Genomic DNA, 281,982 nt, shown 5'->3' with positions numbered 1-281,982 from the left:
ATTAAGAGCACAGTGAAAGCAATCGCAAAAGTCCAGCAGCTGCTGACTCCCAAACACAAGGCGCTGGCTATGTTCTTGCTTCTCCACACTTCAACAGAGTCCTTCATTTCTGCAGCTGCCATCGAGTTTTCTGCATCTCGAGCCTTCTGGGACGAGCACCAATTTCCCAAGAGGGGCTGCATCAGGACGAAGTCAAAACCCAGGAAAGTTGTCTCGGAACACCTTCAATAAAGCATGCCAGCAGTGCATTGAAAAGGCAGGTAGCTTTAGCCACCGTCCTCTAGCAGTCGCGAAGCTGTGCACACAATGTCGTCTCCCTGCGGCAACGTTCTTCGCCCTCGTGCAAGCTACCGCTCTGTCCGGCTCCCGGAGCAGGAGAAGCGGCTGCTTCGCGCACACAGCAGCGGAGCGGCAGCCGTACTCTCCGAAGCGCTGCTTCAGCCGAAAGACGCCGGCCACCGGCGCTTCGCTTCGGACAGCTCCGGAGAGCCGTAGTGTGCGTCTACAACTACACTGCATCATAGCGAAAAGCTTTGGCAGTGTGTCTCGCAAGGAGATAGCTTAGGAGCGCAGCGCACTTATGCCTCCCTTGTCCAGAAACACGATTTTACTGCACACTCCAAAAACAGTACTCTTCCCAGGGCAATATGCCAGATGCTCTCTGATGCCCGTGCTCCCTTCCTACTCTTGCCCAGCTCGTTGTTTTAACGTGCACATGCCGTCCTGGAATTCAGTGCACAGTGAAAGCAATCGCAAAAGTCCAGCAGCTGCTGACTGCCAAACACAAGGCGCTGGCTATGTTCTTGCTACTCGACGACTCAACGCAGCCCTTCATTTCTGCAGTTGCCATCGAGGTCTCTGCATGTCGGAGACTCAGAGGACGAGCACGAGTTTCCCACGAGGGGCTGCATCAGGAGGAATTCAAAACTCAGGGAATTTGTCCTGGAACACCTTCCATAAGGATGCTAGAAGGGAATTGAAGAGGCAGGCGAGCGGCCACCACCGTCCTCTAGCAGTCCTTAGGGTGCGCGCAGAAGCCCGGTGCTCTTCGGCTTCGTTCTTCGCCCTCGTGCAAGCTACCGCTCTGTCCGGCTCCCGGAGCAGGAGAAGCGGCTGCTTCGCGCACACAACAGCGGAGCGGCAGCCCTACGCTCCGAAGCGCTGCTTCAGCCGAAAGACGCCGGCGACCGGCGCTTGGCTTCGGACAGCTCCGGAGAGCCGTAGTGTGCGTCTGCACTAGACTGCATCATAGCGAAAAGCTTTGGCAGTGTGACTCGCAGGGAGATAGCTTAGGAGCGCAGCGCACTTATGCCTCCCTTGTCCAGAAACACGGATTTGCTGCACACTCCAAAAACACTGCTCTTCCCAGGGCAATATATAAGCTGCTTTCTGATGGCCGTGATCCCTCCCTGCTCTTGCCCAGCTGGTTGTTGCAGCGTGCACATGCCGTCCTGGCACTCAGTGCACAGTGAAAGCAATCGCAAAAGTCCAGCAGCTGCTGACTCCCAAACACAAGGCGCTGGCTATGTTCTTGCTTCTCCACACTTCAACAGAGTCCTTCATTTCTGCAGCTGCCATCGAGTTTTCTGCATCTCGAGCCTTCTGGGACGAGCACCAATTTCCCAAGAGGGGCTGCATCAGGACGAAGTCAAAACCCAGGAAAGTTGTCTCGGAACACCTTCAATAAAGCATGCCAGCAGTGCATTGAAAAGGCAGGTAGCTTTAGCCACCGTTCTCTAGCAGTCGCAAGGCTGTGCACACAATGTCGTCTCCCTGCGGCAACGTTCTTCGCCCTCGTGCAAGCTACCGCTCTGTCCGGCTCCCGGAGCAGGAAAAGCGGCTGCTTCGCGCACACAACAGCGGAGCGGCAGCCCTACGCTCCGAAGCGCTGCTTCAGCCGAAAGACGCCGGCCACCGGCGCTTCGCTTCGGACAGCTCCGGAGAGCCGTAGTGTGCGTCTGCACTAGACTGCATCATAGCGAAAAGCTTTGGCAGTGTGTCTCGCAGAGAGATAGCTTAGGAGCGCAGCGCACTTATGCCTCCCTTGTCCAGAAACACGATTTTACTGCACACTCCAAAAACAGTACTCTTCCCAGGGCAATATATAAGCTGCTTTCTGACGGCCGTGATCTTTCGATTACTCTTGCCCAGCTCGTTGTTTTAACGTGCACATGCCGTCCTGGCATTCAGTGCACAGTGAAAGCAATCGCAAAAGTCCAGCAGCTGCTGACTGCCAAACACAAGGCGCTGGCTATGTTCTTGCTTCTCGACAACTCAACGCAGCCCTTCATTTCTGCAGTTGCCATCGAGGTCTCTGCATGTCGGAGACTCAGAGGACGAGCACGAGTTTCCCACGAGGGGCTGCATCAGGAGGAATTCAAAACTCAGGGAATTTGTCCTGGAACACCTTCCATAAGGATGCTAGAAGGGAATTGAAGAGGCAGGCGAGCGGCCACCACCGTCCTCTAGCAGTCCTTAGGGTGTGCGCAAAAGCCCGATGCTCTTCGGCTTCGTTCTTCGCCCCCGTACAAGCTACCGCTCTGTCCGGCTCCCGGAGCAGGAGAAGCGGCTGCTTCGCGCACACAACAGCGGAGCGGCAGCCCTACGCTCCGAAGCGCTGCTTCAGCCGAAAGACGCCGGCCACCGGCGCTTCGCTTCGGACAGCTCCGGAGAGCCGTAGTGTGCGTCTGCACTAGACTGCATCATAGCGAAAAGCTTTGACAGTGTGTCTCGCAGGGAGATAGCTTAGGAGCGCAGCGCACTTATGCCTCCCTTGTCCAGAAACACGGATTTGCTGCACACTCCAAAAACACTGCTCTTTCCATGGTACTATGTAAGCTGCTGTCTGACGCCCGTTCTCTTCTGCCCACTCTTGCCCAGCTGGTTGTTGCAGCGTGCACGTGCCTTCCTGGCATTAAGAGCACAGTGAAAGCAATCGCAAAAGTCCAGCAGCTGCTGACTCCCAAACACAAGGCGCTTGTCTACGTTCTTGCTTCTCGACAACTCAACGCAGCCCTTCATTTCTGCAGCTGCCATCGAGTTTTCTGCATCTCGAGCCTTCTGGGACGAGCACCAATTTCCCAGGAGGGGCTGCATCAGGACGAAGTCAAAACCCAGGAAAGTTGTCTCGGAACACCTTCAATAAAGCATGCCAGCAGTGCATTGAAAAGGCAGGTAGCTTTAGCCACCGTCCTCTAGCAGTCGCAAGGCTGTGCACACAATGTCGTCTCCCTGCGGCAACGTTCTTCGCCCTCGTGCAAGCTACCGCTCTGTCCGGCTCCCGGAGCAGGAGAAGCGGCTGCTTCGCGCACACAACAGCGGAGCGGCAGCCCTACGCTCCGAAGCGCTGCTTCAGCCGAAAGACGCCGGCCACCGGCGCTTCGCTTCGGACAGCTCCGGAGAGCCGTAGTGTGCGTCTGCACTAGACTGCATCATAGCGAAAAGCTTTGGCAGTGTGTCTCGCAGAGAGATAGCTTAGGAGCGCAGCGCACTTATGCCTCCCTTGTCCAGAAACACGATTTTACTGCACACTCCAAAAACAGTACTCTTCCCAGGGCAATATATAAGCTGCTTTCTGACGGCCGTGATCTTTCGATTACTCTTGCCCAGCTCGTTGTTTTAACGTGCACATGCCGTCCTGGCATTCAGTGCACAGTGAAAGCAATCGCAAAAGTCCAGCAGCTGCTGACTCCCAAACACAAGGCGCTGGCTATGTTCTTGCTTCTCGACAACTCAACGCAGCCCTTCATTTCTGCAGTTGCCATCGAGGTCTCTGCATGTCGGAGACTCAGAGGACGAGCACGAGTTTCCCACGAGGGGCTGCATCAGGAGGAATTCAAAACTCAGGAAAATTGTCTTTGAACACCTTCCATAGGATGCTAGAAGGGAATTGAAGAGGCAGGCGAGCGGCCACCACCGTCCTCTAGCAGTCCTTAGGGTGTGCGCAAAAGCCCGATGCTCTTCGGCTTCGTTCTTCGCCCCCGTACAAGCTACCGCTCTGTCCGGCTCCCGGAGCAGGAGAAGCGGCTGCTTCGCGCACACAACAGCGGAGCGGCAGCCGTACTCTCCGAAGCGCTGCTTCAGCCGAAAGACGCCGGCGACCGGCGGTTCGCTTCGGATAGCAGCCGAGAGCCGTAGTGTGCGTCTGCACTAAACTGCATCATAGCGAAAAGCTTTGGCAGTGTGACTCGCAGGGAGATAGCTTAGGAGCGCAGCGCACTTATGCCTCCCTTGTCCAGAAACACGGATTTGCTGCACACTCCAAAAACACTGCTCTTCCCAGGGCAATATATAAGCTGCTTTCTGATGGCCGTGATCCCTCCCTGCTCTTGCCCAGCTGGTTGTTGCAGCGTGCACATGCCGTCCTGGAATTCAGTGCACAGTGAAAGCAATCGCAAAAGTCCAGCAGCTGCTGACTCCCAAACACAAGGCGCTGGCTATGTTCTTGCTTCTCCACACTTCAACAGAGTCCTTCATTTCTGCAGCTGCCATCGAGTTTTCTGCATCTCGAGCCTTCTGGGACGAGCACCAATTTCCCAGGAGGGGCTGCATCAGGACGAAGTCAAAACCCAGGAAAGTTGTCTCGGAATACCTTCAATAAAGCATGCCAGCAGTGCATTGAAAAGGCAGGTAGCTTTAGCCACCGTCCTCTAGCAGTCGCAAGGCTGTGCACACAATGTCGTCTCCCTGCGGCAACGTTCTTCGCCCTCGTGCAAGCTACCGCTCTGTCTGGCTCCCGGAGCAGGAGAAGCGGCTGCTTCGCGCACACAACAGCGGAGCGGCAGCCCTACGCTCCGAAGCGCTGCTTCAGCCGAAAGACGCCGGCCACCGGCGCTTCGCTTCGGACAGCTCCGGAGAGCCGTAGTGTGCGTCTACAACTAGACTGCATCATAGCGAAAAGCTTTGGCAGTGTGTCTCGCAAGGAGATAGCTTAGGAGCGCAGCGCACTTATGCCTCCCTTGTCCAGAAACACGATTTTACTGCACACTCCAAAAACAGTACTCTTCCCAGGGCAATATGCCAGATGCTCTCTGATGCCCGTGCTCCCTTCCTACTCTTGCCCAGCTCGTTGTTTTAACGTGCACATGCCGTCCTGGAATTCAGTGCACAGTGAAAGCAATCGCAAAAGTCCAGCAGCTGCTGACTCCCAAACACAAGGCGCTGGCTATGTTCTTGCTACTCGACGACTCAACGCAGCCCTTCATTTCTGCAGTTGCCATCGAGGCCTCTGCATGTCGGAGACTCAGAGGACGAGCACGAGTTTCCCACGAGGGGCTGCATCAGGAGGAATTCAAAACTCAGGGAATTTGTCCTGGAACACCTTCCATAAGGATGCTAGAAGGGAATTGAAGAGGCAGGCGAGCGGCCACCACCGTCCTCTAGCAGTCCTTAGGGTGCGCGCAGAAGCCCGGTGCTCTGCGGCTTCGTTCTTCGCCCTCGTGCAAGCTACCGCTCTGTCCGGCTCCCGGAGCAGGAGAAGCGGCTGCTTCGCGCACACAACAGCGGAGCGGCAGCCCTACGCTCCGAAGCGCTGCTTCAGCCGAAAGACGCCGGCCACCGGCGGTTCGCTTCGGATAGCAGCCGAGAGCCGTAGTGTGCGTCTGCACTAAACTGCATCATAGCGAAAAGCTTTGGCAGTGTGACTCGCAAGGAGATAGCTTAGGAGCGCAGCGCACTTATGCCTCCCTTGTCCAGAAACACGGATTTGCTGCACACTCCAAAAACACTGCTCTTCCCAGGGCAATATATAAGCTGCTTTCTGATGGCCGTGATCCCTCCCTGCTCTTGCCCAGCTGGTTGTTGCAGCGTGCACATGCCGTCCTGGCATTCAGTGCACAGTGAAAGCAATCGCAAAAGTCCAGCAGCTGCTGACTCCCAAACACAAGGCGCTGGCTATGTTCTTGGTTCTCGACAACTCAACGCAGCCCTTCATTTCTGCAGTTGCCATCGAGGTCTCTGCATGTCGGAGACTCAGAGGACGAGCACGAGTTTCCCACGAGGGGCTGCATCAAGAGGAATTCAAAACTCAGGAAAATTGTCTTTGAACACCTTCCATAGGATGCTAGAAGGGAATTGAAGAGGCAGGCGAGCAGCCACCACCGTCCTCTAGCAGTCCTTAGGGTGTGCGCAAAAGCCCGATGCTCTGCGGCTTCGTTCTTCGCCCCCGTACAAGCTACCGCTCTGTCCGGCTCCCGGAGCAGGAGAAGCGGCTGCTTCGCGCACACAACAGCGGAGCGGCAGCCGTACTCTCCGAAGCGCTGCTTCATCCGAAAGACGCCGGCCACCGGCGCTTCGCTTCGGACAGCTCCGGAGAGCCGTAGTGTGCGTCTACAACTAGACTGCATCATAGCGAAAAGCTTTGGCAGTGTGTCTCGCAGAGAGATAGCTTAGGAGCGCAGCGCACTTATGCCTCCCTTGTCCAGAAACACGATTTTACTGCACACTCCAAAAACAGTACTCTTCCCAGGGCAATATGCCAGATGCTCTCTGATGCCCGTGCTCCCTTCCTACTCTTGCCCAGCTCGTTGTTTTAACGTGCACATGCCGTCCTGGAATTCAGTGCACAGTGAAAGCAATCGCAAAAGTCCAGCAGCTGCTGACTGCCAAACACAAGGCGCTGGCTATGTTCTTGCTACTCGACGACTCAACGCAGCCCTTCATTTCTGCAGTTGCCATCGAGGCCTCTGCATGTCGGAGACTCAGAGGACGAGCACGAGTTTCCCACGAGGGGCTGCATCAGGAGGAATTCAAAACTCAGGGAATTTGTCCTGGAACACCTTCCATAAGGATGCTAGAAGGGAATTGAAGAGGCAGGCGAGCGGCCACCACCGTCCTCTAGCAGTCCTTAGGGTGCGCGCAGAAGCCCGGTGCTCTGCGGCTTCGTTCTTCGCCCTCGTGCAAGCTACCGCTCTGTCCGGCTCCCGGAGCAGGAGAAGCGGCTGCTTCGCGCACACAACAGCGGAGCGGCAGCCCTACGCTCCGAAGCGCTGCTTCAGCCGAAAGACGCCGGCCACCGGCGCTTGGCTTCGGACAGCTCCGGAGAGCCGTAGTGTGCGTCTGCACTAGACTGCATCATAGCGAAAAGCTTTGGCAGTGTGTCTCGCAGAGAGATAGCTTAGGAGCGCAGCGCAATTATGCCTCCCTTGTCCAGAAACACGGATTTGCTGCACACTCCAAAAACACTGCTCTTTCCATGGTACTATGTAAGCTGCTGTCTGACGCCCGTTCTCTTCTGCCCACTCTTGCCCAGCTGGTTGTTGCAGCGTGCACGTGCCTTCCTGGCATTAAGAGCACAGTGAAAGCAATCGCAAAAGTCCAGCAGCTGCTGACTCCCAAACACAAGGCGCTTGTCTACGTTCTTGCTTCTCGACAACTCAACGCAGTCCTTCATTTCTGCAGCTGCCATCGAGTTTTCTGCATCTCGAGCCTTCTGGGACGAGCACCAATTTCCCAAGAGGGGCTGCATCAGGACGAAGTCAAAACCCAGGAAAGTTGTCTCGGAACACCTTCAATAAAGCATGCCAGCAGTGCATTGAAAAGGCAGGTAGCTTTAGCCACCGTCCTCTAGCAGTCGCAAGGCTGTGCACACAATGTCGTCTCCCTGCGGCAACGTTCTTCGCCCTCGTGCAAGCTACCGCTCTGTCCGGCTCCCGGAGCAGGAAAAGCGGCTGCTTCGCGCACACAACAGCGGAGCGGCAGCCCTACGCTCCGAAGCGCTGCTTCAGCCGAAAGACGCCGGCCACCGGCGCTTCGCTTCGGACAGCTCCGGAGAGCCGTAGTGTGCGTCTGCACTAGACTGCATCATAGCGAAAAGCTTTGGCAGTGTGTCTCGCAGAGAGATAGCTTAGGAGCGCAGCGCACTTATGCCTCCCTTGTCCAGAAACACGATTTTACTGCACACTCCAAAAACAGTACTCTTCCCAGGGCAATATATAAGCTGCTTTCTGACGGCCGTGATCTTTCGATTACTCTTGCCCAGCTCGTTGTTTTAACGTGCACATGCCGTCCTGGCATTCAGTGCACAGTGAAAGCAATCGCAAAAGTCCAGCAGCTGCTGACTCCCAAACACAAGGCGCTGGCTATGTTCTTGCTTCTCGACAACTCAACGCAGCCCTTCATTTCTGCAGTTGCCATCGAGGTCTCTGCATGTCGGAGACTCAGAGGACGAGCACGAGTTTCCCACGAGGGGCTGCATCAGGAGGAATTCAAAACTCAGGGAATTTGCCCTGGAACACCTTCCATAAGGATGCTAGAAGGGAATTGAAGAGGCAGGCGAGCGGCCACCACCGTCCTCTAGCAGTCCTTAGGGTGCGCGCAGAAGCCCGGTGCTCTGCGGCTTCGTTCTTCGCCCTCGTGCAAGCTACCGCTCTGTCCGGCTCCCGGAGCAGGAGAAGCGGCTGCTTCGCGCACACAACAGCGGAGCGGCAGCCCTACGCTCCGAAGCGCTGCTTCAGCCGAAAGACGCCGGCCACCGGCGCTTCGCTTCGGACAGCTCCGGAGAGCCGTAGTGTGCGTCTGCACTAGACTGCATCATAGCGAAAAGCTTTGGCAGTGTGTCTCGCAGAGAGATAGCTTAGGAGCGCAGCGCACTTATGCCTCCCTTGTCCAGAAACACGGATTTGCTGCACACTCCAAAAACACTGCTCTTTCCATGGTACTATGTAAGCTGCTGTCTGACGCCCGTTCTCTTCTGCCCACTCTTGCCCAGCTGGTTGTTGCAGCGTGCACGTGCCTTCCTGGCATTAAGAGCACAGTGAAAGCAATCGCAAAAGTCCAGCAGCTGCTGACTCCCAAACACAAGGCGCTTGTCTACGTTCTTGCTTCTCGACAACTCAACGCAGTCCTTCATTTCTGCAGCTGCCATCGAGTTTTCTGCATCTCGAGCCTTCTGGGACGAGCACCAATTTCCCAAGAGGGGCTGCATCAGGACGAAGTCAAAACCCAGGAAAGTTGTCTCGGAACACCTTCAATAAAGCATGCCAGCAGTGCATTGAAAAGGCAGGTAGCTTTAGCCACCGTCCTCTAGCAGTCGCAAGGCTGTGCACACAATGTCGTCTCCCTGCGGCAACGTTCTTCGCCCTCGTGCAAGCTACCGCTCTGTCCGGCTCCCGGAGCAGGAGAAGCGGCTGCTTCGCGCACACAACAGCGGAGCGGCAGCCCTACGCTCCGAAGCGCTGCTTCAGCCGAAAGACGCCGGCCACCGGCGCTTCGCTTCGGACAGCTCCGGAGAGCCGTAGTGTGCGTCTGCACTAGACTGCATCATAGCGAAAAGCTTTGGCAGTGTGTCTCGCAGAGAGATAGCTTAGGAGCGCAGCGCACTTATGCCTCCCTTGTCCAGAAACACGATTTTACTGCACACTCCAAAAACAGTACTCTTCCCAGGGCAATATATAAGCTGCTTTCTGACGGCCGTGATCTTTCGATTACTCTTGCCCAGCTCGTTGTTTTAACGTGCACATGCCGTCCTGGCATTCAGTGCACAGTGAAAGCAATCGCAAAAGTCCAGCAGCTGCTGACTCCCAAACACAAGGCGCTGGCTATGTTCTTGCTTCTCGACAACTCAACGCAGCCCTTCATTTCTGCAGTTGCCATCGAGGTCTCTGCATGTCGGAGACTCAGAGGACGAGCACGAGTTTCCCACGAGGGGCTGCATCAGGAGGAATTCAAAACTCAGGGAATTTGCCCTGGAACACCTTCCATAAGGATGCTAGAAGGGAATTGAAGAGGCAGGCGAGCGGCCACCACCGTCCTCTAGCAGTCCTTAGGGTGCGCGCAGAAGCCCGGTGCTCTGCGGCTTCGTTCTTCGCCCTCGTGCAAGCTACCGCTCTGTCCGGCTCCCGGAGCAGGAGAAGCGGCTGCTTCGCGCACACAACAGCGGAGCGGCAGCCCTACGCTCCGAAGCGCTGCTTCAGCCGAAAGACGCCGGCCACCGGCGCTTCGCTTCGGACAGCTCCGGAGAGCCGTAGTGTGCGTCTGCACTAGACTGCATCATAGCGAAAAGCTTTGGCAGTGTGTCTCGCAGAGAGATAGCTTAGGAGCGCAGCGCACTTATGCCTCCCTTGTCCAGAAACACGGATTTGCTGCACACTCCAAAAACACTGCTCTTTCCATGGTACTATGTAAGCTGCTGTCTGACGCCCGTTCTCTTCTGCCCACTCTTGCCCAGCTGGTTGTTGCAGCGTGCACGTGCCTTCCTGGCATTAAGAGCACAGTGAAAGCAATCGCAAAAGTCCAGCAGCTGCTGACTCCCAAACACAAGGCGCTTGTCTACGTTCTTGCTTCTCGACAACTCAACGCAGTCCTTCATTTCTGCAGCTGCCATCGAGTTTTCTGCATCTCGAGCCTTCTGGGACGAGCACCAATTTCCCAAGAGGGGCTGCATCAGGACGAAGTCAAAACCCAGGAAAGTTGTCTCGGAACACCTTCAATAAAGCATGCCAGCAGTGCATTGAAAAGGCAGGTAGCTTTAGCCACCGTCCTCTAGCAGTCGCAAGGCTGTGCACACAATGTCGTCTCCCTGCGGCAACGTTCTTCGCCCTCGTGCAAGCTACCGCTCTGTCCGGCTCCCGGAGCAGGAAAAGCGGCTGCTTCGCGCACACAACAGCGGAGCGGCAGCCCTACGCTCCGAAGCGCTGCTTCAGCCGAAAGACGCCGGCCACCGGCGCTTCGCTTCGGACAGCTCCGGAGAGCCGTAGTGTGCGTCTGCACTAGACTGCATCATAGCGAAAAGCTTTGGCAGTGTGTCTCGCAGAGAGATAGCTTAGGAGCGCAGCGCACTTATGCCTCCCTTGTCCAGAAACACGATTTTACTGCACACTCCAAAAACAGTACTCTTCCCAGGGCAATATATAAGCTGCTTTCTGACGGCCGTGATCTTTCGATTACTCTTGCCCAGCTCGTTGTTTTAACGTGCACATGCCGTCCTGGCATTCAGTGCACAGTGAAAGCAATCGCAAAAGTCCAGCAGCTGCTGACTCCCAAACACAAGGCGCTGGCTATGTTCTTGCTTCTCGACAACTCAACGCAGCCCTTCATTTCTGCAGTTGCCATCGAGGTCTCTGCATGTCGGAGACTCAGAGGACGAGCACGAGTTTCCCACGAGGGGCTGCATCAGGAGGAATTCAAAACTCAGGGAATTTGCCCTGGAACACCTTCCATAAGGATGCTAGAAGGGAATTGAAGAGGCAGGCGAGCGGCCACCACCGTCCTCTAGCAGTCCTTAGGGTGCGCGCAGAAGCCCGGTGCTCTTCGGCTTCGTTCTTCGCCCTCGTGCAAGCTACCGCTCTGTCCGGCTCCCGGAGCAGGAGAAGCGGCTGCTTCGCGCACACAACAGCGGAGCGGCAGCCCTACGCTCCGAAGCGCTGCTTCAGCCGAAAGACGCCGGCCACCGGCGCTTGGCTTCGGACAGCTCCGGAGAGCCGTAGTGTGCGTCTGCACTAGACTGCATCATAGCGAAAAGCTTTGGCAGTGTGACTCGCAGGGAGATAGCTTAGGAGCGCAGCGCACTTATGCCTCCCTTGTCCAGAAACACGGATTTGCTGCACACTCCAAAAACACTGCTCTTCCCAGGGCAATATATAAGCTGCTTTCTGATGGCCGTGATCCCTCCCTGCTCTTGCCCAGCTGGTTGTTGCAGCGTGCACATGCCGTCCTGGCACTCAGTGCACAGTGAAAGCAATCGCAAAAGTCCAGCAGCTGCTGACTCCCAAACACAAGGCGCTGGCTATGTTCTTGCTGCTCCACACTTCAACAGAGTCCTTCATTTCTGCAGCTGCCATCGAGTTTTCTGCATCTCGAGCCTTCTGGGACGAGCACCAATTTCCCAAGAGGGGCTGCATCAGGACGAAGTCAAAACCCAGGAAAGTTGTCTCGGAACACCTTCAATAAAGCATGCCAGCAGTGCATTGAAAAGGCAGGTAGCTTTAGCCACCGTTCTCTAGCAGTCGCAAGGCTGTGCACACAATGTCGTCTCCCTGCGGCAACGTTCTTCGCCCTCGTGCAAGCTACCGCTCTGTCCGGCTCCCGGAGCAGGAGAAGCGGCTGCTTCGCGCACACAACAGCGGAGCGGCAGCCCTACGCTCCGAAGCGCTGCTTCAGCCGAAAGACGCCGGCCACCGGCGCTTCGCTTTGGACAGCTCCGGAGAGCCGTAGTGTGCGTCTGCACTAGACTGCATCATAGCGAAAAGCTTTGGCAGTGTGTCTCGCAGAGAGATAGCTTAGGAGCGCAGCGCACTTATGCCTCCCTTGTCCAGAAACACGATTTTACTGCACACTCCAAAAACAGTACTCTTCCCAGGGCAATATATAAGCTGCTTTCTGACGGCCGTGATCTTTCGATTACTGCTCTTGCCCAGCTCGTTGTTTTAACGTGCACATGCCGTCCTGGCATTCAGTGCACAGTGAAAGCAATCGCAAAAGTCCAGCAGCTGCTGACTCCCAAACACAAGGCGCTGGCTATGTTCTTGCTTCTCGACGACTCAACGCAGCCCTTCATTTCTGCAGTTGCCATCGAGGTCTCTGCATGTCGGAGACTCAGAGGACGAGCACGAGTTTCCCACGAGGGGCTGCATCAGGAGGAATTCAAAACTCAGGGAAATTGTCCTGGAACACCTTCCATAAGGATGCTAGAAGGGAATTGAAGAGGCAGGCGAGCGGCCACCACCGTCCTCTAGCAGTCCTTAGGGTGTGCGCAAAAGCCCGATGCTCTTCGGCTTCGTTCTTCGCCCCCGTACAAGCTACCGCTATGTCCGGCTCCCGGAGCAGGAGAAGCGGCTGCTTCGCGCACACAACAGCGGAGCGGCAGCCCTACGCTCCGAAGCGCTGCTTCAGCCGAAAGACGCCGGCCACCGGCGCTTGGCTTCGGACAGCTCCGGAGAGCCGTAGTGTGCGTCTGCACTAGACTGCATCATAGCGAAAAGCTTTGACAGTGTGTCTCGCAGGGAGATAGCTTAGGAGCGCAGCGCACTTATGCCTCCCTTGTCCAGAAACACGGATTTGCTGCACACTCCAAAAACACTGCTCTTTCCATGGTACTATGTAAGCTGCTGTCTGACGCCCGTTCTCTTCTGCCCACTCTTGCCCAGCTGGTTGTTGCAGCGTGCACGTGCCTTCCTGGCATTAAGAGCACAGTGAAAGCAATCGCAAAAGTCCAGCAGCTGCTGACTCCCAAACACAAGGCGCTTGTCTACGTTCTTGCTTCTCGACAACTCAACGCAGCCCTTCATTTCTGCAGCTGCCATCGAGTTTTCTGCATCTCGAGCCTTCTGGGACGAGCACCAATTTCCCAGGAGGGGCTGCATCAGAACGAAGTCAAAACCCAGGAAAGTTGTCTCGGAACACCTTCAATAAAGCATGCCAGCAGTGCATTGAAAAGGCAGGTAGCTTTAGCCACCGTCCTCTAGCAGTCGCAAGGCTGTGCACACAATGTCGTCTCCCTGCGGCAACGTTCTTCGCCCTCGTGCAAGCTACCGCTCTGTCCGGCTCCCGGAGCAGGAGAAGCGGCTGCTTCGCGCACACAACAGCGGAGCGGCAGCCCTACGCTCCGAAGCGCTGCTTCAGCCGAAAGACGCCGGCCACCGGCGCTTCGCTTCGGACAGCTCCGGAGAGCCGTAGTGTGCGTCTGCACTAGACTGCATCATAGCGAAAAGCTTTGGCAGTGTGTCTCGCAAGGAGATAGCTTAGGAGCGCAGCGCACTTATGCCTCCCTTGTCCAGAAACACGATTTTACTGCACACTCCAAAAACAGTACTCTTCCCAGGGCAATATATAAGCTGCTTTCTGACGGCCGTGATCTTTCGATTACTCTTGCCCAGCTCGTTGTTTTAACGTGCACATGCCGTCCTGGAATTCAGTGCACAGTGAAAGCAATCGCAAAAGTCCAGCAGCTGCTGACTGCCAAACACAAGGCGCTGGCTATGTTCTTGCTACTCGACGACTCAACGCAGCCCTTCATTTCTGCAGTTGCCATCGAGGTCTCTGCATGTCGGAGACTCAGAGGACGAGCACGAGTTTCCCACGAGGGGCTGCATCAGGAGGAATTCAAAACTCAGGGAATTTGTCCTGGAACACCTTCCATAAGGATGCTAGAAGGGAATTGAAGAGGCAGGCGAGCGGCCACCACCGTCCTCTAGCAGTCCTTAGGGTGCGCGCAGAAGCCCGGTGCTCTTCGGCTTCGTTCTTCGCCCTCGTGCAAGCTACCGCTCTGTCCGGCTCCCGGAGCAGGAGAAGCGGCTGCTTCGCGCACACAACAGCGGAGCGGCAGCCCTACGCTCCGAAGCGCTGCTTCAGCCGAAAGACGCCGGCCACCGGCGCTTGGCTTCGGACAGCTCCGGAGAGCCGTAGTGTGCGTCTGCACTAGACTGCATCATAGCGAAAAGCTTTGGCAGTGTGACTCGCAGGGAGATAGCTTAGGAGCGCAGCGCACTTATGCCTCCCTTGTCCAGAAACACGGATTTGCTGCACACTCCAAAAACACTGCTCTTCCCAGGGCAATATATAAGCTGCTTTCTGATGGCCGTGATCCCTCCCTGCTCTTGCCCAGCTGGTTGTTGCAGCGTGCACATGCCGTCCTGGCACTCAGTGCACAGTGAAAGCAATCGCAAAAGTCCAGCAGCTGCTGACTCCCAAACACAAGGCGCTGGCTATGTTCTTGCTTCTCCACACTTCAACAGAGTCCTTCATTTCTGCAGCTGCCATCGAGTTTTCTGCATCTCGAGCCTTCTGGGACGAGCACCAATTTCCCAAGAGGGGCTGCATCAGGACGAAGTCAAAACCCAGGAAAGTTGTCTCGGAACACCTTCAATAAAGCATGCCAGCAGTGCATTGAAAAGGCAGGTAGCTTTAGCCACCGTTCTCTAGCAGTCGCAAGGCTGTGCACACAATGTCGTCTCCCTGCGGCAACGTTCTTCGCCCTCGTGCAAGCTACCGCTCTGTCCGGCTCCCGGAGCAGGAGAAGCGGCTGCTTCGCGCACACAACAGCGGAGCGGCAGCCCTACGCTCCGAAGCGCTGCTTCAGCCGAAAGACGCCGGCCACCGGCGCTTGGCTTCGGACAGCTCCGGAGAGCCGTAGTGTGCGTCTGCACTAGACTGCATCATAGCGAAAAGCTTTGGCAGTGTGTCTCGCAGAGAGATAGCTTAGGAGCGCAGCGCACTTATGCCTCCCTTGTCCAGAAACACGATTTTACTGCACACTCCAAAAACAGTACTCTTCCCAGGGCAATATATAAGCTGCTTTCTGACGGCCGTGATCTTTCGATTACTCTTGCCCAGCTCGTTGTTTTAACGTGCACATGCCGTCCTGGCATTCAGTGCACAGTGAAAGCAATCGCAAAAGTCCAGCAGCTGCTGACTGCCAAACACAAGGCGCTGGCTATGTTCTTGCTTCTCGACAACTCAACGCAGCCCTTCATTTCTGCAGTTGCCATCGAGGTCTCTGCATGTCGGAGACTCAGAGGACGAGCACGAGTTTCCCACGAGGGGCTGCATCAGGAGGAATTCAAAACTCAGGGAATTTGTCCTGGAACACCTTCCATAAGGATGCTAGAAGGGAATTGAAGAGGCAGGCGAGCGGCCACCACCGTCCTCTAGCAGTCCTTAGGGTGTGCGCAAAAGCCCGATGCTCTTCGGCTTCGTTCTTCGCCCCCGTACAAGCTACCGCTCTGTCCGGCTCCCGGAGCAGGAGAAGCGGCTGCTTCGCGCACACAACAGCGGAGCGGCAGCCCTACGCTCCGAAGCGCTGCTTCAGCCGAAAGACGCCGGCCACCGGCGCTTCGCTTCGGACAGCTCCGGAGAGCCGTAGTGTGCGTCTGCACTAGACTGCATCATAGCGAAAAGCTTTGACAGTGTGTCTCGCAGGGAGATAGCTTAGGAGCGCAGCGCACTTATGCCTCCCTTGTCCAGAAACACGGATTTGCTGCACACTCCAAAAACACTGCTCTTTCCATGGTACTATGTAAGCTGCTGTCTGACGCCCGTTCTCTTCTGCCCACTCTTGCCCAGCTGGTTGTTGCAGCGTGCACGTGCCTTCCTGGCATTAAGAGCACAGTGAAAGCAATCGCAAAAGTCCAGCAGCTGCTGACTCCCAAACACAAGGCGCTTGTCTACGTTCTTGCTTCTCGACAACTCAACGCAGCCCTTCATTTCTGCAGCTGCCATCGAGTTTTCTGCATCTCGAGCCTTCTGGGACGAGCACCAATTTCCCAGGAGGGGCTGCATCAGGACGAAGTCAAAACCCAGGAAAGTTGTCTCGGAACACCTTCAATAAAGCATGCCAGCAGTGCATTGAAAAGGCAGGTAGCTTTAGCCACCGTCCTCTAGCAGTCGCAAGGCTGTGCACACAATGTCGTCTCCCTGCGGCAACGTTCTTCGCCCTCGTGCAAGCTACCGCTCTGTCCGGCTCCCGGAGCAGGAGAAGCGGCTGCTTCGCGCACACAACAGCGGAGCGGCAGCCCTACGCTCCGAAGCGCTGCTTCAGCCGAAAGACGCCGGCGACCGGCGCTTCGCTTCGGACAGCTCCGGAGAGCCGTAGTGTGCGTCTGCACTAGACTGCATCATAGCGAAAAGCTTTGGCAGTGTGTCTCGCAGAGAGATAGCTTAGGAGCGCAGCGCACTTATGCCTCCCTTGTCCAGAAACACGATTTTACTGCACACTCCAAAAACAGTACTCTTCCCAGGGCAATATATAAGCTGCTTTCTGACGGCCGTGATCTTTCGATTACTCTTGCCCAGCTCGTTGTTTTAACGTGCACATGCCGTCCTGGCATTCAGTGCACAGTGAAAGCAATCGCAAAAGTCCAGCAGCTGCTGACTCCCAAACACAAGGCGCTGGCTATGTTCTTGCTTCTCGACAACTCAACGCAGCCCTTCATTTCTGCAGTTGCCATCGAGGTCTCTGCATGTCGGAGACTCAGAGGACGAGCACGAGTTTCCCACGAGGGGCTGCATCAGGAGGAATTCAAAACTCAGGAAAATTGTCTTTGAACACCTTCCATAGGATGCTAGAAGGGAATTGAAGAGGCAGGCGAGCGGCCACCACCGTCCTCTAGCAGTCCTTAGGGTGTGCGCAAAAGCCCGATGCTCTTCGGCTTCGTTCTTCGCCCCCGTACAAGCTACCGCTCTGTCCGGCTCCCGGAGCAGGAGAAGCGGCTGCTTCGCGCACACAACAGCGGAGCGGCAGCCGTACTCTCCGAAGCGCTGCTTCAGCCGAAAGACGCCGGCGACCGGCGGTTCGCTTCGGATAGCAGCCGAGAGCCGTAGTGTGCGTCTGCACTAAACTGCATCATAGCGAAAAGCTTTGGCAGTGTGACTCGCAGGGAGATAGCTTAGGAGCGCAGCGCACTTATGCCTCCCTTGTCCAGAAACACGGATTTGCTGCACACTCCAAAAACACTGCTCTTCCCAGGGCAATATATAAGCTGCTTTCTGATGGCCGTGATCCCTCCCTGCTCTTGCCCAGCTGGTTGTTGCAGCGTGCACATGCCGTCCTGGAATTCAGTGCACAGTGAAAGCAATCGCAAAAGTCCAGCAGCTGCTGACTCCCAAACACAAGGCGCTGGCTATGTTCTTGCTTCTCCACACTTCAACAGAGTCCTTCATTTCTGCAGCTGCCATCGAGTTTTCTGCATCTCGAGCCTTCTGGGACGAGCACCAATTTCCCAGGAGGGGCTGCATCAGGACGAAGTCAAAACCCAGGAAAGTTGTCTCGGAATACCTTCAATAAAGCATGCCAGCAGTGCATTGAAAAGGCAGGTAGCTTTAGCCACCGTCCTCTAGCAGTCGCAAGGCTGTGCACACAATGTCGTCTCCCTGCGGCAACGTTCTTCGCCCTCGTGCAAGCTACCGCTCTGTCCGGCTCCTGGAGCAGGAGAAGCGGCTGCTTCGCGCACACAACAGCGGAGCGGCAGCCCTACGCTCCGAAGCGCTGCTTCAGCCGAAAGACGCCGGCCACCGGCGCTTCGCTTCGGACAGCTCCGGAGAGCCGTAGTGTGCGTCTACAACTAGACTGCATCATAGCGAAAAGCTTTGGCAGTGTGTCTCGCAAGGAGATAGCTTAGGAGCGCAGCGCACTTATGCCTCCCTTGTCCAGAAACACGATTTTACTGCACACTCCAAAAACAGTACTCTTCCCAGGGCAATATGCCAGATGCTCTCTGATGCCCGTGCTCCCTTCCTACTCTTGCCCAGCTCGTTGTTTTAACGTGCACATGCCGTCCTGGAATTCAGTGCACAGTGAAAGCAATCGCAAAAGTCCAGCAGCTGCTGACTGCCAAACACAAGGCGCTGGCTATGTTCTTGCTACTCGACGACTCAACGCAGCCCTTCATTTCTGCAGTTGCCATCGAGGTCTCTGCATGTCGGAGACTCAGAGGACGAGCACGAGTTTCCCACGAGGGGCTGCATCAGGAGGAATTCAAAACTCAGGGAATTTGTCCTGGAACACCTTCCATAAGGATGCTAGAAGGGAATTGAAGAGGCAGGCGAGCGGCCACCACCGTCCTCTAGCAGTCCTTAGGGTGCGCGCAGAAGCCCGGTGCTCTGCGGCTTCGTTCTTCGCCCTCGTGCAAGCTACCGCTCTGTCCGGCTCCCGGAGCAGGAGAAGCGGCTGCTTCGCGCACACAACAGCGGAGCGGCAGCCCTACGCTCCGAAGCGCTGCTTCAGCCGAAAGACGCCGGCCACCGGCGCTTGGCTTCGGACAGCTCCGGAGAGCCGTAGTGTGCGTCTGCACTAGACTGCATCATAGCGAAAAGCTTTGGCAGTGTGTCTCGCAGAGAGATAGCTTAGGAGCGCAGCGCACTTATGCCTCCCTTGTCCAGAAACACGGATTTGCTGCACACTCCAAAAACACTGCTCTTTCCATGGTACTATGTAAGCTGCTGTCTGACGCCCGTTCTCTTCTGCCCACTCTTGCCCAGCTGGTTGTTGCAGCGTGCACGTGCCTTCCTGGCATTAAGAGCACAGTGAAAGCAATCGCAAAAGTCCAGCAGCTGCTGACTCCCAAACACAAGGCGCTTGTCTACGTTCTTGCTTCTCGACAACTCAACGCAGTCCTTCATTTCTGCAGCTGCCATCGAGTTTTCTGCATCTCGAGCCTTCTGGGACGAGCACCAATTTCCCAAGAGGGGCTGCATCAGGACGAAGTCAAAACCCAGGAAAGTTGTCTCGGAACACCTTCAATAAAGCATGCCAGCAGTGCATTGAAAAGGCAGGTAGCTTTAGCCACCGTCCTCTAGCAGTCGCAAGGCTGTGCACACAATGTCGTCTCCCTGCGGCAACGTTCTTCGCCCTCGTGCAAGCTACCGCTCTGTCCGGCTCCCGGAGCAGGAAAAGCGGCTGCTTCGCGCACACAACAGCGGAGCGGCAGCCCTACGCTCCGAAGCGCTGCTTCAGCCGAAAGACGCCGGCCACCGGCGCTTCGCTTCGGACAGCTCCGGAGAGCCGTAGTGTGCGTCTGCACTAGACTGCATCATAGCGAAAAGCTTTGGCAGTGTGTCTCGCAGAGAGATAGCTTAGGAGCGCAGCGCACTTATGCCTCCCTTGTCCAGAAACACGATTTTACTGCACACTCCAAAAACAGTACTCTTCCCAGGGCAATATATAAGCTGCTTTCTGACGGCCGTGATCTTTCGATTACTCTTGCCCAGCTCGTTGTTTTAACGTGCACATGCCGTCCTGGCATTCAGTGCACAGTGAAAGCAATCGCAAAAGTCCAGCAGCTGCTGACTCCCAAACACAAGGCGCTGGCTATGTTCTTGCTTCTCGACAACTCAACGCAGCCCTTCATTTCTGCAGTTGCCATCGAGGTCTCTGCATGTCGGAGACTCAGAGGACGAGCACGAGTTTCCCACGAGGGGCTGCATCAGGAGGAATTCAAAACTCAGGGAATTTGCCCTGGAACACCTTCCATAAGGATGCTAGAAGGGAATTGAAGAGGCAGGCGAGCGGCCACCACCGTCCTCTAGCAGTCCTTAGGGTGCGCGCAGAAGCCCGGTGCTCTGCGGCTTCGTTCTTCGCCCTCGTGCAAGCTACCGCTCTGTCCGGCTCCCGGAGCAGGAGAAGCGGCTGCTTCGCGCACACAACAGCGGAGCGGCAGCCCTACGCTCCGAAGCGCTGCTTCAGCCGAAAGACGCCGGCCACCGGCGCTTCGCTTCGGACAGCTCCGGAGAGCCGTAGTGTGCGTCTGCACTAGACTGCATCATAGCGAAAAGCTTTGGCAGTGTGTCTCGCAGAGAGATAGCTTAGGAGCGCAGCGCACTTATGCCTCCCTTGTCCAGAAACACGATTTTACTGCACACTCCAAAAACAGTACTCTTCCCAGGGCAATATATAAGCTGCTTTCTGACGGCCGTGATCTTTCGATTACTCTTGCCCAGCTCGTTGTTTTAACGTGCACATGCCGTCCTGGCATTCAGTGCACAGTGAAAGCAATCGCAAAAGTCCAGCAGCTGCTGACTCCCAAACACAAGGCGCTGGCTATGTTCTTGCTTCTCGACAACTCAACGCAGCCCTTCATTTCTGCAGTTGCCATCGAGGTCTCTGCATGTCGGAGACTCAGAGGACGAGCACGAGTTTCCCACGAGGGGCTGCATCAGGAGGAATTCAAAACTCAGGGAATTTGCCCTGGAACACCTTCCATAAGGATGCTAGAAGGGAATTGAAGAGGCAGGCGAGCGGCCACCACCGTCCTCTAGCAGTCCTTAGGGTGCGCGCAGAAGCCCGGTGCTCTTCGGCTTCGTTCTTCGCCCTCGTGCAAGCTACCGCTCTGTCCGGCTCCCGGAGCAGGAGAAGCGGCTGCTTCGCGCACACAACAGCGGAGCGGCAGCCCTACGCTCCGAAGCGCTGCTTCAGCCGAAAGACGCCGGCCACCGGCGCTTGGCTTCGGACAGCTCCGGAGAGCCGTAGTGTGCGTCTGCACTAGACTGCATCATAGCGAAAAGCTTTGGCAGTGTGACTCGCAGGGAGATAGCTTAGGAGCGCAGCGCACTTATGCCTCCCTTGTCCAGAAACACGGATTTGCTGCACACTCCAAAAACACTGCTCTTCCCAGGGCAATATATAAGCTGCTTTCTGATGGCCGTGATCCCTCCCTGCTCTTGCCCAGCTGGTTGTTGCAGCGTGCACATGCCGTCCTGGCACTCAGTGCACAGTGAAAGCAATCGCAAAAGTCCAGCAGCTGCTGACTCCCAAACACAAGGCGCTGGCTATGTTCTTGCTTCTCCACACTTCAACAGAGTCCTTCATTTCTGCAGCTGCCATCGAGTTTTCTGCATCTCGAGCCTTCTGGGACGAGCACCAATTTCCCAAGAGGGGCTGCATCAGGACGAAGTCAAAACCCAGGAAAGTTGTCTCGGAACACCTTCAATAAAGCATGCCAGCAGTGCATTGAAAAGGCAGGTAGCTTTAGCCACCGTTCTCTAGCAGTCGCAAGGCTGTGCACACAATGTCGTCTCCCTGCGGCAACGTTCTTCGCCCTCGTGCAAGCTACCGCTCTGTCCGGCTCCCGGAGCAGGAGAAGCGGCTGCTTCGCGCACACAACAGCGGAGCGGCAGCCCTACGCTCCGAAGCGCTGCTTCAGCCGAAAGACGCCGGCCACCGGCGCTTCGCTTCGGACAGCTCCGGAGAGCCGTAGTGTGCGTCTGCACTAGACTGCATCATAGCGAAAAGCTTTGGCAGTGTGTCTCGCAGAGAGATAGCTTAGGAGCGCAGCGCACTTATGCCTCCCTTGTCCAGAAACACGATTTTACTGCACACTCCAAAAACAGTACTCTTCCCAGGGCAATATATAAGCTGCTTTCTGACGGCCGTGATCTTTCGATTACTCTTGCCCAGCTCGTTGTTTTAACGTGCACATGCCGTCCTGGCATTCAGTGCACAGTGAAAGCAATCGCAAAAGTCCAGCAGCTGCTGACTCCCAAACACAAGGCGCTGGCTATGTTCTTGCTTCTCGACGACTCAACGCAGCCCTTCATTTCTGCAGTTGCCATCGAGGTCTCTGCATGTCGGAGACTCAGAGGACGAGCACGAGTTTCCCACGAGGGGCTGCATCAGGAGGAATTCAAAACTCAGGGAAATTGTCCTGGAACACCTTCCATAAGGATGCTAGAAGGGAATTGAAGAGGCAGGCGAGCGGCCACCACCGTCCTCTAGCAGTCCTTAGGGTGTGCGCAAAAGCCCGATGCTCTTCGGCTTCGTTCTTCGCCCCCGTACAAGCTACCGCTCTGTCCGGCTCCCGGAGCAGGAGAAGCGGCTGCTTCGCGCACACAACAGCGGAGCGGCAGCCCTACGCTCCGAAGCGCTGCTTCAGCCGAAAGACGCCGGCCACCGGCGCTTCGCTTCGGACAGCTCCGGAGAGCCGTAGTGTGCGTCTGCACTAGACTGCATCATAGCGAAAAGCTTTGACAGTGTGTCTCGCAGGGAGATAGCTTAGGAGCGCAGCGCACTTATGCCTCCCTTGTCCAGAAACACGGATTTGCTGCACACTCCAAAAACACTGCTCTTTCCATGGTACTATGTAAGCTGCTGTCTGACGCCCGTTCTCTTCTGCCCACTCTTGCCCAGCTGGTTGTTGCAGCGTGCACGTGCCTTCCTGGCATTAAGAGCACAGTGAAAGCAATCGCAAAAGTCCAGCAGCTGCTGACTCCCAAACACAAGGCGCTTGTCTACGTTCTTGCTTCTCGACAACTCAACGCAGCCCTTCATTTCTGCAGCTGCCATCGAGTTTTCTGCATCTCGAGCCTTCTGGGACGAGCACCAATTTCCCAGGAGGGGCTGCATCAGAACGAAGTCAAAACCCAGGAAAGTTGTCTCGGAACACCTTCAATAAAGCATGCCAGCAGTGCATTGAAAAGGCAGGTAGCTTTAGCCACCGTCCTCTAGCAGTCGCAAGGCTGTGCACACAATGTCGTCTCCCTGCGGCAACGTTCTTCGCCCTCGTGCAAGCTACCGCTCTGTCCGGCTCCCGGAGCAGGAGAAGCGGCTGCTTCGCGCACACAACAGCGGAGCGGCAGCCCTACGCTCCGAAGCGCTGCTTCAGCCGAAAGACGCCGGCCACCGGCGCTTCGCTTCGGACAGCTCCGGAGAGCCGTAGTGTGCGTCTGCACTAGACTGCATCATAGCGAAAAGCTTTGGCAGTGTGTCTCGCAAGGAGATAGCTTAGGAGCGCAGCGCACTTATGCCTCCCTTGTCCAGAAACACGATTTTACTGCACACTCCAAAAACAGTACTCTTCCCAGGGCAATATATAAGCTGCTTTCTGACGGCCGTGATCTTTCGATTACTCTTGCCCAGCTCGTTGTTTTAACGTGCACATGCCGTCCTGGAATTCAGTGCACAGTGAAAGCAATCGCAAAAGTCCAGCAGCTGCTGACTCCCAAACACAAGGCGCTGGCTATGTTCTTGCTTCTCGACGACTCAACGCAGCCCTTCATTTCTGCAGTTGCCATCGAGGTCTCTGCATGTCGGAGACTCAGAGGACGAGCACGAGTTTCCCACGAGGGGCTGCATCAGGAGGAATTCAAAACTCAGGGAATTTGTCCTGGAACACCTTCCATAAGGATGCTAGAAGGGAATTGAAGAGGCAGGCGAGCGGCCACCACCGTCCTCTAGCAGTCCTTAGGGTGTGCGCAAAAGCCCGATGCTCTTCGGCTTCGTTCTTCGCCCCCGTACAAGCTACCGCTCTGTCCGGCTCCCGGAGCAGGAGAAGCGGCTGCTTCGCGCACACAGCAGCGGAGCGGCAGCCCTACGCTCCGAAGCGCTGCTTCAGCCGAAAGACGCCGGCCACCGGCGCTTCGCTTCGGACAGCTCCGGAGAGCCGTAGTGTGCGTCTACAACTAGACTGCATCATAGCGAAAAGCTTTGGCAGTGTGTCTCGCAAGGAGATAGCTTAGGAGCGCAGCGCACTTATGCCTCCCTTGTCCAGAAACACGATTTTACTGCACACTCCAAAAACAGTACTCTTCCCAGGGCAATATGCCAGATGCTCTCTGATGCCCGTGCTCCCTTCCTACTCTTGCCCAGCTCGTTGTTTTAACGTGCACATGCCGTCCTGGAATTCAGTGCACAGTGAAAGCAATCGCAAAAGTCCAGCAGCTGCTGACTCCCAAACACAAGGCGCTGGCTATGTTCTTGCTTCTCGACAACTCAACGCAGCCCTTCATTTCTGCAGTTGCCATCGAGGTCTCTGCATGTCGGAGACTCAGAGGACGAGCACGAGTTTCCCACGAGGGGCTGCATCAGGAGGAATTCAAAACTCAGGAAAATTGTCCTGGAACACCTTCCCTAAGGATGCTAGAATGGAATTGAAGAGGCAGGCGAGCGGCCACCACCGTCCTCTAGCAGTCCTTAGGGTGTGCGCAAAAGCCCGATGCTCTTCGGCTTCGTTCTTCGCCCCCGTACAAGCTACCGCTCTGTCCGGCTCCCGGAGCAGGAGAAGCGGCTGCTTCGCGCACACAGCAGCGGAGCGGCAGCCGTACTCTCCGAAGCGCTGCTTCAGCCGAAAGACGCCGGCGACCGGCGGTTCGCTTCGGATAGCAGCCGAGAGCCGTAGTGTGCGTCTGCACTAAACTGCATCATAGCGAAAAGCTTTGGCAGTGTGACTCGCAGGGAGATAGCTTAGGAGCGCAGCGCACTTATGCCTCCCTTGTCCAGAAACACGGATTTGCTGCACACTCCAAAAACACTGCTCTTCCCAGGGCAATATATAAGCTGCTTTCTGATGGCCGTGATCCCTCCCTGCTCTTGCCCAGCTGGTTGTTGCAGCGTGCACATGCCGTCCTGGAATTCAGTGCACAGTGAAAGCAATCGCAAAAGTCCAGCAGCTGCTGACTCCCAAACACAAGGCGCTGGCTATGTTCTTGCTTCTCCACACTTCAACAGAGTCCTTCATTTCTGCAGCTGCCATCGAGTTTTCTGCATCTCGAGCCTTCTGGGACGAGCACCAATTTCCCAGGAGGGGCTGCATCAGGACGAAGTCAAAACCCAGGAAAGTTGTCTCGGAACACCTTCAATAAAGCATGCCAGCAGTGCATTGAAAAGGCAGGTAGCTTTAGCCACCGTCCTCTAGCAGTCGCAAGGCTGTGCACACAATGTCGTCTCCCTGCGGCAACGTTCTTCGCCCTCGTGCAAGCTACCGCTCTGTCCGGCTCCCGGAGCAGGAGAAGCGGCTGCTTCGCGCACACAACAGCGGAGCGGCAGCCCTACGCTCCGAAGCGCTGCTTCAGCCGAAAGACGCCGGCCACCGGCGCTTCGCTTCGGACAGCTCCGGAGAGCCGTAGTGTGCGTCTACAACTAGACTGCATCATAGCGAAAAGCTTTGGCAGTGTGTCTCGCAAGGAGATAGCTTAGGAGCGCAGCGCACTTATGCCTCCCTTGTCCAGAAACACGATTTTACTGCACACTCCAAAAACAGTACTCTTCCCAGGGCAATATGCCAGATGCTCTCTGATGCCCGTGCTCCCTTCCTACTCTTGCCCAGCTCGTTGTTTTAACGTGCACATGCCGTCCTGGAATTCAGTGCACAGTGAAAGCAATCGCAAAAGTCCAGCAGCTGCTGACTGCCAAACACAAGGCGCTGGCTATGTTCTTGCTACTCGACGACTCAACGCAGCCCTTCATTTCTGCAGTTGCCATCGAGGTCTCTGCATGTCGGAGACTCAGAGGACGAGCACGAGTTTCCCACGAGGGGCTGCATCAGGAGGAATTCAAAACTCAGGGAATTTGTCCTGGAACACCTTCCATAAGGATGCTAGAAGGGAATTGAAGAGGCAGGCGAGCGGCCACCACCGTCCTCTAGCAGTCCTTAGGGTGCGCGCAGAAGCCCGGTGCTCTGCGGCTTCGTTCTTCGCCCTCGTGCAAGCTACCGCTCTGTCCGGCTCCCGGAGCAGGAGAAGCGGCTGCTTCGCGCACACAACAGCGGAGCGGCAGCCCTACGCTCCGAAGCGCTGCTTCAGCCGAAAGACGCCGGCCACCGGCGGTTCGCTTCGGATAGCAGCCGAGAGCCGTAGTGTGCGTCTGCACTAAACTGCATCATAGCGAAAAGCTTTGGCAGTGTGACTCGCAAGGAGATAGCTTAGGAGCGCAGCGCACTTATGCCTCCCTTGTCCAGAAACACGGATTTGCTGCACACTCCAAAAACACTGCTCTTCCCAGGGCAATATATAAGCTGCTTTCTGATGGCCGTGATCCCTCCCTGCTCTTGCCCAGCTGGTTGTTGCAGCGTGCACATGCCGTCCTGGCATTCAGTGCACAGTGAAAGCAATCGCAAAAGTCCAGCAGCTGCTGACTCCCAAACACAAGGCGCTGGCTATGTTCTTGCTTCTCCACACTTCAACAGAGTCCTTCATTTCTGCAGTTGCCATCGAGGTCTCTGCATGTCGGAGACTCAGAGGACGAGCACGAGTTTCCCACGAGGGGCTGCATCAAGAGGAATTCAAAACTCAGGAAAATTGTCTTTGAACACCTTCCATAAGGATGCTAGAAGGGAATTGAAGAGGCAGGCGAGCGGCCACCACCGTCCTCTAGCAGTCCTTAGGGTGTGCGCAAAAGCCCGATGCTCTGCGGCTTCGTTCTTCGCCCCCGTACAAGCTACCGCTCTGTCCGGCTCCCGGAGCAGGAGAAGCGGCTGCTTCGCGCACACAACAGCGGAGCGGCAGCCGTACTCTCCGAAGCGCTGCTTCATCCGAAAGACGCCGGCGACCGGCGCTTCGCTTCGGACAGCTCCGGAGAGCCGTAGTGTGCGTCTACAACTAGACTGCATCATAGCGAAAGGCTTTGGCAGTGTGACTCGCAGAGAGATAGCTTAGGAGCGCAGCGCACTTATGCCTCCCTTGTCCAGAAACACGATTTTACTGCACACTCCAAAAACAGTACTCTTCCCAGGGCAATATGCCAGATGCTCTCTGATGCCCGTGCTCCCTTCCTACTCTTGCCCAGCTCGTTGTTTTAACGTGCACATGCCGTCCTGGAATTCAGTGCACAGTGAAAGCAATCGCAAAAGTCCAGCAGCTGCTGACTGCCAAACACAAGGCGCTGGCTATGTTCTTGCTACTCGACGACTCAACGCAGCCCTTCATTTCTGCAGTTGCCATCGAGGTCTCTGCATGTCGGAGACTCAGAGGACGAGCACGAGTTTCCCACGAGGGGCTGCATCAGGAGGAATTCAAAACTCAGGGAATTTGTCCTGGAACACCTTCCATAAGGATGCTAGAAGGGAATTGAAGAGGCAGGCGAGCGGCCACCACCGTCCTCTAGCAGTCCTTAGGGTGCGCGCAGAAGCCCGGTGCTCTGCGGCTTCGTTCTTCGCCCTCGTGCAAGCTACCGCTCTGTCCGGCTCCCGGAGCAGGAGAAGCGGCTGCTTCGCGCACACAACAGCGGAGCGGCAGCCCTACGCTCCGAAGCGCTGCTTCAGCCGAAAGACGCCGGCCACCGGCGCTTGGCTTCGGACAGCTCCGGAGAGCCGTAGTGTGCGTCTGCACTAGACTGCATCATAGCGAAAAGCTTTGGCAGTGTGTCTCGCAGAGAGATAGCTTAGGAGCGCAGCGCACTTATGCCTCCCTTGTCCAGAAACACGGATTTGCTGCACACTCCAAAAACACTGCTCTTTCCATGGTACTATGTAAGCTGCTGTCTGACGCCCGTTCTCTTCTGCCCACTCTTGCCCAGCTGGTTGTTGCAGCGTGCACGTGCCTTCCTGGCATTCAGTGCACAGTGAAAGCAATCGCAAAAGTCCAGCAGCTGCTGACTCCCAAACACAAGGCGCTTGTCTACGTTCTTGCTTCTCGACAACTCAACGCAGTCCTTCATTTCTGCAGCTGCCATCGAGTTTTCTGCATCTCGAGCCTTCTGGGACGAGCACCAATTTCCCAAGAGGGGCTGCATCAGGACGAAGTCAAAACCCAGGAAAGTTGTCTCGGAACACCTTCAATAAAGCATGCCAGCAGTGCATTGAAAAGGCAGGTAGCTTTAGCCACCGTCCTCTAGCAGTCGCAAGGCTGTGCACACAATGTCGTCTCCCTGCGGCAACGTTCTTCGCCCTCGTGCAAGCTACCGCTCTGTCCGGCTCCCGGAGCAGGAGAAGCGGCTGCTTCGCGCACACAACAGCGGAGCGGCAGCCCTACGCTCCGAAGCGCTGCTTCAGCCGAAAGACGCCGGCCACCGGCGCTTGGCTTCGGACAGCTCCGGAGAGCCGTAGTGTGCGTCTGCACTAGACTGCATCATAGCGAAAAGCTTTGGCAGTGTGTCTCGCAGAGAGATAGCTTAGGAGCGCAGCGCACTTATGCCTCCCTTGTCCAGAAACACGATTTTACTGCACACTCCAAAAACAGTACTCTTCCCAGGGCAATATATAAGCTGCTTTCTGACGGCCGTGATCTTTCGATTACTCTTGCCCAGCTCGTTGTTTTAACGTGCACATGCCGTCCTGGCATTCAGTGCACAGTGAAAGCAATCGCAAAAGTCCAGCAGCTGCTGACTCCCAAACACAAGGCGCTGGCTATGTTCTTGCTTCTCGACAACTCAACGCAGCCCTTCATTTCTGCAGTTGCCATCGAGGTCTCTGCATGTCGGAGACTCAGAGGACGAGCACGAGTTTCCCACGAGGGGCTGCATCAGGAGGAATTCAAAACTCAGGGAATTTGCCCTGGAACACCTTCCATAAGGATGCTAGAAGGGAATTGAAGAGGCAGGCGAGCGGCCACCACCGTCCTCTAGCAGTCCTTAGGGTGTGCGCAAAAGCCCGATGCTCTTCGGCTTCGTTCTTCGCCCCCGTACAAGCTACCGCTCTGTCCGGCTCCCGGAGCAGGAGAAGCGGCTGCTTCGCGCACACAGCAGCGGAGCGGCAGCCCTACGCTCCGAAGCGCTGCTTCAGCCGAAAGACGCCGGCCACCGGCGCTTGGCTTCGGACAGCTCCGGAGAGCCGTAGTGTGCGTCTACAACTAGACTGCATCATAGCGAAAAGCTTTGGCAGTGTGTCTCGCAGGGAGATAGCTTAGGAGCGCAGCGCACTTATGCCTCCCTTGTCCAGAAACACGATTTTACTGCACACTCCAAAAACAGTACTCTTCCCAGGGCAATATGCCAGATGCTCTCTGATGCCCGTGCTCCCTTCCTACTCTTGCCCAGCTCGTTGTTTTAACGTGCACATGCCGTCCTGGCATTCAGTGCACAGTGAAAGCAATCGCAAAAGTCCAGCAGCTGCTGACTCCCAAACACAAGGCGCTGGCTATGTTCTTGCTTCTCGACAACTCAACGCAGCCCTTCATTTCTGCAGTTGCCATCGAGGTCTCTGCATGTCGGAGACTCAGAGGACGAGCACGAGTTTCCCACGAGGGGCTGCATCAGGAGGAATTCAAAACTCAGGGAAATTGTCCTGGAACACCTTCCATAAGGATGCTAGAAGGGAATTGAAGAGGCAGGCGAGCGGCCACCACCGTCCTCTAGCAGTCCTTAGGGTGCGCGCAGAAGCCCGGTGCTCTGCGGCTTCGTTCTTCGCCCTCGTGCAAGCTACCGCTCTGTCCGGCTCCCGGAGCAGGAGAAGCGGCTGCTTCGCGCACACAACAGCGGAGCGGCAGCCCTACGCTCCGAAGCGCTGCTTCAGCCGAAAGACGCCGGCCACCGGCGCTTCGCTTCGGATAGCAGCCGAGAGCCGTAGTGTGCGTCTGCACTAAACTGCATCATAGCGAAAAGCTTTGGCAGTGTGACTCGCAGGGAGATAGCTTAGGAGCGCAGCGCACTTATGCCTCCCTTGTCCAGAAACACGGATTTGCTGCACACTCCAAAAACACTGCTCTTCCCAGGGCAATATATAAGCTGCTTTCTGATGGCCGTGATCCCTCCCTGCTCTTGCCCAGCTGGTTGTTGCAGCGTGCACATGCCGTCCTGGCATTCAGTGCACAGTGAAAGCAATCGCAAAAGTCCAGCAGCTGCTGACTCCCAAACACAAGGCGCTGGCTATGTTCTTGCTTCTCCACACTTCAACAGAGTCCTTCATTTCTGCAGCTGCCATCGAGTTTTCTGCATCTCGAGCCTTCTGGGACGAGCACCAATTTCCCAAGAGGGGCTGCATCAGGACGAAGTCAAAACCCAGGAAAGTTGTCTCGGAACACCTTCAATAAAGCATGCCAGCAGTGCATTGAAAAGGCAGGTAGCTTTAGCCACCGTCCTCTAGCAGTCGCAAGGCTGTGCACACAATGTCGTCTCCCTGCGGCAACGTTCTTCGCCCTCGTGCAAGCTACCGCTCTGTCCGGCTCCCGGAGCAGGAGAAGCGGCTGCTTCGCGCACACAACAGCGGAGCGGCAGCCCTACGCTCCGAAGCGCTGCTTCAGCCGAAAGACGCCGGCCACCGGCGCTTGGCTTCGGACAGCTCCGGAGAGCCGTAGTGTGCGTCTGCACTAGACTGCATCATAGCGAAAAGCTTTGGCAGTGTGTCTCGCAGGGAGATAGCTTAGGAGCGCAGCGCACTTATGCCTCCCTTGTCCAGAAACACGATTTTACTGCACACTCCAAAAACAGTACTCTTCCCAGGGCAATATATAAGCTGCTTTCTGACGGCCGTGATCTTTCGATTACTCTTGCCCAGCTCGTTGTTTTAACGTGCACATGCCGTCCTGGCATTCAGTGCACAGTGAAAGCAATCGCAAAAGTCCAGCAGCTGCTGACTCCCAAACACAAGGCGCTGGCTATGTTCTTGCTTCTCGACGACTCAACGCAGCCCTTCATTTCTGCAGTTGCCATCGAGGTCTCTGCATGTCGGAGACTCAGAGGACGAGCACGAGTTTCCCACGAGGGGCTGCATCAGGAGGAATTCAAAACTCAGGGAATTTGTCCTGGAACACCTTCCATAAGGATGCTAGAAGGGAATTGAAGAGGCAGGCGAGCGGCCACCACCGTCCTCTAGCAGTCCTTAGGGTGTGCGCAAAAGCCCGATGCTCTTCGGCTTCGTTCTTCGCCCCCGTACAAGCTACCGCTCTGTCCGGCTCCCGGAGCAGGAGAAGCGGCTGCTTCGCGCACACAACAGCGGAGCGGCAGCCCTACGCTCCGAAGCGCTGCTTCAGCCGAAAGACGCCGGCCACCGGCGCTTGGCTTCGGACAGCTCCGGAGAGCCGTAGTGTGCGTCTACAACTAGACTGCATCATAGCGAAAAGCTTTGGCAGTGTGTCTCGCAGGGAGATAGCTTAGGAGCGCAGCGCACTTATGCCTCCCTTGTCCAGAAACACGATTTTACTGCACACTCCAAAAACAGTACTCTTCCCAGGGCAATATGCCAGATGCTCTCTGATGCCCGTGCTCCCTTCCTACTCTTGCCCAGCTCGTTGTTTTAACGTGCACATGCCGTCCTGGAATTCAGTGCACAGTGAAAGCAATCGCAAAAGTCCAGCAGCTGCTGACTCCCAAACACAAGGCGCTGGCTATGTTCTTGCTTCTCGACAACTCAACGCAGCCCTTCATTTCTGCAGTTGCCATCGAGGTCTCTGCATGTCGGAGACTCAGAGGACGAGCACGAGTTTCCCACGAGGGGCTGCATCAGGAGGAATTCAAAACTCAGGGAAATTGTCCTGGAACACCTTCCATAAGGATGCTAGAAGGGAATTGAAGAGGCAGGCGAGCGGCCACCACCGTCCTCTAGCAGTCCTTAGGGTGTGCGCAGAAGCCCGGTGCTCTGCGGCTTCGTTCTTCGCCCTCGTGCAAGCTACCGCTCTGTCCGGCTCCCGGAGCAGGAGAAGCGGCTGCTTCGCGCACACAACAGCGGAGCGGCAGCCCTACGCTCCGAAGCGCTGCTTCAGCCGAAAGACGCCGGCGACCGGCGGTTCGCTTCGGATAGCAGCCGAGAGCCGTAGTGTGCGTCTGCACTAAACTGCATCATAGCGAAAAGCTTTGGCAGTGTGACTCGCAGGGAGATAGCTTAGGAGCGCAGCGCACTTATGCCTCCCTTGTCCAGAAACACGGATTTGCTGCACACTCCAAAAACACTGCTCTTCCCAGGGCAATATATAAGCTGCTTTCTGATGGCCGTGATCCCTCCCTGCTCTTGCCCAGCTGGTTGTTGCAGCGTGCACATGCCGTCCTGGCATTCAGTGCACAGTGAAAGCAATCGCAAAAGTCCAGCAGCTGCTGACTCCCAAACACAAGGCGCTGGCTATGTTCTTGCTTCTCCACACTTCAACAGAGTCCTTCATTTCTGCAGCTGCCATCGAGTTTTCTGCATCTCGAGCCTTCTGGGACGAGCACCAATTTCCCAAGAGGGGCTGCATCAGGACGAAGTCAAAACCCAGGAAAGTTGTCTCGGAACACCTTCAATAAAGCATGCCAGCAGTGCATTGAAAAGGCAGGTAGCTTTAGCCACCGTCCTCTAGCAGTCGCGAAGCTGTGCACACAATGTCGTCTCCCTGCGGCTTCGTTCTTCGCCCTCGTGCAAGCTAGCGCTCTGTCCGGCTCCCGGAGCAGGAGAAGCGGCTGCTTCGCGCACACAACAGCGGAGCGGCAGCCCTACGCTCCGAAGCGCTGCTTCAGCCGAAAGACGCCGGCCACCGGCGCTTGGCTTCGGACAGCTCCGGAGAGCCGTAGTGTGCGTCTACAACTAGACTGCATCATAGCGAAAAGCTTTGGCAGTGTGTCTCGCAAGGAGATAGCTTAGGAGCGCAGCGCACTTATGCCTCCCTTGTCCAGAAACACGATTTTACTGCACACTCCAAAAACAGTACTCTTCCCAGGGCAATATGCCAGATGCTCTCTGATGCCCGTGCTCCCTTCCTACTCTTGCCCAGCTCGTTGTTTTAACGTGCACATGCCGTCCTGGCATTCAGTGCACAGTGAAAGCAATCGCAAAAGTCCAGCAGCTGCTGACTCCCAAACACAAGGCGCTGGCTATGTTCTTGCTTCTCGACAACTCAACGCAGCCCTTCATTTCTGCAGTTGCCATCGAGGTCTCTGCATGTCGGAGACTCAGAGGACGAGCACGAGTTTCCCACGAGGGGCTGCATCAGGAGGAATTCAAAACTCAGGAAAATTGTCTTTGAACACCTTCCATAGGATGCTAGAAGGGAATTGAAGAGGCAGGCGAGCGGCCACCACCGTCCTCTAGCAGTCCTTAGGGTGTGCGCAAAAGCCCGATGCTCTTCGGCTTCGTTCTTCGCCCCCGTACAAGCTACCGCTCTGTCCGGCTCCCGGAGCAGGAGAAGCGGCTGCTTCGCGCACACAACAGCGGAGCGGCAGCCGTACTCTCCGAAGCGCTGCTTCAGCCGAAAGACGCCGGCGACCGGCGGTTCGCTTCGGATAGCAGCCGAGAGCCGTAGTGTGCGTCTGCACTAAACTGCATCATAGCGAAAAGCTTTGGCAGTGTGACTCGCAGGGAGATAGCTTAGGAGCGCAGCGCACTTATGCCTCCCTTGTCCAGAAACACGGATTTGCTGCACACTCCAAAAACACTGCTCTTCCCAGGGCAATATATAAGCTGCTTTCTGATGGCCGTGATCCCTCCCTGCTCTTGCCCAGCTGGTTGTTGCAGCGTGCACATGCCGTCCTGGAATTCAGTGCACAGTGAAAGCAATCGCAAAAGTCCAGCAGCTGCTGACTCCCAAACACAAGGCGCTGGCTATGTTCTTGCTTCTCGACAACTCAACGCAGCCCTTCATTTCTGCAATTGCCATCGAGGTCTCTGCATGTCGGAGACTCAGAGGACGAGCACGAGTTTCCCACGAGGGGCTGCATCAAGAGGAATTCAAAACTCAGGAAAATTGTCTTTGAACACCTTCCATAGGATGCTAGAAGGGAATTGAAGAGGCAGGCGAGCGGCCACCACCGTCCTCTAGCAGTCCTTAGGGTGTGCGCAAAAGCCCGATGCTCTGCGGCTTCGTTCTTCGCCCCCGTACAAGCTACCGCTCTGTCCGGCTCCCGGAGCAGGAGAAGCGGCTGCTTCGCGCACACAACAGCGGAGCGGCAGCCGTACTCTCCGAAGCGCTGCTTCATCCGAAAGACGCCGGCCACCGGCGCTTCGCTTCGGACAGCTCCGGAGAGCCGTAGTGTGCGTCTACAACTACACTGCATCATAGCGAAAAGCTTTGGCAGTGTGTCTCGCAGAGAGATAGCTTAGGAGCGCAGCGCACTTATGCCTCCCTTGTCCAGAAACACGATTTTACTGCACACTCCAAAAACAGTACTCTTCCCAGGGCAATATGCCAGATGCTCTCTGATGCCCGTGCTCCCTTCCTACTCTTGCCCAGCTCGTTGTTTTAACGTGCACATGCCGTCCTGGAATTCAGTGCACAGTGAAAGCAATCGCAAAAGTCCAGCAGCTGCTGACTCCCAAACACAAGGCGCTGGCTATGTTCTTGCTACTCGACGACTCAACGCAGCCCTTCATTTCTGCAGTTGCCATCGAGGTCTCTGCATGTCGGAGACTCAGAGGACGAGCACGAGTTTCCCACGAGGGGCTGCATCAGGAGGAATTCAAAACTCAGGGAATTTGTCCTGGAACACCTTCCATAAGGATGCTAGAAGGGAATTGAAGAGGCAGGCGAGCGGCCACCACCGTCCTCTAGCAGTCCTTAGGGTGCGCGCAGAAGCCCGGTGCTCTGCGGCTTCGTTCTTCGCCCTCGTGCAAGCTACCGCTCTGTCCGGCTCCCGGAGCAGGAGAAGCGGCTGCTTCGCGCACACAACAGCGGAGCGGCAGCCCTACGCTCCGAAGCGCTGCTTCAGCCGAAAGACGCCGGCCACCGGCGCTTGGCTTCGGACAGCTCCGGAGAGCCGTAGTGTGCGTCTGCACTAGACTGCATCATAGCGAAAAGCTTTGGCAGTGTGTCTCGCAAGGAGATAGCTTAGGAGCGCAGCGCACTTATGCCTCCCTTGTCCAGAAACACGGATTTGCTGCACACTCCAAAAACACTGCTCTTTCCATGGTACTATGTAAGCTGCTGTCTGACGCCCGTTCTCTTCTGCCCACTCTTGCCCAGCTGGTTGTTGCAGCGTGCACGTGCCTTCCTGGCATTAAGAGCACAGTGAAAGCAATCGCAAAAGTCCAGCAGCTGCTGACTCCCAAACACAAGGCGCTTGTCTACGTTCTTGCTTCTCGACAACTCAACGCAGTCCTTCATTTCTGCAGCTGCCATCGAGTTTTCTGCATCTCGAGCCTTCTGGGACGAGCACCAATTTCCCAAGAGGGGCTGCATCAGGACGAAGTCAAAACCCAGGAAAGTTGTCTCGGAACACCTTCAATAAAGCATGCCAGCAGTGCATTGAAAAGGCAGGTAGCTTTAGCCACCGTCCTCTAGCAGTCGCAAGGCTGTGCACACAATGTCGTCTCCCTGCGGCAACGTTCTTCGCCCTCGTGCAAGCTACCGCTCTGTCCGGCTCCCGGAGCAGGAGAAGCGGCTGCTTCGCGCACACAACAGCGGAGCGGCAGCCCTACGCTCCGAAGCGCTGCTTCAGCCGAAAGACGCCGGCCACCGGCGCTTAGCTTTGGACAGCTCCGGAGAGCCGTAGTGTGCGTCTGCACTAGACTGCATCATAGCGAAAAGCTTTGGCAGTGTGTCTCGCAGAGAGATAGCTTAGGAGCGCAGCGCACTTATGCCTCCCTTGTCCAGAAACACGATTTTACTGCACACTCCAAAAACAGTACTCTTCCCAGGGCAATATATAAGCTGCTTTCTGACGGCCGTGATCTTTCGATTACTCTTGCCCAGCTCGTTGTTTTAACGTGCACATGCCGTCCTGGCATTCAGTGCACAGTGAAAGCAATCGCAAAAGTCCAGCAGCTGCTGACTCCCAAACACAAGGCGCTGGCTATGTTCTTGCTTCTCGACAACTCAACGCAGCCCTTCATTTCTGCAGTTGCCATCGAGGTCTCTGCATGTCGGAGACTCAGAGGACGAGCACGAGTTTCCCACGAGGGGCTGCATCAAGAGGAATTCAAAACTCAGGAAAATTGTCTTTGAACACCTTCCATAGGATGCTAGAAGGGAATTGAAGAGGCAGGCGAGCGGCCACCACCGTCCTCTAGCAGTCCTTAGGGTGCGCGCAGAAGCCCGGTGCTCTGCGGCTTCGTTCTTCGCCCTCGTGCAAGCTACCGCTCTGTCCGGCTCCCGGAGCAGGAGAAGCGGCTGCTTCGCGCACACAACAGCGGAGCGGCAGCCGTACTCTCCGAAGCGCTGCTTCATCCGAAAGACGCCGGCCACCGGCGCTTCGCTTCGGACAGCTCCGGAGAGCCGTAGTGTGCGTCTACAACTAGACTGCATCATAGCGAAAAGCTTTGGCAGTGTGTCTCGCAGAGAGATAGCTTAGGAGCGCAGCGCACTTATGCCTCCCTTGTCCAGAAACACGATTTTACTGCACACTCCAAAAACAGTACTCTTCCCAGGGCAATATGCCAGATGCTCTCTGATGCCCGTGCTCCCTTCCTACTCTTGCCCAGCTCGTTGTTTTAACGTGCACATGCCGTCCTGGAATTCAGTGCACAGTGAAAGCAATCGCAAAAGTCCAGCAGCTGCTGACTCCCAAACACAAGGCGCTGGCTATGTTCTTGCTACTCGACGACTCAACGCAGCCCTTCATTTCTGCAGTTGCCATCGAGGTCTCTGCATGTCGGAGACTCAGAGGACGAGCACGAGTTTCCCACGAGGGGCTGCATCAGGAGGAATTCAAAACTCAGGGAAATTGTCCTGGAACACCTTCCATAAGGATGCTAGAAGGGAATTGAAGAGGCAGGCGAGCGGCCACCACCGTCCTCTAGCAGTCCTTAGGGTGCGCGCAGAAGCCCGGTGCTCTGCGGCTTCGTTCTTCGCCCTCGTGCAAGCTACCGCTCTGTCCGGCTCCCGGAGCAGGAGAAGCGGCTGCTTCGCGCACACAACAGCGGAGCGGCAGCCCTACGCTCCGAAGCGCTGCTTCAGCCGAAAGACGCCGGCCACCGGCGCTTGGCTTCGGACAGCTCCGGAGAGCCGTAGTGTGCGTCTGCACTAGACTGCATCATAGCGAAAAGCTTTGGCAGTGTGTCTCGCAAGGAGATAGCTTAGGAGCGCAGCGCACTTATGCCTCCCTTGTCCAGAAACACGGATTTGCTGCACACTCCAAAAACACTGCTCTTTCCATGGTACTATGTAAGCTGCTGTCTGACGCCCGTTCTCTTCTGCCCACTCTTGCCCAGCTGGTTGTTGCAGCGTGCACGTGCCTTCCTGGCATTAAGAGCACAGTGAAAGCAATCGCAAAAGTCCAGCAGCTGCTGACTCCCAAACACAAGGCGCTTGTCTACGTTCTTGCTTCTCGACAACTCAACGCAGTCCTTCATTTCTGCAGCTGCCATCGAGTTTTCTGCATCTCGAGCCTTCTGGGACGAGCACCAATTTCCCAAGAGGGGCTGCATCAGGACGAAGTCAAAACCCAGGAAAGTTGTCTCGGAACACCTTCAATAAAGCATGCCAGCAGTGCATTGAAAAGGCAGGTAGCTTTAGCCACCGTCCTCTAGCAGTCGCAAGGCTGTGCACACAATGTCGTCTCCCTGCGGCAACGTTCTTCGCCCTCGTGCAAGCTACCGCTCTGTCCGGCTCCCGGAGCAGGAGAAGCGGCTGCTTCGCGCACACAACAGCGGAGCGGCAGCCCTACGCTCCGAAGCGCTGCTTCAGCCGAAAGACGCCGGCCACCGGCGCTTCGCTTCGGACAGCTCCGGAGAGCCGTAGTGTGCGTCTGCACTAGACTGCATCATAGCGAAAAGCTTTGGCAGTGTGTCTCGCAAGGAGATAGCTTAGGAGCGCAGCGCACTTATGCCTCCCTTGTCCAGAAACACGATTTTACTGCACACTCCAAAAACAGTACTCTTCCCAGGGCAATATATAAGCTGCTTTCTGACGGCCGTGATCTTTCGATTACTCTTGCCCAGCTCGTTGTTTTAACGTGCACATGCCGTCCTGGCATTCAGTGCACAGTGAAAGCAATCGCAAAAGTCCAGCAGCTGCTGACTCCCAAACACAAGGCGCTGGCTATGTTCTTGCTTCTCGACAACTCAACGCAGCCCTTCATTTCTGCAGTTGCCATCGAGGTCTCTGCATGTCGGAGACTCAGAGGACGAGCACGAGTTTCCCACGAGGGGCTGCATCAGGAGGAATTCAAAACTCAGGGAATTTGTCCTGGAACACCTTCCATAAGGATGCTAGAAGGGAATTGAAGAGGCAGGCGAGCGGCCACCACCGTCCTCTAGCAGTCCTTAGGGTGTGCGCAAAAGCCCGATGCTCTGCGGCTTCGTTCTTCGCCCCCGTACAAGCTACCGCTCTGTCCGGCTCCCGGAGCAGGAGAAGCGGCTGCTTCGCGCACACAACAGCGGAGCGGCAGCCGTACTCTCCGAAGCGCTGCTTCATCCGAAAGACGCCGGCCACCGGCGCTTCGCTTCGGACAGCTCCGGAGAGCCGTAGTGTGCGTCTACAACTAGACTGCATCATAGCGAAAAGCTTTGGCAGTGTGTCTCGCAGAGAGATAGCTTAGGAGCGCAGCGCACTTATGCCTCCCTTGTCCAGAAACACGATTTTACTGCACACTCCAAAAACAGTACTCTTCCCAGGGCAATATGCCAGATGCTCTCTGATGCCCGTGCTCCCTTCCTACTCTTGCCCAGCTCGTTGTTTTAACGTGCACATGCCGTCCTGGAATTCAGTGCACAGTGAAAGCAATCGCAAAAGTCCAGCAGCTGCTGACTCCCAAACACAAGGCGCTGGCTATGTTCTTGCTACTCGACGACTCAACGCAGCCCTTCATTTCTGCAGTTGCCATCGAGGTCTCTGCATGTCGGAGACTCAGAGGACGAGCACGAGTTTCCCACGAGGGGCTGCATCAGGAGGAATTCAAAACTCAGGGAATTTGTCCTGGAACACCTTCCATAAGGATGCTAGAAGGGAATTGAAGAGGCAGGCGAGCGGCCACCACCGTCCTCTAGCAGTCCTTAGGGTGCGCGCAGAAGCCCGGTGCTCTGCGGCTTCGTTCTTCGCCCTCGTGCAAGCTACCGCTCTGTCCGGCTCCCGGAGCAGGAGAAGCGGCTGCTTCGCGCACACAACAGCGGAGCGGCAGCCCTACGCTCCGAAGCGCTGCTTCAGCCGAAAGACGCCGGCCACCGGCGCTTGGCTTCGGACAGCTCCGGAGAGCCGTAGTGTGCGTCTGCACTAGACTGCATCATAGCGAAAAGCTTTGGCAGTGTGTCTCGCAAGGAGATAGCTTAGGAGCGCAGCGCACTTATGCCTCCCTTGTCCAGAAACACGGATTTGCTGCACACTCCAAAAACACTGCTCTTTCCATGGTACTATGTAAGCTGCTGTCTGACGCCCGTTCTCTTCTGCCCACTCTTGCCCAGCTGGTTGTTGCAGCGTGCACGTGCCTTCCTGGCATTAAGAGCACAGTGAAAGCAATCGCAAAAGTCCAGCAGCTGCTGACTCCCAAACACAAGGCGCTTGTCTACGTTCTTGCTTCTCGACAACTCAACGCAGTCCTTCATTTCTGCAGCTGCCATCGAGTTTTCTGCATCTCGAGCCTTCTGGGACGAGCACCAATTTCCCAAGAGGGGCTGCATCAGGACGAAGTCAAAACCCAGGAAAGTTGTCTCGGAACACCTTCAATAAAGCATGCCAGCAGTGCATTGAAAAGGCAGGTAGCTTTAGCCACCGTCCTCTAGCAGTCGCAAGGCTGTGCACACAATGTCGTCTCCCTGCGGCAACGTTCTTCGCCCTCGTGCAAGCTACCGCTCTGTCCGGCTCCCGGAGCAGGAGAAGCGGCTGCTTCGCGCACACAACAGCGGAGCGGCAGCCCTACGCTCCGAAGCGCTGCTTCAGCCGAAAGACGCCGGCCACCGGCGCTTCGCTTCGGACAGCTCCGGAGAGCCGTAGTGTGCGTCTGCACTAGACTGCATCATAGCGAAAAGCTTTGGCAGTGTGTCTCGCAAGGAGATAGCTTAGGAGCGCAGCGCACTTATGCCTCCCTTGTCCAGAAACACGATTTTACTGCACACTCCAAAAACAGTACTCTTCCCAGGGCAATATATAAGCTGCTTTCTGACGGCCGTGATCTTTCGATTACTCTTGCCCAGCTCGTTGTTTTAACGTGCACATGCCGTCCTGGCATTCAGTGCACAGTGAAAGCAATCGCAAAAGTCCAGCAGCTGCTGACTCCCAAACACAAGGCGCTGGCTATGTTCTTGCTTCTCGACAACTCAACGCAGCCCTTCATTTCTGCAGTTGCCATCGAGGTCTCTGCATGTCGGAGACTCAGAGGACGAGCACGAGTTTCCCACGAGGGGCTGCATCAGGAGGAATTCAAAACTCAGGGAATTTGTCCTGGAACACCTTCCATAAGGATGCTAGAAGGGAATTGAAGAGGCAGGCGAGCGGCCACCACCGTCCTCTAGCAGTCCTTAGGGTGTGCGCAAAAGCCCGATGCTCTTCGGCTTCGTTCTTCGCCCCCGTACAAGCTACCGCTCTGTCCGGCTCCCGGAGCAGGAGAAGCGGCTGCTTCGCGCACACAGCAGCGGAGCGGCAGCCCTACGCTCCGAAGCGCTGCTTCAGCCGAAAGACGCCGGCGACCGGCGGTTCGCTTCGGATAGCAGCCGAGAGCCGTAGTGTGCGTCTGCACTAAACTGCATCATAGCGAAAAGCTTTGGCAGTGTGACTCGCAGGGAGATAGCTTAGGAGCGCAGCGCACTTATGCCTCCCTTGTCCAGAAACACGGATTTGCTGCACACTCCAAAAACACTGCTCTTCCCAGGGCAATATATAAGCGGCTTTCTGATGGCCGTGATCCCTCCCTGCTCTTGCCCAGCTGGTTGTTGCAGCGTGCACATGCCGTCCTGGAATTCAGTGCACAGTGAAAGCAATCGCAAAAGTCCAGCAGCTGCTGACTCCCAAACACAAGGCGCTGGCTATGTTCTTGCTTCTCCACACTTCAACAGAGTCCTTCATTTCTGCAGCTGCCATCGAGTTTTCTGCATCTCGAGCCTTCTGGGACGAGCACCAATTTCCCAAGAGGGGCTGCATCAGGACGAAGTCAAAACCCAGGAAGGTTGTCTCGGAACACCTTCAATAAAGCATGCCAGCAGTGCATTGAAAAGGCAGGTAGCTTTAGCCACCGTCCTCTAGCAGTCGCAAGGCTGTGCACACAATGTCGTCTCCCTGCGGCTTCGTTCTTCGCCCTCGTGCAAGCTAGCGCTCTGTCCGGCTCCCGGAGCAGGAGAAGCGGCTGCTTCGCGCACACAACAGCGGAGCGGCAGCCCTACGCTCCGAAGCGCTGCTTCAGCCGAAAGACGCCGGCCACCGGCGCTTCGCTTCGGACAGCTCCGGAGAGCCGTAGTGTGCGTCTACAACTACACTGCATCATAGCGAAAAGCTTTGGCAGTGTGTCTCGCAAGGAGATAGCTTAGGAGCGCAGCGCACTTATGCCTCCCTTGTCCAGAAACACGATTTTACTGCACACTCCAAAAACAGTACTCTTCCCAGGGCAATATGCCAGATGCTCTCTGATGCCCGTGCTCCCTTCCTACTCTTGCCCAGCTCGTTGTTTTAACGTGCACATGCCGTCCTGGAATTCAGTGCACAGTGAAAGCAATCGCAAAAGTCCAGCAGCTGCTGACTCCCAAACACAAGGCGCTGGCTATGTTCTTGCTACTCGACGACTCAACGCAGCCCTTCATTTCTGCAGTTGCCATCGAGGTCTCTGCATGTCGGAGACTCAGAGGACGAGCACGAGTTTCCCACGAGGGGCTGCATCAGGAGGAATTCAAAACTCAGGGAATTTGTCCTGGAACACCTTCCATAAGGATGCTAGAATGGAATTGAAGACGCAGGCGAGCGGCCACCACCGTCCTCTAGCAGTCCTTAGGGTGCGCGCAGAAGCCCGGTGCTCTGCGGCTTCGTTCTTCGCCCTCGTGCAAGCTACCGCTCTGTCCGGCTCCCGGAGCAGGAGAAGCGGCTGCTTCGCGCACACAACAGCGGAGCGGCAGCCCTACGCTCCGAAGCGCTGCTTCAGCCGAAAGACGCCGGCCACCGGCGGTTCGCTTCGGATAGCAGCCGAGAGCCGTAGTGTGCGTCTGCACTAAACTGCATCATAGCGAAAAGCTTTGGCAGTGTGACTCGCAGGGAGATAGCTTAGGAGCGCAGCGCACTTATGCCTCCCTTGTCCAGAAACACGGATTTGCTGCACACTCCAAAAACACTGCTCTTCCCAGGGCAATATATAAGCTGCTTTCTGATGGCCGTGATCCCTCCCTGCTCTTGCCCAGCTGGTTGTTGCAGCGTGCACATGCCGTCCTGGCATTCAGTGCACAGTGAAAGCAATCGCAAAAGTCCAGCAGCTGCTGACTCCCAAACACAAGGCACTGGCTATGTTCTTGCTTCTCCACACTTCAACAGAGTCCTTCATTTCTGCAGCTGCCATCGAGTTTTCTGCATCTCGAGCCTTCTGGGACGAGCACCAATTTCCCAAGAGGGGCTGCATCAGGACGAAGTCAAAACCCAGGAAAGTTGTCTCGGAACACCTTCAATAAAGCATGCCAGCAGTGCATTGAAAAGGCAGGTAGCTTTAGCCACCGTCCTCTAGCAGTCGCAAGGCTGTGCACACAATGTCGTCTCCCTGCGGCAACGTTCTTCGCCCTCGTGCAAGCTACCGCTCTGTCCGGCTCCCGGAGCAGGAGAAGCGGCTGCTTCGCGCACACAACAGCGGAGCGGCAGCCCTACGCTCCGAAGCGCTGCTTCAGCCGAAAGACGCCGGCCACCGGCGCTTCGCTTCGGACAGCTCCGGAGAGCCGTAGTGTGCGTCTGCACTAGACTGCATCATAGCGAAAAGCTTTGGCAGTGTGTCTCGCAGAGAGATAGCTTAGGAGCGCAGCGCACTTATGCCTCCCTTGTCCAGAAACACGATTTTACTGCACACTCCAAAAACAGTACTCTTCCCAGGGCAATATATAAGCTGCTTTCTGACGGCCGTGATCTTTCGATTACTCTTGCCCAGCTCGTTGTTTTAACGTGCACATGCCGTCCTGGCATTCAGTGCACAGTGAAAGCAATCGCAAACGTCCAGCAGCTGCTGACTCCCAAACAGAAGGCGCTGGCTATGTTCTTGCTTCTCCACACTTCAACAGAGTCCTTCATTTCTGCAGCTGCCATCGAGTTTTCTGTATCTTGAGCCTTCTGGGACGAGCACCAATTTCCCAGGAGGGGCTGCATCAGGACGAAGTCAAAACCCAGGAAAGTTGTCTCGGAACACCTTCAATAAAGCATGCCAGCAGTGCATTGAAAAGGCAGGTAGCTTTAGCCACCGTCCTCTAGCAGTCGCGAAGCTGTGCACACAATGTCGTCTCCCTGCGGCAACGTTCTTCGCCCTCGTGCAAGCTACCGCTCTGTCCGGCTCCCGGAGCAGGAGAAGCGGCTGCTTCGCGCACACAACAGCGGAGCGGCAGCCCTACGCTCCGAAGCGCTGCTTCAGCCGAAAGACGCCGGCCACCGGCGCTTGGCTTCGGACAGCTCCGGAGAGCCGTAGTGTGCGTCTACAACTAGACTGCATCATAGCGAAAAGCTTTGGCAGTGTGTCTCGCAGAGAGATAGCTTAGGAGCGCAGCGCACTTATGCCTCCCTTGTCCAGAAACACGATTTTACTGCACACTCCAAAAACAGTACTCTTCCCAGGGCAATATGCCAGATGCTCTCTGATGCCCGTGCTCCCTTCCTACTCTTGCCCAGCTCGTTGTTTTAACGTGCACATGCCGTCCTGGAATTCAGTGCACAGTGAAAGCAATCGCAAAAGTCCAGCAGCTGCTGACTCCCAAACACAAGGCGCTGGCTATGTTCTTGCTACTCGACGACTCAACGCAGCCCTTCATTTCTGCAGTTGCCATCGAGGTCTCTGCATGTCGGAGACTCAGAGGACGAGCACGAGTTTCCCACGAGGGGCTGCATCAGGAGGAATTCAAAACTCAGGGAATTTGCCCTGGAACACCTTCCATAAGGATGCTAGAAGGGAATTGAAGAGGCAGGCGAGCGGCCACCACCGTCCTCTAGCAGTCCTTAGGGTGTGCGCAAAAGCCCGATGCTCTTCGGCTTCGTTCTTCGCCCCCGTACAAGCTACCGCTCTGTCCGGCTCCCGGAGCAGGAGAAGCGGCTGCTTCGCGCACACAACAGCGGAGCGGCAGCCCTACGCTCCGAAGCGCTGCTTCAGCCGAAAGACGCCGGCCACCGGCGCTTCGCTTCGGACAGCTCCGGAGAGCCGTAGTGTGCGTCTGCACTAGACTGCATCATAGCGAAAAGCTTTGACAGTGTGTCTCGCAGGGAGATAGCTTAGGAGCGCAGCGCACTTATGCCTCCCTTGTCCAGAAACACGGATTTGCTGCACACTCCAAAAACACTGCTCTTTCCATGGTACTATGTAAGCTGCTGTCTGACGCCCGTTCTCTTCTGCCCACTCTTGCCCAGCTGGTTGTTGCAGCGTGCACGTGCCTTCCTGGCATTAAGAGCACAGTGAAAGCAATCGCAAAAGTCCAGCAGCTGCTGACTCCCAAACACAAGGCGCTTGTCTACGTTCTTGCTTCTCGACAACTCAACGCAGCCCTTCATTTCTGCAGCTGCCATCGAGTTTTCTGTATCTTGAGCCTTCTGGGACGAGCACCAATTTCCCAGGAGGGGCTGCATCAGGACGAAGTCAAAACCCAGGAAAGTTGTCTCGGAACACCTTCAATAAAGCATGCCAGCAGTGCATTGAAAAGGCAGGTAGCTTTAGCCACCGTCCTCTAGCAGTCGCGAAGCTGTGCACACAATGTCGTCTCCCTGCGGCAACGTTCTTCGCCCTCGTGCAAGCTACCGCTCTGTCCGGCTCCCGGAGCAGGAGAAGCGGCTGCTTCGCGCACACAGCAGCGGAGCGGCAGCCCTACGCTCCGAAGCGCTGCTTCAGCCGAAAGACGCCGGCCACCGGCGCTTCGCTTCGGACAGCTCCGGAGAGCCGTAGTGTGCGTCTACAACTACACTGCATCATAGCGAAAAGCTTTGGCAGTGTGTCTCGCAAGGAGATAGCTTAGGAGCGCAGCGCACTTATGCCTCCCTTGTCCAGAAACACGATTTTACTGCACACTCCAAAAACAGTACTCTTCCCAGGGCAATATGCCAGATGCTCTCTGATGCCCGTGCTCCCTTCCTACTCTTGCCCAGCTCGTTGTTTTAACGTGCACATGCCGTCCTGGAATTCAGTGCACAGTGAAAGCAATCGCAAAAGTCCAGCAGCTGCTGACTCCCAAACACAAGGCGCTGGCTATGTTCTTGCTTCTCCACACTTCAACAGAGTCCTTCATTTCTGCAGCTGCCATCGAGTTTTCTGCATCTCGAGCCTTCTGGGACGAGCACCAATTTCCCAAGAGGGGCTGCATCAGGACGAAGTCAAAACCCAGGAAGGTTGTCTCGGAACACCTTCAATAAAGCATGCCAGCAGTGCATTGAAAAGGCAGGTAGCTTTAGCCACCGTCCTCTAGCAGTCGCAAGGCTGTGCACACAATGTCGTCTCCCTGCGGCTTCGTTCTTCGCCCTCGTGCAAGCTACCGCTCTGTCCGGCTCCCGGAGCAGGAGAAGCGGCTGCTTCGCGCACACAACAGCGGAGCGGCAGCCCTACGCTCCGAAGCGCTGCTTCAGCCGAAAGACGCCGGCCACCGGCGCTTCGCTTCGGACAGCTCCGGAGAGCCGTAGTGTGCGTCTACAACTAGACTGCATCATAGCGAAAAGCTTTGGCAGTGTGTCTCGCAAGGAGATAGCTTAGGAGCGCAGCGCACTTATGCCTCCCTTGTCCAGAAACACGATTTTACTGCACACTCCAAAAACAGTACTCTTCCCAGGGCAATATGCCAGATGCTCTCTGATGCCCGTGCTCCCTTCCTACTCTTGCCCAGCTCGTTGTTTTAACGTGCACATGCCGTCCTGGCATTCAGTGCACAGTGAAAGCAATCGCAAAAGTCCAGCAGCTGCTGACTGCCAAACACAAGGCGCTGGCTATGTTCTTGCTACTCGACGACTCAACGCAGCCCTTCATTTCTGCAGTTGCCATCGAGGTCTCTGCATGTCGGAGACTCAGAGGACGAGCACGAGTTTCCCAGGAGGGGCTGCATCAGGAGGAATTCAAAACTCAGGGAATTTGCCCTGGAACACCTTCCATAAGGATGCTAGAAGGGAATTGAAGAGGCAGGCGAGCGGCCACCACCGTCCTCTAGCAGTCCTTAGGGTGTGCGCAAAAGCCCGATGCTCTTCGGCTTCGTTCTTCGCCCCCGTACAAGCTACCGCTCTGTCCGGCTCCCGGAGCAGGAGAAGCGGCTGCTTCGCGCACACAACAGCGGAGCGGCAGCCGTACTCTCCGAAGCGCTGCTTCAGCCGAAAGACGCCGGCCACCGGCGCTTGGCTTCGGACAGCTCCGGAGAGCCGTAGTGTGCGTCTGCACTAGACTGCATCATAGCGAAAAGCTTTGACAGTGTGTCTCGCAGGGAGATAGCTTAGGAGCGCAGCGCACTTATGCCTCCCTTGTCCAGAAACACGGATTTGCTGCACACTCCAAAAACACTGCTCTTTCCATGGTACTATGTAAGCTGCTGTCTGACGCCCGTTCTCTTCTGCCCACTCTTGCCCAGCTGGTTGTTGCAGCGTGCACGTGCCTTCCTGGCATTAAGAGCACAGTGAAAGCAATCGCAAAAGTCCAGCAGCTGCTGACTCCCAAACACAAGGCGCTTGTCTACGTTCTTGCTTCTCGACAACTCAACGCAGCCCTTCATTTCTGCAGCTGCCATCGAGTTTTCTGTATCTTGAGCCTTCTGGGACGAGCACCAATTTCCCAGGAGGGGCTGCATCAGGACGAAGTCAAAACCCAGGAAAGTTGTCTCGGAACACCTTCAATAAAGCATGCCAGCAGTGCATTGAAAAGGCAGGTAGCTTTAGCCACCGTCCTCTAGCAGTCGCGAAGCTGTGCACACAATGTCGTCTCCCTGCGGCAACGTTCTTCGCCCTCGTGCAAGCTACCGCTCTGTCCGGCTCCCGGAGCAGGAGAAGCGGCTGCTTCGCGCACACAACAGCGGAGCGGCAGCCCTACGCTCCGAAGCGCTGCTTCAGCCGAAAGACGCCGGCCACCGGCGCTTGGCTTCGGACAGCTCCGGAGAGCCGTAGTGTGCGTCTACAACTAGACTGCATCATAGCGAAAAGCTTTGGCAGTGTGTCTCGCAGAGAGATAGCTTAGGAGCGCAGCGCACTTATGCCTCCCTTGTCCAGAAACACGATTTTACTGCACACTCCAAAAACAGTACTCTTCCCAGGGCAATATGCCAGATGCTCTCTGATGCCCGTGCTCCCTTCCTACTCTTGCCCAGCTCGTTGTTTTAACGTGCACATGCCGTCCTGGAATTCAGTGCACAGTGAAAGCAATCGCAAAAGTCCAGCAGCTGCTGACTCCCAAACACAAGGCGCTGGCTATGTTCTTGCTACTCGACGACTCAACGCAGCCCTTCATTTCTGCAGTTGCCATCGAGGTCTCTGCATGTCGGAGACTCAGAGGACGAGCACGAGTTTCCCACGAGGGGCTGCATCAGGAGGAATTCAAAACTCAGGGAATTTGCCCTGGAACACCTTCCATAAGGATGCTAGAAGGGAATTGAAGAGGCAGGCGAGCGGCCACCACCGTCCTCTAGCAGTCCTTAGGGTGTGCGCAAAAGCCCGATGCTCTTCGGCTTCGTTCTTCGCCCCCGTACAAGCTACCGCTCTGTCCGGCTCCCGGAGCAGGAGAAGCGGCTGCTTCGCGCACACAACAGCGGAGCGGCAGCCCTACGCTCCGAAGCGCTGCTTCAGCCGAAAGACGCCGGCCACCGGCGCTTCGCTTCGGACAGCTCCGGAGAGCCGTAGTGTGCGTCTGCACTAGACTGCATCATAGCGAAAAGCTTTGACAGTGTGTCTCGCAGGGAGATAGCTTAGGAGCGCAGCGCACTTATGCCTCCCTTGTCCAGAAACACGGATTTGCTGCACACTCCAAAAACACTGCTCTTTCCATGGTACTATGTAAGCTGCTGTCTGACGCCCGTTCTCTTCTGCCCACTCTTGCCCAGCTGGTTGTTGCAGCGTGCACGTGCCTTCCTGGCATTAAGAGCACAGTGAAAGCAATCGCAAAAGTCCAGCAGCTGCTGACTCCCAAACACAAGGCGCTTGTCTACGTTCTTGCTTCTCGACAACTCAACGCAGCCCTTCATTTCTGCAGCTGCCATCGAGTTTTCTGTATCTTGAGCCTTCTGGGACGAGCACCAATTTCCCAGGAGGGGCTGCATCAGGACGAAGTCAAAACCCAGGAAAGTTGTCTCGGAACACCTTCAATAAAGCATGCCAGCAGTGCATTGAAAAGGCAGGTAGCTTTAGCCACCGTCCTCTAGCAGTCGCGAAGCTGTGCACACAATGTCGTCTCCCTGCGGCAACGTTCTTCGCCCTCGTGCAAGCTACCGCTCTGTCCGGCTCCCGGAGCAGGAGAAGCGGCTGCTTCGCGCACACAACAGCGGAGCGGCAGCCCTACGCTCCGAAGCGCTGCTTCAGCCGAAAGACGCCGGCCACCGGCGCTTGGCTTCGGACAGCTCCGGAGAGCCGTAGTGTGCGTCTGCACTAGACTGCATCCTAGCGAAAAGCTTTGGCAGTGTGTCTCGCAGAGAGATAGCTTAGGAGCGCAGCGCACTTATGCCTCCCTTGTCCAGAAACACGATTTTACTGCACACTCCAAAAACAGTACTCTTCCCAGGGCAATATATAAGCTGCTTTCTGACGGCCGTGATCTTTCGATTACTCTTGCCCAGCTCGTTGTTTTAACGTGCACATGCCGTCCTGGCATTCAGTGCACAGTGAAAGCAATCGCAAAAGTCCAGCAGCTGCTGACTCCCAAACACAAGGCGCTGGCTATGTTCTTGCTTCTCGACAACTCAACGCAGCCCTTCATTTCTGCAGTTGCCATCGAGGTCTCTGCATGTCGGAGACTCAGAGGACGAGCACGAGTTTCCCACGAGGGGCTGCATCAGGAGGAATTCAAAACTCAGGGAATTTGTCCTGGAACACCTTCCATAAGGATGCTAGAAGGGAATTGAAGAGGCAGGCGAGCGGCCACCACCGTCCTCTAGCAGTCCTTAGGGTGTGCGCAAAAGCCCGATGCTCTTCGGCTTCGTTCTTCGCCCCCGTACAAGCTACCGCTCTGTCCGGCTCCCGGAGCAGGAGAAGCGGCTGCTTCGCGCACACAGCAGCGGAGCGGCAGCCCTACGCTCCGAAGCGCTGCTTCAGCCGAAAGACGCCGGCCACCGGCGCTTGGCTTCGGACAGCTCCGGAGAGCCGTAGTGTGCGTCTACAACTAGACTGCATCATAGCGAAAAGCTTTGGCAGTGTGTCTCGCAGGGAGATAGCTTAGGAGCGCAGCGCACTTATGCCTCCCTTGTCCAGAAACACGATTTTACTGCACACTCCAAAAACAGTACTCTTCCCAGGGCAATATGCCAGATGCTCTCTGATGCCCGTGCTCCCTTCCTACTCTTGCCCAGCTCGTTGTTTTAACGTGCACATGCCGTCCTGGAATTCAGTGCACAGTGAAAGCAATCGCAAAAGTCCAGCAGCTGCTGACTCCCAAACACAAGGCGCTGGCTATGTTCTTGCTTCTCGACAACTCAACGCAGCCCTTCATTTCTGCAGTTGCCATCGAGGTCTCTGCATGTCGGAGACTCAGAGGACGAGCACGAGTTTCCCACGAGGGGCTGCATCAGGAGGAATTCAAAATTCAGGAAAATTGTCCTGGAACACCTTCCATAAGGATGCTAGAAGGGAATTGAAGAGGCAGGCGAGCGGCCACCACCGTCCTCTAGCAGTCCTTAGGGTGCGCGCAGAAGCCCGGTGCTCTGCGGCTTCGTTCTTCGCCCTCGTGCAAGCTACCGCTCTGTCCGGCTCCCGGAGCAGGAGAAGCGGCTGCTTCGCGCACACAACAGCGGAGCGGCAGCCGTACTCTCCGAAGCGCTGCTTCAGCCGAAAGACGCCGGCCACCGGCGGTTCGCTTCGGATAGCAGCCGAGAGCCGTAGTGTGCGTCTGCACTAAACTGCATCATAGCGAAAAGCTTTGGCAGTGTGACTCGCAGGGAGATAGCTTAGGAGCGCAGCGCACTTATGCCTCCCTTGTCCAGAAACACGGATTTGCTGCACACTCCAAAAACACTGCTCTTCCCAGGGCAATATATAAGCTGCTTTCTGATGGCCGTGATCCCTCCCTGCTCTTGCCCAGCTGGTTGTTGCAGCGTGCACATGCCGTCCTGGCATTCAGTGCACAGTGAAAGCAATCGCAAAAGTCCAGCAGCTGCTGACTCCCAAACACAAGGCGCTGGCTATGTTCTTGCTTCTCCACACTTCAACAGAGTCCTTCATTTCTGCAGCTGCCATCGAGTTTTCTGCATCTCGAGCCTTCTGGGACGAGCACCAATTTCCCAAGAGGGGCTGCATCAGGACGAAGTCAAAACCCAGGAAAGTTGTCTCGGAACACCTTCAATAAAGCATGCCAGCAGTGCATTGAAAAGGCAGGTAGCTTTAGCCACCGTCCTCTAGCAGTCGCGAAGCTGTGCACACAATGTCGTCTCCCTGCGGCAACGTTCTTCGCCCTCGTGCAAGCTACCGCTCTGTCCGGCTCCCGGAGCAGGAGAAGCGGCTGCTTCGCGCACACAACAGCGGAGCGGCAGCCCTACGCTCCGAAGCGCTGCTTCAGCCGAAAGACGCCGGCCACCGGCGCTTGGCTTCGGACAGCTCCGGAGAGCCGTAGTGTGCGTCTGCACTAGACTGCATCATAGCGAAAAGCTTTGGCAGTGTGTCTCGCAGAGAGATAGCTTAGGAGCGCAGCGCACTTATGCCTCCCTTGTCCAGAAACACGATTTTACTGCACACTCCAAAAACAGTACTCTTCCCAGGGCAATATATAAGCTGCTTTCTGACGGCCGTGATCTTTCGATTACTCTTGCCCAGCTCGTTGTTTTAACGTGCACATGCCGTCCTGGAATTCAGTGCACAGTGAAAGCAATCGCAAAAGTCCAGCAGCTGCTGACTCCCAAACACAAGGCGCTGGCTATGTTCTTGCTTCTCGACAACTCAACGCAGCCCTTCATTTCTGCAGTTGCCATCGAGGTCTCTGCATGTCGGAGACTCAGAGGACGAGCACGAGTTTCCCACGAGGGGCTGCATCAGGAGGAATTCAAAACTCAGGAAAATTGTCTTTGAACACCTTCCATAGGATGCTAGAAGGGAATTGAAGAGGCAGGCGAGCGGCCACCACCGTCCTCTAGCAGTCCTTAGGGTGTGCGCAAAAGCCCGATGCTCTTCGGCTTCGTTCTTCGCCCCCGTACAAGCTACCGCTCTGTCCGGCTCCCGGAGCAGGAGAAGCGGCTGCTTCGCGCACACAACAGCGGAGCGGCAGCCGTACTCTCCGAAGCGCTGCTTCAGCCGAAAGACGCCGGCGACCGGCGGTTCGCTTCGGATAGCAGCCGAGAGCCGTAGTGTGCGTCTGCACTAGACTGCATCCTAGCGAAAAGCTTTGGCAGTGTGTCTCGCAGAGAGATAGCTTAGGAGCGCAGCGCACTTATGCCTCCCTTGTCCAGAAACACGGATTTGCTGCACACTCCAAAAACACTGCTCTTCCCAGGGCAATATATAAGCTGCTTTCTGATGGCCGTGATCTTTCGATTACTCTTGCCCAGCTCGTTGTTTTAACGTGCACATGCCGTCCTGGCATTCAGTGCACAGTGAAAGCAATCGCAAACGTCCAGCAGCTGCTGACTCCCAAACACAAGGCGCTGGCTATGTTCTTGCTTCTCCACACTTCAACAGAGTCCTTCATTTCTGCAGCTGCCATCGAGTTTTCTGCATCTCGAGCCTTCTGGGACGAGCACCAATTTCCCAAGAGGGGCTGCATCAGGACGAAGTCAAAACCCAGGAAGGTTGTCTCGGAACACCTTCAATAAAGCATGCCAGCAGTGCATTGAAAAGGCAGGTAGCTTTAGCCACCGTCCTCTAGCAGTCGCAAGGCTGTGCACACAATGTCGTCTCCCTGCGGCAACGTTCTTCGCCCTCGTGCAAGCTACCGCTCTGTCCGGCTCCCGGAGCAGGAGAAGCGGCTGCTTCGCGCACACAACAGCGGAGCGGCAGCCCTACGCTCCGAAGCGCTGCTTCAGCCGAAAGACGCCGGCCACCGGCGCTTCGCTTCGGACAGCTCCGGAGAGCCGTAGTGTGCGTCTACAACTAGACTGCATCATAGCGAAAAGCTTTGGCAGTGTGTCTCGCAAGGAGATAGCTTAGGAGCGCAGCGCACTTATGCCTCCCTTGTCCAGAAACACGATTTTACTGCACACTCCAAAAACAGTACTCTTCCCAGGGCAATATGCCAGATGCTCTCTGATGCCCGTGCTCCCTTCCTACTCTTGCCCAGCTCGTTGTTTTAACGTGCACATGCCGTCCTGGAATTCAGTGCACAGTGAAAGCAATCGCAAAAGTCCAGCAGCTGCTGACTCCCAAACACAAGGCGCTGGCTATGTTCTTGCTACTCGACGACTCAACGCAGCCCTTCATTTCTGCAGTTGCCATCGAGGTCTCTGCATGTCGGAGACTCAGAGGACGAGCACGAGTTTCCCACGAGGGGCTGCATCAGGAGGAATTCAAAACTCAGGGAATTTGCCCTGGAACACCTTCCATAAGGATGCTAGAAGGGAATTGAAGAGGCAGGCGAGCGGCCACCACCGTCCTCTAGCAGTCCTTAGGGTGTGCGCAAAAGCCCGATGCTCTTCGGCTTCGTTCTTCGCCCCCGTACAAGCTACCGCTCTGTCCGGCTCCCGGAGCAGGAGAAGCGGCTGCTTCGCGCACACAACAGCGGAGCGGCAGCCCTACGCTCCGAAGCGCTGCTTCAGCCGAAAGACGCCGGCCACCGGCGCTTGGCTTCGGACAGCTCCGGAGAGCCGTAGTGTGCGTCTGCACTAGACTGCATCATAGCGAAAAGCTTTGACAGTGTGTCTCGCAGGGAGATAGCTTAGGAGCGCAGCGCACTTATGCCTCCCTTGTCCAGAAACACGGATTTGCTGCACACTCCAAAAACACTGCTCTTTCCATGGTACTATGTAAGCTGCTGTCTGACGCCCGTTCTCTTCTGCCCACTCTTGCCCAGCTGGTTGTTGCAGCGTGCACGTGCCTTCCTGGCATTAAGAGCACAGTGAAAGCAATCGCAAAAGTCCAGCAGCTGCTGACTCCCAAACACAAGGCGCTTGTCTACGTTCTTGCTTCTCGACAACTCAACGCAGCCCTTCATTTCTGCAGCTGCCATCGAGTTTTCTGTATCTTGAGCCTTCTGGGACGAGCACCAATTTCCCAGGAGGGGCTGCATCAGGACGAAGTCAAAACCCAGGAAAGTTGTCTCGGAACACCTTCAATAAAGCATGCCAGCAGTGCATTGAAAAGGCAGGTAGCTTTAGCCACCGTCCTCTAGCAGTCGCGAAGCTGTGCACACAATGTCGTCTCCCTGCGGCAACGTTCTTCGCCCTCGTGCAAGCTACCGCTCTGTCCGGCTCCCGGAGCAGGAGAAGCGGCTGCTTCGCGCACACAACAGCGGAGCGGCAGCCCTACGCTCCGAAGCGCTGCTTCAGCCGAAAGACGCCGGCCACCGGCGCTTGGCTTCGGACAGCTCCGGAGAGCCGTAGTGTGCGTCTGCACTAGACTGCATCCTAGCGAAAAGCTTTGGCAGTGTGTCTCGCAGAGAGATAGCTTAGGAGCGCAGCGCACTTATGCCTCCCTTGTCCAGAAACACGATTTTACTGCACACTCCAAAAACAGTACTCTTCCCAGGGCAATATATAAGCTGCTTTCTGACGGCCGTGATCTTTCGATTACTCTTGCCCAGCTCGTTGTTTTAACGTGCACATGCCGTCCTGGAATTCAGTGCACAGTGAAAGCAATCGCAAAAGTCCAGCAGCTGCTGACTCCCAAACACAAGGCGCTGGCTATGTTCTTGCTTCTCGACAACTCAACGCAGCCCTTCATTTCTGCAGTTGCCATCGAGGTCTCTGCATGTCGGAGACTCAGAGGACGAGCACGAGTTTCCCACGAGGGGCTGCATCAGGAGGAATTCAAAATTCAGGAAAATTGTCCTGGAACACCTTCCATAAGGATGCTAGAAGGGAATTGAAGAGGCAGGCGAGCGGCCACCACCGTCCTCTAGCAGTCCTTAGGGTGCGCGCAGAAGCCCGGTGCTCTGCGGCTTCGTTCTTCGCCCTCGTGCAAGCTACCGCTCTGTCCGGCTCCCGGAGCAGGAGAAGCGGCTGCTTCGCGCACACAACAGCGGAGCGGCAGCCGTACTCTCCGAAGCGCTGCTTCAGCCGAAAGACGCCGGCGACCGGCGGTTCGCTTCGGATAGCAGCCGAGAGCCGTAGTGTGCGTCTGCACTAAACTGCATCATAGCGAAAAGCTTTGGCAGTGTGACTCGCAGGGAGATAGCTTAGGAGCGCAGCGCACTTATGCCTCCCTTGTCCAGAAACACGGATTTGCTGCACACTCCAAAAACACTGCTCTTCCCAGGGCAATATATAAGCTGCTTTCTGATGGCCGTGATCCCTCCCTGCTCTTGCCCAGCTGGTTGTTGCAGCGTGCACATGCCGTCCTGGCATTCAGTGCACAGTGAAAGCAATCGCAAAAGTCCAGCAGCTGCTGACTCCCAAACACAAGGCGCTGGCTATGTTCTTGCTTCTCCACACTTCAACAGAGTCCTTCATTTCTGCAGCTGCCATCGAGTTTTCTGCATCTCGAGCCTTCTGGGACGAGCACCAATTTCCCAGGAGGGGCTGCATCAGGACGAAGTCAAAACCCAGGAAAGTTGTCTCGGAACACCTTCAATAAAGCATGCCAGCAGTGCATTGAAAAGGCAGGTAGCTTTAGCCACCGTCCTCTAGCAGTCGCGAAGCTGTGCACACAATGTCGTCTCCCTGCGGCAACGTTCTTCGCCCTCGTGCAAGCTACCGCTCTGTCCGGCTCCCGGAGCAGGAGATGCGGCTGCTTCGCGCACACAACAGCGGAGCGGCAGCCCTACGCTCCGAAGCGCTGCTTCAGCCGAAAGACGCCGGCCACCGGCGCTTGGCTTCGGACAGCTCCGGAGAGCCGTAGTGTGCGTCTGCACTAGACTGCATCATAGCGAAAAGCTTTGGCAGTGTGTCTCGCAGAGAGATAGCTTAGGAGCGCAGCGCACTTATGCCTCCCTTGTCCAGAAACACGATTTTACTGCACACTCCAAAAACAGTACTCTTCCCAGGGCAATATATAAGCTGCTTTCTGACGGCCGTGATCTTTCGATTACTCTTGCCCAGCTCGTTGTTTTAACGTGCACATGCCGTCCTGGAATTCAGTGCACAGTGAAAGCAATCGCAAAAGTCCAGCAGCTGCTGACTCCCAAACACAAGGCGCTGGCTATGTTCTTGCTTCTCGACAACTCAACGCAGCCCTTCATTTCTGCAGTTGCCATCGAGGTCTCTGCATGTCGGAGACTCAGAGGACGAGCACGAGTTTCCCACGAGGGGCTGCATCAGGAGGAATTCAAAACTCAGGGAATTTGTCCTGGAACACCTTCCATAAGGATGCTAGAAGGGAATTGAAGAGGCAGGCGAGCGGCCACCACCGTCCTCTAGCAGTCCTTAGGGTGTGCGCAAAAGCCCGATGCTCTTCGGCTTCGTTCTTCGCCCCCGTACAAGCTACCGCTCTGTCCGGCTCCCGGAGCAGGAGAAGCGGCTGCTTCGCGCACACAGCAGCGGAGCGGCAGCCGTACTCTCCGAAGCGCTGCTTCAGCCGAAAGACGCCGGCCACCGGCGGTTCGCTTCGGATAGCAGCCGAGAGCCGTAGTGTGCGTCTGCACTAAACTGCATCATAGCGAAAAGCTTTGGCAGTGTGACTCGCAGGGAGATAGCTTAGGAGCGCAGCGCACTTATGCCTCCCTTGTCCAGAAACACGGATTTGCTGCACACTCCAAAAACACTGCTCTTCCCAGGGCAATATATAAGCTGCTTTCTGATGGCCGTGATCTTTCGATTACTCTTGCCCAGCTCGTTGTTTTAACGTGCACATGCCGTCCTGGCATTCAGTGCACAGTGAAAGCAATCGCAAACGTCCAGCAGCTGCTGACTCCCAAACACAAGGCGCTGGCTATGTTCTTGCTTCTCCACACTTCAACAGAGTCCTTCATTTCTGCAGCTGCCATCGAGTTTTCTGCATCTCGAGCCTTCTGGGACGAGCACCAATTTCCCAAGAGGGGCTGCATCAGGACGAAGTCAAAACCCAGGAAGGTTGTCTCGGAACACCTTCAATAAAGCATGCCAGCAGTGCATTGAAAAGGCAGGTAGCTTTAGCCACCGTCCTCTAGCAGTCGCAAGGCTGTGCACACAATGTCGTCTCCCTGCGGCAACGTTCTTCGCCCTCGTGCAAGCTACCGCTCTGTCCGGCTCCCGGAGCAGGAGAAGCGGCTGCTTCGCGCACACAACAGCGGAGCGGCAGCCCTACGCTCCGAAGCGCTGCTTCAGCCGAAAGACGCCGGCCACCGGCGCTTCGCTTCGGACAGCTCCGGAGAGCCGTAGTGTGCGTCTACAACTAGACTGCATCATAGCGAAAAGCTTTGGCAGTGTGTCTCGCAAGGAGATAGCTTAGGAGCGCAGCGCACTTATGCCTCCCTTGTCCAGAAACACGATTTTACTGCACACTCCAAAAACAGTACTCTTCCCAGGGCAATATGCCAGATGCTCTCTGATGCCCGTGCTCCCTTCCTACTCTTGCCCAGCTCGTTGTTTTAACGTGCACATGCCGTCCTGGAATTCAGTGCACAGTGAAAGCAATCGCAAAAGTCCAGCAGCTGCTGACTCCCAAACACAAGGCGCTGGCTATGTTCTTGCTACTCGACGACTCAACGCAGCCCTTCATTTCTGCAGTTGCCATCGAGGTCTCTGCATGTCGGAGACTCAGAGGACGAGCACGAGTTTCCCAGGAGGGGCTGCATCAGGAGGAATTCAAAACTCAGGGAATTTGCCCTGGAACACCTTCCATAAGGATGCTAGAAGGGAATTGAAGAGGCAGGCGAGCGGCCACCACCGTCCTCTAGCAGTCCTTAGGGTGTGCGCAAAAGCCCGATGCTCTTCGGCTTCGTTCTTCGCCCCCGTACAAGCTACCGCTCTGTCCGGCTCCCGGAGCAGGAGAAGCGGCTGCTTCGCGCACACAACAGCGGAGCGGCAGCCCTACGCTCCGAAGCGCTGCTTCAGCCGAAAGACGCCGGCCACCGGCGCTTCGCTTCGGACAGCTCCGGAGAGCCGTAGTGTGCGTCTGCACTAGACTGCATCATAGCGAAAAGCTTTGACAGTGTGTCTCGCAGGGAGATAGCTTAGGAGCGCAGCGCACTTATGCCTCCCTTGTCCAGAAACACGGATTTGCTGCACACTCCAAAAACACTGCTCTTTCCATGGTACTATGTAAGCTGCTGTCTGACGCCCGTTCTCTTCTGCCCACTCTTGCCCAGCTGGTTGTTGCAGCGTGCACGTGCCTTCCTGGCATTAAGAGCACAGTGAAAGCAATCGCAAAAGTCCAGCAGCTGCTGACTCCCAAACACAAGGCGCTTGTCTACGTTCTTGCTTCTCGACAACTCAACGCAGCCCTTCATTTCTGCAGCTGCCATCGAGTTTTCTGTATCTTGAGCCTTCTGGGACGAGCACCAATTTCCCAGGAGGGGCTGCATCAGGACGAAGTCAAAACCCAGGAAAGTTGTCTCGGAACACCTTCAATAAAGCATGCCAGCAGTGCATTGAAAAGGCAGGTAGCTTTAGCCACCGTCCTCTAGCAGTCGCGAAGCTGTGCACACAATGTCGTCTCCCTGCGGCAACGTTCTTCGCCCTCGTGCAAGCTACCGCTCTGTCCGGCTCCCGGAGCAGGAGAAGCGGCTGCTTCGCGCACACAACAGCGGAGCGGCAGCCCTACGCTCCGAAGCGCTGCTTCAGCCGAAAGACGCCGGCCACCGGCGCTTGGCTTCGGACAGCTCCGGAGAGCCGTAGTGTGCGTCTGCACTAGACTGCATCCTAGCGAAAAGCTTTGGCAGTGTGTCTCGCAGAGAGATAGCTTAGGAGCGCAGCGCACTTATGCCTCCCTTGTCCAGAAACACGATTTTACTGCACACTCCAAAAACAGTACTCTTCCCAGGGCAATATATAAGCTGCTTTCTGACGGCCGTGATCTTTCGATTACTCTTGCCCAGCTCGTTGTTTTAACGTGCACATGCCGTCCTGGCATTCAGTGCACAGTGAAAGCAATCGCAAAAGTCCAGCAGCTGCTGACTCCCAAACACAAGGCGCTGGCTATGTTCTTGCTTCTCGACAACTCAACGCAGCCCTTCATTTCTGCAGTTGCCATCGAGGTCTCTGCATGTCGGAGACTCAGAGGACGAGCACGAGTTTCCCACGAGGGGCTGCATCAGGAGGAATTCAAAACTCAGGGAATTTGTCCTGGAACACCTTCCATAAGGATGCTAGAAGGGAATTGAAGAGGCAGGCGAGCGGCCACCACCGTCCTCTAGCAGTCCTTAGGGTGTGCGCAAAAGCCCGATGCTCTTCGGCTTCGTTCTTCGCCCCCGTACAAGCTACCGCTCTGTCCGGCTCCCGGAGCAGGAGAAGCGGCTGCTTCGCGCACACAGCAGCGGAGCGGCAGCCCTACGCTCCGAAGCGCTGCTTCAGCCGAAAGACGCCGGCCACCGGCGCTTGGCTTCGGACAGCTCCGGAGAGCCGTAGTGTGCGTCTACAACTAGACTGCATCATAGCGAAAAGCTTTGGCAGTGTGTCTCGCAGGGAGATAGCTTAGGAGCGCAGCGCACTTATGCCTCCCTTGTCCAGAAACACGATTTTACTGCACACTCCAAAAACAGTACTCTTCCCAGGGCAATATGCCAGATGCTCTCTGATGCCCGTGCTCCCTTCCTACTCTTGCCCAGCTCGTTGTTTTAACGTGCACATGCCGTCCTGGAATTCAGTGCACAGTGAAAGCAATCGCAAAAGTCCAGCAGCTGCTGACTCCCAAACACAAGGCGCTGGCTATGTTCTTGCTTCTCGACAACTCAACGCAGCCCTTCATTTCTGCAGTTGCCATCGAGGTCTCTGCATGTCGGAGACTCAGAGGACGAGCACGAGTTTCCCACGAGGGGCTGCATCAGGAGGAATTCAAAATTCAGGAAAATTGTCCTGGAACACCTTCCATAAGGATGCTAGAAGGGAATTGAAGAGGCAGGCGAGCGGCCACCACCGTCCTCTAGCAGTCCTTAGGGTGCGCGCAGAAGCCCGGTGCTCTGCGGCTTCGTTCTTCGCCCTCGTGCAAGCTACCGCTCTGTCCGGCTCCCGGAGCAGGAGAAGCGGCTGCTTCGCGCACACAACAGCGGAGCGGCAGCCGTACTCTCCGAAGCGCTGCTTCAGCCGAAAGACGCCGGCGACCGGCGGTTCGCTTCGGATAGCAGCCGAGAGCCGTAGTGTGCGTCTGCACTAAACTGCATCATAGCGAAAAGCTTTGGCAGTGTGACTCGCAGGGAGATAGCTTAGGAGCGCAGCGCACTTATGCCTCCCTTGTCCAGAAACACGGATTTGCTGCACACTCCAAAAACACTGCTCTTCCCAGGGCAATATATAAGCTGCTTTCTGATGGCCGTGATCCCTCCCTGCTCTTGCCCAGCTGGTTGTTGCAGCGTGCACATGCCGTCCTGGCATTCAGTGCACAGTGAAAGCAATCGCAAAAGTCCAGCAGCTGCTGACTCCCAAACACAAGGCGCTGGCTATGTTCTTGCTTCTCCACACTTCAACAGAGTCCTTCATTTCTGCAGCTGCCATCGAGTTTTCTGCATCTCGAGCCTTCTGGGACGAGCACCAATTTCCCAAGAGGGGCTGCATCAGGACGAAGTCAAAACCCAGGAAAGTTGTCTCGGAACACCTTCAATAAAGCATGCCAGCAGTGCATTGAAAAGGCAGGTAGCTTTAGCCACCGTCCTCTAGCAGTCGCGAAGCTGTGCACACAATGTCGTCTCCCTGCGGCAACGTTCTTCGCCCTCGTGCAAGCTACCGCTCTGTCCGGCTCCCGGAGCAGGAGAAGCGGCTGCTTCGCGCACACAACAGCGGAGCGGCAGCCCTACGCTCCGAAGCGCTGCTTCAGCCGAAAGACGCCGGCCACCGGCGCTTGGCTTCGGACAGCTCCGGAGAGCCGTAGTGTGCGTCTGCACTAGACTGCATCATAGCGAAAAGCTTTGGCAGTGTGTCTCGCAGAGAGATAGCTTAGGAGCGCAGCGCACTTATGCCTCCCTTGTCCAGAAACACGATTTTACTGCACACTCCAAAAACAGTACTCTTCCCAGGGCAATATATAAGCTGCTTTCTGACGGCCGTGATCTTTCGATTACTCTTGCCCAGCTCGTTGTTTTAACGTGCACATGCCGTCCTGGAATTCAGTGCACAGTGAAAGCAATCGCAAAAGTCCAGCAGCTGCTGACTCCCAAACACAAGGCGCTGGCTATGTTCTTGCTTCTCGACAACTCAACGCAGCCCTTCATTTCTGCAGTTGCCATCGAGGTCTCTGCATGTCGGAGACTCAGAGGACGAGCACGAGTTTCCCACGAGGGGCTGCATCAGGAGGAATTCAAAACTCAGGAAAATTGTCTTTGAACACCTTCCATAGGATGCTAGAAGGGAATTGAAGAGGCAGGCGAGCGGCCACCACCGTCCTCTAGCAGTCCTTAGGGTGTGCGCAAAAGCCCGATGCTCTTCGGCTTCGTTCTTCGCCCCCGTACAAGCTACCGCTCTGTCCGGCTCCCGGAGCAGGAGAAGCGGCTGCTTCGCGCACACAACAGCGGAGCGGCAGCCGTACTCTCCGAAGCGCTGCTTCAGCCGAAAGACGCCGGCGACCGGCGGTTCGCTTCGGATAGCAGCCGAGAGCCGTAGTGTGCGTCTGCACTAGACTGCATCCTAGCGAAAAGCTTTGGCAGTGTGTCTCGCAGAGAGATAGCTTAGGAGCGCAGCGCACTTATGCCTCCCTTGTCCAGAAACACGGATTTGCTGCACACTCCAAAAACACTGCTCTTCCCAGGGCAATATATAAGCTGCTTTCTGATGGCCGTGATCTTTCGATTACTCTTGCCCAGCTCGTTGTTTTAACGTGCACATGCCGTCCTGGCATTCAGTGCACAGTGAAAGCAATCGCAAACGTCCAGCAGCTGCTGACTCCCAAACACAAGGCGCTGGCTATGTTCTTGCTTCTCCACACTTCAACAGAGTCCTTCATTTCTGCAGCTGCCATCGAGTTTTCTGCATCTCGAGCCTTCTGGGACGAGCACCAATTTCCCAAGAGGGGCTGCATCAGGACGAAGTCAAAACCCAGGAAGGTTGTCTCGGAACACCTTCAATAAAGCATGCCAGCAGTGCATTGAAAAGGCAGGTAGCTTTAGCCACCGTCCTCTAGCAGTCGCAAGGCTGTGCACACAATGTCGTCTCCCTGCGGCAACGTTCTTCGCCCTCGTGCAAGCTACCGCTCTGTCCGGCTCCCGGAGCAGGAGAAGCGGCTGCTTCGCGCACACAACAGCGGAGCGGCAGCCCTACGCTCCGAAGCGCTGCTTCAGCCGAAAGACGCCGGCCACCGGCGCTTCGCTTCGGACAGCTCCGGAGAGCCGTAGTGTGCGTCTACAACTAGACTGCATCATAGCGAAAAGCTTTGGCAGTGTGTCTCGCAAGGAGATAGCTTAGGAGCGCAGCGCACTTATGCCTCCCTTGTCCAGAAACACGATTTTACTGCACACTCCAAAAACAGTACTCTTCCCAGGGCAATATGCCAGATGCTCTCTGATGCCCGTGCTCCCTTCCTACTCTTGCCCAGCTCGTTGTTTTAACGTGCACATGCCGTCCTGGAATTCAGTGCACAGTGAAAGCAATCGCAAAAGTCCAGCAGCTGCTGACTCCCAAACACAAGGCGCTGGCTATGTTCTTGCTACTCGACGACTCAACGCAGCCCTTCATTTCTGCAGTTGCCATCGAGGTCTCTGCATGTCGGAGACTCAGAGGACGAGCACGAGTTTCCCACGAGGGGCTGCATCAGGAGGAATTCAAAACTCAGGGAATTTGCCCTGGAACACCTTCCATAAGGATGCTAGAAGGGAATTGAAGAGGCAGGCGAGCGGCCACCACCGTCCTCTAGCAGTCCTTAGGGTGTGCGCAAAAGCCCGATGCTCTTCGGCTTCGTTCTTCGCCCCCGTACAAGCTACCGCTCTGTCCGGCTCCCGGAGCAGGAGAAGCGGCTGCTTCGCGCACACAACAGCGGAGCGGCAGCCCTACGCTCCGAAGCGCTGCTTCAGCCGAAAGACGCCGGCCACCGGCGCTTGGCTTCGGACAGCTCCGGAGAGCCGTAGTGTGCGTCTGCACTAGACTGCATCATAGCGAAAAGCTTTGACAGTGTGTCTCGCAGGGAGATAGCTTAGGAGCGCAGCGCACTTATGCCTCCCTTGTCCAGAAACACGGATTTGCTGCACACTCCAAAAACACTGCTCTTTCCATGGTACTATGTAAGCTGCTGTCTGACGCCCGTTCTCTTCTGCCCACTCTTGCCCAGCTGGTTGTTGCAGCGTGCACGTGCCTTCCTGGCATTAAGAGCACAGTGAAAGCAATCGCAAAAGTCCAGCAGCTGCTGACTCCCAAACACAAGGCGCTTGTCTACGTTCTTGCTTCTCGACAACTCAACGCAGCCCTTCATTTCTGCAGCTGCCATCGAGTTTTCTGTATCTTGAGCCTTCTGGGACGAGCACCAATTTCCCAGGAGGGGCTGCATCAGGACGAAGTCAAAACCCAGGAAAGTTGTCTCGGAACACCTTCAATAAAGCATGCCAGCAGTGCATTGAAAAGGCAGGTAGCTTTAGCCACCGTCCTCTAGCAGTCGCGAAGCTGTGCACACAATGTCGTCTCCCTGCGGCAACGTTCTTCGCCCTCGTGCAAGCTACCGCTCTGTCCGGCTCCCGGAGCAGGAGAAGCGGCTGCTTCGCGCACACAACAGCGGAGCGGCAGCCCTACGCTCCGAAGCGCTGCTTCAGCCGAAAGACGCCGGCCACCGGCGCTTGGCTTCGGACAGCTCCGGAGAGCCGTAGTGTGCGTCTGCACTAGACTGCATCCTAGCGAAAAGCTTTGGCAGTGTGTCTCGCAGAGAGATAGCTTAGGAGCGCAGCGCACTTATGCCTCCCTTGTCCAGAAACACGATTTTACTGCACACTCCAAAAACAGTACTCTTCCCAGGGCAATATATAAGCTGCTTTCTGACGGCCGTGATCTTTCGATTACTCTTGCCCAGCTCGTTGTTTTAACGTGCACATGCCGTCCTGGAATTCAGTGCACAGTGAAAGCAATCGCAAAAGTCCAGCAGCTGCTGACTCCCAAACACAAGGCGCTGGCTATGTTCTTGCTTCTCGACAACTCAACGCAGCCCTTCATTTCTGCAGTTGCCATCGAGGTCTCTGCATGTCGGAGACTCAGAGGACGAGCACGAGTTTCCCACGAGGGGCTGCATCAGGAGGAATTCAAAATTCAGGAAAATTGTCCTGGAACACCTTCCATAAGGATGCTAGAAGGGAATTGAAGAGGCAGGCGAGCGGCCACCACCGTCCTCTAGCAGTCCTTAGGGTGCGCGCAGAAGCCCGGTGCTCTGCGGCTTCGTTCTTCGCCCTCGTGCAAGCTACCGCTCTGTCCGGCTCCCGGAGCAGGAGAAGCGGCTGCTTCGCGCACACAACAGCGGAGCGGCAGCCGTACTCTCCGAAGCGCTGCTTCAGCCGAAAGACGCCGGCGACCGGCGGTTCGCTTCGGATAGCAGCCGAGAGCCGTAGTGTGCGTCTGCACTAAACTGCATCATAGCGAAAAGCTTTGGCAGTGTGACTCGCAGGGAGATAGCTTAGGAGCGCAGCGCACTTATGCCTCCCTTGTCCAGAAACACGGATTTGCTGCACACTCCAAAAACACTGCTCTTCCCAGGGCAATATATAAGCTGCTTTCTGATGGCCGTGATCCCTCCCTGCTCTTGCCCAGCTGGTTGTTGCAGCGTGCACATGCCGTCCTGGCATTCAGTGCACAGTGAAAGCAATCGCAAAAGTCCAGCAGCTGCTGACTCCCAAACACAAGGCGCTGGCTATGTTCTTGCTTCTCCACACTTCAACAGAGTCCTTCATTTCTGCAGCTGCCATCGAGTTTTCTGCATCTCGAGCCTTCTGGGACGAGCACCAATTTCCCAGGAGGGGCTGCATCAGGACGAAGTCAAAACCCAGGAAAGTTGTCTCGGAACACCTTCAATAAAGCATGCCAGCAGTGCATTGAAAAGGCAGGTAGCTTTAGCCACCGTCCTCTAGCAGTCGCGAAGCTGTGCACACAATGTCGTCTCCCTGCGGCAACGTTCTTCGCCCTCGTGCAAGCTACCGCTCTGTCCGGCTCCCGGAGCAGGAGATGCGGCTGCTTCGCGCACACAACAGCGGAGCGGCAGCCCTACGCTCCGAAGCGCTGCTTCAGCCGAAAGACGCCGGCCACCGGCGCTTGGCTTCGGACAGCTCCGGAGAGCCGTAGTGTGCGTCTGCACTAGACTGCATCATAGCGAAAAGCTTTGGCAGTGTGTCTCGCAGAGAGATAGCTTAGGAGCGCAGCGCACTTATGCCTCCCTTGTCCAGAAACACGATTTTACTGCACACTCCAAAAACAGTACTCTTCCCAGGGCAATATATAAGCTGCTTTCTGACGGCCGTGATCTTTCGATTACTCTTGCCCAGCTCGTTGTTTTAACGTGCACATGCCGTCCTGGAATTCAGTGCACAGTGAAAGCAATCGCAAAAGTCCAGCAGCTGCTGACTCCCAAACACAAGGCGCTGGCTATGTTCTTGCTTCTCGACAACTCAACGCAGCCCTTCATTTCTGCAGTTGCCATCGAGGTCTCTGCATGTCGGAGACTCAGAGGACGAGCACGAGTTTCCCACGAGGGGCTGCATCAGGAGGAATTCAAAACTCAGGAAAATTGTCTTTGAACACCTTCCATAGGATGCTAGAAGGGAATTGAAGAGGCAGGCGAGCGGCCACCACCGTCCTCTAGCAGTCCTTAGGGTGTGCGCAAAAGCCCGATGCTCTTCGGCTTCGTTCTTCGCCCCCGTACAAGCTACCGCTCTGTCCGGCTCCCGGAGCAGGAGAAGCGGCTGCTTCGCGCACACAGCAGCGGAGCGGCAGCCGTACTCTCCGAAGCGCTGCTTCAGCCGAAAGACGCCGGCCACCGGCGGTTCGCTTCGGATAGCAGCCGAGAGCCGTAGTGTGCGTCTGCACTAAACTGCATCATAGCGAAAAGCTTTGGCAGTGTGACTCGCAGGGAGATAGCTTAGGAGCGCAGCGCACTTATGCCTCCCTTGTCCAGAAACACGGATTTGCTGCACACTCCAAAAACACTGCTCTTCCCAGGGCAATATATAAGCTGCTTTCTGATGGCCGTGATCTTTCGATTACTCTTGCCCAGCTCGTTGTTTTAACGTGCACATGCCGTCCTGGCATTCAGTGCACAGTGAAAGCAATCGCAAACGTCCAGCAGCTGCTGACTCCCAAACACAAGGCGCTGGCTATGTTCTTGCTTCTCCACACTTCAACAGAGTCCTTCATTTCTGCAGCTGCCATCGAGTTTTCTGCATCTCGAGCCTTCTGGGACGAGCACCAATTTCCCAAGAGGGGCTGCATCAGGACGAAGTCAAAACCCAGGAAGGTTGTCTCGGAACACCTTCAATAAAGCATGCCAGCAGTGCATTGAAAAGGCAGGTAGCTTTAGCCACCGTCCTCTAGCAGTCGCAAGGCTGTGCACACAATGTCGTCTCCCTGCGGCAACGTTCTTCGCCCTCGTGCAAGCTACCGCTCTGTCCGGCTCCCGGAGCAGGAGAAGCGGCTGCTTCGCGCACACAACAGCGGAGCGGCAGCCCTACGCTCCGAAGCGCTGCTTCAGCCGAAAGACGCCGGCCACCGGCGCTTCGCTTCGGACAGCTCCGGAGAGCCGTAGTGTGCGTCTACAACTAGACTGCATCATAGCGAAAAGCTTTGGCAGTGTGTCTCGCAAGGAGATAGCTTAGGAGCGCAGCGCACTTATGCCTCCCTTGTCCAGAAACACGATTTTACTGCACACTCCAAAAACAGTACTCTTCCCAGGGCAATATGCCAGATGCTCTCTGATGCCCGTGCTCCCTTCCTACTCTTGCCCAGCTCGTTGTTTTAACGTGCACATGCCGTCCTGGAATTCAGTGCACAGTGAAAGCAATCGCAAAAGTCCAGCAGCTGCTGACTCCCAAACACAAGGCGCTGGCTATGTTCTTGCTACTCGACGACTCAACGCAGCCCTTCATTTCTGCAGTTGCCATCGAGGTCTCTGCATGTCGGAGACTCAGAGGACGAGCACGAGTTTCCCACGAGGGGCTGCATCAGGAGGAATTCAAAACTCAGGGAATTTGCCCTGGAACACCTTCCATAAGGATGCTAGAAGGGAATTGAAGAGGCAGGCGAGCGGCCACCACCGTCCTCTAGCAGTCCTTAGGGTGTGCGCAAAAGCCCGATGCTCTTCGGCTTCGTTCTTCGCCCCCGTACAAGCTACCGCTCTGTCCGGCTCCCGGAGCAGGAGAAGCGGCTGCTTCGCGCACACAACAGCGGAGCGGCAGCCCTACGCTCCGAAGCGCTGCTTCAGCCGAAAGACGCCGGCCACCGGCGCTTGGCTTCGGACAGCTCCGGAGAGCCGTAGTGTGCGTCTGCACTAGACTGCATCATAGCGAAAAGCTTTGACAGTGTGTCTCGCAGGGAGATAGCTTAGGAGCGCAGCGCACTTATGCCTCCCTTGTCCAGAAACACGGATTTGCTGCACACTCCAAAAACACTGCTCTTTCCATGGTACTATGTAAGCTGCTGTCTGACGCCCGTTCTCTTCTGCCCACTCTTGCCCAGCTGGTTGTTGCAGCGTGCACGTGCCTTCCTGGCATTAAGAGCACAGTGAAAGCAATCGCAAAAGTCCAGCAGCTGCTGACTCCCAAACACAAGGCGCTTGTCTACGTTCTTGCTTCTCGACAACTCAACGCAGCCCTTCATTTCTGCAGCTGCCATCGAGTTTTCTGTATCTTGAGCCTTCTGGGACGAGCACCAATTTCCCAGGAGGGGCTGCATCAGGACGAAGTCAAAACCCAGGAAAGTTGTCTCGGAACACCTTCAATAAAGCATGCCAGCAGTGCATTGAAAAGGCAGGTAGCTTTAGCCACCGTCCTCTAGCAGTCGCGAAGCTGTGCACACAATGTCGTCTCCCTGCGGCAACGTTCTTCGCCCTCGTGCAAGCTACCGCTCTGTCCGGCTCCCGGAGCAGGAGAAGCGGCTGCTTCGCGCACACAACAGCGGAGCGGCAGCCCTACGCTCCGAAGCGCTGCTTCAGCCGAAAGACGCCGGCCACCGGCGCTTGGCTTCGGACAGCTCCGGAGAGCCGTAGTGTGCGTCTGCACTAGACTGCATCCTAGCGAAAAGCTTTGGCAGTGTGTCTCGCAGAGAGATAGCTTAGGAGCGCAGCGCACTTATGCCTCCCTTGTCCAGAAACACGATTTTACTGCACACTCCAAAAACAGTACTCTTCCCAGGGCAATATATAAGCTGCTTTCTGACGGCCGTGATCTTTCGATTACTCTTGCCCAGCTCGTTGTTTTAACGTGCACATGCCGTCCTGGAATTCAGTGCACAGTGAAAGCAATCGCAAAAGTCCAGCAGCTGCTGACTCCCAAACACAAGGCGCTGGCTATGTTCTTGCTTCTCGACAACTCAACGCAGCCCTTCATTTCTGCAGTTGCCATCGAGGTCTCTGCATGTCGGAGACTCAGAGGACGAGCACGAGTTTCCCACGAGGGGCTGCATCAGGAGGAATTCAAAATTCAGGAAAATTGTCCTGGAACACCTTCCATAAGGATGCTAGAAGGGAATTGAAGAGGCAGGCGAGCGGCCACCACCGTCCTCTAGCAGTCCTTAGGGTGCGCGCAGAAGCCCGGTGCTCTGCGGCTTCGTTCTTCGCCCTCGTGCAAGCTACCGCTCTGTCCGGCTCCCGGAGCAGGAGAAGCGGCTGCTTCGCGCACACAACAGCGGAGCGGCAGCCGTACTCTCCGAAGCGCTGCTTCAGCCGAAAGACGCCGGCGACCGGCGGTTCGCTTCGGATAGCAGCCGAGAGCCGTAGTGTGCGTCTGCACTAAACTGCATCATAGCGAAAAGCTTTGGCAGTGTGACTCGCAGGGAGATAGCTTAGGAGCGCAGCGCACTTATGCCTCCCTTGTCCAGAAACACGGATTTGCTGCACACTCCAAAAACACTGCTCTTCCCAGGGCAATATATAAGCTGCTTTCTGATGGCCGTGATCCCTCCCTGCTCTTGCCCAGCTGGTTGTTGCAGCGTGCACATGCCGTCCTGGCATTCAGTGCACAGTGAAAGCAATCGCAAAAGTCCAGCAGCTGCTGACTCCCAAACACAAGGCGCTGGCTATGTTCTTGCTTCTCCACACTTCAACAGAGTCCTTCATTTCTGCAGCTGCCATCGAGTTTTCTGCATCTCGAGCCTTCTGGGACGAGCACCAATTTCCCAGGAGGGGCTGCATCAGGACGAAGTCAAAACCCAGGAAAGTTGTCTCGGAACACCTTCAATAAAGCATGCCAGCAGTGCATTGAAAAGGCAGGTAGCTTTAGCCACCGTCCTCTAGCAGTCGCGAAGCTGTGCACACAATGTCGTCTCCCTGCGGCAACGTTCTTCGCCCTCGTGCAAGCTACCGCTCTGTCCGGCTCCCGGAGCAGGAGATGCGGCTGCTTCGCGCACACAACAGCGGAGCGGCAGCCCTACGCTCCGAAGCGCTGCTTCAGCCGAAAGACGCCGGCCACCGGCGCTTCGCTTCGGACAGCTCCGGAGAGCCGTAGTGTGCGTCTGCACTAGACTGCATCATAGCGAAAAGCTTTGGCAGTGTGTCTCGCAGAGAGATAGCTTAGGAGCGCAGCGCACTTATGCCTCCCTTGTCCAGAAACACGATTTTACTGCACACTCCAAAAACAGTACTCTTCCCAGGGCAATATATAAGCTGCTTTCTGACGGCCGTGATCTTTCGATTACTCTTGCCCAGCTCGTTGTTTTAACGTGCACATGCCGTCCTGGAATTCAGTGCACAGTGAAAGCAATCGCAAAAGTCCAGCAGCTGCTGACTCCCAAACACAAGGCGCTGGCTATGTTCTTGCTTCTCGACAACTCAACGCAGCCCTTCATTTCTGCAGTTGCCATCGAGGTCTCTGCATGTCGGAGACTCAGAGGACGAGCACGAGTTTCCCACGAGGGGCTGCATCAGGAGGAATTCAAAACTCAGGAAAATTGTCTTTGAACACCTTCCATAGGATGCTAGAAGGGAATTGAAGAGGCAGGCGAGCGGCCACCACCGTCCTCTAGCAGTCCTTAGGGTGTGCGCAAAAGCCCGATGCTCTTCGGCTTCGTTCTTCGCCCCCGTACAAGCTACCGCTCTGTCCGGCTCCCGGAGCAGGAGAAGCGGCTGCTTCGCGCACACAGCAGCGGAGCGGCAGCCGTACTCTCCGAAGCGCTGCTTCAGCCGAAAGACGCCGGCCACCGGCGGTTCGCTTCGGATAGCAGCCGAGAGCCGTAGTGTGCGTCTGCACTAAACTGCATCATAGCGAAAAGCTTTGGCAGTGTGACTCGCAGGGAGATAGCTTAGGAGCGCAGCGCACTTATGCCTCCCTTGTCCAGAAACACGGATTTGCTGCACACTCCAAAAACACTGCTCTTCCCAGGGCAATATATAAGCTGCTTTCTGATGGCCGTGATCCCTCCCTGCTCTTGCCCAGCTGGTTGTTGCAGCGTGCACATGCCGTCCTGGAATTCAGTGCACAGTGAAAGCAATCGCAAAAGTCCAGCAGCTGCTGACTCCCAAACACAAGGCGCTGGCTATGTTCTTGCTTCTCCACACTTCAACAGAGTCCTTCATTTCTGCAGCTGCCATCGAGTTTTCTGCATCTCGAGCCTTCTGGGACGAGCACCAATTTCCCAAGAGGGGCTGCATCAGGACGAAGTCAAAACCCAGGAAAGTTGTCTCGGAATACCTTCAATAAAGCATGCCAGCAGTGCATTGAAAAGGCAGGTAGCTTTAGCCACCGTCCTCTAGCAGTCGCGAAGCTGTGCACACAATGTCGTCTCCCTGCGGCAACGTTCTTCGCCCTCGTGCAAGCTACCGCTCTGTCCGGCTCCCGGAGCAGGAGAAGCGGCTGCTTCGCGCACACAACAGCGGAGCGGCAGCCCTACGCTCCGAAGCGCTGCTTCAGCCGAAAGACGCCGGCCACCGGCGCTTCGCTTCGGACAGCTCCGGAGAGCCGTAGTGTGCGTCTACAACTAGACTGCATCATAGCGAAAAGCTTTGGCAGTGTGTCTCGCAAGGAGATAGCTTAGGAGCGCAGCGCACTTATGCCTCCCTTGTCCAGAAACACGATTTTACTGCACACTCCAAAAACAGTACTCTTCCCAGGGCAATATGCCAGATGCTCTCTGATGCCCGTGCTCCCTTCCTACTCTTGCCCAGCTCGTTGTTTTAACGTGCACATGCCGTCCTGGAATTCAGTGCACAGTGAAAGCAATCGCAAAAGTCCAGCAGCTGCTGACTCCCAAACACAAGGCGCTGGCTATGTTCTTGCTACTCGACGACTCAACGCAGCCCTTCATTTCTGCAGTTGCCATCGAGGTCTCTGCATCTCGGAGACTCAGAGGACGAGCACGAGTTTCCCACGAGGGGCTGCATCAGGAGGAATTCAAAACTCAGGGAATTTGTCCTGGAACACCTTCCATAAGGATGCTAGAAGGGAATTGAAGAGGCAGGCGAGCGGCCACCACCGTCCTCTAGCAGTCCTTAGGGTGCGCGCAGAAGCCCGGTGCTCTGCGGCTTCGTTCTTCGCCCTCGTGCAAGCTACCGCTCTGTCCGGCTCCCGGAGCAGGAGAAGCGGCTGCTTCGCGCACACAACAGCGGAGCGGCAGCCCTACGCTCCGAAGCGCTGCTTCAGCCGAAAGACGCCGGCCACCGGCGGTTCGCTTCGGATAGCAGCCGAGAGCCGTAGTGTGCGTCTGCACTAAACTGCATCATAGCGAAAAGCTTTGGCAGTGTGACTCGCAGGGAGATAGCTTAGGAGCGCAGCGCACTTATGCCTCCCTTGTCCAGAAACACGGATTTGCTGCACACTCCAAAAACACTGCTCTTCCCAGGGCAATATATAAGCTGCTTTCTGATGGCCGTGATCCCTCCCTGCTCTTGCCCAGCTGGTTGTTGCAGCGTGCACATGCCGTCCTGGCATTCAGTGCACAGTGAAAGCAATCGCAAAAGTCCAGCAGCTGCTGACTCCCAAACACAAGGCGCTGGCTATGTTCTTGCTTCTCCACACTTCAACAGAGTCCTTCATTTCTGCAGCTGCCATCGAGTTTTCTGCATCTCGAGCCTTCTGGGACGAGCACCAATTTCCCAAGAGGGGCTGCATCAGGACGAAGTCAAAACCCAGGAAGGTTGTCTCGGAACACCTTCAATAAAGCATGCCAGCAGTGCATTGAAAAGGCAGGTAGCTTTAGCCACCGTCCTCTAGCAGTCGCAAGGCTGTGCACACAATGTCGTCTCCCTGCGGCAACGTTCTTCGCCCTCGTGCAAGCTACCGCTCTGTCCGGCTCCCGGAGCAGGAGAAGCGGCTGCTTCGCGCACACAACAGCAGAGCGGCAGCCCTACGCTCCGAAGCGCTGCTTCAGCCGAAAGACGCCGGCCACCGGCGCTTCGCTTCGGACAGCTCCGGAGAGCCGTAGTGTGCGTCTACAACTACACTGCATCATAGCGAAAAGCTTTGGCAGTGTGTCTCGCAAGGAGATAGCTTAGGAGCGCAGCGCACTTATGCCTCCCTTGTCCAGAAACACGATTTTACTGCACACTCCAAAAACAGTACTCTTCCCAGGGCAATATGCCAGATGCTCTCTGATGCCCGTGCTCCCTTCCTACTCTTGCCCAGCTCGTTGTTTTAACGTGCACATGCCGTCCTGGAATTCAGTGCACAGTGAAAGCAATCGCAAAAGTCCAGCAGCTGCTGACTCCCAAACACAAGGCGCTGGCTATGTTCTTGCTACTCGACGACTCAACGCAGCCCTTCATTTCTGCAGTTGCCATCGAGGTCTCTGCATGTCGGAGACTCAGAGGACGAGCACGAGTTTCCCACGAGGGGCTGCATCAGGAGGAATTCAAAACTCAGGGAATTTGCCCTGGAACACCTTCCATAAGGATGCTAGAAGGGAATTGAAGAGGCAGGCGAGCGGCCACCACCGTCCTCTAGCAGTCCTTAGGGTGTGCGCAAAAGCCCGATGCTCTTCGGCTTCGTTCTTCGCCCCCGTACAAGCTACCGCTCTGTCCGGCTCCCGGAGCAGGAGAAGCGGCTGCTTCGCGCACACAACAGCGGAGCGGCAGCCCTACGCTCCGAAGCGCTGCTTCAGCCGAAAGACGCCGGCCACCGGCGCTTCGCTTCGGACAGCTCCGGAGAGCCGTAGTGTGCGTCTGCACTAGACTGCATCATAGCGAAAAGCTTTGACAGTGTGTCTCGCAGGGAGATAGCTTAGGAGCGCAGCGCACTTATGCCTCCCTTGTCCAGAAACACGGATTTGCTGCACACTCCAAAAACACTGCTCTTCCCAGGGCAATATATAAGCTGCTTTCTGATGGCCGTGATCCCTCCCTGCTCTTGCCCAGCTGGTTGTTGCAGCGTGCACATGCCGTCCTGGCATTCAGTGCACAGTGAAAGCAATCGCAAAAGTCCAGCAGCTGCTGACTCCCAAACACAAGGCGCTGGCTATGTTCTTGCTTCTCCACACTTCAACAGAGTCCTTCATTTCTGCAGCTGCCATCGAGTTTTCTGCATCTCGAGCCTTCTGGGACGAGCACCAATTTCCCAAGAGGGGCTGCATCAGGACGAAGTCAAAACCCAGGAAAGTTGTCTCGGAACACCTTCAATAAAGCATGCCAGCAGTGCATTGAAAAGGCAGGTAGCTTTAGCCACCGTCCTCTAGCAGTCGCAAGGCTGTGCACACAATGTCGTCTCCCTGCGGCAACGTTCTTCGCCCTCGTGCAAGCTACCGCTCTGTCCGGCTCCCGGAGCAGGAGAAGCGGCTGCTTCGCGCACACAACAGCGGAGCGGCAGCCCTACGCTCCGAAGCGCTGCTTCAGCCGAAAGACGCCGGCCACCGGCGCTTGGCTTCGGACAGCTCCGGAGAGCCGTAGTGTGCGTCTGCACTAGACTGCATCATAGCGAAAAGCTTTGGCAGTGTGTCTCGCAGAGAGATAGCTTAGGAGCGCAGCGCACTTATGCCTCCCTTGTCCAGAAACACGATTTTACTGCACACTCCAAAAACAGTACTCTTCCCAGGGCAATATATAAGCTGCTTTCTGACGGCCGTGATCTTTCGATTACTCTTGCCCAGCTCGTTGTTTTAACGTGCACATGCCGTCCTGGCATTCAGTGCACAGTGAAAGCAATCGCAAACGTCCAGCAGCTGCTGACTCCCAAACACAAGGCGCTGGCTATGTTCTTGCTTCTCCACACTTCAACAGAGTCCTTCATTTCTGCAGCTGCCATCGAGTTTTCTGCATCTCGAGCCTTCTGGGACGAGCACCAATTTCCCAAGAGGGGCTGCATCAGGACGAAGTCAAAACCCAGGAAGGTTGTCTCGGAACACCTTCAATAAAGCATGCCAGCAGTGCATTGAAAAGGCAGGTAGCTTTAGCCACCGTCCTCTAGCAGTCGCAAGGCTGTGCACACAATGTCGTCTCCCTGCGGCAACGTTCTTCGCCCTCGTGCAAGCTACCGCTCTGTCCGGCTCCCGGAGCAGGAGAAGCGGCTGCTTCGCGCACACAAACAGCGGAGCGGCAGCCCTACGCTCCGAAGCGCTGCTTCAGCCGAAAGACGCCGGCCACCGGCGCTTCGCTTCGGACAGCTCCGGAGAGCCGTAGTGTGCGTCTACAACTACACTGCATCATAGCGAAAAGCTTTGGCAGTGTGTCTCGCAGGGAGATAGCTTAGGAGCGCAGCGCACTTATGCCTCCCTTGTCCAGAAACACGATTTTACTGCACACTCCAAAAACAGTACTCTTCCCAGGGCAATATGCCAGATGCTCTCTGATGCCCGTGCTCCCTTCCTACTCTTGCCCAGCTCGTTGTTTTAACGTGCACATGCCGTCCTGGAATTCAGTGCACAGTGAAAGCAATCGCAAAAGTCCAGCAGCTGCTGACTCCCAAACACAAGGCGCTGGCTATGTTCTTGCTACTCGACGACTCAACGCAGCCCTTCATTTCTGCAGTTGCCATCGAGGTCTCTGCATGTCGGAGACTCAGAGGACGAGCACGAGTTTCCCAGGAGGGGCTGCATCAGGAGGAATTCAAAACTCAGGGAATTTGCCCTGGAACACCTTCCATAAGGATGCTAGAAGGGAATTGAAGAGGCAGGCGAGCGGCCACCACCGTCCTCTAGCAGTCCTTAGGGTGTGCGCAAAAGCCCGATGCTCTTCGGCTTCGTTCTTCGCCCCCGTACAAGCTACCGCTCTGTCCGGCTCCCGGAGCAGGAGAAGCGGCTGCTTCGCGCACACAACAGCGGAGCGGCAGCCCTACGCTCCGAAGCGCTGCTTCAGCCGAAAGACGCCGGCCACCGGCGCTTCGCTTCGGACAGCTCCGGAGAGCCGTAGTGTGCGTCTGCACTAGACTGCATCATAGCGAAAAGCTTTGACAGTGTGTCTCGCAGGGAGATAGCTTAGGAGCGCAGCGCACTTATGCCTCCCTTGTCCAGAAACACGGATTTGCTGCACACTCCAAAAACACTGCTCTTTCCATGGTACTATGTAAGCTGCTGTCTGACGCCCGTTCTCTTCTGCCCACTCTTGCCCAGCTGGTTGTTGCAGCGTGCACGTGCCTTCCTGGCATTAAGAGCACAGTGAAAGCAATCGCAAAAGTCCAGCAGCTGCTGACTCCCAAACACAAGGCGCTTGTCTACGTTCTTGCTTCTCGACAACTCAACGCAGCCCTTCATTTCTGCAGCTGCCATCGAGTTTTCTGTATCTTGAGCCTTCTGGGACGAGCACCAATTTCCCAGGAGGGGCTGCATCAGGACGAAGTCAAAACCCAGGAAAGTTGTCTCGGAACACCTTCAATAAAGCATGCCAGCAGTGCATTGAAAAGGCAGGTAGCTTTAGCCACCGTCCTCTAGCAGTCGCGAAGCTGTGCACACAATGTCGTCTCCCTGCGGCAACGTTCTTCGCCCTCGTGCAAGCTAGCGCTCTGTCCGGCTCCCGGAGCAGGAGAAGCGGCTGCTTCGCGCACACAGCAGCGGAGCGGCAGCCCTACGCTCCGAAGCGCTGCTTCAGCCGAAAGACGCCGGCCACCGGCGCTTCGCTTCGGACAGCTCCGGAGAGCCGTAGTGTGCGTCTACAACTAGACTGCATCATAGCGAAAAGCTTTGGCAGTGTGTCTCGCAAGGAGATAGCTTAGGAGCGCAGCGCACTTATGCCTCCCTTGTCCAGAAACACGATTTTACTGCACACTCCAAAAACAGTACTCTTCCCAGGGCAATATGCCAGATGCTCTCTGATGCCCGTGCTCCCTTCCTACTCTTGCCCAGCTCGTTGTTTTAACGTGCACATGCCGTCCTGGAATTCAGTGCACAGTGAAAGCAATCGCAAAAGTCCAGCAGCTGCTGACTCCCAAACACAAGGCGCTGGCTATGTTCTTGCTTCTCCACACTTCAACAGAGTCCTTCATTTCTGCAGCTGCCATCGAGTTTTCTGCATCTCGAGCCTTCTGGGACGAGCACCAATTTCCCAAGAGGGGCTGCATCAGGACGAAGTCAAAACCCAGGAAGGTTGTCTCGGAACACCTTCAATAAAGCATGCCAGCAGTGCATTGAAAAGGCAGGTAGCTTTAGCCACCGTCCTCTAGCAGTCGCAAGGCTGTGCACACAATGTCGTCTCCCTGCGGCAACGTTCTTCGCCCTCGTGCAAGCTACCGCTCTGTCCGGCTCCCGGAGCAGGAGAAGCGGCTGCTTCGCGCACACAACAGCGGAGCGGCAGCCCTACGCTCCGAAGCGCTGCTTCAGCCGAAAGACGCCGGCCACCGGCGCTTCGCTTCGGACAGCTCCGGAGAGCCGTAGTGTGCGTCTGCACTAGACTGCATCATAGCGAAAAGCTTTGGCAGTATGTCTCGCAAGGAGATAGCTTAGGAGCGCAGCGCACTTATGCCTCCCTTGTCCAGAAACACGATTTTACTGCACACTCCAAAAACAGTACTCTTCCCAGGGCAATATGCCAGATGCTCTCTGATGCCCGTGCTCCCTTCCTACTCTTGCCCAGCTCTTTGTTTTAACGTGCAGATGCCGTCCTGGAATTCAGTGCACAGTGAAAACAATCGCAAAAGTCCAGCAGCTGCTGACTCCCAAACACAAGGCGCTGGCTATGTTCTTGCTACTCGACGACTCAACGCAGCCCTTCATTTCTGCAGTTGCCATCGAGGTCTCTGCATGTCGGAGACTCAGAGGACGAGCACGAGTTTCCCACGAGGGGCTGCATCAGGAGGAATTCAAAACTCAGGGAATTTGCCCTGGAACACCTTCCATAAGGATGCTAGAAGGGAATTGAAGAGGCAGGCGAGCGACCACCACCGTCCTCTAGCAGTCCTTAGGGTGTGCGCAAAAGCCCGATGCTCTTCGGCTTCGTTCTTCGCCCCCGTACAAGCTACCGCTCTGTCCGGCTCCCGGAGCAGGAGAAGCGGCTGCTTCGCGCACACAACAGCGGAGCGGCAGCCCTACGCTCCGAAGCGCTGCTTCAGCCGAAAGACGCCGGCCACCGGCGCTTCGCTTCGGACAGCTCCGGAGAGCCGTAGTGTGCGTCTGCACTAGACTGCATCATAGCGAAAAGCTTTGACAGTGTGTCTCGCAGGGAGATAGCTTAGGAGCGCAGCGCACTTATGCCTCCCTTGTCCAGAAACACGGATTTGCTGCACACTCCAAAAACACTGCTCTTTCCATGGTACTATGTAAGCTGCTGTCTGACGCCCGTTCTCTTCTGCCCACTCTTGCCCAGCTGGTTGTTGCAGCGTGCACGTGCCTTCCTGGCATTAAGAGCACAGTGAAAGCAATCGCAAAAGTCCAGCAGCTGCTGACTCCCAAACACAAGGCGCTTGTCTACGTTCTTGCTTCTCGACAACTCAACGCAGCCCTTCATTTCTGCAGCTGCCATCGAGTTTTCTGCATCTCGAGCCTTCTGGGACGAGCACCAATTTCCCAGGAGGGGCTGCATCAGGACGAAGTCAAAACCCAGGAAAGTTGTCTCGGAACACCTTCAATAAAGCATGCCAGCAGTGCATTGAAAAGGCAGGTAGCTTTAGCCACCGTCCTCTAGCAGTCGCGAAGCTGTGCACACAATGTCGTCTCCCTGCGGCAACGTTCTTCGCCCTCGTGCAAGCTACCGCTCTGTCCGGCTCCCGGAGCAGGAGAAGCGGCTGCTTCGCGCACACAGCAGCGGAGCGGCAGCCGTACTCTCCGAAGCGCTGCTTCAGCCGAAAGACGCCGGCCACCGGCGCTTGGCTTCGGACAGCTCCGGAGAGCCGTAGTGTGCGTCTACAACTACACTGCATCATAGCGAAAAGCTTTGGCAGTGTGTCTCGCAAGGAGATAGCTTAGGAGCGCAGCGCACTTATGCCTCCCTTGTCCAGAAACACGATTTTACTGCACACTCCAAAAACAGTACTCTTCCCAGGGCAATATGCCAGATGCTCTCTGATGCCCGTGCTCCCTTCCTACTCTTGCCCAGCTCGTTGTTTTAACGTGCACATGCCGTCCTGGAATTCAGTGCACAGTGAAAGCAATCGCAAAAGTCCAGCAGCTGCTGACTGCCAAACACAAGGCGCTGGCTATGTTCTTGCTACTCGACGACTCAACGCAGCCCTTCATTTCTGCAGTTGCCATCGAGGTCTCTGCATGTCGGAGACTCAGAGGACGAGCACGAGTTTCCCACGAGGGGCTGCATCAGGAGGAATTCAAAACTCAGGGAATTTGCCCTGGAACACCTTCCATAAGGATGCTAGAAGGGAATTGAAGAGGCAGGCGAGCGGCCACCACCGTCCTCTAGCAGTCCTTAGGGTGCGCGCAGAAGCCCGGTGCTCTGCGGCTTCGTTCTTCGCCCTCGTGCAAGCTACCGCTCTGTCCGGCTCCCGGAGCAGGAGAAGCGGCTGCTTCGCGCACACAACAGCGGAGCGGCAGCCCTACGCTCCGAAGCGCTGCTTCAGCCGAAAGACGCCGGCCACCGGCGCTTGGCTTCGGACAGCTCCGGAGAGCCGTAGTGTGCGTCTGCACTAGACTGCATCATAGCGAAAAGCTTTGGCAGTGTGACTCGCAGGGAGATAGCTTAGGAGCGCAGCGCACTTATGCCTCCCTTGTCCAGAAACACGGATTTGCTGCACACTCCAAAAACACTGCTCTTCCCAGGGCAATATATAAGCTGCTTCCTGATGGCCGTGATCCCTCCCTGCTCTTGCCCAGCTGGTTGTTGCAGCGTGCACATGCCGTCCTGGCACTCAGTGCACAGTGAAAGCAATCGCAAAAGTCCAGCAGCTGCTGACTCCCAAACACAAGGCGCTGGCTATGTTCTTGCTTCTCCACACTTCAACAGAGTCCTTCATTTCTGCAGCTGCCATCGAGTTTTCTGCATCTCGAGCCTTCTGGGACGAGCACCAATTTCCCAAGAGGGGCTGCATCAGGACGAAGTCAAAACCCAGGAAAGTTGTCTCGGAACACCTTCAATAAAGCATGCCAGCAGTGCATTGAAAAGGCAGGTAGCTTTAGCCACCGTTCTCTAGCAGTCGCAAGGCTGTGCACACAATGTCGTCTCCCTGCGGCAACGTTCTTCGCCCTCGTGCAAGCTACCGCTCTGTCCGGCTCCCGGAGCAGGAGAAGCGGCTGCTTCGCGCACACAACAGCGGAGCGGCAGCCCTACGCTCCGAAGCGCTGCTTCAGCCGAAAGACGCCGGCCACCGGCGCTTCGCTTCGGACAGCTCCGGAGAGCCGTAGTGTGCGTCTACAACTAGACTGCATCATAGCGAAAAGCTTTGGCAGTGTGTCTCGCAAGGAGATAGCTTAGGAGCGCAGCGCACTTATGCCTCCCTTGTCCAGAAACACGATTTTACTGCACACTCCAAAAACAGTACTCTTCCCAGGGCAATATGCCAGATGCTCTCTGATGCCCGTGCTCCCTTCCTACTCTTGCCCAGCTCGTTGTTTTAACGTGCACATGCCGTCCTGGAATTCAGTGCACAGTGAAAGCAATCGCAAAAGTCCAGCAGCTGCTGACTCCCAAACACAAGGCGCTGGCTATGTTCTTGCTACTCGACGACTCAACGCAGCCCTTCATTTCTGCAGTTGCCATCGAGGTCTCTGCATCTCGGAGACTCAGAGGACGAGCACGAGTTTCCCACGAGGGGCTGCATCAGGAGGAATTCAAAACTCAGGGAATTTGTCCTGGAACACCTTCCATAAGGATGCTAGAAGGGAATTGAAGAGGCAGGCGAGCGGCCACCACCGTCCTCTAGCAGTCCTTAGGGTGCGCGCAGAAGCCCGGTGCTCTGCGGCTTCGTTCTTCGCCCTCGTGCAAGCTACCGCTCTGTCCGGCTCCCGGAGCAGGAGAAGCGGCTGCTTCGCGCACACAACAGCGGAGCGGCAGCCCTACGCTCCGAAGCGCTGCTTCAGCCGAAAGACGCCGGCCACCGGCGGTTCGCTTCGGATAGCAGCCGAGAGCCGTAGTGTGCGTCTGCACTAAACTGCATCATAGCGAAAAGCTTTGGCAGTGTGACTCGCAGGGAGATAGCTTAGGAGCGCAGCGCACTTATGCCTCCCTTGTCCAGAAACACGGATTTGCTGCACACTCCAAAAACACTGCTCTTCCCAGGGCAATATATAAGCTGCTTTCTGATGGCCGTGATCCCTCCCTGCTCTTGCCCAGCTGGTTGTTGCAGCGTGCACATGCCGTCCTGGCATTCAGTGCACAGTGAAAGCAATCGCAAAAGTCCAGCAGCTGCTGACTCCCAAACACAAGGCGCTGGCTATGTTCTTGCTTCTCCACACTTCAACAGAGTCCTTCATTTCTGCAGCTGCCATCGAGTTTTCTGCATCTCGAGCCTTCTGGGACGAGCACCAATTTCCCAAGAGGGGCTGCATCAGGACGAAGTCAAAACCCAGGAAGGTTGTCTCGGAACACCTTCAATAAAGCATGCCAGCAGTGCATTGAAAAGGCAGGTAGCTTTAGCCACCGTCCTCTAGCAGTCGCAAGGCTGTGCACACAATGTCGTCTCCCTGCGGCAACGTTCTTCGCCCTCGTGCAAGCTACCGCTCTGTCCGGCTCCCGGAGCAGGAGAAGCGGCTGCTTCGCGCACACAACAGCAGAGCGGCAGCCCTACGCTCCGAAGCGCTGCTTCAGCCGAAAGACGCCGGCCACCGGCGCTTCGCTTCGGACAGCTCCGGAGAGCCGTAGTGTGCGTCTACAACTACACTGCATCATAGCGAAAAGCTTTGGCAGTGTGTCTCGCAAGGAGATAGCTTAGGAGCGCAGCGCACTTATGCCTCCCTTGTCCAGAAACACGATTTTACTGCACACTCCAAAAACAGTACTCTTCCCAGGGCAATATGCCAGATGCTCTCTGATGCCCGTGCTCCCTTCCTACTCTTGCCCAGCTCGTTGTTTTAACGTGCACATGCCGTCCTGGAATTCAGTGCACAGTGAAAGCAATCGCAAAAGTCCAGCAGCTGCTGACTCCCAAACACAAGGCGCTGGCTATGTTCTTGCTACTCGACGACTCAACGCAGCCCTTCATTTCTGCAGTTGCCATCGAGGTCTCTGCATGTCGGAGACTCAGAGGACGAGCACGAGTTTCCCACGAGGGGCTGCATCAGGAGGAATTCAAAACTCAGGGAATTTGCCCTGGAACACCTTCCATAAGGATGCTAGAAGGGAATTGAAGAGGCAGGCGAGCGGCCACCACCGTCCTCTAGCAGTCCTTAGGGTGTGCGCAAAAGCCCGATGCTCTTCGGCTTCGTTCTTCGCCCCCGTACAAGCTACCGCTCTGTCCGGCTCCCGGAGCAGGAGAAGCGGCTGCTTCGCGCACACAACAGCGGAGCGGCAGCCCTACGCTCCGAAGCGCTGCTTCAGCCGAAAGACGCCGGCCACCGGCGCTTCGCTTCGGACAGCTCCGGAGAGCCGTAGTGTGCGTCTGCACTAGACTGCATCATAGCGAAAAGCTTTGACAGTGTGTCTCGCAGGGAGATAGCTTAGGAGCGCAGCGCACTTATGCCTCCCTTGTCCAGAAACACGGATTTGCTGCACACTCCAAAAACACTGCTCTTCCCAGGGCAATATATAAGCTGCTTTCTGATGGCCGTGATCCCTCCCTGCTCTTGCCCAGCTGGTTGTTGCAGCGTGCACATGCCGTCCTGGCATTCAGTGCACAGTGAAAGCAATCGCAAAAGTCCAGCAGCTGCTGACTCCCAAACACAAGGCGCTGGCTATGTTCTTGCTTCTCCACACTTCAACAGAGTCCTTCATTTCTGCAGCTGCCATCGAGTTTTCTGCATCTCGAGCCTTCTGGGACGAGCACCAATTTCCCAAGAGGGGCTGCATCAGGACGAAGTCAAAACCCAGGAAAGTTGTCTCGGAACACCTTCAATAAAGCATGCCAGCAGTGCATTGAAAAGGCAGGTAGCTTTAGCCACCGTCCTCTAGCAGTCGCAAGGCTGTGCACACAATGTCGTCTCCCTGCGGCAACGTTCTTCGCCCTCGTGCAAGCTACCGCTCTGTCCGGCTCCCGGAGCAGGAGAAGCGGCTGCTTCGCGCACACAACAGCGGAGCGGCAGCCCTACGCTCCGAAGCGCTGCTTCAGCCGAAAGACGCCGGCCACCGGCGCTTGGCTTCGGACAGCTCCGGAGAGCCGTAGTGTGCGTCTGCACTAGACTGCATCATAGCGAAAAGCTTTGGCAGTGTGTCTCGCAGAGAGATAGCTTAGGAGCGCAGCGCACTTATGCCTCCCTTGTCCAGAAACACGATTTTACTGCACACTCCAAAAACAGTACTCTTCCCAGGGCAATATATAAGCTGCTTTCTGACGGCCGTGATCTTTCGATTACTCTTGCCCAGCTCGTTGTTTTAACGTGCACATGCCGTCCTGGCATTCAGTGCACAGTGAAAGCAATCGCAAACGTCCAGCAGCTGCTGACTCCCAAACACAAGGCGCTGGCTATGTTCTTGCTTCTCCACACTTCAACAGAGTCCTTCATTTCTGCAGCTGCCATCGAGTTTTCTGCATCTCGAGCCTTCTGGGACGAGCACCAATTTCCCAAGAGGGGCTGCATCAGGACGAAGTCAAAACCCAGGAAGGTTGTCTCGGAACACCTTCAATAAAGCATGCCAGCAGTGCATTGAAAAGGCAGGTAGCTTTAGCCACCGTCCTCTAGCAGTCGCAAGGCTGTGCACACAATGTCGTCTCCCTGCGGCAACGTTCTTCGCCCTCGTGCAAGCTACCGCTCTGTCCGGCTCCCGGAGCAGGAGAAGCGGCTGCTTCGCGCACACAAACAGCGGAGCGGCAGCCCTACGCTCCGAAGCGCTGCTTCAGCCGAAAGACGCCGGCCACCGGCGCTTCGCTTCGGACAGCTCCGGAGAGCCGTAGTGTGCGTCTACAACTACACTGCATCATAGCGAAAAGCTTTGGCAGTGTGTCTCGCAGGGAGATAGCTTAGGAGCGCAGCGCACTTATGCCTCCCTTGTCCAGAAACACGATTTTACTGCACACTCCAAAAACAGTACTCTTCCCAGGGCAATATGCCAGATGCTCTCTGATGCCCGTGCTCCCTTCCTACTCTTGCCCAGCTCGTTGTTTTAACGTGCACATGCCGTCCTGGAATTCAGTGCACAGTGAAAGCAATCGCAAAAGTCCAGCAGCTGCTGACTCCCAAACACAAGGCGCTGGCTATGTTCTTGCTACTCGACGACTCAACGCAGCCCTTCATTTCTGCAGTTGCCATCGAGGTCTCTGCATGTCGGAGACTCAGAGGACGAGCACGAGTTTCCCAGGAGGGGCTGCATCAGGAGGAATTCAAAACTCAGGGAATTTGCCCTGGAACACCTTCCATAAGGATGCTAGAAGGGAATTGAAGAGGCAGGCGAGCGGCCACCACCGTCCTCTAGCAGTCCTTAGGGTGTGCGCAAAAGCCCGATGCTCTTCGGCTTCGTTCTTCGCCCCCGTACAAGCTACCGCTCTGTCCGGCTCCCGGAGCAGGAGAAGCGGCTGCTTCGCGCACACAACAGCGGAGCGGCAGCCCTACGCTCCGAAGCGCTGCTTCAGCCGAAAGACGCCGGCCACCGGCGCTTCGCTTCGGACAGCTCCGGAGAGCCGTAGTGTGCGTCTGCACTAGACTGCATCATAGCGAAAAGCTTTGACAGTGTGTCTCGCAGGGAGATAGCTTAGGAGCGCAGCGCACTTATGCCTCCCTTGTCCAGAAACACGGATTTGCTGCACACTCCAAAAACACTGCTCTTTCCATGGTACTATGTAAGCTGCTGTCTGACGCCCGTTCTCTTCTGCCCACTCTTGCCCAGCTGGTTGTTGCAGCGTGCACGTGCCTTCCTGGCATTAAGAGCACAGTGAAAGCAATCGCAAAAGTCCAGCAGCTGCTGACTCCCAAACACAAGGCGCTTGTCTACGTTCTTGCTTCTCGACAACTCAACGCAGCCCTTCATTTCTGCAGCTGCCATCGAGTTTTCTGTATCTTGAGCCTTCTGGGACGAGCACCAATTTCCCAGGAGGGGCTGCATCAGGACGAAGTCAAAACCCAGGAAAGTTGTCTCGGAACACCTTCAATAAAGCATGCCAGCAGTGCATTGAAAAGGCAGGTAGCTTTAGCCACCGTCCTCTAGCAGTCGCGAAGCTGTGCACACAATGTCGTCTCCCTGCGGCAACGTTCTTCGCCCTCGTGCAAGCTAGCGCTCTGTCCGGCTCCCGGAGCAGGAGAAGCGGCTGCTTCGCGCACACAGCAGCGGAGCGGCAGCCCTACGCTCCGAAGCGCTGCTTCAGCCGAAAGACGCCGGCCACCGGCGCTTCGCTTCGGACAGCTCCGGAGAGCCGTAGTGTGCGTCTACAACTAGACTGCATCATAGCGAAAAGCTTTGGCAGTGTGTCTCGCAAGGAGATAGCTTAGGAGCGCAGCGCACTTATGCCTCCCTTGTCCAGAAACACGATTTTACTGCACACTCCAAAAACAGTACTCTTCCCAGGGCAATATGCCAGATGCTCTCTGATGCCCGTGCTCCCTTCCTACTCTTGCCCAGCTCGTTGTTTTAACGTGCACATGCCGTCCTGGAATTCAGTGCACAGTGAAAGCAATCGCAAAAGTCCAGCAGCTGCTGACTCCCAAACACAAGGCGCTGGCTATGTTCTTGCTTCTCCACACTTCAACAGAGTCCTTCATTTCTGCAGCTGCCATCGAGTTTTCTGCATCTCGAGCCTTCTGGGACGAGCACCAATTTCCCAAGAGGGGCTGCATCAGGACGAAGTCAAAACCCAGGAAGGTTGTCTCGGAACACCTTCAATAAAGCATGCCAGCAGTGCATTGAAAAGGCAGGTAGCTTTAGCCACCGTCCTCTAGCAGTCGCAAGGCTGTGCACACAATGTCGTCTCCCTGCGGCAACGTTCTTCGCCCTCGTGCAAGCTACCGCTCTGTCCGGCTCCCGGAGCAGGAGAAGCGGCTGCTTCGCGCACACAACAGCGGAGCGGCAGCCCTACGCTCCGAAGCGCTGCTTCAGCCGAAAGACGCCGGCCACCGGCGCTTCGCTTCGGACAGCTCCGGAGAGCCGTAGTGTGCGTCTGCACTAGACTGCATCATAGCGAAAAGCTTTGGCAGTATGTCTCGCAAGGAGATAGCTTAGGAGCGCAGCGCACTTATGCCTCCCTTGTCCAGAAACACGATTTTACTGCACACTCCAAAAACAGTACTCTTCCCAGGGCAATATGCCAGATGCTCTCTGATGCCCGTGCTCCCTTCCTACTCTTGCCCAGCTCTTTGTTTTAACGTGCAGATGCCGTCCTGGAATTCAGTGCACAGTGAAAACAATCGCAAAAGTCCAGCAGCTGCTGACTCCCAAACACAAGGCGCTGGCTATGTTCTTGCTACTCGACGACTCAACGCAGCCCTTCATTTCTGCAGTTGCCATCGAGGTCTCTGCATGTCGGAGACTCAGAGGACGAGCACGAGTTTCCCACGAGGGGCTGCATCAGGAGGAATTCAAAACTCAGGGAATTTGCCCTGGAACACCTTCCATAAGGATGCTAGAAGGGAATTGAAGAGGCAGGCGAGCGGCCACCACCGTCCTCTAGCAGTCCTTAGGGTGTGCGCAAAAGCCCGATGCTCTTCGGCTTCGTTCTTCGCCCCCGTACAAGCTACCGCTCTGTCCGGCTCCCGGAGCAGGAGAAGCGGCTGCTTCGCGCACACAACAGCGGAGCGGCAGCCCTACGCTCCGAAGCGCTGCTTCAGCCGAAAGACGCCGGCCACCGGCGCTTCGCTTCGGACAGCTCCGGAGAGCCGTAGTGTGCGTCTGCACTAGACTGCATCATAGCGAAAAGCTTTGACAGTGTGTCTCGCAGGGAGATAGCTTAGGAGCGCAGCGCACTTATGCCTCCCTTGTCCAGAAACACGGATTTGCTGCACACTCCAAAAACACTGCTCTTTCCATGGTACTATGTAAGCTGCGGTCTGACGCCCGTTCTCTTCTGCCCACTCTTGCCCAGCTGGTTGTTGCAGCGTGCACGTGCCTTCCTGGCATTAAGAGCACAGTGAAAGCAATCGCAAAAGTCCAGCAGCTGCTGACTCCCAAACACAAGGCGCTTGTCTACGTTCTTGCTTCTCGACAACTCAACGCAGCCCTTCATTTCTGCAGCTGCCATCGAGTTTTCTGCATCTCGAGCCTTCTGGGACGAGCACCAATTTCCCAGGAGGGGCTGCATCAGGACGAAGTCAAAACCCAGGAAAGTTGTCTTGGAACACCTTCAATAAAGCATGCCAGCAGTGCATTGAAAAGGCAGGTAGCTTTAGCCACCGTCCTCTAGCAGTCGCGAAGCTGTGCACACAATGTCGTCTCCCTGCGGCAACGTTCTTCGCCCTCGTGCAAGCTACCGCTCTGTCCGGCTCCCGGAGCAGGAGAAGCGGCTGCTTCGCGCACACAGCAGCGGAGCGGCAGCCGTACTCTCCGAAGCGCTGCTTCAGCCGAAAGACGCCGGCCACCGGCGCTTGGCTTCGGACAGCTCCGGAGAGCCGTAGTGTGCGTCTACAACTACACTGCATCATAGCGAAAAGCTTTGGCAGTGTGTCTCGCAAGGAGATAGCTTAGGAGCGCAGCGCACTTATGCCTCCCTTGTCCAGAAACACGATTTTACTGCACACTCCAAAAACAGTACTCTTCCCAGGGCAATATGCCAGATGCTCTCTGATGCCCGTGCTCCCTTCCTACTCTTGCCCAGCTCGTTGTTTTAACGTGCACATGCCGTCCTGGCATTCAGTGCACAGTGAAAGCAATCGCAAAAGTCCAGCAGCTGCTGACTGCCAAACACAAGGCGCTGGCTATGTTCTTGCTACTCGACGACTCAACGCAGCCCTTCATTTCTGCAGTTGCCATCGAGGTCTCTGCATGTCGGAGACTCAGAGGACGAGCACGAGTTTCCCACGAGGGGCTGCATCAGGAGGAATTCAAAACTCAGGGAATTTGCCCTGGAACACCTTCCATAAGGATGCTAGAAGGGAATTGAAGAGGCAGGCGAGCGGCCACCACCGTCCTCTAGCAGTCCTTAGGGTGCGCGCAGAAGCCCGGTGCTCTGCGGCTTCGTTCTTCGCCCTCGTGCAAGCTACCGCTCTGTCCGGCTCCCGGAGCAGGAGAAGCGGCTGCTTCGCGCACACAACAGCGGAGCGGCAGCCCTACGCTCCGAAGCGCTGCTTCAGCCGAAAGACGCCGGCCACCGGCGCTTGGCTTCGGACAGCTCCGGAGAGCCGTAGTGTGCGTCTGCACTAGACTGCATCATAGCGAAAAGCTTTGGCAGTGTGACTCGCAGGGAGATAGCTTAGGAGCGCAGCGCACTTATGCCTCCCTTGTCCAGAAACACGGATTTGCTGCACACTCCAAAAACACTGCTCTTCCCAGGGCAATATATAAGCTGCTTCCTGATGGCCGTGATCCCTCCCTGCTCTTGCCCAGCTGGTTGTTGCAGCGTGCACATGCCGTCCTGGCACTCAGTGCACAGTGAAAGCAATCGCAAAAGTCCAGCAGCTGCTGACTCCCAAACACAAGGCGCTGGCTATGTTCTTGCTTCTCCACACTTCAACAGAGTCCTTCATTTCTGCAGCTGCCATCGAGTTTTCTGCATCTCGAGCCTTCTGGGACGAGCACCAATTTCCCAAGAGGGGCTGCATCAGGACGAAGTCAAAACCCAGGAAAGTTGTCTCGGAACACCTTCAATAAAGCATGCCAGCAGTGCATTGAAAAGGCAGGTAGCTTTAGCCACCGTTCTCTAGCAGTCGCAAGGCTGTGCACACAATGTCGTCTCCCTGCGGCAACGTTCTTCGCCCTCGTGCAAGCTACCGCTCTGTCCGGCTCCCGGAGCAGGAGAAGCGGCTGCTTCGCGCACACAACAGCGGAGCGGCAGCCGTACTCTCCGAAGCGCTGCTTCAGCCGAAAGACGCCGGCCACCGGCGCTTCGCTTCGGACAGCTCCGGAGAGCCGTAGTGTGCGTCTGCACTAGACTGCATCATAGCGAAAAGCTTTGGCAGTGTGTCTCGCAGAGAGATAGCTTAGGAGCGCAGCGCACTTATGCCTCCCTTGTCCAGAAACACGATTTTACTGCACACTCCAAAAACAGTACTCTTCCCAGGGCAATATATAAGCTGCTTTCTGACGGCCGTGATCTTTCGATTACTCTTGCCCAGCTCGTTGTTTTAACGTGCACATGCCGTCCTGGCATTCAGTGCACAGTGAAAGCAATCGCAAAAGTCCAGCAGCTGCTGACTGCCAAACACAAGGCGCTGGCTATGTTCTTGCTTCTCGACAACTCAACGCAGCCCTTCATTTCTGCAGTTGCCATCGAGGTCTCTGCATGTCGGAGACTCAGAGGACGAGCACGAGTTTCCCACGAGGGGCTGCATCAGGAGGAATTCAAAACTCAGGGAATTTGCCCTGGAACACCTTCCATAAGGATGCTAGAAGGGAATTGAAGAGGCAGGCGAGCGGCCACCACCGTCCTCTAGCAGTCCTTAGGGTGTGCGCAAAAGCCCGATGCTCTTCGGCTTCGTTCTTCGCCCCCGTACAAGCTACCGCTCTGTCCGGCTCCCGGAGCAGGAGAAGCGGCTGCTTCGCGCACACAACAGCGGAGCGGCAGCCGTACTCTCCGAAGCGCTGCTTCAGCCGAAAGACGCCGGCCACCGGCGCTTGGCTTCGGACAGCTCCGGAGAGCCGTAGTGTGCGTCTGCACTAGACTGCATCATAGCGAAAAGCTTTGACAGTGTGTCTCGCAGGGAGATACCTTAGGAGCGCAGCGCACTTATGCCTCCCTTGTCCAGAAACACGGATTTGCTGCACACTCCAAAAACACTGCTCTTTCCATGGTACTATGTAAGCTGCTGTCTGACGCCCGTTCTCTTCTGCCCACTCTTGCCCAGCTGGTTGTTGCAGCGTGCACGTGCCTTCCTGGCATTAAGAGCACAGTGAAAGCAATCGCAAAAGTCCAGCAGCTGCTGACTCCCAAACACAAGGCGCTTGTCTACGTTCTTGCTTCTCGACAACTCAACGCAGCCCTTCATTTCTGCAGCTGCCATCGAGTTTTCTGCATCTCGAGCCTTCTGGGACGAGCACCAATTTCCCAGGAGGGGCTGCATCAGGACGAAGTCAAAACCCAGGAAAGTTGTCTCGGAACACCTTCAATAAAGCATGCCAGCAGTGCATTGAAAAGGCAGGTAGCTTTAGCCACCGTCCTCTAGCAGTCGCAAGGCTGTGCACACAATGTCGTCTCCCTGCGGCAACGTTCTTCGCCCTCGTGCAAGCTACCGCTCTGTCCGGCTCCCGGAGCAGGAGAAGCGGCTGCTTCGCGCACACAACAGCGGAGCGGCAGCCCTACGCTCCGAAGCGCTGCTTCAGCCGAAAGACGCCGGCCACCGGCGCTTGGCTTCGGACAGCTCCGGAGAGCCGTAGTGTGCGTCTACAACTAGACTGCATGATAGCGAAAAGCTTTGGCAGTGTGTCTCGCAAGGAGATAGCTTAGGAGCGCAGCGCACTTATGCCTCCATTGTCCAGAAACACGATTTTACTGCACACTCCAAAAACAGTACTCTTCCCAGGGCAATATGCCAGATGCTCTCTGATGCCCGTGCTCCCTTCCTACTCTTGCCCAGCTCGTTGTTTTAACGTGCACATGCCGTCCTGGAATTCAGTGCACAGTGAAAGCAATCGCAAAAGTCCAGCAGCTGCTGACTGCCAAACACAAGGCGCTGGCTATGTTCTTGCTACTCGACGACTCAACGCAGCCCTTCATTTCTGCAGTTGCCATCGAGGTCTCTGCATGTCGGAGACTCAGAGGACGAGCACGAGTTTCCCACGAGGGGCTGCATCAGGAGGAATTCAAAACTCAGGGAATTTGTCCTGGAACACCTTCCATAAGGATGCTAGAAGGGAATTGAAGAGGCAGGCGAGCGGCCACCACCGTCCTCTAGCAGTCCTTAGGGTGCGCGCAGAAGCCCGGTGCTCTGCGGCTTCGTTCTTCGCCCTCGTGCAAGCTACCGCTCTGTCCGGCTCCCGGAGCAGGAGAAGCGGCTGCTTCGCGCACACAACAGCGGAGCGGCAGCCCTACGCTCCGAAGCGCTGCTTCAGCCGAAAGACGCCGGCCACCGGCGCTTGGCTTCGGACAGCTCCGGAGAGCCGTAGTGTGCGTCTGCACTAGACTGCATCATAGCGAAAAGCTTTGGCAGTGTGTCTCGCAGAGAGATAGCTTAGGAGCGCAGCGCACTTATGCCTCCCTTGTCCAGAAACACGGATTTGCTGCACACTCCAAAAACACTGCTCTTTCCATGGTACTATGTAAGCTGCTGTCTGACGCCCGTTCTCTTCTGCCCACTCTTGCCCAGCTGGTTGTTGCAGCGTGCACGTGCCTTCCTGGCATTAAGAGCACAGTGAAAGCAATCGCAAAAGTCCAGCAGCTGCTGACTCCCAAACACAAGGCGCTTGTCTACGTTCTTGCTTCTCGACAACTCAACGCAGTCCTTCATTTCTGCAGTTGCCATCGAGTTTTCTGCATCTCGAGCCTTCTGGGACGAGCACCAATTTCCCAGGAGGGGCTGCATCAGGACGAAGTCAAAACCCAGGAAAGTTGTCTCGGAACACCTTCAATAAAGCATGCCAGCAGTGCATTGAAAAGGCAGGTAGCTTTAGCCACCGTCCTCTAGCAGTCGCAAGGCTGTGCACACAATGTCGTCTCCCTGCGGCAACGTTCTTCGCCCTCGTGCAAGCTACCGCTCTGTCCGGCTCCCGGAGCAGGAGAAGCGGCTGCTTCGCGCACACAACAGCGGAGCGGCAGCCCTACGCTCCGAAGCGCTGCTTCAGCCGAAAGACGCCGGCCACCGGCGCTTCGCTTCGGACAGCTCCGGAGAGCCGTAGTGTGCGTCTGCACTAGACTGCATCATAGCGAAAAGCTTTGGCAGTGTGTCACGCAGGGAGATAGCTTAGGAGCGCAGCGCACTTATGCCTCCCTTGTCCAGAAACACGATTTTACTGCACACTCCAAAAACAGTACTCTTCCCAGGGCAATATATAAGCTGCTTTCTGACGGCCGTGATCTTTCGATTACTCTTGCCCAGCTCGTTGTTTTAACGTGCACATGCCGTCCTGGCATTCAGTGCACAGTGAAAGCAATCGCAAAAGTCCAGCAGCTGCTGACTCCCAAACACAAGGCGCTGGCTATGTTCTTGCTTCTCGACAACTCAACGCAGCCCTTCATTTCTGCAGTTGCCATCGAGGTCTCTGCATGTCGGAGACTCAGAGGACGAGCACGAGTTTCCCACGAGGGGCTGCATCAGGAGGAATTCAAAACTCAGGGAATTTGCCCTGGAACACCTTCCATAAGGATGCTAGAAGGGAATTGAAGAGGCAGGCGAGCGGCCACCACCGTCCTCTAGCAGTCCTTAGGGTGCGCGCAGAAGCCCGGTGCTCTGCGGCAACGTTCTTCGCCCTCGTGCAAGCTACCGCTCTGTCCGGCTCCCGGAGCAGGAGAAGCGGCTGCTTCGCGCACACAACAGCGGAGCGGCAGCCCTACGCTCCGAAGCGCTGCTTCAGCCGAAAGACGCCGGCCACCGGCGCTTGGCTTCGGACAGCTCCGGAGAGCCGTAGTGTGCGTCTGCACTAGACTGCATCATAGCGAAAAGCTTTGACAGTGTGTCTCGCAGGGAGATACCTTAGGAGCGCAGCGCACTTATGCCTCCCTTGTCCAGAAACACGGATTTGCTGCACACTCCAAAAACACTGCTCTTTCCATGGTACTATGTAAGCTGCTGTCTGACGCCCGTTCTCTTCTGCCCACTCTTGCCCAGCTGGTTGTTGCAGCGTGCACGTGCCTTCCTGGCATTAAGAGCACAGTGAAAGCAATCGCAAAAGTCCAGCAGCTGCTGACTCCCAAACACAAGGCGCTTGTCTACGTTCTTGCTTCTCGACAACTCAACGCAGCCCTTCATTTCTGCAGCTGCCATCGAGTTTTCTGTATCTTGAGCCTTCTGGGACGAGCACCAATTTCCCAGGAGGGGCTGCATCAGGACGAAGTCAAAACCCAGGAAAGTTGTCTCGGAACACCTTCAATAAAGCATGCCAGCAGTGCATTGAAAAGGCAGGTAGCTTTAGCCACCGTCCTCTAGCAGTCGCGAAGCTGTGCACACAATGTCGTCTCCCTGCGGCAACGTTCTTCGCCCTCGTGCAAGCTACCGCTCTGTCCGGCTCCCGGAGCAGGAGAAGCGGCTGCTTCGCGCACACAGCAGCGGAGCGGCAGCCGTACTCTCCGAAGCGCTGCTTCAGCCGAAAGACGCCGGCCACCGGCGCTTGGCTTCGGACAGCTCCGGAGAGCCGTAGTGTGCGTCTACAACTACACTGCATCATAGCGAAAAGCTTTGGCAGTGTGTCTCGCAAGGAGATAGCTTAGGAGCGCAGCGCACTTATGCCTCCCTTGTCCAGAAACACGATTTTACTGCACACTCCAAAAACAGTACTCTTCCCAGGGCAATATGCCAGATGCTCTCTGATGCCCGTGCTCCCTTCCTACTCTTGCCCAGCTCGTTGTTTTAACGTGCACATGCCGTCCTGGAATTCAGTGCACAGTGAAAGCAATCGCAAAAGTCCAGCAGCTGCTGACTCCCAAACACAAGGCGCTGGCTATGTTCTTGCTACTCGACGACTCAACGCAGCCCTTCATTTCTGCAGTTGCCATCGAGGTCTCTGCATGTCGGAGACTCAGAGGACGAGCACGAGTTTCCCACGAGGGGCTGCATCAGGAGGAATTCAAAACTCAGGGAATTTGTCCTGGAACACCTTCCATAAGGATGCTAGAAGGGAATTGAAGAGGCAGGCGAGCGGCCACCACCGTCCTCTAGCAGTCCTTAGGGTGCGCGCAGAAGCCCGGTGCTCTGCGGCTTCGTTCTTCGCCCTCGTGCAAGCTACCGCTCTGTCCGGCTCCCGGAGCAGGAGAAGCGGCTGCTTCGCGCACACAACAGCGGAGCGGCAGCCCTACGCTCCGAAGCGCTGCTTCAGCCGAAAGACGCCGGCCACCGGCGCTTGGCTTCGGACAGCTCCGGAGAGCCGTAGTGTGCGTCTGCACTAGACTGCATCATAGCGAAAAGCTTTGGCAGTGTGACTCGCAGGGAGATAGCTTAGGAGCGCAGCGCACTTATGCCTCCCTTGTCCAGAAACACGGATTTGCTGCACACTCCAAAAACACTGCTCTTCCCAGGGCAATATATAAGCTGCTTTCTGATGGCCGTGATCCCTCCCTGCTCTTGCCCAGCTGGTTGTTGCAGCGTGCACATGCCGTCCTGGCACTCAGTGCACAGTGAAAGCAATCGCAAAAGTCCAGCAGCTGCTGACTCCCAAACACAAGGCGCTGGCTATGTTCTTGCTTCTCCACACTTCAACAGAGTCCTTCATTTCTGCAGCTGCCATCGAGGTCTCTGCATGTCGGAGACTCAGAGGACGAGCACGAGTTTCCCACGAGGGGCTGCATCAGGAGGAATTCAAAACTCAGGGAATTTGTCCTGGAACACCTTCCATAAGGATGCTAGAAGGGAATTGAAGAGGCAGGCGAGCGGCCACCACCGTCCTCTAGCAGTCCTTAGGGTGCGCGCAGAAGCCCGGTGCTCTGCGGCTTCGTTCTTCGCCCTCGTGCAAGCTACCGCTCTGTCCGGCTCCCGGAGCAGGAGAAGCGGCTGCTTCGCGCACACAACAGCGGAGCGGCAGCCCTACGCTCCGAAGCGCTGCTTCAGCCGAAAGACGCCGGCCACCGGCGCTTGGCTTCGGACAGCTCCGGAGAGCCGTAGTGTGCGTCTGCACTAGACTGCATCATAGCGAAAAGCTTTGGCAGTGTGTCTCGCAGAGAGATAGCTTAGGAGCGCAGCGCACTTATGCCTCCCTTGTCCAGAAACACGGATTTGCTGCACACTCCAAAAACACTGCTCTTTCCATGGTACTATGTAAGCTGCTGTCTGACGCCCGTTCTCTTCTGCCCACTCTTGCCCAGCTGGTTGTTGCAGCGTGCACGTGCCTTCCTGGCATTAAGAGCACAGTGAAAGCAATCGCAAAAGTCCAGCAGCTGCTGACTCCCAAACACAAGGCGCTTGTCTACGTTCTTGCTTCTCGACAACTCAACGCAGTCCTTCATTTCTGCAGTTGCCATCGAGTTTTCTGCATCTCGAGCCTTCTGGGACGAGCACCAATTTCCCAAGAGGGGCTGCATCAGGACGAAGTCAAAACCCAGGAAAGTTGTCTCGGAACACCTTCAATAAAGCATGCCAGCAGTGCATTGAAAAGGCAGGTAGCTTTAGCCACCGTCCTCTAGCAGTCGCAAGGCTGTGCACACAATGTCGTCTCCCTGCGGCAACGTTCTTCGCCCTCGTGCAAGCTACCGCTCTGTCCGGCTCCCGGAGCAGGAGAAGCGGCTGCTTCGCGCACACAACAGCGGAGCGGCAGCCCTACGCTCCGAAGCGCTGCTTCAGCCGAAAGACGCCGGCGACCGGCGCTTCGCTTCGGACAGCTCCGGAGAGCCGTAGTGTGCGTCTGCACTAGACTGCATCATAGCGAAAAGCTTTGGCAGTGTGTCACGCAGGGAGATAGCTTAGGAGCGCAGCGCACTTATGCCTCCCTTGTCCAGAAACACGATTTTACTGCACACTCCAAAAACAGTACTCTTCCCAGGGCAATATATAAGCTGCTTTCTGACGGCCGTGATCTTTCGATTACTCTTGCCCAGCTCGTTGTTTTAACGTGCACATGCCGTCCTGGCATTCAGTGCACAGTGAAAGCAATCGCAAAAGTCCAGCAGCTGCTGACTCCCAAACACAAGGCGCTGGCTATGTTCTTGCTTCTCGACAACTCAACGCAGCCCTTCATTTCTGCAGTTGCCATCGAGGTCTCTGCATGTCGGAGACTCAGAGGACGAGCACGAGTTTCCCACGAGGGGCTGCATCAGGAGGAATTCAAAACTCAGGGAATTTGCCCTGGAACACCTTCCATAAGGATGCTAGAAGGGAATTGAAGAGGCAGGCGAGCGGCCACCACCGTCCTCTAGCAGTCCTTAGGGTGCGCGCAGAAGCCCGGTGCTCTGCGGCTTCGTTCTTCGCCCTCGTGCAAGCTACCGCTCTGTCCGGCTCCCGGAGCAGGAGAAGCGGCTGCTTCGCGCACACAACAGCGGAGCGGCAGCCCTACGCTCCGAAGCGCTGCTTCAGCCGAAAGACGCCGGCCACCGGCGCTTCGCTTCGGACAGCTCCGGAGAGCCGTAGTGTGCGTCTGCACTAGACTGCATCATAGCGAAAAGCTTTGACAGTGTGTCTCGCAGGGAGATACCTTAGGAGCGCAGCGCACTTATGCCTCCCTTGTCCAGAAACACGGATTTGCTGCACACTCCAAAAACACTGCTCTTTCCATGGTACTATGTAAGCTGCTGTCTGACGCCCGTTCTCTTCTGCCCACTCTTGCCCAGCTGGTTGTTGCAGCGTGCACGTGCCGTCCTGGCATTAAGAGCACAGTGAAAGCAATCGCAAAAGTCCAGCAGCTGCTGACTCCCAAACACAAGGCGCTTGTCTACGTTCTTGCTTCTCGACAACTCAACGCAGCCCTTCATTTCTGCAGCTGCCATCGAGTTTTCTGCATCTCGAGCCTTCTGGGACGAGCACCAATTTCCCAGGAGGGGCTGCATCAGGACGAAGTCAAAACCCAGGAAAGTTGTCTCGGAACACCTTCAATGAAGCATGCCAGCAGTGCATTGAAAAGGCAGGTAGCTTTAGCCACCGTCCTCTAGCAGTCGCAAGGCTGTGCACACAATGTCGTCTCCCTGCGGCAACGTTCTTCGCCCTCGTGCAAGCTACCGCTCTGTCCGGCTCCCGGAGCAGGAGAAGCGGCTGCTTCGCGCACACAACAGCGGAGCGGCAGCCCTACGCTCCGAAGCGCTGCTTCAGCCGAAAGACGCCGGCCACCGGCGCTTGGCTTCGGACAGCTCCGGAGAGCCGTAGTGTGCGTCTGCACTAGACTGCATCATAGCGAAAAGCTTTGGCAGTGTGTCTCGCAAGGAGATAGCTTAGGAGCGCAGCGCACTTATGCCTCCCTTGTCCAGAAACACGATTTTACTGCACACTCCAAAAACAGTACTCTTCCCAGGGCAATATATAAGCTGCTTTCTGACGGCCGTGATCTTTCGATTACTCTTGCCCAGCTCGTTGTTTTAACGTGCACATGCCGTCCTGGAATTCAGTGCACAGTGAAAGCAATCGCAAAAGTCCAGCAGCTGCTGACTCCCAAACACAAGGCGCTGGCTATGTTCTTGCTTCTCGACAACTCAACGCAGCCCTTCATTTCTGCAGTTGCCATCGAGGTCTCTGCATGTCGGAGACTCAGAGGACGAGCACGAGTTTCCCACGAGGGGCTGCATCAGGAGGAATTCAAAACTCAGGGAATTTGTCCTGGAACACCTTCCATAAGGATGCTAGAAGGGAATTGAAGAGGCAGGCGAGCGGCCACCACCGTCCTCTAGCAGTCCTTAGGGTGTGCGCAAAAGCCCGATGCTCTTCGGCTTCGTTCTTCGCCCCCGTACAAGCTACCGCTCTGTCCGGCTCCCGGAGCAGGAGAAGCGGCTGCTTCGCGCACACAACAGCGGAGCGGCAGCCCTACGCTCCGAAGCGCTGCTTCAGCCGAAAGACGCCGGCCACCGGCGCTTGGCTTCGGACAGCTCCGGAGAGCCGTAGTGTGCGTCTACAACTAGACTGCATCATAGCGAAAAGCTTTGGCAGTGTGTCTCGCAAGGAGATAGCTTAGGAGCGCAGCGCACTTATGCCTCCCTTGTCCAGAAACACGATTTTACTGCACACTCCAAAAACAGTACTCTTCCCAGGGCAATATGCCAGATGCTCTCTGATGCCCGTGCTCCCTTCCTACTCTTGCCCAGCTCGTTGTTTTAACGTGCACATGCCGTCCTGGAATTCAGTGCACAGTGAAAGCAATCGCAAAAGTCCAGCAGCTGCTGACTGCCAAACACAAGGCGCTGGCTATGTTCTTGCTACTCGACGACTCAACGCAGCCCTTCATTTCTGCAGTTGCCATCGAGGTCTCTGCATGTCGGAGACTCAGAGGACGAGCACGAGTTTCCCACGAGGGGCTGCATCAGGAGGAATTCAAAACTCAGGGAATTTGTCCTGGAACACCTTCCATAAGGATGCTAGAAGGGAATTGAAGAGGCAGGCGAGCGGCCACCACCGTCCTCTAGCAGTCCTTAGGGTGCGCGCAGAAGCCCGGTGCTCTGCGGCTTCGTTCTTCGCCCTCGTGCAAGCTACCGCTCTGTCCGGCTCCCGGAGCAGGAGAAGCGGCTGCTTCGCGCACACAACAGCGGAGCGGCAGCCCTACGCTCCGAAGCGCTGCTTCAGCCGAAAGACGCCGGCCACCGGCGCTTGGCTTCGGACAGCTCCGGAGAGCTGTAGTGTGCGTCTGCACTAGACTGCATCATAGCGAAAAGCTTTGGCAGTGTGTCTCGCAGAGAGATAGCTTAGGAGCGCAGCGCACTTATGCCTCCCTTGTCCAGAAACACGGATTTGCTGCACACTCCAAAAACACTGCTCTTTCCATGGTACTATGTAAGCTGCTGTCTGACGCCCGTTCTCTTCTGCCCACTCTTGCCCAGCTGGTTGTTGCAGCGTGCACGTGCCTTCCTGGCATTAAGAGCACAGTGAAAGCAATCGCAAAAGTCCAGCAGCTGCTGACTCCCAAACACAAGGCGCTTGTCTACGTTCTTGCTTCTCGACAACTCAACGCAGTCCTTCATTTCTGCAGTTGCCATCGAGTTTTCTGCATCTCGAGCCTTCTGGGACGAGCACCAATTTCCCAAGAGGGGCTGCATCAGGACGAAGTCAAAACCCAGGAAAGTTGTCTCGGAACACCTTCAATAAAGCATGCCAGCAGTGCATTGAAAAGGCAGGTAGCTTTAGCCACCGTCCTCTAGCAGTCGCAAGGCTGTGCACACAATGTCGTCTCCCTGCGGCAACGTTCTTCGCCCTCGTGCAAGCTACCGCTCTGTCCGGCTCCCGGAGCAGGAGAAGCGGCTGCTTCGCGCACACAACAGCGGAGCGGCAGCCCTACGCTCCGAAGCGCTGCTTCAGCCGAAAGACGCCGGCGACCGGCGCTTCGCTTCGGATAGCAGCCGAGAGCCGTAGTGTGCGTTTGCACTAAACTGCATCATAGCGAAAAGCTTTGGCAGTGTGACTCGCAGGGAGATAGCTTAGGAGCGCAGCGCACTTATGCCTCCCTTGTCCAGAAACACGGATTTGCTGCACACTCCAAAAACACTGCTCTTCCCAGGGCAATATATAAGCTGCTTTCTGATGGCCGTGATCCCTCCCTGCTCTTGCCCAGCTGGTTGTTGCAGCGTGCACATGCCGTCCTGGCATTCAGTGCACAGTGAAAGCAATCGCAAAAGTCCAGCAGCTGCTGACTCCCAAACACAAGGCGCTGGCTATGTTCTTGCTTCTCCACACTTCAACAGAGTCCTTCATTTCTGCAGCTGCCATCGAGTTTTCTGCATCTCGAGCCTTCTGGGACGAGCACCAATTTCCCAAGAGGGGCTGCATCAGGACGAAGTCAAAACCCAGGAAAGTTGTCTCGGAACACCTTCAATAAAGCATGCCAGCAGTGCATTGAAAAGGCAGGTAGCTTTAGCCACCGTCCTCTAGCAGTCGCGAAGCTGTGCACACAATGTCGTCTCCCTGCGGCAACGTTCTTCGCCCTCGTGCAAGCTACCGCTCTGTCCGGCTCCCGGAGCAGGAGAAGCGGCTGCTTCGCGCACACAACAGCGGAGCGGCAGCCCTACGCTCCGAAGCGCTGCTTCAGCCGAAAGACGCCGGCCACCGGCGCTTCGCTTCGGACAGCTCCGGAGAGCCGTAGTGTGCGTCTGCACTAGACTGCATCATAGCGAAAAGCTTTGGCAGTGTGTCTCGCAGAGAGATAGCTTAGGAGCGCAGCGCACTTATGCCTCCCTTGTCCAGAAACACGGATTTGCTGCACACTCCAAAAACACTGCTCTTCCCAGGGCAATATATAAGCTGCTTTCTGATGGCCGTGATCCCTCCCTGCTCTTGCCCAGCTGGTTGTTGCAGCGTGCACATGCCGTCCTGGCATTCAGTGCACAGTGAAAGCAATCGCAAAAGTCCAGCAGCTGCTGACTCCCAAACACAAGGCGCTGGCTATGTTCTTGCTTCTCGACAACTCAACGCAGCCCTTCATTTCTGCAGTTGCCATCGAGGTCTCTGCATGTCGGAGACTCAGAGGACGAGCACGAGTTTCCCACGAGGGGCTGCATCAAGAGGAATTCAAAACTCAGGAAAATTGTCTTTGAACACCTTCCATAGGATGCTAGAAGGGAATTGAAGAGGCAGGCGAGCGGCCACCACCGTCCTCTAGCAGTCCTTAGGGTGTGCGCAAAAGCCCGATGCTCTGCGGCTTCGTTCTTCGCCCCCGTACAAGCTACCGCTCTGTCCGGCTCCCGGAGCAGGAGAAGCGGCTGCTTCGCGCACACAACAGCGGAGCGGCAGCCCTACGCTCCGAAGCGCTGCTTCAGCCGAAAGACGCCGGCCACCGGCGCTTCGCTTCGGACAGCTCCGGAGAGCCGTAGTGTGCGTCTACAACTAGACTGCATCATAGCGAAAAGCTTTGGCAGTGTGTCTCGCAGAGAGATAGCTTAGGAGCGCAGCGCACTTATGCCTCCCTTGTCCAGAAACACGATTTTACTGCACACTCCAAAAACAGTACTCTTCCCAGGGCAATATGCCAGATGCTCTCTGATGCCCGTGCTCCCTTCCTACTCTTGCCCAGCTCGTTGTTTTAACGTGCACATGCCGTCCTGGAATTCAGTGCACAGTGAAAGCAATCGCAAAAGTCCAGCAGCTGCTGACTGCCAAACACAAGGCGCTGGCTATGTTCTTGCTACTCGACGACTCAACGCAGCCCTTCATTTCTGCAGTTGCCATCGAGGTCTCTGCATGTCGGAGACTCAGAGGACGAGCACGAGTTTCCCACGAGGGGCTGCATCAGGAGGAATTCAAAACTCAGGGAATTTGTCCTGGAACACCTTCCATAAGGATGCTAGAAGGGAATTGAAGAGGCAGGCGAGCGGCCACCACCGTCCTCTAGCAGTCCTTAGGGTGCGCGCAGAAGCCCGGTGCTCTGCGGCTTCGTTCTTCGCCCTCGTGCAAGCTACCGCTCTGTCCGGCTCCCGGAGCAGGAGAAGCGGCTGCTTCGCGCACACAACAGCGGAGCGGCAGCCCTACGCTCCGAAGCGCTGCTTCAGCCGAAAGACGCCGGCCACCGGCGCTTGGCTTCGGACAGCTCCGGAGAGCCGTAGTGTGCGTCTGCACTAGACTGCATCATAGCGAAAAGCTTTGGCAGTGTGTCTCGCAGAGAGATAGCTTAGGAGCGCAGCGCACTTATGCCTCCCTTGTCCAGAAACACGGATTTGCTGCACACTCCAAAAACACTGCTCTTTCCATGGTACTATGTAAGCTGCTGTCTGACGCCCGTTCTCTTCTGCCCACTCTTGCCCAGCTGGTTGTTGCAGCGTGCACGTGCCTTCCTGGCATTAAGAGCACAGTGAAAGCAATCGCAAAAGTCCAGCAGCTGCTGACTCCCAAACACAAGGCGCTTTTCTACCTTCTTGCTTCTCGACAACTCAACGCAGTCCTTCATTTCTGCAGCTGCCATCGAGTTTTCTGCATCTCGAGCCTTCTGGGACGAGCACCAATTTCCCAAGAGGGGCTGCATCAGGACGAAGTCAAAACCCAGGAAAGTTGTCTCGGAATACCTTCAATAAAGCATGCCAGCAGTGCATTGAAAAGGCAGGTAGCTTTAGCCACCATCCTCTAGCAGTCGCAAGGCTGTGCACACAATGTCGTCTCCCTGCGGCAACGTTCTTCGCCCTCGTGCAAGCTACCGCTCTGTCCGGCTCCCGGAGCAGGAGAAGCGGCTGCTTCGCGCACACAACAGCGGAGCGGCAGCCCTACGCTCCGAAGCGCTGCTTCAGCCGAAAGACGCCGGCCACCGGCGCTTGGCTTCGGACAGCTCCGGAGAGCCGTAGTGTGCGTCTGCACTAGACTGCATCATAGCGAAAAGCTTTGGCAGTGTGTCTCGCAGAGAGATAGCTTAGGAGCGCAGCGCACTTATGCCTCCCTTGTCCAGAAACACGATTTTACTGCACACTCCAAAAACAGTACTCTTCCCAGGGCAATATATAAGCTGCTTTCTGACGGCCGTGATCTTTCGATTACTCTTGCCCAGCTCGTTGTTTTAACGTGCACATGCCGTCCTGGCATTCAGTGCACAGTGAAAGCAATCGCAAAAGTCCAGCAGCTGCTGACTCCCAAACACAAGGCGCTGGCTATGTTCTTGCTTCTCGACAACTCAACGCAGCCCTTCATTTCTGCAGTTGCCATCGAGGTCTCTGCATGTCGGAGACTCAGAGGACGAGCACGAGTTTCCCACGAGGGGCTGCATCAAGAGGAATTCAAAACTCAGGGAATTTGCCCTGGAACACCTTCCATAAGGATGCTAGAAGGGAATTGAAGAGGCAGGCGAGCGGCCACCACCGTCCTCTAGCAGTCCTTAGGGTGCGCGCAGAAGCCCGGTGCTCTGCGGCTTCGTTCTTCGCCCTCGTGCAAGCTACCGCTCTGTCCGGCTCCCGGAGCAGGAGAAGCGGCTGCTTCGCGCACACAACAGCGGAGCGGCAGCCCTATGCTCCGAAGCGCTGCTTCAGCCGAAAGACGCCGGCCACCGGCGCTTCGCTTCGGACAGCTCCGGAGAGCCGTAGTGTGCGTCTGCACTAGACTGCATCATAGCGAAAAGCTTTGACAGTGTGTCTCGCAGGGAGATACCTTAGGAGCGCAGCGCACTTATGCCTCCCTTGTCCAGAAACACGGATTTGCTGCACACTCCAAAAACACTGCTCTTTCCATGGTACTATGTAAGCTGCTGTCTGACGCCCGTTCTCTTCTGCCCACTCTTGCCCAGCTGGTTGTTGCAGCGTGCACGTGCCTTCCTGGCATTAAGAGCACAGTGAAAGCAATCGCAAAAGTCCAGCAGCTGCTGACTCCCAAACACAAGGCGCTTGTCTACGTTCTTGCTTCTCGACAACTCAACGCAGCCCTTCATTTCTGCAGCTGCCATCGAGTTTTCTGTATCTTGAGCCTTCTGGGACGAGCACCAATTTCCCAGGAGGGGCTGCATCAGGACGAAGTCAAAACCCAGGAAAGTTGTCTCGGAACACCTTCAATAAAGCATGCCAGCAGTGCATTGAAAAGGCAGGTAGCTTTAGCCACCGTCCTCTAGCAGTCGCGAAGCTGTGCACACAATGTCGTCTCCCTGCGGCAACGTTCTTCGCCCTCGTGCAAGCTACCGCTCTGTCCGGCTCCCGGAGCAGGAGAAGCGGCTGCTTCGCGCACACAGCAGCGGAGCGGCAGCCCTACGCTCCGAAGCGCTGCTTCAGCCGAAAGACGCCGGCCACCGGCGCTTCGCTTCGGACAGCTCCGGAGAGCCGTAGTGTGCGTCTGCACTAGACTGCATCATAGCGAAAAGCTTTGGCAGTGTGTCTCGCAAGGAGATAGCTTAGGAGAGCAGCGCACTTATGCCTCCCTTGTCCAGAAACACGATTTTACTGCACACTCCAAAAACAGTACTCTTCCCAGGGCAATATGCCAGATGCTCTCTGATGCCCGTGCTCCCTTCCTACTCTTGCCCAGCTCGTTGTTTTAACGTGCACATGCCGTCCTGGCATTCAGTGCACAGTGAAAGCAATCGCAAAAGTCCAGCAGCTGCTGACTCCCAAACACAAGGCGCTGGCTATGTTCTTGCTACTCGACGACTCAACGCAGCCCTTCATTTCTGCAGTTGCCATCGAGGTCTCTGCATGTCGGAGACTCAGAGGACGAGCACGAGTTTCCCACGAGGGGCTGCATCAGGAGGAATTCAAAACTCAGGGAATTTGCCCTGGAACACCTTCCATAAGGATGCTAGAAGGGAATTGAAGAGGCAGGCGAGCGGCCACCACCGTCCTCTAGCAGTCCTTAGGGTGCGCGCAGAAGCCCGGTGCTCTGCGGCTTCGTTCTTCGCCCTCGTGCAAGCTACCGCTCTGTCCGGCTCCCGGAGCAGGAGAAGCGGCTGCTTCGCGCACACAACAGCGGAGCGGCAGCCCTACGCTCCGAAGCGCTGCTTCAGCCGAAAGACGCCGGCCACCGGCGCTTGGCTTCGGACAGCTCCGGAGAGCCGTAGTGTGCGTCTGCACTAGACTGCATCATAGCGAAAAGCTTTGACAGTGTGTCTCGCAGGGAGATAGCTTAGGAGCGCAGCGCACTTATGCCTCCCTTGTCCAGAAACACGGATTTGCTGCACACTCCAAAAACACTGCTCTTTCCATGGTACTATGTAAGCTGCTGTCTGACGCCCGTTCTCTTCTGCCCACTCTTGCCCAGCTGGTTGTTGCAGCGTGCACGTGCCTTCCTGGCATTAAGAGCACAGTGAAAGCAATCGCAAAAGTCCAGCAGCTGCTGACTCCCAAACACAAGGCGCTTGTCTACGTTCTTGCTTCTCGACAACTCAACGCAGCCCTTCATTTCTGCAGCTGCCATCGAGTTTTCTGTATCTTGAGCCTTCTGGGACGAGCACCAATTTCCCAGGAGGGGCTGCATCAGGACGAAGTCAAAACCCAGGAAAGTTGTCTCGGAACACCTTCAATAAAGCATGCCAGCAGTGCATTGAAAAGGCAGGTAGCTTTAGCCACCGTCCTCTAGCAGTCGCGAAGCTGTGCACACAATGTCGTCTCCCTGCGGCAACGTTCTTCGCCCTCGTGCAAGCTACCGCTCTGTCCGGCTCCCGGAGCAGGAGAAGCGGCTGCTTCGCGCACACAGCAGCGGAGCGGCAGCCGTACTCTCCGAAGCGCTGCTTCAGCCGAAAGATGCCGGCCACCGGCGCTTGGCTTCGGACAGCTCCGGAGAGCCGTAGTGTGCGTCTACAACTACACTGCATCATAGCGAAAAGCTTTGGCAGTGTGTCTCGCAGAGAGATAGCTTAGGAGCGCAGCGCACTTATGCCTCCCTTGTCCAGAAACACGATTTTACTGCACACTCCAAAAACAGTACTCTTCCCAGGGCAATATGCCAGATGCTCTCTGATGCCCGTGCTCCCTTCCTACTCTTGCCCAGCTCGTTGTTTTAACGTGCACATGCCGTCCTGGAATTCAGTGCACAGTGAAAGCAATCGCAAAAGTCCAGCAGCTGCTGACTCCCAAACACAAGGCGCTGGCTATGTTCTTGCTACTCGACGACTCAACGCAGCCCTTCATTTCTGCAGTTGCCATCGAGGTCTCTGCATGTCGGAGACTCAGAGGACGAGCACGAGTTTCCCACGAGGGGCTGCATCAGGAGGAATTCAAAACTCAGGGAATTTGTCCTGGAACACCTTCCATAAGGATGCTAGAAGGGAATTGAAGAGGCAGGCGAGCGGCCACCACCGTCCTCTAGCAGTCCTTAGGGTGCGCGCAGAAGCCCGGTGCTCTGCGGCTTCGTTCTTCGCCCTCGTGCAAGCTACCGCTCTGTCCGGCTCCCGGAGCAGGAGAAGCGGCTGCTTCGCGCACACAACAGCGGAGCGGCAGCCCTACGCTCCGAAGCGCTGCTTCAGCCGAAAGACGCCGGCCACCGGCGCTTGGCTTCGGACAGCTCCGGAGAGCCGTAGTGTGCGTCTGCACTAGACTGCATCATAGCGAAAAGCTTTGGCAGTGTGACTCGCAGGGAGATAGCTTAGGAGCGCAGCGCACTTATGCCTCCCTTGTCCAGAAACACGGATTTGCTGCACACTCCAAAAACACTGCTCTTCCCAGGGCAATATATAAGCTGCTTTCTGATGGCCGTGATCCCTCCCTGCTCTTGCCCAGCTGGTTGTTGCAGCGTGCACATGCCGTCCTGGCACTCAGTGCACAGTGAAAGCAATCGCAAAAGTCCAGCAGCTGCTGACTCCCAAACACAAGGCGCTGGCTATGTTCTTGCTTCTCCACACTTCAACAGAGTCCTTCATTTCTGCAGCTGCCATCGAGTTTTCTGCATCTCGAGCCTTCTGGGACGAGCACCAATTTCCCAAGAGGGGCTGCATCAGGACGAAGTCAAAACCCAGGAAAGTTGTCTCGGAACACCTTCAATAAAGCATGCCAGCAGTGCATTGAAAAGGCAGGTAGCTTTAGCCACCGTTCTCTAGCAGTCGCAAGGCTGTGCACACAATGTCGTCTCCCTGCGGCAACGTTCTTCGCCCTCGTGCAAGCTACCGCTCTGTCCGGCTCCCGGAGCAGGAGAAGCGGCTGCTTCGCGCACACAACAGCGGAGCGGCAGCCCTACGCTCCGAAGCGCTGCTTCAGCCGAAAGACGCCGGCCACCGGCGCTTCGCTTCGGACAGCTCCGGAGAGCCGTAGTGTGCGTCTGCACTAGACTGCATCATAGCGAAAAGCTTTGACAGTGTGTCTCGCAGGGAGATAGCTTAGGAGCGCAGCGCACTTATGCCTCCCTTGTCCAGAAACACGGATTTGCTGCACACTCCAAAAACACTGCTCTTTCCATGGTACTATGTAAGCTGCTGTCTGACGCCCGTTCTCTTCTGCCCACTCTTGCCCAGCTGGTTGTTGCAGCGTGCACGTGCCTTCCTGGCATTAAGAGCACAGTGAAAGCAATCGCAAAAGTCCAGCAGCTGCTGACTCCCAAACACAAGGCGCTTGTCTACGTTCTTGCTTCTCGACAACTCAACGCAGTCCTTCATTTCTGCAGCTGCCATCGAGTTTTCTGCATCTCGAGCCTTCTGGGACGAGCACCAATTTCCCAGGAGGGGCTGCATCAGGACGAAGTCAAAACCCAGGAAAGTTGTCTCGGAACACCTTCAATAAAGCATGCCAGCAGTGCATTGAAAAGGCAGGGAGCTTTAGCCACCGTCCTCTAGCAGTCGCAAGGCTGTGCACACAATGTCGTCTCCCTGCGGCAACGTTCTTCGCCCTCGTGCAAGCTACCGCTCTGTCCGGCTCCCGGAGCAGGAGAAGCGGCTGCTTCGCGCACACAACAGCGGAGCGGCAGCCCTACGCTCCGAAGCGCTGCTTCAGCCGAAAGACGCCGGCCACCGGCGCTTGGCTTCGGACAGCTCCGGAGAGCCGTAGTGTGCGTCTGCACTAGACTGCATCATAGCGAAAAGCTTTGGCAGTGTGTCTCGCAAGGAGATAGCTTAGGAGCGCAGCGCACTTATGCCTCCCTTGTCCAGAAACACGATTTTACTGCACACTCCAAAAACAGTACTCTTCCCAGGGCAATATATAAGCTGCTTTCTGACGGCCGTGATCTTTCGATTACTCTTGCCCAGCTCGTTGTTTTAACGTGCACATGCCGTCCTGGCATTCAGTGCACAGTGAAAGCAATCGCAAAAGTCCAGCAGCTGCTGACTCCCAAACACAAGGCGCTGGCTATGTTCTTGCTTCTCGACAACTCAACGCAGCCCTTCATTTCTGCAGTTGCCATCGAGGTCTCTGCATGTCGGAGACTCAGAGGACGAGCACGAGTTTCCCACGAGGGGCTGCATCAGGAGGAATTCAAAACTCAGGGAATTTGTCCTGGAACACCTTCCATAAGGATGCTAGAAGGGAATTGAAGAGGCAGGCGAGCGGCCACCACCGTCCTCTAGCAGTCCTTAGGGTGTGCGCAAAAGCCCGATGCTCTTCGGCTTCGTTCTTCGCCCCCGTACAAGCTACCGCTCTGTCCGGCTCCCGGAGCAGGAGAAGCGGCTGCTTCGCGCACACAGCAGCGGAGCGGCAGCCCTACGCTCCGAAGCGCTGCTTCAGCCGAAAGACGCCGTCCACCGGCGCTACGCTTCGGACAGCTCCGGAGAGCCGTAGTGTGCGTCTACAACTAGACTGCATCATAGCGAAAAGCTTTGGCAGTGTGTCTCGCAGGGAGATAGCTTAGGAGCGCAGCGCACTTATGCCTCCCTTGTCCAGAAACACGATTTTACTGCACACTCCAAAAACAGTACTCTTCCCAGGGCAATATGCCAGATGCTCTCTGATGCCCGTGCTCCCTTCCTACTCTTGCCCAGCTCGTTGTTTTAACGTGCACATGCCGTCCTGGAATTCAGTGCACAGTGAAAGCAATCGCAAAAGTCCAGCAGCTGCTGACTCCCAAACACAAGGCGCTGGCTATGTTCTTGCTTCTCGACAACTCAACGCAGCCCTTCATTTCTGCAGTTGCCATCGAGGTCTCTGCATGTCGGAGACTCAGAGGACGAGCACGAGTTTCCCACGAGGGGCTGCATCAGGAGGAATTCAAAACTCAGGGAATTTGCCCTGGAACACCTTCCATAAGGATGCTAGAAGGGAATTGAAGAGGCAGGCGAGCGGCCACCACCGTCCTCTAGCAGTCCTTAGGGTGCGCGCAGAAGCCCGGTGCTCTGCGGCTTCGTTCTTCGCCCTCGTGCAAGCTACCGCTCTGTCCGGCTCCCGGAGCAGGAGAAGCGGCTGCTTCGCGCACACAACAGCGGAGCGGCAGCCCTACGCTCCGAAGCGCTGCTTCAGCCGAAAGACGCCGGCCACCGGCGCTTGGCTTCGGACAGCTCCGGAGAGCCGTAGTGTGCGTCTGCACTAGACTGCATCATAGCGAAAAGCTTTGACAGTGTGTCTCGCAGGGAGATAGCTTAGGAGCGCAGCGCACTTATGCCTCCCTTGTCCAGAAACACGGATTTGCTGCACACTCCAAAAACACTGCTCTTTCCATGGTACTATGTAAGCTGCTGTCTGACGCCCGTTCTCTTCTGCCCACTCTTGCCCAGCTGGTTGTTGCAGCGTGCACGTGCCTTCCTGGCATTAAGAGCACAGTGAAAGCAATCGCAAAAGTCCAGCAGCTGCTGACTCCCAAACACAAGGCGCTTGTCTACGTTCTTGCTTCTCGACAACTCAACGCAGCCCTTCATTTCTGCAGCTGCCATCGAGTTTTCTGTATCTTGAGCCTTCTGGGACGAGCACCAATTTCCCAGGAGGGGCTGCATCAGGACGAAGTCAAAACCCAGGAAAGTTGTCTCGGAACACCTTCAATAAAGCATGCCAGCAGTGCATTGAAAAGGCAGGTAGCTTTAGCCACCGTCCTCTAGCAGTCGCGAAGCTGTGCACACAATGTCGTCTCCCTGCGGCAACGTTCTTCGCCCTCGTGCAAGCTACCGCTCTGTCCGGCTCCCGGAGCAGGAGAAGCGGCTGCTTCGCGCACACAGCAGCGGAGCGGCAGCCCTACGCTCCGAAGCGCTGCTTCAGCCGAAAGACGCCGGCCACCGGCGCTTCGCTTCGGACAGCTCCGGAGAGCCGTAGTGTGCGTCTGCACTAGACTGCATCATAGCGAAAAGCTTTGGCAGTGTGTCTCGCAAGGAGATAGCTTAGGAGAGCAGCGCACTTATGCCTCCCTTGTCCAGAAACACGATTTTACTGCACACTCCAAAAACAGTACTCTTCCCAGGGCAATATGCCAGATGCTCTCTGATGCCCGTGCTCCCTTCCTACTCTTGCCCAGCTCGTTGTTTTAACGTGCACATGCCGTCCTGGCATTCAGTGCACAGTGAAAGCAATCGCAAAAGTCCAGCAGCTGCTGACTCCCAAACACAAGGCGCTGGCTATGTTCTTGCTACTCGACGACTCAACGCAGCCCTTCATTTCTGCAGTTGCCATCGAGGTCTCTGCATGTCGGAGACTCAGAGGACGAGCACGAGTTTCCCACGAGGGGCTGCATCAGGAGGAATTCAAAACTCAGGGAATTTGCCCTGGAACACCTTCCATAAGGATGCTAGAAGGGAATTGAAGAGGCAGGCGAGCGGCCACCACCGTCCTCTAGCAGTCCTTAGGGTGCGCGCAGAAGCCCGGTGCTCTGCGGCTTCGTTCTTCGCCCTCGTGCAAGCTACCGCTCTGTCCGGCTCCCGGAGCAGGAGAAGCGGCTGCTTCGCGCACACAACAGCGGAGCGGCAGCCCTACGCTCCGAAGCGCTGCTTCAGCCGAAAGACGCCGGCCACCGGCGCTTGGCTTCGGACAGCTCCGGAGAGCCGTAGTGTGCGTCTGCACTAGACTGCATCATAGCGAAAAGCTTTGACAGTGTGTCTCGCAGGGAGATAGCTTAGGAGCGCAGCGCACTTATGCCTCCCTTGTCCAGAAACACGGATTTGCTGCACACTCCAAAAACACTGCTCTTTCCATGGTACTATGTAAGCTGCTGTCTGACGCCCGTTCTCTTCTGCCCACTCTTGCCCAGCTGGTTGTTGCAGCGTGCACGTGCCTTCCTGGCATTAAGAGCACAGTGAAAGCAATCGCAAAAGTCCAGCAGCTGCTGACTCCCAAACACAAGGCGCTTGTCTACGTTCTTGCTTCTCGACAACTCAACGCAGCCCTTCATTTCTGCAGCTGCCATCGAGTTTTCTGTATCTTGAGCCTTCTGGGACGAGCACCAATTTCCCAGGAGGGGCTGCATCAGGACGAAGTCAAAACCCAGGAAAGTTGTCTCGGAACACCTTCAATAAAGCATGCCAGCAGTGCATTGAAAAGGCAGGTAGCTTTAGCCACCGTCCTCTAGCAGTCGCGAAGCTGTGCACACAATGTCGTCTCCCTGCGGCAACGTTCTTCGCCCTCGTGCAAGCTACCGCTCTGTCCGGCTCCCGGAGCAGGAGAAGCGGCTGCTTCGCGCACACAGCAGCGGAGCGGCAGCCGTACTCTCCGAAGCGCTGCTTCAGCCGAAAGACGCCGGCCACCGGCGCTTGGCTTCGGACAGCTCCGGAGAGCCGTAGTGTGCGTCTACAACTACACTGCATCATAGCGAAAAGCTTTGGCAGTGTGTCTCGCAGAGAGATAGCTTAGGAGCGCAGCGCACTTATGCCTCCCTTGTCCAGAAACACGATTTTACTGCACACTCCAAAAACAGTACTCTTCCCAGGGCAATATGCCAGATGCTCTCTGATGCCCGTGCTCCCTTCCTACTCTTGCCCAGCTCGTTGTTTTAACGTGCACATGCCGTCCTGGAATTCAGTGCACAGTGAAAGCAATCGCAAAAGTCCAGCAGCTGCTGACTCCCAAACACAAGGCGCTGGCTATGTTCTTGCTACTCGACGACTCAACGCAGCCCTTCATTTCTGCAGTTGCCATCGAGGTCTCTGCATGTCGGAGACTCAGAGGACGAGCACGAGTTTCCCACGAGGGGCTGCATCAGGAGGAATTCAAAACTCAGGGAATTTGTCCTGGAACACCTTCCATAAGGATGCTAGAAGGGAATTGAAGAGGCAGGCGAGCGGCCACCACCGTCCTCTAGCAGTCCTTAGGGTGCGCGCAGAAGCCCGGTGCTCTGCGGCTTCGTTCTTCGCCCTCGTGCAAGCTACCGCTCTGTCCGGCTCCCGGAGCAGGAGAAGCGGCTGCTTCGCGCACACAACAGCGGAGCGGCAGCCCTACGCTCCGAAGCGCTGCTTCAGCCGAAAGACGCCGGCCACCGGCGCTTGGCTTCGGACAGCTCCGGAGAGCCGTAGTGTGCGTCTGCACTAGACTGCATCATAGCGAAAAGCTTTGGCAGTGTGACTCGCAGGGAGATAGCTTAGGAGCGCAGCGCACTTATGCCTCCCTTGTCCAGAAACACGGATTTGCTGCACACTCCAAAAACACTGCTCTTCCCAGGGCAATATATAAGCTGCTTTCTGATGGCCGTGATCCCTCCCTGCTCTTGCCCAGCTGGTTGTTGCAGCGTGCACATGCCGTCCTGGCACTCAGTGCACAGTGAAAGCAATCGCAAAAGTCCAGCAGCTGCTGACTCCCAAACACAAGGCGCTGGCTATGTTCTTGCTTCTCCACACTTCAACAGAGTCCTTCATTTCTGCAGCTGCCATCGAGTTTTCTGCATCTCGAGCCTTCTGGGACGAGCACCAATTTCCCAAGAGGGGCTGCATCAGGACGAAGTCAAAACCCAGGAAAGTTGTCTCGGAACACCTTCAATAAAGCATGCCAGCAGTGCATTGAAAAGGCAGGTAGCTTTAGCCACCGTTCTCTAGCAGTCGCAAGGCTGTGCACACAATGTCGTCTCCCTGCGGCAACGTTCTTCGCCCTCGTGCAAGCTACCGCTCTGTCCGGCTCCCGGAGCAGGAGAAGCGGCTGCTTCGCGCACACAACAGCGGAGCGGCAGCCCTACGCTCCGAAGCGCTGCTTCAGCCGAAAGACGCCGGCCACCGGCGCTTCGCTTCGGACAGCTCCGGAGAGCCGTAGTGTGCGTCTGCACTAGACTGCATCATAGCGAAAAGCTTTGACAGTGTGTCTCGCAGGGAGATAGCTTAGGAGCGCAGCGCACTTATGCCTCCCTTGTCCAGAAACACGGATTTGCTGCACACTCCAAAAACACTGCTCTTTCCATGGTACTATGTAAGCTGCTGTCTGACGCCCGTTCTCTTCTGCCCACTCTTGCCCAGCTGGTTGTTGCAGCGTGCACGTGCCTTCCTGGCATTAAGAGCACAGTGAAAGCAATCGCAAAAGTCCAGCAGCTGCTGACTCCCAAACACAAGGCGCTTGTCTACGTTCTTGCTTCTCGACAACTCAACGCAGTCCTTCATTTCTGCAGCTGCCATCGAGTTTTCTGCATCTCGAGCCTTCTGGGACGAGCACCAATTTCCCAGGAGGGGCTGCATCAGGACGAAGTCAAAACCCAGGAAAGTTGTCTCGGAACACCTTCAATAAAGCATGCCAGCAGTGCATTGAAAAGGCAGGGAGCTTTAGCCACCGTCCTCTAGCAGTCGCAAGGCTGTGCACACAATGTCGTCTCCCTGCGGCAACGTTCTTCGCCCTCGTGCAAGCTACCGCTCTGTCCGGCTCCCGGAGCAGGAGAAGCGGCTGCTTCGCGCACACAACAGCGGAGCGGCAGCCCTACGCTCCGAAGCGCTGCTTCAGCCGAAAGACGCCGGCCACCGGCGCTTGGCTTCGGACAGCTCCGGAGAGCCGTAGTGTGCGTCTGCACTAGACTGCATCATAGCGAAAAGCTTTGGCAGTGTGTCTCGCAAGGAGATAGCTTAGGAGCGCAGCGCACTTATGCCTCCCTTGTCCAGAAACACGATTTTACTGCACACTCCAAAAACAGTACTCTTCCCAGGGCAATATATAAGCTGCTTTCTGACGGCCGTGATCTTTCGATTACTCTTGCCCAGCTCGTTGTTTTAACGTGCACATGCCGTCCTGGCATTCAGTGCACAGTGAAAGCAATCGCAAAAGTCCAGCAGCTGCTGACTCCCAAACACAAGGCGCTGGCTATGTTCTTGCTTCTCGACAACTCAACGCAGCCCTTCATTTCTGCAGTTGCCATCGAGGTCTCTGCATGTCGGAGACTCAGAGGACGAGCACGAGTTTCCCACGAGGGGCTGCATCAGGAGGAATTCAAAACTCAGGGAATTTGTCCTGGAACACCTTCCATAAGGATGCTAGAAGGGAATTGAAGAGGCAGGCGAGCGGCCACCACCGTCCTCTAGCAGTCCTTAGGGTGTGCGCAAAAGCCCGATGCTCTTCGGCTTCGTTCTTCGCCCCCGTACAAGCTACCGCTCTGTCCGGCTCCCGGAGCAGGAGAAGCGGCTGCTTCGCGCACACAGCAGCGGAGCGGCAGCCCTACGCTCCGAAGCGCTGCTTCAGCCGAAAGACGCCGTCCACCGGCGCTACGCTTCGGACAGCTCCGGAGAGCCGTAGTGTGCGTCTACAACTAGACTGCATCATAGCGAAAAGCTTTGGCAGTGTGTCTCGCAGGGAGATAGCTTAGGAGCGCAGCGCACTTATGCCTCCCTTGTCCAGAAACACGATTTTACTGCACACTCCAAAAACAGTACTCTTCCCAGGGCAATATGCCAGATGCTCTCTGATGCCCGTGCTCCCTTCCTACTCTTGCCCAGCTCGTTGTTTTAACGTGCACATGCCGTCCTGGAATTCAGTGCACAGTGAAAGCAATCGCAAAAGTCCAGCAGCTGCTGACTCCCAAACACAAGGCGCTGGCTATGTTCTTGCTTCTCGACAACTCAACGCAGCCCTTCATTTCTGCAGTTGCCATCGAGGTCTCTGCATGTCGGAGACTCAGAGGACGAGCACGAGTTTCCCACGAGGGGCTGCATCAGGAGGAATTCAAAACTCAGGGAATTTGCCCTGGAACACCTTCCATAAGGATGCTAGAAGGGAATTGAAGAGGCAGGCGAGCGGCCACCACCGTCCTCTAGCAGTCCTTAGGGTGCGCGCAGAAGCCCGGTGCTCTGCGGCTTCGTTCTTCGCCCTCGTGCAAGCTACCGCTCTGTCCGGCTCCCGGAGCAGGAGAAGCGGCTGCTTCGCGCACACAACAGCGGAGCGGCAGCCCTACGCTCCGAGGCGCTGCTTCAGCCGAAAGACGCCGGCCACCGGCGCTTGGCTTCGGACAGCTCCGGAGAGCCGTAGTGTGCGTCTGCACTAGACTGCATCATAGCGAAAAGCTTTGACAGTGTGTCTCGCAGGGAGATAGCTTAGGAGCGCAGCGCACTTATGCCTCCCTTGTCCAGAAACACGGATTTGCTGCACACTCCAAAAACACTGCTCTTTCCATGGTACTATGTAAGCTGCTGTCTGACGCCCGTTCTCTTCTGCCCACTCTTGCCCAGCTGGTTGTTGCAGCGTGCACGTGCCTTCCTGGCATTAAGAGCACAGTGAAAGCAATCGCAAAAGTCCAGCAGCTGCTGACTCCCAAACACAAGGCGCTTGTCTACGTTCTTGCTTCTCGACAACTCAACGCAGCCCTTCATTTCTGCAGCTGCCATCGAGTTTTCTGTATCTTGAGCCTTCTGGGACGAGCACCAATTTCCCAAGAGGGGCTGCATCAGGACGAAGTCAAAACCCAGGAAAGTTGTCTCGGAACACCTTCAATAAAGCATGCCAGCAGTGCATTGAAAAGGCAGGTAGCTTTAGCCACCGTCCTCTAGCAGTCGCGAAGCTGTGCACACAATGTCGTCTCCCTGCGGCAACGTTCTTCGCCCTCGTGCAAGCTACCGCTCTGTCCGGCTCCCGGAGCAGGAGAAGCGGCTGCTTCGCGCACACAGCAGCGGAGCGGCAGCCGTACTCTCCGAAGCGCTGCTTCAGCCGAAAGACGCCGGCCACCGGCGCTTGGCTTCGGACAGCTCCGGAGAGCCGTAGTGTGCGTCTACAACTACACTGCATCATAGCGAAAAGCTTTGGCAGTGTGTCTCGCAGAGAGATAGCTTAGGAGCGCAGCGCACTTATGCCTCCCTTGTCCAGAAACACGATTTTACTGCACACTCCAAAAACAGTACTCTTCCCAGGGCAATATGCCAGATGCTCTCTGATGCCCGTGCTCCCTTCCTACTCTTGCCCAGCTCGTTGTTTTAACGTGCACATGCCGTCCTGGAATTCAGTGCACAGTGAAAGCAATCGCAAAAGTCCAGCAGCTGCTGACTCCCAAACACAAGGCGCTGGCTATGTTCTTGCTACTCGACGACTCAACGCAGCCCTTCATTTCTGCAGTTGCCATCGAGGTCTCTGCATGTCGGAGACTCAGAGGACGAGCACGAGTTTCCCACGAGGGGCTGCATCAGGAGGAATTCAAAACTCAGGGAATTTGTCCTGGAACACCTTCCATAAGGATGCTAGAAGGGAATTGAAGAGGCAGGCGAGCGGCCACCACCGTCCTCTAGCAGTCCTTAGGGTGCGCGCAGAAGCCCGGTGCTCTGCGGCTTCGTTCTTCGCCCTCGTGCAAGCTACCGCTCTGTCCGGCTCCCGGAGCAGGAGAAGCGGCTGCTTCGCGCACACAACAGCGGAGCGGCAGCCCTACGCTCCGAAGCGCTGCTTCAGCCGAAAGACGCCGGCCACCGGCGCTTGGCTTCGGACAGCTCCGGAGAGCCGTAGTGTGCGTCTGCACTAGACTGCATCATAGCGAAAAGCTTTGGCAGTGTGACTCGCAGGGAGATAGCTTAGGAGCGCAGCGCACTTATGCCTCCCTTGTCCAGAAACACGGATTTGCTGCACACTCCAAAAACACTGCTCTTCCCAGGGCAATATATAAGCTGCTTTCTGATGGCCGTGATCCCTCCCTGCTCTTGCCCAGCTGGTTGTTGCAGCGTGCACATGCCGTCCTGGCACTCAGTGCACAGTGAAAGCAATCGCAAAAGTCCAGCAGCTGCTGACTCCCAAACACAAGGCGCTGGCTATGTTCTTGCTTCTCCACACTTCAACAGAGTCCTTCATTTCTGCAGCTGCCATCGAGTTTTCTGCATCTCGAGCCTTCTGGGACGAGCACCAATTTCCCAAGAGGGGCTGCATCAGGACGAAGTCAAAACCCAGGAAAGTTGTCTCGGAACACCTTCAATAAAGCATGCCAGCAGTGCATTGAAAAGGCAGGTAGCTTTAGCCACCGTTCTCTAGCAGTCGCAAGGCTGTGCACACAATGTCGTCTCCCTGCGGCAACGTTCTTCGCCCTCGTGCAAGCTACCGCTCTGTCCGGCTCCCGGAGCAGGAGAAGCGGCTGCTTCGCGCACACAACAGCGGAGCGGCAGCCCTACGCTCCGAAGCGCTGCTTCAGCCGAAAGACGCCGGCCACCGGCGCTTCGCTTCGGACAGCTCCGGAGAGCCGTAGTGTGCGTCTGCACTAGACTGCATCATAGCGAAAAGCTTTGACAGTGTGTCTCGCAGGGAGATAGCTTAGGAGCGCAGCGCACTTATGCCTCCCTTGTCCAGAAACACGGATTTGCTGCACACTCCAAAAACACTGCTCTTTCCATGGTACTATGTAAGCTGCTGTCTGACGCCCGTTCTCTTCTGCCCACTCTTGCCCAGCTGGTTGTTGCAGCGTGCACGTGCCTTCCTGGCATTAAGAGCACAGTGAAAGCAATCGCAAAAGTCCAGCAGCTGCTGACTCCCAAACACAAGGCGCTTGTCTACGTTCTTGCTTCTCGACAACTCAACGCAGTCCTTCATTTCTGCAGCTGCCATCGAGTTTTCTGCATCTCGAGCCTTCTGGGACGAGCACCAATTTCCCAGGAGGGGCTGCATCAGGACGAAGTCAAAACCCAGGAAAGTTGTCTCGGAACACCTTCAATAAAGCATGCCAGCAGTGCATTGAAAAGGCAGGGAGCTTTAGCCACCGTCCTCTAGCAGTCGCAAGGCTGTGCACACAATGTCGTCTCCCTGCGGCAACGTTCTTCGCCCTCGTGCAAGCTACCGCTCTGTCCGGCTCCCGGAGCAGGAGAAGCGGCTGCTTCGCGCACACAACAGCGGAGCGGCAGCCCTACGCTCCGAAGCGCTGCTTCAGCCGAAAGACGCCGGCCACCGGCGCTTGGCTTCGGACAGCTCCGGAGAGCCGTAGTGTGCGTCTGCACTAGACTGCATCATAGCGAAAAGCTTTGGCAGTGTGTCTCGCAAGGAGATAGCTTAGGAGCGCAGCGCACTTATGCCTCCCTTGTCCAGAAACACGATTTTACTGCACACTCCAAAAACAGTACTCTTCCCAGGGCAATATATAAGCTGCTTTCTGACGGCCGTGATCTTTCGATTACTCTTGCCCAGCTCGTTGTTTTAACGTGCACATGCCGTCCTGGCATTCAGTGCACAGTGAAAGCAATCGCAAAAGTCCAGCAGCTGCTGACTCCCAAACACAAGGCGCTGGCTATGTTCTTGCTTCTCGACAACTCAACGCAGCCCTTCATTTCTGCAGTTGCCATCGAGGTCTCTGCATGTCGGAGACTCAGAGGACGAGCACGAGTTTCCCACGAGGGGCTGCATCAGGAGGAATTCAAAACTCAGGGAATTTGTCCTGGAACACCTTCCATAAGGATGCTAGAAGGGAATTGAAGAGGCAGGCGAGCGGCCACCACCGTCCTCTAGCAGTCCTTAGGGTGTGCGCAAAAGCCCGATGCTCTTCGGCTTCGTTCTTCGCCCCCGTACAAGCTACCGCTCTGTCCGGCTCCCGGAGCAGGAGAAGCGGCTGCTTCGCGCACACAGCAGCGGAGCGGCAGCCCTACGCTCCGAAGCGCTGCTTCAGCCGAAAGACGCCGTCCACCGGCGCTACGCTTCGGACAGCTCCGGAGAGCCGTAGTGTGCGTCTACAACTAGACTGCATCATAGCGAAAAGCTTTGGCAGTGTGACTCGCAGGGAGATAGCTTAGGAGCGCAGCGCACTTATGCCTCCCTTGTCCAGAAACACGATTTTACTGCACACTCCAAAAACAGTACTCTTCCCAGGGCAATATGCCAGATGCTCTCTGATGCCCGTGCTCCCTTCCTACTCTTGCCCAGCTCGTTGTTTTAACGTGCACATGCCGTCCTGGAATTCAGTGCACAGTGAAAGCAATCGCAAAAGTCCAGCAGCTGCTGACTCCCAAACACAAGGCGCTGGCTATGTTCTTGCTTCTCGACAACTCAACGCAGCCCTTCATTTCTGCAGTTGCCATCGAGGTCTCTGCATGTCGGAGACTCAGAGGACGAGCACGAGTTTCCCACGAGGGGCTGCATCAGGAGGAATTCAAAACTCAGGGAATTTGCCCTGGAACACCTTCCATAAGGATGCTAGAAGGGAATTGAAGAGGCAGGCGAGCGGCCACCACCGTCCTCTAGCAGTCCTTAGGGTGCGCGCAGAAGCCCGGTGCTCTGCGGCTTCGTTCTTCGCCCTCGTGCAAGCTACCGCTCTGTCCGGCTCCCGGAGCAGGAGAAGCGGCTGCTTCGCGCACACAACAGCGGAGCGGCAGCCCTACGCTCCGAAGCGCTGCTTCAGCCGAAAGACGCCGGCCACCGGCGCTTGGCTTCGGACAGCTCCGGAGAGCCGTAGTGTGCGTCTGCACTAGACTGCATCATAGCGAAAAGCTTTGACAGTGTGTCTCGCAGGGAGATAGCTTAGGAGCGCAGCGCACTTATGCCTCCCTTGTCCAGAAACACGGATTTGCTGCACACTCCAAAAACACTGCTCTTTCCATGGTACTATGTAAGCTGCTGTCTGACGCCCGTTCTCTTCTGCCCACTCTTGCCCAGCTGGTTGTTGCAGCGTGCACGTGCCTTCCTGGCATTAAGAGCACAGTGAAAGCAATCGCAAAAGTCCAGCAGCTGCTGACTCCCAAACACAAGGCGCTTGTCTACGTTCTTGCTTCTCGACAACTCAACGCAGCCCTTCATTTCTGCAGCTGCCATCGAGTTTTCTGTATCTTGAGCCTTCTGGGACGAGCACCAATTTCCCAGGAGGGGCTGCATCAGGACGAAGTCAAAACCCAGGAAAGTTGTCTCGGAACACCTTCAATAAAGCATGCCAGCAGTGCATTGAAAAGGCAGGTAGCTTTAGCCACCGTCCTCTAGCAGTCGCGAAGCTGTGCACACAATGTCGTCTCCCTGCGGCAACGTTCTTCGCCCTCGTGCAAGCTACCGCTCTGTCCGGCTCCCGGAGCAGGAGAAGCGGCTGCTTCGCGCACACAGCAGCGGAGCGGCAGCCGTACTCTCCGAAGCGCTGCTTCAGCCGAAAGACGCCGGCCACCGGCGCTTGGCTTCGGACAGCTCCGGAGAGCCGTAGTGTGCGTCTACAACTACACTGCATCATAGCGAAAAGCTTTGGCAGTGTGTCTCGCAGAGAGATAGCTTAGGAGCGCAGCGCACTTATGCCTCCCTTGTCCAGAAACACGATTTTACTGCACACTCCAAAAACAGTACTCTTCCCAGGGCAATATGCCAGATGCTCTCTGATGCCCGTGCTCCCTTCCTACTCTTGCCCAGCTCGTTGTTTTAACGTGCACATGCCGTCCTGGAATTCAGTGCACAGTGAAAGCAATCGCAAAAGTCCAGCAGCTGCTGACTCCCAAACACAAGGCGCTGGCTATGTTCTTGCTACTCGACGACTCAACGCAGCCCTTCATTTCTGCAGTTGCCATCGAGGTCTCTGCATGTCGGAGACTCAGAGGACGAGCACGAGTTTCCCACGAGGGGCTGCATCAGGAGGAATTCAAAACTCAGGGAATTTGTCCTGGAACACCTTCCATAAGGATGCTAGAAGGGAATTGAAGAGGCAGGCGAGCGGCCACCACCGTCCTCTAGCAGTCCTTAGGGTGCGCGCAGAAGCCCGGTGCTCTGCGGCTTCGTTCTTCGCCCTCGTGCAAGCTACCGCTCTGTCCGGCTCCCGGAGCAGGAGAAGCGGCTGCTTCGCGCACACAACAGCGGAGCGGCAGCCCTACGCTCCGAAGCGCTGCTTCAGCCGAAAGACGCCGGCCACCGGCGCTTGGCTTCGGACAGCTCCGGAGAGCCGTAGTGTGCGTCTGCACTAGACTGCATCATAGCGAAAAGCTTTGGCAGTGTGACTCGCAGGGAGATAGCTTAGGAGCGCAGCGCACTTATGCCTCCCTTGTCCAGAAACACGGATTTGCTGCACACTCCAAAAACACTGCTCTTTCCATGGTACTATGTAAGCTGCTGTCTGACGCCCGTTCTCTTCTGCCCACTCTTGCCCAGCTGGTTGTTGCAGCGTGCACGTGCCTTCCTGGCATTAAGAGCACAGTGAAAGCAATCGCAAAAGTCCAGCAGCTGCTGACTCCCAAACACAAGGCGCTTGTCTACGTTCTTGCTTCTCGACAACTCAACGCAGTCCTTCATTTCTGCAGCTGCCATCGAGTTTTCTGCATCTCGAGCCTTCTGGGACGAGCACCAATTTCCCAGGAGGGGCTGCATCAGGACGAAGTCAAAACCCAGGAAAGTTGTCTCGGAACACCTTCAATAAAGCATGCCAGCAGTGCATTGAAAAGGCAGGGAGCTTTAGCCACCGTCCTCTAGCAGTCGCAAGGCTGTGCACACAATGTCGTCTCCCTGCGGCAACGTTCTTCGCCCTCGTGCAAGCTACCGCTCTGTCCGGCTCCCGGAGCAGGAGAAGCGGCTGCTTCGCGCACACAACAGCGGAGCGGCAGCCCTACGCTCCGAAGCGCTGCTTCAGCCGAAAGACGCCGGCCACCGGCGCTTGGCTTCGGACAGCTCCGGAGAGCCGTAGTGTGCGTCTGCACTAGACTGCATCATAGCGAAAAGCTTTGGCAGTGTGTCTCGCAAGGAGATAGCTTAGGAGCGCAGCGCACTTATGCCTCCCTTGTCCAGAAACACGATTTTACTGCACACTCCAAAAACAGTACTCTTCCCAGGGCAATATATAAGCTGCTTTCTGACGGCCGTGATCTTTCGATTACTCTTGCCCAGCTCGTTGTTTTAACGTGCACATGCCGTCCTGGCATTCAGTGCACAGTGAAAGCAATCGCAAAAGTCCAGCAGCTGCTGACTCCCAAACACAAGGCGCTGGCTATGTTCTTGCTTCTCGACAACTCAACGCAGCCCTTCATTTCTGCAGTTGCCATCGAGGTCTCTGCATGTCGGAGACTCAGAGGACGAGCACGAGTTTCCCACGAGGGGCTGCATCAGGAGGAATTCAAAACTCAGGGAATTTGTCCTGGAACACCTTCCATAAGGATGCTAGAAGGGAATTGAAGAGGCAGGCGAGCGGCCACCACCGTCCTCTAGCAGTCCTTAGGGTGTGCGCAAAAGCCCGATGCTCTTCGGCTTCGTTCTTCGCCCCCGTACAAGCTACCGCTCTGTCCGGCTCCCGGAGCAGGAGAAGCGGCTGCTTCGCGCACACAGCAGCGGAGCGGCAGCCCTACGCTCCGAAGCGCTGCTTCAGCCGAAAGACGCCGTCCACCGGCGCTACGCTTCGGACAGCTCCGGAGAGCCGTAGTGTGCGTCTACAACTAGACTGCATCATAGCGAAAAGCTTTGGCAGTGTGACTCGCAGGGAGATAGCTTAGGAGCGCAGCGCACTTATGCCTCCCTTGTCCAGAAACACGATTTTACTGCACACTCCAAAAACAGTACTCTTCCCAGGGCAATATGCCAGATGCTCTCTGATGCCCGTGCTCCCTTCCTACTCTTGCCCAGCTCGTTGTTTTAACGTGCACATGCCGTCCTGGAATTCAGTGCACAGTGAAAGCAATCGCAAAAGTCCAGCAGCTGCTGACTCCCAAACACAAGGCGCTGGCTATGTTCTTGCTTCTCGACAACTCAACGCAGCCCTTCATTTCTGCAGTTGCCATCGAGGTCTCTGCATGTCGGAGACTCAGAGGACGAGCACGAGTTTCCCACGAGGGGCTGCATCAGGAGGAATTCAAAACTCAGGGAATTTGCCCTGGAACACCTTCCATAAGGATGCTAGAAGGGAATTGAAGAGGCAGGCGAGCGGCCACCACCGTCCTCTAGCAGTCCTTAGGGTGCGCGCAGAAGCCCGGTGCTCTGCGGCTTCGTTCTTCGCCCTCGTGCAAGCTACCGCTCTGTCCGGCTCCCGGAGCAGGAGAAGCGGCTGCTTCGCGCACACAACAGCGGAGCGGCAGCCCTACGCTCCGAAGCGCTGCTTCAGCCGAAAGACGCCGGCCACCGGCGCTTGGCTTCGGACAGCTCCGGAGAGCCGTAGTGTGCGTCTGCACTAGACTGCATCATAGCGAAAAGCTTTGACAGTGTGTCTCGCAGGGAGATAGCTTAGGAGCGCAGCGCACTTATGCCTCCCTTGTCCAGAAACACGGATTTGCTGCACACTCCAAAAACACTGCTCTTTCCATGGTACTATGTAAGCTGCTGTCTGACGCCCGTTCTCTTCTGCCCACTCTTGCCCAGCTGGTTGTTGCAGCGTGCACGTGCCTTCCTGGCATTAAGAGCACAGTGAAAGCAATCGCAAAAGTCCAGCAGCTGCTGACTCCCAAACACAAGGCGCTTGTCTACGTTCTTGCTTCTCGACAACTCAACGCAGCCCTTCATTTCTGCAGCTGCCATCGAGTTTTCTGTATCTTGAGCCTTCTGGGACGAGCACCAATTTCCCAGGAGGGGCTGCATCAGGACGAAGTCAAAACCCAGGAAAGTTGTCTCGGAACACCTTCAATAAAGCATGCCAGCAGTGCATTGAAAAGGCAGGTAGCTTTAGCCACCGTCCTCTAGCAGTCGCGAAGCTGTGCACACAATGTCGTCTCCCTGCGGCAACGTTCTTCGCCCTCGTGCAAGCTACCGCTCTGTCCGGCTCCCGGAGCAGGAGAAGCGGCTGCTTCGCGCACACAGCAGCGGAGCGGCAGCCGTACTCTCCGAAGCGCTGCTTCAGCCGAAAGACGCCGGCCACCGGCGCTTGGCTTCGGACAGCTCCGGAGAGCCGTAGTGTGCGTCTACAACTACACTGCATCATAGCGAAAAGCTTTGGCAGTGTGTCTCGCAGAGAGATAGCTTAGGAGCGCAGCGCACTTATGCCTCCCTTGTCCAGAAACACGATTTTACTGCACACTCCAAAAACAGTACTCTTCCCAGGGCAATATGCCAGATGCTCTCTGATGCCCGTGCTCCCTTCCTACTCTTGCCCAGCTCGTTGTTTTAACGTGCACATGCCGTCCTGGAATTCAGTGCACAGTGAAAGCAATCGCAAAAGTCCAGCAGCTGCTGACTCCCAAACACAAGGCGCTGGCTATGTTCTTGCTACTCGACGACTCAACGCAGCCCTTCATTTCTGCAGTTGCCATCGAGGTCTCTGCATGTCGGAGACTCAGAGGACGAGCACGAGTTTCCCACGAGGGGCTGCATCAGGAGGAATTCAAAACTCAGGGAATTTGTCCTGGAACACCTTCCATAAGGATGCTAGAAGGGAATTGAAGAGGCAGGCGAGCGGCCACCACCGTCCTCTAGCAGTCCTTAGGGTGCGCGCAGAAGCCCGGTGCTCTGCGGCTTCGTTCTTCGCCCTCGTGCAAGCTACCGCTCTGTCCGGCTCCCGGAGCAGGAGAAGCGGCTGCTTCGCGCACACAACAGCGGAGCGGCAGCCCTACGCTCCGAAGCGCTGCTTCAGCCGAAAGACGCCGGCCACCGGCGCTTGGCTTCGGACAGCTCCGGAGAGCCGTAGTGTGCGTCTGCACTAGACTGCATCATAGCGAAAAGCTTTGGCAGTGTGACTCGCAGGGAGATAGCTTAGGAGCGCAGCGCACTTATGCCTCCCTTGTCCAGAAACACGGATTTGCTGCACACTCCAAAAACACTGCTCTTCCCAGGGCAATATATAAGCTGCTTTCTGATGGCCGTGATCCCTCCCTGCTCTTGCCCAGCTGGTTGTTGCAGCGTGCACATGCCGTCCTGGCACTCAGTGCACAGTGAAAGCAATCGCAAAAGTCCAGCAGCTGCTGACTCCCAAACACAAGGCGCTGGCTATGTTCTTGCTTCTCCACACTTCAACAGAGTCCTTCATTTCTGCAGCTGCCATCGAGTTTTCTGCATCTCGAGCCTTCTGGGACGAGCACCAATTTCCCAAGAGGGGCTGCATCAGGACGAAGTCAAAACCCAGGAAAGTTGTCTCGGAACACCTTCAATAAAGCATGCCAGCAGTGCATTGAAAAGGCAGGTAGCTTTAGCCACCGTCCTCTAGCAGTCGCAAGGCTGTGCACACAATGTCGTCTCCCTGCGGCAACGTTCTTCGCCCTCGTGCAAGCTACCGCTCTGTCCGGCTCCCGGAGCAGGAGAAGCGGCTGCTTCGCGCACACAACAGCGGAGCGGCAGCCCTACGCTCCGAAGCGCTGCTTCAGCCGAAAGACGCCGGCCACCGGCGCTTGGCTTCGGACAGCTCCGGAGAGCCGTAGTGTGCGTCTGCACTAGACTGCATCATAGCGAAAAGCTTTGGCAGTGTGTCTCGCAAGGAGATAGCTTAGGAGCGCAGCGCACTTATGCCTCCCTTGTCCAGAAACACGATTTTACTGCACACTCCAAAAACAGTACTCTTCCCAGGGCAATATATAAGCTGCTTTCTGACGGCCGTGATCTTTCGATTACTCTTGCCCAGCTCGTTGTTTTAACGTGCACATGCCGTCCTGGCATTCAGTGCACAGTGAAAGCAATCGCAAAAGTCCAGCAGCTGCTGACTCCCAAACACAAGGCGCTGGCTATGTTCTTGCTTCTCGACAACTCAACGCAGCCCTTCATTTCTGCAGTTGCCATCGAGGTCTCTGCATGTCGGAGACTCAGAGGACGAGCACGAGTTTCCCACGAGGGGCTGCATCAGGAGGAATTCAAAACTCAGGGAATTTGCCCTGGAACACCTTCCATAAGGATGCTAGAAGGGAATTGAAGAGGCAGGCGAGCGGCCACCACCGTCCTCTAGCAGTCCTTAGGGTGTGCGCAAAAGCCCGATGCTCTTCGGCTTCGTTCTTCGCCCCCGTACAAGCTACCGCTCTGTCCGGCTCCCGGAGCAGGAGAAGCGGCTGCTTCGCGCACACAGCAGCGGAGCGGCAGCCCTACGCTCCGAAGCGCTGCTTCAGCCGAAAGACGCCGTCCACCGGCGCTACGCTTCGGACAGCTCCGGAGAGCCGTAGTGTGCGTCTACAACTAGACTGCATCATAGCGAAAAGCTTTGGCAGTGTGTCTCGCAGGGAGATAGCTTAGGAGCGCAGCGCACTTATGCCTCCCTTGTCCAGAAACACGATTTTACTGCACACTCCAAAAACAGTACTCTTCCCAGGGCAATATGCCAGATGCTCTCTGATGCCCGTGCTCCCTTCCTACTCTTGCCCAGCTCGTTGTTTTAACGTGCACATGCCGTCCTGGCATTCAGTGCACAGTGAAAGCAATCGCAAAAGTCCAGCAGCTGCTGACTCCCAAACACAAGGCGCTGGCTATGTTCTTGCTTCTCGACAACTCAACGCAGCCCTTCATTTCTGCAGTTGCCATCGAGGTCTCTGCATGTCGGAGACTCAGAGGACGAGCACGAGTTTCCCACGAGGGGCTGCATCAGGAGGAATTCAAAACTCAGGAAAATTGTCTTTGAACACCTTCCATAGGATGCTAGAAGGGAATTGAAGAGGCAGGCGAGCGGCCACCACCGTCCTCTAGCAGTCCTTAGGGTGTGCGCAAAAGCCCGATGCTCTTCGGCTTCGTTCTTCGCCCCCGTACAAGCTACCGCTCTGTCCGGCTCCCGGAGCAGGAGAAGCGGCTGCTTCGCGCACACAGCAGCGGAGCGGCAGCCGTACTCTCCGAAGCGCTGCTTCAGCCGAAAGACGCCGGCGACCGGCGGTTCGCTTCGGATAGCAGCCGAGAGCCGTAGTGTGCGTCTGCACTAAACTGCATCATAGCGAAAAGCTTTGGCAGTGTGACTCGCAGGGAGATAGCTTAGGAGCGCAGCGCACTTATGCCTCCCTTGTCCAGAAACACGGATTTGCTGCACACTCCAAAAACACTGCTCTTCCCAGGGCAATATATAAGCTGCTTTCTGATGGCCGTGATCCCTCCCTGCTCTTGCCCAGCTGGTTGTTGCAGCGTGCACATGCCGTCCTGGAATTCAGTGCACAGTGAAAGCAATCGCAAAAGTCCAGCAGCTGCTGACTCCCAAACACAAGGCGCTGGCTATGTTCTTGCTTCTCCACACTTCAACAGAGTCCTTCATTTCTGCAGCTGCCATCGAGTTTTCTGCATCTCGAGCCTTCTGGGACGAGCACCAATTTCCCAGGAGGGGCTGCATCAGGACGAAGTCAAAACCCAGGAAAGTTGTCTCGGAACACCTTCAATAAAGCATGCCAGCAGTGCATTGAAAAGGCAGGTAGCTTTAGCCACCGTCCTCTAGCAGTCGCAAGGCTGTGCACACAATGTCGTCTCCCTGCGGCAACGTTCTTCGCCCTCGTGCAAGCTACCGCTCTGTCCGGCTCCCGGAGCAGGAGAAGCGGCTGCTTCGCGCACACAACAGCGGAGCGGCAGCCCTACGCTCCGAAGCGCTGCTTCAGCCGAAAGACGCCGGCCACCGGCGCTTGGCTTCGGACAGCTCCGGAGAGCCGTAGTGTGCGTCTGCACTAGACTGCATCATAGCGAAAAGCTTTGGCAGTGTGACTCGCAGGGAGATAGCTTAGGAGCGCAGCGCACTTATGCCTCCCTTGTCCAGAAACACGGATTTGCTGCACACTCCAAAAACACTGCTCTTCCCAGGGCAATATATAAGCTGCTTTCTGATGGCCGTGATCCCTCCCTGCTCTTGCCCAGCTGGTTGTTGCAGCGTGCACATGCCGTCCTGGCACTCAGTGCACAGTGAAAGCAATCGCAAAAGTCCAGCAGCTGCTGACTCCCAAACACAAGGCGCTGGCTATGTTCTTGCTTCTCCACACTTCAACAGAGTCCTTCATTTCTGCAGCTGCCATCGAGTTTTCTGCATCTCGAGCCTTCTGGGACGAGCACCAATTTCCCAAGAGGGGCTGCATCAGGACGAAGTCAAAACCCAGGAAAGTTGTCTCGGAACACCTTCAATAAAGCATGCCAGCAGTGCATTGAAAAGGCAGGTAGCTTTAGCCACCGTTCTCTAGCAGTCGCAAGGCTGTGCACACAATGTCGTCTCCCTGCGGCAACGTTCTTCGCCCTCGTGCAAGCTACCGCTCTGTCCGGCTCCCGGAGCAGGAGAAGCGGCTGCTTCGCGCACACAACAGCGGAGCGGCAGCCCTACGCTCCGAAGCGCTGCTTCAGCCGAAAGACGCCGGCCACCGGCGCTTCGCTTCGGACAGCTCCGGAGAGCCGTAGTGTGCGTCTGCACTAGACTGCATCATAGCGAAAAGCTTTGGCAGTGTGTCTCGCAGAGAGATAGCTTAGGAGCGCAGCGCACTTATGCCTCCCTTGTCCAGAAACACGATTTTACTGCACACTCCAAAAACAGTACTCTTCCCAGGGCAATATATAAGCTGCTTTCTGACGGCCGTGATCTTTCGATTACTCTTGCCCAGCTCGTTGTTTTAACGTGCACATGCCGTCCTGGCATTCAGTGCACAGTGAAAGCAATCGCAAAAGTCCAGCAGCTGCTGACTGCCAAACACAAGGCGCTGGCTATGTTCTTGCTTCTCGACAACTCAACGCAGCCCTTCATTTCTGCAGTTGCCATCGAGGTCTCTGCATGTCGGAGACTCAGAGGACGAGCACGAGTTTCCCACGAGGGGCTGCATCAGGAGGAATTCAAAACTCAGGGAATTTGCCCTGGAACACCTTCCATAAGGATGCTAGAAGGGAATTGAAGAGGCAGGCGAGCGGCCACCACCGTCCTCTAGCAGTCCTTAGGGTGTGCGCAAAAGCCCGATGCTCTTCGGCTTCGTTCTTCGCCCCCGTACAAGCTACCGCTCTGTCCGGCTCCCGGAGCAGGAGAAGCGGCTGCTTCGCGCACACAACAGCGGAGCGGCAGCCCTACGCTCCGAAGCGCTGCTTCAGCCGAAAGACGCCGGCCACCGGCGCTTGGCTTCGGACAGCTCCGGAGAGCCGTAGTGTGCGTCTGCACTAGACTGCATCATAGCGAAAAGCTTTGACAGTGTGTCTCGCAGGGAGATAGCTTAGGAGCGCAGCGCACTTATGCCTCCCTTGTCCAGAAACACGGATTTGCTGCACACTCCAAAAACACTGCTCTTTCCATGGTACTATGTAAGCTGCTGTCTGACGCCCGTTCTCTTCTGCCCACTCTTGCCCAGCTGGTTGTTGCAGCGTGCACGTGCCTTCCTGGCATTAAGAGCACAGTGAAAGCAATCGCAAAAGTCCAGCAGCTGCTGACTCCCAAACACAAGGCGCTTGTCTACGTTCTTGCTTCTCGACAACTCAGGCAGCCCTTCATTTCTGCAGCTGCCATCGAGTTTTCTGCATCTCGAGCCTTCTGGGACGAGCACCAATTTCCCAGGAGGGGCTGCATCAGGACGAAGTCAAAACCCAGGAAAGTTGTCTCGGAACACCTTCAATAAAGCATGCCAGCAGTGCATTGAAAAGGCAGGTAGCTTTAGCCACCGTCCTCTAGCAGTCGCAAGGCTGTGCACACAATGTCGTCTCCCTGCGGCAACGTTCTTCGCCCTCGTGCAAGCTACCGCTCTGTCCGGCTCCCGGAGCAGGAGAAGCGGCTGCTTCGCGCACACAACAGCGGAGCGGCAGCCCTACGCTCCGAAGCGCTGCTTCAGCCGAAAGACGCCGGCCACCGGCGCTTGGCTTCGGACAGCTCCGGAGAGCCGTAGTGTGCGTCTGCACTAGACTGCATCATAGCGAAAAGCTTTGGCAGTGTGTCTCGCAAGGAGATAGCTTAGGAGCGCAGCGCACTTATGCCTCCCTTGTCCAGTAACACGATTTTACTGCACACTCCAAAAACAGTACTCTTCCCAGGGCAATATATAAGCTGCTTTCTGACGGCCGTGATCTTTCGATTACTCTTGCCCAGCTCGTTGTTTTAACGTGCACATGCCGTCCTGGCATTCAGTGCACAGTGAAAGCAATCGCAAAAGTCCAGCAGCTGCTGACTCCCAAACACAAGGCGCTGGCTATGTTCTTGCTTCTCGACAACTCAACGCAGCCCTTCATTTCTGCAGTTGCCATCGAGGTCTCTGCATGTCGGAGACTCAGAGGACGAGCACGAGTTTCCCACGAGGGGCTGCATCAGGAGGAATTCAAAACTCAGGGAATTTGTCCTGGAACACCTTCCATAAGGATGCTAGAAGGGAATTGAAGAGGCAGGCGAGCGGCCACCACCGTCCTCTAGCAGTCCTTAGGGTGTGCGCAAAAGCCCGATGCTCTTCGGCTTCGTTCTTCGCCCCCGTACAAGCTACCGCTCTGTCCGGCTCCCGGAGCAGGAGAAGCGGCTGCTTCGCGCACACAGCAGCGGAGCGGCAGCCCTACGCTCCGAAGCGCTGCTTCAGCCGAAAGACGCCGGCCACCGGCGCTTCGCTTCGGACAGCTCCGGAGAGCCGTAGTGTGCGTCTACAACTAGACTGCATCATAGCGAAAAGCTTTGGCAGTGTGTCTCGCAGAGAGATAGCTTAGGAGCGCAGCGCACTTATGCCTCCCTTGTCCAGAAACACGATTTTACTGCACACTCCAAAAACAGTACTCTTCCCAGGGCAATATGCCAGATGCTCTCTGATGCCCGTGCTCCCTTCCTACTCTTGCCCAGCTCGTTGTTTTAACGTGCACATGCCGTCCTGGAATTCAGTGCACAGTGAAAGCAATCGCAAAAGTCCAGCAGCTGCTGACTCCCAAACACAAGGCGCTGGCTATGTTCTTGCTTCTCGACAACTCAATGCAGCCCTTCATTTCTGCAGTTGCCATCGAGGTCTCTGCATGTCGGAGACTCAGAGGACGAGCACGAGTTTCCCACGAGGGGCTGCATCAGGAGGAATTCAAAACTCAGGAAAATTGTCTTTGAACACCTTCCATAGGATGCTAGAAGGGAATTGAAGAGGCAGGCGAGCGGCCACCACCGTCCTCTAGCAGTCCTTAGGGTGTGCGCAAAAGCCCGATGCTCTTCGGCTTCGTTCTTCGCCCCCGTACAAGCTACCGCTCTGTCCGGCTCCCGGAGCAGGAGAAGCGGCTGCTTCGCGCACACAACAGCGGAGCGGCAGCCGTACTCTCCGAAGCGCTGCTTCAGCCGAAAGACGCCGGCGACCGGCGGTTCGCTTCGGATAGCAGCCGAGAGCCGTAGTGTGCGTCTGCACTAAACTGCATCATAGCGAAAAGCTTTGGCAGTGTGACTCGCAGGGAGATAGCTTAGGAGCGCAGCGCACTTATGCCTCCCTTGTCCAGAAACACGGATTTGCTGCACACTCCAAAAACACTGCTCTTCCCAGGGCAATATATAAGCTGCTTTCTGATGGCCGTGATCCCTCCCTGCTCTTGCCCAGCTGGTTGTTGCAGCGTGCACATGCCGTCCTGGAATTCAGTGCACAGTGAAAGCAATCGCAAAAGTCCAGCAGCTGCTGACTCCCAAACACAAGGCGCTGGCTATGTTCTTGCTTCTCCACACTTCAACAGAGTCCTTCATTTCTGCAGCTGCCATCGAGTTTTCTGCATCTCGAGCCTTCTGGGACGAGCACCAATTTCCCAAGAGGGGCTGCATCAGGACGAAGTCAAAACCCAGGAAAGTTGTCTCGGAATACCTTCAATAAAGCATGCCAGCAGTGCATTGAAAAGGCAGGTAGCTTTAGCCACCGTCCTCTAGCAGTCGCAAGGCTGTGCACACAATGTCGTCTCCCTGCGGCAACGTTCTTCGCCCTCGTGCAAGCTACCGCTCTGTCCGGCTCCCGGAGCAGGAGAAGCGGCTGCTTCGCGCACACAACAGCGGAGCGGCAGCCCTACGCTCCGAAGCGCTGCTTCAGCCGAAAGACGCCGGCCACCGGCGCTTCGCTTCGGACAGCTCCGGAGAGCCGTAGTGTGCGTCTACAACTAGACTGCATCATAGCGAAAAGCTTTGGCAGTGTGTCTCGCAAGGAGATAGCTTAGGAGCGCAGCGCACTTATGCCTCCCTTGTCCAGAAACACGATTTTACTGCACACTCCAAAAACAGTACTCTTCCCAGGGCAATATGCCAGATGCTCTCTGATGCCCGTGCTCCCTTCCTACTCTTGCCCAGCTCGTTGTTTTAACGTGCACATGCCGTCCTGGAATTCAGTGCACAGTGAAAGCAATCGCAAAAGTCCAGCAGCTGCTGACTCCCAAACACAAGGCGCTGGCTATGTTCTTGCTACTCGACGACTCAACGCAGCCCTTCATTTCTGCAGTTGCCATCGAGGTCTCTGCATGTCGGAGACTCAGAGGACGAGCACGAGTTTCCCACGAGGGGCTGCATCAGGAGGAATTCAAAACTCAGGGAATTTGTCCTGGAACACCTTCCATAAGGATGCTAGAAGGGAATTGAAGAGGCAGGCGAGCGGCCACCACCGTCCTCTAGCAGTCCTTAGGGTGCGCGCAGAAGCCCGGTGCTCTGCGGCTTCGTTCTTCGCCCTCGTGCAAGCTACCGCTCTGTCCGGCTCCCGGAGCAGGAGAAGCGGCTGCTTCGCGCACACAACAGCGGAGCGGCAGCCCTACGCTCCGAAGCGCTGCTTCAGCCGAAAGACGCCGGCCACCGGCGGTTCGCTTCGGATAGCAGCCGAGAGCCGTAGTGTGCGTCTGCACTAAACTGCATCATAGCGAAAAGCTTTGGCAGTGTGACTCGCAAGGAGATAGCTTAGGAGCGCAGCGCACTTATGCCTCCCTTGTCCAGAAACACGGATTTGCTGCACACTCCAAAAACACTGCTCTTCCCAGGGCAATATATAAGCTGCTTTCTGATGGCCGTGATCCCTCCCTGCTCTTGCCCAGCTGGTTGTTGCAGCGTGCACATGCCGTCCTGGCATTCAGTGCACAGTGAAAGCAATCGCAAAAGTCCAGCAGCTGCTGACTCCCAAACACAAGGCGCTGGCTATGTTCTTGCTTCTCGACAACTCAACGCAGCCCTTCATTTCTGCAGTTGCCATCGAGGTCTCTGCATGTCGGAGACTCAGAGGACGAGCACGAGTTTCCCACGAGGGGCTGCATCAAGAGGAATTCAAAACTCAGGAAAATTGTCTTTGAACACCTTCCATAGGATGCTAGAAGGGAATTGAAGAGGCAGGCGAGCGGCCACCACCGTCCTCTAGCAGTCCTTAGGGTGTGCGCAAAAGCCCGATGCTCTGCGGCTTCGTTCTTCGCCCCCGTACAAGCTACCGCTCTGTCCGGCTCCCGGAGCAGGAGAAGCGGCTGCTTCGCGCACACAACAGCGGAGCGGCAGCCGTACTCTCCGAAGCGCTGCTTCATCCGAAAGACGCCGGCCACCGGCGCTTCGCTTCGGACAGCTCCGGAGAGCCGTAGTGTGCGTCTACAACTAGACTGCATCATAGCGAAAAGCTTTGGCAGTGTGTCTCGCAAGGAGATAGCTTAGGAGCGCAGCGCACTTATGCCTCCCTTGTCCAGAAACACGATTTTACTGCACACTCCAAAAACAGTACTCTTCCCAGGGCAATATGCCAGATGCTCTCTGATGCCCGTGCTCCCTTCCTACTCTTGCCCAGCTCGTTGTTTTAACGTGCACATGCCGTCCTGGAATTCAGTGCACAGTGAAAGCAATCGCAAAAGTCCAGCAGCTGCTGACTGCCAAACACAAGGCGCTGGCTATGTTCTTGCTACTCGACGACTCAACGCAGCCCTTCATTTCTGCAGTTGCCATCGAGGTCTCTGCATGTCGGAGACTCAGAGGACGAGCACGAGTTTCCCACGAGGGGCTGCATCAGGAGGAATTCAAAACTCAGGGAATTTGTCCTGGAACACCTTCCATAAGGATGCTAGAAGGGAATTGAAGAGGCAGGCGAGCGGCCACCACCGTCCTCTAGCAGTCCTTAGGGTGCGCGCAGAAGCCCGGTGCTCTGCGGCTTCGTTCTTCGCCCTCGTGCAAGCTACCGCTCTGTCCGGCTCCCGGAGCAGGAGAAGCGGCTGCTTCGCGCACACAACAGCGGAGCGGCAGCCCTACGCTCCGAAGCGCTGCTTCAGCCGAAAGACGCCGGCCACCGGCGCTTGGCTTCGGACAGCTCCGGAGAGCCGTAGTGTGCGTCTGCACTAGACTGCATCATAGCGAAAAGCTTTGACAGTGTGTCTCGCAGGGAGATAGCTTAGGAGCGCAGCGCACTTATGCCTCCCTTGTCCAGAAACACGGATTTGCTGCACACTCCAAAAACACTGCTCTTTCCATGGTACTATGTAAGCTGCTGTCTGACGCCCGTTCTCTTCTGCCCACTCTTGCCCAGCTGGTTGTTGCAGCGTGCACGTGCCTTCCTGGCATTAAGAGCACAGTGAAAGCAATCGCAAAAGTCCAGCAGCTGCTGACTCCCAAACACAAGGCGCTTGTCTACGTTCTTGCTTCTCGACAACTCAACGCAGCCCTTCATTTCTGCAGCTGCCATCGAGTTTTCTGTATCTTGAGCCTTCTGGGACGAGCACCAATTTCCCAGGAGGGGCTGCATCAGGACGAAATCAAAACCCAGGAAAGTTGTCTCGGAACACCTTCAATAAAGCATGCCAGCAGTGCATTGAAAAGGCAGGTAGCTTTAGCCACCGTCCTCTAGCAGTCGCGAAGCTGTGCACACAATGTCGTCTCCCTGCGGCAACGTTCTTCGCCCTCGTGCAAGCTACCGCTCTGTCCGGCTCCCGGAGCAGGAGAAGCGGCTGCTTCGCGCACACAACAGCGGAGCGGCAGCCCTACGCTCCGAAGCGCTGCTTCAGCCGAAAGACGCCGGCCACCGGCGCTTCGCTTCGGACAGCTCCGGAGAGCCGTAGTGTGCGTCTACAACTACACTGCATCATAGCGAAAAGCTTTGGCAGTGTGTCTCGCAAGGAGATAGCTTAGGAGCGCAGCGCACTTATGCCTCCCTTGTCCAGAAACACGATTTTACTGCACACTCCAAAAACAGTACTCTTCCCAGGGCAATATGCCAGATGCTCTCTGATGCCCGTGCTCCCTTCCTACTCTTGCCCAGCTCGTTGTTTTAACGTGCACATGCCGTCCTGGAATTCAGTGCACAGTGAAAGCAATCGCAAAAGTCCAGCAGCTGCTGACTGCCAAACACAAGGCGCTGGCTATGTTCTTGCTACTCGACGACTCAACGCAGCCCTTCATTTCTGCAGTTGCCATCGAGGTCTCTGCATGTCGGAGACTCAGAGGACGAGCACGAGTTTCCCACGAGGGGCTGCATCAGGAGGAATTCAAAACTCAGGGAATTTGTCCTGGAACACCTTCCATAAGGATGCTAGAAGGGAATTGAAGAGGCAGGCGAGCGGCCACCACCGTCCTCTAGCAGTCCTTAGGGTGCGCGCAGAAGCCCGGTGCTCTGCGGCTTCGTTCTTCGCCCTCGTGCAAGCTACCGCTCTGTCCGGCTCCCGGAGCAGGAGAAGCGGCTGCTTCGCGCACACAACAGCGGAGCGGCAGCCCTACGCTCCGAAGCGCTGCTTCAGCCGAAAGACGCCGGCGACCGGCGGTTCGCTTCGGATAGCAGCCGAGAGCCGTAGTGTGCGTCTGCACTAAACTGCATCATAGCGAAAAGCTTTGGCAGTGTGACTCGCAGGGAGATAGCTTAGGAGCGCAGCGCACTTATGCCTCCCTTGTCCAGAAACACGGATTTGCTGCACACTCCAAAAACACTGCTCTTCCCAGGGCAATATATAAGCTGCTTTCTGATGGCCGTGATCCCTCCCTGCTCTTGCCCAGCTGGTTGTTGCAGCGTGCACATGCCGTCCTGGCATTCAGTGCACAGTGAAAGCAATCGCAAAAGTCCAGCAGCTGCTGACTCCCAAACACAAGGCGCTGGCTATGTTCTTGCTTCTCGACAACTCAACGCAGCCCTTCATTTCTGCAGTTGCCATCGAGGTCTCTGCATGTCGGAGACTCAGAGGACGAGCACGAGTTTCCCACGAGGGGCTGCATCAAGAGGAATTCAAAACTCAGGAAAATTGTCTTTGAACACCTTCCATAGGATGCTAGAAGGGAATTGAAGAGGCAGGCGAGCGGCCACCACCGTCCTCTAGCAGTCCTTAGGGTGTGCGCAAAAGCCCGATGCTCTGCGGCTTCGTTCTTCGCCCCCGTACAAGCTACCGCTCTGTCCGGCTCCCGGAGCAGGAGAAGCGGCTGCTTCGCGCACACAACAGCGGAGCGGCAGCCGTACTCTCCGAAGCGCTGCTTCAGCCGAAAGACGCCGGCCACCGGCGCTTGGCTTCGGACAGCTCCGGAGAGCCGTAGTGTGCGTCTACAACTAGACTGCATCATAGCGAAAAGCTTTGGCAGTGTTTCTCGCAGAGAGATAGCTTAGGAGCGCAGCGCACTTATGCCTCCCTTGTCCAGAAACACGATTTTACTGCACACTCCAAAAACAGTACTCTTCCCAGGGCAATATGCCAGATGCTCTCTGATGCCCGTGCTCCCTTCCTACTCTTGCCCAGCTCGTTGTTTTAACGTGCACATGCCGTCCTGGAATTCAGTGCACAGTGAAAGCAATCGCAAAAGTCCAGCAGCTGCTGACTGCCAAACACAAGGCGCTGGCTATGTTCTTGCTACTCGACGACTCAACGCAGCCCTTCATTTCTGCAGTTGCCATCGAGGTCTCTGCATGTCGGAGACTCAGAGGACGAGCACGAGTTTCCCACGAGGGGCTGCATCAGGAGGAATTCAAAACTCAGGGAATTTGTCCTGGAACACCTTCCATAAGGATGCTAGAAGGGAATTGAAGAGGCAGGCGAGCGGCCACCACCGTCCTCTAGCAGTCCTTAGGGTGCGCGCAGAAGCCCGGTGCTCTGCGGCTTCGTTCTTCGCCCTCGTGCAAGCTACCGCTCTGTCCGGCTCCCGGAGCAGGAGAAGCGGCTGCTTCGCGCACACAACAGCGGAGCGGCAGCCCTACGCTCCGAAGCGCTGCTTCAGCCGAAAGACGCCGGCCACCGGCGCTTGGCTTCGGACAGCTCCGGAGAGCCGTAGTGTGCGTCTGCACTAGACTGCATCATAGCGAAAAGCTTTGGCAGTGTGTCTCGCAGAGAGATAGCTTAGGAGCGCAGCGCACTTATGCCTCCCTTGTCCAGAAACACGGATTTGCTGCACACTCCAAAAACACTGCTCTTTCCATGGTACTATGTAAGCTGCTGTCTGACGCCCGTTCTCTTCTGCCCACTCTTGCCCAGCTGGTTGTTGCAGCGTGCACGTGCCTTCCTGGCATTAAGAGCACAGTGAAAGCAATCGCAAAAGTCCAGCAGCTGCTGACTCCCAAACACAAGGCGCTTGTCTACGTTCTTGCTTCTCGACAACTCAACGCAGTCCTTCATTTCTGCAGCTGCCATCGAGTTTTCTGCATCTCGAGCCTTCTGGGACGAGCACCAATTTCCCAAGAGGGGCTGCATCAGGACGAAGTCAAAACCCAGGAAAGTTGTCTCGGAACACCTTCAATAAAGCATGCCAGCAGTGCATTGAAAAGGCAGGTAGCTTTAGCCACCGTCCTCTAGCAGTCGCAAGGCTGTGCACACAATGTCGTCTCCCTGCGGCAACGTTCTTCGCCCTCGTGCAAGCTACCGCTCTGTCCGGCTCCCGGAGCAGGAGAAGCGGCTGCTTCGCGCACACAACAGCGGAGCGGCAGCCCTACGCTCCGAAGCGCTGCTTCAGCCGAAAGACGCCGGCGACCGGCGCTTCGATTCGGACAGCTCCGGAGAGCCGTAGTGTGCGTCTGCACTAGACTGCATCATAGCGAAAAGCTTTGGCAGTGTGTCTCGCAGAGAGATAGCTTAGGAGCGCAGCGCACTTATGCCTCCCTTGTCCAGAAACACGATTTTACTGCACACTCCAAAAACAGTACTCTTCCCAGGGCAATATATAAGCTGCTTTCTGACGGCCGTGATCTTTCGATTACTCTTGCCCAGCTCGTTGTTTTAACGTGCACATGCCGTCCTGGCATTCAGTGCACAGTGAAAGCAATCGCAAAAGTCCAGCAGCTGCTGACTCCCAAACACAAGGCGCTGGCTATGTTCTTGCTTCTCGACAACTCAACGCAGCCCTTCATTTCTGCAGTTGCCATCGAGGTCTCTGCATGTCGGAGACTCAGAGGACGAGCACGAGTTTCCCACGAGGGGCTGCATCAGGAGGAATTCAAAACTCAGGGAATTTGCCCTGGAACACCTTCCATAAGGATGCTAGAAGGGAATTGAAGAGGCAGGCGAGCGGCCACCACCGTCCTCTAGCAGTCCTTAGGGTGCGCGCAGAAGCCCGGTGCTCTGCGGCTTCGTTCTTCGCCCTCGTGCAAGCTACCGCTCTGTCCGGCTCCCGGAGCAGGAGAAGCGGCTGCTTCGCGCACACAGCAGCGGAGCGGCAGCCCTACGCTCCGAAGCGCTGCTTCAGCCGAAAGACGCCGGCCACCGGCGCTTCGCTTCGGACAGCTCCGGAGAGCCGTAGTGTGCGTCTACAACTAGACTGCATCATAGCGAAAAGCTTTGGCAGTGTGTCTCGCAAGGAGATAGCTTAGGAGCGCAGCGCACTTATGCCTCCCTTGTCCAGAAACACGATTTTACTGCACACTCCAAAAACAGTACTCTTCCCAGGGCAATATGCCAGATGCTCTCTGATGCCCGTGCTCCCTTCCTACTCTTGCCCAGCTCGTTGTTTTAACGTGCACATGCCGTCCTGGAATTCAGTGCACAGTGAAAGCAATCGCAAAAGTCCAGCAGCTGCTGACTCCCAAACACAAGGCGCTGGCTATGTTCTTGCTTCTCGACAACTCAACGCAGCCCTTCATTTCTGCAGTTGCCATCGAGGTCTCTGCATGTCGGAGACTCAGAGGACGAGCACGAGTTTCCCACGAGGGGCTGCATCAGGAGGAATTCAAAACTCAGGAAAATTGTCTTTGAACACCTTCCATAGGATGCTAGAAGGGAATTGAAGAGGCAGGCGAGCGGCCACCACCGTCCTCTAGCAGTCCTTAGGGTGTGCGCAAAAGCCCGATGCTCTTCGGCTTCGTTCTTCGCCCCCGTACAAGCTACCGCTCTGTCCGGCTCCCGGAGCAGGAGAAGCGGCTGCTTCGCGCACACAACAGCGGAGCGGCAGCCGTACTCTCCGAAGCGCTGCTTCAGCCGAAAGACGCCGGCGACCGGCGGTTCGCTTCGGATAGCAGCCGAGAGCCGTAGTGTGCGTCTGCACTAAACTGCATCATAGCGAAAAGCTTTGGCAGTGTGACTCGCAGGGAGATAGCTTAGGAGCGCAGCGCACTTATGCCTCCCTTGTCCAGAAACACGGATTTGCTGCACACTCCAAAAACACTGCTCTTCCCAGGGCAATATATAAGCTGCTTTCTGATGGCCGTGATCCCTCCCTGCTCTTGCCCAGCTGGTTGTTGCAGCGTGCACATGCCGTCCTGGAATTCAGTGCACAGTGAAAGCAATCGCAAAAGTCCAGCAGCTGCTGACTCCCAAACACAAGGCGCTGGCTATGTTCTTGCTTCTCCACACTTCAACAGAGTCCTTCATTTCTGCAGCTGCCATCGAGTTTTCTGCATCTCGAGCCTTCTGGGACGAGCACCAATTTCCCAGGAGGGGCTGCATCAGGACGAAGTCAAAACCCAGGAAAGTTGTCTCGGAACACCTTCAATAAAGCATGCCAGCAGTGCATTGGAAAGGCAGGTAGCTTTAGCCACCGTCCTCTAGCAGTCGCAAGGCTGTGCACACAATGTCGTCTCCCTGCGGCAACGTTCTTCGCCCTCGTGCAAGCTACCGCTCTGTCCGGCTCCCGGAGCAGGAGAAGCGGCTGCTTCGCGCACACAACAGCGGAGCGGCAGCCCTACGCTCCGAAGCGCTGCTTCAGCCGAAAGACGCCGGCCACCGGCGCTTCGCTTCGGACAGCTCCGGAGAGCCGTAGTGTGCGTCTACAACTAGACTGCATCATAGCGAAAAGCTTTGGCAGTGTGTCTCGCAAGGAGATAGCTTAGGAGCGCAGCGCACTTATGCCTCCCTTGTCCAGAAACACGATTTTACTGCACACTCCAAAAACAGTACTCTTCCCAGGGCAATATGCCAGATGCTCTCTGATGCCCGTGCTCCCTTCCTACTCTTGCCCAGCTCGTTGTTTTAACGTGCACATGCCGTCCTGGAATTCAGTGCACAGTGAAAGCAATCGCAAAAGTCCAGCAGCTGCTGACTCCCAAACACAAGGCGCTGGCTATGTTCTTGCTACTCGACGACTCAACGCAGCCCTTCATTTCTGCAGTTGCCATCGAGGTCTCTGCATGTCGGAGACTCAGAGGACGAGCACGAGTTTCCCACGAGGGGCTGCATCAGGAGGAATTCAAAACTCAGGGAATTTGTCCTGGAACACCTTCCATAAGGATGCTAGAAGGGAATTGAAGAGGCAGGCGAGCGGCCACCACCGTCCTCTAGCAGTCCTTAGGGTGCGCGCAGAAGCCCGGTGCTCTGCGGCTTCGTTCTTCGCCCTCGTGCAAGCTACCGCTCTGTCCGGCTCCCGGAGCAGGAGAAGCGGCTGCTTCGCGCACACAACAGCGGAGCGGCAGCCCTACGCTCCGAAGCGCTGCTTCAGCCGAAAGACGCCGGCCACCGGCGGTTCGCTTCGGATAGCAGCCGAGAGCCGTAGTGTGCGTCTGCACTAAACTGCATCATAGCGAAAAGCTTTGGCAGTGTGACTCGCAAGGAGATAGCTTAGGAGCGCAGCGCACTTATGCCTCCCTTGTCCAGAAACACGGATTTGCTGCACACTCCAAAAACACTGCTCTTCCCAGGGCAATATATAAGCTGCTTTCTGATGGCCGTGATCCCTCCCTGCTCTTGCCCAGCTGGTTGTTGCAGCGTGCACATGCCGTCCTGGCATTCAGTGCACAGTGAAAGCAATCGCAAAAGTCCAGCAGCTGCTGACTGCCAAACACAAGGCGCTGGCTATGTTCTTGCTTCTCGACAACTCAACGCAGCCCTTCATTTCTGCAGTTGCCATCGAGGTCTCTGCATGTCGGAGACTCAGAGGACGAGCACGAGTTTCCCACGAGGGGCTGCATCAAGAGGAATTCAAAACTCAGGAAAATTGTCTTTGAACACCTTCCATAGGATGCTAGAAGGGAATTGAAGAGGCAGGCGAGCGGCCACCACCGTCCTCTAGCAGTCCTTAGGGTGTGCGCAAAAGCCCGATGCTCTGCGGCTTCGTTCTTCGCCCCCGTACAAGCTACCGCTCTGTCCGGCTCCCGGAGCAGGAGAAGTGGCTGCTTCGCGCACACAACAGCGGAGCGGCAGCCGTACTCTCCGAAGCGCTGCTTCATCCGAAAGACGCCGGCCACCGGCGCTTCGCTTCGGACAGCTCCGGAGAGCCGTAGTGTGCGTCTACAACTAGACTGCATCATAGCGAAAAGCTTTGGCAGTGTGTCTCGCAAGGAGATAGCTTAGGAGCGCAGCGCACTTATGCCTCCCTTGTCCAGAAACACGATTTTACTGCACACTCCAAAAACAGTACTCTTCCCAGGGCAATATGCCAGATGCTCTCTGATGCCCGTGCTCCCTTCCTACTCTTGCCCAGCTCGTTGTTTTAACGTGCACATGCCGTCCTGGAATTCAGTGCACAGTGAAAGCAATCGCAAAAGTCCAGCAGCTGCTGACTGCCAAACACAAGGCGCTGGCTATGTTCTTGCTACTCGACGACTCAACGCAGCCCTTCATTTCTGCAGTTGCCATCGAGGTCTCTGCATGTCGGAGACTCAGAGGACGAGCACGAGTTTCCCACGAGGGGCTGCATCAGGAGGAATTCAAAACTCAGGGAATTTGTCCTGGAACACCTTCCATAAGGATGCTAGAAGGGAATTGAAGAGGCAGGCGAGCGGCCACCACCGTCCTCTAGCAGTCCTTAGGGTGCGCGCAGAAGCCCGGTGCTCTGCGGCTTCGTTCTTCGCCCTCGTGCAAGCTACCGCTCTGTCCGGCTCCCGGAGCAGGAGAAGCGGCTGCTTCGCGCACACAACAGCGGAGCGGCAGCCCTACGCTCCGAAGCGCTGCTTCAGCCGAAAGACGCCGGCCACCGGCGCTTGGCTTCGGACAGCTCCGGAGAGCCGTAGTGTGCGTCTGCACTAGACTGCATCATAGCGAAAAGCTTTGACAGTGTGTCTCGCAGGGAGATAGCTTAGGAGCGCAGCGCACTTATGCCTCCCTTGTCCAGAAACACGGATTTGCTGCACACTCCAAAAACACTGCTCTTTCCATGGTACTATGTAAGCTGCTGTCTGACGCCCGTTCTCTTCTGCCCACTCTTGCCCAGCTGGTTGTTGCAGCGTGCACGTGCCTTCCTGGCATTAAGAGCACAGTGAAAGCAATCGCAAAAGTCCAGCAGCTGCTGACTCCCAAACACAAGGCGCTTGTCTACGTTCTTGCTTCTCGACAACTCAACGCAGCCCTTCATTTCTGCAGCTGCCATCGAGTTTTCTGCATCTCGAGCCTTCTGGGACGAGCACCAATTTCCCAGGAGGGGCTGCATCAGGACGAAGTCAAAACCCAGGAAAGTTGTCTCGGAACACCTTCAATAAAGCATGCCAGCAGTGCATTGAAAAGGCAGGTAGCTTTAGCCACCGTCCTCTAGCAGTCGCAAGGCTGTGCACACAATGTCGTCTCCCTGCGGCAACGTTCTTCGCCCTCGTGCAAGCTACCGCTCTGTCCGGCTCCCGGAGCAGGAGAAGCGGCTGCTTCGCGCACACAACAGCGGAGCGGCAGCCCTACGCTCCGAAGCGCTGCTTCAGCCGAAAGACGCCGGCCACCGGCGCTTGGCTTCGGACAGCTCCGGAGAGCCGTAGTGTGCGTCTGCACTAGACTGCATCATAGCGAAAAGCTTTGGCAGTGTGTCTCGCAAGGAGATAGCTTAGGAGCGCAGCGCACTTATGCCTCCCTTGTCCAGAAACACGATTTTACTGCACACTCCAAAAACAGTACTCTTCCCAGGGCAATATATAAGCTGCTTTCTGACGGCCGTGATCTTTCGATTACTCTTGCCCAGCTCGTTGTTTTAACGTGCACATGCCGTCCTGGCATTCAGTGCACAGTGAAAGCAATCGCAAAAGTCCAGCAGCTGCTGACTCCCAAACACAAGGCGCTGGCTATGTTCTTGCTTCTCGACAACTCAACGCAGCCCTTCATTTCTGCAGTTGCCATCGAGGTCTCTGCATGTCGGAGACTCAGAGGACGAGCACGAGTTTCCCACGAGGGGCTGCATCAGGAGGAATTCAAAACTCAGGGAATTTGTCCTGGAACACCTTCCATAAGGATGCTAGAAGGGAATTGAAGAGGCAGGCGAGCGGCCACCACCGTCCTCTAGCAGTCCTTAGGGTGCGCGCAGAAGCCCGGTGCTCTGCGGCTTCGTTCTTCGCCCTCGTGCAAGCTACCGCTCTGTCCGGCTCCCGGAGCAGGAGAAGCGGCTGCTTCGCGCACACAGCAGCGGAGCGGCAGCCCTACGCTCCGAAGCGCTGCTTCAGCCGAAAGACGCCGGCCACCGGCGCTTCGCTTCGGACAGCTCCGGAGAGCCGTAGTGTGCGTCTACAACTAGACTGCATCATAGCGAAAAGCTTTGGCAGTGTGTCTCGCAAGGAGATAGCTTAGGAGCGCAGCGCACTTATGCCTCCCTTGTCCAGAAACACGATTTTACTGCACACTCCAAAAACAGTACTCTTCCCAGGGCAATATGCCAGATGCTCTCTGATGCCCGTGCTCCCTTCCTACTCTTGCCCAGCTCGTTGTTTTAACGTGCACATGCCGTCCTGGAATTCAGTGCACAGTGAAAGCAATCGCAAAAGTCCAGCAGCTGCTGACTCCCAAACACAAGGCGCTGGCTATGTTCTTGCTTCTCGACAACTCAACGCAGCCCTTCATTTCTGCAGTTGCCATCGAGGTCTCTGCATGTCGGAGACTCAGAGGACGAGCACGAGTTTCCCACGAGGGGCTGCATCAGGAGGAATTCAAAACTCAGGAAAATTGTCTTTGAACACCTTCCATAGGATGCTAGAAGGGAATTGAAGAGGCAGGCGAGCGGCCACCACCGTCCTCTAGCAGTCCTTAGGGTGTGCGCAAAAGCCCGATGCTCTTCGGCTTCGTTCTTCGCCCCCGTACAAGCTACCGCTCTGTCCGGCTCCCGGAGCAGGAGAAGCGGCTGCTTCGCGCACACAACAGCGGAGCGGCAGCCGTACTCTCCGAAGCGCTGCTTCAGCCGAAAGACGCCGGCGACCGGCGGTTCGCTTCGGATAGCAGCCGAGAGCCGTAGTGTGCGTCTGCACTAAACTGCATCATAGCGAAAAGCTTTGGCAGTGTGACTCGCAGGGAGATAGCTTAGGAGCGCAGCGCACTTATGCCTCCCTTGTCCAGAAACACGGATTTGCTGCACACTCCAAAAACACTGCTCTTCCCAGGGCAATATATAAGCTGCTTTCTGATGGCCGTGATCCCTCCCTGCTCTTGCCCAGCTGGTTGTTGCAGCGTGCACATGCCGTCCTGGAATTCAGTGCACAGTGAAAGCAATCGCAAAAGTCCAGCAGCTGCTGACTCCCAAACACAAGGCGCTGGCTATGTTCTTGCTTCTCCACACTTCAACAGAGTCCTTCATTTCTGCAGCTGCCATCGAGTTTTCTGCATCTCGAGCCTTCTGGGACGAGCACCAATTTCCCAGGAGGGGCTGCATCAGGACGAAGTCAAAACCCAGGAAAGTTGTCTCGGAACACCTTCAATAAAGCATGCCAGCAGTGCATTGGAAAGGCAGGTAGCTTTAGCCACCGTCCTCTAGCAGTCGCAAGGCTGTGCACACAATGTCGTCTCCCTGCGGCAACGTTCTTCGCCCTCGTGCAAGCTACCGCTCTGTCCGGCTCCCGGAGCAGGAGAAGCGGCTGCTTCGCGCACACAACAGCGGAGCGGCAGCCCTACGCTCCGAAGCGCTGCTTCAGCCGAAAGACGCCGGCCACCGGCGCTTCGCTTCGGACAGCTCCGGAGAGCCGTAGTGTGCGTCTACAACTAGACTGCATCATAGCGAAAAGCTTTGGCAGTGTGTCTCGCAAGGAGATAGCTTAGGAGCGCAGCGCACTTATGCCTCCCTTGTCCAGAAACACGATTTTACTGCACACTCCAAAAACAGTACTCTTCCCAGGGCAATATGCCAGATGCTCTCTGATGCCCGTGCTCCCTTCCTACTCTTGCCCAGCTCGTTGTTTTAACGTGCACATGCCGTCCTGGAATTCAGTGCACAGTGAAAGCAATCGCAAAAGTCCAGCAGCTGCTGACTCCCAAACACAAGGCGCTGGCTATGTTCTTGCTACTCGACGACTCAACGCAGCCCTTCATTTCTGCAGTTGCCATCGAGGTCTCTGCATGTCGGAGACTCAGAGGACGAGCACGAGTTTCCCACGAGGGGCTGCATCAGGAGGAATTCAAAACTCAGGGAATTTGTCCTGGAACACCTTCCATAAGGATGCTAGAAGGGAATTGAAGAGGCAGGCGAGCGGCCACCACCGTCCTCTAGCAGTCCTTAGGGTGCGCGCAGAAGCCCGGTGCTCTGCGGCTTCGTTCTTCGCCCTCGTGCAAGCTACCGCTCTGTCCGGCTCCCGGAGCAGGAGAAGCGGCTGCTTCGCGCACACAACAGCGGAGCGGCAGCCCTACGCTCCGAAGCGCTGCTTCAGCCGAAAGACGCCGGCCACCGGCGGTTCGCTTCGGATAGCAGCCGAGAGCCGTAGTGTGCGTCTGCACTAAACTGCATCATAGCGAAAAGCTTTGGCAGTGTGACTCGCAAGGAGATAGCTTAGGAGCGCAGCGCACTTATGCCTCCCTTGTCCAGAAACACGGATTTGCTGCACACTCCAAAAACACTGCTCTTCCCAGGGCAATATATAAGCTGCTTTCTGATGGCCGTGATCCCTCCCTGCTCTTGCCCAGCTGGTTGTTGCAGCGTGCACATGCCGTCCTGGCATTCAGTGCACAGTGAAAGCAATCGCAAAAGTCCAGCAGCTGCTGACTCCCAAACACAAGGCGCTGGCTATGTTCTTGCTTCTCGACAACTCAACGCAGCCCTTCATTTCTGCAGTTGCCATCGAGGTCTCTGCATGTCGGAAACTCAGAGGACGAGCACGAGTTTCCCACGAGGGGCTGCATCAAGAGGAATTCAAAACTCAGGAAAATTGTCTTTGAACACCTTCCATAGGATGCTAGAAGGGAATTGAAGAGGCAGGCGAGCGGCCACCACCGTCCTCTAGCAGTCCTTAGGGTGTGCGCAAAAGCCCGATGCTCTGCGGCTTCGTTCTTCGCCCCCGTACAAGCTACCGCTCTGTCCGGCTCCCGGAGCAGGAGAAGTGGCTGCTTCGCGCACACAACAGCGGAGCGGCAGCCGTACTCTCCGAAGCGCTGCTTCATCCGAAAGACGCCGGCCACCGGCGCTTCGCTTCGGACAGCTCCGGAGAGCCGTAGTGTGCGTCTACAACTAGACTGCATCATAGCGAAAAGCTTTGGCAGTGTGTCTCGCAAGGAGATAGCTTAGGAGCGCAGCGCACTTATGCCTCCCTTGTCCAGAAACACGATTTTACTGCACACTCCAAAAACAGTACTCTTCCCAGGGCAATATGCCAGATGCTCTCTGATGCCCGTGCTCCCTTCCTACTCTTGCCCAGCTCGTTGTTTTAACGTGCACATGCCGTCCTGGAATTCAGTGCACAGTGAAAGCAATCGCAAAAGTCCAGCAGCTGCTGACTCCCAAACACAAGGCGCTGGCTATGTTCTTGCTTCTCGACAACTCAACGCAGCCCTTCATTTCTGCAGTTGCCATCGAGGTCTCTGCATGTCGGAGACTCAGAGGACGAGCACGAGTTTCCCACGAGGGGCTGCATCAGGAGGAATTCAAAACTCAGGAAAATTGTCTTTGAACACCTTCCATAGGATGCTAGAAGGGAATTGAAGAGGCAGGCGAGCGGCCACCACCGTCCTCTAGCAGTCCTTAGGGTGTGCGCAAAAGCCCGATGCTCTTCGGCTTCGTTCTTCGCCCCCGTACAAGCTACCGCTCTGTCCGGCTCCCGGAGCAGGAGAAGCGGCTGCTTCGCGCACACAACAGCGGAGCGGCAGCCGTACTCTCCGAAGCGCTGCTTCAGCCGAAAGACGCCGGCGACCGGCGGTTCGCTTCGGATAGCAGCCGAGAGCCGTAGTGTGCGTCTGCACTAAACTGCATCATAGCGAAAAGCTTTGGCAGTGTGACTCGCAGGGAGATAGCTTAGGAGCGCAGCGCACTTATGCCTCCCTTGTCCAGAAACACGGATTTGCTGCACACTCCAAAAACACTGCTCTTCCCAGGGCAATATATAAGCTGCTTTCTGATGGCCGTGATCCCTCCCTGCTCTTGCCCAGCTGGTTGTTGCAGCGTGCACATGCCGTCCTGGAATTCAGTGCACAGTGAAAGCAATCGCAAAAGTCCAGCAGCTGCTGACTCCCAAACACAAGGCGCTGGCTATGTTCTTGCTTCTCCACACTTCAACAGAGTCCTTCATTTCTGCAGCTGCCATCGAGTTTTCTGCATCTCGAGCCTTCTGGGACGAGCACCAATTTCCCAGGAGGGGCTGCATCAGGACGAAGTCAAAACCCAGGAAAGTTGTCTCGGAACACCTTCAATAAAGCATGCCAGCAGTGCATTGGAAAGGCAGGTAGCTTTAGCCACCGTCCTCTAGCAGTCGCAAGGCTGTGCACACAATGTCGTCTCCCTGCGGCAACGTTCTTCGCCCTCGTGCAAGCTACCGCTCTGTCCGGCTCCCGGAGCAGGAGAAGCGGCTGCTTCGCGCACACAACAGCGGAGCGGCAGCCCTACGCTCCGAAGCGCTGCTTCAGCCGAAAGACGCCGGCCACCGGCGCTTCGCTTCGGACAGCTCCGGAGAGCCGTAGTGTGCGTCTACAACTAGACTGCATCATAGCGAAAAGCTTTGGCAGTGTGTCTCGCAAGGAGATAGCTTAGGAGCGCAGCGCACTTATGCCTCCCTTGTCCAGAAACACGATTTTACTGCACACTCCAAAAACAGTACTCTTCCCAGGGCAATATGCCAGATGCTCTCTGATGCCCGTGCTCCCTTCCTACTCTTGCCCAGCTCGTTGTTTTAACGTGCACATGCCGTCCTGGAATTCAGTGCACAGTGAAAGCAATCGCAAAAGTCCAGCAGCTGCTGACTCCCAAACACAAGGCGCTTGTCTACGTTCTTGCTTCTCGACAACTCAACGCAGCCCTTCATTTCTGCAGCTGCCATCGAGTTTTCTGTATCTTGAGCCTTCTGGGACGAGCACCAATTTCCCAGGAGGGGCTGCATCAGGACGAAGTCAAAACCCAGGAAAGTTGTCTCGGAACACCTTCAATAAAGCATGCCAGCAGTGCATTGAAAAGGCAGGTAGCTTTAGCCACCGTCCTCTAGCAGTCGCGAAGCTGTGCACACAATGTCGTCTCCCTGCGGCAACGTTCTTCGCCCTCGTGCAAGCTACCGCTCTGTCCGGCTCCCGGAGCAGGAGAAGCGGCTGCTTCGCGCACAAAGCAGCGGAGCGGCAGCCGTACTCTCCGAAGCGCTGCTTCAGCCGAAAGACGCCGGCCACCGGCGCTTCGCTTCGGACAGCTCCGGAGAGCCGTAGTGTGCGTCTACAACTACACTGCATCATAGCGAAAAGCTTTGGCAGTGTGTCTCGCAAGGAGATAGCTTAGGAGCGCAGCGCACTTATGCCTCCCTTGTCCAGAAACACGATTTTACTGCACACTCCAAAAACAGTACTCTTCCCAGGGCAATATGCCAGATGCTCTCTGATGCCCGTGCTCCCTTCCTACTCTTGCCCAGCTCGTTGTTTTAACGTGCACATGCCGTCCTGGAATTCAGTGCACAGTGAAAGCAATCGCAAAAGTCCAGCAGCTGCTGACTGCCAAACACAAGGCGCTGGCTATGTTCTTGCTACTCGACGACTCAACGCAGCCCTTCATTTCTGCAGTTGCCATCGAGGTCTCTGCATGTCGGAGACTCAGAGGACGAGCACGAGTTTCCCACGAGGGGCTGCATCAGGAGGAATTCAAAACTCAGGGAATTTGTCCTGGAACACCTTCCATAAGGATGCTAGAAGGGAATTGAAGAGGCAGGCGAGCGGCCACCACCGTCCTCTAGCAGTCCTTAGGGTGCGCGCAGAAGCCCGGTGCTCTGCGGCTTCGTTCTTCGCCCTCGTGCAAGCTACCGCTCTGTCCGGCTCCCGGAGCAGGAGAAGCGGCTGCTTCGCGCACACAACAGCGGAGCGGCAGCCCTACGCTCCGAAGCGCTGCTTCAGCCGAAAGACGCCGGCGACCGGCGGTTCGCTTCGGATAGCAGCCGAGAGCCGTAGTGTGCGTCTGCACTAAACTGCATCATAGCGAAAAGCTTTGGCAGTGTGACTCGCAGGGAGATAGCTTAGGAGCGCAGCGCACTTATGCCTCCCTTGTCCAGAAACACGGATTTGCTGCACACTCCAAAAACACTGCTCTTCCCAGGGCAATATATAAGCTGCTTTCTGATGGCCGTGATCCCTCCCTGCTCTTGCCCAGCTGGTTGTTGCAGCGTGCACATGCCGTCCTGGCATTCAGTGCACAGTGAAAGCAATCGCAAAAGTCCAGCAGCTGCTGACTCCCAAACACAAGGCGCTGGCTATGTTCTTGCTTCTCGACAACTCAACGCAGCCCTTCATTTCTGCAGTTGCCATCGAGGTCTCTGCATGTCGGAGACTCAGAGGACGAGCACGAGTTTCCCACGAGGGGCTGCATCAAGAGGAATTCAAAACTCAGGAAAATTGTCTTTGAACACCTTCCATAGGATGCTAGAAGGGAATTGAAGAGGCAGGCGAGCGGCCACCACCGTCCTCTAGCAGTCCTTAGGGTGTGCGCAAAAGCCCGATGCTCTGCGGCTTCGTTCTTCGCCCCCGTACAAGCTACCGCTCTGTCCGGCTCCCGGAGCAGGAGAAGCGGCTGCTTCGCGCACACAACAGCGGAGCGGCAGCCGTACTCTCCGAAGCGCTGCTTCAGCCGAAAGACGCCGGCCACCGGCGCTTGGCTTCGGACAGCTCCGGAGAGCCGTAGTGTGCGTCTACAACTAGACTGCATCATAGCGAAAAGCTTTGGCAGTGTTTCTCGCAGAGAGATAGCTTAGGAGCGCAGCGCACTTATGCCTCCCTTGTCCAGAAACACGATTTTACTGCACACTCCAAAAACAGTACTCTTCCCAGGGCAATATGCCAGATGCTCTCTGATGCCCGTGCTCCCTTCCTACTCTTGCCCAGCTCGTTGTTTTAACGTGCACATGCCGTCCTGGAATTCAGTGCACAGTGAAAGCAATCGCAAAAGTCCAGCAGCTGCTGACTGCCAAACACAAGGCGCTGGCTATGTTCTTGCTACTCGACGACTCAACGCAGCCCTTCATTTCTGCAGTTGCCATCGAGGTCTCTGCATGTCGGAGACTCAGAGGACGAGCACGAGTTTCCCACGAGGGGCTGCATCAGGAGGAATTCAAAACTCAGGGAATTTGTCCTGGAACACCTTCCATAAGGATGCTAGAAGGGAATTGAAGAGGCAGGCGAGCGGCCACCACCGTCCTCTAGCAGTCCTTAGGGTGCGCGCAGAAGCCCGGTGCTCTGCGGCTTCGTTCTTCGCCCTCGTGCAAGCTACCGCTCTGTCCGGCTCCCGGAGCAGGAGAAGCGGCTGCTTCGCGCACACAACAGCGGAGCGGCAGCCCTACGCTCCGAAGCGCTGCTTCAGCCGAAAGACGCCGGCCACCGGCGCTTGGCTTCGGACAGCTCCGGAGAGCCGTAGTGTGCGTCTGCACTAGACTGCATCATAGCGAAAAGCTTTGGCAGTGTGTCTCGCAGAGAGATAGCTTAGGAGCGCAGCGCACTTATGCCTCCCTTGTCCAGAAACACGGATTTGCTGCACACTCCAAAAACACTGCTCTTTCCATGGTACTATGTAAGCTGCTGTCTGACGCCCGTTCTCTTCTGCCCACTCTTGCCCAGCTGGTTGTTGCAGCGTGCACGTGCCTTCCTGGCATTAAGAGCACAGTGAAAGCAATCGCAAAAGTCCAGCAGCTGCTGACTCCCAAACACAAGGCGCTTGTCTACGTTCTTGCTTCTCGACAACTCAACGCAGTCCTTCATTTCTGCAGCTGCCATCGAGTTTTCTGCATCTCGAGCCTTCTGGGACGAGCACCAATTTCCCAAGAGGGGCTGCATCAGGACGAAGTCAAAACCCAGGAAAGTTGTCTCGGAACACCTTCAATAAAGCATGCCAGCAGTGCATTGAAAAGGCAGGTAGCTTTAGCCACCGTCCTCTAGCAGTCGCAAGGCTGTGCACACAATGTCGTCTCCCTGCGGCAACGTTCTTCGCCCTCGTGCAAGCTACCGCTCTGTCCGGCTCCCGGAGCAGGAGAAGCGGCTGCTTCGCGCACACAACAGCGGAGCGGCAGCCCTACGCTCCGAAGCGCTGCTTCAGCCGAAAGACGCCGGCCACCGGCGCTTGGCTTCGGACAGCTCCGGAGAGCCGTAGTGTGCGTCTGCACTAGACTGCATCATAGCGAAAAGCTTTGGCAGTGTGTCTCGCAAGGAGATAGCTTAGGAGCGCAGCGCACTTATGCCTCCCTTGTCCAGAAACACGATTTTACTGCACACTCCAAAAACAGTACTCTTCCCAGGGCAATATATAAGCTGCTTTCTGACGGCCGTGATCTTTCGATTACTCTTGCCCAGCTCGTTGTTTTAACGTGCACATGCCGTCCTGGCATTCAGTGCACAGTGAAAGCAATCGCAAAAGTCCAGCAGCTGCTGACTCCCAAACACAAGGCGCTGGCTATGTTCTTGCTTCTCGACAACTCAACGCAGCCCTTCATTTCTGCAGTTGCCATCGAGGTCTCTGCATGTCGGAGACTCAGAGGACGAGCACGAGTTTCCCACGAGGGGCTGCATCAGGAGGAATTCAAAACTCAGGGAATTTGTCCTGGAACACCTTCCATAAGGATGCTAGAAGGGAATTGAAGAGGCAGGCGAGCGGCCACCACCGTCCTCTAGCAGTCCTTAGGGTGTGCGCAAAAGCCCGATGCTCTTCGGCTTCGTTCTTCGCCCCCGTACAAGCTACCGCTCTGTCCGGCTCCCGGAGCAGGAGAAGCGGCTGCTTCGCGCACACAGCAGCGGAGCGGCAGCCCTACGCTCCGAAGCGCTGCTTCAGCCGAAAGACGCCGGCCACCGGCGCTTCGCTTCGGACAGCTCCGGAGAGCCGTAGTGTGCGTCTACAACTAGACTGCATCATAGCGAAAAGCTTTGGCAGTGTGTCTCGCAAGGAGATAGCTTAGGAGCGCAGCGCACTTATGCCTCCCTTGTCCAGAAACACGATTTTACTGCACACTCCAAAAACAGTACTCTTCCCAGGGCAATATGCCAGATGCTCTCTGATGCCCGTGCTCCCTTCCTACTCTTGCCCAGCTCGTTGTTTTAACGTGCACATGCCGTCCTGGAATTCAGTGCACAGTGAAAGCAATCGCAAAAGTCCAGCAGCTGCTGACTCCCAAACACAAGGCGCTGGCTATGTTCTTGCTTCTCGACAACTCAACGCAGCCCTTCATTTCTGCAGTTGCCATCGAGGTCTCTGCATGTCGGAGACTCAGAGGACGAGCACGAGTTTCCCACGAGGGGCTGCATCAGGAGGAATTCAAAACTCAGGAAAATTGTCTTTGAACACCTTCCATAGGATGCTAGAAGGGAATTGAAGAGGCAGGCGAGCGGCCACCACCGTCCTCTAGCAGTCCTTAGGGTGTGCGCAAAAGCCCGATGCTCTTCGGCTTCGTTCTTCGCCCCCGTACAAGCTACCGCTCTGTCCGGCTCCCGGAGCAGGAGAAGCGGCTGCTTCGCGCACACAACAGCGGAGCGGCAGCCGTACTCTCCGAAGCGCTGCTTCAGCCGAAAGACGCCGGCGACCGGCGGTTCGCTTCGGATAGCAGCCGAGAGCCGTAGTGTGCGTCTGCACTAAACTGCATCATAGCGAAAAGCTTTGGCAGTGTGACTCGCAGGGAGATAGCTTAGGAGCGCAGCGCACTTATGCCTCCCTTGTCCAGAAACACGGATTTGCTGCACACTCCAAAAACACTGCTCTTCCCAGGGCAATATATAAGCTGCTTTCTGATGGCCGTGATCCCTCCCTGCTCTTGCCCAGCTGGTTGTTGCAGCGTGCACATGCCGTCCTGGAATTCAGTGCACATTGAAAGCAATCGCAAAAGTCCAGCAGCTGCTGACTCCCAAACACAAGGCGCTGGCTATGTTCTTGCTTCTCCACACTTCAACAGAGTCCTTCATTTCTGCAGCTGCCATCGAGTTTTCTGCATCTCGAGCCTTCTGGGACGAGCACCAATTTCCCAGGAGGGGCTGCATCAGGACGAAGTCAAAACCCAGGAAAGTTGTCTCGGAACACCTTCAATAAAGCATGCCAGCAGTGCATTGGAAAGGCAGGTAGCTTTAGCCACCGTCCTCTAGCAGTCGCAAGGCTGTGCACACAATGTCGTCTCCCTGCGGCAACGTTCTTCGCCCTCGTGCAAGCTACCGCTCTGTCCGGCTCCCGGAGCAGGAGAAGCGGCTGCTTCGCGCACACAACAGCGGAGCGGCAGCCCTACGCTCCGAAGCGCTGCTTCAGCCGAAAGACGCCGGCCACCGGCGCTTCGCTTCGGACAGCTCCGGAGAGCCGTAGTGTGCGTCTACAACTAGACTGCATCATAGCGAAAAGCTTTGGCAGTGTGTCTCGCAAGGAGATAGCTTAGGAGCGCAGCGCACTTATGCCTCCCTTGTCCAGAAACACGATTTTACTGCACACTCCAAAAACAGTACTCTTCCCAGGGCAATATGCCAGATGCTCTCTGATGCCCGTGCTCCCTTCCTACTCTTGCCCAGCTCGTTGTTTTAACGTGCACATGCCGTCCTGGAATTCAGTGCACAGTGAAAGCAATCGCAAAAGTCCAGCAGCTGCTGACTCCCAAACACAAGGCGCTGGCTATGTTCTTGCTACTCGACGACTCAACGCAGCCCTTCATTTCTGCAGTTGCCATCGAGGTCTCTGCATGTCGGAGACTCAGAGGACGAGCACGAGTTTCCCACGAGGGGCTGCATCAGGAGGAATTCAAAACTCAGGGAATTTGTCCTGGAACACCTTCCATAAGGATGCTAGAAGGGAATTGAAGAGGCAGGCGAGCGGCCACCACCGTCCTCTAGCAGTCCTTAGGGTGCGCGCAGAAGCCCGGTGCTCTGCGGCTTCGTTCTTCGCCCTCGTGCAAGCTACCGCTCTGTCCGGCTCCCGGAGCAGGAGAAGCGGCTGCTTCGCGCACACAACAGCGGAGCGGCAGCCCTACGCTCCGAAGCGCTGCTTCAGCCGAAAGACGCCGGCCACCGGCGGTTCGCTTCGGATAGCAGCCGAGAGCCGTAGTGTGCGTCTGCACTAAACTGCATCATAGCGAAAAGCTTTGGCAGTGTGACTCGCAAGGAGATAGCTTAGGAGCGCAGCGCACTTATGCCTCCCTTGTCCAGAAACACGGATTTGCTGCACACTCCAAAAACACTGCTCTTCCCAGGGCAATATATAAGCTGCTTTCTGATGGCCGTGATCCCTCCCTGCTCTTGCCCAGCTGGTTGTTGCAGCGTGCACATGCCGTCCTGGCATTCAGTGCACAGTGAAAGCAATCGCAAAAGTCCAGCAGCTGCTGACTCCCAAACACAAGGCGCTGGCTATGTTCTTGCTTCTCGACAACTCAACGCAGCCCTTCATTTCTGCAGTTGCCATCGAGGTCTCTGCATGTCGGAGACTCAGAGGACGAGCACGAGTTTCCCACGAGGGGCTGCATCAAGAGGAATTCAAAACTCAGGAAAATTGTCTTTGAACACCTTCCATAGGATGCTAGAAGGGAATTGAAGAGGCAGGCGAGCGGCCACCACCGTCCTCTAGCAGTCCTTAGGGTGTGCGCAAAAGCCCGATGCTCTGCGGCTTCGTTCTTCGCCCCCGTACAAGCTACCGCTCTGTCCGGCTCCCGGAGCAGGAGAAGTGGCTGCTTCGCGCACACAACAGCGGAGCGGCAGCCGTACTCTCCGAAGCGCTGCTTCATCCGAAAGACGCCGGCCACCGGCGCTTCGCTTCGGACAGCTCCGGAGAGCCGTAGTGTGCGTCTACAACTAGACTGCATCATAGCGAAAAGCTTTGGCAGTGTGTCTCGCAAGGAGATAGCTTAGGAGCGCAGCGCACTTATGCCTCCCTTGTCCAGAAACACGATTTTACTGCACACTCCAAAAACAGTACTCTTCCCAGGGCAATATGCCAGATGCTCTCTGATGCCCGTGCTCCCTTCCTACTCTTGCCCAGCTCGTTGTTTTAACGTGCACATGCCGTCCTGGAATTCAGTGCACAGTGAAAGCAATCGCAAAAGTCCAGCAGCTGCTGACTGCCAAACACAAGGCGCTGGCTATGTTCTTGCTACTCGACGACTCAACGCAGCCCTTCATTTCTGCAGTTGCCATCGAGGTCTCTGCATGTCGGAGACTCAGAGGACGAGCACGAGTTTCCCACGAGGGGCTGCATCAGGAGGAATTCAAAACTCAGGGAATTTGTCCTGGAACACCTTCCATAAGGATGCTAGAAGGGAATTGAAGAGGCAGGCGAGCGGCCACCACCGTCCTCTAGCAGTCCTTAGGGTGCGCGCAGAAGCCCGGTGCTCTGCGGCTTCGTTCTTCGCCCTCGTGCAAGCTACCGCTCTGTCCGGCTCCCGGAGCAGGAGAAGCGGCTGCTTCGCGCACACAACAGCGGAGCGGCAGCCCTACGCTCCGAAGCGCTGCTTCAGCCGAAAGACGCCGGCCACCGGCGCTTGGCTTCGGACAGCTCCGGAGAGCCGTAGTGTGCGTCTGCACTAGACTGCATCATAGCGAAAAGCTTTGACAGTGTGTCTCGCAGGGAGATAGCTTAGGAGCGCAGCGCACTTATGCCTCCCTTGTCCAGAAACACGGATTTGCTGCACACTCCAAAAACACTGCTCTTTCCATGGTACTATGTAAGCTGCTGTCTGACGCCCGTTCTCTTCTGCCCACTCTTGCCCAGCTGGTTGTTGCAGCGTGCACGTGCCTTCCTGGCATTAAGAGCACAGTGAAAGCAATCGCAAAAGTCCAGCAGCTGCTGACTCCCAAACACAAGGCGCTTGTCTACGTTCTTGCTTCTCGACAACTCAACGCAGCCCTTCATTTCTGCAGCTGCCATCGAGTTTTCTGTATCTTGAGCCTTCTGGGACGAGCACCAATTTCCCAGGAGGGGCTGCATCAGGACGAAGTCAAAACCCAGGAAAGTTGTCTCGGAACACCTTCAATAAAGCATGCCAGCAGTGCATTGAAAAGGCAGGTAGCTTTAGCCACCGTCCTCTAGCAGTCGCGAAGCTGTGCACACAATGTCGTCTCCCTGCGGCAACGTTCTTCGCCCTCGTGCAAGCTACCGCTCTGTCCGGCTCCCGGAGCAGGAGAAGCGGCTGCTTCGCGCACACAGCAGCGGAGCGGCAGCCCTACGCTCCGAAGCGCTGCTTCAGCCGAAAGACGCCGGCCACCGGCGCTTCGCTTCGGACAGCTCCGGAGAGCCGTAGTGTGCGTCTACAACTACACTGCATCATAGCGAAAAGCTTTGGCAGTGTGTCTCGCAAGGAGATAGCTTAGGAGCGCAGCGCACTTATGCCTCCCTTGTCCAGAAACACGATTTTACTGCACACTCCAAAAACAGTACTCTTCCCAGGGCAATATGCCAGATGCTCTCTGATGCCCGTGCTCCCTTCCTACTCTTGCCCAGCTCGTTGTTTTAACGTGCACATGCCGTCCTGGAATTCAGTGCACAGTGAAAGCAATCGCAAAAGTCCAGCAGCTGCTGACTCCCAAACACAAGGCGCTGGCTATGTTCTTGCTACTCGACGACTCAACGCAGCCCTTCATTTCTGCAGTTGCCATCGAGGTCTCTGCATGTCGGAGACTCAGAGGACGAGCACGAGTTTCCCACGAGGGGCTGCATCAGGAGGAATTCAAAACTCAGGGAATTTGTCCTGGAACACCTTCCATAAGGATGCTAGAAGGGAATTGAAGAGGCAGGCGAGCGGCCACCACCGTCCTCTAGCAGTCCTTAGGGTGCGCGCAGAAGCCCGGTGCTCTGCGGCTTCGTTCTTCGCCCTCGTGCAAGCTACCGCTCTGTCCGGCTCCCGGAGCAGGAGAAGCGGCTGCTTCGCGCACACAACAGCGGAGCGGCAGCCCTACGCTCCGAAGCGCTGCTTCAGCCGAAAGACGCCGGCCACCGGCGCTTGGCTTCGGACAGCTCCGGAGAGCCGTAGTGTGCGTCTGCACTAGACTGCATCATAGCGAAAAGCTTTGGCAGTGTGACTCGCAGGGAGATAGCTTAGGAGCGCAGCGCACTTATGCCTCCCTTGTCCAGAAACACGGATTTGCTGCACACTCCAAAAACACTGCTCTTCCCAGGGCAATATATAAGCTGCTTTCTGATGGCCGTGATCCCTCCCTGCTCTTGCCCAGCTCGTTGTTTTAACGTGCACATGCCGTCCTGGCATTCAGTGCACAGTGAAAGCAATCGCAAAAGTCCAGCAGCTGCTGACTCCCAAACACAAGGCGCTGGCTATGTTCTTGCTTCTCCACACTTCAACAGAGTCCTTCATTTCTGCAGCTGCCATCGAGTTTTCTGCATCTCGAGCCTTCTGGGACGAGCACCAATTTCCCAAGAGGGGCTGCATCAGGACGAAGTCAAAACCCAGGAAAGTTGTCTCGGAACACCTTCAATAAAGCATGCCAGCAGTGCATTGAAAAGGCAGGTAGCTTTAGCCACCGTTCTCTAGCAGTCGCGAAGCTGTGCACACAATGTCGTCTCCCTGCGGCAACGTTCTTCGCCCTCGTGCAAGCTACCGCTCTGTCCGGCTCCCGGAGCAGGAGAAGCGGCTGCTTCGCGCACACAACAGCGGAGCGGCAGCCCTACGCTCCGAAGCGCTGCTTCAGCCGAAAGACGCCGGCCACCGGCGCTTGGCTTCGGACAGCTCCGGAGAGCCGTAGTGTGCGTCTGCACTAGACTGCATCATAGCGAAAAGCTTTGGCAGTGTGTCTCGCAAGGAGATAGCTTAGGAGCGCAGCGCACTTATGCCTCCCTTGTCCAGAAACACGATTTTACTGCACACTCCAAAAACAGTACTCTTCCCAGGGCAATATATAAGCTGCTTTCTGACGGCCGTGATCTTTCGATTACTCTTGCCCAGCTCGTTGTTTTAACGTGCACATGCCGTCCTGGCATTCAGTGCACAGTGAAAGCAATCGCAAAAGTCCAGCAGCTGCTGACTGCCAAACACAAGGCGCTGGCTATGTTCTTGCTTCTCGACAACTCAACGCAGCCCTTCATTTCTGCAGTTGCCATCGAGGTCTCTGCATGTCGGAGACTCAGAGGACGAGCACGAGTTTCCCACGAGGGGCTGCATCAAGAGGAATTCAAAACTCAGGGAATTTGCCCTGGAACACCTTCCATAAGGATGCTAGAAGGGAATTGAAGAGGCAGGCGAGCGGCCACCACCGTCCTCTAGCAGTCCTTAGGGTGTGCGCAAAAGCCCGATGCTCTTCGGCTTCGTTCTTCGCCCCCGTACAAGCTACCGCTCTGTCCGGCTCCCGGAGCAGGAGAAGCGGCTGCTTCGCGCACACAACAGCGGAGCGGCAGCCCTACGCTCCGAAGCGCTGCTTCAGCCGAAAGACGCCGGCCACCGGCGCTTGGCTTCGGACAGCTCCGGAGAGCCGTAGTGTGCGTCTGCACTAGACTGCATCATAGCGAAAAGCTTTGACAGTGTGTCTCGCAGGGAGATAGCTTAGGAGCGCAGCGCACTTATGCCTCCCTTGTCCAGAAACACGGATTTGCTGCACACTCCAAAAACACTGCTCTTTCCATGGTACTATGTAAGCTGCTGTCTGACGCCCGTTCTCTTCTGCCCACTCTTGCCCAGCTGGTTGTTGCAGCGTGCACGTGCCTTCCTGGCATTAAGAGCACAGTGAAAGCAATCGCAAAAGTCCAGCAGCTGCTGACTCCCAAACACAAGGCGCTTGTCTACGTTCTTGCTTCTCGACAACTCAACGCAGCCCTTCATTTCTGCAGCTGCCATCGAGTTTTCTGCATCTCGAGCCTTCTGGGACGAGCACCAATTTCCCAGGAGGGGCTGCATCAGGACGAAGTCAAAACCCAGGAAAGTTGTCTCGGAACACCTTCAATAAAGCATGCCAGCAGTGCATTGAAAAGGCAGGTAGCTTTAGCCACCGTCCTCTAGCAGTCGCAAGGCTGTGCACACAATGTCGTCTCCCTGCGGCAACGTTCTTCGCCCTCGTGCAAGCTACCGCTCTGTCCGGCTCCCGGAGCAGGAGAAGCGGCTGCTTCGCGCACACAACAGCGGAGCGGCAGCCCTACGCTCCGAAGCGCTGCTTCAGCCGAAAGACGCCGGCCACCGGCGCTTGGCTTCGGACAGCTCCGGAGAGCCGTAGTGTGCGTCTGCACTAGACTGCATCATAGCGAAAAGCTTTGGCAGTGTGTCTCGCAAGGAGATAGCTTAGGAGCGCAGCGCACTTATGCCTCCCTTGTCCAGAAACACGATTTTACTGCACACTCCAAAAACAGTACTCTTCCCAGGGCAATATATAAGCTGCTTTCTGACGGCCGTGATCTTTCGATTACTCTTGCCCAGCTCGTTGTTTTAACGTGCACATGCCGTCCTGGCATTCAGTGCACAGTGAAAGCAATCGCAAAAGTCCAGCAGCTGCTGACTCCCAAACACAAGGCGCTGGCTATGTTCTTGCTTCTCGACAACTCAACGCAGCCCTTCATTTCTGCAGTTGCCATCGAGGTCTCTGCATGTCGGAGACTCAGAGGACGAGCACGAGTTTCCCACGAGGGGCTGCATCAGGAGGAATTCAAAACTCAGGGAATTTGTCCTGGAACACCTTCCATAAGGATGCTAGAAGGGAATTGAAGAGGCAGGCGAGCGGCCACCACCGTCCTCTAGCAGTCCTTAGGGTGTGCGCAAAAGCCCGATGCTCTTCGGCTTCGTTCTTCGCCCCCGTACAAGCTACCGCTCTGTCCGGCTCCCGGAGCAGGAGAAGCGGCTGCTTCGCGCACACAGCAGCGGAGCGGCAGCCCTACGCTCCGAAGCGCTGCTTCAGCCGAAAGACGCCGGCCACCGGCGCTTCGCTTCGGACAGCTCCGGAGAGCCGTAGTGTGCGTCTACAACTAGACTGCATCATAGCGAAAAGCTTTGGCAGTGTGTCTCGCAAGGAGATAGCTTAGGAGCGCAGCGCACTTATGCCTCCCTTGTCCAGAAACACGATTTTACTGCACACTCCAAAAACAGTACTCTTCCCAGGGCAATATGCCAGATGCTCTCTGATGCCCGTGCTCCCTTCCTACTCTTGCCCAGCTCGTTGTTTTAACGTGCACATGCCGTCCTGGAATTCAGTGCACAGTGAAAGCAATCGCAAAAGTCCAGCAGCTGCTGACTCCCAAACACAAGGCGCTGGCTATGTTCTTGCTTCTCGACAACTCAACGCAGCCCTTCATTTCTGCAGTTGCCATCGAGGTCTCTGCATGTCGGAGACTCAGAGGACGAGCACGAGTTTCCCACGAGGGGCTGCATCAGGAGGAATTCAAAACTCAGGAAAATTGTCTTTGAACACCTTCCATAGGATGCTAGAAGGGAATTGAAGAGGCAGGCGAGCGGCCACCACCGTCCTCTAGCAGTCCTTAGGGTGTGCGCAAAAGCCCGATGCTCTTCGGCTTCGTTCTTCGCCCCCGTACAAGCTACCGCTCTGTCCGGCTCCCGGAGCAGGAGAAGCGGCTGCTTCGCGCACACAACAGCGGAGCGGCAGCCGTACTCTCCGAAGCGCTGCTTCAGCCGAAAGACGCCGGCGACCGGCGGTTCGCTTCGGATAGCAGCCGAGAGCCGTAGTGTGCGTCTGCACTAAACTGCATCATAGCGAAAAGCTTTGGCAGTGTGACTCGCAGGGAGATAGCTTAGGAGCGCAGCGCACTTATGCCTCCCTTGTCCAGAAACACGGATTTGCTGCACACTCCAAAAACACTGCTCTTCCCAGGGCAATATATAAGCTGCTTTCTGATGGCCGTGATCCCTCCCTGCTCTTGCCCAGCTGGTTGTTGCAGCGTGCACATGCCGTCCTGGAATTCAGTGCACAGTGAAAGCAATCGCAAAAGTCCAGCAGCTGCTGACTCCCAAACACAAGGCGCTGGCTATGTTCTTGCTTCTCCACACTTCAACAGAGTCCTTCATTTCTGCAGCTGCCATCGAGTTTTCTGCATCTCGAGCCTTCTGGGACGAGCACCAATTTCCCAGGAGGGGCTGCATCAGGACGAAGTCAAAACCCAGGAAAGTTGTCTCGGAATACCTTCAATAAAGCATGCCAGCAGTGCATTGAAAAGGCAGGTAGCTTTAGCCACCGTCCTCTAGCAGTCGCAAGGCTGTGCACACAATGTCGTCTCCCTGCGGCAACGTTCTTCGCCCTCGTGCAAGCTACCGCTCTGTCCGGCTCCCGGAGCAGGAGAAGCGGCTGCTTCGCGCACACAACAGCGGAGCGGCAGCCCTACGCTCCGAAGCGCTGCTTCAGCCGAAAGACGCCGGCCACCGGCGCTTGGCTTCGGACAGCTCCGGAGAGCCGTAGTGTGCGTCTACAACTAGACTGCATCATAGCGAAAAGCTTTGGCAGTGTGTCTCGCAAGGAGATAGCTTAGGAGCGCAGCGCACTTATGCCTCCCTTGTCCAGAAACACGATTTTACTGCACACTCCAAAAACAGTACTCTTCCCAGGGCAATATGCCAGATGCTCTCTGATGCCCGTGCTCCCTTCCTACTCTTGCCCAGCTCGTTGTTTTAACGTGCACATGCCGTCCTGGAATTCAGTGCACAGTGAAAGCAATCGCAAAAGTCCAGCAGCTGCTGACTGCCAAACACAAGGCGCTGGCTATGTTCTTGCTACTCGACGACTCAACGCAGCCCTTCATTTCTGCAGTTGCCATCGAGGTCTCTGCATGTCGGAGACTCAGAGGACGAGCACGAGTTTCCCACGAGGGGCTGCATCAGGAGGAATTCAAAACTCAGGGAATTTGTCCTGGAACACCTTCCATAAGGATGCTAGAAGGGAATTGAAGAGGCAGGCGAGCGGCCACCACCGTCCTCTAGCAGTCCTTAGGGTGCGCGCAGAAGCCCGGTGCTCTGCGGCTTCGTTCTTCGCCCTCGTGCAAGCTACCGCTCTGTCCGGCTCCCGGAGCAGGAGAAGCGGCTGCTTCGCGCACACAACAGCGGAGCGGCAGCCCTACGCTCCGAAGCGCTGCTTCAGCCGAAAGACGCCGGCCACCGGCGGTTCGCTTCGGATAGCAGCCGAGAGCCGTAGTGTGCGTCTGCACTAAACTGCATCATAGCGAAAAGCTTTGGCAGTGTGACTCGCAAGGAGATAGCTTAGGAGCGCAGCGCACTTATGCCTCCCTTGTCCAGAAACACGGATTTGCTGCACACTCCAAAAACACTGCTCTTCCCAGGGCAATATATAAGCTGCTTTCTGATGGCCGTGATCCCTCCCTGCTCTTGCCCAGCTGGTTGTTGCAGCGTGCACATGCCGTCCTGGCATTCAGTGCACAGTGAAAGCAATCGCAAAAGTCCAGCAGCTGCTGACTCCCAAACACAAGGCGCTGGCTATGTTCTTGCTTCTCGACAACTCAACGCAGCCCTTCATTTCTGCAGTTGCCATCGAGGTCTCTGCATGTCGGAGACTCAGAGGACGAGCACGAGTTTCCCACGAGGGGCTGCATCAAGAGGAATTCAAAACTCAGGAAAATTGTCTTTGAACACCTTCCATAGGATGCTAGAAGGGAATTGAAGAGGCAGGCGAGCGGCCACCACCGTCCTCTAGCAGTCCTTAGGGTGTGCGCAAAAGCCCGATGCTCTGCGGCTTCGTTCTTCGCCCCCGTACAAGCTACCGCTCTGTCCGGCTCCCGGAGCAGGAGAAGCGGCTGCTTCGCGCACACAACAGCGGAGCGGCAGCCGTACTCTCCGAAGCGCTGCTTCATCCGAAAGACGCCGGCCACCGGCGCTTCGCTTCGGACAGCTCCGGAGAGCCGTAGTGTGCGTCTACAACTAGACTGCATCATAGCGAAAAGCTTTGGCAGTGTGTCTCGCAGAGAGATAGCTTAGGAGCGCAGCGCACTTATGCCTCCCTTGTCCAGAAACACGATTTTACTGCACACTCCAAAAACAGTACTCTTCCCAGGGCAATATGCCAGATGCTCTCTGATGCCCGTGCTCCCTTCCTACTCTTGCCCAGCTCGTTGTTTTAACGTGCACATGCCGTCCTGGAATTCAGTGCACAGTGAAAGCAATCGCAAAAGTCCAGCAGCTGCTGACTGCCAAACACAAGGCGCTGGCTATGTTCTTGCTACTCGACGACTCAACGCAGCCCTTCATTTCTGCAGTTGCCATCGAGGTCTCTGCATGTCGGAGACTCAGAGGACGAGCACGAGTTTCCCACGAGGGGCTGCATCAGGAGGAATTCAAAACTCAGGGAATTTGTCCTGGAACACCTTCCATAAGGATGCTAGAAGGGAATTGAAGAGGCAGGCGAGCGGCCACCACCGTCCTCTAGCAGTCCTTAGGGTGCGCGCAGAAGCCCGGTGCTCTGCGGCTTCGTTCTTCGCCCTCGTGCAAGCTACCGCTCTGTCCGGCTCCCGGAGCAGGAGAAGCGGCTGCTTCGCGCACACAACAGCGGAGCGGCAGCCCTACGCTCCGAAGCGCTGCTTCAGCCGAAAGACGCCGGCCACCGGCGCTTGGCTTCGGACAGCTCCGGAGAGCCGTAGTGTGCGTCTGCACTAGACTGCATCATAGCGAAAAGCTTTGGCAGTGTGTCTCGCAGAGAGATAGCTTAGGAGCGCAGCGCACTTATGCCTCCCTTGTCCAGAAACACGGATTTGCTGCACACTCCAAAAACACTGCTCTTTCCATGGTACTATGTAAGCTGCTGTCTGACGCCCGTTCTCTTCTGCCCACTCTTGCCCAGCTGGTTGTTGCAGCGTGCACGTGCCTTTCTGGCATTAAGAGCACAGTGAAAGCAATCGCAAAAGTCCAGCAGCTGCTGACTCTCAAACACAAGGCGCTTGTCTACGTTCTTGCTTCTCGACAACTCAACGCAGTCCTTCATTTCTGCAGCTGCCATCGAGTTTTCTGCATCTCGAGCCTTCTGGGACGAGCACCAATTTCCCAAGAGGGGCTGCATCAGGACGAAGTCAAAACCCAGGAAAGTTGTCTTGGAACACCTTCAATAAAGCATGCCAGCAGTGCATTGAAAAGGCAGGTAGCTTTAGCCACCGTCCTCTAGCAGTCGCAAGGCTGTGCACACAATGTCGTCTCCCTGCGGCAACGTTCTTCGCCCTCGTGCAAGCTACCGCTCTGTGCGGCTCCCGGAGCAGGAAAAGCGGCTGCTTCGCGCACACAACAGCGGAGCGGCAGCCCTACGCTCCGAAGCGCTGCTTCAGCCGAAAGACGCCGGCCACCGGCGCTTCGCTTCGGACAGCTCCGGAGAGCCGTAGTGTGCGTCTGCACTAGACTGCATCATAGCGAAAAGCTTTGGCAGTGTGTCTCGCAGAGAGATAGCTTAGGAGCGCAGCGCACTTATGCCTCCCTTGTCCAGAAACACGATTTTACTGCACACTCCAAAAACAGTACTCTTCCCAGGGCAATATATAAGCTGCTTTCTGACGGCCGTGATCTTTCGATTACTCTTGCCCAGCTCGTTGTTTTAACGTGCACATGCCGTCCTGGCATTCAGTGCACAGTGAAAGCAATCGCAAAAGTCCAGCAGCTGCTGACTGCCAAACACAAGGCGCTGGCTATGTTCTTGCTTCTCGACAACTCAACGCAGCCCTTCATTTCTGCAGTTGCCATCGAGGTCTCTGCATGTCGGAGACTCAGAGGACGAGCACGAGTTTCCCACGAGGGGCTGCATCAGGAGGAATTCAAAACTCAGGGAATTTGCCCTGGAACACCTTCCATAAGGATGCTAGAAGGGAATTGAAGAGGCAGGCGAGCGGCCACCACCGTCCTCTAGCAGTCCTTAGGGTGCGCGCAGAAGCCCGGTGCTCTGCGGCTTCGTTCTTCGCCCTCGTGCAAGCTACCGCTCTGTCCGGCTCCCGGAGCAGGAGAAGCGGCTGCTTCGCGCACACAACAGCGGAGCGGCAGCCCTACGCTCCGAAGCGCTGCTTCAGCCGAAAGACGCCGGCCACCGGCGCTTGGCTTCGGACAGCTCCGGAGAGCCGTAGTGTGCGTCTGCACTAGACTGCATCATAGCGAAAAGCTTTGGCAGTGTGACTCGCAGGGAGATAGCTTAGGAGCGCAGCGCACTTATGCCTCCCTTGTCCAGAAACACGGATTTGCTGCACACTCCAAAAACACTGCTCTTCCCAGGGCAATATATAAGCTGCTTTCTGATGGCCGTGATCCCTCCCTGCTCTTGCCCAGCTGGTTGTTGCAGCGTGCACATGCCGTCCTGGCATTCAGTGCACAGTGAAAGCAATCGCAAAAGTCCAGCAGCTGCTGACTCCCAAACACAAGGCGCTGGCTATGTTCTTGCTTCTCCACACTTCAACAGAGTCCTTCATTTCTGCAGCTGCCATCGAGTTTTCTGCATCTCGAGCCTTCTGGGACGAGCACCAATTTCCCAAGAGGGGCTGCATCAGGACGAAGTCAAAACCCAGGAAAGTTGTCTCGGAACACCTTCAATAAAGCATGCCAGCAGTGCATTGAAAAGGCAGGTAGCTTTAGCCACCGTTCTCTAGCAGTCGCAAGGCTGTGCACACAATGTCGTCTCCCTGCGGCAACGTTCTTCGCCCTCGTGCAAGCTACCGCTCTGTCCGGCTCCCGGAGCAGGAGAAGCGGCTGCTTCGCGCACACAACAGCGGAGCGGCAGCCCTACGCTCCGAAGCGCTGCTTCAGCCGAAAGACGCCGGCCACCGGCGCTTCGCTTCGGACAGCTCCGGAGAGCCGTAGTGTGCGTCTGCACTAGACTGCATCATAGCGAAAAGCTTTGGCAGTGTGTCTCGCAGGGAGATAGCTTAGGAGCGCAGCGCACTTATGCCTCCCTTGTCCAGAAACACGATTTTACTGCACACTCCAAAAACAGTACTCTTCCCAGGGCAATATGCCAGATGCTCTCTGATGCCCGTGCTCCCTTCCTACTCTTGCCCAGCTCGTTGTTTTAACGTGCACATGCCGTCCTGGAATTCAGTGCACAGTGAAAGCAATCGCAAAAGTCCAGCAGCTGCTGACTCCCAAACACAAGGCGCTGGCTATGTTCTTGCTACTCGACGACTCAACGCAGCCCTTCATTTCTGCAGTTGCCATCGAGGTCTCTGCATGTCGGAGACTCAGAGGACGAGCACGAGTTTCCCACGAGGGGCTGCATCAGGAGGAATTCAAAACTCAGGGAATTTGTCCTGGAACACCTTCCATAAGGATGCTAGAATAGAATTGAAGAGGCAGGCGAGCGGCCACCACCGTCCTCTAGCAGTCCTTAGGGTGCGCGCAGAAGCCCGGTGCTCTGCGGCTTCGTTCTTCGCCCTCGTGCAAGCTACCGCTCTGTCCGGCTCCCGGAGCAGGAGAAGCGGCTGCTTCGCGCACACAACAGCGGAGCGGCAGCCCTACGCTCCGAAGCGCTGCTTCAGCCGAAAGACGCCGGCCACCGGCGCTTGGCTTCGGACAGCTCCGGAGAGCCGTAGTGTGCGTCTGCACTAGACTGCATCATAGCGAAAAGCTTTGGCAGTGTGACTCGCAGGGAGATAGCTTAGGAGCGCAGCGCACTTATGCCTCCCTTGTCCAGAAACACGGATTTGCTGCACACTCCAAAAACACTGCTCTTCCCAGGGCAATATATAAGCTGCTTTCTGATGGCCGTGATCCCTCCCTGCTCTTGCCCAGCTGGTTGTTGCAGCGTGCACATGCCGTCCTGGCACTCAGTGCACAGTGAAAGCAATCGCAAAAGTCCAGCAGCTGCTGACTCCCAAACACAAGGCGCTGGCTATGTTCTTGCTTCTCCACACTTCAACAGAGTCCTTCATTTCTGCAGCTGCCATCGAGTTTTCTGCATCTCGAGCCTTCTGGGACGAGCACCAATTTCCCAAGAGGGGCTGCATCAGGACGAAGTCAAAACCCAGGAAAGTTGTCTCGGAACACCTTCAATAAAGCATGCCAGCAGTGCATTGAAAAGGCAGGTAGCTTTAGCCACCGTTCTCTAGCAGTCGCGAAGCTGTGCACACAATGTCGTCTCCCTGCGGCAACGTTCTTCGCCCTCGTGCAAGCTACCGCTCTGTCCGGCTCCCGGAGCAGGAGAAGCGGCTGCTTCGCGCACACAACAGCGGAGCGGCAGCCGTACTCTCCGAAGCGCTGCTTCAGCCGAAAGACGCCGGCCACCGGCGCTTCGCTTCGGACAGCTCCGGAGAGCCGTAGTGTGCGTCTGCACTAGACTGCATCATAGCGAAAAGCTTTGGCAGTGTGTCTCGCAAGGAGATAGCTTAGGAGCGCAGCGCACTTATGCCTCCCTTGTCCAGAAACACGATTTTACTGCACACTCCAAAAACAGTACTCTTCCCAGGGCAATATATAAGCTGCTTTCTGACGGCCGTGATCTTTCGATTACTCTTGCCCAGCTCGTTGTTTTAACGTGCACATGCCGTCCTGGAATTCAGTGCACAGTGAAAGCAATCGCAAAAGTCCAGCAGCTGCTGACTGCCAAACACAAGGCGCTGGCTATGTTCTTGCTTCTCGACAACTCAACGCAGCCCTTCATTTCTGCAGTTGCCATCGAGGTCTCTGCATGTCGGAGACTCAGAGGACGAGCACGAGTTTCCCACGAGGGGCTGCATCAGGAGGAATTCAAAACTCAGGGAATTTGCCCTGGAACACCTTCCATAAGGATGCTAGAAGGGAATTGAAGAGGCAGGCGAGCGGCCACCACCGTCCTCTAGCAGTCCTTAGGGTGTGCGCAAAAGCCCGATGCTCTTCGGCTTCGTTCTTCGCCCCCGTACAAGCTACCGCTCTGTCCGGCTCCCGGAGCAGGAGAAGCGGCTGCTTCGCGCACACAACAGCGGAGCGGCAGCCCTACGCTCCGAAGCGCTGCTTCAGCCGAAAGACGCCGGCCACCGGCGCTTGGCTTCGGACAGCTCCGGAGAGCCGTAGTGTGCGTCTGCACTAGACTGCATCATAGCGAAAAGCTTTGACAGTGTGTCTCGCAGGGAGATAGCTTAGGAGCGCAGCGCACTTATGCCTCCCTTGTCCAGAAACACGGATTTGCTGCACACTCCAAAAACACTGCTCTTTCCATGGTACTATGTAAGCTGCTGTCTGACGCCCGTTCTCTTCTGCCCACTCTTGCCCAGCTGGTTGTTGCAGCGTGCACGTGCCTTCCTGGCATTAAGAGCACAGTGAAAGCAATCGCAAAAGTCCAGCAGCTGCTGACTCCCAAACACAAGGCGCTTGTCTACGTTCTTGCTTCTCGACAACTCAACGCAGCCCTTCATTTCTGCAGCTGCCATCGAGTTTTCTGCATCTCGAGCCTTCTGGGACGAGCACCAATTTCCCAGGAGGGGCTGCATCAGGACGAAGTCAAAACCCAGGAAAGTTGTCTCGGAACACCTTCAATAAAGCATGCCAGCAGTGCATTGAAAAGGCAGGTAGCTTTAGCCACCGTCCTCTAGCAGTCGCAAGGCTGTGCACACAATGTCGTCTCCCTGCGGCAACGTTCTTCGCCCTCGTGCAAGCTACCGCTCTGTCCGGCTCCCGGAGCAGGAGAAGCGGCTGCTTCGCGCACACAACAGCGGAGCGGCAGCCCTACGCTCCGAAGCGCTGCTTCAGCCGAAAGACGCCGGCCACCGGCGCTTGGCTTCGGACAGCTCCGGAGAGCCGTAGTGTGCGTCTGCACTAGACTGCATCATAGCGAAAAGCTTTGGCAGTGTGTCTCGCAGAGAGATAGCTTAGGAGCGCAGCGCACTTATGCCTCCCTTGTCCAGAAACACGATTTTACTGCACACTCCAAAAACAGTACTCTTCCCAGGGCAATATATAAGCTGCTTTCTGACGGCCGTGATCTTTCGATTACTCTTGCCCAGCTCGTTGTTTTAACGTGCACATGCCGTCCTGGCATTCAGTGCACAGTGAAAGCAATCGCAAAAGTCCAGCAGCTGCTGACTCCCAAACACAAGGCGCTGGCTATGTTCTTGCTTCTCGACAACTCAACGCAGCCCTTCATTTCTGCAGTTGCCATCGAGGTCTCTGCATGTCGGAGACTCAGAGGACGAGCACGAGTTTCCCACGAGGGGCTGCATCAGGAGGAATTCAAAACTCAGGGAATTTGTCCTGGAACACCTTCCATAAGGATGCTAGAAGGGAATTGAAGAGGCAGGCGAGCGGCCACCACCGTCCTCTAGCAGTCCTTAGGGTGTGCGCAAAAGCCCGATGCTCTTCGGCTTCGTTCTTCGCCCCCGTACAAGCTACCGCTCTGTCCGGCTCCCGGAGCAGGAGAAGCGGCTGCTTCGCGCACACAGCAGCGGAGCGGCAGCCCTACGCTCCGAAGCGCTGCTTCAGCCGAAAGACGCCGGCCACCGGCGCTTCGCTTCGGACAGCTCCGGAGAGCCGTAGTGTGCGTCTACAACTAGACTGCATCATAGCGAAAAGCTTTGGCAGTGTGTCTCGCAAGGAGATAGCTTAGGAGCGCAGCGCACTTATGCCTCCCTTGTCCAGAAACACGGATTTGCTGCACACTCCAAAAACACTGCTCTTCCCAGGGCAATATATAAGCTGCTTTCTGATGGCCGTGATCCCTCCCTGCTCTTGCCCAGCTGGTTGTTGCAGCGTGCACATGCCGTCCTGGAATTCAGTGCACAGTGAAAGCAATCGCAAAAGTCCAGCAGCTGCTGACTCCCAAACACAAGGCGCTGGCTATGTTCTTGCTTCTCCACACTTCAACAGAGTCCTTCATTTCTGCAGCTGCCATCGAGTTTTCTGCATCTCGAGCCTTCTGGGACGAGCACCAATTTCCCAGGAGGGGCTGCATCAGGACGAAGTCAAAACCCAGGAAAGTTGTCTCGGAATACCTTCAATAAAGCATGCCAGCAGTGCATTGAAAAGGCAGGTAGCTTTAGCCACCGTCCTCTAGCAGTCGCAAGGCTGTGCACACAATGTCGTCTCCCTGCGGCAACGTTCTTCGCCCTCGTGCAAGCTACCGCTCTGTCCGGCTCCCGGAGCAGGAGAAGCGGCTGCTTCGCGCACACAACAGCGGAGCGGCAGCCCTACGCTCCGAAGCGCTGCTTCAGCCGAAAGACGCCGGCCACCGGCGCTTGGCTTCGGACAGCTCCGGAGAGCCGTAGTGTGCGTCTACAACTAGACTGCATCATAGCGAAAAGCTTTGGCAGTGTGTCTCGCAAGGAGATAGCTTAGGAGCGCAGCGCACTTATGCCTCCCTTGTCCAGAAACACGATTTTACTGCACACTCCAAAAACAGTACTCTTCCCAGGGCAATATGCCAGATGCTCTCTGATGCCCGTGCTCCCTTCCTACTCTTGCCCAGCTCGTTGTTTTAACGTGCACATGCCGTCCTGGAATTCAGTGCACAGTGAAAGCAATCGCAAAAGTCCAGCAGCTGCTGACTCCCAAACACAAGGCGCTGGCTATGTTCTTGCTACTCGACGACTCAACGCAGCCCTTCATTTCTGCAGTTGCCATCGAGGTCTCTGCATGTCGGAGACTCAGAGGACGAGCACGAGTTTCCCACGAGGGGCTGCATCAGGAGGAATTCAAAACTCAGGGAATTTGTCCTGGAACACCTTCCATAAGGATGCTAGAAGGGAATTGAAGAGGCAGGCGAGCGGCCACCACCGTCCTCTAGCAGTCCTTAGGGTGCGCGCAGAAGCCCGGTGCTCTGCGGCTTCGTTCTTCGCCCTCGTGCAAGCTACCGCTCTGTCCGGCTCCCGGAGCAGGAGAAGCGGCTGCTTCGCGCACACAACAGCGGAGCGGCAGCCCTACGCTCCGAAGCGCTGCTTCAGCCGAAAGACGCCGGCCACCGGCGGTTCGCTTCGGATAGCAGCCGAGAGCCGTAGTGTGCGTCTGCACTAAACTGCATCATAGCGAAAAGCTTTGGCAGTGTGACTCGCAAGGAGATAGCTTAGGAGCGCAGCGCACTTATGCCTCCCTTGTCCAGAAACACGGATTTGCTGCACACTCCAAAAACACTGCTCTTCCCAGGGCAATATATAAGCTGCTTTCTGATGGCCGTGATCCCTCCCTGCTCTTGCCCAGCTGGTTGTTGCAGCGTGCACATGCCGTCCTGGCATTCAGTGCACAGTGAAAGCAATCGCAAAAGTCCAGCAGCTGCTGACTGCCAAACACAAGGCGCTGGCTATGTTCTTGCTTCTCGACAACTCAACGCAGCCCTTCATTTCTGCAGTTGCCATCGAGGTCTCTGCATGTCGGAGACTCAGAGGACGAGCACGAGTTTCCCACGAGGGGCTGCATCAAGAGGAATTCAAAACTCAGGAAAATTGTCTTTGAACACCTTCCATAGGATGCTAGAAGGGAATTGAAGAGGCAGGCGAGCGGCCACCACCGTCCTCTAGCAGTCCTTAGGGTGTGCGCAAAAGCCCGATGCTCTGCGGCTTCGTTCTTCGCCCCCGTACAAGCTACCGCTCTGTCCGGCTCCCGGAGCAGGAGAAGCGGCTGCTTCGCGCACACAACAGCGGAGCGGCAGCCGTACTCTCCGAAGCGCTGCTTCATCCGAAAGACGCCGGCCACCGGCGCTTCGCTTCGGACAGCTCCGGAGAGCCGTAGTGTGCGTCTACAACTAGACTGCATCATAGCGAAAAGCTTTGGCAGTGTGTCTCGCAGAGAGATAGCTTAGGAGCGCAGCGCACTTATGCCTCCCTTGTCCAGAAACACGATTTTACTGCACACTCCAAAAACAGTACTCTTCCCAGGGCAATATGCCAGATGCTCTCTGATGCCCGTGCTCCCTTCCTACTCTTGCCCAGCTCGTTGTTTTAACGTGCACATGCCGTCCTGGAATTCAGTGCACAGTGAAAGCAATCGCAAAAGTCCAGCAGCTGCTGACTGCCAAACACAAGGCGCTGGCTATGTTCTTGCTACTCGACGACTCAACGCAGCCCTTCATTTCTGCAGTTGCCATCGAGGTCTCTGCATGTCGGAGACTCAGAGGACGAGCACGAGTTTCCCACGAGGGGCTGCATCAGGAGGAATTCAAAACTCAGGGAATTTGTCCTGGAACACCTTCCATAAGGATGCTAGAAGGGAATTGAAGAGGCAGGCGAGCGGCCACCACCGTCCTCTAGCAGTCCTTAGGGTGCGCGCAGAAGCCCGGTGCTCTGCGGCTTCGTTCTTCGCCCTCGTGCAAGCTACCGCTCTGTCCGGCTCCCGGAGCAGGAGAAGCGGCTGCTTCGCGCACACAACAGCGGAGCGGCAGCCCTACGCTCCGAAGCGCTGCTTCAGCCGAAAGACGCCGGCCACCGGCGCTTGGCTTCGGACAGCTCCGGAGAGCCGTAGTGTGCGTCTGCACTAGACTGCATCATAGCGAAAAGCTTTGGCAGTGTGTCTCGCAGAGAGATAGCTTAGGAGCGCAGCGCACTTATGCCTCCCTTGTCCAGAAACACGGATTTGCTGCACACTCCAAAAACACTGCTCTTTCCATGGTACTATGTAAGCTGCTGTCTGACGCCCGTTCTCTTCTGCCCACTCTTGCCCAGCTGGTTGTTGCAGCGTGCACGTGCCTTCCTGGCATTAAGAGCACAGTGAAAGCAATCGCAAAAGTCCAGCAGCTGCTGACTCCCAAACACAAGGCGCTTGTCTACGTTCTTGCTTCTCGACAACTCAACGCAGTCCTTCATTTCTGCAGCTGCCATCGAGTGTTCTGCATCTCGAGCCTTCTGGGACGAGCACCAATTTCCCAAGAGGGGCTGCATCAGGACGAAGTCAAAACCCAGGAAAGTTGTCTCGGAACACCTTCAATAAAGCATGCCAGCAGTGCATTGAAAAGGCAGGTAGCTTTAGCCACCGTCCTCTAGCAGTCGCAAGGCTGTGCACACAATGTCGTCTCCCTGCGGCAACGTTCTTCGCCCTCGTGCAAGCTACCGCTCTGTGCGGCTCCCGGAGCAGGAAAAGCGGCTGCTTCGCGCACACAACAGCGGAGCGGCAGCCCTACGCTCCGAAGCGCTGCTTCAGCCGAAAGACGCCGGCCACCGGCGCTTCGCTTCGGACAGCTCCGGAGAGCCGTAGTGTGCGTCTGCACTAGACTGCATCATAGCGAAAAGCTTTGGCAGTGTGTCTCGCAAGGAGATAGCTTAGGAGCGCAGCGCACTTATGCCTCCCTTGTCCAGAAACACGATTTTACTGCACACTCCAAAAACAGTACTCTTCCCAGGGCAATATATAAGCTGCTTTCTGACGGCCGTGATCTTTCGATTACTCTTGCCCAGCTCGTTGTTTTAACGTGCACATGCCGTCCTGGCATTCAGTGCACAGTGAAAGCAATCGCAAAAGTCCAGCAGCTGCTGACTCCCAAACACAAGGCGCTGGCTATGTTCTTGCTTCTCGACAACTCAACGCAGCCCTTCATTTCTGCAGTTGCCATCGAGGTCTCTGCATGTCGGAGACTCAGAGGACGAGCACGAGTTTCCCACGAGGGGCTGCATCAGGAGGAATTCAAAACTCAGGGAATTTGTCCTGGAACACCTTCCATAAGGATGCTAGAAGGGAATTGAAGAGGCAGGCGAGCGGCCACCACCGTCCTCTAGCAGTCCTTAGGGTGTGCGCAAAAGCCCGATGCTCTTCGGCTTCGTTCTTCGCCCCCGTACAAGCTACCGCTCTGTCCGGCTCCCGGAGCAGGAGAAGCGGCTGCTTCGCGCACACAGCAGCGGAGCGGCAGCCCTACGCTCCGAAGCGCTGCTTCAGCCGAAAGACGCCGGCCACCGGCGCTTCGCTTCGGACAGCTCCGGAGAGCCGTAGTGTGCGTCTACAACTAGACTGCATCATAGCGAAAAGCTTTGGCAGTGTGTCTCGCAAGGAGATAGCTTAGGAGCGCAGCGCACTTATGCCTCCCTTGTCCAGAAACACGATTTTACTGCACACTCCAAAAACAGTACTCTTCCCAGGGCAATATGCCAGATGCTCTCTGATGCCCGTGCTCCCTTCCTACTCTTGCCCAGCTCGTTGTTTTAACGTGCACATGCCGTCCTGGAATTCAGTGCACAGTGAAAGCAATCGCAAAAGTCCAGCAGCTGCTGACTCCCAAACACAAGGCGCTGGCTATGTTCTTGCTTCTCGACAACTCAACGCAGCCCTTCATTTCTGCAGTTGCCATCGAGGTCTCTGCATGTCGGAGACTCAGAGGACGAGCACGAGTTTCCCACGAGGGGCTGCATCAGGAGGAATTCAAAACTCAGGAAAATTGTCTTTGAACACCTTCCATAGGATGCTAGAAGGGAATTGAAGAGGCAGGCGAGCGGCCACCACCGTCCTCTAGCAGTCCTTAGGGTGTGCGCAAAAGCCCGATGCTCTTCGGCTTCGTTCTTCGCCCCCGTACAAGCTACCGCTCTGTCCGGCTCCCGGAGCAGGAGAAGCGGCTGCTTCGCGCACACAACAGCGGAGCGGCAGCCGTACTCTCCGAAGCGCTGCTTCATCCGAAAGACGCCGGCGACCGGCGGTTCGCTTCGGATAGCAGCCGAGAGCCGTAGTGTGCGTCTGCACTAAACTGCATCATAGCGAAAAGCTTTGGCAGTGTGACTCGCAGGGAGATAGCTTAGGAGCGCAGCGCACTTATGCCTCCCTTGTCCAGAAACACGGATTTGCTGCACACTCCAAAAACACTGCTCTTCCCAGGGCAATATATAAGCTGCTTTCTGATGGCCGTGATCCCTCCCTGCTCTTGCCCAGCTGGTTGTTGCAGCGTGCACATGCCGTCCTGGAATTCAGTGCACAGTGAAAGCAATCGCAAAAGTCCAGCAGCTGCTGACTCCCAAACACAAGGCGCTGGCTATGTTCTTGCTTCTCCACACTTCAACAGAGTCCTTCATTTCTGCAGCTGCCATCGAGTTTTCTGCATCTCGAGCCTTCTGGGACGAGCACCAATTTCCCAGGAGGGGCTGCATCAGGACGAAGTCAAAACCCAGGAAAGTTGTCTCGGAACACCTTCAATAAAGCATGCCAGCAGTGCATTGGAAAGGCAGGTAGCTTTAGCCACCGTCCTCTAGCAGTCGCAAGGCTGTGCACACAATGTCGTCTCCCTGCGGCAACGTTCTTCGCCCTCGTGCAAGCTACCGCTCTGTCCGGCTCCCGGAGCAGGAGAAGCGGCTGCTTCGCGCACACAACAGCGGAGCGGCAGCCCTACGCTCCGAAGCGCTGCTTCAGCCGAAAGACGCCGGCCACCGGCGCTTCGCTTCGGACAGCTCCGGAGAGCCGTAGTGTGCGTCTACAACTAGACTGCATCATAGCGAAAAGCTTTGGCAGTGTGTCTCGCAAGGAGATAGCTTAGGAGCGCAGCGCACTTATGCCTCCCTTGTCCAGAAACACGATTTTACTGCACACTCCAAAAACAGTACTCTTCCCAGGGCAATATGCCAGATGCTCTCTGATGCCCGTGCTCCCTTCCTACTCTTGCCCAGCTCGTTGTTTTAACGTGCACATGCCGTCCTGGAATTCAGTGCACAGTGAAAGCAATCGCAAAAGTCCAGCAGCTGCTGACTCCCAAACACAAGGCGCTGGCTATGTTCTTGCTACTCGACGACTCAACGCAGCCCTTCATTTCTGCAGTTGCCATCGAGGTCTCTGCATGTCGGAGACTCAGAGGACGAGCACGAGTTTCCCACGAGGGGCTGCATCAGGAGGAATTCAAAACTCAGGGAATTTGTCCTGGAACACCTTCCATAAGGATGCTAGAAGGGAATTGAAGAGGCAGGCGAGCGGCCACCACCGTCCTCTAGCAGTCCTTAGGGTGCGCGCAGAAGCCCGGTGCTCTGCGGCTTCGTTCTTCGCCCTCGTGCAAGCTACCGCTCTGTCCGGCTCCCGGAGCAGGAGAAGCGGCTGCTTCGCGCACACAACAGCGGAGCGGCAGCCCTACGCTCCGAAGCGCTGCTTCAGCCGAAAGACGCCGGCCACCGGCGGTTCGCTTCGGATAGCAGCCGAGAGCCGTAGTGTGCGTCTGCACTAAACTGCATCATAGCGAAAAGCTTTGGCAGTGTGACTCGCAAGGAGATAGCTTAGGAGCGCAGCGCACTTATGCCTCCCTTGTCCAGAAACACGGATTTGCTGCACACTCCAAAAACACTGCTCTTCCCAGGGCAATATATAAGCTGCTTTCTGATGGCCGTGATCCCTCCCTGCTCTTGCCCAGCTGGTTGTTGCAGCGTGCACATGCCGTCCTGGCATTCAGTGCACAGTGAAAGCAATCGCAAAAGTCCAGCAGCTGCTGACTCCCAAACACAAGGCGCTGGCTATGTTCTTGCTTCTCGACAACTCAACGCAGCCCTTCATTTCTGCAGTTGCCATCGAGGTCTCTGCATGTCGGAGACTCAGAGGACGAGCACGAGTTTCCCACGAGGGGCTGCATCAAGAGGAATTCAAAACTCAGGAAAATTGTCTTTGAACACCTTCCATAGGATGCTAGAAGGGAATTGAAGAGGCAGGCGAGCGGCCACCACCGTCCTCTAGCAGTCCTTAGGGTGTGCGCAAAAGCCCGATGCTCTGCGGCTTCGTTCTTCGCCCCCGTACAAGCTACCGCTCTGTCCGGCTCCCGGAGCAGGAGAAGTGGCTGCTTCGCGCACACAACAGCGGAGCGGCAGCCGTACTCTCCGAAGCGCTGCTTCATCCGAAAGACGCCGGCCACCGGCGCTTCGCTTCGGACAGCTCCGGAGAGCCGTAGTGTGCGTCTACAACTAGACTGCATCATAGCGAAAAGCTTTGGCAGTGTGTCTCGCAAGGAGATAGCTTAGGAGCGCAGCGCACTTATGCCTCCCTTGTCCAGAAACACGATTTTACTGCACACTCCAAAAACAGTACTCTTCCCAGGGCAATATGCCAGATGCTCTCTGATGCCCGTGCTCCCTTCCTACTCTTGCCCAGCTCGTTGTTTTAACGTGCACATGCCGTCCTGGAATTCAGTGCACAGTGAAAGCAATCGCAAAAGTCCAGCAGCTGCTGACTGCCAAACACAAGGCGCTGGCTATGTTCTTGCTACTCGACGACTCAACGCAGCCCTTCATTTCTGCAGTTGCCATCGAGGTCTCTGCATGTCGGAGACTCAGAGGACGAGCACGAGTTTCCCACGAGGGGCTGCATCAGGAGGAATTCAAAACTCAGGGAATTTGTCCTGGAACACCTTCCATAAGGATGCTAGAAGGGAATTGAAGAGGCAGGCGAGCGGCCACCACCGTCCTCTAGCAGTCCTTAGGGTGCGCGCAGAAGCCCGGTGCTCTGCGGCTTCGTTCTTCGCCCTCGTGCAAGCTACCGCTCTGTCCGGCTCCCGGAGCAGGAGAAGCGGCTGCTTCGCGCACACAACAGCGGAGCGGCAGCCCTACGCTCCGAAGCGCTGCTTCAGCCGAAAGACGCCGGCCACCGGCGCTTGGCTTCGGACAGCTCCGGAGAGCCGTAGTGTGCGTCTGCACTAGACTGCATCATAGCGAAAAGCTTTGACAGTGTGTCTCGCAGGGAGATAGCTTAGGAGCGCAGCGCACTTATGCCTCCCTTGTCCAGAAACACGGATTTGCTGCACACTCCAAAAACACTGCTCTTTCCATGGTACTATGTAAGCTGCTGTCTGACGCCCGTTCTCTTCTGCCCACTCTTGCCCAGCTGGTTGTTGCAGCGTGCACGTGCCTTCCTGGCATTAAGAGCACAGTGAAAGCAATCGCAAAAGTCCAGCAGCTGCTGACTCCCAAACACAAGGCGCTTGTCTACGTTCTTGCTTCTCGACAACTCAACGCAGCCCTTCATTTCTGCAGCTGCCATCGAGTTTTCTGTATCTTGAGCCTTCTGGGACGAGCACCAATTTCCCAGGAGGGGCTGCATCAGGACGAAGTCAAAACCCAGGAAAGTTGTCTCGGAACACCTTCAATAAAGCATGCCAGCAGTGCATTGAAAAGGCAGGTAGCTTTAGCCACCGTCCTCTAGCAGTCGCGAAGCTGTGCACACAATGTCGTCTCCCTGCGGCAACGTTCTTCGCCCTCGTGCAAGCTACCGCTCTGTCCGGCTCCCGGAGCAGGAGAAGCGGCTGCTTCGCGCACACAGCAGCGGAGCGGCAGCCCTACGCTCCGAAGCGCTGCTTCAGCCGAAAGACGCCGGCCACCGGCGCTTCGCTTCGGACAGCTCCGGAGAGCCGTAGTGTGCGTCTACAACTACACTGCATCATAGCGAAAAGCTTTGGCAGTGTGTCTCGCAAGGAGATAGCTTAGGAGCGCAGCGCACTTATGCCTCCCTTGTCCAGAAACACGATTTTACTGCACACTCCAAAAACAGTACTCTTCCCAGGGCAATATGCCAGATGCTCTCTGATGCCCGTGCTCCCTTCCTACTCTTGCCCAGCTCGTTGTTTTAACGTGCACATGCCGTCCTGGAATTCAGTGCACAGTGAAAGCAATCGCAAAAGTCCAGCAGCTGCTGACTCCCAAACACAAGGCGCTGGCTATGTTCTTGCTACTCGACGACTCAACGCAGCCCTTCATTTCTGCAGTTGCCATCGAGGTCTCTGCATGTCGGAGACTCAGAGGACGAGCACGAGTTTCCCACGAGGGGCTGCATCAGGAGGAATTCAAAACTCAGGGAATTTGTCCTGGAACACCTTCCATAAGGATGCTAGAAGGGAATTGAAGAGGCAGGCGAGCGGCCACCACCGTCCTCTAGCAGTCCTTAGGGTGCGCGCAGAAGCCCGGTGCTCTGCGGCTTCGTTCTTCGCCCTCGTGCAAGCTACCGCTCTGTCCGGCTCCCGGAGCAGGAGAAGCGGCTGCTTCGCGCACACAACAGCGGAGCGGCAGCCCTACGCTCCGAAGCGCTGCTTCAGCCGAAAGACGCCGGCCACCGGCGCTTGGCTTCGGACAGCTCCGGAGAGCCGTAGTGTGCGTCTGCACTAGACTGCATCATAGCGAAAAGCTTTGGCAGTGTGACTCGCAGGGAGATAGCTTAGGAGCGCAGCGCACTTATGCCTCCCTTGTCCAGAAACACGGATTTGCTGCACACTCCAAAAACACTGCTCTTCCCAGGGCAATATATAAGCTGCTTTCTGATGGCCGTGATCCCTCCCTGCTCTTGCCCAGCTGGTTGTTGCAGCGTGCACATGCCGTCCTGGCACTCAGTGCACAGTGAAAGCAATCGCAAAAGTCCAGCAGCTGCTGACTCCCAAACACAAGGCGCTGGCTATGTTCTTGCTTCTCCACACTTCAACAGAGTCCTTCATTTCTGCAGCTGCCATCGAGTTTTCTGCATCTCGAGCCTTCTGGGACGAGCACCAATTTCCCAAGAGGGGCTGCATCAGGACGAAGTCAAAACCCAGGAAAGTTGTCTCGGAACACCTTCAATAAAGCATGCCAGCAGTGCATTGAAAAGGCAGGTAGCTTTAGCCACCGTTCTCTAGCAGTCGCGAAGCTGTGCACACAATGTCGTCTCCCTGCGGCAACGTTCTTCGCCCTCGTGCAAGCTACCGCTCTGTCCGGCTCCCGGAGCAGGAGAAGCGGCTGCTTCGCGCACACAACAGCGGAGCGGCAGCCCTACGCTCCGAAGCGCTGCTTCAGCCGAAAGACGCCGGCCACCGGCGCTTGGCTTCGGACAGCTCCGGAGAGCCGTAGTGTGCGTCTGCACTAGACTGCATCATAGCGAAAAGCTTTGGCAGTGTGTCTCGCAAGGAGATAGCTTAGGAGCGCAGCGCACTTATGCCTCCCTTGTCCAGAAACACGATTTTACTGCACACTCCAAAAACAGTACTCTTCCCAGGGCAATATATAAGCTGCTTTCTGACGGCCGTGATCTTTCGATTACTCTTGCCCAGCTCGTTGTTTTAACGTGCACATGCCGTCCTGGCATTCAGTGCACAGTGAAAGCAATCGCAAAAGTCCAGCAGCTGCTGACTGCCAAACACAAGGCGCTGGCTATGTTCTTGCTTCTCGACAACTCAACGCAGCCCTTCATTTCTGCAGTTGCCATCGAGGTCTCTGCATGTCGGAGACTCAGAGGACGAGCACGAGTTTCCCACGAGGGGCTGCATCAAGAGGAATTCAAAACTCAGGGAATTTGCCCTGGAACACCTTCCATAAGGATGCTAGAAGGGAATTGAAGAGGCAGGCGAGCGGCCACCACCGTCCTCTAGCAGTCCTTAGGGTGTGCGCAAAAGCCCGATGCTCTTCGGCTTCGTTCTTCGCCCCCGTACAAGCTACCGCTCTGTCCGGCTCCCGGAGCAGGAGAAGCGGCTGCTTCGCGCACACAACAGCGGAGCGGCAGCCCTACGCTCCGAAGCGCTGCTTCAGCCGAAAGACGCCGGCCACCGGCGCTTGGCTTCGGACAGCTCCGGAGAGCCGTAGTGTGCGTCTGCACTAGACTGCATCATAGCGAAAAGCTTTGACAGTGTGTCTCGCAGGGAGATAGCTTAGGAGCGCAGCGCACTTATGCCTCCCTTGTCCAGAAACACGGATTTGCTGCACACTCCAAAAACACTGCTCTTTCCATGGTACTATGTAAGCTGCTGTCTGACGCCCGTTCTCTTCTGCCCACTCTTGCCCAGCTGGTTGTTGCAGCGTGCACGTGCCTTCCTGGCATTAAGAGCACAGTGAAAGCAATCGCAAAAGTCCAGCAGCTGCTGACTCCCAAACACAAGGCGCTTGTCTACGTTCTTGCTTCTCGACAACTCAACGCAGCCCTTCATTTCTGCAGCTGCCATCGAGTTTTCTGCATCTCGAGCCTTCTGGGACGAGCACCAATTTCCCAGGAGGGGCTGCATCAGGACGAAGTCAAAACCCAGGAAAGTTGTCTCGGAACACCTTCAATAAAGCATGCCAGCAGTGCATTGAAAAGGCAGGTAGCTTTAGCCACCGTCCTCTAGCAGTCGCAAGGCTGTGCACACAATGTCGTCTCCCTGCGGCAACGTTCTTCGCCCTCGTGCAAGCTACCGCTCTGTCCGGCTCCCGGAGCAGGAGAAGCGGCTGCTTCGCGCACACAACAGCGGAGCGGCAGCCCTACGCTCCGAAGCGCTGCTTCAGCCGAAAGACGCCGGCCACCGGCGCTTGGCTTCGGACAGCTCCGGAGAGCCGTAGTGTGCGTCTGCACTAGACTGCATCATAGCGAAAAGCTTTGGCAGTGTGTCTCGCAAGGAGATAGCTTAGGAGCGCAGCGCACTTATGCCTCCCTTGTCCAGAAACACGATTTTACTGCACACTCCAAAAACAGTACTCTTCCCAGGGCAATATATAAGCTGCTTTCTGACGGCCGTGATCTTTCGATTACTCTTGCCCAGCTCGTTGTTTTAACGTGCACATGCCGTCCTGGCATTCAGTGCACAGTGAAAGCAATCGCAAAAGTCCAGCAGCTGCTGACTCCCAAACACAAGGCGCTGGCTATGTTCTTGCTTCTCGACAACTCAACGCAGCCCTTCATTTCTGCAGTTGCCATCGAGGTCTCTGCATGTCGGAGACTCAGAGGACGAGCACGAGTTTCCCACGAGGGGCTGCATCAGGAGGAATTCAAAACTCAGGGAATTTGTCCTGGAACACCTTCCATAAGGATGCTAGAAGGGAATTGAAGAGGCAGGCGAGCGGCCACCACCGTCCTCTAGCAGTCCTTAGGGTGTGCGCAAAAGCCCGATGCTCTTCGGCTTCGTTCTTCGCCCCCGTACAAGCTACCGCTCTGTCCGGCTCCCGGAGCAGGAGAAGCGGCTGCTTCGCGCACACAGCAGCGGAGCGGCAGCCCTACGCTCCGAAGCGCTGCTTCAGCCGAAAGACGCCGGCCACCGGCGCTTCGCTTCGGACAGCTCCGGAGAGCCGTAGTGTGCGTCTACAACTAGACTGCATCATAGCGAAAAGCTTTGGCAGTGTGTCTCGCAAGGAGATAGCTTAGGAGCGCAGCGCACTTATGCCTCCCTTGTCCAGAAACACGATTTTACTGCACACTCCAAAAACAGTACTCTTCCCAGGGCAATATGCCAGATGCTCTCTGATGCCCGTGCTCCCTTCCTACTCTTGCCCAGCTCGTTGTTTTAACGTGCACATGCCGTCCTGGAATTCAGTGCACAGTGAAAGCAATCGCAAAAGTCCAGCAGCTGCTGACTCCCAAACACAAGGCGCTGGCTATGTTCTTGCTTCTCGACAACTCAACGCAGCCCTTCATTTCTGCAGTTGCCATCGAGGTCTCTGCATGTCGGAGACTCAGAGGACGAGCACGAGTTTCCCACGAGGGGCTGCATCAGGAGGAATTCAAAACTCAGGAAAATTGTCTTTGAACACCTTCCATAGGATGCTAGAAGGGAATTGAAGAGGCAGGCGAGCGGCCACCACCGTCCTCTAGCAGTCCTTAGGGTGTGCGCAAAAGCCCGATGCTCTTCGGCTTCGTTCTTCGCCCCCGTACAAGCTACCGCTCTGTCCGGCTCCCGGAGCAGGAGAAGCGGCTGCTTCGCGCACACAACAGCGGAGCGGCAGCCGTACTCTCCGAAGCGCTGCTTCAGCCGAAAGACGCCGGCGACCGGCGGTTCGCTTCGGATAGCAGCCGAGAGCCGTAGTGTGCGTCTGCACTAAACTGCATCATAGCGAAAAGCTTTGGCAGTGTGACTCGCAGGGAGATAGCTTAGGAGCGCAGCGCACTTATGCCTCCCTTGTCCAGAAACACGGATTTGCTGCACACTCCAAAAACACTGCTCTTCCCAGGGCAATATATAAGCTGCTTTCTGATGGCCGTGATCCCTCCCTGCTCTTGCCCAGCTGGTTGTTGCAGCGTGCACATGCCGTCCTGGAATTCAGTGCACAGTGAAAGCAATCGCAAAAGTCCAGCAGCTGCTGACTCCCAAACACAAGGCGCTGGCTATGTTCTTGCTTCTCCACACTTCAACAGAGTCCTTCATTTCTGCAGCTGCCATCGAGTTTTCTGCATCTCGAGCCTTCTGGGACGAGCACCAATTTCCCAGGAGGGGCTGCATCAGGACGAAGTCAAAACCCAGGAAAGTTGTCTCGGAATACCTTCAATAAAGCATGCCAGCAGTGCATTGAAAAGGCAGGTAGCTTTAGCCACCGTCCTCTAGCAGTCGCAAGGCTGTGCACACAATGTCGTCTCCCTGCGGCAACGTTCTTCGCCCTCGTGCAAGCTACCGCTCTGTCCGGCTCCCGGAGCAGGAGAAGCGGCTGCTTCGCGCACACAACAGCGGAGCGGCAGCCCTACGCTCCGAAGCGCTGCTTCAGCCGAAAGACGCCGGCCACCGGCGCTTGGCTTCGGACAGCTCCGGAGAGCCGTAGTGTGCGTCTACAACTAGACTGCATCATAGCGAAAAGCTTTGGCAGTGTGTCTCGCAAGGAGATAGCTTAGGAGCGCAGCGCACTTATGCCTCCCTTGTCCAGAAACACGATTTTACTGCACACTCCAAAAACAGTACTCTTCCCAGGGCAATATGCCAGATGCTCTCTGATGCCCGTGCTCCCTTCCTACTCTTGCCCAGCTCGTTGTTTTAACGTGCACATGCCGTCCTGGAATTCAGTGCACAGTGAAAGCAATCGCAAAAGTCCAGCAGCTGCTGACTGCCAAACACAAGGCGCTGGCTATGTTCTTGCTACTCGACGACTCAACGCAGCCCTTCATTTCTGCAGTTGCCATCGAGGTCTCTGCATGTCGGAGACTCAGAGGACGAGCACGAGTTTCCCACGAGGGGCTGCATCAGGAGGAATTCAAAACTCAGGGAATTTGTCCTGGAACACCTTCCATAAGGATGCTAGAAGGGAATTGAAGAGGCAGGCGAGCGGCCACCACCGTCCTCTAGCAGTCCTTAGGGTGCGCGCAGAAGCCCGGTGCTCTGCGGCTTCGTTCTTCGCCCTCGTGCAAGCTACCGCTCTGTCCGGCTCCCGGAGCAGGAGAAGCGGCTGCTTCGCGCACACAACAGCGGAGCGGCAGCCCTACGCTCCGAAGCGCTGCTTCAGCCGAAAGACGCCGGCCACCGGCGGTTCGCTTCGGATAGCAGCCGAGAGCCGTAGTGTGCGTCTGCACTAAACTGCATCATAGCGAAAAGCTTTGGCAGTGTGACTCGCAAGGAGATAGCTTAGGAGCGCAGCGCACTTATGCCTCCCTTGTCCAGAAACACGGATTTGCTGCACACTCCAAAAACACTGCTCTTCCCAGGGCAATATATAAGCTGCTTTCTGATGGCCGTGATCCCTCCCTGCTCTTGCCCAGCTGGTTGTTGCAGCGTGCACATGCCGTCCTGGCATTCAGTGCACAGTGAAAGCAATCGCAAAAGTCCAGCAGCTGCTGACTCCCAAACACAAGGCGCTGGCTATGTTCTTGCTTCTCGACAACTCAACGCAGCCCTTCATTTCTGCAGTTGCCATCGAGGTCTCTGCATGTCGGAGACTCAGAGGACGAGCACGAGTTTCCCACGAGGGGCTGCATCAAGAGGAATTCAAAACTCAGGAAAATTGTCTTTGAACACCTTCCATAGGATGCTAGAAGGGAATTGAAGAGGCAGGCGAGCGGCCACCACCGTCCTCTAGCAGTCCTTAGGGTGTGCGCAAAAGCCCGATGCTCTGCGGCTTCGTTCTTCGCCCCCGTACAAGCTACCGCTCTGTCCGGCTCCCGGAGCAGGAGAAGCGGCTGCTTCGCGCACACAACAGCGGAGCGGCAGCCGTACTCTCCGAAGCGCTGCTTCATCCGAAAGACGCCGGCCACCGGCGCTTCGCTTCGGACAGCTCCGGAGAGCCGTAGTGTGCGTCTACAACTAGACTGCATCATAGCGAAAAGCTTTGGCAGTGTGTCTCGCAGAGAGATAGCTTAGGAGCGCAGCGCACTTATGCCTCCCTTGTCCAGAAACACGATTTTACTGCACACTCCAAAAACAGTACTCTTCCCAGGGCAATATGCCAGATGCTCTCTGATGCCCGTGCTCCCTTCCTACTCTTGCCCAGCTCGTTGTTTTAACGTGCACATGCCGTCCTGGAATTCAGTGCACAGTGAAAGCAATCGCAAAAGTCCAGCAGCTGCTGACTGCCAAACACAAGGCGCTGGCTATGTTCTTGCTACTCGACGACTCAACGCAGCCCTTCATTTCTGCAGTTGCCATCGAGGTCTCTGCATGTCGGAGACTCAGAGGACGAGCACGAGTTTCCCACGAGGGGCTGCATCAGGAGGAATTCAAAACTCAGGGAATTTGTCCTGGAACACCTTCCATAAGGATGCTAGAAGGGAATTGAAGAGGCAGGCGAGCGGCCACCACCGTCCTCTAGCAGTCCTTAGGGTGCGCGCAGAAGCCCGGTGCTCTGCGGCTTCGTTCTTCGCCCTCGTGCAAGCTACCGCTCTGTCCGGCTCCCGGAGCAGGAGAAGCGGCTGCTTCGCGCACACAACAGCGGAGCGGCAGCCCTACGCTCCGAAGCGCTGCTTCAGCCGAAAGACGCCGGCCACCGGCGCTTGGCTTCGGACAGCTCCGGAGAGCCGTAGTGTGCGTCTGCACTAGACTGCATCATAGCGAAAAGCTTTGGCAGTGTGTCTCGCAGAGAGATAGCTTAGGAGCGCAGCGCACTTATGCCTCCCTTGTCCAGAAACACGGATTTGCTGCACACTCCAAAAACACTGCTCTTTCCATGGTACTATGTAAGCTGCTGTCTGACGCCCGTTCTCTTCTGCCCACTCTTGCCCAGCTGGTTGTTGCAGCGTGCACGTGCCTTTCTGGCATTAAGAGCACAGTGAAAGCAATCGCAAAAGTCCAGCAGCTGCTGACTCTCAAACACAAGGCGCTTGTCTACGTTCTTGCTTCTCGACAACTCAACGCAGTCCTTCATTTCTGCAGCTGCCATCGAGTTTTCTGCATCTCGAGCCTTCTGGGACGAGCACCAATTTCCCAAGAGGGGCTGCATCAGGACGAAGTCAAAACCCAGGAAAGTTGTCTTGGAACACCTTCAATAAAGCATGCCAGCAGTGCATTGAAAAGGCAGGTAGCTTTAGCCACCGTCCTCTAGCAGTCGCAAGGCTGTGCACACAATGTCGTCTCCCTGCGGCAACGTTCTTCGCCCTCGTGCAAGCTACCGCTCTGTGCGGCTCCCGGAGCAGGAAAAGCGGCTGCTTCGCGCACACAACAGCGGAGCGGCAGCCCTACGCTCCGAAGCGCTGCTTCAGCCGAAAGACGCCGGCCACCGGCGCTTCGCTTCGGACAGCTCCGGAGAGCCGTAGTGTGCGTCTGCACTAGACTGCATCATAGCGAAAAGCTTTGGCAGTGTGTCTCGCAGAGAGATAGCTTAGGAGCGCAGCGCACTTATGCCTCCCTTGTCCAGAAACACGATTTTACTGCACACTCCAAAAACAGTACTCTTCCCAGGGCAATATATAAGCTGCTTTCTGACGGCCGTGATCTTTCGATTACTCTTGCCCAGCTCGTTGTTTTAACGTGCACATGCCGTCCTGGCATTCAGTGCACAGTGAAAGCAATCGCAAAAGTCCAGCAGCTGCTGACTGCCAAACACAAGGCGCTGGCTATGTTCTTGCTTCTCGACAACTCAACGCAGCCCTTCATTTCTGCAGTTGCCATCGAGGTCTCTGCATGTCGGAGACTCAGAGGACGAGCACGAGTTTCCCACGAGGGGCTGCATCAGGAGGAATTCAAAACTCAGGGAATTTGCCCTGGAACACCTTCCATAAGGATGCTAGAAGGGAATTGAAGAGGCAGGCGAGCGGCCACCACCGTCCTCTAGCAGTCCTTAGGGTGCGCGCAGAAGCCCGGTGCTCTGCGGCTTCGTTCTTCGCCCTCGTGCAAGCTACCGCTCTGTCCGGCTCCCGGAGCAGGAGAAGCGGCTGCTTCGCGCACACAACAGCGGAGCGGCAGCCCTACGCTCCGAAGCGCTGCTTCAGCCGAAAGACGCCGGCCACCGGCGCTTGGCTTCGGACAGCTCCGGAGAGCCGTAGTGTGCGTCTGCACTAGACTGCATCATAGCGAAAAGCTTTGGCAGTGTGACTCGCAGGGAGATAGCTTAGGAGCGCAGCGCACTTATGCCTCCCTTGTCCAGAAACACGGATTTGCTGCACACTCCAAAAACACTGCTCTTCCCAGGGCAATATATAAGCTGCTTTCTGATGGCCGTGATCCCTCCCTGCTCTTGCCCAGCTGGTTGTTGCAGCGTGCACATGCCGTCCTGGCATTCAGTGCACAGTGAAAGCAATCGCAAAAGTCCAGCAGCTGCTGACTCCCAAACACAAGGCGCTGGCTATGTTCTTGCTTCTCCACACTTCAACAGAGTCCTTCATTTCTGCAGCTGCCATCGAGTTTTCTGCATCTCGAGCCTTCTGGGACGAGCACCAATTTCCCAAGAGGGGCTGCATCAGGACGAAGTCAAAACCCAGGAAAGTTGTCTCGGAACACCTTCAATAAAGCATGCCAGCAGTGCATTGAAAAGGCAGGTAGCTTTAGCCACCGTTCTCTAGCAGTCGCAAGGCTGTGCACACAATGTCGTCTCCCTGCGGCAACGTTCTTCGCCCTCGTGCAAGCTACCGCTCTGTCCGGCTCCCGGAGCAGGAGAAGCGGCTGCTTCGCGCACACAACAGCGGAGCGGCAGCCCTACGCTCCGAAGCGCTGCTTCAGCCGAAAGACGCCGGCCACCGGCGCTTCGCTTCGGACAGCTCCGGAGAGCCGTAGTGTGCGTCTGCACTAGACTGCATCATAGCGAAAAGCTTTGGCAGTGTGTCTCGCAGGGAGATAGCTTAGGAGCGCAGCGCACTTATGCCTCCCTTGTCCAGAAACACGATTTTACTGCACACTCCAAAAACAGTACTCTTCCCAGGGCAATATGCCAGATGCTCTCTGATGCCCGTGCTCCCTTCCTACTCTTGCCCAGCTCGTTGTTTTAACGTGCACATGCCGTCCTGGAATTCAGTGCACAGTGAAAGCAATCGCAAAAGTCCAGCAGCTGCTGACTCCCAAACACAAGGCGCTGGCTATGTTCTTGCTACTCGACGACTCAACGCAGCCCTTCATTTCTGCAGTTGCCATCGAGGTCTCTGCATGTCGGAGACTCAGAGGACGAGCACGAGTTTCCCACGAGGGGCTGCATCAGGAGGAATTCAAAACTCAGGGAATTTGTCCTGGAACACCTTCCATAAGGATGCTAGAATAGAATTGAAGAGGCAGGCGAGCGGCCACCACCGTCCTCTAGCAGTCCTTAGGGTGCGCGCAGAAGCCCGGTGCTCTGCGGCTTCGTTCTTCGCCCTCGTGCAAGCTACCGCTCTGTCCGGCTCCCGGAGCAGGAGAAGCGGCTGCTTCGCGCACACAACAGCGGAGCGGCAGCCCTACGCTCCGAAGCGCTGCTTCAGCCGAAAGACGCCGGCCACCGGCGCTTGGCTTCGGACAGCTCCGGAGAGCCGTAGTGTGCGTCTGCACTAGACTGCATCATAGCGAAAAGCTTTGGCAGTGTGACTCGCAGGGAGATAGCTTAGGAGCGCAGCGCACTTATGCCTCCCTTGTCCAGAAACACGGATTTGCTGCACACTCCAAAAACACTGCTCTTCCCAGGGCAATATATAAGCTGCTTTCTGATGGCCGTGATCCCTCCCTGCTCTTGCCCAGCTGGTTGTTGCAGCGTGCACATGCCGTCCTGGCACTCAGTGCACAGTGAAAGCAATCGCAAAAGTCCAGCAGCTGCTGACTCCCAAACACAAGGCGCTGGCTATGTTCTTGCTTCTCCACACTTCAACAGAGTCCTTCATTTCTGCAGCTGCCATCGAGTTTTCTGCATCTCGAGCCTTCTGGGACGAGCACCAATTTCCCAAGAGGGGCTGCATCAGGACGAAGTCAAAACCCAGGAAAGTTGTCTCGGAACACCTTCAATAAAGCATGCCAGCAGTGCATTGAAAAGGCAGGTAGCTTTAGCCACCGTTCTCTAGCAGTCGCGAAGCTGTGCACACAATGTCGTCTCCCTGCGGCAACGTTCTTCGCCCTCGTGCAAGCTACCGCTCTGTCCGGCTCCCGGAGCAGGAGAAGCGGCTGCTTCGCGCACACAACAGCGGAGCGGCAGCCCTACGCTCCGAAGCGCTGCTTCAGCCGAAAGACGCCGGCCACCGGCGCTTCGCTTCGGACAGCTCCGGAGAGCCGTAGTGTGCGTCTGCACTAGACTGCATCATAGCGAAAAGCTTTGGCAGTGTGTCTCGCAAGGAGATAGCTTAGGAGCGCAGCGCACTTATGCCTCCCTTGTCCAGAAACACGATTTTACTGCACACTCCAAAAACAGTACTCTTCCCAGGGCAATATATAAGCTGCTTTCTGACGGCCGTGATCTTTCGATTACTCTTGCCCAGCTCGTTGTTTTAACGTGCACATGCCGTCCTGGAATTCAGTGCACAGTGAAAGCAATCGCAAAAGTCCAGCAGCTGCTGACTGCCAAACACAAGGCGCTGGCTATGTTCTTGCTTCTCGACAACTCAACGCAGCCCTTCATTTCTGCAGTTGCCATCGAGGTCTCTGCATGTCGGAGACTCAGAGGACGAGCACGAGTTTCCCACGAGGGGCTGCATCAGGAGGAATTCAAAACTCAGGGAATTTGCCCTGGAACACCTTCCATAAGGATGCTAGAAGGGAATTGAAGAGGCAGGCGAGCGGCCACCACCGTCCTCTAGCAGTCCTTAGGGTGTGCGCAAAAGCCCGATGCTCTTCGGCTTCGTTCTTCGCCCCCGTACAAGCTACCGCTCTGTCCGGCTCCCGGAGCAGGAGAAGCGGCTGCTTCGCGCACACAACAGCGGAGCGGCAGCCCTACGCTCCGAAGCGCTGCTTCAGCCGAAAGACGCCGGCCACCGGCGCTTGGCTTCGGACAGCTCCGGAGAGCCGTAGTGTGCGTCTGCACTAGACTGCATCATAGCGAAAAGCTTTGACAGTGTGTCTCGCAGGGAGATAGCTTAGGAGCGCAGCGCACTTATGCCTCCCTTGTCCAGAAACACGGATTTGCTGCACACTCCAAAAACACTGCTCTTTCCATGGTACTATGTAAGCTGCTGTCTGACGCCTGTTCTCTTCTGCCCACTCTTGCCCAGCTGGTTGTTGCAGCGTGCACGTGCCTTCCTGGCATTAAGAGCACAGTGAAAGCAATCGCAAAAGTCCAGCAGCTGCTGACTCCCAAACACAAGGCGCTTGTCTACGTTCTTGCTTCTCGACAACTCAACGCAGCCCTTCATTTCTGCAGCTGCCATCGAGTTTTCTGCATCTCGAGCCTTCTGGGACGAGCACCAATTTCCCAGGAGGGGCTGCATCAGGACGAAGTCAAAACCCAGGAAAGTTGTCTCGGAACACCTTCAATAAAGCATGCCAGCAGTGCATTGAAAAGGCAGGTAGCTTTAGCCACCGTCCTCTAGCAGTCGCAAGGCTGTGCACACAATGTCGTCTCCCTGCGGCAACGTTCTTCGCCCTCGTGCAAGCTACCGCTCTGTCCGGCTCCCGGAGCAGGAGAAGCGGCTGCTTCGCGCACACAACAGCGGAGCGGCAGCCCTACGCTCCGAAGCGCTGCTTCAGCCGAAAGACGCCGGCCACCGGCGCTTGGCTTCGGACAGCTCCGGAGAGCCGTAGTGTGCGTCTGCACTAGACTGCATCATAGCGAAAAGCTTTGGCAGTGTGTCTCGCAGAGAGATAGCTTAGGAGCGCAGCGCACTTATGCCTCCCTTGTCCAGAAACACGATTTTACTGCACACTCCAAAAACAGTACTCTTCCCAGGGCAATATATAAGCTGCTTTCTGACGGCCGTGATCTTTCGATTACTCTTGCCCAGCTCGTTGTTTTAACGTGCACATGCCGTCCTGGCATTCAGTGCACAGTGAAAGCAATCGCAAAAGTCCAGCAGCTGCTGACTCCCAAACACAAGGCGCTGGCTATGTTCTTGCTTCTCGACAACTCAACGCAGCCCTTCATTTCTGCAGTTGCCATCGAGGTCTCTGCATGTCGGAGACTCAGAGGACGAGCACGAGTTTCCCACGAGGGGCTGCATCAGGAGGAATTCAAAACTCAGGGAATTTGTCCTGGAACACCTTCCATAAGGATGCTAGAAGGGAATTGAAGAGGCAGGTGAGCGGCCACCACCGTCCTCTAGCAGTCCTTAGGGTGTGCGCAAAAGCCCGATGCTCTTCGGCTTCGTTCTTCGCCCCCGTACAAGCTACCGCTCTGTCCGGCTCCCGGAGCAGGAGAAGCGGCTGCTTCGCGCACACAGCAGCGGAGCGGCAGCCCTACGCTCCGAAGCGCTGCTTCAGCCGAAAGACGCCGGCCACCGGCGCTTCGCTTCGGACAGCTCCGGAGAGCCGTAGTGTGCGTCTACAACTAGACTGCATCATAGCGAAAAGCTTTGGCAGTGTGTCTCGCAAGGAGATAGCTTAGGAGCGCAGCGCACTTATGCCTCCCTTGTCCAGAAACACGATTTTACTGCACACTCCAAAAACAGTACTCTTCCCAGGGCAATATGCCAGATGCTCTCTGATGCCCGTGCTCCCTTCCTACTCTTGCCCAGCTCGTTGTTTTAACGTGCACATGCCGTCCTGGAATTCAGTGCACAGTGAAAGCAATCGCAAAAGTCCAGCAGCTGCTGACTCCCAAACACAAGGCGCTGGCTATGTTCTTGCTTCTCGACAACTCAACGCAGCCCTTCATTTCTGCAGTTGCCATCGAGGTCTCTGCATGTCGGAGACTCAGAGGACGAGCACGAGTTTCCCACGAGGGGCTGCATCAGGAGGAATTCAAAACTCAGGAAAATTGTCTTTGAACACCTTCCATAGGATGCTAGAAGGGAATTGAAGAGGCAGGCGAGCGGCCACCACCGTCCTCTAGCAGTCCTTAGGGTGTGCGCAAAAGCCCGATGCTCTTCGGCTTCGTTCTTCGCCCCCGTACAAGCTACCGCTCTGTCCGGCTCCCGGAGCAGGAGAAGCGGCTGCTTCGCGCACACAACAGCGGAGCGGCAGCCCTACGCTCCGAAGCGCTGCTTCAGCCGAAAGACGCCGGCGACCGGCGGTTCGCTTCGGATAGCAGCCGAGAGCCGTAGTGTGCGTCTGCACTAAACTGCATCATAGCGAAAAGCTTTGGCAGTGTGACTCGCAGGGAGATAGCTTAGGAGCGCAGCGCACTTATGCCTCCCTTGTCCAGAAACACGGATTTGCTGCACACTCCAAAAACACTGCTCTTCCCAGGGCAATATATAAGCTGCTTTCTGATGGCCGTGATCCCTCCCTGCTCTTGCCCAGCTGGTTGTTGCAGCGTGCACATGCCGTCCTGGCATTCAGTGCACAGTGAAAGCAATCGCAAAAGTCCAGCAGCTGCTGACTCCCAAACACAAGGCGCTGGCTATGTTCTTGCTTCTCCACACTTCAACAGAGTCCTTCATTTCTGCAGCTGCCATCGAGTTTTCTGCATCTCGAGCCTTCTGGGACGAGCACCAATTTCCCAAGAGGGGCTGCATCAGGACGAAGTCAAAACCCAGGAAAGTTGTCTCGGAACACCTTCAATAAAGCATGCCAGCAGTGCATTGAAAAGGCAGGTAGCTTTAGCCACCGTTCTCTAGCAGTCGCAAGGCTGTGCACACAATGTCGTCTCCCTGCGGCAACGTTCTTCGCCCTCGTGCAAGCTACCGCTCTGTCCGGCTCCCGGAGCAGGAGAAGCGGCTGCTTCGCGCACACAACAGCGGAGCGGCAGCCCTACGCTCCGAAGCGCTGCTTCAGCCGAAAGACGCCGGCCACCGGCGCTTCGCTTCGGACAGCTCCGGAGAGCCGTAGTGTGCGTCTGCACTAGACTGCATCATAGCGAAAAGCTTTGGCAGTGTGTCTCGCAGGGAGATAGCTTAGGAGCGCAGCGCACTTATGCCTCCCTTGTCCAGAAACACGATTTTACTGCACACTCCAAAAACAGTACTCTTCCCAGGGCAATATGCCAGATGCTCTCTGATGCCCGTGCTCCCTTCCTACTCTTGCCCAGCTCGTTGTTTTAACGTGCACATGCCGTCCTGGAATTCAGTGCACAGTGAAAGCAATCGCAAAAGTCCAGCAGCTGCTGACTCCCAAACACAAGGCGCTGGCTATGTTCTTGCTACTCGACGACTCAACGCAGCCCTTCATTTCTGCAGTTGCCATCGAGGTCTCTGCATGTCGGAGACTCAGAGGACGAGCACGAGTTTCCCACGAGGGGCTGCATCAGGAGGAATTCAAAACTCAGGGAATTTGTCCTGGAACACCTTCCATAAGGATGCTAGAATAGAATTGAAGAGGCAGGCGAGCGGCCACCACCGTCCTCTAGCAGTCCTTAGGGTGCGCGCAGAAGCCCGGTGCTCTGCGGCTTCGTTCTTCGCCCTCGTGCAAGCTACCGCTCTGTCCGGCTCCCGGAGCAGGAGAAGCGGCTGCTTCGCGCACACAACAGCGGAGCGGCAGCCCTACGCTCCGAAGCGCTGCTTCAGCCGAAAGACGCCGGCCACCGGCGCTTGGCTTCGGACAGCTCCGGAGAGCCGTAGTGTGCGTCTGCACTAGACTGCATCATAGCGAAAAGCTTTGGCAGTGTGACTCGCAGGGAGATAGCTTAGGAGCGCAGCGCACTTATGCCTCCCTTGTCCAGAAACACGGATTTGCTGCACACTCCAAAAACACTGCTCTTCCCAGGGCAATATATAAGCTGCTTTCTGATGGCCGTGATCCCTCCCTGCTCTTGCCCAGCTGGTTGTTGCAGCGTGCACATGCCGTCCTGGCACTCAGTGCACAGTGAAAGCAATCGCAAAAGTCCAGCAGCTGCTGACTCCCAAACACAAGGCGCTGGCTATGTTCTTGCTTCTCCACACTTCAACAGAGTCCTTCATTTCTGCAGCTGCCATCGAGTTTTCTGCATCTCGAGCCTTCTGGGACGAGCACCAATTTCCCAAGAGGGGCTGCATCAGGACGAAGTCAAAACCCAGGAAAGTTGTCTCGGAACACCTTCAATAAAGCATGCCAGCAGTGCATTGAAAAGGCAGGTAGCTTTAGCCACCGTTCTCTAGCAGTCGCGAAGCTGTGCACACAATGTCGTCTCCCTGCGGCAACGTTCTTCGCCCTCGTGCAAGCTACCGCTCTGTCCGGCTCCCGGAGCAGGAGAAGCGGCTGCTTCGCGCACACAACAGCGGAGCGGCAGCCCTACGCTCCGAAGCGCTGCTTCAGCCGAAAGACGCCGGCCACCGGCGCTTCGCTTCGGACAGCTCCGGAGAGCCGTAGTGTGCGTCTGCACTAGACTGCATCATAGCGAAAAGCTTTGGCAGTGTGTCTCGCAAGGAGATAGCTTAGGAGCGCAGCGCACTTATGCCTCCCTTGTCCAGAAACACGATTTTACTGCACACTCCAAAAACAGTACTCTTCCCAGGGCAATATATAAGCTGCTTTCTGACGGCCGTGATCTTTCGATTACTCTTGCCCAGCTCGTTGTTTTAACGTGCACATGCCGTCCTGGAATTCAGTGCACAGTGAAAGCAATCGCAAAAGTCCAGCAGCTGCTGACTGCCAAACACAAGGCGCTGGCTATGTTCTTGCTTCTCGACAACTCAACGCAGCCCTTCATTTCTGCAGTTGCCATCGAGGTCTCTGCATGTCGGAGACTCAGAGGACGAGCACGAGTTTCCCACGAGGGGCTGCATCAGGAGGAATTCAAAACTCAGGGAATTTGCCCTGGAACACCTTCCATAAGGATGCTAGAAGGGAATTGAAGAGGCAGGCGAGCGGCCACCACCGTCCTCTAGCAGTCCTTAGGGTGTGCGCAAAAGCCCGATGCTCTTCGGCTTCGTTCTTCGCCCCCGTACAAGCTACCGCTCTGTCCGGCTCCCGGAGCAGGAGAAGCGGCTGCTTCGCGCACACAACAGCGGAGCGGCAGCCCTACGCTCCGAAGCGCTGCTTCAGCCGAAAGACGCCGGCCACCGGCGCTTGGCTTCGGACAGCTCCGGAGAGCCGTAGTGTGCGTCTGCACTAGACTGCATCATAGCGAAAAGCTTTGACAGTGTGTCTCGCAGGGAGATAGCTTAGGAGCGCAGCGCACTTATGCCTCCCTTGTCCAGAAACACGGATTTGCTGCACACTCCAAAAACACTGCTCTTTCCATGGTACTATGTAAGCTGCTGTCTGACGCCCGTTCTCTTCTGCCCACTCTTGCCCAGCTGGTTGTTGCAGCGTGCACGTGCCTTCCTGGCATTAAGAGCACAGTGAAAGCAATCGCAAAAGTCCAGCAGCTGCTGACTCCCAAACACAAGGCGCTTGTCTACGTTCTTGCTTCTCGACAACTCAACGCAGCCCTTCATTTCTGCAGCTGCCATCGAGTTTTCTGCATCTCGAGCCTTCTGGGACGAGCACCAATTTCCCAGGAGGGGCTGCATCAGGACGAAGTCAAAACCCAGGAAAGTTGTCTCGGAACACCTTCAATAAAGCATGCCAGCAGTGCATTGAAAAGGCAGGTAGCTTTAGCCACCGTCCTCTAGCAGTCGCAAGGCTGTGCACACAATGTCGTCTCCCTGCGGCAACGTTCTTCGCCCTCGTGCAAGCTACCGCTCTGTCCGGCTCCCGGAGCAGGAGAAGCGGCTGCTTCGCGCACACAACAGCGGAGCGGCAGCCCTATGCTCCGAAGCGCTGCTTCAGCCGAAAGACGCCGGCCACCGGCGCTTGGCTTCGGACAGCTCCGTAGAGCCGTAGTGTGCGTCTGCACTAGACTGCATCATAGCGAAAAGCTTTGGCAGTGTGTCTCGCAGAGAGATAGCTTAGGAGCGCAGCGCACTTATGCCTCCCTTGTCCAGAAACACGATTTTACTGCACACTCCAAAAACAGTACTCTTCCCAGGGCAATATATAAGCTGCTTTCTGACGGCCGTGATCTTTCGATTACTCTTGCCCAGCTCGTTGTTTTAACGTGCACATGCCGTCCTGGCATTCAGTGCACAGTGAAAGCAATCGCAAAAGTCCAGCAGCTGCTGACTCCCAAACACAAGGCGCTGGCTATGTTCTTGCTTCTCGACAACTCAACGCAGCCCTTCATTTCTGCAGTTGCCATCGAGGTCTCTGCATGTCGGAGACTCAGAGGACGAGCACGAGTTTCCCACGAGGGGCTGCATCAGGAGGAATTCAAAACTCAGGGAATTTGTCCTGGAACACCTTCCATAAGGATGCTAGAAGGGAATTGAAGAGGCAGGTGAGCGGCCACCACCGTCCTCTAGCAGTCCTTAGGGTGTGCGCAAAAGCCCGATGCTCTTCGGCTTCGTTCTTCGCCCCCGTACAAGCTACCGCTCTGTCCGGCTCCCGGAGCAGGAGAAGCGGCTGCTTCGCGCACACAGCAGCGGAGCGGCAGCCCTACGCTCCGAAGCGCTGCTTCAGCCGAAAGACGCCGGCCACCGGCGCTTCGCTTCGGACAGCTCCGGAGAGCCGTAGTGTGCGTCTACAACTAGACTGCATCATAGCGAAAAGCTTTGGCAGTGTGTCTCGCAAGGAGATAGCTTAGGAGCGCAGCGCACTTATGCCTCCCTTGTCCAGAAACACGATTTTACTGCACACTCCAAAAACAGTACTCTTCCCAGGGCAATATGCCAGATGCTCTCTGATGCCCGTGCTCCCTTCCTACTCTTGCCCAGCTCGTTGTTTTAACGTGCACATGCCGTCCTGGAATTCAGTGCACAGTGAAAGCAATCGCAAAAGTCCAGCAGCTGCTGACTCCCAAACACAAGGCGCTGGCTATGTTCTTGCTTCTCGACAACTCAACGCAGCCCTTCATTTCTGCAGTTGCCATCGAGGTCTCTGCATGTCGGAGACTCAGAGGACGAGCACGAGTTTCCCACGAGGGGCTGCATCAGGAGGAATTCAAAACTCAGGAAAATTGTCTTTGAACACCTTCCATAGGATGCTAGAAGGGAATTGAAGAGGCAGGCGAGCGGCCACCACCGTCCTCTAGCAGTCCTTAGGGTGTGCGCAAAAGCCCGATGCTCTTCGGCTTCGTTCTTCGCCCCCGTACAAGCTACCGCTCTGTCCGGCTCCCGGAGCAGGAGAAGCGGCTGCTTCGCGCACACAACAGCGGAGCGGCAGCCGTACTCTCCGAAGCGCTGCTTCAGCCGAAAGACGCCGGCGACCGGCGGTTCGCTTCGGATAGCAGCCGAGAGCCGTAGTGTGCGTCTGCACTAAACTGCATCATAGCGAAAAGCTTTGGCAGTGTGACTCGCAGGGAGATAGCTTAGGAGCGCAGCGCACTTATGCCTCCCTTGTCCAGAAACACGGATTTGCTGCACACTCCAAAAACACTGCTCTTCCCAGGGCAATATATAAGCTGCTTTCTGATGGCCGTGATCCCTCCCTGCTCTTGCCCAGCTGGTTGTTGCAGCGTGCACATGCCGTCCTGGAATTCAGTGCACAGTGAAAGCAATCGCAAAAGTCCAGCAGCTGCTGACTCCCAAACACAAGGCGCTGGCTATGTTCTTGCTTCTCCACACTTCAACAGAGTCCTTCATTTCTGCAGCTGCCATCGAGTTTTCTGCATCTCGAGCCTTCTGGGACGAGCACCAATTTCCCAGGAGGGGCTGCATCAGGACGAAGTCAAAACCCAGGAAAGTTGTCTCGGAATACCTTCAATAAAGCATGCCAGCAGTGCATTGAAAAGGCAGGTAGCTTTAGCCACCGTCCTCTAGCAGTCGCAAGGCTGTGCACACAATGTCGTCTCCCTGCGGCAACGTTCTTCGCCCTCGTGCAAGCTACCGCTCTGTCCGGCTCCCGGAGCAGGAGAAGCGGCTGCTTCGCGCACACAACAGCGGAGCGGCAGCCCTACGCTCCGAAGCGCTGCTTCAGCCGAAAGACGCCGGCCACCGGCGCTTGGCTTCGGACAGCTCCGGAGAGCCGTAGTGTGCGTCTACAACTAGACTGCATCATAGCGAAAAGCTTTGGCAGTGTGTCTCGCAAGGAGATAGCTTAGGAGCGCAGCGCACTTATGCCTCCCTTGTCCAGAAACACGATTTTACTGCACACTCCAAAAACAGTACTCTTCCCAGGGCAATATGCCAGATGCTCTCTGATGCCCGTGCTCCCTTCCTACTCTTGCCCAGCTCGTTGTTTTAACGTGCACATGCCGTCCTGGAATTCAGTGCACAGTGAAAGCAATCGCAAAAGTCCAGCAGCTGCTGACTGCCAAACACAAGGCGCTGGCTATGTTCTTGCTACTCGACGACTCAACGCAGCCCTTCATTTCTGCAGTTGCCATCGAGGTCTCTGCATGTCGGAGACTCAGAGGACGAGCACGAGTTTCCCACGAGGGGCTGCATCAGGAGGAATTCAAAACTCAGGGAATTTGTCCTGGAACACCTTCCATAAGGATGCTAGAAGGGAATTGAAGAGGCAGGCGAGCGGCCACCACCGTCCTCTAGCAGTCCTTAGGGTGCGCGCAGAAGCCCGGTGCTCTGCGGCTTCGTTCTTCGCCCTCGTGCAAGCTACCGCTCTGTCCGGCTCCCGGAGCAGGAGAAGCGGCTGCTTCGCGCACACAACAGCGGAGCGGCAGCCCTACGCTCCGAAGCGCTGCTTCAGCCGAAAGACGCCGGCCACCGGCGGTTCGCTTCGGATAGCAGCCGAGAGCCGTAGTGTGCGTCTGCACTAAACTGCATCATAGCGAAAAGCTTTGGCAGTGTGACTCGCAAGGAGATAGCTTAGGAGCGCAGCGCACTTATGCCTCCCTTGTCCAGAAACACGGATTTGCTGCACACTCCAAAAACACTGCTCTTCCCAGGGCAATATATAAGCTGCTTTCTGATGGCCGTGATCCCTCCCTGCTCTTGCCCAGCTGGTTGTTGCAGCGTGCACATGCCGTCCTGGCATTCAGTGCACAGTGAAAGCAATCGCAAAAGTCCAGCAGCTGCTGACTGCCAAACACAAGGCGCTGGCTATGTTCTTGCTTCTCGACAACTCAACGCAGCCCTTCATTTCTGCAGTTGCCATCGAGGTCTCTGCATGTCGGAGACTCAGAGGACGAGCACGAGTTTCCCACGAGGGGCTGCATCAAGAGGAATTCAAAACTCAGGAAAATTGTCTTTGAACACCTTCCATAGGATGCTAGAAGGGAATTGAAGAGGCAGGCGAGCGGCCACCACCGTCCTCTAGCAGTCCTTAGGGTGTGCGCAAAAGCCCGATGCTCTGCGGCTTCGTTCTTCGCCCCCGTACAAGCTACCGCTCTGTCCGGCTCCCGGAGCAGGAGAAGCGGCTGCTTCGCGCACACAACAGCGGAGCGGCAGCCGTACTCTCCGAAGCGCTGCTTCATCCGAAAGACGCCGGCCACCGGCGCTTCGCTTCGGACAGCTCCGGAGAGCCGTAGTGTGCGTCTACAACTAGACTGCATCATAGCGAAAAGCTTTGGCAGTGTGTCTCGCAGAGAGATAGCTTAGGAGCGCAGCGCACTTATGCCTCCCTTGTCCAGAAACACGATTTTACTGCACACTCCAAAAACAGTACTCTTCCCAGGGCAATATGCCAGATGCTCTCTGATGCCCGTGCTCCCTTCCTACTCTTGCCCAGCTCGTTGTTTTAACGTGCACATGCCGTCCTGGAATTCAGTGCACAGTGAAAGCAATCGCAAAAGTCCAGCAGCTGCTGACTGCCAAACACAAGGCGCTGGCTATGTTCTTGCTACTCGACGACTCAACGCAGCCCTTCATTTCTGCAGTTGCCATCGAGGTCTCTGCATGTCGGAGACTCAGAGGACGAGCACGAGTTTCCCACGAGGGGCTGCATCAGGAGGAATTCAAAACTCAGGGAATTTGTCCTGGAACACCTTCCATAAGGATGCTAGAAGGGAATTGAAGAGGCAGGCGAGCGGCCACCACCGTCCTCTAGCAGTCCTTAGGGTGCGCGCAGAAGCCCGGTGCTCTGCGGCTTCGTTCTTCGCCCTCGTGCAAGCTACCGCTCTGTCCGGCTCCCGGAGCAGGAGAAGCGGCTGCTTCGCGCACACAACAGCGGAGCGGCAGCCCTACGCTCCGAAGCGCTGCTTCAGCCGAAAGACGCCGGCCACCGGCGCTTGGCTTCGGACAGCTCCGGAGAGCCGTAGTGTGCGTCTGCACTAGACTGCATCATAGCGAAAAGCTTTGGCAGTGTGTCTCGCAGAGAGATAGCTTAGGAGCGCAGCGCACTTATGCCTCCCTTGTCCAGAAACACGGATTTGCTGCACACTCCAAAAACACTGCTCTTTCCATGGTACTATGTAAGCTGCTGTCTGACGCCCGTTCTCTTCTGCCCACTCTTGCCCAGCTGGTTGTTGCAGCGTGCACGTGCCTTCCTGGCATTAAGAGCACAGTGAAAGCAATCGCAAAAGTCCAGCAGCTGCTGACTCCCAAACACAAGGCGCTTGTCTACGTTCTTGCTTCTCGACAACTCAACGCAGTCCTTCATTTCTGCAGCTGCCATCGAGTTTTCTGCATCTCGAGCCTTCTGGGACGAGCACCAATTTCCCAAGAGGGGCTGCATCAGGACGAAGTCAAAACCCAGGAAAGTTGTCTCGGAACACCTTCAATAAAGCATGCCAGCAGTGCATTGAAAAGGCAGGTAGCTTTAGCCACCGTCCTCTAGCAGTCGCAAGGCTGTGCACACAATGTCGTCTCCCTGCGGCAACGTTCTTCGCCCTCGTGCAAGCTACCGCTCTGTGCGGCTCCCGGAGCAGGAAAAGCGGCTGCTTCGCGCACACAACAGCGGAGCGGCAGCCCTACGCTCCGAAGCGCTGCTTCAGCCGAAAGACGCCGGCCACCGGCGCTTCGCTTCGGACAGCTCCGGAGAGCCGTAGTGTGCGTCTGCACTAGACTGCATCATAGCGAAAAGCTTTGGCAGTGTGTCTCGCAGAGAGATAGCTTAGGAGCGCAGCGCACTTATGCCTCCCTTGTCCAGAAACACGATTTTACTGCACACTCCAAAAACAGTACTCTTCCCAGGGCAATATATAAGCTGCTTTCTGACGGCCGTGATCTTTCGATTACTCTTGCCCAGCTCGTTGTTTTAACGTGCACATGCCGTCCTGGCATTCAGTGCACAGTGAAAGCAATCGCAAAAGTCCAGCAGCTGCTGACTGCCAAACACAAGGCGCTGGCTATGTTCTTGCTTCTCGACAACTCAACGCAGCCCTTCATTTCTGCAGTTGCCATCGAGGTCTCTGCATGTCGGAGACTCAGAGGACGAGCACGAGTTTCCCACGAGGGGCTGCATCAGGAGGAATTCAAAACTCAGGGAATTTGCCCTGGAACACCTTCCATAAGGATGCTAGAAGGGAATTGAAGAGGCAGGCGAGCGGCCACCACCGTCCTCTAGCAGTCCTTAGGGTGCGCGCAGAAGCCCGGTGCTCTGCGGCTTCGTTTTTCGCCCTCGTGCAAGCTACCGCTCTGTCCGGCTCCCGGAGCAGGAGAAGCGGCTGCTTCGCGCACACAACAGCGGAGCGGCAGCCCTACGCTCCGAAGCGCTGCTTCAGCCGAAAGACGCCGGCCACCGGCGCTTGGCTTCGGACAGCTCCGGAGAGCCGTAGTGTGCGTCTGCACTAGACTGCATCATAGCGAAAAGCTTTGGCAGTGTGACTCGCAGGGAGATAGCTTAGGAGCGCAGCGCACTTATGCCTCCCTTGTCCAGAAACACGGATTTGCTGCACACTCCAAAAACACTGCTCTTCCCAGGGCAATATATAAGCTGCTTTCTGATGGCCGTGATCCCTCCCTGCTCTTGCCCAGCTGGTTGTTGCAGCGTGCACATGCCGTCCTGGCACTCAGTGCACAGTGAAAGCAATCGCAAAAGTCCAGCAGCTGCTGACTCCCAAACACAAGGCGCTGGCTATGTTCTTGCTTCTCCACACTTCAACAGAGTCCTTCATTTCTGCAGCTGCCATCGAGTTTTCTGCATCTCGAGCCTTCTGGGACGAGCACCAATTTCCCAAGAGGGGCTGCATCAGGACGAAGTCAAAACCCAGGAAAGTTGTCTCGGAACACCTTCAATAAAGCATGCCAGCAGTGCATTGAAAAGGCAGGTAGCTTTAGCCACCGTTCTCTAGCAGTCGCAAGGCTGTGCACACAATGTCGTCTCCCTGCGGCAACGTTCTTCGCCCTCGTGCAAGCTACCGCTCTGTCCGGCTCCCGGAGCAGGAGAAGCGGCTGCTTCGCGCACACAACAGCGGAGCGGCAGCCCTACGCTCCGAAGCGCTGCTTCAGCCGAAAGACGCCGGCCACCGGCGCTTCGCTTCGGACAGCTCCGGAGAGCCGTAGTGTGCGTCTGCACTAGACTGCATCATAGCGAAAAGCTTTGGCAGTGTGTCTCGCAGAGAGATAGCTTAGGAGCGCAGCGCACTTATGCCTCCCTTGTCCAGAAACACGATTTTACTGCACACTCCAAAAACAGTACTCTTCCCAGGGCAATATATAAGCTGCTTTCTGACGGCCGTGATCTTTCGATTACTCTTGCCCAGCTCGTTGTTTTAACGTGCACATGCCGTCCTGGCATTCAGTGCACAGTGAAAGCAATCGCAAAAGTCCAGCAGCTGCTGACTGCCAAACACAAGGCGCTGGCTATGTTCTTTCTTCTCGACAACTCAACGCAGCCCTTCATTTCTGCAGTTGCCATCGAGGTCTCTGCATGTCGGAGACTCAGAGGACGAGCACGAGTTTCCCACGAGGGGCTGCATCAGGAGGAATTCAAAACTCAGGGAATTTGCCCTGGAACACCTTCCATAAGGATGCTAGAAGGGAATTGAAGAGGCAGGCGAGCGGCCACCACCGTCCTCTAGCAGTCCTTAGGGTGTGCGCAAAAGCCCGATGCTCTTCGGCTTCGTTCTTCGCCCCCGTACAAGCTACCGCTCTGTCCGGCTCCCGGAGCAGGAGAAGCGGCTGCTTCGCGCACACAACAGCGGAGCGGCAGCCCTACGCTCCGAAGCGCTGCTTCAGCCGAAAGACGCCGGCCACCGGCGCTTGGCTTCGGACAGCTCCGGAGAGCCGTAGTGTGCGTCTGCACTAGACTGCATCATAGCGAAAAGCTTTGACAGTGTGTCTCGCAGGGAGATAGCTTAGGAGCGCAGCGCACTTATGCCTCCCTTGTCCAGAAACACGGATTTGCTGCACACTCCAAAAACACTGCTCTTTCCATGGTACTATGTAAGCTGCTGTCTGACGCCCGTTCTCTTCTGCCCACTCTTGCCCAGCTGGTTGTTGCAGCGTGCACGTGCCTTCCTGGCATTAAGAGCACAGTGAAAGCAATCGCAAAAGTCCAGCAGCTGCTGACTCCCAAACACAAGGCGCTTGTCTACGTTCTTGCTTCTCGACAACTCAACGCAGCCCTTCATTTCTGCAGCTGCCATCGAGTTTTCTGCATCTCGAGCCTTCTGGGACGAGCACCAATTTCCCAGGAGGGGCTGCATCAGGACGAAGTCAAAACCCAGGAAAGTTGTCTCGGAACACCTTCAATAAAGCATGCCAGCAGTGCATTGAAAAGGCAGGTAGCTTTAGCCACCGTCCTCTAGCAGTCGCAAGGCTGTGCACACAATGTCGTCTCCCTGCGGCAACGTTCTTCGCCCTCGTGCAAGCTACCGCTCTGTCCGGCTCCCGGAGCAGGAGAAGCGGCTGCTTCGCGCACACAACAGCGGAGCGGCAGCCCTACGCTCCGAAGCGCTGCTTCAGCCGAAAGACGCCGGCCACCGGCGCTTGGCTTCGGACAGCTCCGGAGAGCCGTAGTGTGCGTCTGCACTAGACTGCATCATAGCGAAAAGCTTTGGCAGTGTGTCTCGCAAGGAGATAGCTTAGGAGCGCAGCGCACTTATGCCTCCCTTGTCCAGAAACACGATTTTACTGCACACTCCAAAAACAGTACTCTTCCCAGGGCAATATATAAGCTGCTTTCTGACGGCCGTGATCTTTCGATTACTCTTGCCCAGCTCGTTGTTTTAACGTGCACATGCCGTCCTGGCATTCAGTGCACAGTGAAAGCAATCGCAAAAGTCCAGCAGCTGCTGACTCCCAAACACAAGGCGCTGGCTATGTTCTTGCTTCTCGACAACTCAACGCAGCCCTTCATTTCTGCAGTTGCCATCGAGGTCTCTGCATGTCGGAGACTCAGAGGACGAGCACGAGTTTCCCACGAGGGGCTGCATCAGGAGGAATTCAAAACTCAGGGAATTTGCCCTGGAACACCTTCCATAAGGATGCTAGAAGGGAATTGAAGAGGCAGGCGAGCGGCCACCACCGTCCTCTAGCAGTCCTTAGGGTGTGCGCAAAAGCCCGATGCTCTTCGGCTTCGTTCTTCGCCCCCGTACAAGCTACCGCTCTGTCCGGCTCCCGGAGCAGGAGAAGCGGCTGCTTCGCGCACACAGCAGCGGAGCGGCAGCCCTACGCTCCGAAGCGCTGCTTCAGCCGAAAGACGCCGGCCACCGGCGCTTCGCTTCGGACAGCTCCGGAGAGCCGTAGTGTGCGTCTACAACTAGACTGCATCATAGCGAAAAGCTTTGGCAGTGTGTCTCGCAAGGAGATAGCTTAGGAGCGCAGCGCACTTATGCCTCCCTTGTCCAGAAACACGATTTTACTGCACACTCCAAAAACAGTACTCTTCCCAGGGCAATATGCCAGATGCTCTCTGATGCCCGTGCTCCCTTCCTACTCTTGCCCAGCTCGTTGTTTTAACGTGCACATGCCGTCCTGGAATTCAGTGCACAGTGAAAGCAATCGCAAAAGTCCAGCAGCTGCTGACTCCCAAACACAAGGCGCTGGCTATGTTCTTGCTTCTCGACAACTCAACGCAGCCCTTCATTTCTGCAGTTGCCATCGAGGTCTCTGCATGTCGGAGACTCAGAGGACGAGCACGAGTTTCCCACGAGGGGCTGCATCAGGAGGAATTCAAAACTCAGGAAAATTGTCTTTGAACACCTTCCATAGGATGCTAGAAGGGAATTGAAGAGGCAGGCGAGCGGCCACCACCGTCCTCTAGCAGTCCTTAGGGTGTGCGCAAAAGCCCGATGCTCTTCGGCTTCGTTCTTCGCCCCCGTACAAGCTACCGCTCTGTCCGGCTCCCGGAGCAGGAGAAGCGGCTGCTTCGCGCACACAACAGCGGAGCGGCAGCCGTACTCTCCGAAGCGCTGCTTCAGCCGAAAGACGCCGGCGACCGGCGGTTCGCTTCGGATAGCAGCCGAGAGCCGTAGTGTGCGTCTGCACTAAACTGCATCATAGCGAAAAGCTTTGGCAGTGTGACTCGCAGGGAGATAGCTTAGGAGCGCAGCGCACTTATGCCTCCCTTGTCCAGAAACACGGATTTGCTGCACACTCCAAAAACACTGCTCTTCCCAGGGCAATATATAAGCTGCTTTCTGATGGCCGTGATCCCTCCCTGCTCTTGCCCAGCTGGTTGTTGCAGCGTGCACATGCCGTCCTGGAATTCAGTGCACAGTGAAAGCAATCGCAAAAGTCCAGCAGCTGCTGACTCCCAAACACAAGGCGCTGGCTATGTTCTTGCTTCTCCACACTTCAACAGAGTCCTTCATTTCTGCAGCTGCCATCGAGTTTTCTGCATCTCGAGCCTTCTGGGACGAGCACCAATTTCCCAAGAGGGGCTGCATCAGGACGAAGTCAAAACCCAGGAAAGTTGTCTCGGAATACCTTCAATAAAGCATGCCAGCAGTGCATTGAAAAGGCAGGTAGCTTTAGCCACCGTCCTCTAGCAGTCGCAAGGCTGTGCACACAATGTCGTCTCCCTGCGGCAACGTTCTTCGCCCTCGTGCAAGCTACCGCTCTGTCCGGCTCCCGGAGCAGGAGAAGCGGCTGCTTCGCGCACACAACAGCGGAGCGGCAGCCCTACGCTCCGAAGCGCTGCTTCAGCCGAAAGACGCCGGCCACCGGCGCTTCGCTTCGGACAGCTCCGGAGAGCCGTAGTGTGCGTCTACAACTAGACTGCATCATAGCGAAAAGCTTTGGCAGTGTGTCTCGCAAGGAGATAGCTTAGGAGCGCAGCGCACTTATGCCTCCCTTGTCCAGAAACACGATTTTACTGCACACTCCAAAAACAGTACTCTTCCCAGGGCAATATGCCAGATGCTCTCTGATGCCCGTGCTCCCTTCCTACTCTTGCCCAGCTCGTTGTTTTAACGTGCACATGCCGTCCTGGAATTCAGTGCACAGTGAAAGCAATCGCAAAAGTCCAGCAGCTGCTGACTCCCAAACACAAGGCGCTGGCTATGTTCTTGCTACTCGACGACTCAACGCAGCCCTTCATTTCTGCAGTTGCCATCGAGGTCTCTGCATGTCGGAGACTCAGAGGACGAGCACGAGTTTCCCACGAGGGGCTGCATCAGGAGGAATTCAAAACTCAGGGAATTTGTCCTGGAACACCTTCCATAAGGATGCTAGAAGGGAATTGAAGAGGCAGGCGAGCGGCCACCACCGTCCTCTAGCAGTCCTTAGGGTGCGCGCAGAAGCCCGGTGCTCTGCGGCTTCGTTCTTCGCCCTCGTGCAAGCTACCGCTCTGTCCGGCTCCCGGAGCAGGAGAAGCGGCTGCTTCGCGCACACAACAGCGGAGCGGCAGCCCTACGCTCCGAAGCGCTGCTTCAGCCGAAAGACGCCGGCCACCGGCGGTTCGCTTCGGATAGCTCCGGAGAGCCGTAGTGTGCGTCTGCACTAAACTGCATCATAGCGAAAAGCTTTGGCAGTGTGACTCGCAAGGAGATAGCTTAGGAGCGCAGCGCACTTATGCCTCCCTTGTCCAGAAACACGGATTTGCTGCACACTCCAAAAACACTGCTCTTCCCAGGGCAATATATAAGCTGCTTTCTGATGGCCGTGATCCCTCCCTGCTCTTGCCCAGCTGGTTGTTGCAGCGTGCACATGCCGTCCTGGCATTCAGTGCACAGTGAAAGCAATCGCAAAAGTCCAGCAGCTGCTGACTCCCAAACACAAGGCGCTGGCTATGTTCTTGCTTCTCGACAACTCAACGCAGCCCTTCATTTCTGCAGTTGCCATCGAGGTCTCTGCATGTCGGAGACTCAGAGGACGAGCAGGAGTTTCCCACGAGGGGCTGCATCAAGAGGAATTCAAAACTCAGGAAAATTGTCTTTGAACACCTTCCATAGGATGCTAGAAGGGAATTGAAGAGGCAGGCGAGCGGCCACCACCGTCCTCTAGCAGTCCTTAGGGTGTGCGCAAAAGCCCGATGCTCTGCGGCTTCGTTCTTCGCCCCCGTACAAGCTACCGCTCTGTCCGGCTCCCGGAGCAGGAGAAGCGGCTGCTTCGCGCACACAACAGCGGAGCGGCAGCCGTACTCTCCGAAGCGCTGCTTCATCCGAAAGACGCCGGCCACCGGCGCTTCGCTTCGGACAGCTCCGGAGAGCCGTAGTGTGCGTCTACAACTAGACTGCATCATAGCGAAAAGCTTTGGCAGTGTGTCTCGCAGAGAGATAGCTTAGGAGCGCAGCGCACTTATGCCTCCCTTGTCCAGAAACACGATTTTACTGCACACTCCAAAAACAGTACTCTTCCCAGGGCAATATGCCAGATGCTCTCTGATGCCCGTGCTCCCTTCCTACTCTTGCCCAGCTCGTTGTTTTAACGTGCACATGCCGTCCTGGAATTCAGTGCACAGTGAAAGCAATCGCAAAAGTCCAGCAGCTGCTGACTGCCAAACACAAGGCGCTGGCTATGTTCTTGCTACTCGACGACTCAACGCAGCCCTTCATTTCTGCAGTTGCCATCGAGGTCTCTGCATGTCGGAGACTCAGAGGACGAGCACGAGTTTCCCACGAGGGGCTGCATCAGGAGGAATTCAAAACTCAGGGAATTTGTCCTGGAACACCTTCCATAAGGATGCTAGAAGGGAATTGAAGAGGCAGGCGAGCGGCCACCACCGTCCTCTAGCAGTCCTTAGGGTGCGCGCAGAAGCCCGGTGCTCTGCGGCTTCGTTCTTCGCCCTCGTGCAAGCTACCGCTCTGTCCGGCTCCCGGAGCAGGAGAAGCGGCTGCTTCGCGCACACAACAGCGGAGCGGCAGCCCTACGCTCCGAAGCGCTGCTTCAGCCGAAAGACGCCGGCCACCGGCGCTTGGCTTCGGACAGCTCCGGAGAGCCGTAGTGTGCGTCTGCACTAGACTGCATCATAGCGAAAAGCTTTGGCAGTGTGTCTCGCAGAGAGATAGCTTAGGAGCGCAGCGCACTTATGCCTCCCTTGTCCAGAAACACGGATTTGCTGCACACTCCAAAAACACTGCTCTTTCCATGGTACTATGTAAGCTGCTGTCTGACGCCCGTTCTCTTCTGCCCACTCTTGCCCAGCTGGTTGTTGCAGCGTGCACGTGCCTTCCTGGCATTAAGAGCACAGTGAAAGCAATCGCAAAAGTCCAGCAGCTGCTGACTCTCAAACACAAGGCGCTTGTCTACGTTCTTGCTTCTCGACAACTCAACGCAGTCCTTCATTTCTGCAGCTGCCATCGAGTTTTCTGCATCTCGAGCCTTCTGGGACGAGCACCAATTTCCCAAGAGGGGCTGCATCAGGACGAAGTCAAAACCCAGGAAAGTTGTCTCGGAACACCTTCAATAAAGCATGCCAGCAGTGCATTGAAAAGGCAGGTAGCTTTAGCCACCGTCCTCTAGCAGTCGCAAGGCTGTGCACACAATGTCGTCTCCCTGCGGCAACGTTCTTCGCCCTCGTGCAAGCTACCGCTCTGTGCGGCTCCCGGAGCAGGAAAAGCGGCTGCTTCGCGCACACAACAGCGGAGCGGCAGCCCTACGCTCCGAAGCGCTGCTTCAGCCGAAAGACGCCGGCCACCGGCGCTTCGCTTCGGACAGCTCCGGAGAGCCGTAGTGTGCGTCTGCACTAGACTGCATCATAGCGAAAAGCTTTGGCAGTGTGTCTCGCAGAGAGATAGCTTAGGAGCGCAGCGCACTTATGCCTCCCTTGTCCAGAAACACGATTTTACTGCACACTCCAAAAACAGTACTCTTCCCAGGGCAATATATAAGCTGCTTTCTGACGGCCGTGATCTTTCGATTACTCTTGCCCAGCTCGTTGTTTTAACGTGCACATGCCGTCCTGGCATTCAGTGCACAGTGAAAGCAATCGCAAAAGTCCAGCAGCTGCTGACTGCCAAACACAAGGCGCTGGCTATGTTCTTGCTTCTCGACAACTCAACGCAGCCCTTCATTTCTGCAGTTGCCATCGAGGTCTCTGCATGTCGGAGACTCAGAGGACGAGCACGAGTTTCCCACGAGGGGCTGCATCAGGAGGAATTCAAAACTCAGGGAATTTGCCCTGGAACACCTTCCATAAGGATGCTAGAAGGGAATTGAAGAGGCAGGCGAGCGGCCACCACCGTCCTCTAGCAGTCCTTAGGGTGCGCGCAGAAGCCCGGTGCTCTGCGGCTTCGTTCTTCGCCCTCGTGCAAGCTACCGCTCTGTCCGGCTCCCGGAGCAGGAGAAGCGGCTGCTTCGCGCACACAACAGCGGAGCGGCAGCCCTACGCTCCGAAGCGCTGCTTCAGCCGAAAGACGCCGGCCACCGGCGCTTGGCTTCGGACAGCTCCGGAGAGCCGTAGTGTGCGTCTGCACTAGACTGCATCATAGCGAAAAGCTTTGGCAGTGTGACTCGCAGGGAGATAGCTTAGGAGCGCAGCGCACTTATGCCTCCCTTGTCCAGAAACACGGATTTGCTGCACACTCCAAAAACACTGCTCTTCCCAGGGCAATATATAAGCTGCTTTCTGATGGCCGTGATCCCTCCCTGCTCTTGCCCAGCTGGTTGTTGAAGCGTGCACATGCCGTCCTGGCATTCAGTGCACAATGAAAGCAATCGCAAAAGTCCAGCAGCTGCTGACTCCCAAACACAAGGCGCTGGCTATGTTCTTGCTTCTCCACACTTCAACAGAGTCCTTCATTTCTGCAGCTGCCATCGAGTTTTCTGCATCTCGAGCCTTCTGGGACGAGCACCAATTTCCCAAGAGGGGCTGCATCAGGACGAAGTCAAAACCCAGGAAAGTTGTCTCGGAACACCTTCAATAAAGCATGCCAGCAGTGCATTGAAAAGGCAGATAGCTTTAGCCACCGTTCTCTAGCAGTCGCAAGGCTGTGCACACAATGTCGTCTCCCTGCGGCAACGTTCTTCGCCCTCGTGCAAGCTACCGCTCTGTCCGGCTCCCGGAGCAGGAGAAGCGGCTGCTTCGCGCACACAACAGCGGAGCGGCAGCCCTACGCTCCGAAGCGCTGCTTCAGCCGAAAGACGCCGGCCACCGGCGCTTCGCTTCGGACAGCTCCGGAGAGCCGTAGTGTGCGTCTGCACTAGACTGCATCATAGCGAAAAGCTTTGGCAGTGTGTCTCGCAGGGAGATAGCTTAGGAGCGCAGCGCACTTATGCCTCCCTTGTCCAGAAACACGATTTTACTGCACACTCCAAAAACAGTACTCTTCCCAGGGCAATATGCCAGATGCTCTCTGATGCCCGTGCTCCCTTCCTACTCTTGCCCAGCTCGTTGTTTTAACGTGCACATGCCGTCCTGGAATTCAGTGCACAGTGAAAGCAATCGCAAAAGTCCAGCAGCTGCTGACTCCCAAACACAAGGCGCTGGCTATGTTCTTGCTACTCGACGACTCAACGCAGCCCTTCATTTCTGCAGTTGCCATCGAGGTCTCTGCATGTCGGAGACTCAGAGGACGAGCACGAGTTTCCCACGAGGGGCTGCATCAGGAGGAATTCAAAACTCAGGGAATTTGTCCTGGAACACCTTCCATAAGGATGCTAGAAGGGAATTGAAGAGGCAGGCGAGCGGCCACCACCGTCCTCTAGCAGTCCTTAGGGTGCGCGCAGAAGCCCGGTGCTCTGCGGCTTCGTTCTTCGCCCTCGTGCAAGCTACCGCTCTGTCCGGCTCCCGGAGCAGGAGAAGCGGCTGCTTCGCGCACACAACAGCGGAGCGGCAGCCCTACGCTCCGAAGCGCTGCTTCAGCCGAAAGACGCCGGCCACCGGCGCTTGGCTTCGGACAGCTCCGGAGAGCCGTAGTGTGCGTCTGCACTAGACTGCATCATAGCGAAAAGCTTTGGCAGTGTGACTCGCAGGGAGATAGCTTAGGAGCGCAGCGCACTTATGCCTCCCTTGTCCAGAAACACGGATTTGCTGCACACTCCAAAAACACTGCTCTTCCCAGGGCAATATATAAGCTGCTTTCTGATGGCCGTGATCCCTCCCTGCTCTTGCCCAGCTGGTTGTTGCAGCGTGCACATGCCGTCCTGGCACTCAGTGCACAGTGAAAGCAATCGCAAAAGTCCAGCAGCTGCTGACTCCCAAACACAAGGCGCTGGCTATGTTCTTGCTTCTCCACACTTCAACAGAGTCCTTCATTTCTGCAGCTGCCATCGAGTTTTCTGCATCTCGAGCCTTCTGGGACGAGCACCAATTTCCCAAGAGGGGCTGCATCAGGACGAAGTCAAAACCCAGGAAAGTTGTCTCGGAACACCTTCAATAAAGCATGCCAGCAGTGCATTGAAAAGGCAGGTAGCTTTAGCCACCGTTCTCTAGCAGTCGCGAAGCTGTGCACACAATGTCGTCTCCCTGCGGCAACGTTCTTCGCCCTCGTGCAAGCTACCGCTCTGTCCGGCTCCCGGAGCAGGAGAAGCGGCTGCTTCGCGCACACAACAGCGGAGCGGCAGCCCTACGCTCCGAAGCGCTGCTTCAGCCGAAAGACGCCGGCCACCGGCGCTTCGCTTCGGACAGCTCCGGAGAGCCGTAGTGTGCGTCTGCACTAGACTGCATCATAGCGAAAAGCTTTGGCAGTGTGTCTCGCAAGGAGATAGCTTAGGAGCGCAGCGCACTTATGCCTCCCTTGTCCAGAAACACGATTTTACTGCACACTCCAAAAACAGTACTCTTCCCAGGGCAATATATAAGCTGCTTTCTGACGGCCGTGATCTTTCGATTACTCTTGCCCAGCTCGTTGTTTTAACGTGCACATGCCGTCCTGGAATTCAGTGCACAGTGAAAGCAATCGCAAAAGTCCAGCAGCTGCTGACTGCCAAACACAAGGCGCTGGCTATGTTCTTGCTTCTCGACAACTCAACGCAGCCCTTCATTTCTGCAGTTGCCATCGAGGTCTCTGCATGTCGGAGACTCAGAGGACGAGCACGAGTTTCCCACGAGGGGCTGCATCAGGAGGAATTCAAAACTCAGGGAATTTGCCCTGGAACACCTTCCATAAGGATGCTAGAAGGGAATTGAAGAGGCAGGCGAGCGGCCACCACCGTCCTCTAGCAGTCCTTAGGGTGTGCGCAAAAGCCCGATGCTCTTCGGCTTCGTTCTTCGCCCCCGTACAAGCTACCGCTCTGTCCGGCTCCCGGAGCAGGAGAAGCGGCTGCTTCGCGCACACAACAGCGGAGCGGCAGCCCTACGCTCCGAAGCGCTGCTTCAGCCGAAAGACGCCGGCCACCGGCGCTTGGCTTCGGACAGCTCCGGAGAGCCGTAGTGTGCGTCTGCACTAGACTGCATCATAGCGAAAAGCTTTGACAGTGTGTCTCGCAGGGAGATAGCTTAGGAGCGCAGCGCACTTATGCCTCCCTTGTCCAGAAACACGGATTTGCTGCACACTCCAAAAACACTGCTCTTTCCATGGTACTATGTAAGCTGCTGTCTGACGCCCGTTCTCTTCTGCCCACTCTTGCCCAGCTGGTTGTTGCAGCGTGCACGTGCCTTCCTGGCATTAAGAGCACAGTGAAAGCAATCGCAAAAGTCCAGCAGCTGCTGACTCCCAAACACAAGGCGCTTGTCTACGTTCTTGCTTCTCGACAACTCAACGCAGCCCTTCATTTCTGCAGCTGCCATCGAGTTTTCTGCATCTCGAGCCTTCTGGGACGAGCACCAATTTCCCAGGAGGGGCTGCATCAGGACGAAGTCAAAACCCAGGAAAGTTGTCTCGGAACACCTTCAATAAAGCATGCCAGCAGTGCATTGAAAAGGCAGGTAGCTTTAGCCACCATCCTCTAGCAGTCGCAAGGCTGTGCACACAATGTCGTCTCCCTGCGGCAACGTTCTTCGCCCTCGTGCAAGCTACCGCTCTGTCCGGCTCCCGGAGCAGGAGAAGCGGCTGCTTCGCGCACACAACAGCGGAGCGGCAGCCCTACGCTCCGAAGCGCTGCTTCAGCCGAAAGACGCCGGCCACCGGCGCTTGGCTTCGGACAGCTCCGGAGAGCCGTAGTGTGCGTCTGCACTAGACTGCATCATAGCGAAAAGCTTTGGCAGTGTGTCTCGCAGAGAGATAGCTTAGGAGCGCAGCGCACTTATGCCTCCCTTGTCCAGAAACACGATTTTACTGCACACTCCAAAAACAGTACTCTTCCCAGGGCAATATATAAGCTGCTTTCTGACGGCCGTGATCTTTCGATTACTCTTGCCCAGCTCGTTGTTTTAACGTGCACATGCCGTCCTGGCATTCAGTGCACAGTGAAAGCAATCGCAAAAGTCCAGCAGCTGCTGACTCCCAAACACAAGGCGCTGGCTATGTTCTTGCTTCTCGACAACTCAACGCAGCCCTTCATTTCTGCAGTTGCCATCGAGGTCTCTGCATGTCGGAGACTCAGAGGACGAGCACGAGTTTCCCACGAGGGGCTGCATCAGGAGGAATTCAAAACTCAGGGAATTTGTCCTGGAACACCTTCCATAAGGATGCTAGAAGGGAATTGAAGAGGCAGGCGAGCGGCCACCACCGTCCTCTAGCAGTCCTTAGGGTGTGCGCAAAAGCCCGATGCTCTTCGGCTTCGTTCTTCGCCCCCGTACAAGCTACCGCTCTGTCCGGCTCCCGGAGCAGGAGAAGCGGCTGCTTCGCGCACACAGCAGCGGAGCGGCAGCCCTACGCTCCGAAGCGCTGCTTCAGCCGAAAGACGCCGGCCACCGGCGCTTCGCTTCGGACAGCTCCGGAGAGCCGTAGTGTGCGTCTACAACTAGACTGCATCATAGCGAAAAGCTTTGGCAGTGTGTCTCGCAAGGAGATAGCTTAGGAGCGCAGCGCACTTATGCCTCCCTTGTCCAGAAACACGATTTTACTGCACACTCCAAAAACAGTACTCTTCCCAGGGCAATATGCCAGATGCTCTCTGATGCCCGTGCTCCCTTCCTACTCTTGCCCAGCTCGTTGTTTTAACGTGCACATGCCGTCCTGGAATTCAGTGCACAGTGAAAGCAATCGCAAAAGTCCAGCAGCTGCTGACTCCCAAACACAAGGCGCTGGCTATGTTCTTGCTTCTCGACAACTCAACGCAGCCCTTCATTTCTGCAGTTGCCATCGAGGTCTCTGCATGTCGGAGACTCAGAGGACGAGCACGAGTTTCCCACGAGGGGCTGCATCAGGAGGAATTCAAAACTCAGGAAAATTGTCTTTGAACACCTTCCATAGGATGCTAGAAGGGAATTGAAGAGGCAGGCGAGCGGCCACCACCGTCCTCTAGCAGTCCTTAGGGTGTGCGCAAAAGCCCGATGCTCTTCGGCTTCGTTCTTCGCCCCCGTACAAGCTACCGCTCTGTCCGGCTCCCGGAGCAGGAGAAGCGGCTGCTTCGCGCACACAACAGCGGAGCGGCAGCCGTACTCTCCGAAGCGCTGCTTCAGCCGAAAGACGCCGGCGACCGGCGGTTCGCTTCGGATAGCAGCCGAGAGCCGTAGTGTGCGTCTGCACTAAACTGCATCATAGCGAAAAGCTTTGGCAGTGTGACTCGCAGGGAGATAGCTTAGGAGCGCAGCGCACTTATGCCTCCCTTGTCCAGAAACACGGATTTGCTGCACACTCCAAAAACACTGCTCTTCCCAGGGCAATATATAAGCTGCTTTCTGATGGCCGTGATCCCTCCCTGCTCTTGCCCAGCTGGTTGTTGCAGCGTGCACATGCCGTCCTGGAATTCAGTGCACAGTGAAAGCAATCGCAAAAGTCCAGCAGCTGCTGACTCCCAAACACAAGGCGCTGGCTATGTTCTTGCTTCTCCACACTTCAACAGAGTCCTTCATTTCTGCAGCTGCCATCGAGTTTTCTGCATCTCGAGCCTTCTGGGACGAGCACCAATTTCCCAGGAGGGGCTGCATCAGGACGAAGTCAAAACCCAGGAAAGTTGTCTCGGAATACCTTCAATAAAGCATGCCAGCAGTGCATTGAAAAGGCAGGTAGCTTTAGCCACCGTCCTCTAGCAGTCGCAAGGCTGTGCACACAATGTCGTCTCCCTGCGGCAACGTTCTTCGCCCTCGTGCAAGCTACCGCTCTGTCCGGCTCCCGGAGCAGGAGAAGCGGCTGCTTCGCGCACACAACAGCGGAGCGGCAGCCCTACGCTCCGAAGCGCTGCTTCAGCCGAAAGACGCCGGCCACCGGCGCTTGGCTTCGGACAGCTCCGGAGAGCCGTAGTGTGCGTCTACAACTAGACTGCATCATAGCGAAAAGCTTTGGCAGTGTGTCTCGCAAGGAGATAGCTTAGGAGCGCAGCGCACTTATGCCTCCCTTGTCCAGAAACACGATTTTACTGCACACTCCAAAAACAGTACTCTTCCCAGGGCAATATGCCAGATGCTCTCTGATGCCCGTGCTCCCTTCCTACTCTTGCCCAGCTCGTTGTTTTAACGTGCACATGCCGTCCTGGAATTCAGTGCACAGTGAAAGCAATCGCAAAAGTCCAGCAGCTGCTGACTGCCAAACACAAGGCGCTGGCTATGTTCTTGCTACTCGACGACTCAACGCAGCCCTTCATTTCTGCAGTTGCCATCGAGGTCTCTGCATGTCGGAGACTCAGAGGACGAGCACGAGTTTCCCACGAGGGGCTGCATCAGGAGGAATTCAAAACTCAGGGAATTTGTCCTGGAACACCTTCCATAAGGATGCTAGAAGGGAATTGAAGAGGCAGGCGAGCGGCCACCACCGTCCTCTAGCAGTCCTTAGGGTGCGCGCAGAAGCCCGGTGCTCTGCGGCTTCGTTCTTCGCCCTCGTGCAAGCTACCGCTCTGTCCGGCTCCCGGAGCAGGAGAAGCGGCTGCTTCGCGCACACAACAGCGGAGCGGCAGCCCTACGCTCCGAAGCGCTGCTTCAGCCGAAAGACGCCGGCCACCGGCGGTTCGCTTCGGATAGCAGCCGAGAGCCGTAGTGTGCGTCTGCACTAAACTGCATCATAGCGAAAAGCTTTGGCAGTGTGACTCGCAAGGAGATAGCTTAGGAGCGCAGCGCACTTATGCCTCCCTTGTCCAGAAACACGGATTTGCTGCACACTCCAAAAACACTGCTCTTCCCAGGGCAATATATAAGCTGCTTTCTGATGGCCGTGATCCCTCCCTGCTCTTGCCCAGCTGGTTGTTGCAGCGTGCACATGCCGTCCTGGCATTCAGTGCACAGTGAAAGCAATCGCAAAAGTCCAGCAGCTGCTGACTCCCAAACACAAGGCGCTGGCTATGTCCTTGCTTCTCGACAACTCAACGCAGCCCTTCATTTCTGCAGTTGCCATCGAGGTCTCTGCATGTCGGAGACTCAGAGGACGAGCACGAGTTTCCCACGAGGGGCTGCATCAAGAGGAATTCAAAACTCAGGAAAATTGTCTTTGAACACCTTCCATAGGATGCTAGAAGGGAATTGAAGAGGCAGGCGAGCGGCCACCACCGTCCTCTAGCAGTCCTTAGGGTGTGCGCAAAAGCCCGATGCTCTGCGGCTTCGTTCTTCGCCCCCGTACAAGCTACCGCTCTGTCCGGCTCCCGGAGCAGGAGAAGCGGCTGCTTCGCGCACACAACAGCGGAGCGGCAGCCGTACTCTCCGAAGCGCTGCTTCATCCGAAAGACGCCGGCCACCGGCGCTTCGCTTCGGACAGCTCCGGAGAGCCGTAGTGTGCGTCTACAACTAGACTGCATCATAGCGAAAAGCTTTGGCAGTGTGTCTCGCAGAGAGATAGCTTAGGAGCGCAGCGCACTTATGCCTCCCTTGTCCAGAAACACGATTTTACTGCACACTCCAAAAACAGTACTCTTCCCAGGGCAATATGCCAGATGCTCTCTGATGCCCGTGCTCCCTTCCTACTCTTGCCCAGCTCGTTGTTTTAACGTGCACATGCCGTCCTGGAATTCAGTGCACAGTGAAAGCAATCGCAAAAGTCCAGCAGCTGCTGACTGCCAAACACAAGGCGCTGGCTATGTTCTTGCTACTCGACGACTCAACGCAGCCCTTCATTTCTGCAGTTGCCATCGAGGTCTCTGCATGTCGGAGACTCAGAGGACGAGCACGAGTTTCCCACGAGGGGCTGCATCAGGAGGAATTCAAAACTCAGGGAATTTGTCCTGGAACACCTTCCATAAGGATGCTAGAAGGGAATTGAAGAGGCAGGCGAGCGGCCACCACCGTCCTCTAGCAGTCCTTAGGGTGCGCGCAGAAGCCCGGTGCTCTGCGGCTTCGTTCTTCGCCCTCGTGCAAGCTACCGCTCTGTCCGGCTCCCGGAGCAGGAGAAGCGGCTGCTTCGCGCACACAACAGCGGAGCGGCAGCCCTACGCTCCGAAGCGCTGCTTCAGCCGAAAGACGCCGGCCACCGGCGCTTGGCTTCGGACAGCTCCGGAGAGCCGTAGTGTGCGTCTGCACTAGACTGCATCATAGCGAAAAGCTTTGGCAGTGTGTCTCGCAGAGAGATAGCTTAGGAGCGCAGCGCACTTATGCCTCCCTTGTCCAGAAACACGGATTTGCTGCACACTCCAAAAACACTGCTCTTTCCATGGTACTATGTAAGCTGCTGTCTGACGCCCGTTCTCTTCTGCCCACTCTTGCCCAGCTGGTTGTTGCAGCGTGCACGTGCCTTCCTGGCATTAAGAGCACAGTGAAAGCAATCGCAAAAGTCCAGCAGCTGCTGACTCCCAAACACAAGGCGCTTGTCTACGTTCTTGCTTCTCGACAACTCAACGCAGTCCTTCATTTCTGCAGCTGCCATCGAGTTTTCTGCATCTCGAGCCTTCTGGGACGAGCACCAATTTCCCAAGAGGGGCTGCATCAGGACGAAGTCAAAACCCAGGAAAGTTGTCTCGGAACACCTTCAATAAAGCATGCCAGCAGTGCATTGAAAAGGCAGGTAGCTTTAGCCACCGTCCTCTAGCAGTCGCAAGGCTGTGCACACAATGTCGTCTCCCTGCGGCAACGTTCTTCGCCCTCGTGCAAGCTACCGCTCTGTGCGGCTCCCGGAGCAGGAAAAGCGGCTGCTTCGCGCACACAACAGCGGAGCGGCAGCCCTACGCTCCGAAGCGCTGCTTCAGCCGAAAGACGCCGGCCACCGGCGCTTCGCTTCGGACAGCTCCGGAGAGCCGTAGTGTGCGTCTGCACTAGACTGCATCATAGCGAAAAGCTTTGGCAGTGTGTCTCGCAGAGAGATAGCTTAGGAGCGCAGCGCACTTATGCCTCCCTTGTCCAGAAACACGATTTTACTGCACACTCCAAAAACAGTACTCTTCCCAGGGCAATATATAAGCTGCTTTCTGACGGCCGTGATCTTTCGATTACTCTTGCCCAGCTCGTTGTTTTAACGTGCACATGCCGTCCTGGCATTCAGTGCACAGTGAAAGCAATCGCAAAAGTCCAGCAGCTGCTGACTGCCAAACACAAGGCGCTGGCTATGTTCTTGCTTCTCGACAACTCAACGCAGCCCTTCATTTCTGCAGTTGCCATCGAGGTCTCTGCATGTCGGAGACTCAGAGGACGAGCACGAGTTTCCCACGAGGGGCTGCATCAGGAGGAATTCAAAACTCAGGGAATTTGCCCTGGAACACCTTCCATAAGGATGCTAGAAGGGAATTGAAGAGGCAGGCGAGCGGCCACCACCGTCCTCTAGCAGTCCTTAGGGTGCGCGCAGAAGCCCGGTGCTCTGCGGCTTCGTTCTTCGCCCTCGTGCAAGCTACCGCTCTGTCCGGCTCCCGGAGCAGGAGAAGCGGCTGCTTCGCGCACACAACAGCGGAGCGGCAGCCCTACGCTCCGAAGCGCTGCTTCAGCCGAAAGACGCCGGCCACCGGCGCTTGGCTTCGGACAGCTCCGGAGAGCCGTAGTGTGCGTCTGCACTAGACTGCATCATAGCGAAAAGCTTTGGCAGTGTGACTCGCAGGGAGATAGCTTAGGAGCGCAGCGCACTTATGCCTCCCTTGTCCAGAAACACGGATTTGCTGCACACTCCAAAAACACTGCTCTTCCCAGGGCAATATATAAGCTGCTTTCTGATGGCCGTGATCCCTCCCTGCTCTTGCCCAGCTGGTTGTTGCAGCGTGCACATGCCGTCCTGGCACTCAGTGCACAGTGAAAGCAATCGCAAAAGTCCAGCAGCTGCTGACTCCCAAACACAAGGCGCTGGCTATGTTCTTGCTTCTCCACACTTCAACAGAGTCCTTCATTTCTGCAGCTGCCATCGAGTTTTCTGCATCTCGAGCCTTCTGGGACGAGCACCAATTTCCCAAGAGGGGCTGCATCAGGACGAAGTCAAAACCCAGGAAAGTTGTCTCGGAACACCTTCAATAAAGCATGCCAGCAGTGCATTGAAAAGGCAGGTAGCTTTAGCCACCGTTCTCTAGCAGTCACAAGGCTGTGCACACAATGTCGTCTCCCTGCGGCAACGTTCTTCGCCCTCGTGCAAGCTACCGCTCTGTCCGGCTCCCGGAGCAGGAGAAGCGGCTGCTTCGCGCACACAACAGCGGAGCGGCAGCCCTACGCTCCGAAGCGCTGCTTCAGCCGAAAGACGCCGGCCACCGGCGCTTCGCTTCGGACAGCTCCGGAGAGCCGTAGTGTGCGTCTGCACTAGACTGCATCATAGCGAAAAGCTTTGGCAGTGTGTCTCGCAGAGAGATAGCTTAGGAGCGCAGCGCACTTATGCCTCCCTTGTCCAGAAACACGATTTTACTGCACACTCCAAAAACAGTACTCTTCCCAGGGCAATATATAAGCTGCTTTCTGACGGCCGTGATCTTTCGATTACTCTTGCCCAGCTCGTTGTTTTAACGTGCACATGCCGTCCTGGCATTCAGTGCACAGTGAAAGCAATCGCAAAAGTCCAGCAGCTGCTGACTGCCAAACACAAGGCGCTGGCTATGTTCTTGCTTCTCGACAACTCAACGCAGCCCTTCATTTCTGCAGTTGCCATCGAGGTCTCTGCATGTCGGAGACTCAGAGGACGAGCACGAGTTTCCCACGAGGGGCTGCATCAGGAGGAATTCAAAACTGAGGGAATTTGCCCTGGAACACCTTCCATAAGGATGCTAGAAGGGAATTGAAGAGGCAGGCGAGCGGCCACCACCGTCCTCTAGCAGTCCTTAGGGTGTGCGCAAAAGCCCGATGCTCTTCGGCTTCGTTCTTCGCCCCCGTACAAGCTACCGCTCTGTCCGGCTCCCGGAGCAGGAGAAGCGGCTGCTTCGCGCACACAACAGCGGAGCGGCAGCCCTACGCTCCGAAGCGCTGCTTCAGCCGAAAGACGCCGGCCACCGGCGCTTGGCTTCGGACAGCTCCGGAGAGCCGTAGTGTGCGTCTGCACTAGACTGCATCATAGCGAAAAGCTTTGACAGTGTGTCTCGCAGGGAGATAGCTTAGGAGCGCAGCGCACTTATGCCTCCCTTGTCCAGAAACACGGATTTGCTGCACACTCCAAAAACACTGCTCTTTCCATGGTACTATGTAAGCTGCTGTCTGACGCCCGTTCTCTTCTGCCCACTCTTGCCCAGCTGGTTGTTGCAGCGTGCACGTGCCTTCCTGGCATTAAGAGCACAGTGAAAGCAATCGCAAAAGTCCAGCAGCTGCTGACTCCCAAACACAAGGCGCTTGTCTACGTTCTTGCTTCTCGACAACTCAACGCAGCCCTTCATTTCTGCAGCTGCCATCGAGTTTTCTGCATCTCGAGCCTTCTGGGACGAGCACCAATTTCCCAGGAGGGGCTGCATCAGGACGAAGTCAAAACCCAGGAAAGTTGTCTCGGAACACCTTCAATAAAGCATGCCAGCAGTGCATTGAAAAGGCAGGTAGCTTTAGCCACCGTCCTCTAGCAGTCGCAAGGCTGTGCACACAATGTCGTCTCCCTGCGGCAACGTTCTTCGCCCTCGTGCAAGCTACCGCTCTGTCCGGCTCCCGGAGCAGGAGAAGCGGCTGCTTCGCGCACACAACAGCGGAGCGGCAGCCCTACGCTCCGAAGCGCTGCTTCAGCCGAAAGACGCCGGCCACCGGCGCTTGGCTTCGGACAGCTCCGGAGAGCCGTAGTGTGCGTCTGCACTAGACTGCATCATAGCGAAAAGCTTTGGCAGTGTGTCTCGCAAGGAGATAGCTTAGGAGCGCAGCGCACTTATGCCTCCCTTGTCCAGAAACACGATTTTACTGCACACTCCAAAAACAGTACTCTTCCCAGGGCAATATATAAGCTGCTTTCTGACGGCCGTGATCTTTCGATTACTCTTGCCCAGCTCGTTGTTTTAACGTGCACATGCCGTCCTGGCATTCAGTGCACAGTGAAAGCAATCGCAAAAGTCCAGCAGCTGCTGACTCCCAAACACAAGGCGCTGGCTATGTTCTTGCTTCTCGACAACTCAACGCAGCCCTTCATTTCTGCAGTTGCCATCGAGGTCTCTGCATGTCGGAGACTCAGAGGACGAGCACGAGTTTCCCACGAGGGGCTGCATCAGGAGGAATTCAAAACTCAGGGAATTTGCCCTGGAACACCTTCCATAAGGATGCTAGAAGGGAATTGAAGAGGCAGGCGAGCGGCCACCACCGTCCTCTAGCAGTCCTTAGGGTGTGCGCAAAAGCCCGATGCTCTTCGGCTTCGTTCTTCGCCCCCGTACAAGCTACCGCTCTGTCCGGCTCCCGGAGCAGGAGAAGCGGCTGCTTCGCGCACACAGCAGCGGAGCGGCAGCCCTACGCTCCGAAGCGCTGCTTCAGCCGAAAGACGCCGGCCACCGGCGCTTCGCTTCGGACAGCTCCGGAGAGCCGTAGTGTGCGTCTACAACTAGACTGCATCATAGCGAAAAGCTTTGGCAGTGTGTCTCGCAAGGAGATAGCTTAGGAGCGCAGCGCACTTATGCCTCCCTTGTCCAGAAACACGATTTTACTGCACACTCCAAAAACAGTACTCTTCCCAGGGCAATATGCCAGATGCTCTCTGATGCCCGTGCTCCCTTCCTACTCTTGCCCAGCTCGTTGTTTTAACGTGCACATGCCGTCCTGGAATTCAGTGCACAGTGAAAGCAATCGCAAAAGTCCAGCAGCTGCTGACTCCCAAACACAAGGCGCTGGCTATGTTCTTGCTTCTCGACAACTCAACGCAGCCCTTCATTTCTGCAGTTGCCATCGAGGTCTCTGCATGTCGGAGACTCAGAGGACGAGCACGAGTTTCCCACGAGGGGCTGCATCAGGAGGAATTCAAAACTCAGGAAAATTGTCTTTGAACACCTTCCATAGGATGCTAGAAGGGAATTGAAGAGGCAGGCGAGCGGCCACCACCGTCCTCTAGCAGTCCTTAGGGTGTGCGCAAAAGCCCGATGCTCTTCGGCTTCGTTCTTCGCCCCCGTACAAGCTACCGCTCTGTCCGGCTCCCGGAGCAGGAGAAGCGGCTGCTTCGCGCACACAACAGCGGAGCGGCAGCCGTACTCTCCGAAGCGCTGCTTCAGCCGAAAGACGCCGGCGACCGGCGGTTCGCTTCAGATAGCAGCCGAGAGCCGTAGTGTGCGTCTGCACTAAACTGCATCATAGCGAAAAGCTTTGGCAGTGTGACTCGCAGGGAGATAGCTTAGGAGCGCAGCGCACTTATGCCTCCCTTGTCCAGAAACACGGATTTGCTGCACACTCCAAAAACACTGCTCTTCCCAGGGCAATATATAAGCTGCTTTCTGATGGCCGTGATCCCTCCCTGCTCTTGCCCAGCTGGTTGTTGCAGCGTGCACATGCCGTCCTGGAATTCAGTGCACAGTGAAAGCAATCGCAAAAGTCCAGCAGCTGCTGACTCCCAAACACAAGGCGCTGGCTATGTTCTTGCTTCTCCACACTTCAACAGAGTCCTTCATTTCTGCAGCTGCCATCGAGTTTTCTGCATCTCGAGCCTTCTGGGACGAGCACCAATTTCCCAAGAGGGGCTGCATCAGGACGAAGTCAAAACCCAGGAAAGTTGTCTCGGAATACCTTCAATAAAGCATGCCAGCAGTGCATTGAAAAGGCAGGTAGCTTTAGCCACCGTCCTCTAGCAGTCGCAAGGCTGTGCACACAATGTCGTCTCCCTGCGGCAACGTTCTTCGCCCTCGTGCAAGCTACCGCTCTGTCCGGCTCCCGGAGCAGGAGAAGCGGCTGCTTCGCGCACACAACAGCGGAGCGGCAGCCCTACGCTCCGAAGCGCTGCTTCAGCCGAAAGACGCCGGCCACCGGCGCTTCGCTTCGGACAGCTCCGGAGAGCCGTAGTGTGCGTCTACAACTAGACTGCATCATAGCGAAAAGCTTTGGCAGTGTGTCTCGCAAGGAGATAGCTTAGGAGCGCAGCGCACTTATGCCTCCCTTGTCCAGAAACACGATTTTACTGCACACTCCAAAAACAGTACTCTTCCCAGGGCAATATGCCAGATGCTCTCTGATGCCCGTGCTCCCTTCCTACTCTTGCCCAGCTCGTTGTTTTAACGTGCACATGCCGTCCTGGAATTCAGTGCACAGTGAAAGCAATCGCAAAAGTCCAGCAGCTGCTGACTCCCAAACACAAGGCGCTGGCTATGTTCTTGCTACTCGACGACTCAACGCAGCCCTTCATTTCTGCAGTTGCCATCGAGGTCTCTGCATGTCGGAGACTCAGAGGACGAGCACGAGTTTCCCACGAGGGGCTGCATCAGGAGGAATTCAAAACTCAGGGAATTTGTCCTGGAACACCTTCCATAAGGATGCTAGAAGGGAATTGAAGAGGCAGGCGAGCGGCCACCACCGTCCTCTAGCAGTCCTTAGGGTGCGCGCAGAAGCCCGGTGCTCTGCGGCTTCGTTCTTCGCCCTCGTGCAAGCTACCGCTCTGTCCGGCTCCCGGAGCAGGAGAAGCGGCTGCTTCGCGCACACAACAGCGGAGCGGCAGCCCTACGCTCCGAAGCGCTGCTTCAGCCGAAAGACGCCGGCCACCGGCGGTTCGCTTCGGATAGCAGCCGAGAGCCGTAGTGTGCGTCTGCACTAAACTGCATCATAGCGAAAAGCTTTGGCAGTGTGACTCGCAAGGAGATAGCTTAGGAGCGCAGCGCACTTATGCCTCCCTTGTCCAGAAACACGGATTTGCTGCACACTCCAAAAACACTGCTCTTCCCAGGGCAATATATAAGCTGCTTTCTGATGGCCGTGATCCCTCCCTGCTCTTGCCCAGCTGGTTGTTGCAGCGTGCACATGCCGTCCTGGCATTCAGTGCACAGTGAAAGCAATCGCAAAAGTCCAGCAGCTGCTGACTCCCAAACACAAGGCGCTGGCTATGTTCTTGCTTCTCGACAACTCAACGCAGCCCTTCATTTCTGCAGTTGCCATCGAGGTCTCTGCATGTCGGAGACTCAGAGGACGAGCAGGAGTTTCCCACGAGGGGCTGCATCAAGAGGAATTCAAAACTCAGGAAAATTGTCTTTGAACACCTTCCATAGGATGCTAGAAGGGAATTGAAGAGGCAGGCGAGCGGCCACCACCGTCCTCTAGCAGTCCTTAGGGTGTGCGCAAAAGCCCGATGCTCTGCGGCTTCGTTCTTCGCCCCCGTACAAGCTACCGCTCTGTCCGGCTCCCGGAGCAGGAGAAGCGGCTGCTTCGCGCACACAACAGCGGAGCGGCAGCCGTACTCTCCGAAGCGCTGCTTCAGCCGAAAGACGCCGGCCACCGGCGCTTGGCTTCGGACAGCTCCGGAGAGCCGTAGTGTGCGTCTGCACTAGACTGCATCATAGCGAAAAGCTTTGGCAGTGTGTCTCGCAGAGAGATAGCTTAGGAGCGCAGCGCACTTATGCCTCCCTTGTCCAGAAACACGGATTTGCTGCACACTCCAAAAACACTGCTCTTTCCATGGTACTATGTAAGCTGCTGTCTGACGCCCGTTCTCTTCTGCCCACTCTTGCCCAGCTGGTTGTTGCAGCGTGCACGTGCCTTCCTGGCATTAAGAGCACAGTGAAAGCAATCGCAAAAGTCCAGCAGCTGCTGACTCCCAAACACAAGGCGCTTGTCTACGTTCTTGCTTCTCGACAACTCAACGCAGTCCTTCATTTCTGCAGCTGCCATCGAGTTTTCTGCATCTCGAGCCTTCTGGGACGAGCACCAATTTCCCAAGAGGGGCTGCATCAGGACGAAGTCAAAACCCAGGAAAGTTGTCTCGGAACACCTTCAATAAAGCATGCCAGCAGTGCATTGAAAAGGCAGGTAGCTTTAGCCACCGTCCTCTAGCAGTCGCAAGGCTGTGCACACAATGTCGTCTCCCTGCGGCAACGTTCTTCGCCCTCGTGCAAGCTACCGCTCTGTCCGGCTCCCGGAGCAGGAGAAGCGGCTGCTTCGCGCACACAACAGCGGAGCGGCAGCCCTACGCTCCGAAGCGCTGCTTCAGCCGAAAGACGCCGGCCACCGGCGCTTCGCTTCGGACAGCTCCGGAGAGCCGTAGTGTGCGTCTGCACTAGACTGCATCATAGCGAAAAGCTTTGGCAGTGTGTCTCGCAGAGAGATAGCTTAGGAGCGCAGCGCACTTATGCCTCCCTTGTCCAGAAACACGATTTTACTGCACACTCCAAAAACAGTACTCTTCCCAGGGCAATATATAAGCTGCTTTCTGACGGCCGTGATCTTTCGATTACTCTTGCCCAGCTCGTTGTTTTAACGTGCACATGCCGTCCTGGCATTCAGTGCACAGTGAAAGCAATCGCAAAAGTCCAGCAGCTGCTGACTCCCAAACACAAGGCGCTGGCTATGTTCTTGCTTCTCGACAACTCAACGCAGCCCTTCATTTCTGCAGTTGCCATCGAGGTCTCTGCATGTCGGAGACTCAGAGGACGAGCACGAGTTTCCCACGAGGGGCTGCATCAGGAGGAATTCAAAACTCAGGGAATTTGCCCTGGAACACCTTCCATAAGGATGCTAGAAGGGAATTGAAGAGGCAGGCGAGCGGCCACCACCGTCCTCTAGCAGTCCTTAGGGTGTGCGCAAAAGCCCGATGCTCTTCGGCTTCGTTCTTCGCCCCCGTACAAGCTACCGCTCTGTCCGGCTCCCGGAGCAGGAGAAGCGGCTGCTTCGCGCACACAGCAGCGGAGCGGCAGCCCTACGCTCCGAAGCGCTGCTTCAGCCGAAAGACGCCGGCCACCGGCGCTTCGCTTCGGACAGCTCCGGAGAGCCGTAGTGTGCGTCTACAACTAGACTGCATCATAGCGAAAAGCTTTGGCAGTGTGTCTCGCAAGGAGATAGCTTAGGAGCGCAGCGCACTTATGCCTCCCTTGTCCAGAAACACGATTTTACTGCACACTCCAAAAACAGTACTCTTCCCAGGGCAATATGCCAGATGCTCTCTGATGCCCGTGCTCCCTTCCTACTCTTGCCCAGCTCGTTGTTTTAACGTGCACATGCCGTCCTGGAATTCAGTGCACAGTGAAAGCAATCGCAAAAGTCCAGCAGCTGCTGACTCCCAAACACAAGGCGCTGGCTATGTTCTTGCTTCTCGACAACTCAACGCAGCCCTTCATTTCTGCAGTTGCCATCGAGGTCTCTGCATGTCGGAGACTCAGAGGACGAGCACGAGTTTCCCACGAGGGGCTGCATCAGGAGGAATTCAAAACTCAGGAAAATTGTCTTTGAACACCTTCCATAGGATGCTAGAAGGGAATTGAAGAGGCAGGCGAGCGGCCACCACCGTCCTCTAGCAGTCCTTAGGGTGTGCGCAAAAGCCCGATGCTCTTCGGCTTCGTTCTTCGCCCCCGTACAAGCTACCGCTCTGTCCGGCTCCCGGAGCAGGAGAAGCGGCTGCTTCGCGCACACAACAGCGGAGCGGCAGCCGTACTCTCCGAAGCGCTGCTTCAGCCGAAAGACGCCGGCGACCGGCGGTTCGCTTCGGATAGCAGCCGAGAGCCGTAGTGTGCGTCTGCACTAAACTGCATCATAGCGAAAAGCTTTGGCAGTGTGACTCGCAGGGAGATAGCTTAGGAGCGCAGCGCACTTATGCCTCCCTTGTCCAGAAACACGGATTTGCTGCACACTCCAAAAACACTGCTCTTCCCAGGGCAATATATAAGCTGCTTTCTGATGGCCGTGATCCCTCCCTGCTCTTGCCCAGCTGGTTGTTGCAGCGTGCACATGCCGTCCTGGAATTCAGTGCACAGTGAAAGCAATCGCAAAAGTCCAGCAGCTGCTGACTCCCAAACACAAGGCGCTGGCTATGTTCTTGCTTCTCCACACTTCAACAGAGTCCTTCATTTCTGCAGCTGCCATCGAGTTTTCTGCATCTCGAGCCTTCTGGGACGAGCACCAATTTCCCAAGAGGGGCTGCATCAGGACGAAGTCAAAACCCAGGAAAGTTGTCTCGGAATACCTTCAATAAAGCATGCCAGCAGTGCATTGAAAAGGCAGGTAGCTTTAGCCACCGTCCTCTAGCAGTCGCAAGGCTGTGCACACAATGTCGTCTCCCTGCGGCAACGTTCTTCGCCCTCGTGCAAGCTACCGCTCTGTCCGGCTCCCGGAGCAGGAGAAGCGGCTGCTTCGCGCACACAACAGCGGAGCGGCAGCCCTACGCTCCGAAGCGCTGCTTCAGCCGAAAGACGCCGGCCACCGGCGCTTCGCTTCGGACAGCTCCGGAGAGCCGTAGTGTGCGTCTACAACTAGACTGCATCATAGCGAAAAGCTTTGGCAGTGTGTCTCGCAAGGAGATAGCTTAGGAGCGCAGCGCACTTATGCCTCCCTTGTCCAGAAACACGATTTTACTGCACACTCCAAAAACAGTACTCTTCCCAGGGCAATATGCCAGATGCTCTCTGATGCCCGTGCTCCCTTCCTACTCTTGCCCAGCTCGTTGTTTTAACGTGCACATGCCGTCCTGGAATTCAGTGCACAGTGAAAGCAATCGCAAAAGTCCAGCAGCTGCTGACTCCCAAACACAAGGCGCTGGCTATGTTCTTGCTACTCGACGACTCAACGCAGCCCTTCATTTCTGCAGTTGCCATCGAGGTCTCTGCATGTCGGAGACTCAGAGGACGAGCACGAGTTTCCCACGAGGGGCTGCATCAGGAGGAATTCAAAACTCAGGGAATTTGTCCTGGAACACCTTCCATAAGGATGCTAGAAGGGAATTGAAGAGGCAGGCGAGCGGCCACCACCGTCCTCTAGCAGTCCTTAGGGTGCGCGCAGAAGCCCGGTGCTCTGCGGCTTCGTTCTTCGCCCTCGTGCAAGCTACCGCTCTGTCCGGCTCCCGGAGCAGGAGAAGCGGCTGCTTCGCGCACACAACAGCGGAGCGGCAGCCCTACGCTCCGAAGCGCTGCTTCAGCCGAAAGACGCCGGCCACCGGCGGTTCGCTTCGGATAGCAGCCGAGAGCCGTAGTGTGCGTCTGCACTAAACTGCATCATAGCGAAAAGCTTTGGCAGTGTGACTCGCAAGGAGATAGCTTAGGAGCGCAGCGCACTTATGCCTCCCTTGTCCAGAAACACGGATTTGCTGCACACTCCAAAAACACTGCTCTTCCCAGGGCAATATATAAGCTGCTTTCTGATGGCCGTGATCCCTCCCTGCTCTTGCCCAGCTGGTTGTTGCAGCGTGCACATGCCGTCCTGGCATTCAGTGCACAGTGAAAGCAATCGCAAAAGTCCAGCAGCTGCTGACTCCCAAACACAAGGCGCTGGCTATGTTCTTGCTTCTCGACAACTCAACGCAGCCCTTCATTTCTGCAGTTGCCATCGAGGTCTCTGCATGTCGGAGACTCAGAGGACGAGCAGGAGTTTCCCACGAGGGGCTGCATCAAGAGGAATTCAAAACTCAGGAAAATTGTCTTTGAACACCTTCCATAGGATGCTAGAAGGGAATTGAAGAGGCAGGCGAGCGGCCACCACCGTCCTCTAGCAGTCCTTAGGGTGTGCGCAAAAGCCCGATGCTCTGCGGCTTCGTTCTTCGCCCCCGTACAAGCTACCGCTCTGTCCGGCTCCCGGAGCAGGAGAAGCAGCTGCTTCGCGCACACAACAGCGGAGCGGCAGCCGTACTCTCCGAAGCGCTGCTTCAGCCGAAAGACGCCGGCCACCGGCGCTTGGCTTCGGACAGCTCCGGAGAGCCGTAGTGTGCGTCTGCACTAGACTGCATCATAGCGAAAAGCTTTGGCAGTGTGTCTCGCAGAGAGATAGCTTAGGAGCGCAGCGCACTTATGCCTCCCTTGTCCAGAAACACGGATTTGCTGCACACTCCAAAAACACTGCTCTTTCCATGGTACTATGTAAGCTGCTGTCTGACGCCCGTTCTCTTCTGCCCACTCTTGCCCAGCTGGTTGTTGCAGCGTGCACGTGCCTTCCTGGCATTAAGAGCACAGTGAAAGCAATCGCAAAAGTCCAGCAGCTGCTGACTCCCAAACACAAGGCGCTTGTCTACGTTCTTGCTTCTCGACAACTCAACGCAGTCCTTCATTTCTGCAGCTGCCATCGAGTTTTCTGCATCTCGAGCCTTCTGGGACGAGCACCAATTTCCCAAGAGGGGCTGCATCAGGACGAAGTCAAAACCCAGGAAAGTTGTCTCGGAACACCTTCAATAAAGCATGCCAGCAGTGCATTGAAAAGGCAGGTAGCTTTAGCCACCGTCCTCTAGCAGTCGCAAGGCTGTGCACACAATGTCGTCTCCCTGCGGCAACGTTCTTCGCCCTCGTGCAAGCTACCGCTCTGTCCGGCTCCCGGAGCAGGAGAAGCGGCTGCTTCGCGCACACAACAGCGGAGCGGCAGCCCTACGCTCCGAAGCGCTGCTTCAGCCGAAAGACGCCGGCCACCGGCGCTTCGCTTCGGACAGCTCCGGAGAGCCGTAGTGTGCGTCTGCACTAGACTGCATCATAGCGAAAAGCTTTGGCAGTGTGTCTCGCAGAGAGATAGCTTAGGAGCGCAGCGCACTTATGCCTCCCTTGTCCAGAAACACGATTTTACTGCACACTCCAAAAACAGTACTCTTCCCAGGGCAATATATAAGCTGCTTTCTGACGGCCGTGATCTTTCGATTACTCTTGCCCAGCTCGTTGTTTTAACGTGCACATGCCGTCCTGGCATTCAGTGCACAGTGAAAGCAATCGCAAAAGTCCAGCAGCTGCTGACTGCCAAACACAAGGCGCTGGCTATGTTCTTGCTTCTCGACAACTCAACGCAGCCCTTCATTTCTGCAGTTGCCATCGAGGTCTCTGCATGTCGGAGACTCAGAGGACGAGCACGAGTTTCCCACGAGGGGCTGCATCAGGAGGAATTCAAAACTCAGGGAATTTGTCCTGGAACACCTTCCATAAGGATGCTAGAAGGGAATTGAAGAGGCAGGCGAGCGGCCACCACCGTCCTCTAGCAGTCCTTAGGGTGTGCGCAAAAGCCCGATGCTCTTCGGCTTCGTTCTTCGCCCCCGTACAAGCTACCGCTCTGTCCGGCTCCCGGAGCAGGAGAAGCGGCTGCTTCGCGCACACAGCAGCGGAGCGGCAGCCCTACGCTCCGAAGCGCTGCTTCAGCCGAAAGACGCCGGCCACCGGCGCTTGGCTTCGGACAGCTCCGGAGAGCCGTAGTGTGCGTCTACAACTAGACTGCATCATAGCGAAAAGCTTTGGCAGTGTGTCTCGCAGGGAGATAGCTTAGGAGCGCAGCGCACTTATGCCTCCCTTGTCCAGAAACACGATTTTACTGCACACTCCAAAAACAGTACTCTTCCCAGGGCAATATGCCAGATGCTCTCTGATGCCCGTGCTCCCTTCCTACTCTTGCCCAGCTCGTTGTTTTAACGTGCACATGCCGTCCTGGAATTCAGTGCACAGTGAAAGCAATCGCAAAAGTCCAGCAGCTGCTGACTCCCAAACACAAGGCGCTGGCTATGTTCTTGCTTCTCGACAACTCAACGCAGCCCTTCATTTCTGCAGTTGCCATCGAGGTCTCTGCATGTCGGAGACTCAGAGGACGAGCACGAGTTTCCCACGAGGGGCTGCATCAGGAGGAATTCAAAACTCAGGGAAATTGTCCTGGAACACCTTCCATAAGGATGCTAGAAGGGAATTGAAGAGGCAGGCGAGCGGCCACCACCGTCCTCTAGCAGTCCTTAGGGTGCGCGCAGAAGCCCGGTGCTCTGCGGCTTCGTTCTTCGCCCTCGTGCAAGCTACCGCTCTGTCCGGCTCCCGGAGCAGGAGAAGCGGCTGCTTCGCGCACACAACAGCGGAGCGGCAGCCCTACGCTCCGAAGCGCTGCTTCAGCTGAAAGACGCCGGCGACCGGCGGTTCGCTTCGGATAGCAGCCGAGAGCCGTAGTGTGCGTCTGCACTAAACTGCATCATAGCGAAAAGCTTTGGCAGTGTGACTCGCAGGGAGATAGCTTAGGAGCGCAGCGCACTTATGCCTCCCTTGTCCAGAAACACGGATTTGCTGCACACTCCAAAAACACTGCTCTTCCCAGGGCAATATATAAGCTGCTTTCTGATGGCCGTGATCCCTCCCTGCTCTTGCCCAGCTGGTTGTTGCAGCGTGCACATGCCGTCCTGGCATTCAGTGCACAGTGAAAGCAATCGCAAAAGTCCAGCAGCTGCTGACTCCCAAACACAAGGCGCTGGCTATGTTCTTGCTTCTCCACACTTCAACAGAGTCCTTCATTTCTGCAGCTGCCATCGAGTTTTCTGCATCTCGAGCCTTCTGGGACGAGCACCAATTTCCCAAGAGGGGCTGCATCAGGACGAAGTCAAAACCCAGGAAAGTTGTCTCGGAACACCTTCAATAAAGCATGCCAGCAGTGCATTGAAAAGGCAGGTAGCTTTAGCCACCGTCCTCTAGCAGTCGCGAAGCTGTGCACACAATGTCGTCTCCCTGCGGCAACGTTCTTCGCCCTCGTGCAAGCTACCGCTCTGTCCGGCTCCCGGAGCAGGAGAAGCGGCTGCTTCGCGCACACAACAGCGGAGCGGCAGCCCTACGCTCCGAAGCGCTGCTTCAGCCGAAAGACGCCGGCCACCGGCGCTTCGCTTCGGACAGCTCCGGAGAGCCGTAGTGTGCGTCTGCACTAGACTGCATCATAGCGAAAAGCTTTGGCAGTGTGTCTCGCAGAGAGATAGCTTAGGAGCGCAGCGCACTTATGCCTCCCTTGTCCAGAAACACGGATTTGCTGCACACTCCAAAAACACTGCTCTTCCCAGGGCAATATATAAGCTGCTTTCTGATGGCCGTGATCCCTCCCTGCTCTTGCCCAGCTGGTTGTTGCAGCGTGCACATGCCGTCCTGGCATTCAGTGCACAGTGAAAGCAATCGCAAAAGTCCAGCAGCTGCTGACTCCCAAACACAAGGCGCTGGCTATGTTCTTGCTTCTCGACAACTCAACGCAGCCCTTCATTTCTGCAGTTGCCATCGAGGTCTCTGCATGTCGGAGACTCAGAGGACGAGCACGAGTTTCCCACGAGGGGCTGCATCAAGAGGAATTCAAAACTCAGGAAAATTGTCTTTGAACACCTTCCATAGGATGCTAGAAGGGAATTGAAGAGGCAGGCGAGCGGCCACCACCGTCCTCTAGCAGTCCTTAGGGTGTGCGCAAAAGCCCGATGCTCTGCGGCTTCGTTCTTCGCCCACGTACAAGCTACCGCTCTGTCCGGCTCCCGGAGCAGGAGAAGCGGCTGCTTCGCGCACACAACAGCGGAGCGGCAGCCGTACTCTCCGAAGCGCTGCTTCATCCGAAAGACGCCGGCCACCGGCGCTTCGCTTCGGACAGCTCCGGAGAGCCGTAGTGTGCGTCTACAACTAGACTGCATCATAGCGAAAAGCTTTGGCAGTGTGTCTCGCAGAGAGATAGCTTAGGAGCGCAGCGCACTTATGCCTCCCTTGTCCAGAAACACGATTTTACTGCACACTCCAAAAACAGTACTCTTCCCAGGGCAATATGCCAGATGCTCTCTGATGCCCGTGCTCCCTTCCTACTCTTGCCCAGCTCGTTGTTTTAACGTGCACATGCCGTCCTGGAATTCAGTGCACAGTGAAAGCAATCGCAAAAGTCCAGCAGCTGCTGACTGCCAAACACAAGGCGCTGGCTATGTTCTTGCTACTCGACGACTCAACGCAGCCCTTCATTTCTGCAGTTGCCATCGAGGTCTCTGCATGTCGGAGACTCAGAGGACGAGCACGAGTTTCCCACGAGGGGCTGCATCAGGAGGAATTCAAAACTCAGGGAATTTGTCCTGGAACACCTTCCATAAGGATGCTAGAAGGGAATTGAAGAGGCAGGCGAGCGGCCACCACCGTCCTCTAGCAGTCCTTAGGGTGCGCGCAGAAGCCCGGTGCTCTGCGGCTTCGTTCTTCGCCCTCGTGCAAGCTACCGCTCTGTCCGGCTCCCGGAGCAGGAGAAGCGGCTGCTTCGCGCACACAACAGCGGAGCGGCAGCCCTACGCTCCGAAGCGCTGCTTCAGCCGAAAGACGCCGGCCACCGGCGCTTGGCTTCGGACAGCTCCGGAGAGCCGTAGTGTGCGTCTGCACTAGACTGCATCATAGCGAAAAGCTTTGGCAGTGTGTCTCGCAGGGAGATACCTTAGGAGCGCAGCGCACTTATGCCTCCCTTGTCCAGAAACACGGATTTGCTGCACACTCCAAAAACACTGCTCTTTCCATGGTACTATGTAAGCTGCTGTCTGACGCCCGTTCTCTTCTGCCCACTCTTGCCCAGCTGGTTGTTGCAGCGTGCACGTGCCTTCCTGGCATTAAGAGCACAGTGAAAGCAATCGCAAAAGTCCAGCAGCTGCTGACTCCCAAACACAAGGCGCTTGTCTACGTTCTTGCTTCTCGACAACTCAACGCAGTCCTTCATTTCTGCAGCTGCCATCGAGTTTTCTGCATCTCGAGCCTTCTGGGACGAGCACCAATTTCCCAAGAGGGGCTGCATCAGGACGAAGTCAAAACCCAGGAAAGTTGTCTCGGAACACCTTCAATAAAGCATGCCAGCAGTGCATTGAAAAGGCAGGTAGCTTTAGCCACCGTCCTCTAGCAGTCGCAAGGCTGTGCACACAATGTCGTCTCCCTGCGGCAACGTTCTTCGCCCTCGTGCAAGCTACCGCTCTGTCCGGCTCCCGGAGCAGGAGAAGCGGCTGCTTCGCGCACACAACAGCGGAGCGGCAGCCCTACGCTCCGAAGCGCTGCTTCAGCCGAAAGACGCCGGCCACCGGCGCTTGGCTTCGGACAGCTCCGGAGAGCCGTAGTGTGCGTCTGCACTAAACTGCATCATAGCGAAAAGCTTTGGCAGTGTGTCTCGCAGAGAGATAGCTTAGGAGCGCAGCGCACTTATGCCTCCCTTGTCCAGAAACACGATTTTACTGCACACTCCAAAAACAGTACTCTTCCCAGGGCAATATGCCAGATGCTCTCTGATGCCCGTGCTCCCTTCCTACTCTTGCCCAGCTCGTTGTTTTAACGTGCACATGCCGTCCTGGAATTCAGTGCACAGTGAAAGCAATCGCAAAAGTCCAGCAGCTGCTGACTCCCAAACACAAGGCGCTGGCTATGTTCTTGCTTCTCGACAACTCAACGCAGCCCTTCATTTCTGCAGTTGCCATCGAGGTCTCTGCATGTCGGAGACTCAGAGGACGAGCACGAGTTTCCCACGAGGGGCTGCATCAGGAGGAATTCAAAACTCAGGGAAATTGTCCTGGAACACCTTCCATAAGGATGCTAGAAGGGAATTGAAGAGGCAGGCGAGCGGCCACCACCGTCCTCTAGCAGTCCTTAGGGTGCGCGCAGAAGCCCGGTGCTCTGCGGCTTCGTTCTTCGCCCTCGTGCAAGCTACCGCTCTGTCCGGCTCCCGGAGCAGGAGAAGCGGCTGCTTCGCGCACACAACAGCGGAGCGGCAGCCCTACGCTCCGAAGCGCTGCTTCAGCCGAAAGACGCCGGCGACCGGCGGTTCGCTTCGGATAGCAGCCGAGAGCCGTAGTGTGCGTCTGCACTAAACTGCATCATAGCGAAAAGCTTTGGCAGTGTGACTCGCAGGGAGATAGCTTAGGAGCGCAGCGCACTTATGCCTCCCTTGTCCAGAAACACGGATTTGCTGCACACTCCAAAAACACTGCTCTTCCCAGGGCAATATATAAGCTGCTTTCTGATGGCCGTGATCCCTCCCTGCTCTTGCCCAGCTGGTTGTTGCAGCGTGCACATGCCGTCCTGGCATTCAGTGCACAGTGAAAGCAATCGCAAAAGTCCAGCAGCTGCTGACTCCCAAACACAAGGCGCTGGCTATGTTCTTGCTTCTCCACACTTCAACAGAGTCCTTCATTTCTGCAGCTGCCATCGAGTTTTCTGCATCTCGAGCCTTCTGGGACGAGCACCAATTTCCCAAGAGGGGCTGCATCAGGACGAAGTCAAAACCCAGGAAAGTTGTCTCGGAACACCTTCAATAAAGCATGCCAGCAGTGCATTGAAAAGGCAGGTAGCTTTAGCCACCGTCCTCTAGCAGTCGCGAAGCTGTGCACACAATGTCGTCTCCCTGCGGCAACGTTCTTCGCCCTCGTGCAAGCTACCGCTCTGTCCGGCTCCCGGAGCAGGAGAAGCGGCTGCTTCGCGCACACAACAGCGGAGCGGCAGCCCTACGCTCCGAAGCGCTGCTTCAGCCGAAAGACGCCGGCCACCGGCGCTTCGCTTCGGACAGCTCCGGAGAGCCGTAGTGTGCGTCTGCACTAGACTGCATCATAGCGAAAAGCTTTGGCAGTGTGTCTCGCAGAGAGATAGCTTAGGAGCGCAGCGCACTTATGCCTCCCTTGTCCAGAAACACGGATTTGCTGCACACTCCAAAAACACTGCTCTTCCCAGGGCAATATATAAGCTGCTTTCTGATGGCCGTGATCCCTCCCTGCTCTTGCCCAGCTGGTTGTTGCAGCGTGCACATGCCGTCCTGGCATTCAGTGCACAGTGAAAGCAATCGCAAAAGTCCAGCAGCTGCTGACTCCCAAACACAAGGCGCTGGCTATGTTCTTGCTTCTCGACAACTCAACGCAGCCCTTCATTTCTGCAGTTGCCATCGAGGTCTCTGCATGTCGGAGACTCAGAGGACGAGCACGAGTTTCCCACGAGGGGCTGCATCAAGAGGAATTCAAAACTCAGGAAAATTGTCTTTGAACACCTTCCATAGGATGCTAGAAGGGAATTGAAGAGGCAGGCGAGCGGCCACCACCGTCCTCTAGCAGTCCTTAGGGTGTGCGCAAAAGCCCGATGCTCTGCGGCTTCGTTCTTCGCCCACGTACAAGCTACCGCTCTGTCCGGCTCCCGGAGCAGGAGAAGCGGCTGCTTCGCGCACACAACAGCGGAGCGGCAGCCGTACTCTCCGAAGCGCTGCTTCATCCGAAAGACGCCGGCCACCGGCGCTTCGCTTCGGACAGCTCCGGAGAGCCGTAGTGTGCGTCTACAACTAGACTGCATCATAGCGAAAAGCTTTGGCAGTGTGTCTCGCAGAGAGATAGCTTAGGAGCGCAGCGCACTTATGCCTCCCTTGTCCAGAAACACGATTTTACTGCACACTCCAAAAACAGTACTCTTCCCAGGGCAATATGCCAGATGCTCTCTGATGCCCGTGCTCCCTTCCTACTCTTGCCCAGCTCGTTGTTTTAACGTGCACATGCCGTCCTGGAATTCAGTGCACAGTGAAAGCAATCGCAAAAGTCCAGCAGCTGCTGACTGCCAAACACAAGGCGCTGGCTATGTTCTTGCTACTCGACGACTCAACGCAGCCCTTCATTTCTGCAGTTGCCATCGAGGTCTCTGCATGTCGGAGACTCAGAGGACGAGCACGAGTTTCCCACGAGGGGCTGCATCAGGAGGAATTCAAAACTCAGGGAATTTGTCCTGGAACACCTTCCATAAGGATGCTAGAAGGGAATTGAAGAGGCAGGCGAGCGGCCACCACCGTCCTCTAGCAGTCCTTAGGGTGCGCGCAGAAGCCCGGTGCTCTGCGGCTTCGTTCTTCGCCCTCGTGCAAGCTACCGCTCTGTCCGGCTCCCGGAGCAGGAGAAGCGGCTGCTTCGCGCACACAACAGCGGAGCGGCAGCCCTACGCTCCGAAGCGCTGCTTCAGCCGAAGGACGCCGGCCACCGGCGCTTGGCTTCGGACAGCTCCGGAGAGCCGTAGTGTGCGTCTGCACTAGACTGCATCATAGCGAAAAGCTTTGGCAGTGTGTCTCGCAGGGAGATAGCTTAGGAGCGCAGCGCACTTATGCCTCCCTTGTCCAGAAACACGGATTTGCTGCACACTCCAAAAACACTGCTCTTTCCATGGTACTATGTAAGCTGCTGTCTGACGCCCGTTCTCTTCTGCCCACTCTTGCCCAGCTGGTTGTTGCAGCGTGCACGTGCCTTCCTGGCATTAAGAGCACAGTGAAAGCAATCGCAAAAGTCCAGCAGCTGCTGACTCCCAAACACAAGGCGCTTGTCTACGTTCTTGCTTCTCGACAACTCAACGCAGTCCTTCATTTCTGCAGCTGCCATCGAGTTTTCTGCATCTCGAGCCTTCTGGGACGAGCACCAATTTCCCAAGAGGGGCTGCATCAGGACGAAGTCAAAACCCAGGAAAGTTGTCTCGGAACACCTTCAATAAAGCATGCCAGCAGTGCATTGAAAAGGCAGGTAGCTTTAGCCACCGTCCTCTAGCAGTCGCAAGGCTGTGCACACAATGTCGTCTCCCTGCGGCAACGTTCTTCGCCCTCGTGCAAGCTACCGCTCTGTCCGGCTCCCGGAGCAGGAGAAGCGGCTGCTTCGCGCACACAACAGCGGAGCGGCAGCCCTACGCTCCGAAGCGCTGCTTCAGCCGAAAGACGCCGGCCACCGGCGCTTGGCTTCGGACAGCTCCGGAGAGCCGTAGTGTGCGTCTGCACTAAACTGCATCATAGCGAAAAGCTTTGGCAGTGTGTCTCGCAGAGAGATAGCTTAGGAGCGCAGCGCACTTATGCCTCCCTTGTCCAGAAACACGATTTTACTGCACACTCCAAAAACAGTACTCTTCCCAGGGCAATATGCCAGATGCTCTCTGATGCCCGTGCTCCCTTCCTACTCTTGCCCAGCTCGTTGTTTTAACGTGCACATGCCGTCCTGGAATTCAGTGCACAGTGAAAGCAATCGCAAAAGTCCAGCAGCTGCTGACTCCCAAACACAAGGCGCTGGCTATGTTCTTGCTTCTCGACAACTCAACGCAGCCCTTCATTTCTGCAGTTGCCATCGAGGTCTCTGCATGTCGGAGACTCAGAGGACGAGCACGAGTTTCCCACGAGGGGCTGCATCAGGAGGAATTCAAAACTCAGGGAAATTGTCCTGGAACACCTTCCATAAGGATGCTAGAAGGGAATTGAAGAGGCAGGCGAGCGGCCACCACCGTCCTCTAGCAGTCCTTAGGGTGCGCGCAGAAGCCCGGTGCTCTGCGGCTTCGTTCTTCGCCCTCGTGCAAGCTACCGCTCTGTCCGGCTCCCGGAGCAGGAGAAGCGGCTGCTTCGCGCACACAACAGCGGAGCGGCAGCCCTACGCTCCGAAGCGCTGCTTCAGCCGAAAGACGCCGGCGACCGGCGGTTCGCTTCGGATAGCAGCCGAGAGCCGTAGTGTGCGTCTGCACTAAACTGCATCATAGCGAAAAGCTTTGGCAGTGTGACTCGCAGGGAGATAGCTTAGGAGCGCAGCGCACTTATGCCTCCCTTGTCCAGAAACACGGATTTGCTGCACACTCCAAAAACACTGCTCTTCCCAGGGCAATATATAAGCTGCTTTCTGATGGCCGTGATCCCTCCCTGCTCTTGCCCAGCTGGTTGTTGCAGCGTGCACATGCCGTCCTGGCATTCAGTGCACAGTGAAAGCAATCGCAAAAGTCCAGCAGCTGCTGACTCCCAAACACAAGGCGCTGGCTATGTTCTTGCTTCTCCACACTTCAACAGAGTCCTTCATTTCTGCAGCTGCCATCGAGTTTTCTGCATCTCGAGCCTTCTGGGACGAGCACCAATTTCCCAAGAGGGGCTGCATCAGGACGAAGTCAAAACCCAGGAAAGTTGTCTCGGAACACCTTCAATAAAGCATGCCAGCAGTGCATTGAAAAGGCAGGTAGCTTTAGCCACCGTCCTCTAGCAGTCGCGAAGCTGTGCACAAAATGTCGTCTCCCTGCGGCAACGTTCTTCGCCCTCGTGCAAGCTACCGCTCTGTCCGGCTCCCGGAGCAGGAGAAGCGGCTGCTTCGCGCACACAACAGCGGAGCGGCAGCCCTACGCTCCGAAGCGCTGCTTCAGCCGAAAGACGCCGGCCACCGGCGCTTGGCTTCGGACAGCTCCGGAGAGCCGTAGTGTGCGTCTGCACTAGACTGCATCATAGCGAAAAGCTTTGGCAGTGTGTCTCGCAGAGAGATAGCTTAGGAGCGCAGCGCACTTATGCCTCCCTTGTCCAGAAACACGGATTTGCTGCACACTCCAAAAACACTGCTCTTCCCAGGGCAATATATAAGCTGCTTTCTGATGGCCGTGATCCCTCCCTGCTCTTGCCCAGCTGGTTGTTGCAGCGTGCACATGCCGTCCTGGCATTCAGTGCACAGTGAAAGCAATCGCAAAAGTCCAGCAGCTGCTGACTCCCAAACACAAGGCGCTGGCTATGTTCTTGCTTCTCGACAACTCAACGCAGCCCTTCATTTCTGCAGTTGCCATCGAGGTCTCTGCATGTCGGAGACTCAGAGGACGAGCACGAGTTTCCCACGAGGGGCTGCATCAAGAGGAATTCAAAACTCAGGAAAATTGTCTTTGAACACCTTCCATAGGATGCTAGAAGGGAATTGAAGAGGCAGGCGAGCGGCCACCACCGTCCTCTAGCAGTCCTTAGGGTGTGCGCAAAAGCCCGATGCTCTGCGGCTTCGTTCTTCGCCCACGTACAAGCTACCGCTCTGTCCGGCTCCCGGAGCAGGAGAAGCGGCTGCTTCGCGCACACAACAGCGGAGCGGCAGCCGTACTCTCCGAAGCGCTGCTTCATCCGAAAGACGCCGGCCACCGGCGCTTCGCTTCGGACAGCTCCGGAGAGCCGTAGTGTGCGTCTACAACTACACTGCATCATAGCGAAAAGCTTTGGCAGTGTGTCTCGCAAGGAGATAGCTTAGGAGCGCAGCGCACTTATGCCTCCCTTGTCCAGAAACACGATTTTACTGCACACTCCAAAAACAGTACTCTTCCCAGGGCAATATGCCAGATGCTCTCTGATGCCCGTGCTCCCTTCCTACTCTTGCCCAGCTCGTTGTTTTAACGTGCACATGCCGTCCTGGAATTCAGTGCACAGTGAAAGCAATCGCAAAAGTCCAGCAGCTGCTGACTGCCAAACACAAGGCGCTGGCTATGTTCTTGCTACTCGACGACTCAACGCAGCCCTTCATTTCTGCAGTTGCCATCGAGGTCTCTGCATGTCGGAGACTCAGAGGACGAGCACGAGTTTCCCACGAGGGGCTGCATCAGGAGGAATTCAAAACTCAGGGAATTTGTCCTGGAACACCTTCCATAAGGATGCTAGAAGGGAATTGAAGAGGCAGGCGAGCGGCCACCACCGTCCTCTAGCAGTCCTTAGGGTGCGCGCAGAAGCCCGGTGCTCTGCGGCTTCGTTCTTCGCCCTCGTGCAAGCTACCGCTCTGTCCGGCTCCCGGAGCAGGAGAAGCGGCTGCTTCGCGCACACAACAGCGGAGCGGCAGCCCTACGCTCCGAAGCGCTGCTTCAGCCGAAAGACGCCGGCCACCGGCGCTTGGCTTCGGACAGCTCCGGAGAGCCGTAGTGTGCGTCTGCACTAGACTGCATCATAGCGAAAAGCTTTGGCAGTGTGTCTCGCAGAGAGATAGCTTAGGAGCGCAGCGCACTTATGCCTCCCTTGTCCAGAAACACGGATTTGCTGCACACTCCAAAAACACTGCTCTTTCCATGGTACTATGTAAGCTGCTGTCTGACGCCCGTTCTCTTCTGCCCACTCTTGCCCAGCTGGTTGTTGCAGCGTGCACGTGCCTTCCTGGCATTAAGAGCACAGTGAAAGCAATCGCAAAAGTCCAGCAGCTGCTGACTCCCAAACACAAGGCGCTTGTCTACGTTCTTGCTTCTCGACAACTCAACGCAGTCCTTCATTTCTGCAGCTGCCATCGAGTTTTCTGCATCTCGAGCCTTCTGGGACGAGCACCAATTTCCCAAGAGGGGCTGCATCAGGACGAAGTCAAAACCCAGGAAAGTTGTCTCGGAACACCTTCAATAAAGCATGCCAGCAGTGCATTGAAAAGGCAGGTAGCTTTAGCCACCGTCCTCTAGCAGTCGCAAGGCTGTGCACACAATGTCGTCTCCCTGCGGCAACGTTCTTCGCCCTCGTGCAAGCTACCGCTCTGTCCGGCTCCCGGAGCAGGAGAAGCGGCTGCTTCGCGCACACAACAGCGGAGCGGCAGCCCTACGCTCCGAAGCGCTGCTTCAGCCGAAAGACGCCGGCCACCGGCGCTTCGCTTCGGACAGCTCCGGAGAGCCGTAGTGTGCGTCTGCACTAGACTGCATCATAGCGAAAAGCTTTGGCAGTGTGTCTCGCAGAGAGATAGCTTAGGAGCGCAGCGCACTTATGCCTCCCTTGTCCAGAAACACGATTTTACTGCACACTCCAAAAACAGTACTCTTCCCAGGGCAATATATAAGCTGCTTTCTGACGGCCGTGATCTTTCGATTACTCTTGCCCAGCTCGTTGTTTTAACGTGCACATGCCGTCCTGGCATTCAGTGCACAGTGAAAGCAATCGCAAAAGTCCAGCAGCTGCTGACTCCCAAACACAAGGCGCTGGCTATGTTCTTGCTTCTCGACAACTCAACGCAGCCCTTCATTTCTGCAGTTGCCATCGAGGTCTCTGCATGTCGGAGACTCAGAGGACGAGCACGAGTTTCCCACGAGGGGCTGCATCAGGAGGAATTCAAAACTCAGGGAATTTGCCCTGGAACACCTTCCATAAGGATGCTAGAAGGGAATTGAAGAGGCAGGCGAGCGGCCACCACCGTCCTCTAGCAGTCCTTAGGGTGCGCGCAGAAGCCCGGTGCTCTGCGGCTTCGTTCTTCGCCCTCGTGCAAGCTACCGCTCTGTCCGGCTCCCGGAGCAGGAGAAGCGGCTGCTTCGCGCACACAACAGCGGAGCGGCAGCCCTACGCTCCGAAGCGCTGCTTCAGCCGAAAGACGCCGGCCACCGGCGCTTCGCTTCGGACAGCTCCGGAGAGCCGTAGTGTGCGTCTGCACTAGACTGCATCATAGCGAAAAGCTTTGACAGTGTGTCTCGCAGGGAGATACCTTAGGAGCGCAGCGCACTTATGCCTCCCTTGTCCAGAAACACGGATTTGCTGCACACTCCAAAAACACTGCTCTTTCCATGGTACTATGTAAGCTGCTGTCTGACGCCCGTTCTCTTCTGCCCACTCTTGCCCAGCTGGTTGTTGCAGCGTGCACGTGCCTTCCTGGCATTAAGAGCACAGTGAAAGCAATCGCAAAAGTCCAGCAGCTGCTGACTCCCAAACACAAGGCGCTTGTCTACGTTCTTGCTTCTCGACAACTCAACGCAGCCCTTCATTTCTGCAGCTGCCATCGAGTTTTCTGTATCTTGAGCCTTCTGGGACGAGCACCAATTTCCCAAGAGGGGCTGCATCAGGACGAAGTCAAAACCCAGGAAAGTTGTCTCGGAACACCTTCAATAAAGCATGCCAGCAGTGCATTGAAAAGGCAGGTAGCTTTAGCCACCGTCCTCTAGCAGTCGCGAAGCTGTGCACACAATGTCGTCTCCCTGCGGCAACGTTCTTCGCCCTCGTGCAAGCTACCGCTCTGTCCGGCTCCCGGAGCAGGAGAAGCGGCTGCTTCGCGCACACAGCAGCGGAGCGGCAGCCCTACGCTCCGAAGCGCTGCTTCAGCCGAAAGACGCCGGCCACCGGCGCTTCGCTTCGGACAGCTCCGGAGAGCCGTAGTGTGCGTCTGCACTAGACTGCATCATAGCGAAAAGCTTTGGCAGTGTGTCTCGCAAGGAGATAGCTTAGGAGAGCAGCGCACTTATGCCTCCCTTGTCCAGAAACACGATTTTACTGCACACTCCAAAAACAGTACTCTTCCCAGGGCAATATGCCAGATGCTCTCTGATGCCCGTGCTCCCTTCCTACTCTTGCCCAGCTCGTTGTTTTAACGTGCACATGCCGTCCTGGAATTCAGTGCACAGTGAAAGCAATCGCAAAAGTCCAGCAGCTGCTGACTCCCAAACACAAGGCGCTGGCTATGTTCTTGCTACTCGACGACTCAACGCAGCCCTTCATTTCTGCAGTTGCCATCGAGGTCTCTGCATGTCGGAGACTCAGAGGACGAGCACGAGTTTCCCACGAGGGGCTGCATCAGGAGGAATTCAAAACTCAGGGAAATTGTCCTGGAACACCTTCCATAAGGATGCTAGAAGGGAATTGAAGAGGCAGGCGAGCGGCCACCACCGTCCTCTAGCAGTCCTTAGGGTGCGCGCAGAAGCCCGGTGCTCTGCGGCTTCGTTCTTCGCCCTCGTGCAAGCTACCGCTCTGTCCGGCTCCCGGAGCAGGAGAAGCGGCTGCTTCGCGCACACAACAGCGGAGCGGCAGCCCTACGCTCCGAAGCGCTGCTTCAGCCGAAAGACGCCGGCCACCGGCGCTTGGCTTCGGACAGCTCCGGAGAGCCGTAGTGTGCGTCTACAACTAGACTGCATCATAGCGAAAAGCTTTGGCAGTGTGTCTCGCAGGGAGATAGCTTAGGAGCGCAGCGCACTTATGCCTCCCTTGTCCAGAAACACGGATTTGCTGCACACTCCAAAAACACTGCTCTTTCCATGGTACTATGTAAGCTGCTGTCTGACGCCCGTTCTCTTCTGCCCACTCTTGCCCAGCTGGTTGTTGCAGCGTGCACGTGCCTTCCTGGCATTAAGAGCACAGTGAAAGCAATCGCAAAAGTCCAGCAGCTGCTGACTCCCAAACACAAGGCGCTTGTCTACGTTCTTGCTTCTCGACAACTCAACGCAGTCCTTCATTTCTGCAGCTGCCATCGAGTTTTCTGCATCTCGAGCCTTCTGGGACGAGCACCAATTTCCCAAGAGGGGCTGCATCAGGACGAAGTCAAAACCCAGGAAAGTTGTCTCGGAACACCTTCAATAAAGCATGCCAGCAGTGCATTGAAAAGGCAGGTAGCTTTAGCCACCGTCCTCTAGCAATCGCAAGGCTGTGCACACAATGTCGTCTCCCTGCGGCAACGTTCTTCGCCCTCGTGCAAGCTACCGCTCTGTCCGGCTCCCGGAGCAGGAGAAGCGGCTGCTTCGCGCACACAACAGCGGAGCGGCAGCCCTACGCTCCGAAGCGCTGCTTCAGCCGAAAGACGCCGGCCACCGGCGCTTGGCTTCGGACAGCTCCGGAGAGCCGTAGTGTGCGTCTGCACTAGACTGCATCATAGCGAAAAGCTTTGGCAGTGTGTCTCGCAGAGAGATAGCTTAGGAGCGCAGCGCACTTATGCCTCCCTTGTCCAGAAACACGATTTTACTGCACACTCCAAAAACAGTACTCTTCCCAGGGCAATATATAAGCTGCTTTCTGACGGCCGTGATCTTTCGATTACTCTTGCCCAGCTGGTTGTTTTAACGTGCACATGCCGTCCTGGCATTCAGTGCACAGTGAAAGCAATCGCAAAAGTCCAGCAGCTGCTGACTCCCAAACACAAGGCGCTGGCTATGTTCTTGCTTCTCGACAACTCAACGCAGCCCTTCATTTCTGCAGTTGCCATCGAGGTCTCTGCATGTCGGAGACTCAGAGGACGAGCACGAGTTTCCCACGAGGGGCTGCATCAGGAGGAATTCAAAACTCAGGGAATTTGTCCTGGAACACCTTCCATAAGGATGCTAGAAGGGAATTGAAGAGGCAGGCGAGCGGCCACCACCGTCCTCTAGCAGTCCTTAGGGTGTGCGCAAAAGCCCGATGCTCTTCGGCTTCGTTCTTCGCCCCCGTGCAAGCTACCGCTCTGTCCGGCTCCCGGAGCAGGAGAAGCGGCTGCTTCGCGCACACAGCAGCGGAGCGGCAGCCCTACGCTCCGAAGCGCTGCTTCAGCCGAAAGACGCCGGCCACCGGCGCTTGGCTTCGGACAGCTCCGGAGAGCCGTAGTGTGCGTCTACAACTAGACTGCATCATAGCGAAAAGCTTTGGCAGTGTGTCTCGCAGGGAGATAGCTTAGGAGCGCAGCGCACTTATGCCTCCCTTGTCCAGAAACACGATTTTACTGCACACTCCAAAAACAGTACTCTTCCCAGGGCAATATGCCAGATGCTCTCTGATGCCCGTGCTCCCTTCCTACTCTTGCCCAGCTCGTTGTTTTAACGTGCACATGCCGTCCTGGAATTCAGTGCACAGTGAAAGCAATCGCAAAAGTCCAGCAGCTGCTGACTCCCAAACACAAGGCGCTGGCTATGTTCTTGCTTCTCGACAACTCAACGCAGCCCTTCATTTCTGCAGTTGCCATCGAGGTCTCTGCATGTCGGAGACTCAGAGGACGAGCACGAGTTTCCCACGAGGGGCTGCATCAGGAGGAATTCAAAACTCAGGGAAATTGTCCTGGAACACCTTCCATAAGGATGCTAGAAGGGAATTGAAGAGGCAGGCGAGCGGCCACCACCGTCCTCTAGCAGTCCTTAGGGTGCGCGCAGAAGCCCGGTGCTCTGCGGCTTCGTTCTTCGCCCTCGTGCAAGCTACCGCTCTGTCCGGCTCCCGGAGCAGGAGAAGCGGCTGCTTCGCGCACACAACAGCGGAGCGGCAGCCCTACGCTCCGAAGCGCTGCTTCAGCCGAAAGACGCCGGCGACCGGCGGTTCGCTTCGGATAGCAGCCGAGAGCCGTAGTGTGCGTCTGCACTAAACTGCATCATAGCGAAAAGCTTTGGCAGTGTGACTCGCAGGGAGATAGCTTAGGAGCGCAGCGCACTTATGCCTCCCTTGTCCAGAAACACGGATTTGCTGCACACTCCAAAAACACTGCTCTTCCCAGGGCAATATATAAGCTGCTTTCTGATGGCCGTGATCCCTCCCTGCTCTTGCCCAGCTGGTTGTTGCAGCGTGCACATGCCGTCCTGGCATTCAGTGCACAGTGAAAGCAATCGCAAAAGTCCAGCAGCTGCTGACTCCCAAACACAAGGCGCTGGCTATGTTCTTGCTTCTCCACACTTCAACAGAGTCCTTCATTTCTGCAGCTGCCATCGAGTTTTCTGCATCTCGAGCCTTCTGGGACGAGCACCAATTTCCCAAGAGGGGCTGCATCAGGACGAAGTCAAAACCCAGGAAAGTTGTCTCGGAACACCTTCAATAAAGCATGCCAGCAGTGCATTGAAAAGGCAGGTAGCTTTAGCCACCGTCCTCTAGCAGTCGCGAAGCTGTGCACACAATGTCGTCTCCCTGCGGCAACGTTCTTCGCCCTCGTGCAAGCTACCGCTCTGTCCGGCTCCCGGAGCAGGAGAAGCGGCTGCTTCGCGCACACAACAGCGGAGCGGCAGCCCTACGCTCCGAAGCGCTGCTTCAGCCGAAAGACGCCGGCCACCGGCGCTTGGCTTCGGACAGCTCCGGAGAGCCGTAGTGTGCGTCTGCACTAGACTGCATCATAGCGAAAAGCTTTGGCAGTGTGTCTCGCAGAGAGATAGCTTAGGAGCGCAGCGCACTTATGCCTCCCTTGTCCAGAAACACGATTTTACTGCACACTCCAAAAACAGTACTCTTCCCAGGGCAATATATAAGCTGCTTTCTGACGGCCGTGATCTTTCGATTACTCTTGCCCAGCTCGTTGTTTTAACGTGCACATGCCGTCCTGGCATTCAGTGCACAGTGAAAGCAATCGCAAACGTCCAGCAGCTGCTGACTCCCAAACACAAGGCGCTGGCTATGTTCTTGCTTCTCCACACTTCAACAGAGTCCTTCATTTCTGCAGCTGCCATCGAGTTTTCTGCATCTCGAGCCTTCTGGGACGAGCACCAATTTCCCAAGAGGGGCTGCATCAGGACGAAGTCAAAACCCAGGAAAGTTGTCTCGGAACACCTTCAATAAAGCATGCCAGCAGTGCATTGAAAAGGCAGGTAGCTTTAGCCACCGTCCTCTAGCAGTCGCAAGGCTGTGCACACAATGTCGTCTCCCTGCGGCAACGTTCTTCGCCCTCGTGCAAGCTACCGCTCTGTCCGGCTCCCGGAGCAGGAGAAGCGGCTGCTTCGCGCACACAACAGCGGAGCGGCAGCCGTACTCTCCGAAGCGCTGCTTCAGCCGAAAGACGCCGGCGACCGGCGCTTCGCTTCGGACAGCTCCGGAGAGCCGTAGTGTGCGTCTACAACTAGACTGCATCATAGCGAAAAGCTTTGGCAGTGTGTCTCGCAGAGAGATAGCTTAGGAGCGCAGCGCACTTATGCCTCCCTTGTCCAGAAACACGATTTTACTGCACACTCCAAAAACAGTACTCTTCCCAGGGCAATATATAAGCTGCTTTCTGACGGCCGTGATCTTTCGATTACTCTTGCCCAGCTCGTTGTTTTAACGTGCACATGCCGTCCTGGCATTCAGTGCACAGTGAAAGCAATCGCAAAAGTCCAGCAGCTGCTGACTCCCAAACACAAGGCGCTGGCTATGTTCTTGCTTCTCGACAACTCAACGCAGCCCTTCATTTCTGCAGTTGCCATCGAGGTCTCTGCATGTCGGAGACTCAGAGGACGAGCACGAGTTTCCCACGAGGGGCTGCATCAGGAGGAATTCAAAACTCAGGGAATTTGCCCTGGAACACCTTCCATAAGGATGCTAGAAGGGAATTGAAGAGGCAGGCGAGCGGCCACCACCGTCCTCTAGCAGTCCTTAGGGTGCGCGCAGAAGCCCGGTGCTCTGCGGCTTCGTTCTTCGCCCTCGTGCAAGCTACCGCTCTGTCCGGCTCCCGGAGCAGGAGAAGCGGCTGCTTCGCGCACACAACAGCGGAGCGGCAGCCCTACGCTCCGAAGCGCTGCTTCAGCCGAAAGACGCCGGCCACCGGCGCTTCGCTTCGGACAGCTCCGGAGAGCCGTAGTGTGCGTCTGCACTAGACTGCATCATAGCGAAAAGCTTTGGCAGTGTGACTCGCAGGGAGATACCTTAGGAGCGCAGCGCACTTATGCCTCCCTTGTCCAGAAACACGGATTTGCTGCACACTCCAAAAACACTGCTCTTTCCATGGTACTATGTAAGCTGCTGTCTGACGCCCGTTCTCTTCTGCCCACTCTTGCCCAGCTGGTTGTTGCAGCGTGCACGTGCCTTCCTGGCATTAAGAGCACAGTGAAAGCAATCGCAAAAGTCCAGCAGCTGCTGACTCCCAAACACAAGGCGCTGGCTATGTTCTTGCTTCTCGACAACTCAACGCAGCCCTTCATTTCTGCAGCTGCCATCGAGTTTTCTGTATCTTGAGCCTTCTGGGACGAGCACCAATTTCCCAGGAGGGGCTGCATCAGGACGAAGTCAAAACCCAGGAAAGTTGTCTCGGAACACCTTCAATAAAGCATGCCAGCAGTGCATTGAAAAGGCAGGTAGCTTTAGCCACCGTCCTCTAGCAGTCGCGAAGCTGTGCACACAATGTCGTCTCCCTGCGGCAACGTTCTTCGCCCTCGTGCAAGCTACCGCTCTGTCCGGCTCCCGGAGCAGGAGAAGCGGCTGCTTCGCGCACACAGCAGCGGAGCGGCAGCCCTACGCTCCGAAGCGCTGCTTCAGCCGAAAGACGCCGGCCACCGGCGCTTCGCTTCGGACAGCTCCGGAGAGCCGTAGTGTGCGTCTGCACTAGACTGCATCATAGCGAAAAGCTTTGGCAGTGTGTCTCGCAAGGAGATAGCTTAGGAGAGCAGCGCACTTATGCCTCCCTTGTCCAGAAACACGATTTTACTGCACACTCCAAAAACAGTACTCTTCCCAGGGCAATATGCCAGATGCTCTCTGATGCCCGTGCTCCCTTCCTACTCTTGCCCAGCTCGTTGTTTTAACGTGCACATGCCGTCCTGGAATTCAGTGCACAGTGAAAGCAATCGCAAAAGTCCAGCAGCTGCTGACTCCCAAACACAAGGCGCTGGCTATGTTCTTGCTACTCGACGACTCAACGCAGCCCTTCATTTCTGCAGTTGCCATCGAGGTCTCTGCATGTCGGAGACTCAGAGGACGAGCACGAGTTTCCCAAGAGGGGCTGCATCAGGAGGAATTCAAAACTCAGGGAATTTGTCCTGGAACACCTTCCATAAGGATGCTAGAAGGGAATTGAAGAGGCAGGCGAGCGGCCACCACCGTCCTCTAGCAGTCCTTAGGGTGCGCGCAGAAGCCCGGTGCTCTGCGGCTTCGTTCTTCGCCCTCGTGCAAGCTACCGCTCTGTCCGGCTCCCGGAGCAGGAGAAGCGGCTGCTTCGCGCACACAACAGCGGAGCGGCAGCCCTACGCTCCGAAGCGCTGCTTCAGCCGAAAGACGCCGGCCACCGGCGCTTCGCTTCGGACAGCTCCGGAGAGCCGTAGTGTGGGTCTGCACTAGACTGCATCATAGCGAAAAGCTTTGGCAGTGTGTCTCGCAGAGAGATAGCTTAGGAGCGCAGCGCACTTATGCCTCCCTTGTCCAGAAACACGGATTTGCTGCACACTCCAAAAACACTGCTCTTTCCATGGTACTATGTAAGCTGCTGTCTGACGCCCGTACTCTTCTGCCCACTCTTGCCCAGCTGGTTGTTGCAGCGTGCACGTGCCTTCCTGGCATTAAGAGCACAGTGAAAGCAATCGCAAAAGTCCAGCAGCTGCTGACTCCCAAACACAAGGCGCTTGTCTACGTTCTTGCTTCTCGACAACTCAACGCAGTCCTTCATTTCTGCAGCTGCCATCGAGTTTTCTGCATCTCGAGCCTTCTGGGACGAGCACCAATTTCCCAAGAGGGGCTGCATCAGGACGAAGTCAAAACCCAGGAAAGTTGTCTCGGAACACCTTCAATAAAGCATGCCAGCAGTGCATTGAAAAGGCAGGTAGCTTTAGCCACCGTCCTCTAGCAGTCGCGAAGCTGTGCACACAATGTCGTCTCCCTGCGGCAACGTTCTTCGCCCTCGTGCAAGCTACCGCTCTGTCCGGCTCCCGGAGCAGGAGAAGCGGCTGCTTCGCGCACACAACAGCGGAGCGGCAGCCCTACGCTCCGAAGCGCTGCTTCAGCCGAAAGACGCCGGCCACCGGCGCTTCGCTTCGGACAGCTCCGGAGAGCCGTAGTGTGCGTCTGCACTAGACTGCATCATAGCGAAAAGCTTTGGCAGTGTGTCTCGCAGAGAGATAGCTTAGGAGCGCAGCGCACTTATGCCTCCCTTGTCCAGAAACACGATTTTACTGCACACTCCAAAAACAGTACTCTTCCCAGGGCAATATATAAGCTGCTTTCTGACGGCCGTGATCTTTCGATTACTCTTGCCCAGCTCGTTGTTTTAACGTGCACATGCCGTCCTGGCATTCAGTGCACAGTGAAAGCAATCGCAAAAGTCCAGCAGCTGCTGACTCCCAAACACAAGGCGCTGGCTATGTTCTTGCTTCTCGACAACTCAACGCAGCCCTTCATTTCTGCAGTTGCCATCGAGGTCTCTGCATGTCGGAGACTCAGAGGACGAGCACGAGTTTCCCACGAGGGGCTGCATCAGGAGGAATTCAAAACTCAGGGAATTTGTCCTGGAACACCTTCCATAAGGATGCTAGAAGGGAATTGAAGAGGCAGGCGAGCGGCCACCACCGTCCTCTAGCAGTCCTTAGGGTGTGCGCAAAAGCCCGATGCTCTTCGGCTTCGTTCTTCGCCCCCGTACAAGCTACCACTCTGTCCGGCTCCCGGAGCAGGAGAAGCGGCTGCTTCGCGCACACAACAGCGGAGCGGCAGCCCTACGCTCCGAAGCGCTGCTTCAGCCGAAAGACGCCGGCCACCGGCGCTTCGCTTCGGACAGCTCCGGAGAGCCGTAGTGTGCGTCTGCACTAGACTGCATCATAGCGAAAAGCTTTGGCAGTGTGACTCGCAGGGAGATACCTTAGGAGCGCAGCGCACTTATGCCTCCCTTGTCCAGAAACACGGATTTGCTGCACACTCCAAAAACACTGCTCTTTCCATGGTACTATGTAAGCTGCTGTCTGACGCCCGTTCTCTTCTGCCCACTCTTGCCCAGCTGGTTGTTGCAGCGTGCACGTGCCTTCCTGGCATTAAGAGCACAGTGAAAGCAATCGCAAAAGTCCAGCAGCTGCTGACTCCCAAACACAAGGCGCTGGCTATGTTCTTGCTTCTCGACAACTCAACGCAGCCCTTCATTTCTGCAGCTGCCATCGAGTTTTCTGTATCTTGAGCCTTCTGGGACGAGCACCAATTTCCCAGGAGGGGCTGCATCAGGACGAAGTCAAAACCCAGGAAAGTTGTCTCGGAACACCTTCAATAAAGCATGCCAGCAGTGCATTGAAAAGGCAGGTAGCTTTAGCCACCGTCCTCTAGCAGTCGCGAAGCTGTGCACACAATGTCGTCTCCCTGCGGCAACGTTCTTCGCCCTCGTGCAAGCTACCGCTCTGTCCGGCTCCCGGAGCAGGAGAAGCGGCTGCTTCGCGCACACAGCAGCGGAGCGGCAGCCCTACGCTCCGAAGCGCTGCTTCAGCCGAAAGACGCCGGCCACCGGCGCTTCGCTTCGGACAGCTCCGGAGAGCCGTAGTGTGCGTCTGCACTAGACTGCATCATAGCGAAAAGCTTTGGCAGTGTGTCTCGCAAGGAGATAGCTTAGGAGAGCAGCGCACTTATGCCTCCCTTGTCCAGAAACACGATTTTACTGCACACTCCAAAAACAGTACTCTTCCCAGGGCAATATGCCAGATGCTCTCTGATGCCCGTGCTCCCTTCCTACTCTTGCCCAGCTCGTTGTTTTAACGTGCACATGCCGTCCTGGAATTCAGTGCACAGTGAAAGCAATCGCAAAAGTCCAGCAGCTGCTGACTCCCAAACACAAGGCGCTGGCTATGTTCTTGCTACTCGACGACTCAACGCAGCCCTTCATTTCTGCAGTTGCCATCGAGGTCTCTGCATGTCGGAGACTCAGAGGACGAGCACGAGTTTCCCAAGAGGGGCTGCATCAGGAGGAATTCAAAACTCAGGGAATTTGTCCTGGAACACCTTCCATAAGGATGCTAGAAGGGAATTGAAGAGGCAGGCGAGCGGCCACCACCGTCCTCTAGCAGTCCTTAGGGTGCGCGCAGAAGCCCGGTGCTCTGCGGCTTCGTTCTTCGCCCTCGTGCAAGCTACCGCTCTGTCCGGCTCCCGGAGCAGGAGAAGCGGCTGCTTCGCGCACACAACAGCGGAGCGGCAGCCCTACGCTCCGAAGCGCTGCTTCAGCCGAAAGACGCCGGCCACCGGCGCTTCGCTTCGGACAGCTCCGGAGAGCCGTAGTGTGGGTCTGCACTAGACTGCATCATAGCGAAAAGCTTTGGCAGTGTGTCTCGCAGAGAGATAGCTTAGGAGCGCAGCGCACTTATGCCTCCCTTGTCCAGAAACACGGATTTGCTGCACACTCCAAAAACACTGCTCTTTCCATGGTACTATGTAAGCTGCTGTCTGACGCCCGTACTCTTCTGCCCACTCTTGCCCAGCTGGTTGTTGCAGCGTGCACGTGCCTTCCTGGCATTAAGAGCACAGTGAAAGCAATCGCAAAAGTCCAGCAGCTGCTGACTCCCAAACACAAGGCGCTTGTCTACGTTCTTGCTTCTCGACAACTCAACGCAGTCCTTCATTTCTGCAGCTGCCATCGAGTTTTCTGCATCTCGAGCCTTCTGGGACGAGCACCAATTTCCCAAGAGGGGCTGCATCAGGACGAAGTCAAAACCCAGGAAAGTTGTCTCGGAACACCTTCAATAAAGCATGCCAGCAGTGCATTGAAAAGGCAGGTAGCTTTAGCCACCGTCCTCTAGCAGTCGCGAAGCTGTGCACACAATGTCGTCTCCCTGCGGCAACGTTCTTCGCCCTCGTGCAAGCTACCGCTCTGTCCGGCTCCCGGAGCAGGAGAAGCGGCTGCTTCGCGCACACAACAGCGGAGCGGCAGCCCTACGCTCCGAAGCGCTGCTTCAGCCGAAAGACGCCGGCCACCGGCGCTTCGCTTCGGACAGCTCCGGAGAGCCGTAGTGTGCGTCTGCACTAGACTGCATCATAGCGAAAAGCTTTGGCAGTGTGTCTCGCAGAGAGATAGCTTAGGAGCGCAGCGCACTTATGCCTCCCTTGTCCAGAAACACGATTTTACTGCACACTCCAAAAACAGTACTCTTCCCAGGGCAATATATAAGCTGCTTTCTGACGGCCGTGATCTTTCGATTACTCTTGCCCAGCTCGTTGTTTTAACGTGCACATGCCGTCCTGGCATTCAGTGCACAGTGAAAGCAATCGCAAAAGTCCAGCAGCTGCTGACTCCCAAACACAAGGCGCTGGCTATGTTCTTGCTTCTCGACAACTCAACGCAGCCCTTCATTTCTGCAGTTGCCATCGAGGTCTCTGCATGTCGGAGACTCAGAGGACGAGCACGAGTTTCCCACGAGGGGCTGCATCAGGAGGAATTCAAAACTCAGGGAATTTGTCCTGGAACACCTTCCATAAGGATGCTAGAAGGGAATTGAAGAGGCAGGCGAGCGGCCACCACCGTCCTCTAGCAGTCCTTAGGGTGTGCGCAAAAGCCCGATGCTCTTCGGCTTCGTTCTTCGCCCCCGTACAAGCTACCACTCTGTCCGGCTCCCGGAGCAGGAGAAGCGGCTGCTTCGCGCACACAGCAGCGGAGCGGCAGCCCTACGCTCCGAAGCGCTGCTTCAGCCGAAAGACGCCGGCCACCGGCGCTTGGCTTCGGACAGCTCCGGAGAGCCGTAGTGTGCGTCTACAACTAGACTGCATCATAGCGAAAAGCTTTGGCAGTGTGTCTCGCAGGGAGATAGCTTAGGAGCGCAGCGCACTTATGCCTCCCTTGTCCAGAAACACGATTTTACTGCACACTCCAAAAACAGTACTCTTCCCAGGGCAATATGCCAGATGCTCTCTGATGCCCGTGCTCCCTTCCTACTCTTGCCCAGCTCGTTGTTTTAACGTGCACATGCCGTCCTGGAATTCAGTGCACAGTGAAAGCAATCGCAAAAGTCCAGCAGCTGCTGACTCCCAAACACAAGGCGCTGGCTATGTTCTTGCTTCTCGACAACTCAACGCAGCCCTTCATTTCTGCAGTTGCCATCGAGGTCTCTGCATGTCGGAGACTCAGAGGACGAGCACGAGTTTCCCATGAGGGGCTGCATCAGGAGGAATTCAAAACTCAGGGAAATTGTCCTGGAACACCTTCCATAAGGATGCTAGAAGGGAATTGAAGAGGCAGGCGAGCGGCCACCACCGTCCTCTAGCAGTCCTTAGGGTGCGCGCAGAAGCCCGGTGCTCTGCGGCTTCGTTCTTCGCCCTCGTGCAAGCTACCGCTCTGTCCGGCTCCCGGAGCAGGAGAAGCGGCTGCTTCGCGCACACAACAGCGGAGCGGCAGCCGTACTCTCCGAAGCGCTGCTTCAGCCGAAAGACGCCGGCGACCGGCGGTTCGCTTCGGATAGCAGCCGAGAGCCGTAGTGTGCGTCTGCACTAAACTGCATCATAGCGAAAAGCTTTGGCAGCGTGACTCGCAGGGAGATAGCTTAGGAGCGCAGCGCACTTATGCCTCCCTTGTCCAGAAACACGGATTTGCTGCACACTCCAAAAACACTGCTCTTCCCAGGGCAATATATAAGCTGCTTTCTGATGGCCGTGATCCCTCCCTGCTCTTGCCCAGCTGGTTGTTGCAGCGTGCACGTGCCTTCCTGGCATTAAGAGCACAGTGAAAGCAATCGCAAAAGTCCAGCAGCTGCTGACTCCCAAACACAAGGCGCTGGCTATGTTCTTGCTTCTCCACACTTCAACAGAGTCCTTCATTTCTGCAGCTGCCATCGAGTTTTCTGCATCTCGAGCCTTCTGGGACGAGCACCAATTTCCCAAGAGGGGCTGCATCAGGACGAAGTCAAAACCCAGGAAAGTTGTCTCGGAATACCTTCAATAAAGCATGCCAGCAGTGCATTGAAAAGGCAGGTAGCTTTAGCCACCGTCCTCTAGCAGTCGCGAAGCTGTGCACACAATGTCGTCTCCCTGCGGCAACGTTCTTCGCCCTCGTGCAAGCTACCGCTCTGTCCGGCTCCCGGAGCAGGAGAAGCGGCTGCTTCGCGCACACAACAGCGGAGCGGCAGCCCTACGCTCCGAAGCGCTGCTTCAGCCGAAAGACGCCGGCCACCGGCGCTTCGCTTCGGACAGCTCCGGAGAGCCGTAGTGTGGGTCTGCACTAGACTGCATCATAGCGAAAAGCTTTGGCAGTGTGTCTCGCAGGGAGATAGCTTAGGAGCGCAGCGCACTTATGCCTCCCTTGTCCAGAAACACGATTTTACTGCACACTCCAAAAACAGTACTCTTCCCAGGGCAATATATAAGCTGCTTTCTGACGGCCGTGATCTTTCAATTACTCTTGCCCAGCTCGTTGTTTTAACGTGCACATGCCGTCCTGGCATTCAGTGCACAGTGAAAGCAATCGCAAAAGTCCAGCAGCTGCTGACTCCCAAACACAAGGCGCTGGCTATGTTCTTGCTTCTCCACACTTCAACAGAGTCCTTCATTTCTGCAGCTGCCATCGAGTTTTCTGCATCTCGAGCCTTCTGGGACGAGCACCAATTTCCCAAGAGGGGCTGCATCAGGACGAAGTCAAAACCCAGGAAAGTTGTCTCGGAATACCTTCAATAAAGCATGCCAGCAGTGCATTGAAAAGGCAGGTAGCTTTAGCCACCGTCCTCTAGCAGTCGCGAAGCTGTGCACACAATGTCGTCTCCCTGCGGCAACGTTCTTCGCCCTCGTGCAAGCTACCGCTCTGTCCGGCTCCCGGAGCAGGAGAAGCGGCTGCTTCGCGCACACAACAGCGGAGCGGCAGCCCTACGCTCCGAAGCGCTGCTTCAGCCGAAAGACGCCGGCCACCGTCGCTTGGCTTCGGACAGCTCCGGAGAGCCGTAGTGTGCGTCTGCACTAGACTGCATCATAGCGAAAAGCTTTGGCAGTGTGTCTCGCAGAGAGATAGCTTAGGAGCGCAGCGCACTTATGCCTCCCTTGTCCAGAAACACAGATTTGCTGCACACTCCAAAAACACTGCTCTTTCCATGGTACTATGTAAGCTGCTGTCTGACGCCCGTTCTCTTCTGCCCACTCTTGCCCAGCTGGTTGTTGCAGCGTGCACGTGCCTTCCTGGCATTAAGAGCACAGTGAAAGCAATCGCAAAAGTCCAGCAGCTGCTGACTCCCAAACACAAGGCGCTGGCTATGTTCTTGCTTCTCCACACTTCAACAGAGTCCTTCATTTCTGCAGCTGCCATCGAGTTTTCTGCATCTCGAGCCTTCTGGGACGAGCACCAATTTCCCAAGAGGGGCTGCATCAGGACGAAGTCAAAACCCAGGAAAGTTGTCTCGGAACACCTTCAATAAAGCATGCCAGCAGTGCATTGAAAAGGCAGGTAGCTTTAGCCACCGTCCTCTAGCAGTCGCGAAGCTGTGCACACAATGTCGTCTCCCTGCGGCAACGTTCTTCGCCCTCGTGCAAGCTACCGCTCTGTCCGGCTCCCGGAGCAGGAGAAGCGGCTGCTTCGCTCACACAACAGCGGAGCGGCAGCCCTACGCTCCGAAGCGCTGCTTCAGCCGAAAGACGCCGGCCACCGGCGCTTGGCTTCGGACAGCTCCGGAGAGCCGTAGTGTGCGTCTGCACTAGACTGCATCATAGCGAAAAGCTTTGGCAGTGTGTCTCGCAGAGAGATAGCTTAGGAGCGCAGCGCACTTATGCCTCCCTTGTCCAGAAACACGATTTTACTGCACACTCCAAAAACAGTACTCTTCCCAGGGCAATATATAAGCTACTTTCTGACGGCCGTGATCTTTCGATTACTCTTGCCCAGCTCATTGTTTTAACGTGCACATGCCGTCCTGGAATTCAGTGCACAGTGAAAGCAATCGCAAAAGTCCAGCAGCTGCTGACTCCCAAACACAAGGCGCTGGCTATGTTCTTGCTTCTCGACAACTCAACGCAGCCCTTCATTTCTGCAGTTGCCATCGAGGTCTCTGCATGTCGGAGACTCAGAGGACGAGCACGAGTTTCCCACGAGGGGCTGCATCAGGAGGAATTCAAAACTCAGGAAAATTGTCTTTGAACACCTTCCATAGGATGCTAGAAGGGAATTGAAGAGGCAGGCGAGCGGCCACCACCGTCCTCTAGCAGTCCTTAGGGTGTGCGCAAAAGCCCGATGCTCTTCGGCTTCGTTCTTCGCCCCCGTACAAGCTACCGCTCTGTCCGGCTCCCGGAGCAGGAGAAGCGGCTGCTTCGCGCACACAACAGCGGAGCGGCAGCCGTACTCTCCGAAGCGCTGCTTCAGCCGAAAGACGCCGGCGACCGGCGGTTCGCTTCGGATAGCAGCCGAGAGCCGTAGTGTGCGTCTGCACTAAACTGCATCATAGCGAAAAGCTTTGGCAGTGTGACTCGCAGGGAGATAGCTTAGGAGCGCAGCGCACTTATGCCTCCCTTGTCCAGAAACACGGATTTGCTGCACACTCCAAAAACACTGCTCTTCCCAGGGCAATATATAAGCTGCTTTCTGATGGCCGTGATCCCTCCCTGCTCTTGCCCAGCTGGTTGTTGCAGCGTGCACGTGCCTTCCTGGCATTAAGAGCACAGTGAAAGCAATCGCAAAAGTCCAGCAGCTGCTGACTCCCAAACACAAGGCGCTGGCTATGTTCTTGCTTCTCCACACTTCAACAGAGTCCTTCATTTCTGCAGCTGCCATCGAGTTTTCTGCATCTCGAGCCTTCTGGGACGAGCACCAATTTCCCAAGAGGGGCTGCATCAGGACGAAGTCAAAACCCAGGAAAGTTGTCTCGGAATACCTTCAATAAAGCATGCCAGCAGTGCATTGAAAAGGCAGGTAGCTTTAGCCACCGTCCTCTAGCAGTCGCAAGGCTGTGCACACAATGTCGTCTCCCTGCGGCAACGTTCTTCGCCCTCGTGCAAGCTACCGCTCTGTCCGGCTCCCGGAGCAGGAGAAGCGGCTGCTTCGCGCACACAACAGCGGAGCGGCAGCCCTACGCTCCGAAGCGCTGCTTCAGCCGAAAGACGCCGGCCACCGGCGCTTCGCTTCGGACAGCTCCGGAGACCCGTAGTGTGCGTCTACAACTAGACTGCATCATAGCGAAAAGCTTTGGCAGTGTGTCTCGCAAGGAGATAGCTTAGGAGCGCAGCGCACTTATGCCTCCCTTGTCCAGAAACACGATTTTACTGCACACTCCAAAAACAGTACTCTTCCCAGGGCAATATGCCAGATGCTCTCTGATGCCCGTGCTCCCTTCCTACTCTTGCCCAGCTCGTTGTTTTAACGTGCACATGCCGTCCTGGCATTCAGTGCACAGTGAAAGCAATCGCAAAAGTCCAGCAGCTGCTGACTCCCAAACACAAGGCGCTGGCTATGTTCTTGCTACTCGACGACTCAACGCAGCCCTTCATTTCTGCAGTTGCCATCGAGGTCTCTGCATGTCGGAGACTCAGAGGACGAGCACGAGTTTCCCACGAGGGGCTGCATCAGGAGGAATTCAAAACTCAGGGAATTTGTCCTGGAACACCTTCCATAAGGATGCTAGAAGGGAATTGAAGAGGCAGGCGAGCGGCCACCACCGTCCTCTAGCAGTCCTTAGGGTGCGCGCAGAAGCCCGGTGCTCTGCGGCTTCGTTCTTCGCCCTCGTGCAAGCTACCGCTCTGTCCGGCTCCCGGAGCAGGAGAAGCGGCTGCTTCGCGCACACAACAGCGGAGCGGCAGCCCTACGCTCCGAAGCGCTGCTTCAGCCGAAAGACGCCGGCGACCGGCGGTTCGCTTCGGATAGCAGCCGAGAGCCGTAGTGTGCGTCTGCACTAAACTGCATCATAGCGAAAAGCTTTGGCAGTGTGACTCGCAGGGAGATAGCTTAGGAGCGCAGCGCACTTATGCCTCCCTTGTCCAGAAACACGGATTTGCTGCACACTCCAAAAACACTGCTCTTCCCAGGGCAATATATAAGCTGCTTTCTGATGGCCGTGATCCCTCCCTGCTCTTGCCCAGCTGGTTGTTGCAGCGTGCACATGCCGTCCTGGCATTCAGTGCACAGTGAAAGCAATCGCAAAAGTCCAGCAGCTGCTGACTCCCAAACACAAGGCGCTGGCTATGTTCTTGCTTCTCCACACTTCAACAGAGTCCTTCATTTCTGCAGCTGCCATCGAGTTTTCTGCATCTCGAGCCTTCTGGGACGAGCACCAATTTCCCAAGAGGGGCTGCATCAGGACGAAGTCAAAACCCAGGAAAGTTGTCTCGGAACACCTTCAATAAAGCATGCCAGCAGTGCATTGAAAAGGCAGGTAGCTTTAGCCACCGTCCTCTAGCAGTCGCAAGGCTGTGCACACAATGTCGTCTCCCTGCGGCAACGTTCTTCGCCCTCGTGCAAGCTACCGCTCTGTCCGGCTCCCGGAGCAGGAGAAGCGGCTGCTTCGCGCACACAACAGCGGAGCGGCAGCCCTACGCTCCGAAGCGCTGCTTCAGCCGAAAGACGCCGGCCACCGGCGCTTCGCTTCGGACAGCTCCGGAGAGCCGTAGTGTGGGTCTGCACTAGACTGCATCATAGCGAAAAGCTTTGGCAGTGTGTCTCGCAGGGAGATAGCTTAGGAGCGCAGCGCACTTATGCCTCCCTTGTCCAGAAACACGATTTTACTGCACACTCCAAAAACAGTACTCTTCCCAGGGCAATATATAAGCTGCTTTCTGACGGCCGTGATCTTTCAATTACTCTTGCCCAGCTCGTTGTTTTAACGTGCACATGCCGTCCTGGAATTCAGTGCACAGTGAAAGCAATCGCAAAAGTCCAGCAGCTGCTGACTCCCAAACACAAGGCGCTGGCTATGTTCTTGCTTCTCCACACTTCAACAGAGTCCTTCATTTCTGCAGCTGCCATCGAGTTTTCTGCATCTCGAGCCTTCTGGGACGAGCACCAATTTCCCAAGAGGGGCTGCATCAGGACGAAGTCAAAACCCAGGAAAGTTGTCTCGGAATACCTTCAATAAAGCATGCCAGCAGTGCATTGAAAAGGCAGGTAGCTTTAGCCACCGTCCTCTAGCAGTCGCAAGGCTGTGCACACAATGTCGTCTCCCTGCGGCAACGTTCTTCGCCCTCGTGCAAGCTACCGCTCTGTCCGGCTCCCGGAGCAGGAGAAGCGGCTGCTTCGCGCACACAACAGCGGAGCGGCAGCCCTACGCTCCGAAGCGCTGCTTCAGCCGAAAGACGCCGGCCACCGGCGCTTCGCTTCGGACTGCTCCGGAGAGCCGTAGTGTGCGTCTGCACTAGACTGCATCATAGCGAAAAGCTTTGGCAGTGTGTCTCGCAGAGAGATAGCTTAGGAGCGCAGCGCACTTATGCCTCCCTTGTCCAGAAACACGGATTTGCTGCACACTCCAAAAACACTGCTCTTTCCATGGTACTATGTAAGCTGCTGTCTGACGCCCGTTCTCTTCTGCCCACTCTTGCCCAGCTGGTTGTTGCAGCGTGCACGTGCCTTCCTGGCATTAAGAGCACAGTGAAAGCAATCGCAAAAGTCCAGCAGCTGCTGACTCCCAAACACAAGGCGCTTGTCTACGTTCTTGCTTCTCGACAACTCAACGCAGTCCTTCATTTCTGCAGCTGCCATCGAGTTTTCTGCATCTCGAGCCTTCTGGGATGAGCACCAATTTCCCAAGAGGGGCTGCATCAGGACGAAGTCAAAACCCAGGAAAGTTGTCTCGGAACACCTTCAATAAAGCATGCCAGCAGTGCATTGAAAAGGCAGGTAGCTTTAGCCACCGTCCTCTAGCAGTCGCGAAGCTGTGCACACAATGTCGTCTCCCTGCGGCAACGTTCTTCGCCCTCGTGCAAGCTACCGCTCTGTCCGGCTCCCGGAGCAGGAGAAGCGGCTGCTTCGCGCACACAACAGCGGAGCGGCAGCCCTACGCTCCGAAGCGCTGCTTCAGCCGAAAGACGCCGGCCACCGGCGCTTCGCTTCGGACAGCTCCGGAGAGCCGTAGTGTGCGTCTGCACTAGACTGCATCATAGCGAAAAGCTTTGGCAGTGTGTCTCGCAGAGAGATAGCTTAGGAGCGCAGCGCACTTATGCCTCCCTTGTCCAGAAACACGATTTTACTGCACACTCCAAAAACAGTACTCTTCCCAGGGCAATATATAAGCTGCTTTCTGACGGCCGTGATCTTTCGATTACTCTTGCCCAGCTCGTTGTTTTAACGTGCACATGCCGTCCTGGCATTCAGTGCACAGTGAAAGCAATCGCAAAAGTCCAGCAGCTGCTGACTCCCAAACACAAGGCGCTGGCTATGTTCTTGCTTCTCGACAACTCAACGCAGCCCTTCATTTCTGCAGTTGCCATCGAGGTCTCTGCATGTCGGAGACTCAGAGGACGAGCACGAGTTTCCCACGAGGGGCTGCATCAGGAGGAATTCAAAACTCAGGGAATTTGTCCTGGAACACCTTCCATAAGGATGCTAGAAGGGAATTGAAGAGGCAGGCGAGCGGCCACCACCGTCCTCTAGCAGTCCTTAGGGTGTGCGCAAAAGCCCGATGCTCTTCGGCTTCGTTCTTCGCCCCCGTACAAGCTACCGCTCTGTCCGGCTCCCGGAGCAGGAGAAGCGGCTGCTTCGCGCACACAGCAGCGGAGCGGCAGCCCTACGCTCCGAAGCGCTGCTTCAGCCGAAAGACGCCGGCCACCGGCGCTTGGCTTCGGACAGCTCCGGACAGCCGTAGTGTGCGTCTACAACTAGACTGCATCATAGCGAAAAGCTTTGGCAGTGTGTCTCGCAGGGAGATAGCTTAGGAGCGCAGCGCACTTATGCCTCCCTTGTCCAGAAACACGATTTTACTGCACACTCCAAAAACAGTACTCTTCCCAGGGCAATATGCCAGATGCTCTCTGATGCCCGTGCTCCCTTCCTACTCTTGCCCAGCTCGTTGTTTTAACGTGCACATGCCGTCCTGGAATTCAGTGCACAGTGAAAGCAATCGCAAAAGTCCAGCAGCTGCTGACTCCCAAACACAAGGCGCTGGCTATGTTCTTGCTTCTCGACAACTCAACGCAGCCCTTCATTTCTGCAGTTGCCATCGAGGTCTCTGCATGTCGGAGACTCAGAGGACGAGCACGAGTTTCCCACGAGGGGCTGCATCAGGAGGAATTCAAAACTCAGGGAAATTGTCCTGGAACACCTTCCATAAGGATGCTAGAAGGGAATTGAAGAGGCAGGCGAGCGGCCACCACCGTCCTCTAGCAGTCCTTAGGGTGCGCGCAGAAGCCCGGTGCTCTGCGGCTTCGTTCTTCGCCCTCGTGCAAGCTACCGCTCTGTCCGGCTCCCGGAGCAGGAGAAGCGGCTGCTTCGCGCACACAACAGCGGAGCGGCAGCCGTACTCTCCGAAGCGCTGCTTCAGCCGAAAGACGCCGGCGACCGGCGGTTCGCTTCGGATAGCAGCCGAGAGCCGTAGTGTGCGTCTGCACTAAACTGCATCATAGCGAAAAGCTTTGGCAGTGTGACTCGCAGGGAGATAGCTTAGGAGCGCAGCGCACTTATGCCTCCCTTGTCCAGAAACACGGATTTGCTGCACACTCCAAAAACACTGCTCTTCCCAGGGCAATATATAAGCTGCTTTCTGATGGCCGTGATCCCTCCCTGCTCTTGCCCAGCTGGTTGTTGCAGCGTGCACGTGCCTTCCTGGCATTAAGAGCACAGTGAAAGCAATCGCAAAAGTCCAGCAGCTGCTGACTCCCAAACACAAGGCGCTGGCTATGTTCTTGCTTCTCCACACTTCAACAGAGTCCTTCATTTCTGCAGCTGCCATCGAGTTTTCTGCATCTCGAGCCTTCTGGGACGAGCACCAATTTCCCAAGAGGGGCTGCATCAGGACGAAGTCAAAACCCAGGAAAGTTGTCTCGGAATACCTTCAATAAAGCATGCCAGCAGTGCATTGAAAAGGCAGGTAGCTTTAGCCACCGTCCTCTAGCAGTCGCGAAGCTGTGCACACAATGTCGTCTCCCTGCGGCAACGTTCTTCGCCCTCGTGCAAGCTACCGCTCTGTCCGGCTCCCGGAGCAGGAGAAGCGGCTGCTTCGCGCACACAACAGCGGAGCGGCAGCCCTACGCTCCGAAGCGCTGCTTCAGCCGAAAGACGCCGGCCACCGGCGCTTGGCTTCGGACAGCTCCGGAGAGCCGTAGTGTGCGTCTACAACTAGACTGCATCATAGCGAAAAGCTTTGGCAGTGTGTCTCGCAAGGAGATAGCTTAGGAGCGCAGCGCACTTATGCCTCCCTTGTCCAGAAACACGATTTTACTGCACACTCCAAAAACAGTACTCTTCCCAGGGCAATATGCCAGATGCTCTCTGATGCCCGTGCTCCCTTCCTACTCTTGCCCAGCTCGTTGTTTTAACGTGCACATGCCGTCCTGGCATTCAGTGCACAGTGAAAGCAATCGCAAAAGTCCAGCAGCTGCTGACTCCCAAACACAAGGCGCTGGCTATGTTCTTGCTACTCGACGACTCAACGCAGCCCTTCATTTCTGCAGTTGCCATCGAGGTCTCTGCATGTCGGAGACTCAGAGGACGAGCACGAGTTTCCCACGAGGGGCTGCATCAGGAGGAATTCAAAACTCAGGGAATTTGTCCTGGAACACCTTCCATAAGGATGCTAGAAGGGAATTGAAGAGGCAGGCGAGCGGCCACCACCGTCCTCTAGCAGTCCTTAGGGTGCGCGCAGAAGCCCGGTGCTCTGCGGCTTCGTTCTTCGCCCTCGTGCAAGCTACCGCTCTGTCCGGCTCCCGGAGCAGGAGAAGCGGCTGCTTCGCTCACACAACAGCGGAGCGGCAGCCCTACGCTCCGAAGCGCTGCTTCAGCCGAAAGACGCCGGCGACCGGCGGTTCGCTTCGGATAGCAGCCGAGAGCCGTAGTGTGCGTCTGCACTAAACTGCATCATAGCGAAAAGCTTTGGCAGTGTGACTCGCAGGGAGATAGCTTAGGAGCGCAGCGCACTTATGCCTCCCTTGTCCAGAAACACGGATTTGCTGCACACTCCAAAAACACTGCTCTTCCCAGGGCAATATATAAGCTGCTTTCTGATGGCCGTGATCCCTCCCTGCTCTTGCCCAGCTGGTTGTTGCAGCGTGCACATGCCGTCCTGGCATTCAGTGCACAGTGAAAGCAATCGCAAAAGTCCAGCAGCTGCTGACTCCCAAACACAAGGCGCTGGCTATGTTCTTGCTTCTCCACACTTCAACAGAGTCCTTCATTTCTGCAGCTGCCATCGAGTTTTCTGCATCTTGAGCCTTCTGGGACGAGCACCAATTTCCCAAGAGGGGCTGCATCAGGACGAAGTCAAAACCCAGGAAAGTTGTCTCGGAACACCTTCAATAAAGCATGCCAGCAGTGCATTGAAAAGGCAGGTAGCTTTAGCCACCGTCCTCTAGCAGTCGCAAGGCTGTGCACACAATGTCGTCTCCCTGCGGCAACGTTCTTCGCCCTCGTGCAAGCTACCGCTCTGTCCGGCTCCCGGAGCAGGAGAAGCGGCTGCTTCGCGCACACAACAGCGGAGCGGCAGCCCTACGCTCCGAAGCGCTGCTTCAGCCGAAAGACGCCGGCGACCGGCGGTTCGCTTCGGATAGCAGCCGAGAGCCGTAGTGTGCGTCTGCACTAAACTGCATCATAGCGAAAAGCTTTGGCAGTGTGACTCGCAGGGAGATAGCTTAGGAGCGCAGCGCACTTATGCCTCCCTTGTCCAGAAACACGATTTTACTGCACACTCCAAAAACAGTACTCTTCCCAGGGCAATATATAAGCTGCTTTCTGACGGCCGTGATCTTTCAATTACTCTTGCCCAGCTCGTTGTTTTAACGTGCACATGCCGTCCTGGCATTCAGTGCACAGTGAAAGCAATCGCAAAAGTCCAGCAGCTGCTGACTCCCAAACACAAGGCGCTGGCTATGTTCTTGCTTCTCCACACTTCAACAGAGTCCTTCATTTCTGCAGCTGCCATCGAGTTTTCTGCATCTCGAGCCTTCTGGGACGAGCACCAATTTCCCAGGAGGGGCTGCATCAGGACGAAGTCAAAACCCAGGAAAGTTGTCTCGGAACACCTTCAATAAAGCATGCCAGCAGTGCATTGAAAAGGCAGGTAGCTTTAGCCACCGTCCTCTAGCAGTCGCAAGGCTGTGCACACAATGTCGTCTCCCTGCGGCAACGTTCTTCGCCCTCGTGCAAGCTACCGCTCTGTCCGGCTCCCGGAGCAGGAGAAGCGGCTGCTTCGCGCACACAACAGCGGAGCGGCAGCCCTACGCTCCGAAGCGCTGCTTCAGCCGAAAGACGCCGGCCACCGGCGCTTGGCTTCGGACAGCTCCGGAGAGCCGTAGTGTGCGTCTGCACTAGACTGCATCATAGCGAAAAGCTTTGGCAGTGTGTCTCGCAGGGAGATAGCTTAGGAGCGCAGCGCACTTATGCCTCCCTTGTCCAGAAACACGGATTTGCTGCACACTCCAAAAACACTGCTCTTTCCATGGTACTATGTAAGCTGCTGTCTGACGCCCGTTCTCTTCTGCCCACTCTTGCCCAGCTGGTTGTTGCAGCGTGCACGTGCCTTCCTGGCATTAAGAGCACAGTGAAAGCAATCGCAAAAGTCCAGCAGCTGCTGACTCCCAAACACAAGGCGCTGGCTATGTTCTTGCTTCTCCACACTTCAACAGAGTCCTTCATTTCTGCAGCTGCCATCGAGTTTTCTGCATCTCGAGCCTTCTGGGACGAGCACCAATTTCCCAAGAGGGGCTGCATCAGGACGAAGTCAAAACCCAGGAAAGTTGTCTCGGAACACCTTCAATAAAGCATGCCAGCAGTGCATTGAAAAGGCAGGTAGCTTTAGCCACCGTCCTCTAGCAGTCGCGAAGCTGTGCACACAATGTCGTCTCCCTGCGGCAACGTTCTTCGCCCTCGTGCAAGCTACCGCTCTGTCCGGCTCCCGGAGCAGGAGAAGCGGCTGCTTCGCTCACACAACAGCGGAGCGGCAGCCCTACGCTCCGAAGCGCTGCTTCAGCCGAAAGACGCCGGCCACCGGCGCTTGGCTTCGGACAGCTCCGGAGAGCCGTAGTGTGCGTCTGCACTAGACTGCATCATAGCGAAAAGCTTTGGCAGTGTGTCTCGCAGAGAGATAGCTTAGGAGCGCAGCGCACTTATGCCTCCCTTGTCCAGAAACACGATTTTACTGCACACTCCAAAAACAGTACTCTTCCCAGGGCAATATATAAGCTACTTTCTGACGGCCGTGATCTTTCGATTACTCTTGCCCAGCTCGTTGTTTTAACGTGCACATGCCGTCCTGGAATTCAGTGCACAGTGAAAGCAATCGCAAAAGTCCAGCAGCTGCTGACTCCCAAACACAAGGCGCTGGCTATGTTCTTGCTTCTCGACAACTCAACGCAGCCCTTCATTTCTGCAGTTGCCATCGAGGTCTCTGCATGTCGGAGACTCAGAGGACGAGCACGAGTTTCCCACGAGGGGCTGCATCAGGAGGAATTCAAAACTCAGGAAAATTGTCTTTGAACACCTTCCATAGGATGCTAGAAGGGAATTGAAGAGGCAGGCGAGCGGCCACCACCGTCCTCTAGCAGTCCTTAGGGTGTGCGCAAAAGCCCGATGCTCTTCGGCTTCGTTCTTCGCCCCCGTACAAGCTACCGCTCTGTCCGGCTCCCGGAGCAGGAGAAGCGGCTGCTTCGCGCACACAACAGCGGAGCGGCAGCCGTACTCTCCGAAGCGCTGCTTCAGCCGAAAGACGCCGGCGACCGGCGGTTCGCTTCGGATAGCAGCCGAGAGCCGTAGTGTGCGTCTGCACTAAACTGCATCATAGCGAAAAGCTTTGGCAGTGTGACTCGCAGGGAGATAGCTTAGGAGCGCAGCGCACTTATGCCTCCCTTGTCCAGAAACACGGATTTGCTGCACACTCCAAAAACACTGCTCTTCCCAGGGCAATATATAAGCTGCTTTCTGATGGCCGTGATCCCTCCCTGCTCTTGCCCAGCTGGTTGTTGCAGCATGCACGTGCCTTCCTGGCATTAAGAGCACAGTGAAAGCAATCGCAAAAGTCCAGCAGCTGCTGACTCCCAAACACAAGGCGCTGGCTATGTTCTTGCTTCTCCACACTTCAACAGAGTCCTTCATTTCTGCAGCTGCCATCGAGTTTTCTGCATCTCGAGCCTTCTGGGACGAGCACCAATTTCCCAAGAGGGGCTGCATCAGGACGAAGTCAAAACCCAGGAAAGTTGTCTCGGAATACCTTCAATAAAGCATGCCAGCAGTGCATTGAAAAGGCAGGTAGCTTTAGCCACCGTCCTCTAGCAGTCGCAAGGCTGTGCACACAATGTCGTCTCCCTGCGGCAACGTTCTTCGCCCTCGTGCAAGCTACCGCTCTGTCCGGCTCCCGGAGCAGGAGAAGCGGCTGCTTCGCGCACACAACAGCGGAGCGGCAGCCCTACGCTCCGTAGCGCTGCTTCAGCCGAAAGACGCCGGCCACCGGCGCTTCGCTTCGGACAGCTCCGGAGAGCCGTAGTGTGCGTCTACAACTAGACTGCATCATAGCGAAAAGCTTTGGCAGTGTGTCTCGCAAGGGGATAGCTTAGGAGCGCAGCGCACTTATGCCTCCCTTGTCCAGAAACACGATTTTACTGCACACTCCAAAAACAGTACTCTTCCCAGGGCAATATGCCAGATGCTCTCTGATGCCCGTGCTCCCTTCCTACTCTTGCCCAGCTCGTTGTTTTAACGTGCACATGCCGTCCTGGCATTCAGTGCACAGTGAAAGCAATCGCAAAAGTCCAGCAGCTGCTGACTCCCAAACACAAGGCGCTGGCTATGTTCTTACTACTCGACGACTCAACGCAGCCCTTCATTTCTGCAGTTGCCATCGAGGTCTCTGCATGTCGGAGACTCAGAGGACGAGCACGAGTTTCCCACGAGGGGCTGCATCAGGAGGAATTCAAAACTCAGGGAATTTGTCCTGGAACACCTTCCATAAGGATGCTAGAAGGGAATTGAAGAGGCAGGCGAGCGGCCACCACCGTCCTCTAGCAGTCCTTAGGGTGCGCGCAGAAGCCCGGTGCTCTGCGGCTTCGTTCTTCGCCCTCGTGCAAGCTACCGCTCTGTCCGGCTCCCGGAGCAGGAGAAGCGGCTGCTTCGCGCACACAACAGCGGAGCGGCAGCCCTACGCTCCGAAGCGCTGCTTCAGCCGAAAGACGCCGGCGACCGGCGGTTCGCTTCGGATAGCAGCCGAGAGCCGTAGTGTGCGTCTGCACTAAACTGCATCATAGCGAAAAGCTTTGGCAGTGTGACTCGCAGGGAGATAGCTTAGGAGCGCAGCGCACTTATGCCTCCCTTGTCCAGAAACACGGATTTGCTGCACACTCCAAAAACACTGCTCTTCCCAGGGCAATATATAAGCTGCTTTCTGATGGCCGTGATCCCTCCCTGCTCTTGCCCAGCTGGTTGTTGCAGCGTGCACATGCCGTCCTGGCATTCAGTGCACAGTGAAAGCAATCGCAAAAGTCCAGCAGCTGCTGACTCCCAAACACAAGGCGCTGGCTATGTTCTTGCTTCTCCACACTTCAACAGAGTCCTTCATTTCTGCAGCTGCCATCGAGTTTTCTGCATCTCGAGCCTTCTGGGACGAGCACCAATTTCCCAAGAGGGGCTGCATCAGGACGAAGTCAAAACCCAGGAAAGTTGTCTCGGAACACCTTCAATAAAGCATGCCAGCAGTGCATTGAAAAGGCAGGTAGCTTTAGCCACCGTCCTCTAGCAGTCGCAAGGCTGTGCACACAATGTCGTCTCCCTGCGGCAACGTTCTTCGCCCTCGTGCAAGCTACCGCTCTGTCCGGCTCCCGGAGCAGGAGAAGCGGCTGCTTCGCGCACACAACAGCGGAGCGGCAGCCCTACGCTCCGAAGCGCTGCTTCAGCCGAAAGACGCCGGCCACCGGCGCTTCGCTTTGGACAGCTCCGGAGAGCCGTAGTGTGGGTCTGCACTAGACTGCATCATAGCGAAAAGCTTTGGCAGTGTGTCTCGCAGGGAGATAGCTTAGGAGCGCAGCGCACTTATGCCTCCCTTGTCCAGAAACACGATTTTACTGCACACTCCAAAAACAGTACTCTTCCCAGGGCAATATATAAGCTGCTTTCTGACGGCCGTGATCTTTCAATTACTCTTGCCCAGCTCGTTGTTTTAACGTGCACATGCCGTCCTGGAATTCAGTGCACAGTGAAAGCAATCGCAAAAGTCCAGCAGCTGCTGACTCCCAAACACAAGGCGCTGGCTATGTTCTTGCTTCTCCACACTTCAACAGAGTCCTTCATTTCTGCAGCTGCCATCGAGTTTTCTGCATCTCGAGCCTTCTGGGACCAGCACCAATTTCCCAGGAGGGGCTGCATCAGGACGAAGTCAAAACCCAGGAAAGTTGTCTCGGAACACCTTCAATAAAGCATGCCAGCAGTGCATTGAAAAGGCAGGTAGCTTTAGCCACCGTCCTCTAGCAGTCGCAAGGCTGTGCACACAATGTCGTCTCCCTGCGGCAACGTTCTTCGCCCTCGTGCAAGCTACCGCTCTGTCCGGCTCCCGGAGCAGGAGAAGCGGCTGCTTCGCGCACACAACAGCGGAGCGGCAGCCCTACGCTCCGAAGCGCTGCTTCAGCCGAAAGACGCCGGCCACCGTCGCTTGGCTTCGGGCAGCTCCGGAGAGCCGTAGTGTGCGTCTGCACTAGACTGCATCATAGCGAAAAGCTTTGGCAGTGTGTCTCGCAGAGAGATAGCTTAGGAGCGCAGCGCACTTATGCCTCCCTTGTCCAGAAACACGGATTTGCTGCACACTCCAAAAACACTGCTCTTTCCATGGTACTATGTAAGCTGCTGTCTGACGCCCGTTCTCTTCTGCCCACTCTTGCCCAGCTGGTTGTTGCAGCGTGCACGTGCCTTCCTGGCATTAAGAGCACAGTGAAAGCAATCGCAAAAGTCCAGCAGCTGCTGACTCCCAAACACAAGGCGCTGGCTATGTTCTTGCTTCTCCACACTTCAACAGAGTCCTTCATTTCTGCAGCTGCCATCGAGTTTTCTGCATCTCGAGCCTTCTGGGACGAGCACCAATTTCCCAAGAGGGGCTGCATCAGGACGAAGTCAAAACCCAGGAAAGTTGTCTCGGAACACCTTCAATAAAGCATGCCAGCAGTGCATTGAAAAGGCAGGTAGCTTTAGCCACCGTCCTCTAGCAGTCGCGAAGCTGTGCACACAATGTCGTCTCCCTGCGGCAACGTTCTTCGCCCTCGTGCAAGCTACCGCTCTGTCCGGCTCCCGGAGCAGGAGAAGCGGCTGCTTCGCTCACACAACAGCGGAGCGGCAGCCCTACGCTCCGAAGCGCTGCTTCAGCCGAAAGACGCCGGCCACCGGCGCTTCGCTTCGGACAGCTCCGGAGAGCCGTAGTGTGCGTCTGCACTAGACTGCATCATAGCGAAAAGCTTTGGCAGTGTGTCTCGCAGAGAGATAGCTTAGGAGCGCAGCGCACTTATGCCTCCCTTGTCCAGAAACACGATTTTACTGCACACTCCAAAAACAGTACTCTTCCCAGGGCAATATATAAGCTGCTTTCTGACGGCCGTGATCTTTCGATTACTCTTGCCCAGCTCGTTGTTTTAACGTGCACATGCCGTCCTGGAATTCAGTGCACAGTGAAAGCAATCGCAAAAGTCCAGCAGCTGCTGACTCCCAAACACAAGGCGCTGGCTATGTTCTTGCTACTCGACGACTCAACGCAGCCCTTCATTTCTGCAGTTGCCATCGAGGTCTCTGCATGTCGGAGACTCAGAGGACGAGCACGAGTTTCCCACGAGGGGCTGCATCAGGAGGAATTCAAAACTCAGGGAATTTGTCCTGGAACACCTTCCATAAGGATGCTAGAAGGGAATTGAAGAGGCAGGCGAGCGGCCACCACCGTCCTCTAGCAGTCCTTAGGGTGCGCGCAGAAGCCCGGTGCTCTGCGGCTTCGTTCTTCGCCCTCGTGCAAGCTACCGCTCTGTCCGGCTCCCGGAGCAGGAGAAGCGGCTGCTTCGCGCACACAACAGCGGAGCGGCAGCCCTACGCTCCGAAGCGCTGCTTCAGCCGAAAGACGCCGGCGACCGGCGGTTCGCTTCGGATAGCAGCCGAGAGCCGTAGTGTGCGTCTGCACTAAACTGCATCATAGCGAAAAGCTTTGGCAGTGTGACTCGCAGGGAGATAGCTTAGGAGCGCAGCGCACTTATGCCTCCCTTGTCCAGAAACACGGATTTGCTGCACACTCCAAAAACACTGCTCTTCCCAGGGCAATATATAAGCTGCTTTCTGATGGCCGTGATCCCTCCCTGCTCTTGCCCAGCTGGTTGTTGCAGCGTGCACATGCCGTCCTGGAATTCAGTGCACAGTGAAAGCAATCGCAAAAGTCCAGCAGCTGCTGACTCCCAAACACAAGGTGCTGGCTATGTTCTTGCTTCTCCACACTTCAACAGAGTCCTTCATTTCTGCAGCTGCCATCGAGTTTTCTGCATCTCGAGCCTTCTGGGACGAGCACCAATTTCCCAAGAGGGGCTGCATCAGGACGAAGTCAAAACCCAGGAAAGTTGTCTCGGAACACCTTCAATAAAGCATGCCAGCAGTGCATTGAAAAGGCAGGTAGCTTTAGCCACCGTCCTCTAGCAGTCGCGAAGCTGTGCACACAATGTCGTCTCCCTGCGGCAACGTTCTTCGCCCTCGTGCAAGCTACCGCTCTGTCCGGCTCCCGGAGCAGGAGAAGCGGCTGCTTCGCGCACACAACAGCGGAGCGGCAGCCCTACGCTCCGAAGCGCTGCTTCAGCCGAAAGACGCCGGCCACCGGCGCTTCGCTTCGGACAGCTCCGGAGAGCCGTAGTGTGCGTCTACAACTAGACTGCATCATAGCGAAAAGCTTTGGCAGTGTGTCTCGCAAGGAGATAGCTTAGGAGCGCAGCGCACTTATGCCTCCCTTGTCCAGAAACACGATTTTACTGCACACTCCAAAAACAGTACTCTTCCCAGGGCAATATATAAGCTGCTTTCTGACGGCCGTGATCTTTCGATTACTCTTGCCCAGCTCGTTGTTTTAACGTGCACATGCCGTCCTGGAATTCAGTGCACAGTGAAAGCAATCGCAAAAGTCCAGCAGCTGCTGACTCCCAAACACAAGGCGCTGGCTATGTTCTTGCTTCTCGACAACTCAACGCAGCCCTTCATTTCTGCAGTTGCCATCGAGGTCTCTGCATGTCGGAGACTCAGAGGACGAGCACGAGTTTCCCACGAGGGGCTGCATCAGGAGGAATTCAAAACTCAGGGAATTTGCCCTGGAACACCTTCCATAAGGATGCTAGAAGGGAATTGAAGAGGCAGGCGAGCGGCCACCACCGTCCTCTAGCAGTCCTTAGGGTGTGCGCAAAAGCCCGATGCTCTTCGGCTTCGTTCTTCGCCCCCGTACAAGCTACCGCTCTGTCCGGCTCCCGGAGCAGGAGAAGCGGCTGCTTCGCGCACACAACAGCGGAGCGGCAGCCCTACGCTCCGAAGCGCTGCTTCAGCCGAAAGACGCCGGCCACCGGCGCTTCGCTTCGGACAGCTCCGGAGAGCCGTAGTGTGCGTCTGCACTAGACTGCATCATAGCGAAAAGCTTTGGCAGTGTGTCTCGCAGGGAGATAGCTTAGGAGCGCAGCGCACTTATGCCTCCCTTGTCCAGAAACACGGATTTGCTGCACACTCCAAAAACACTGCTCTTTCCATGGTACTATGTAAGCTGCTGTCTGACGCCCGTTCTCTTCTGCCCACTCTTGCCCAGCTGGTTGTTGCAGCGTGCACGTGCCTTCCTGGCATTAAGAGCACAGTGAAAGCAATCGCAAAAGTCCAGCAGCTGCTGACTCCCAAACACAAGGCGCTTGTCTACGTTCTTGCTTCTCGACAACTCAACGCAGCCCTTCATTTCTGCAGCTGCCATCGAGTTTTCTGTATCTTGAGCCTTCTGGGACGAGCACCAATTTCCCAGGAGGGGCGGCATCAGGACGAAGTCAAAACCCAGGAAAGTTGTCTCGGAACACCTTCAATAAAGCATGCCAGCAGTGCATTGAAAAGGCAGGTAGCTTTAGCCACCGTCCTCTAGCAGTCGCGAAGCTGTGCACACAATGTCGTCTCCCTGCGGCAACGTTCTTCGCCCTCGTGCAAGCTACCGCTCTGTCCGGCTCCCGGAGCAGGAGAAGCGGCTGCTTCGCGCACACAACAGCGGAGCGGCAGCCCTACGCTCCGAAGCGCTGCTTCAGCCGAAAGACGCCGGCCACCGGCGCTTCGCTTCGGACAGCTCCGGAGAGCCGTAGTGTGCGTCTGCACTAGACTGCATCATAGCGAAAAGCTTTGGCAGTGTGTCTCGCAGAGAGATAGCTTAGGAGCGCAGCGCACTTATGCCTCCCTTGTCCAGAAACACGGATTTGCTGCACACTCCAAAAACACTGCTCTTTCCATGGTACTATGTAAGCTGCTGTCTGACGCCCGTTCTCTTCTGCCCCCTCTTGCCCAGCTCGTTGTTTTAACGTGCACATGCCGTCCTGGAATTCAGTGCACAGTGAAAGCAATCGCAAAAGTCCAGCAGCTGCTGACTCCCAAACACAAGGCGCTGGCTATGTTCTTGCTACTCGACGACTCAACGCAGCCCTTCATTTCTGCAGTTGCCATCGAGGTCTCTGCATGTCGGAGACTCAGAGGACGAGCACGAGTTTCCCACGAGGGGCTGCATCAGGAGGAATTCAAAACTCAGGGAAATTGTCCTGGAACACCTTCCATAAGGATGCTAGAAGGGAATTGAAGAGGCAGGCGAGCGGCCACCACCGTCCTCTAGCAGTCCTTAGGGTGCGCGCAGAAGCCCGGTGCTCTGCGGCTTCGTTCTTCGCCCTCGTGCAAGCTACCGCTCTGTCCGATTCCCGGAGCAGGAGAAGCGGCTGCTTCGCGCACACAACAGCGGAGCGGCAGCCCTACGCTCCGAAGCGCTGCTTCAGCCGAAAGACGCCGGCCACCGGCGCTTCGCTTCGGACAGCTCCGGAGAGCCGTAGTGTGGGTCTGCACTAGACTGCATCATAGCGAAAAGCTTTGGCAGTGTGTCTCGCAGAGAGATAGCTTAGGAGCGCAGCGCACTTATGCCTCCCTTGTCCAGAAACACGGATTTGCTGCACACTCCAAAAACACTGCTCTTTCCATGGTACTATGTAAGCTGCTGTCTGACGCCCGTTCTCTTCTGCCCACTCTTGCCCAGCTGGTTGTTGCAGCGTGCACGTGCCTTCCTGGCATTAAGAGCACAGTGAAAGCAATCGCAAAAGTCCAGCAGCTGCTGACTCCCAAACACAAGGCGCTTGTCTACGTTCTTGCTTCTCGACAACTCAACGCAGTCCTTCATTTCTGCAGCTGCCATCGAGTTTTCTGCATCTCGAGCCTTCTGGGACGAGCACCAATTTCCCAAGAGGGGCTGCATCAGGACGAAGTCAAAACCCAGGAAAGTTGTCTCGGAACACCTTCAATAAAGCATGCCAGCAGTGCATTGAAAAGGCAGGTAGCTTTAGCCACCGTCCTCTAGCAGTCGCGAAGCTGTGCACACAATGTCGTCTCCCTGCGGCAACGTTCTTCGCCCTCGTGCAAGCTACCGCTCTGTCCGGCTCCCGGAGCAGGAGAAGCGGCTGCTTCGCGCACACAACAGCGGAGCGGCAGCCCTACGCTCCGAAGCGCTGCTTCAGCCGAAAGACGCCGGCCACCGGCGCTTGGCTTCGGACAGCTCCGGAGAGCCGTAGTGTGCGTCTGCACTAGACTGCATCATAGCGAAAAGCTTTGGCAGTGTGTCTCGCAGAGAGATAGCTTAGGAGCGCAGCGCACTTATGCCTCCCTTGTCCAGAAACACGATTTTACTGCACACTCCAAAAACAGTACTCTTCCCAGGGCAATATATAAGCTGCTTTCTGACGGCCGTGATCTTTCGATTATTCTTGCCCAGCTCGTTGTTTTAACGTGCACATGCCGTCCTGGCATTCAGTGCACAGTGAAAGCAATCGCAAAAGTCCAGCAGCTGCTGACTCCCAAACACAAGGCGCTGGCTATGTTCTTGCTTCTCGACAACTCAACGCAGCCCTTCATTTCTGCAGTTGCCATCGAGGTCTCTGCATGTCGGAGACTCAGAGGACGAGCACGAGTTTCCCACGAGGGGCTGCATCAGGAGGAATTCAAAACTCAGGGAATTTGTCCTGGAACACCTTCCATAAGGATGCTAGAAGGGAATTGAAGAGGCAGGCGAGCGGCCACCACCGTCCTCTAGCAGTCCTTAGGGTGTGCGCAAAAGCCCGATGCTCTTCGGCTTCGTTCTTCGCCCCCGTACAAGCTACCGCTCTGTCCGGCTCCCGGAGCAGGAGAAGCGGCTGCTTCGCGCACACAGCAGCGGAGCGGCAGCCCTACGCTCCGAAGCGCTGCTTCAGCCGAAAGACGCCGGCCACCGGCGCTTGGCTTCGGACAGCTCCGGAGAGCCGTAGTGTGCGTCTACAACTAGACTGCATCATAGCGAAAAGCTTTGGCAGTGTGTCTCGCAGGGAGATAGCTTAGGAGCGCAGCGCACTTATGCCTCCCTTGTCCAGAAACACGATTTTACTGCACACTCCAAAAACAGTACTCTTCCCAGGGCAATATGCCAGATGCTCTCTGATGCCCGTGCTCCCTTCCTACTCTTGCCCAGCTCGTTGTTTTAACGTGCACATGCCGTCCTGGAATTCAGTGCACAGTGAAAGCAATCGCAAAAGTCCAGCAGCTGCTGACTCCCAAACACAAGGCGCTGGCTATGTTCTTGCTTCTCGACAACTCAACGCAGCCCTTCATTTCTGCAGTTGCCATCGAGGTCTCTGCATGTCGGAGACTCAGAGGACGAGCACGAGTTTCCCACGAGGGGCTGCATCAGGAGGAATTCAAAACTCAGGGAAATTGTCCTGGAACACCTTCCATAAGGATGCTAGAAGGGAATTGAAGAGGCAGGCGAGCGGCCACCACCGTCCTCTAGCAGTCCTTAGGGTGCGCGCAGAAGCCCGGGGCTCTGCGGCTTCGTTCTTCGCCCTCGTGCAAGCTACCGCTCTGTCCGGCTCCCGGAGCAGGAGAAGCGGCTGCTTCGCGCACACAACAGCGGAGCGGCAGCCCTACGCTCCGAAGCGCTGCTTCAGCCGAAAGACGCCGGCCACCGGCGCTTGGCTTCGGACAGCTCCGGAGAGCCGTAGTGTGCGTCTGCACTAGACTGCATCATAGCGAAAAGCTTTGGCAGTGTGTCTCGCAGAGAGATAGCTTAGGAGCGCAGCGCACTTATGCCTCCCTTGTCCAGAAACACGATTTTACTGCACACTCCAAAAACAGTACTCTTCCCAGGGCAATATATAAGCTGCTTTCTGACGGCCGTGATCTTTCGATTACTCTTGCCCAGCTCGTTGTTTTAACGTGCACATGCCGTCCTGGCATTCAGTGCACAGTGAAAGCAATCGCAAAAGTCCAGCAGCTGCTGACTCCCAAACACAAGGCGCTGGCTATGTTCTTGCTTCTCCACACTTCAACAGAGTCCTTCATTTCTGCAGCTGCCATCGAGTTTTCTGCATCTCGAGCCTTCTGGGACGAGCACCAATTTCCCAAGAGGGGCTGCATCAGGACGAAGTCAAAACCCAGGAAAGTTGTCTCGGAACACCTTCAATAAAGCATGCCAGCAGTGCATTGAAAAGGCAGGTAGCTTTAGCCACCGTCCTCTAGCAGTCGCGAAGCTGTGCACACAATGTCGTCTCCCTGCGGCAACGTTCTTCGCCCTCGTGCAAGCTACCGCTCTGTCCGGCTCCCGGAGCAGGAGAAGCGGCTGCTTCGCGCACACAACAGCGGAGCGGCAGCCCTACGCTCCGAAGCGCTGCTTCAGCCGAAAGACGCCGGCCACCGGCGCTTGGCTTCGGACAGCTCCGGAGAGCCGTAGTGTGCGTCTGCACTAGACTGCATCATAGCGAAAAGCTTTGGCAGTGTGTCTCGCAGAGAGATAGCTTAGGAGCGCAGCGCACTTATGCCTCCCTTGTCCAGAAACACGATTTTACTGCACACTCCAAAAACAGTACTCTTCCCAGGGCAATATATAAGCTGCTTTCTGACGGCCGTGATCTTTCGATTACTCTTGCCCAGCTCGTTGTTTTAACGTGCACATGCCGTCCTGGCATTCAGTGCACAGTGAAAGCAATCGCAAAAGTCCAGCAGCTGCTGACTCCCAAACACAAGGTGCTGGCTATGTTCTTGCTTCTCCACACTTCAACAGAGTCCTTCATTTCTGCAGCTGCCATCGAGTTTTCTGCATCTCGAGCCTTCTGGGACGAGCACCAATTTCCCAAGAGGGGCTGCATCAGGACGAAGTCAAAACCCAGGAAAGTTGTCTCGGAACACCTTCAATAAAGCATGCCAGCAGTGCATTGAAAAGGCAGGTAGCTTTAGCCACCGTCCTCTAGCAGTCGCGAAGCTGTGCACACAATGTCGTCTCCCTGCGGCAACGTTCTTCGCCCTCGTGCAAGCTACCGCTCTGTCCGGCTCCCGGAGCAGGAGAAGCGGCTGCTTCGCGCACACAACAGCGGAGCGGCAGCCCTACGCTCCGAAGCGCTGCTTCAGCCGAAAGACGCCGGCCACCGGCGCTTCGCTTCGGACAGCTCCGGAGAGCCGTAGTGTGCGTCTGCACTAGACTGCATCATAGCGAAAAGCTTTGGCAGTGTGTCTCGCAGAGAGATAGCTTAGGAGCGCAGCGCACTTATGCCTCCCTTGTCCAGAAACACGATTTTACTGCACACTCCAAAAACAGTACTCTTCCCAGGGCAATATATAAGCTGCTTTCTGACGGCCGTGATCTTTCGATTACTCTTGCCCAGCTCGTTGTTTTAACGTGCACATGCCGTCCTGGAATTCAGTGCACAGTGAAAGCAATCGCAAAAGTCCAGCAGCTGCTGACTCCCAAACACAAGGCGCTGGCTATGTTCTTGCTTCTCGACGACTCAACGCAGCCCTTCATTTCTGCAGTTGCCATCGAGGTCTCTGCATGTCGGAGACTCAGAGGACGAGCACGAGTTTCCCACGAGGGGCTGCATCAGGAGGAATTCAAAACTCAGGAAAATTGTCTTTGAACACCTTCCATAGGATGCTAGAAGGGAATTGAAGAGGCAGGCGAGCGGCCACCACCGTCCTCTAGCAGTCCTTAGGGTGTGCGCAAAAGCCCGATGCTCTTCGGCTTCGTTCTTCGCCCCCGTACAAGCTACCGCTCTGTCCGGCTCCCGGAGCAGGAGAAGCGGCTGCTTCGCGCACACAACAGCGGAGCGGCAGCCGTACTCTCCGAAGCGCTGCTTCAGCCGAAAGACGCCGGCGACCGGCGGTTCGCTTCGGATAGCAGCCGAGAGCCGTAGTGTGCGTCTGCACTAAACTGCATCATAGCGAAAAGCTTTGGCAGTGTGACTCGCAGGGAGATAGCTTAGGAGCGCAGCGCACTTATGCCTCCCTTGTCCAGAAACACGGATTTGCTGCACACTCCAAAAACACTGCTCTTCCCAGGGCAATATATAAGCTGCTTTCTGATGGCCGTGATCCCTCCCTGCTCTTGCCCAGCTGGTTGTTGCAGCGTGCACATGCCGTCCTGGCATTCAGTGCACAGTGAAAGCAATCGCAAAAGTCCAGCAGCTGCTGACTCCCAAACACAAGGCGCTGGCTATGTTCTTGCTTCTCCACACTTCAACAGAGTCCTTCATTTCTGCAGCTGCCATCGAGTTTTCTGCATCTCGAGCCTTCTGGGACGAGCACCAATTTCCCAAGAGGGGCTGCATCAGGACGAAGTCAAAACCCAGGAAAGTTGTCTCGGAATACCTTCAATAAAGCATGCCAGCAGTGCATTGAAAAGGCAGGTAGCTTTAGCCACCGTCCTCTAGCAGTCGCGAAGCTGTGCACACAATGTCGTCTCCCTGCGGCAACGTTCTTCGCCCTCGTGCAAGCTACCGCTCTGTCCGGCTCCCGGAGCAGGAGAAGCGGCTGCTTCGCGCACACAACAGCGGAGCAGCAGCCCTACGCTCCGAAGCGCTGCTTCAGCCGAAAGACGCCGGCCACCGGCGCTTGGCTTCGGACAGCTCCGGAGAGCCGTAGTGTGCGTCTACAACTAGACTGCATCATAGCGAAAAGCTTTGGCAGTGTGTCTCGCAAGGAGATAGCTTAGGAGCGCAGCGCACTTATGCCTCCCTTGTCCAGAAACACGATTTTACTGCACACTCCAAAAACAGTACTCTTCCCAGGGCAATATGCCAGATGCTCTCTGATGCCCGTGCTCCCTTCCTACTCTTGCCCAGCTCGTTGTTTTAACGTGCACATGCCGTCCTGGAATTCAGTGCACAGTGAAAGCAATCGCAAAAGTCCAGCAGCTGCTGACTCCCAAACACAAGGCGCTGGCTATGTTCTTGCTACTCGACGACTCAACGCAGCCCTTCATTTCTGCAGTTGCCATCGAGGTCTCTGCATGTCGGAGACTCAGAGGACGAGCACGAGTTTCCCACGAGGGGCTGCATCAGGAGGAATTCAAAACTCAGGGAATTTGCCCTGGAACACCTTCCATAAGGATGCTAGAAGGGAATTGAAGAGGCAGGCGAGCGGCCACCACCGTCCTCTAGCAGTCCTTAGGGTGCGCGCAGAAGCCCGGTGCTCTGCGGCTTCGTTCTTCGCCCTCGTGCAAGCTACCGCTCTGTCCGGCTCCCGGAGCAGGAGAAGCGGCTGCTTCGCGCACACAACAGCGGAGCGGCAGCCGTACTCTCCGAAGCGCTGCTTCAGCCGAAAGACGCCGGCGACCGGCGGTTCGCTTCGGATAGCAGCCGAGAGCCGTAGTGTGCGTCTGCACTAAACTGCATCATAGCGAAAAGCTTTGGCAGTGTGACTCGCAGGGAGATAGCTTAGGAGCGCAGCGCACTTATGCCTCCCTTGTCCAGAAACACGGATTTGCTGCACACTCCAAAAACACTGCTCTTTCCATGGTACTATGTAAGCTGCTGTCTGACGCCCGTTCTCTTCTGCCCACTCTTGCCCAGCTGGTTGTTGCAGCGTGCACGTGCCTTCCTGGCATTAAGAGCACAGTGAAAGCAATCGCAAAAGTCCAGCAGCTGCTGACTCCCAAACACAAGGCGCTGGCTATGTTCTTGCTTCTCCACACTTCAACAGAGTCCTTCATTTCTGCAGCTGCCATCGAGTTTTCTGCATCTCGAGCCTTCTGGGACGAGCACCAATTTCCCAAGAGGGGCTGCATCAGGACGAAGTCAAAACCCAGGAAAGTTGTCTCGGAACACCTTCAATAAAGCATGCCAGCAGTGCATTGAAAAGGCAGGGAGCTTTAGCCACCGTCCTCTAGCAGTCGCGAAGCTGTGCACACAATGTCGTCTCCCTGCGGCAACGTTCTTCGCCCTCGTGCAAGCTACCGCTCTGTCCGGCTCCCGGAGCAGGAGAAGCGGCTGCTTCGCGCACACAACAGCGGAGCGGCAGCCCTACGCTCCGAAGCGCTGCTTCAGCCGAAAGACGCCGGCCACCGGCGCTTCGCTTCGGACAGCTCCGGAGAGCCGTAGTGTGCGTCTACAACTAGACTGCATCATAGCGAAAAGCTTTGGCAGTGTGTCTCGCAAGGAGATAGCTTAGGAGCGCAGCGCACTTATGCCTCCCTTGTCCAGAAACACGATTTTACTGCACACTCCAAAAACAGTACTCTTCCCAGGGCAATATATAAGCTGCTTTCTGACGGCCGTGATCTTTCGATTACTCTTGCCCAGCTCGTTGTTTTAACGTGCACATGCCGTCCTGGCATTCAGTGCACAGTGAAAGCAATCGCAAAAGTCCAGCAGCTGCTGACTCCCAAACACAAGGCGCTGGCTATGTTCTTGCTTCTCGACAACTCAACGCAGCCCTTCATTTCTGCAGTTGCCATCGAGGTCTCTGCATGTCGGAGACTCAGAGGACGAGCACGAGTTTCCCACGAGGGGCTGCATCAGGAGGAATTCAAAACTCAGGGAATTTGCCCTGGAACACCTTCCATAAGGATGCTAGAAGGGAATTGAAGAGGCAGGCGAGCGGCCACCACCGTCCTCTAGCAGTCCTTAGGGTGTGCGCAAAAGCCCGATGCTCTTCGGCTTCGTTCTTCGCCCCCGTACAAGCTACCGCTCTGTCCGGCTCCCGGAGCAGGAGAAGCGGCTGCTTCGCGCACACAACAGCGGAGCGGCAGCCCTACGCTCCGAAGCGCTGCTTCAGCCGAAAGACGCCGGCCACCGGCGCTTCGCTTCGGACAGCTCCAGAGAGCCGTAGTGTGCGTCTGCACTAGACTGCATCATAGCGAAAAGCTTTGGCAGTGTGTCTCGCAGGGAGATAGCTTAGGAGCGCAGCGCACTTATGCCTCCCTTGTCCAGAAACACGGATTTGCTGCACACTCCAAAAACACTGCTCTTTCCATGGTACTATGTAAGCTGCTGTCTGACGCCCGTTCTCTTCTGCCCACTCTTGCCTAGCTGGTTGTTGCAGCGTGCACGTGCCTTCCTGGCATTAAGAGCACAGTGAAAGCAATCGCAAAAGTCCAGCAGCTGCTGACTCCCAAACACAAGGCGCTTGTCTACGTTCTTGCTTCTCGACAACTCAACGCAGCCCTTCATTTCTGCAGCTGCCATCGAGTTTTCTGTATCTTGAGCCTTCTGGGACGAGCACCAATTTCCCAGGAGGGGCGGCATCAGGACGAAGTCAAAACCCAGGAAAGTTGTCTCGGAACACCTTCAATAAAGCATGCCAGCAGTGCATTGAAAAGGCAGGTAGCTTTAGCCACCGTCCTCTAGCAGTCGCGAAGCTGTGCACACAATGTCGTCTCCCTGCGGCAACGTTCTTCGCCCTCGTGCAAGCTACCGCTCTGTCCGGCTCCCGGAGCAGGAGAAGCGGCTGCTTCGCGCACACAACAGCGGAGCGGCAGCCCTACGCTCCGAAGCGCTGCTTCAGCCGAAAGACGCCGGCCACCGGCGCTTCGCTTCGGACAGCTCCGGAGAGCCGTAGTGTGCGTCTGCACTAGACTGCATCATAGCGAAAAGCTTTGGCAGTGTGTCTCGCAGAGAGATAGCTTAGGAGCGCAGCGCACTTATGCCTCCCTTGTCCAGAAACACGGATTTGCTGCACACTCCAAAAACACTGCTCTTTCCATGGTACTATGTAAGCTGCTGTCTGACGCCCGTTCTCTTCTGCCCCCTCTTGCCCAGCTCGTTGTTTTAACGTGCACATGCCGTCCTGGAATTCAGTGCACAGTGAAAGCAATCGCAAAAGTCCAGCAGCTGCTGACTCCCAAACACAAGGCGCTGGCTATGTTCTTGCTACTCGACGACTCAACGCAGCCCTTCATTTCTGCAGTTGCCATCGAGGTCTCTGCATGTCGGAGACTCAGAGGACGAGCACGAGTTTCCCACGAGGGGCTGCATCAGGAGGAATTCAAAACTCAGGGAAATTGTCCTGGAACACCTTCCATAAGGATGCTAGAAGGGAATTGAAGAGGCAGGCGAGCGGCCACCACCGTCCTCTAGCAGTCCTTAGGGTGCGCGCAGAAGCCCGGTGCTCTGCGGCTTCGTTCTTCGCCCTCGTGCAAGCTACCGCTCTGTCCGGCTCCCGGAGCAGGAGAAGCGGCTGCTTCGCGCACACAACAGCGGAGCGGCAGCCCTACGCTCCGAAGCGCTGCTTCAGCCGAAAGACGCCGGCCACCGGCGCTTCGCTTCGGACAGCTCTGGAGAGCCGTAGTGTGGGTCTGCACTAGACTGCATCATAGCGAAAAGCTTTGGCAGTGTGTCTCGCAGAGAGATAGCTTAGGAGCGCAGCGCACTTATGCCTCCCTTGTCCAGAAACACGGATTTGCTGCACACTCCAAAAACACTGCTCTTTCCATGGTACTATGTAAGCTGCTGTCTGACGCCCGTTCTCTTCTGCCCACTCTTGCCCAGCTGGTTGTTGCAGCGTGCACGTGCCTTCCTGGCATTAAGAGCACAGTGAAAGCAATCGCAAAAGTCCAGCAGCTGCTGACTCCCAAACACAAGGCGCTTGTCTACGTTCTTGCTTCTCGACAACTCAA

Source organism: Lonchura striata, chromosome 14, assembly GCF_050655825.1.
Source record: "Lonchura striata isolate lonStrDom1 chromosome 14, ASM5065582v1, whole genome shotgun sequence".
In the NCBI taxonomy this organism is placed as follows: domain Eukaryota; kingdom Metazoa; phylum Chordata; class Aves; order Passeriformes; family Estrildidae; genus Lonchura; species Lonchura striata.
The sequence above is the reverse complement of the archived record's forward strand: the minus strand, read 5'-3'. Positions refer to the sequence as shown.